Source organism: Dendrobates tinctorius, unplaced genomic scaffold, assembly GCF_039654945.1.
Source record: "Dendrobates tinctorius isolate UK_male_01 unplaced genomic scaffold, ASM3965494v1 ptg000011l, whole genome shotgun sequence".
NCBI classification, from domain to species: domain Eukaryota; kingdom Metazoa; phylum Chordata; class Amphibia; order Anura; family Dendrobatidae; genus Dendrobates; species Dendrobates tinctorius.
In genome coordinates, this window is record NW_027361679.1 from 127,238,747 (window position 1) to 127,527,104 (window position 288,358).

Genomic DNA, 288,358 nt, shown 5'->3' on the forward strand with positions numbered 1-288,358 from the left:
AGATAAAGAGTGGAGATGTAATTCGGTATATCTAAAATTTTTTCCGCAATAGATATGAGCGGCCCTGATCGCGTGCCTCCTTTCCAGTTTATAGGTAAGCTACTGAGGTGGTGTTGTCTGATTGGATTCTTGTGTGGGTTCCTTGTAGCTGTGGGAGAAATTTAGATATAGCATAATATATCACCTTTAATTCCCTCACATTGGATGAATCCCCTGCTTTGGCCTCGGACCACTTCCCTGAACCATATCCAGGAGGGCCCCCCACGCCAAGGGGCTAGCGTCCTTAGTGACTATCTTTGAGGGAACAACCCACCATGGAACCCCCCCCGTGAGATTGTCTGGGTCTAGCCACCACTCTAGGGAGCTGGTCACTTCTGATGATAGGGACATTCTGCCTTCCAACTGTCCCTGCAATCTATCCACCTCTTGCAAAACGGCCTACTGCAACTTTCTGGAATGGAAGTGGGCCCACTGAAGAGCCGAAATACATGATGTTAGGGATCCTAACAAGGACATGCCTTCTCTTAAGGACATTGTAGGCTTACTGATTGCCGTCCGTACTTTTTTAATTATAGCCAGCCTTTTTGTCTCTGGCAGCAGGCATTTTAGACTTACTGAGTCTAGTTGAAGGCCTAGGAATGCCTGGCAGGTTACCGGGTGTAGTCTGGATTTTTCCCAGTTGATCAGCCAGCCAAGCGTCTGCAAGGATGAGATATCATCATCTAACCTGTGTTTGCATTGGGAAATAGAATTTCCCACTATGAGCAGATCGTCCAGGTACGGGACTATTAAGGTGTCCTTTAATCTTAAATGTGACATCACCTACAGCATTAAGTTGGTAAATATGCGGGGTGCCATGGATAGTCCGAATGGCATTGCCATAAACTGGAGATGTCGTATTCGGCCTTTTAACGTGACTGCCACCCGGAGAAATCATTGGTGCCCTCTGTATATGGGAAGATGGTAGTAAGCATCTTTGAGGTCCAAGACTGCCATATAGCACCTAGGATTCAAGAATTTTATCGCTGATCGTATGGATTCCATTTTAAAGGACCGCAGCCTTAAGACGGCATTAGGTCTTTTCAAATTAATTATCGTTCTAAAGGAGCCATCTGGCTTAGGGACCAGGAACAAGGGAGAGTAGAACCCCGTTCCCCTTTCCTCTCCTGGAACGTCTACAAGAACGTGCTTAGATAAGAGGCCTGTAATCTCCAATTCCAATGCTTCCCAGGGGTTAGCCGTTATTACTTCCCATTGGTGGCTGAAATATAGTAACCTGCCACCTACCGGTAAATTGGTGCTACCGGAATCTGTCACCGGATCTGAAGGGTCGTTTCCCAAATAAGTTTCCCCTTCTGTTTGGGGTCCTTGTTGCCCCAGCGGTCTTGGGGCCTGTAATCCTTTTTGCCAAATGGAGGCTTCCTGAAGGCCCTGCTGCAGAAGGGAACGTACGGGTTAGGGAATCCCTTTTTCTCTCACCCGCTTTAGTCAGAATTTCATCGAGTACTGTGCCAAACAGGTACTTACCCTGACAGGGCACAGCGCAGAGCTTGGATTTTGTCTGCGTACCACCTCTCCATCCCTTCAAACACAAGGCCCGACGGGCTGCGTTGCTTAACCCTGCTGCTCTGGCAGCTAGTTGGAGGGAGTCAGCTGAGGAGTCCGATATAAAGGCTGCAGCACCCTTTATTAGGGTAATAGAGGAACGAAGCTTGTCTCTAGACGTTCCATTTTTTATTTTCTCCTCCAGCTCGTCTAACCATATTAACATGGATCTCCCAGTACACGTGGCTAATATTGCCGGCTTAAAGGCCCCTGTGCATGTCTCCCAAGATCTCTTGAGGAGGGTATCTGCTTTGCGATCTAGGGGGGGGGGGGGGAGTCAGACAGCATACCCGAATCTTCCACTGGTAAGGAAGATCGACGAGAAGTGGAGACCACTGCGCATCCACCTTGGGGGTTTTTGCCCAAGAGGCCAATTCCTCATCATCAAACGGGTACTTCCGTTTGGATGTTAATGGGAGAAAGCTTTTCTGTCCCTGCTTTTCCCACTCTCTTTTCACCAGCTGTTTTATTGCTGGGATTACTGGAAAGGCTCAGACCTTCTTTTGGGAGATTCCAGCAAACATTATTTCCTGAGGGGTCTTGGGGTCCTTAGTGTCTGATAACCCCATAGTATTACGCACTGACCTGACCAGATTATTAATACTGTTGGTGGGGAAGCAAGCCTGCTCCTCTTCCTTTGAGGTTAGGTATTCTTGGGATATATCGGAGTCAAGCTCCCCAACCTCTGAAGGCGATCTGGACCCTGGGGAGGTAATCCCTCTGCTGGAGGTTTGTACTCCAAAACTACTGGCACCCCCTAGGGCCTGTAGTTCCTGTCTGATTATCGAACGGATATCACCTGTTCTCCCCGAGGACTCTTCCCGGGTTTGTCCAATACAGCACTGACATAACCTCTTAGGGTAGCTATCCGGGAGAGATTGGGAGCATAAGGCATACTTTGTGCTTAGATTTTTCCGTCCTTTTGGCCTAAAAGGGTATACAGAACAAAAGGCGCCATCAGCTACATGAGCATGACTAGAAAACACTCGCCCGTGAATTTTGTCAGCATAGTACTTGCTGCAGGGTTAGAGGCACAGGCTGAGGTGTGGAGTGAGATGACTTCTCCTTCCGTTTTTTCTTAGTGGACTCACTCTGCCTGGAGCGTCCACTGCTATTCCTCCTGGTACTGATACTTCTCCTGGTGCTGTCACTTCTAGTGCTGCCACCTCTTTTGGCACTACCATGTGGGGATTCCTCTGGCTTTTCAAGTTGGAGCGAAAGTGTCGTTAGTGGACGACATTGCTGCGCACTGGCCGGTGCTTTTATGCAGCTTCCTGATCTCGCCCTTTTATTCCCCCCCCCGTCTGCTCATGCGCTGCCGCTTGCCAGGTGATACCGCGATCTGTGCCTCATCCCCCGGAAGTTCCAGGGATCCATTTCCGGGTCACCCTGCCGTTTGCATGGGATCGCTGGCATTATGCCCGCTGAGCACCTCCCAGTCACCGCTGCCCCGCCGGACCATAATCGCTGACCATTGTGGCGTCAGGTATGGAATTCCCCCATTCAGCGCTTCGGCACCTTACCGCGTCCCTGCGAGCTCAACGGTCATATTCCTTCCTTGGCCTCGCAGTACTCCGGGGGGGCACTACCATAGTAGCCCCAACACTGTGCCGCGCTCTCCGTGTGCCCTGCCCGGCTTGTAATGCTGTGTCCCCCGGGGGGGGGGGGGGGGGGGGGGGGAAGTCTCCATAGCTACATAGGTGCCGGCTCCTGCCGCTTTATGCACCGTACGTGAGCCAGGCGCACCATTACCAGGCCTCACACTGCATTACCAGCTGAGGGGGGAGTTGAATATCAGATCTCCCCTGACACTGCTTCCAGCTCTGGGGCCCCTGCCACTCATATGGACGTTGCACAGGTCGCAACCAGGCCTGGTATCCTCTATGGGTTCCATCTAGGAACAGGAAACCAACTGAGGGAGCGAGGGGGACCGCCCCTTTTATCTCTGTAGGTTTCCTGTTCCTAGGGGTGGATCCCCTCTCTCAGTGGATGCTGTCGTGGCGAAGAGAAAAATGAACTTTAAAAAAAACCCCCACTAATCTAAGTGGATGACTGGGATGAACAACATACTAATGGATTTTGATCAGTGATAGACCCTATGAGGCTGTGTGCCCATGTAGCGTTTAAGTGTTTCTGCAGAGCTTTTAGACAAGCGATTCTGCTGCAGAAACGCTTAAGAAAAGCATCCAATTGATTTTTAATGAAAACCGCACATGTTGTGCCAATGGTGCATTTTTAACCGCTGCGAAAACGCTTAGCGATTAAAAACGCATGTTAATTTTGCGGAATCGCACGACATTCCGCATACCATCAATATGGGCAAAAACGCTTAGGAAAATGCATGCAAAAACGCTTGACAAACGCGCATGTGTTTTCCCGGGAGCAGGTTGTGCGATTCTGCTCAGGTTTATTCTGCTTCAGAATCGCTACGTGGGCACATAGCCTCACAGTCATCAAAATGAACCAATAGGAAAAATCCTTGCTGTTGCCAGCTGGCAGATCTCAGGGGTAGGGAAGGGGTGTGGCACTGCAAATGCGGCCATTTTTTTCCAGGAAGGGATGGAGTTTCAGGGGGACAGAGCAGGCCTTGGCGCCTCATTTTTCTCTCCTCCAACATGTATATCATGTCAGAAGAGTGAAAAACTGTTTAATAGCAGACACTTACGTAATCACTGTCATTCATTGAATAATGGCGATCACATGATCAGGAACTGGAAAAACCAGCCCAGATAGTGTTCTCCAGGGTATCTGCTACCCTCAGTAACTGAAACCCCAAAGATTTTCCGACACTAAGAGGACTAAACCTTATTCCCGATCGGCGTTTTAAAATGGTAATGACTGAATAAGGCCACTTAATGTCCACCATTTTAGTGTGTATCAGCAGTTGTTATGATAAAAGTGGTTTTGCAAATTTTTCGGTCAATTTACATCTGTAACATTACAATGGATTCTAGAAAAAAATACATGTTATTGCTGGATTAATGAGTTATTAATAAAGAAATTTAACAAGTGCGATGATTTACTATTGAATGTTAGTAGGGATCATTACCCAGCATCTGACAGCCATACACATGACAGTTGTCCACAAACAAATGGCATAAATACACTTTTACACTAACTTAGCATATGTGGAAACTAAAGGCTACCAGCAACATCACTGGTAGATGTTCTTGACCAACTTCTACGCTCAGACTACTCTTTGTACATTAACCCAATAAGGAATGAGACATACAATACGAGCGGGCATTGAAACAATTTATTGAAAAAGGCACAGTCACACCCTCCACACAGAATACCAACATGGTCAGTGATTTAGACACAAGGAAAGAAGATTCAATATAATGAGGTTTGAGTATTTCTATAGGTCTATGTACAGGGCAAACACCTGGTCTGGTTACATGCTACCTTACAAACATATGGAAGGGCATAATATATTTCTGCTTTCTTTTAATTACTTTAACCACTGACCGTGCCATGAAATTTTGGGGGGGGCAAAGGGTTATTAGGGATGAGCGAATCGCTTTGGATAACTCCTTATCCGAATAACTATAGCGCTTACCGAATAGTAGCTGCATTGGGAACCTGGATACCTGGAGCGCACCTGATAATCAGCTGTTCGGCGCCGCAGGTGAATGTGTCACGGCTGTGTGACAGTCACAACAGAGGCTCTCCACGCATGTGTTGTGACTGTCACAGCAGTAAGCGCTATAGATATTTGGATAAGGAGCTGTCCAAAGCTTTTTGCTCATCCCCATTATCTTAGTAAGTTTCTCCTCCCTATATTGGGATAAAAAATGCAGTACTGTTTTGCAGTGACCAATTCTTTCTACAGTATAGAATTCACCATATTAATTTACTAATTGTTTGTTGACCATAAAATTGTGATTTGGGTTCATACAGAATGGTACCAGGAAAATGCCAGATCTGCGTAATTTACATTAAAGCCAGAGTTTGCTCCTTGAACGGAGACCTGAAAGACACAGTTGTAGGGACATGGAGTTTGTTCTGTGATACTCTGCTTTGGATAAAGTTTTCAGAAGTCAATATGCATGTAGATTACCATAGGAGCTAGTGTATTGAGAATCAATGCGTCCACACACCAGCGATCCTTCAGAACCCAGTCTAGGGAACAAAATGTCACTATGCAATTCAGCAGGGTTAGCCAATCACCATTTTAGGCTACTGGACGTCCCCATTTAAGCTTTATTGACAGATATTGTACATTTATTTGAAACAAATGAGAGCCGTAAAAAAATGCCAGGGTAGACAAGGAACTGGTGTGTCGAATTTCAGATTACTGATTCTTTTGACTTTGGTGAGAAAACCTACTGTCACAATAGACAGCCATCATCTGTGCATGCCATTTCTTAGACCCCACAGATCTGTGATACTGATGACCCATCTTAATAGGTCATCAGTATCTGATTTAAAGGGAATCTGTCACCCCTTTTTTGAGATATCATATAATGATATCATTCAATTGTGTCACATAAGGATTCTCTTAGTACTTTTGCTTCCCCCTGACTCCGCACCTTTCATGCATAAATACCTTTTATATATCGGTTCAGATGTATGTAAACTGCCGCTGTCCGGTCTGCTGGGCGGGGCTTATTCAACTGCTCCCCCACCCCTTTCTTGCTCTACACAAGAAGAAATGCGTAGAGCAAGACAGGGAGGGAGGAGCAGTTGAATAAGCCCCGCCCAGCGGAACGGACAGCGGCAGTTTACATACATCTGAACCGATATAAAAAAGGTATTTATGCATGAAAGGTGCGGGGTCAGGGGGAAGCAAAAGTACTAAGAGAATCCTTATGTGACACACAATTGAATGATATCATTATATGATATCTCAAAAAAGGGGTGACAGATTCCCTTTAAAGCACCCCAACAGTCAGCTGAGAATTTCTGACTCCGTGAACACAGATACCAGGGCTGTGGAGTCGGAGTCGTGGAGTCGGAGTCTGAGTCGGTTCTCATTTTGGTGGAGTCGGAGTTGGAGTCGGTATAAAATGGACCGACTCCGACTCCTAAAATATATAATAAATTGGGTACAGTAATTCAATGCAGGATGTGCTGAATATTTTTTCATAGGAGTTTGGGAAAGTTATGAAATGTCCTATAAATGGCTGTTATATTCCTGATCTAAGGCTACATTCACACACAGCGTTTTTCCTGTGTTTTTTGAGGATACGTTTTTCTGCTGCAAAAGCTGATCATCTTTTTAAAAAACTGCATCACCTGAAAGGTTTTTGAGCTCATAGATAATGTTTTCAATAGCAAAAGCAGATTAGAAATCTGCTCTATCCATTTATCCATATCTGTCTATCCATATCGTATCTGTACCAAAAAGAATGAAAACCGGGTAGTACACCAATATATATTCTGTTCTATCTAAATATCTTGATTATTGGATCATAAAAATGATTAAATGTCTGAGGTTCACATTGTACTACAATAAATTTTTCACTTAAATATAAGCAATATGTGTGGGAGTCGGAGTCGGAGTCGTGGAGTCGGAGTCGGTGTAAGGGAAATTGAGGAGTCGGAGTCGCAGGTTTGGCTTACCGACTCCACAGCCCTGACAGATACAGCAGCTGTTGGGAGTAGTACGCTCTGTGGAGGCTGATCTTAGGTACTGCAGCACGGATCACATTCACTTCAATGAGATTTGAGCTGCAGCACACAGGAATAGTGTGCAGAGTAGTGTTCTGGCTCTGTACACCAGTAAAGGCCCTAAGTATCACTGACAAAAGACTGACAGGCACTTCCAAGCTAATGTCAACAGGTGCATACTAGGAGCAGCCATCTCCATATACAACAAAAAAAAAAGTACTACAGAGTGCAACTTCTTTTTGTTTATGGCCCCAAGTATCAACTTGTCTATGGGGGATTCAGGTGTTGGACCCTGACTATCAAATATTGGTGTATTATAATTATTTCAGGATCCAATTGTTTTGGTTTTAAATATTAATTACCTATCCTGGGTAGAGGCCATTAATATCTTAATACCGGGCAACAACTTTAACAGGCCCAGCATTGCTGTAGTTATATGCAAAAGATACTTGCTTTATTTTATTTTTTTATTTAGATGCAACGTTTATCCGACAGTAAGGAGGTATAAGCTACTATAATATATAATTTTGCTCATTGAACAAGGTCACGGAAAAGTGAATGAGGGTTTCTATCCCATAAAAAATAAAGTAATCCTTCCTGTCAATTAGAAAAATATCAGTAGACGGTAGAGCAATACTCAGTAAAAGATTAAGCGCTTTTCACCCAAATATTAGAAAAGCACAGAAAATAGAACTGACGTAGAACACACAGATGTGCAGCAGGAAGGCATCAGTCAAAATGTGTAAAATTATAGGATATTCTTATATTTAATATAATTAAAAAAAAAAAAAATGGAGTATAAAGGATTGTGTGCCTGCCCTGAACCTTGGAGGGAGAAGAGGAAAGTGATGGCTCCAAGGTGCAAGAAGCTGGTGATGGTATTTTCTTCCCATAAATTAGAGTTCAATGCATTTCCAAATAAAAGTACAGCACAAAAGAACGGCCTCTTCTATTGTGAGTAGATGATGGATATATGGCCATCATTTTTATATTGGGTTACATTCTGCTGCCATGCGACAAGGGTGAGGTGGAAGAAAGCCAATTACACAGCAGTAAATAAGGGGGGGGGGGTCACACAACGGACCTAGAAAACTCCAGCGGGGAGCCTCACAGCCTCCAAATCATTGTGCTCCAGAGCGGCATTTAATATAAGCACTACACTAATGTATCAACATGGAAAGGTAAACTCTGTAGAAAAGATGGGGGTTGTGCTTTTAGTAGAAGTCAGCCAATTTACAATACAGTTCGCAGTACATTCCATATATGTACACATACATATACAGTGTCAAGAAATGCAATAACCCCCTTGGCTGCCAGTGTCCTGCTCTCAGAAACCCTTGGACACAAGAAGCTGTTCCAGTGCATGATGGGATAAGGCTCTACAATGTAACTCCACCTGGCAGTGCTAGAGTTATGACTACGCTGCACCTTTATCCATCCGACGTCATCTGTGGTTTTAATCTGATTTGTCACCGTCATCATCAGGTCGAGGATCTCCGTCATGCCCATTCTTGTCTTCCTTGGGGAGATGTCCTTGGGAGCCCAGTGCGGACAGGGAGAGAAGCCCGCTGCTGGCACTAACAGGCAGAGAGGGAGCCTGTAGTCCCATAGGTAGTGGCGTAAGAGGGAGGGCAAGTGCCTGGAGTTGGGACAGCTGATGAACTTGAAGCTGCTGCTGTACGAAAGGAAAATATATTAAAAAAACATGTCAGCCTGACAGTAATCACTGCCAGGAAGACATAGGACATACTGTAAGTTGGAAGCACTGCACGGGATTAAATTAGAAAACATATTGAGATGGACAATGTTTCTGAACAAGCCTATTATTCCGTATAGGAAGACATTAGATGGCCCCTCTGTAAACCTTGAGGGTAAAAAGCCAACCTACTAGATCGTTATCCTCCCCTGATGGAAACCTAGTAGACTCAGATTCTCTAAGAGCAATATAAAAATCTTTTTTACATTTTGGAAGCCATATCAGATACTACGTGTCAACTTCCAATAGGATCTCCGTCTATGTCTGTCTGGTAAAGACACAAAATCCCACACAAGGCACGGTTGGCAGTGGCAAGCTGCTTCCAGCTCTGGGACACGCTCCTAAAATGGGTTGTCATTGTGAGTGTATGATCAGGTGAGAGCAGTCTGCCATTAAACTGTGGACATTAACACCCTTGGAGCCTTGAAAACATGCCAAGAGAACATCAGTTATTGTCTGGCAGTTTAATAGACACACAATCCCACATGTCCAATAATGGAAGAAATATTTGCTTTTGAAAGACAAATAGATTTAAAGAAAATTGCCATCCAATTGTAAATATGGCTACACTTCAGGGATCAAAAAACAGCCCCAAAAAGATTGATGGCATATAGTCTAAACTGTAAATGTAACTAAAGACTGTTTTCTCACTCCAGATAACTATTGCCTAGTCACAGCACGTGTACAGTGGCATGCAGAAGTATTTACTCCCTTGGCATTTTTCATATTTTGCTACCGCACAACCTGGAATTTCACTTTTTTGAGGGTGTGCATCAGTTCATATAAAGGACATGCCTATACCTGAACAATTGGTTCTTATTGTGAAGCAAATGGGACAAAATACCTGAAAACTTCAGTGTGCATAAATATTCACTCCTCATAAGGTCAGTATTTTGTAGAGAGCATCCTTGCCTCCTGCAAGTCACTTTGGATAAGTCTCTAAGAGCTTTCTATTGGGATTTTTGCCCATTTGTCAAGGCAAAACTGCTCCAGCTCCAGTTAGATGTTTCCTCTGGTGAACAGCAGGTCCCAATTCATATAACAGAACATACTCTCTTCTTGTTTGTTTTTTTATCTGATATCATGTGTAATCCATATCTGCTAAATTAAAATAGCGCATGATCTCCTGATGAACCTTAGGGGGAACTAGTTGATATTTGCACATACTTCTCTGTTGTATGGAAATTTGCACACACTTCTATGTCATCTGATATTAATTCTAGTGGGATTTACATGTGTACCAATGCTGTATGTCAAACATTGTGACTCACCCTGGTATACGAGTTGATACCTGCAGAGGTGCACAGATTCTGATCTCGCTATATATTTCTATACCATATGACATATTTTGGGATGTATACATATCTTCAACACCATATGACATCATAGTGGTTCACCATTATATACGCACTTAGATCCGAATTGATACATATAGTTACCGGTATATTATTGACAACTATATTGTTGGGACTTCGGTATTGGCACACTTTTTGACTCTAAGTGAGTGTATCTAATATTGTGGTACAACTCCTGCATGCTTTACTGGCATATGTTGATGCCTATTTAACTCTGGATATCTGGCACACATCATAAGAATCGAGTTCCATAGGTACCTATGTCATTTATCGGATTATATTTAGCCAATCACTATTATAGGGCAAGTGAGGGAGAGTAGACTGCGCGTGGGCAACAATTGGGTGCTAGTCTCTGCGGTGAGGTAGGGACACACCAGCAATACTATAGGGTATCGGTAGTCTCCTGTATCTTTATCCTAGAGGAAGATGTCCTGTTTACTTTTATACTATAGAGGTAAAATATAGTTTCAATGACTAATAAAAGTAACTTTTTTTTTTTAGAAGATAAAAAAAAAAAAAAAAAGTGTTTAGTTGACGAATATACCATCCATCTTCCCCTCAACTTGGACTAATTTTCCTGTCCCTGTTGCCAAAATACATCCTTACAGTATGCTGCTATCAAATTTCACTGTGAGGAATGGTGTTTTGGTTGATGAGCAGTGTTGGTTTGGAGCCAGAGTTTATCTTTATGGCCAAAAAGTTCAATTTTAGCCTCATCTGACCACAGCACATTCCTCCATACATTTGGGGAGTCTCACACATTTCTTCTGGCAAACTCAAAACAAGCCTTACAATTTGTGTGTGTAAGGCACATCTTTTTTCTGCCCACTCTTCCATAAAGGTCACCTCTATGGAGTGTATGGCTTCTTGTGGTCGTATGGCCAGATACTCAAGTCTCTGCAGCTCCTTCAGGGTTACCTTTGGTCTCTGTGCTGCCTCTCTGCTTAATGCCCTCCTTGCCCGGCTGAGTTTTGGTGTGACACCCTCTCTTGGCAGGTGTGTTGCTGTACCATGTTCATAGCAAGGGTTGAATACATATGCACATACCAATTTTTTAGTTATTTGATCCCATAAATTTAATTTATGCCTATATTTTTCTCACTTCACCAACATAGACTATTTAGTGCTGATGCATCACACACAAATCGGATTACAAGAATATTTAAACCAATTGCAATATCACAAAGTAGCTTTTTACCAATGGGGGAATGAATAATTTTGCAGGCTGCTGTATGTCTGCCTACTGGGTGAGCCCCAAGATCCACAGGCCATTCCTTCACATTTCCCCTCACTCCATGACTGAAGGAGGAGCTTCAAAGAATCAGCTTGTCACACTGTCTATGGGGCTGTATGAAAGAGTTTAGCACTCTCTGCTGTTTCCATCAGTATCACAAATGGAGAAGCACCATGAATGCCTGAGCACCACCCTATTCAAAGTTCTGGAACCCCCATTGATCAACCATTTATAACCTATTCTAAGGGAAAAGGGTTAATGCTAATTTGTTGGGTGGAACGATCTTTTGTGCTGTACAAAATATAGTTCCCGGCAGCACATCATGTGTAAACATGCCCTACGCTACCAAGAACAATGGCAGCCTATACAGACTGAACGCTTTCTCTATTACAGATTGTGCAGTGGACCTGTGTATATAGGCTATTAAATAACCTCCGATCAACAAACAAGTAGCCGATCGATGGTTGCTTAGGGCTCTGGATCGGCTAGTGTAAGTGGACCTTAAGAAACTTAATCACTCATTCTAGCAATCTTAGCAGATTTTTCACGTACACGAATGATGGAGTTCAACTCTGGCGCTGTCACTTGCTTTGCCCGCTCAATAGCTCCAAGGACTTGTTGCTGGTGCTACAAAAAGAAAGTCAAGATTAGTAAGTAACCCATGTAAAATGTAAGAGATAGAAGTCTTATTCCTAGCCTGTCTGCAACTAATTTCTTGATTTCCCCTACAAGGCAAAATATGGTGAGAGCAGAATGGCATATCGGGGGGGAAACTTATTTCAGGCTGTGTTCTGTCCTGATGCAGACTAAATACATATAAGAGGGTAACAACTTCTTGATTATGGGAAGAGGGCAAGTTTCTAAATTATGGATTTTCACTTTACTGCAGCAGACCCATACTTAAAGAACTTTATTCATTGTTGCACGCCAGAAGGAGATATGGAGGAGTTGCGGAGAGGCGGTTACAAGTGCCTCATGCTGTTCTTTTAATACTTATTTCATTATTGAGAATTTGACTTAGAAACATTAGTAAAGTATCTAGACATATAAGGACTGACTGCATTAAAGGGAAACTGTTGCTTGATTCATGTGGGAGAAGCTACAAACTAGTTACTCTACGGACGGTCCAAAGCTGGATCTTCAAATTACATTTTCACTAAAACGACAGAACGTATCAGAGAAAAAAATATCTACCTATTTATGGCTGCAATCATGCAGTCAGCCTCTCATTCATGATGCCTGTGATTTTGGCAACATGAATCAAGCCACAGGTTCCCTTTGCACAATAAAATCTGAACACAACATTTTAAAGTCTTGTACCCAAAGTCTGGAAGTGGATACACACTTTGTATCAATAATGTTCAAAACATACCTCCTGAGAGAGATAAGGCAACACCTGCGCGCAGATCCCATTCAACCTTTTAACTATTTCAGCCTGGTAGACAGAAGACACCACAGATTAGTTGATAAAGAATGATCACTTCCACAGAGAACTCCTTACTGGGAACACAAACCTGGCCAGCCCTGCATCACTAGTCTTAAATATGTTGCGGTGCTTTCTTTTTAATAATGGGCCCATGATCTATAAATACCTAGCTATAAATTTGAAGCTTATAGTATACACACATTCATTATTAAGACCAAGCAGAGAGCTGCTTGTGGGCTTAGATTGCTACAAGCACTGAGTTTAGAAGACCGTCTCCATGTAATTTAGCCTCAGACTGCATTGAATCCAGTAGAAAGCAGGATTTGACAAATCCGAGGCTGAATGAAGGAGTCTGCATGTCATTTTAATGCAACGCTATACACGGTGTTCCAAATTATGCAAAAAATATTTCCTCGTATTTTCTCTAAATTACCTATATGAATTGCAGTCATTGTTATTTTCCAGTCATCTAATATTCTAGTATAATTGCAATGTTTTTGAACAAACTGCCTATGAAAACAGTATATTTTTAAAAATAAGAAACACTCAAAATGCATGTTCCAAATTATTATGCACAGCAGAGTTTAACCTTTTTATTTTGAACAAAAAAATGGTCAATTGTGAAATTATAAGCATTATCAGCTTATTACAAAATGAAATCAAACAGTTTTCAAGTCAAAACTTTATTCTAGGTGATGTTACATTTGCACATAGGACCCCTTGTTGGAAAGAAGCTTCTGAACTCTCTCGTCCATTGAATTTGTCAGTTTTTGGATGGTTTGTGCTTCAATTGTTTTGCATGTGGACAGAATACCCTCCCAGAGCTGTTGCTTAGACGTGAACTGCCTCCCGCCATCATAGACACTCCTTTTGATGATGCTCCAGAGGTTCTCAATGGGGTTGAGGTCAGGGGAAGATGGTGGCCACATCATAAGTTTGTCCTCTTTTATGCCCATAGCAGCCAGAGATGCAGATGTGTTATTTGCAGCATGAGACGGTGCATTATCATGCATGAAAATGATCTTGCTGCGGAAAGCACGGTTCTTCCTCTTGAACCATGGCAGGAAGTGCTGTTTTAGAAACTCCACGTAGATTTACCCCTTCAGGGATCCTAAAGGGGCCGACACTCTCTCTTCCCATGATTCCAGCCCAAAACATTACTCCACCTCCTCCTTGTTGGCGCCTTCAGCCTGTTTCACACATCAGTTTTTGTGTTCAGTCAAAATCCGCTAAAATGGCGGATAGCGGATGCGTTCCTGAACAGACCACAACGTTTGTCACCGGACCATTATTTTAACGGATCCGTGAGAGATAGAGAAATTTTCCAGCCGCCAGAACAGAGTTTAGGGTTAAATTTCCAACTGAGTGAAGTCTTTTGGGCATGCGCAGTGAGAAGTGCGGATCCTGCCGCCCGAAAAAACGTTACATGCTCCGTTCGGGCATGTCGGCGGACGTCAAAATTTAGGTGGATCCGCAAAAAAACGGATCCAACGGATGGCCATCCGTCAAGATCCGTCGGTAATGCAACACAATGTGAAAAAAACGGATCCTCCAAAAAGAATGGCGGATCCGATTTTTTTGCAAAACGGCGGATTTTGACTGATGGACAAAAACTGATGTGTGAAACAGGCCTTAGCCGTGTTTTCATGGGGTGTCCATCAACCAGTCATCCTCCACTTCATCCATCTGGACCATCGAGCGTTGCACGGCACTCATCGGTGAACAAAACAGTTTGGAAGTCAGTCTTCATGTATTGTTTGGCCCACTGGAGCCGTTTCTGCTTGTGTGCAGTGGATAGAGGTGGTCGACAGGATGGCTTACGCACATCTGCAAACCTCTGAAGGACCCTGCATATTGTTGTTCGGGGGACGTTGGAGGCACCAGCAGCTTCAAAAACTTGTCTGCTGCTATGACAAGGCATTTTTGCAGCTGCTCTTTTAACCTGATGCAATTGCCTGTTGGAAAGAGTCCTCAATATTTCCTTATCAGAACGCACACGTGTGTGCTGGGAATCAGCTACATACTTCTTGATTGTTAGAACACAAAATTCCCAATACATCATTCGGACAGCCGGGTCTCAGCAGAAATCCAAGAGAGAAAAGCACCAGCTCAAAAACTATCCATACCAAGAGAAAACAGAGCCAAAGTGTCTTAACCCCTTCACCCCCAAGGGTGGTTTGCACGTTCATGACTGGGCCAATTTTTACAATTCTGACCACTGTCCTTTTATGAGGTCATAACTCTGGAACGCTTCCATGGATCCCGGTGATTCTGACAATGTTTTCTCGTGACATATTGTACTTCATGACAGTGGTAAAATTTCATTCAAATAACTTGCGTTTGTGAAAAAAGCGGAAATTTGGCAAAAATTTTGAAAATTTCGCTATTTTCCAACTTTGAATTTTTATGCCCTTAAATCACAGAGATACGGCACAAAAAAACTTGATAAGTAACATTTCCCACATGTTTACTTTACATCAGCACAATTTTGGAACCAAAATTTTTTTTTTGTTAGGAAGTTAAGGGTTAAAAATTGACCAGCAATTTCTCATTTTTGCAACACCATTTTATTTTTACGGACCACATCACATTTGAAGCCACTTTGAGGGGTCTATATGATAGAAAATACCCAAAAGTGACACCATTCTAAAAACTGCACCCCTTAAGGTGCTCAAAACCACATTCAAGAAGTTTATTACGGTATCCCTTTAGGTGCGTCACAGGAATTTTGAATATTTTAAAAAAAAAATAAAAAATAAAAAAAATGAACATTAACTTTTTTCCACAAAAAAAAACAAAAAACTTCAGGTTCAATTTTTTTTTTATTTTACCAAGGGTAACAGGAGAAATTGGACTGCAAAAGTTATTGTGCAATTTGTCGTGAGTACGCTGATACCTGATATGTGGGGCGGGAACCACTGTTTTGGCGCATGGCAGAGCTCAGAAGTGAAGGAGCGCCGTTTGACTTTCTCAATGCAAAATTGGCTGGAATTCAGATCGGACGCCATGTCACGTTTGGAGAGCCCCTGATGTACCTAAACAGTGGAAACCCCCCACAAGTGACCCCATTTTGGAAACTAGACCCCCCCAAGGAACTTATCTAGATATGTGGTGAGAACTTTGAACCCACAAGGGCTTCACAGAAGTTTATAATGTACAGCGGTACAATTAAAAAATCATTTTTTCCACAAAATTGATCTTTTCACCCTCAATTTTTATTTTCCCAAGGGTAACAGGACCCTAAAAGTTATTGTGCAATTTGTCCTGAGTACGCTGATACCCCACATGTGGGGGTAAACCACTATTTGGGCGCATGGCCGAGCTCGGAAGGGAAGCAGCGCCATTTGATGTTTTTGGCTGGAATTGAGATCGGACACCATGTCGCGATTGGAAAACCCCTGATGTACCAAAACAGTGGATACCCCCCACAAATGACACCATTTTGGAAACTAGACCCCCCAAGGAACTTATCTAGATGTGTGGTGAGCACTTTGAACCCCCAAAGGCTTCACAGAAGTTTATAATGCCCAGGCATGAAAATAAAAAAAATTGTATTTTTTCCACAAACATGATCAATTATAGTCCAATTTTTTTATTTTCCCAAGGGTAACAGGAGAAATTGAACCCCAAAAGTCGTTGTCCAATTTGTCCCGAGTACGCTGACACCCCATATGTGGGAGAAAACTACTGTATGGACACACGTCGGGGCTCGGAAGGGAAGTAGTGACGCTTTGGAATGCAGACTTTGATGGAATGGTCTGCGGGTGTCATGTGCGTTTGGAGAGCCCCTGATGTACCTAAACTATTGAAACTCCCCACAAGTGTCCCCATTTTGGACATTAGACCCCCCACGGAACTTATCTAGATGTGTGGTGAGCACTTTCAACCCCCAAGTGCTTCACAGAAGTTTATAACGCCCGGGCGTGAAAATAAAAAAATCATTTTTTTCCACAAAAAAAATATTTTTGCCCCCAATTTTTTATTTTCCTAAGGGTAACAGGAGAAATTGGACCCCAAAAGTTGTTTTGCAATTTGTCCTGAGTAGGCCGATACCCTACATGTGGGGGTAAAACACTGTTTGGGCGCATGGCAGATCTTGGAAGGGAAGGAGCACCATTTGACTTTTTCAACTCAGAATTGGCTGGAATTGAGATCAGACGCCATGTTGCATTTGGAGAGCACCTGATGTGCCCAAACAGTGGAAACCCCCAATTCTAACTCCAACCCTAACCCCAACACACTCCTAACCCTAATCTCAGCCCTAACTCAAATGGGAAAATGGAAATAAATAAATTCTTTTAATTTTATTATTTTTCCTTAACTAAGGGGGTGATAACGGGGGGTTTGATTTACTATTTATGGCGGTTTTTATTTTTGGCAGCTGTCACACGCTAAAAGACGCTTTTTATAGTAAAAATAGTTTTTGCATCACCACATATTGAGCTATAATTTTTCCGTATTTTGACCCACCGAGTCATGTGAGGTCTTATTTTTTGCGGGACGAGTTGACGTTTTTATTGGTACCATTTTCGGGCACGTGACATGTTTTGATCGCTTTTTATTCCGATTTTTGGGACGCGGAATGAACAAAAACTAGCGTTTCATGAATTTCTTTTGGGGGAGTGCGTTTACACCGTTCCGCGTGCGGTAAAATTGATAAAGCGGTTTTATTCTTCGGGTCAGTACGGTTACAGCAATACCTTATTTAGGTTTTTTTTATGTTTTGTCGGTTTTATGCAAAGAAAACTATTTTATATAAAAAAATTACTGTAATTTTGCATCGCTTTATTTTGCAAGCTATAACTATTTTTTGCTGATGCTGTATGGCGGCTCGTTTTTTGCGGGACAAGATGACGTTTTCAGCGGTACCATGGATATTTATATGCGTCTTTTTGATTGCGCGTTATTGCACTGTTTGGCAGTATGATAATTAATCATTATTTTTTGCTTTGTTTATTATTTAAGGGATTCGCTAGAGGGGTTAACTAATGGGACAGTTTTATAGGGCAGGTCGTTACAGACGCGGCGATACCTAATGTGTACTTATGCTTTTTTTATTTCCAAAAAATGGATTTATTGAGGGAGAATATATATATATATATATATATATATTTTTTTTTTCTAATTTATTTGGCGATTTTTTTTTTAAACACTTTTTTTTTTAAACTTTATTACATAGTCCCATCCCTGCCGATGCTTCCCTTTAACCCCTGGTACACCGCGATCATGTTTGATCGCGGTGTGCAAGGGGTTAACGTGTCAGGGGCGGTCCATGACCGCCCCTAACACATTGTGCCGGGTGTCAGCTGTGATAATCAGCTGACACCCGGCCACGATCAGCGGCGCTCACCACATGGGCGCCGCTGATCGCGCTAGACGTACTATGCCGTCCATGGGCATAGGGGCCCGGGCCCCATGGACGGGATAGTACGTCTGATGTCAGAAAGGGGTTAAAGAGAATATCAAATTATTTTTTTTTTTTTTATAAAAAATTCATAATATTTTATATTATTAATACACAGATACCAGTTAGGCTAAGTGCACACGTAGCAGAAAATTTCTGCTTGAAAACCTGACTCCCTTCCCAGAAACTGCGCTAATCTCTTTCTGGGCGACTGGGAGAGATTCATTTTTGGCGACGGGGGCCCACAGGCCGCTTCCCATGTTCTGTGCTGGTATCGTTACATTGATGACATTGTTGTTGTGGGATGGGGGGCTGCACCGGCTCGATTTCATGAGGACGCTTAATGACAATAAGTTTAACATACGACTTACGTATACCTTCAACAATTCTACGATTGATTTCCTGGACGTCCGTCTGGAGGTCGACCTTGATCGACGTATCCAGACGGATGTCTTCAGGAAACCAACGTCAGTCAATTCACTGTTACACGCGTCCTCAGCACATGATCCAGCCACCATCAGGGCTGTCCTGGTCGGAAAGTTCCTACGGATGAGACGAATCTGCTCCACAGACACTAGATTCGAGGCACAGGCCTCGGATCTTAAAGATCGATTTCACACACGCGGCTATAGCCGCAGATGTGTGAAAACTGGGTACGACTGAGCAAGAAAAACTCCTCGTAATCATCTTTTGAATCCCACAAAAAAGTACCAGGGTGGATTTTGAAGGCCCTATAAGGTTCATCTCCACCTTCAACCATGAGTGGGAAAATACGCGCACCATCCTTAAAAAACACTGGCCAATTTTAGAATGTGACCCGACCCTGGGGTCTGCTTTAGGCACCTTTCCCAGTATGACATCTAGGAGATCTAAAAATCTTGGCGATCTCCTAGTAAAAAACCATTACATCCCGGCTCCTAATACCTTTCTGGGTACGTATACCCCACAGGTCGGCTCTTTTCCATTTGGTCAGTGCTTGGCTTGCGCCAATGTCCTGAGCTGCTCTACGTTCTCTTCTGCGAATGGCTCCAGACATTTATCAGACAACGTATTTCTTGTGGGACTACTTATGTTATATATTATGCCATCTGCCCGTGCCCCAAGATCTACGTTGGTCTCGCTACTAGGGAGCTCCGGGTCAGGGTTCGGGAGCATGTGCGGGACATTGGCGCAGCAAGGACAGTGACGGATATGAGAGAATTGAAGGCGATCCCTCGGCACTTTAGGGTTCATCACAATTGTGATGCCAAGTTATTGAGTGTCAGAGGCATTGAGGCTCTCCACCTTGGGATCAGAGGTGGAGATAACAAAAAACTTCTCGCCCAAATTGAAGCCAGGTGGATTGTGCTTCTCGACACAGTTGCACCTAATGGTCTGAATGAATCTTTAAGTTTTGCCCCACTCCTGTAAAAATCAGCTTCCCTCAATCCCTGCGGCGTCCTCTGTTATCCCCCCTGCTTGTCCCACCCACACTAGTCTATCCCCGATTTCGAGGGTGTGTGTGTGTGTGTGTGTGTGTGTGTGTGTGTGTGTGTGTGGTTTTTAACGCTCATGTTTTTAACTTGTCTTCATTTTATTGTTTTTTCCATCACCAGTGATTATCTTGATGTCCCTTCACTTCCATTCATTTAGCCCTGGTGGGATTCTGAACTAACCATCTGAATAAAAAGGATTTTGGATCTTTCTATACGGAGGATACAGACATTCCATTTATGATCTTTTGTGGGATTAATGTTGTATTTGCACTAGCTCTCATTGTTTGTAACTGTTCAACATTATTTAATTGCATTACATATGTATTGCTGATATTTTGTAATGTATTGCTGCTACTCATGTGTCTGATGTCGCAACTAATATGAGCCTGAGCACACTTCCCTCTCTCCTTTTCCTTATATACGATTTTCTATTATATGTCCCCATTATATGAAGGTGATGGTGCGCATGGCGGTGTTCTCGTCGGGGCTCTGTGTCAGGGCGTCTTTACGTTGCGGGCGCCACACACAGGGTTAATCCCCGTGGTGGATGCCGTGCACGTTACGCCTCTGATGCATGCAGAGGCGCCTTCGGCACACCGCACATGCGCCGCCTGGTTCACCGCCATTGGTCACATAACCACGTGACCTAGTTCATGGGGTTACTTGAAGGTCCTGTTCGGATCCTCCGTCACTTCCCCTTGAGAAAGCGGCCCCGCTTGGCCGCGAAACGCGCGTCAGGGAGCCCTACACCCTCGCTCTGGTGCCTGCTGTCCCTCTCCAGTAAGCTTGACAGTTTGCTTTATGGCCTACTGAGCGCTTGATTGTAGTGAACGCTGGGTGCGTCCAGTGCTACTCTCACTGTGATCCTTTTTTGCACTCAATGCTGTCTGGTCTGACCTGCTTCGTCTCCTTCTCTGCACTCTAACTGGTATCTGTGTATTAATAAATAAAATATGAATTTTTTATAAAAAAATAAAATTTGATATTCTCTTTAAGACACTTTGGCTCTTTTTTCTCTTGGTATGGATACTTCTTGATTGTGCGATGATCACGATGAAGTGTCTTGGCAATGTTGATTGTAGTCATGCCTTGACCTAAATACTCCACAATTTGGTGCTTCTCAGCAGCCAACATCCTTTTTATTTCCCATTTTGGCAAAAAATGTAGGCTGCTTAATAATGTGGAACAGCCTTCTTAAGTAGTCTTGCCTTTATTTGGACACACCTGACAAACTAATTTGCACAGGTATCTGCAATTGCTTTCAGTGATATAAAGAGCCCTGACACACATCACCAATGAGTTTAAATGACATACAAAAAAAATTCTAACCTTATCACTCCTAAACTCTTTTTGCATAATAATTTGGAACACAGTTTATGTGGAGCAAGTGGTCTTAAGGCTATGTGCACACGCTGCGGTTTCGGCCCTGCGGAACTGCAGCAGTTCCGCAGACATGGTACAGTACCATGTAACCCTATGGGTTTTAAAAACCGCTGTGCTCACGCTGCGGTTTTTTTCCACGCGGTTTTGCTGCGGTTTATAAACCGCAGCATGTCAATTGTTTCTGCGGATTCGGCTGCGGTTTCACACCTTTAACATAGTAGAGGTGTGAAATCGCAGGGCAAAACCGCAGGTCACTTTACCTGCGGTTCCGCACGGAAAAACCCGCAGGTCAATCCGCAGCGTGTGCACATAGCCTAAGACTGCAGCTTATAGTAGACCTAGTGATAGAGCAATAGTGTTGGTGCAGGCATGTTCTAAGGAGGTCTACAGTAAGAAACCAGAAGTGTTGCAATTAGTGGGAAAGCTGGTAGCTAGTATGTGTGCAAGACAACATTTAGCCTTCAGGAAGGCTATCAGGATATTATATAAGGATATTAGGAGAAGACATTGTGTTACTAAATGTAGGGTGGACATGTAGCCTACTAGTGCCAAGAGGGTATATCCCAAAGGTGGAAAACATACCGGCAAGTTAATGCTGCTCATAACACTGGACTCAAGGCTTGTAGTATGTAAAAACAAAAAGCCTTCATCTAGAAGAAAATAAATCTCTAGAGCCAACTATTGGAGGTAGCTACTTTTAAAGGAAATGTTATACCCTTTAACAAGCCTTGCAATATGACAGTGTATAAATCAATTCAGGGAGTCTCCTCCAGAAGAAAGGTATTCAAGGAAAATCTTGTTTAGAATTATCAGGCCTTGCAAAATGGTGAAGGGTTTAAGGGTTAGAGATAACACATGACTTCTAGAGTAGTCATCTCCAATATGTGGCACTACAGAAGCATGAAAGCCATTTCTAGAAGATAATTTGAATACCTTATTTCCCCAAGATTCAGCAAGAATTATATATGTATATATTTGTTTGTAAATAAAGTGTAAAGCCTCCAGCACCAACCCATACATATCAGCACCCCTTATTTGTCAGATGCTACAAATGCTCATTTCTATGGTCCAGATCCACCAGCGAAAACAGCCGCTACACATTTTTACAGCAGTGCTGGAGGTTCAAGACATCCACTGACTCAGTGCTCCATTGCTATTGGGTACAGCAGCAGAAACTGGATGGCATCACTTGGGAATTGGACTTTCTGAACAACACTGTTCTCTTATCAGCTTCCTCCTATGCTCAGGCTAGGCTTAAAAGTCACATCAGAGGCTTCCCATCTCTCTGTAGAGCCTCTCTGCATTACTAGAGCGCCACCTGATGTTATAGGATGCTTACTAAAAAAGGCAGGTCTTCTGGACTAGAATAAAAAGTGGTGCATAAGATAATAAATGCTTACTGATAAACCATGTCTCAAAAAGGCAATGGAGTGTTCCAGATGATAAAAAACCTATCCAGTTCTCAGTAATTTACGACAAAAAAAAGGCATTTGGAAAAACGTCACTTTATAAAGTGTCCTCTAAAACGGGACTTCTAGATGCCAAATGCATGTACGGACATTGGGCAACAACTCCCAAGGTTGAGTTGGAAAAGAGAAACTGATAAGCATCCTGTGAATTCTACATAAACCTCAAGACAAGCACTCACCTGTTTGTGCATTTCAATGTTTAGTCCATAAGACATTTCGTAATACTGGAAAGAGAAATCAAACTAGCAGGTAGAAATACATTCAGGAACATAAAGAGACAGTGTCATAGCTACAACTGATGTGAAAGGACCTCAACATTAAACCACTCAATAATACCCCAGCAGTAACTTTAATCAAGACTACATGAAGTCCCATATGTAATCAGTGGTCTTACGGTTTCTAAGTGGTATATAATAAAAAAAGGTTTTATTCAGCAGGTAAAGTGGTTTATAATGAAATGGACATTGGTCTAATCGTATAGCGGTCACCATTGGACTTCTAAAAAGGTTAGAGGGACACTTTGGGAAGCTTTATGCACTTCTGTAATGTGTACCATCCGTGATTTGACCACAGATCGCGATCATACAGCCGAGATTGCCACCCTTGAACATGTGCATTTTAACAGTGGTCGTTTGAGCCTTTCCACATTTAGAGGATCACAGCCAACCATTTGTTACAAATAGCAAGCACCTATTGCTGCTCTTCGTTTCATACACCGTGAAGCCCGTTTGAAATGACCACCTAAAATTGCATTCTAAAAAGTGGTTCTCCAAGGAGGTGGTCTTCAGGAAAGTTCACTTTACAAGGTGAATGCTAGTTTTGCCTGAGAATATAACTGAGAATATAACTAACTGAGAATATAACTGAGAATATAACTGAGAATATAACTGAGTTTCATCACATGACTGAAAGACTGAAGACCATGGTTGCATCTTTAGATATTGGTTTCCTAAATAGGAAAATAAGGTTATAAACAGTTAAAAAAAAAAACCAAAAAAAAAAACCCTCAGTCTGGTAAGCTGCCCCCCTCCCTAAAGTCTGACCTCTTTGTCTTATAAGTCCCTGAAAGATTTTTAGGCAGATTTACACTGTGCCCTGGCCCTCTCCCCTCCCCATCCTGTAACAAGCAGCTGTCTGGAAAAGTGAATGAATGGCATAACCCCACAAGAGAGGGATCAGCCAGAGACCTGCTGAGAGGGGAAGAGCAGGGGGGTCAGAAGGGAGGTGGATTTATTTTTTGGCAGCCAGCTCTAAACTACTCAAACTCTGGTTTCTCCTGCATCCAAGTCTTTGCTAGCCAATGTAACCCCTTCCTAGCCAGCATAGAACTGAATATAAATGTACACAGCTACAGCCCAGTATAATAAGGACTTCAGCAATGCCTTGCACAAGCTCTGTTTGATAAACACCGACAGGCATTATGGTCCCTTGAGGTGGATTTTAGGAGGCAAGGATCATTACCCCATATAAAAACAGGAAGGTTTCTGTAATTGCCCTCAGGGGTTAATGCCAAGCAGGAGCACTGCTGGCTGCTTAAACATCTGCAGCTACATCTTGGCAGACATAATTAAAGACCTAATTGCCCTGAACTGAGAGAGTAAAGAGCTTCTCCGAGGGAATAAAATAAGGGAGGCCTCCTAAATTGGTCACAAAAACTTGGCAATAGCAAGGACCCTTGAATGAGAAACCAGCCTCTGGAGTGAGAAGAAAATTATGCAAATCCAATACATGTGTAATACACAGAGGCTACACTCTGCTGGAAACTAGGAGCCCCCCCAAAGTCGAAACCAGGAGGTAGTTTTGTATCTTAATTACTGTAAACATGTGTCCATGCAACCTAAATCTCCAGTCTGGAAACCCCTCCTTTCCGAAACAAGCTATTCAGCCAGTTGACCGGGAAAGCTTGCAGCACCTACACTACCCAAACCTGTGGATAAAAGAATTACATGTGACCAGTCGTAGTCAAAGGGTATGTGCACACGCTGCGGATCCGGAGGCAGTGTACAGTATAATGTTGTTATCCTATGGGTTTTCAAATCTGCAGTGCACATGCTGCAGATTTTTCTGTTCTGAAAAGCTGCGGTTTGAAATCTGCTGCATGTCAATTCTTTCTGCGGATTCCACAGCAGTTTGACACCTATTCCATTGTCTAGGTGTCAAACCGCAGGTCACTTTACCTGCGGATCCGCACGGAAAAATCTGCAGGTGAATCTGCAGCGTGTGCACGCCACGCAGCCAAAGAAGGCTGCTGTAACACAATGATTTATTGGCTTCTTCTATACTAGAGGGCTATGCGACTCCCTGGTTGTCTGGAGTAGACCAGCTTCACCACTGACTGGAGAAATTTAGATTCTCAATGCTTCAATTTGCTTTCTGCAAAAATCACAGCAAATTCAAGTTTAGTGTATAAATGCTTCAGATTTCACTATAAGTGTGTGTTTATGAATGACAAAATAAAAAAAAAAAAATAAGACATTGGCCCCCCGATTCATCAGTACAATTTTGCCCAATTCCTGTTGTAAATTGCTATGAAAAGTTGGAGCATTTTGGCTCAACTGTGAATGGCACCAGAATCTCGCATCTTTTGCTGTTATCACAACAATTTGTACCAGTGCCGCCAAAATGGGTGAAGCTGGGGTGGGACAGGAGAGCGGCAGGACGTGACATCACAGCTTGTCCAATTCACCGCGAGCTGCAGCACTCCATATGCCAGAAATAAAGTACTGAAGTAATATTTCGGGCTTAGCGCAATGAGGCACCCGCCATTCATAAGATGCTCCTGATTCATGCACCGGTTCATGACTCAAGAGTGACTCTAACCCACCCACTCATCAAGGCCAGCGAGAAGGGAAAAAAAATAGCCAGAATTGATAAATTGGGATCAGTGTGTTAAAACAGCCATTATCCATTATGTGGCTGACATTTGGAAGACCTGATCTACATTGCCAGATACTGTATCACCCTGTGGATTGTCTGCGTTCACCAGATTACTAAACACATACGAGATGGAAGGCAGACAACTACTTGTATCTCACACGGTTTCCAGTTGTGACTTAGGCCTGTTTCACACTTCCGTTTGACATCAGTCAAAATCCGCCAGTTTTAGAAAAAAACAGATCCGCCCCTTTTTTGGCAGATCCGTTACCCCCCCCCCCATAGACTTGCATTAGCGGCGGATTTTGACAGACGGTCGTCCGTTGCATCTGTTTTCAAATGGATCTGTTTGATTTTTAGCGGATCCAAGGCGGAGCAGACGGACTCAAACTTTTTTTGTAGCGCGATCCGCTTTTTGCAAATGCGCATGCCCGGAAGATTTCCTCAGAGAACCATTTTAACCCTGAATATCGTTCTGGTAGCGGTCTCTCTCTCTAGACCGCGGTTCCTTTAAATTTCCTGACCTTTGTAACTTCGGCGGATCCGTCCAAAAAATGGTCCGATGACATCCGCTTGTACAAAACGGATCCGTTTTTTTCATCTATGGCAGATTTCAACTGATCACAAAAAATAGGTATTAGACCTACCGGTAATGATGTTTCCAGGAGTCCATCCTGACAGCACTATGGAGGATGTCCTCCTCCTCCTTACAGGGACAGGAAAGCACACGAGAGGTTAAAAGGCCATGTCCCACCCCCTTTCCCTCAGTGATTTGACAAGTACCACAAGGTGGATGATGCTAGTAACGGTTTAATGAAACAGTCATATTACAGCATATGACATAACATAATACAACATAGTATAACATAACAGGGAGGGAACTACCCGTGCTGTCAGGATGGACTCCTGGAAACATCATTACCGGTAGGTCTAATACCTATTTTCCAGGACGTCCACCTGACAGCACTATGGAGAGTACCAAAGCACCTCCTCAGGGTGGGATTACTGCTTGGAGAACTTTTCTCCCGAATGCGGTTTGTTGGCCAGCTAACACATCTAGTTTGTAGTGTTTGCAGAATGTATTAAGACTAGCCCAGGTTGCCGCTCGACAAATTTGATCAACTGACGCCCCTGCCCGCTCGGCCCATGAGGCCGATACCGCCCTTGTAGAGTGGGCTTTTAAGGAATCAGGCGGGCTGGCGCCTTCAGCCTGGTAGGCGTCCGAGATTACTGAGGTAATCCAACGCGCTATGGACGCCTTAGAGGCCTTCTTCCCTTTATTCCTACCACCAAAGAGAACGAACAGGTTCGGGTCGATACGCCAACTATTGGTGGCCTCTAGGTATTCTATAACTGCGCGCCTCACGTCTAGCGAGTGGAGCTGCCGCTCCTTCTCATTTCGGGGATTATCACAGAAAGAAGGTAACACTACCTCCTGGTTCAGGTTTCTTGTGGAGGCTACCTTCGGGGTAAATGCCGGGTCTAACCTAAGGATTATACTATCCTCTCTTATCTGGAGGTATGGATCCTTAGTGGATAGGGCCTGGATCTCCCCTATTCTTTTGGCCGTGGTAATGGCTACTAGAAAGGCCGTTTTACGAGTGAGAGCACGGATGGGTATCTTCTCACTAAGGGCGAAAGTGTCCGAGCAGAGGAACCGAAGTACCAGGCCCAGGTCCCATGGCGGGGTGAGCTGCCTAATCGTGGGACGCAGGCGTTGTGTGGCTTTTATAAACCTTATCACCCAGGGATGTGCAGCTAACTGATAATCAAAGAAGGCGCTCAAAGCTGAAACCTGGACTTTTAGAGTGCTGGGCTTGAGGCCTTTATTAAAGCCTGCCTGCAGGAACCCTAGTATGTTAGGGAGATCCGGGGTACCTGCCACGAGCTCGGACCTGCCACCCTCCAGACAGAATCTCCTCCATATCTTCCGATAGATTGCCGACGTCACCGGCTTCCTGCTGGCCTGTAGGGTGGATATGACCTGCTCCGACAATCCTTTTGCCTTCAGGATGTCCCTCTCAGGATCCAAGCCGATAGATGGAGTCTTGCTGGGTCCGGGTGGTGGATCGGGCCCTGGTGGATGATGTTCTTCCACAAGGGCAGCTCGACTGGATCTTCTACTGCCATGGCTCCCAGAAGGGAAAACCAGCTTCTCCTCGGCCAGTATGGCACTATCAATATCACTCTTGCGTGGTCCTCGCGTATCTTTCTGAGCACTGCCGGTATGAGGGCCAGTGGTGGGAACGCATAAGAAAGGGATTCTCCCCAAGTCTGACTCAGGGCGTCTACGCCCTCTGGATGGTCCATCGGATTTAAGGAGTAGAATCTGGGAACCTTCGCGTTCTTGCGGCTTGCGAAGAGATCTATACTGGGGTTCCCCCAGCGCTGACAAAGCTGGTTGAAGATCTCTATGTTCAGTTCCCACTCTGTCGGGTGGATCTGTTGTCTGCTCAGGTAGTCCGCCACTTCGTTTTGGGAACCTTCTAGATGTACCGCGGTCACGGATCGAACTGTCCGTTCTGCCCACGTGAATATCTTTTCCGCCAGTGCCTGAAGTGGTTGATGTCTGGTTCCTCCTTGGTGTTTCAGGAATGCCACTGTCGTCGTATTGTCGGATAAAATGCGGACATGACGACTCTTTAGTACCGACCGGTTTCTCCGCAACGCTTCCCAGACCGCGAAGAGTTCCTTGAAATTGGAGGATCTGGCCTTGATGCTTGCTGGCCACTTCCCCTGGAAGATCTTCCCTTCTATGTGGGCTCCCCATCCCCACGCACTTGCGTCTGTGGTGACTACCACGTATGGAGAGGTTGTCCAATGCACGCCCACCTGAAGATTCCTGGCCTGTAACCACCAGCGAAGGGACTCCTTTACTCATCCTGAGAGTCTTAGGGGTTTGTCTAGCGACGCCTGACTCCTGTCCCACCTCGCGAGAATTTCTCTTTGTAACAACCGCGAGTGGAATTGGGCCCAACGGACACACTGGATGCAGGCTGTCATAAGGCCCAGGACCTCCATTGCTTCCCTTATGGAGCATTGACGCTTCAACAGACCTCTGGTTCTGGCCTGAATGGACTTCTGCTTCTGCTCGGGTAGCCAGGATATTCTGTCGGCTGAGTCTAGGAGGACTCCCAGGAATACCTTTCTGGTGTTTGGAGTGAGGTCCGACTTCTCCCAGTTGATCACCCAGCCCAGGAACTCCAACACAGTAGTTGTTCGGATCCTGTCTCGGATGAGCGCTTCCTTGGATCTTGCCACCAGTAAGGAGTCGTCCAGGTACGGCACAATCACAATACCCTGATCTCTCAGGTAGGCCACCACCTCTACCACCAGCTTTGTAAAGATCCTGGGAGCTGAGGCCAGCCCGAATGGAAGACCCTGAAACTGAAAATGTCAGGTCCGGGCTGGTGAACTGATCGCAAACCTTAGTAGGCTTTGGGATGAGGGATGAATAGGAACCTGATAATATGCCTTTTTTAGGTCTAGGGTGCACATAACTGCGTCCCTGTCTATCAGAGGAATTGCGGATCGGATTGACTCCATCGGGAACCTCCTGTATCTGACCCAAGCATTTAGTGGCTTCAGGTTTATGATGGTGCGGGCCTCTCCGGATTTTTTTGTAATTACAAACAGGGAAGAGTAGTGACCTTTCCCTCTTTCTGATGGTGAAACTGGTATTATGACCCCTGAGTCTAGCATGTCCTGAAGATCCGACCACATTGCGGAGTCCTCCTGGACGACAGTGGGGGCAATATATCTGTCGGGGGGAGGAGAATAGAGCTCTATCCTGTAACCCTCTCTGATGGTTCTGAGAACCCACTGATTGTTGGTGACTCGCGACCAGTTTGCTGCAAAGTGGCGAAGTCTCCCCCCAATGCCTATGGCGTCATTGTCTCCTCGACCTAGATGTCGATGCAAATGGGGGATCTCTGCTCTTCCCACTTTGGCTGAAGGAGCCTCTGTAGGAGCTTCTATTAGACCTCGCCCGGCCCCTAAACTCTGACTGTCCTCTGAAGAAGGAGCCTCTCCGAAAGGACTGGGACCGTCTGGGCTTTTCTTCCGGGAATCCCTTATTCTTATCAGACACCAGCTCAAGGATATTATCCAGGGCTGGACCAAACACCCTCAGACCCGAGAAAGGGATGGCACATAACTTGGCCTTAGAAGGGTTATCTCCCGACCAGGATCTAAGCCAGACTGCTCGCCGGGCCGCATTAGAGAGGGAGCTGTTTCTGGCCGCAAACCTAACTGATTCCGCCGACGTATCCGACAGGAACGCCGTGGCTGATTTCAAAAGAGGAAGAGATGCTAGAATCTCTGACCTCGGGGTCTTGTTGGTTAGGTTTTCCTCCAACTGCCCCAACCACAGGAACATAGACCTGGCCACCGAGGTGGCTGCTATGTTGGCTCTAATCAGGGCCGCCGACGTCTCCCATGTTCTTTTTAACAAGACGTCCGCCTTTCTATCCATTGGGTCTCGAAGACCGGACGAGTCCTCGGCTGGGATAGCCGATTTCTTCGTAACCTTGGCAACCGGGACGTCGATCTTAGGGACCTCTTCCCACGCCCGAGTTTCCTCGGGATCGAAGGGCAGTCTATTTTTAAAGTTTCGGGAGAGTGTCAACCGACGCTCTGCTTCCTTCCACTCCTCCTGGATCATTGCTTTGATGTGCTCGCTCACAGGGAACACCACCTGTTTGCGGGACACCAGTCCTCCAAACATTAAGTCCTGTCTGGACTGTGGCTTAGGGACTTCTTCCATCTGCATGGTATTTCTGACCGCGTGTACCAGCTCGTCCGTATCCTCCAGTCTGAACAGGTACTTTCTGTTCTGTTCCTGACTATCCCCCAGGATCTCGCCTTCTTCCTCCTGATCTGAGTTCCGGAAATCGGATTCCTCGCTAGGGCTCGCCTCTGATACTGGGACTGGTTCCCACCTCGGACGCTTGCGACCTGGACCAGGGCTGGGGGATCGACGGGACGTAGAGGCCTGAATCTCTTCCCTTATCAGCGACCTCATTTCAGAAAGCAGAGATGGCTGTTCCTCGCCTATGACCCTGGAGGTACAGGGACCGCATAGGGTCTTGCTATAGGTGTCTGGCAGCTTTACTCTGCACACCGGACATCTGACTGATTTGGCGGTAGCTTTCGCCGGGTCCTTTCCCGAGGGGGACTCAGCCGGGGTTCCCTTTTCCTAATAATATAAGGGGCACCTCATCAGATCTGGGCTGTGGGGACGAGTGGGGAGGGTGGTCTGCGCTATGCGCACTTACCCCTCCACCAGATGCAGTGTTGCCTTCCATCCCCTGGCGTCCGATGCAGTCACACAGCCTGGAACCGCCTGTGACGACTCTGGAGAAGGCTTTGGTCCAGGAGCGCGCGCGCCCTGGATTTGAAACCGGCGTCTGACGTCACCGGATGTGACGCTGGTAAGCCGCGCCTCCACTTCCTGCCGGGCATCTGCGCGCGACCGCGCTCGGCGCGAGCCCCCGGCTTCCACTGCCCAGCGTCAGCGTCGTTCTGCGGGCTCGGCCCGCCGCCCCGCTTCTGTCGGTGCCCGCATGGCCAGCCGCCTGCGGGGAGCCGACCCGTCCTGGAGCCGAGAGCCCCCCCACCGGGAGGAACGGCTCCCTCCAGGAGCGCCGTCCTGCTCCTGGCCTTTGGAACCGAGGGACTCCCCACCGGGAAGTTTCGGCTCCGGGACCTCTTGACAGGGGAAGGATTGGACCGGCCGCACGATCCCCTGGGTCCCTCCGGTAAGCTCTCGCGTGTCCCTCCGTGCAGGGACAGGAAAAACACTGAGGGAAAGGGGGTGGGACATGGCCTTTTAACCTCTCGTGTGCTTTCCTGTCCCTGTAAGGAGGAGGAGGACGTCCTCCATAGTGCTGTCAGGTGGACGTCCTGGAAAACGGAAGTGTAAAACAGGCCTTAATTGTTCAACGGGCCCATAACAAGAAGGCCAAAAGGAGAAATGTAACAATGTTCAACTTAGTTTTGGAAGAACATCTTGGACATCAATATGAACCTATCAAATTTCATCTGAAAACGCCAAGACTGACTTTGGCTGAGGGACACATTTGAAGGCTCTCTAGGTGTATACTTCTGGCAGAAGGCTGGAAATTATGTCTGTACATTGGGATACTTTGACAATTGTGCTTCTCTGTACAGAAAAGTGTAGACTACTGCTTTAAATATTACAACTGCTATGGGCTACCTTCACTCTTATTAGACATGTTCTACAGAGACCCACTTTTGGAACTGCTGCAGGTTCCAGCAGTCAGACCCCTTGATCATATTGACGGGAACTTAATTTCTTAAAGAATAAATGTTTATCCCAGCCGACCACCACCTGTTTCATACAAAGATACACACCCACATTGTGAAGGGTTCTTTGTTAAGCAGGAAGATCTGTAACACTGCCTCCACCCCAACCTTTGCTCGACAAAATAACCCAGTCATGACCACGTTTCTGTAAGCAGTATAATTCAGGTTACACATATACATGACCTGTGAACTTTCTAGTCCTGCAGCCTGCCATTGGATTAGCTATAGAGATCTAGTAGAAGAATTAACTAGGTATTTAATCATTCTAGCAGACAGGTCACCCTATAAAAGTTGCTGATGTGTCCTATATAAGGTAGTTGGATGATAAAGTGTGAAAGCCACAGCTGCATTTCTATTCCATTCCAATGCATTATATTCTTAGTTTGTGAGGCATGTGGAAACACAATTTAAAAATGTCCTATACTTTAACTACTTACCATGACGTAGTGCCTCTGCATCTCAGATTTCTCACTGGCCAACTTGTCACATTCCAGTTTAAGGCTGAAATGCAGAAAGGATCTGTTAGGAGAGGATCAGCAGGCTGATGTGTCCCATTGGTGTTGTGAGTGCTGCATGCTGACATTTATCTAGAATGTCACACCAGCCTAACCTATGATTGAAAAATTGTTGCCGACCCTTCAAGAAGGTATTATATAGCGATCTAAAGGGGGGCAGGCACACCGTAAGGCTGTGTGCCCACGTTGCGTTTTTGTAAGCGTTTCCCCAGCGTTTGTGCTGGATCAGACGCTGCAGAAACGCTTACAAGATGTTTCCAATTAATTTGCATGCATTATTGGCTTTTTGTGCCAATGTATGCGCTTTTAACCGCTCAGGAATCGCTTAGCGGCTAAAAACGCAGCATGCTCATTAATTTCCGCATAGCTGATCGCTTTTAGCATTCCCCCAATGTACCCAGAAAACGCGTGGCAAAAACCAAGCAAGAATCGCGCGGAAAAAGACACGCGTTTTCTGGGAAAGGGGATGCGATTCCTGAGCGTTTAAAAATGCTAGCGTGTGAACATAGCCTAATAGTCACAGGCTGCCCAGCCACAAGACACCATCTAGTCTTGTTTTTGCTAGCACAATCCAACAATACCCACTTTTGAGGATGGGAATGATTAAGTTTAAGGCATGTTTCAAGCAAGCATATAATATATGCATTTTTTTTTTTTATTGCAGCCATATTACGGTGGAGCTCATCTACACTTGTGGGAGACTGGATTAAAGGAAATAGGGAATATACCACCTGATTCGCACTATCCAAATCATGGTCAGCATGAATTAGCCTTGTTGCACAATTGTAGCCAAGTATATTTTCCTCAAACTCTCCAACGATTCAGAGAAAATATACTTTAAAGATTTGGCCGCAAGCATAGCCGGAGCTATACAAGGCCAGCTCTGCTCTTGGACAGATCTTCCCAGCTCCACTGCAGATTAACTGGTCTCCTCTAGCAGCGTTGGGAAAAGCCAGCAGCGTCTCCGGCTATGGTCCTCGGACGGATCTTTAAAGCATATTTTTCTGAAATGCCGTAGTGGTTCAGAGGAAAATATACATGGTTGCAATTGTGTAGCCAGGTTCTGATTCATGCTGCCCGTGGATTGAATCAGATGACAATTATTATGTTTTATTATTATTATAGCGCCATTAATTCCATGGCGCTATGCATGTGAGGAGGGATATACATAATACATACAAGTACAGTAATCTTAAACAATACAAGTCACGACTGGTACAGGATGAAAGAGGACCCTGCCCGCGAGGGCTCACAATCTACAACGGGATGGGTGAGGATACAGTAGGCGAGGGTAGAGCTGGTCATGCAGCGGTTTGGTGGATCGGTGGTTGCTGCAAGTTGTAGGCTTGTTGGAAGAGGTAGGTCTTCAAATTCTTTTTGAAGGTTTCCATGGTAGGCGAGAGTCTGATATGTTGTGGTAGAGAGTTCCAGAGTAGAGGGGATGCGTGGGAGAAATCTTGCATGCGATTGTGGGAAGAGGAGATAAGAGGGAGTACAGAAGGAGATCTAGTGAGGATCGGAGGTTTCATGCAGGTAAGTACCGGGAGACTAGGTCACAGATGTACGGAGGACTCAGGTTGTGGATGGCTTTGTATGTCATGGTTAGGGTTTTGAACTGGAGTCTTTGGGTAATGGGGAGCCAGTGCAGGGATTGACAGAGGGGAGAGGCCGGGGGACAGGTGGATTAGTCGGGCAGCAGAGTTAAGAATAGATTGGAGGGGTGCGAGAGTGTTAGAGGGGAGGCCACAGAGCAGGAGGTTGCAGTAGTCAAGGCAGGAGATGAGGGCATGGACTAGGGTTTTTGCAGATTCTTGGTTGAGGAATGTACGGATCCGTGAAATTAAGGCTACGTGCACACGCTGCGGATTCTGCTGCGGATCCACAGTGGATTTGGCCTCTGCAGATCCGCAGCAGTTCCGCAGTGTACAGTACAATGCAAGTCTATGGGATTTACAATCCGCTGTGCACATGCTGCGTTTTTTTCACTGCGGAAAAGCTGTGGTTTGAAATCCGCAGAAAGAATTGACATGTCAATTCTTTCTACGGATTCCGCTGCGGTTTGACACCTATTCCATTGTCCAGGTGTCAAACAGCAGGTTTCACCAGCGGATCCGCACGGAAAAATCCGCTGGTGAATCCGCAGCGTGTGCACATAGCCTTACCCTTTTTGTTGATACAGTGCAACAAGCACAAAGCTTTGTTCACTATTACAACACTAAAGCTTCATTCATTGACAGGAAAAAGTGCCATGAAAAGGGTAATCAAAACAAAGTGTGTGTTAGTAAAGACAATACGAAAACAAATGAGAAGTTATCAAGAATGGACAATGTCACTGAAACACACTGAATCTCTTGAAAAGTCCTGAATATTTGACGTCCCTGAAATCTAAACATATCCACTCACAGCTCTGTGGAAGATCAATAGAGAAGTAGCGGAGGCAAGCTGCAGTCACAGATGCATAGCATAGTTCCTTACAGTAGCTGAGCCCTGGCTGCGGGCCAGGATTTAGGTGAACAGACAACTGTCTGTGGGAAGTGCACTGGAGGAAGGTGCAAGCTGGCTGCCAAGCAGGACTGTGGGGACTAGTGAGCATGCGGGCAGAATGGCGCACTCACACATGCATTGGACTGGAGGTCGCCGCACACTAAGGGGGCTAGAAAAGAGTCACACAGATTAGCTATGTTCCTTGTCCTACCTGTGATACTGTGCCTGCAGCAACTGGAACTCGTCTTTAATGCGATCACAGGAATCTGACGTTGTGAACTTCAGCTGCTGGGGAAGGTGAGACGAGCCCTGGGAATGAGAGCGGAGGCATCCAATAAGGATTTATAGAGATGGACAGCATTGCTACCTATGAGCACTATCACCTCGCACCATGCGGCACAATTAAAGGTCCAGGTACACGACGCGATCACTACCGTCCCCTACAGAACGATGATCGGCGCACCGTGGACTGCTGGCAGACTATGTACAGATATTCTGGAATATTGTAATACCTCACCAAATCCACAATCCCAATAGACACTGAACTGTTCTGTGCCCATTGAATCCGTACCATGTGAATTTAGGCTGCAGATTTCACCTTTGGAAAGAGTGGAAGAGTTAACTCAACAGCACAATCCACTTACTCATGGACTTGGACTTAATTCTGCACAATTTCCAGATGGACCCACTGTCCGTACAAATGAATAGGTGCAGAGATTTTTTTTTTTTTTATGATAAAGGGAATACGCTCCAAGATTCTCCTAAAAATGGGAAATCATCTCGCCTGTTCATATGTTCAGTTTTCAGGGTGCTTTTTTCTGAAGAGGTTTTAGAAAAATACTCCTGGTGTAGAAGGAAAGGGGCAGAAATAGAAAAAAAACCCTCTGCATGCACGTACTGATATTCAATAAGTTATCAGATTTCACCTGTAATTCACGGCCTTTTAAGAGGAATTGCATAAATAACCAGTCCCTAATTTTTTTTTTGTTAACCCAAAGTCACCGCCTTATGAATAAATGTACAATAAGCATAAAGGCGCTATAAGCTTAGCATCATTCTTTTGGGGGTCAATATGTCTGACAGTATTCTCTGCATGCATCTAGAGGACAAACCCACCTCGTGTGCCACTACCATTAAAGGGGCAAGGTAGACGTTCCCGCTAGTAGAGAGCAATCGCCGTGTGAGCGAGATACGTGCAAGAATTAAAGGGAATAAAGCCAACAGTTCAGTAGGAACGACAATGTATCTAGATGGGGTCAGACACATCCATAAAGCGCTACACTAAGGTTTTGGTTTTTAAAGTGAATATGTTCTGCCTAGGGGGTATGGGATTGGGACACAGGTTTCGGTTGCCTCCCCATACACCGGATATTACAGGAATACCTGATCATTACACTGCCATGGGCATAACAGAGGCCTTGTACACCAGGCAAAGCCTGCCCAGCAAGCAATCAGCGGGAGGACGTGTACACGTCCCAGAAGAGCGTTTAACGGGTCTGAAGAATATCCAGCAGATTTCCTCATGCCGATACCATAACGAAGACGCGGGTCACCGCGAGGTAATCGGAAAATAACGCACCCTTATGGGAGCATGTCAAGACACGGCCATATAGAAATCCTACAACGAGGAGGTGGCTGGTCGTGCAAGAACATCAGCTATGGAAAGAACATGGAGGAACTTACAAGCATGGCAGACATAGGCTCTGCAGCCTCAGCAGGAGGAGCAGCTCCCCACTGTAACATGGTGGGGATGTACACACACACACACACACACACACACACACATACACGGGCCTGTCCTCACCGAGTGGCGGCTGCTGCTTTGAGGAAACATCATGTCCCACTCTGGCCCCGGTCTGTGTTGATCTCGCACCCAGTGTCAGTGCCGCCAGCACCAGCCTCTCCTGCCGGTCTGCCAAGGATCAATGCCCTCAGCCCTGGCCTTGAGGCTTAGTCACCCTTTGTCTCCCACTCGTTTACCCGTCCACCGGTCGGTTTCCTCCTAGCCCCGATGCTTTGCCCCGCGCTTTCACCCGGTTCACCCCCTCCCCTCAGGCCCCGGCCTGTCCCAGCTCTGCGCCTCGATCCCAGCTCTCAATCTAATCAGGATCCTTTTGTTTAATGGCGGCTGCGGCTGAATGGTTCTTTGGCGCCCTCTGCAGGCCAGCAGCGGAAATGTCATGCTTGCGCCTCCTGCCTTCCCACGAATGGCTGAGGCAATATGGTGACCTGTGTGCACGTGGGGCTGTCACGGCCCACACACTCACCCGTTCTCGGCTCCGCGGCCATTTGGGGGCACCTCTTATAGGCTCGGCACATGACAATTATTTTTGGTTAGCCTATGTGGTGGTTTTTATTGTTACTGTGTAGAAAATGGGCGAGTGGATTTGTAACTAATCAAATTCAAAGCTAATTTCACAAAATTTTCTTTATTTCTTGCTTCAACTCAGCAAAAGAGTTTTTTAAAATAAAACTTTATATAGTCACTTGTCTTAGGCCTGCCCCTCGCCCGTCTTTAGGCTATGTGCCCAGGTATGCAGAAAATTCCTGACTGAAAACCGGACTCCTTCCCAGAAAACGCGCGTTTTTTTCCGCCTTTTTTCCGCGCGTCCCCAGTCTCATAGAAAATAGCTAGAAATGCGGATTCTTCCGCAAAATTAATGAGCATGCTGCGTATTTTACCACGATGCGTTTTTTTCACGGAAAAAACGCATCAATATGCACAAAAAGTGCGGGATTCATTAAAATGAATGGGATGCTTCTTTTAAGTGTTTTTGCCAGTAAAAACGCTTGAAAAACACGAAAAAAAAATGCTTCCGTGTGCACACAGCCTCAATGTGCGTGGACCCCGGTGCGTGAGGAGCTCAGGGAGCGCTGTGGGAGCAGGACAGAGGAGCATGGTCTTTTATGGTTCTTGACACTGAGGCTATGTGCCCACGTACGCAGAAAATTCCTGACTAAAAACCGGACTCCTTCCCAGAAAACGCGTGGTTTTTTTCCGCAGTTTGTGCACGTTTTTTATGCGTTTTTTTCCGGAGCATCCCCAGTCTCATAGAATATAGTTAGAAATGCGAATTTTTCAGCAAAATTAATGAGCATGCTGCGTTTTTTACCGCAATGCGTTTTTTTCGCGGAAAAACTGCATCAATATGCACAATAGGTGCAAAATTCTTTAAAATGAATGGGATGCTTCTTGTAAGCGATTTTTAAGCTTTTTCGCTGGTAAAAACGCTTAAAAAAAAGGCGAAAAAAATGCTTACATGTGCACACACCCTAAGGGTATGTTCCCATGTTCAGGAATGGCTGTGGGTCTGGCGCTGTGTATTTATGTGACAGCATTGTGGATGGGATTTCTAGAAAACCCATGTCCACTATGCATGCACAGACGCCGTGGATCACCCGCGGACACTGATATGCGATGCGTCTCTCCAGACCGCAGCATGTCACTTTCTCTCTGGGAGGCGCTAGTCTCCACAACAGAAATTGCACCAATAGAATGTACTTGATGCGGTGAATCCGCACGGTTCGGTGATCACATGTGGATTTACCTGCGTTCAATAAAATAAAACACTGCGACTTCCGGATCGTGTGCACGTACCCATAGACTTGCATTAACGAGGAAAATCCGCATGTGTAAAAAATGTAAATGTCTGCCAATATGCCTAATTGGTGCAGACATTCTGCAGCATCAAAACCGCAGCAGGTCTTGAATGTGGGATCATACCCTAAGGGCAGTTTCACACGTCAGTGTCTCCGGTACGTGTAGTGACAGTTTTCTCACGTAGCGGAGACACTGGCACACGTAGACACATTCTCATGAATGGGTCTATGCAGATGTCAGCGTGTTTTCACGGACCGTGTGTCTGTGTGCAAAATACGCTGACATGTCCGTTTTTGTGTGACAGCACGGATCATACCATACAAGTCAATGGGTCCATGTAAACACGTACCGCACACGGATGCTGTCCGTGTGCTGTCCGTGTGCGTTTTTAAAAGTCAAAGGGTTAACATTCAAAATAATTTTTCAAAAACACGGATGGTACACACGGACATACGGATAGCACGCGGATGTCACACGGATGGCATACGTATGCACACGGACACGGATAGCTCCGGTACCGGAATTATCTGGACTTGTGAAACTGCCCTAAGGCTGTGTGCCCACGTTGCATTTTTTAAGCGTTTTTGATGCGTTTTTTGGGGTCAAACCGCATCAAAAACGCTTAAAAGAAGCATCCCATTCATTTTAATGCATTTTGGCCTTTTTGTGCCAATGGATGCGTTTTTTACCGCTAAGGAAATGCTTAGCTGTAAAAAACGTAACATGTTCATTAATTTCCGCTTAGGTCCGCGTTTTTGGCTATTTCCTATAGTCCATAAAGACGCGCGGAAAAAAACGCATCAAAACGAAAAAACGTGCGTTTTCTGAGAATGAGACCTGTTTCCTGAGCGTTTAAAAACGCTAACGTGGGCACATAGCCTAAACCTCCCATGCATTTATTATCTCTTGGGGTCTGGAAAAAAACGTCTTTTCAGGGCACTTTCCTTTCACACCGAACTACATTTTTTAACTAATTCAGGCTCATTGAAATCAAAACAAATTTTTAAAAAACTCATCTCTATCAGTTCTACATCATTTGTAGAGGCCCTGTAAGTGATTTTTGGGAACAAAATTATGTTGCGCTATTATTTTTGGAGGACTAATTAGTTTAGCCTTATTATTTCCGCACTGTAGTTTTAGGGTCACTGGATCGTACAGCAGGACGGGGTGATATGATATGGCCGGGGTCACACAAATTTGATCTGAGTGTTAGCAATATGTGATTCGATTTTCCCAGATGAGTGAATTGGAACACACCGAGGAGCAGATGGAGAACTAAATTTCTCCATTCTGTGAGTTCACTGAAATCGGACTGCACTCTGACGTTATCTGAGTGCACGCTGATGTTTTTCACGCACCCATAGACTTGAATGGCATAGTGTCTTCTGATTGTAGAGTGAAATCAATCATTTCACGTACAGATTTTGTCCGTGAAATAAAATATATCTCAGATTACACTGGCTTAAGGCAGTATGATTCCATCATGGAGTACAGGTATCATCTGCTCCTTGCATAGTGGGATTATCTGGTAACTATGTTGGCTTATATTTTGGGGGATGAGTTGTAGCTTGGAGTGACACTATTCATTTTACCATATAATTTGCTGAAAATTTCAAAAACAGCCCACTGCCCTATCACGGTTAGCCACTCAGAGGCTCATCAACTCTTTATAGCCTTGGGCCGGCGTCACACTACCGTAGAATACGGGCGAGTGCTATGCGAGAGAACATCTCATAGCACTCGGCCCAGTTACTCTATGGGGCCACTCACATCACCATTGTTTTCTCACGCGTATTCAAAGTGTGTGTAAAATCGCAGCATACTGCGACTGTACGCGTATATCGTCCGAGACTCGCCCGTGCAAGCCTATGGGTGCAGGAAAAACCTTGGACGCCATCCGTTTAGCTTGCGACAAATACGCACACATTTTCCTCATTTCAGCCCATTGAGCAATTTAATTCAATAGGGAAAATCAATGAGAAATGTAAAGCCATACATATGTCATAAGGATGTCACACGGATACACTGGTGCGAGAAAATAGCATCATCGCATTAGAAATGCATTGCACACGGATGACCATATGGAGAACACTCATGTGACTCTCGGCACGGATGTTCAGACTGATTTTTCACACATTTAGGCTATGTGCACACGATGGGATTTGTTGCATTTCCACAGCGGTTTTTTCCACACAGAAATGCTCCAAAAACGTAATGGATTACTAAAGCAAGGTTAATCAATGACAATCCTGAAGTGTTGTGCACATTATCCGGAAATTTCCGTCCTTATTTGCAGCGTTTTATTTTCTGCAGCATGTCAATCCTTTTTGCAAATCTGCAGCGCTTTTCACCCATTGATTTCCACTGAGTCAGTCAAAGCTGTAGCAAAAACGCGGATGTTAAAAGGTTTGTGGATTTGCTGCGTATTTGCTGCCATAAACGCTGCGGAATTGTCAAAGGAAATGATGTCAGAAGGAGGAAGAGTGTGCGGGCGGAGAATATGTGCGTGTCTTTCTGTGTTTGCAGGTGTGCGTCTGTGTCTGCATGTGTCTGCGGGTGTTTGTGTGTGTCTGTGTCTGCATGTGTCTGCGTCTGTCTGTGTCTTTCTGCGTCTGTCTGCGGGTGTCTGTGTGTGTGTACATGCAACAAACAGCACATTTGGATTGCACTTAGGCGTCATCTGATGGGACTACTACTCCCATCCGGCTATGTCTGCTGTCACATATAACAGAGGCAGCATGAGCCGATGATGCGAGAATAGTCTCATCATCTGGTGCCTGAGTTGAATTGTAAAAAAAAATCCAAACAGTGACATAGTCACATACAATATACTGTACATACTCACCACACACCTAATCCCCGATGCCCGTGTCTCCTGTAATCAATCAAAAATAATAAACCAACATACTCCCTGTCTGCCGTAGTCCATTTAATACCAAGTGTCCCATGTCGATGTCACCTGGCCGATGTTGATGTCACCCGGAGGTAATCGCTCCCGCAGTGTATCACTGAGTGGCTGTGAGAGTTCTCCGAAGTACATCAGCTGATCAGCTCCAGTGCTCTCACTTACGGCACCGCTGTGTGAGAAAGTTCTCACACAAGCGGTAGTGCCGTAAGTGAGCGCACCGGAGCTGACGAACTCCAGTGAACTCTCACGGCAGCGCAGTGATACACTGTGGGAGGGATTACCTCATGTCAGTGTATCACTGGAGGACAGGTAGAGCAGTCACAACTCCCGATGTGACTGTTCTACACGTGAGGTCGCCATGGGACACTTGGTATTAAATGGACTACGTCGGACAGGATAGTATTATATGTTGGTTTATTATTTTTTGATTGTTTACAGGAGACGAGGGCATCAGGGATTAGGAGTTCAGTAAGTATGGTAATATAGAATCAATAAAGGAGTCTGTGTGATTATTTCAAATAAAAGACTTTATTCTGGCTGTGTCTTTACCATATAACTATAGGATAAGTAATGGATGGGTGTCTTATAGATGCCTCTCCATCACTAACCTGTGGGCTTGATGTCGGGTGACAACACAAAGGTGACATCATCCCCACAAATATGAACCCCACTTGCCACTGCTACAGGGCAAGTGGGAAGAGCAAAGCTAAGTGCCAGAATTGGTGCATCTGTAAGATGCGCCATTTCTGGGGGGCTGAGAGCTGATGTTTTTAACCTGGGGGTGTGCCAATATACATGGCCCCTACCCAGGCTATTAATATCAGCCTGCAGCTCTCTGCCTAACCTTTGCTGGTTCGATTTCATAGGAGAACCCCATGTCAATATTTTTCTGGGGTTCCCATGTAAACTAGCCAGTAAAGGCTAAGCAAATATCTGTGAGCTGATATTAATAGCCTGGGAACCTTTATGGCTATTTTGGCTCCTTCCCAGAAATATAACATCATCCTTCAGCCGTCAGCTTTCCCTCTGCTGGTTATGAAAATTATGTGGGAACCTACGCAATTTTTTTTTAATTTATTTTTGAAAAATAAACATATTGCATTTCACGCAGATTTCTGACAGGTGCTGTTTTGTTACAGCATATGTGGTTAATTATGTTAATGCTCCTACATAGGCTGGTGTGTAGTGTGTGTCTTTATTTAACTCTTTATGTACCGTTTTATTAATGAGGGTATCTGGCTGACACCTCTTCATTACTAAACCTCGGGTTTGGTATTACATATATATATACTAGCTGAAGAGTCCGGCGTTGCCTGGGCATAGTAACCAACTGTGGTTAGTTATAATAAATTATAATGATTATATTGCACATAAAAACATTTCACATCATATAGTCAACACTACAGATTTGCAACACAAATTAACTAAACGATTACCCAAGTATTGATAGTATTTTATTTTCAACTCAGTCAAGAGCCTTTTGATAAACAACATGTTTATTTTTTCCTTTCGGTGCAAAGATGAACAGATTTTTGGCAGTTCCAACTCTTGAACAGATCACATAAAGTTGACCGTGAGAAAAGCATGGAGATTGCAAATCGATCCCTACTACTTAAATCGATCCCTACTACTTTCAAGAACTGTCCCTGAGCATTGTTAATGGACATTGCAAATAGCAGTTGAACTGGAAACTGGAGTCGTTTAACCCCTTAACCCCCAAGGGTGGTTTGCACGTTCATGACCGGGCCAATTTTTACAATTCTGACCACTGTCCCTTTATGAGGTAATAACTCTGAAATGCTTCCATGGATCCTGGTGATTCTGACACTGTTTTCTCGTGACATATTGTACTTCATGTTAGTGGTAAAATTTCATTCAAATAACTTGCGTTTATTTGTGAAAAAAACGGAAATTTGGCGAAAATTTTGAAAATTTTGCAATTTTCCAACTTTGAATTTTTATGCCCTTAAATCACAGAGATACAGCACACAAAAAAACTTAATAAGTAAAATTTAACATATGTTTACTTTACATCAGCACAATTTTGGAACCAAAATTTTTTTTTGTTAGGAAGTTATAAGGGTTAAAAGTTGACCAGCGATTTCTCATTTTTACAACACCATTTTATTTTTACGGACCACATCACATTTGAAGTCACCTTGAGGGGTCTATATGATAGAAAATGCCCAAAAGTGACACCATTCTAAAAACTGCACCCCTCAAGGTGCTCAAAACCACATTCAAGAAGTTTAATAACCCTTTAGGTGCTTCACAGGAATTTTTTGAATGTTTAAAAAGAAATGAACATTTAACTTTTTTTCACAAAAAAATTATTTCAGGTCCAATTTTTTTTATTTTACCAAAGGTAACAGGAGAAATTGGACTTCAAAAGTTATTGTGCAATTTCTCCTGAGTACGCTGATACCTGATATGTGGGGGGGAACCACGGTTTCGGCGCATGGGAGAGCTCTGTAGGGAAATAGCGCCGTTTGACTTTTTCAATGCAAAATTTGCTGGAATTCAGATCGGACGCCATGTCACGTTTGGAGAGCCCCTGATGTCCCTAAACAATGGAAACCCCCCACAAATAGCAACATTTTGGAAATTAGACCCCCCAAGGAACTTATCTAGATGTGTGGTGAGCATTTTGAACCCCCAAGAGCTTCACAGACGTTTATAACGCCCGGGCGTGAAAATAAAAAAAATCATATTTTTTCCACAAACATGATCTTTTAGTCCCCAATTTTTTTTATACTTCCAAGGGTAACAGGAGAAATTGGACCACAAAAGTTGTTGTCCAATTTGTTCTGAGTACGCTGATACCCCATATGTGGGAGAAAACTACTGTATGGGCACACATCGGGGCTCGGAAGGGAAGTAGTGACGTTTTGGAATGCAGACTTTGATGGAAGGGTCTGCGGGTGTCATGTTGCCTTTGGAGAGCCCCTGATGTACCTAAACACTGGAAACCCCACACAAGTGACCGCATTTTGGAAACTATACCCCTTAAGGAACTTATCTAGATGTGTAAGAGCACTTTGAACTCCCAAGGGCTTCACAGAAGTTTATAACGCCTGGGCGTGAAAATAAAAAAATCATATTTTTTCCACAAACATGATCTTTTAGTCCCCGATTTTTTTATTTTCCTAAGGGTAACAGGAGAAATTGGACCCCAAAAGTTGTTGTCCAATTTGTCCTGAGTACGCTGATACCCCATATGTGGGAGAAAACTACTGTATGGGTACACGTCGGGTCTCGGAAGGGAAGTAGTGACATTTTGGAATGCAGACTTTGATGGAATGGTCTGCGGGTGTCATGTTGCCTTTGGAGAGCCCCTAATGTACCTAAACAGTGGAAACCCTCCACAAATGACCCCATTTTGGAAATTAGACCCCCATGGAACTTATCTAGATGTGTAGTGAGCACTTTGAACCCCCAAGTGCTTCACAGAAGTTTATAAAGCCCGGGCGTGAAAATAAAAAAATCATATTTTTTTCCACAAAAATGAAGTTTTTGCCCCCAATTTTTTATTTTCCTAAGGGTAGCAGGAGAAATTGGACCCCAAAAGTTGTTTTGCATTTTGTCCTGAGTAGGCTGATACCCCATATGTGGGGGGTAAAACACTGTTTGGGCGTAAAGCAGAGGAAGGAGCACCGTTTGACTTTTTCAACGCAGAATTGGCTGGAATTGAGATCAGACACCATGCTGTGTTTGGAGAGCACCTGATGTGCCTAAACAGTGGAAACCCCCCAATTCTAACTCCAACCCTAACCCCAACACACCCCTAACCCTAATCTCAGCTCTAACCCTAGCCCTAACCCTAACCCTAGCCCTAGACCTAACCCTAATGGGAAAATGGAAATAAATACATTTTTTTAATTTTATTATTTTTCCCTAACTAAGGCCTCTTTCACACTTCAGTTTTTTACAATCAGTCACAATCCGCCAGGTTTTGAAAAAAACGGATCCTCAATTTTCTTTTGAGGATCCGTTTTTTTCCCCCATTGACTTTCATTAATGTCGGATTGTGACGGATTGCCGTCCGTTGCATCCGTTTTTTTGGAGGATCCGCCAAAAGTTGCTGTCCGTCACCATCCTCAAAGATTTCAAAACGGAGCTTGCAACGTTTTTTTCTCTGGCGGATCCTCCAGACACTGATTTAACCCGAAATTCTTTCTGGGTGCCGGACGAAAAAAAAAAAATTCTTTCTCTCTCTCTCTTCATTCATTCATTCTTCATTTTGCGGATCCGTCAAAAAAAACGGACAGGTGGCATCCGTTGTCATCAGTACTAAAACGGATCCGCCATCCGTCCTTTTGGCGGACTTTGACTGATGCAAAAAACTGAAGTGTGAAAGAGGCCTTAGGGGGTGATAACGGGGGGTTTGATTTACTATATATGGCGGGTTTTTATTTTTGGCAGCTGTCACACGCTAAACGATGCTTTTTATTGTAAAAATAGTTTTTGCATCACCACATATTGAGAGCTGTTATTTTTACCATATTTTGACCCACCGAGTCATGTGAGGTCTTATTTTTTGCGGGACGAGTTGACGTTTTTATTGGTACCATTTTCGGGCACGTGACATTTTTTGATCGCTTTTTATTCCGATTTTTGGGACGCAGAATGAACAAAAACCAGCATTTCAAGAGTTTCTTTTGGGGGAGTGCGTTTACACCGTTCCTCATGCGGTAAAATTGATAAAGCGGTTTTATTCTTCGGGTCAGTTTGATTACAGCGATACCTCATTTATGTCTTTTTTATGTTTTGGCGCTTTTATGCAATAAAAACAATTTTATATAAAAAATAATTATTTTTGCATCGCTTTATTCTGCGAGCTATAACTTTTTTATTTTTTCACTGATGACACTGTATGGCAGCTCGTTTTTTGCGGGACAAGATGACATTTTCAGCGGAACATGGTTATTTATATCCGTCTTTTTGATCGCGCGTTATTGCACTTTTTGTTCGGCGGTATGATAATAAAGCATTATTTTTTCCTTTGTTGTTTTTTTTTATTTTTTAAGGGGTTTGCTAAAGGGGTTAACTAATGGGACAATTTTATAGGACGGGTTGTTACAGATGCGGCGATACTAAATACAGTATGTGTACTTTTATTGTTTTGTTGCTTTTTTTTATTTCCAAAAAATGAATTTATTAAGGAATATTTTTTTTTAAATTTATTTAGCGATTTTTTATAAATTATTTTTACACTTTTTTTTTTACTTTATTACAATGTCCCAGGGGGGACATAACTGTTGTAGGGAAGGTGACCGGACGGACAGACTAGTCAGAGTGAAGAAGGAAAGGTTTGCACAGTGTAGGTAGGTGTCAGTTATTACAGTGGGGAAAACAGCTAGGAAAGTGTAGTGGACGTGCAGTACCTTGGGTTGACCATTAGATGGCAGGGAGGAGTGTGAGCAAAGGACTTGACATCAGCTTAGGGCTTTAGAAACCGTTGGTCATGGGGGGCGTGGTTACAGTGACAGGGGACCAGGAGAGCTATAAATACTGAGGGAGGGTTCCAGAAGGTTCCAGTCCCCAGGGGGAGCTCCAGTGACAGGAGGACTGCTACAGTCTGTGCGCTGTGAGGTGAATCCAGACCAGGGGGACTGAGGAGAGAAAATGTCAGGGGGGTGGTCCTGACAGGAAGAACCGCAGAAGGGACGAGGCATTGGGTTGGGTGTGAGACACCATATTTGACACGACGACTGATTAGTGGAAGCGCTGTTGGTTTACAGGCCTAAGGCGGCCACAGTGACGGACCTGTCAGGAGCGTCGACGAGTGAGGAGGGGACGGTGTGTGCAGACACGTCCCCAGCATAAAGTATGGTGTGAGAAGCGGCTCTGGAAATGGAGGGCCGACAAGGGAAAGTGTATTGCTTGGAAGTGCGGTACACTGTGAAGGCTGTCAAGTGGACGGCCAGAGAATAAACTTGGACCTGTTGCACCCAGAATCTGCCTCCATCTTGTCTCTGTTTCGTCTCTGCGCAGTAAGAAGAGGGACCACCCCCCCAGCTCGGCCCACTCACCTCTACACTGTCATGTGACAGATCGCTGATCTGTCACATCACAGATCGCTGTGAAAGATCAGCGATCTGTCACAGGCAGTGCTGCAGGCTTCCTCATGCCGGCGCTTTGCAGGCATGAGGAAGCCGCCTCCCTGCAGGCCCCCGAAGGTCCCCGCCGCCATTTTGGATCCGGGGACCTGCAGTGAAGGAGGCCCCTGCAGCAGCGCTGCTCATTGCGCTGCTGTGGGGGTCTCAGGGAAGCACGGAGGGAGCCCCCTCCCTGCCGATGCTTCCCTAAACCCCGGTACACTGCGGGGTTAATGTGTCGGGGGCGGTTCGTGACTGCCCCTGACACAAAGTGCCGGGTGTCAGCTGTGATAATCAGCTGACACCCGGCCGCGATCAGCGACGCTCACCACGTGAGCGCCGCTGATCGCTATGACATACTATCCCGTCCATGGGCATAGGGGCCCGGGTCCCATAGACAGGATAGTACATCAGATGGCAGAAAGGGGTTAAAATCAAAAAACAAAACAGATGGAATGAGTTGAATTCTTGGAATGAAAATGTACTCTCCTTTGGCACATCCTGTTTCTGAGCTGTGTATCTAACCCTATCCTGTGTGATACTTTCTGCTGAGCTGTGTATCTAATCCTATCGTGTGTTACTGACTGCTCAGCCGTGTATCTAGTCCTATCCTGTGTGATACCGACTGCTCAGCCGTGTATCTAATCCTATCCTGTGTGATACTGACTGCTGAGCAGTGTATCTAATCCTATCCTGTGTGATACCGTCTGCTGAGCCGTGTATCTAATCCTATCCTGTGTGATACTGACTGCTGAGCCGTGTATCTAATCCTATCCTGTGTGATACTGACTGCTGAGCCGTGCATCTAATACTATCCTGTGTGATACTGACTGCTGAGCCATGTATCTAATCCTATCCTGTGTGATACTGACTGCTGAGCTGTGTATCTATTCCTATCCTGTGTGATACTGACTGCTGAGCCGTGTATCTAATCCTATCCTGTGTGATACTGACTGCTGAGCTGTGTATCTATTCCTATCCTGTGTGATACCGTCTGCTGAGCCGTGTATCTAATCCTATCCTGTGTGATACTGACTGCTGAGCCGTGTATCTAATCCTATCCTGTGTGATACTGAGTGCTGAGCCGTGCATCTAATACTATCCTGTGTGATACTGACTGCTGAGCCATGTATCTAATCCTATCCTGTGTGATACTGACTGCTGAGCTGTGTATCTATTCCTAGCCTGTGTGATACTGTCTGCTGAGCTGTGTATCTATTCCTATCCTGTGTGATACTGTCTGCTGAGCTGTGTATCTATTCCTATCCTGTGTGATACTGTCTGCTGAGCTGTGTATCTAATACTATTCTGTGTGATACTGTGTGCTGAGCTGTGTATCTAATCCTCTCCTGTGTGATACTGACTGCTGAGCTGTGTATCTAATCCTATCCTGTGTGACACTGACTGCTGAGTCATGTATCTAATCCTATTCTGTATGATACTGTCTGCTGAGCCGTGTATCTAATCCTATCCTGTGTGATACTGACTGCTGAGCCGTGTATCTAATCCTATCCTGTGTGATACTGACTGCTGAGCCGTGTATCTAATCCTATCCTGTGTGATACTGACTGCTGAGCCGTGTATCTAATCCTATCCTGTGTGATACTGTCTGCTGAGCCATGTGTCTAATCCTCTCCTGTGTGATACTGACTGCTGAGCTGTGTATCTAATCCTATCCTGTGTGATACTGCCTGCTGAGCCATGTATCTAATCCTATCCTATGTGATACTGACTGCTGAGCCGTGTATCTAATCCTATCCTATGTGATACTGACTGCTGAGCCGTGTATCTAATCCTATCCTGTGTGATACTGACTGCTGAGCCGTGTATCTAATCCTATCCTATGTGATACTGACTGCTGAGCTGTGTATCTAATCCTATCCTGTGTGACACTGACTGCTGAGTCATGTATCTAATCCTATTCTGTATGATACTGTCTGCTGAGCCGTGTATCTAATCCTATCCTGTGTGATACTGACTGCTGAGCCGTGTATCTAATCCTATCCTGTGTGATACTGACTGCTGAGCCGTGTATCTAATCCTATCCTGTGTGATACTGACTGCTGAGCCGTGTATCTAATCCTATCCTATGTGATACTGACTGCTGAGCCGTGTATCTAATCCTATCCTGTGTGATACTGACTGCTGAGCCGTGTATCTAATCCTCTCCTGTGTGATACTGACTGCTGAGCTGTGTATCTAATCCTATCCTGTGTGATACTGACTGCTGAGCTGTGTATCTAATCCTCTCCTGTGTGATACTGACTGCTGAGCCGTGTATCTAATCCTCTCCTGTGTGATACTGACTGCTGAGCCGTGTATCTAATCCTATCCTGTGTGATACTGGGCTCCCCCTGCAGTCTGTGTCAGAGGGTGGTCTGTGTTGGCACGGTAATAAATTGTGTTATTTCCAGCTTTACAGAAGGACGATAACACCATAGAAATGATAAGAATAATAAGCCTCAGTTACCACAACTGTCTACAAAGAAAACTGTTGCTGATAGCAACCAATCACAGCTCATTTTTCATCTTTTAAACAGCTCTGGGACAGCGTGGCGAGTTTTGAGTGGGGACTTTTGTGTTTCGACTTTTATGTGGCGAGGTTAGTGTATGTGTGGTGAAATGTGTGCTGAGGGTGGTATATGTGTTGAAGCACGTGGTAGTGTGTGGAGCATTTTGTGTGTGTGTTCATATCCCCGTGTGTGGTGAGTATCCCATGTCAGGGCCCCGCCTTAGCAACTGTATGGTATATACTCTTTGGCGCCATCGCTCTCATTCTTTAAGTCCCCCTTGTTCACATCTGGCAGCTGTCAATTTGCCTCCAACACTTTTCCTTTCACTTTTTCCCCATTATGTAGATAGGGGCAAAATTGTTTGGTGAATTGGAACGCCCGGGGTTAAAATTTCGCCTCACAACATAGCCTATGACGCTCTCGGGGTCCAGACGTGTGACTGTGCAAAATTTCGTGGCTGTAGCTACGACGGTGCAGATGCCAATCCCGGACATACACACATGCATACATTGAGCTTTATATATTACTAGATTATGGCCCGATGCTATCGCATCGGGAGGATGCGATAGCATCACACCTCTTTCCATGTTAACCCTCAACACACACACTCCTCTCACCTTTCACCATCTCCACTCACTCTTTCACTCCACATACGACCCCTTCTCTCACTCCGTCTCTCATACTCACGCCGTCATCGCCGCTGCTCCACGATCCCCGACATCTTCTTCCGCCGGCGCCATCCTGGATCCAGACGTTGTCCACACCGGCGACATGTTCTTGCGGCGACGCCATCTTGAGTATCGTGAAATCCCGCAATAGTCAAGATGGCGTCGCCGGAAGAACATGTGGACGCGTCGGGATCCAAAATGGCGTCGGCGAAATCTCGCGAGTTTTCGCCGACGCCATTTTGGATCCCGACGTCGTCCTCACCGGCGACATGCTCTTGCGGCAACGCCATCTTGACTATCGCGGGATTTCGCCGATCCAAAATGGCGTCGCCGCAAGAACATGTCACCGGCGTGGACGACGTCGGGATCCAAAATGGCGTCGGCGAAATCTCGCGAGTTTTCGCCGACGCCATTTTGGATCCCGATGTCGTCCTGGCCGGCGACATGTTCTTGCGGCGACGCCATCTTGACTATCGCGGGATTTCGCCGATCCAAAATGGCGTCGCCGCAAGAACATGTCGCCGGCGTGGAGGACGTCTGGATCCAGGATGGCGCCGGCGGAAGAAGATGTCGGGGATCGTTGATCAGCGGCGATGACGGCGTGAGTATGAGAGACGGCGTGAGAGAAAGGGTCGTATGTGGAGTGAAAGAGTGAGTGGACGTAAGTGGAGATGGTGAAAGGTGAGTGGAGTGTGTGTGTTGAGGGTTAACATGGAAAGAGGTGTGCGGTAACGTCACCGGTTACAACTGGACGGAAGTTGTTACAACCGGAAGTTGCTTAGGGCATTTATTATTATAGATAATATATATATATATATATATATATATATATATATATATATATACAGTTCTGGCAAAAATTGAGAGGCCACTGCACAGTTTTATAAAAATCAGCTTCTCTACATGTCTGACAGCCATTCCATTCCAGTGTCAGTTGAATTCCAACCAGAGTACATCTCATTCTACTTAACCCCTTAGTGACAGAGCCAGTTTGCAGCTTAATGACCAGGCCAATTTTTAAAATTCTGACCACTGTCACTTTATGAGGTTATAACTCTGGAACGTTTTAACAGAGCCCGCTGATTCTGAGATTTTTTTAATGACATACTGTACTTCATGTTAGTGGTAAAATTTCTTCTTCGATATGTCTTGTGTTTATTTCTGAAAATTTTTTTTATGCCCTTAAATCAGAGAGATGTATCACACAAATTTCTTAATAAATAACATTTCCCACATGTCTACTTTACATCAGCACGATTTTGGAAACAACATTTTTTTTTGTTAGGAAGTTATAAGGGTTAAAAGCTGACTAGTGATTTCTCATTTTCACAACAAAATTTACAAAACCATTTTTTTAGGTACCACATCATATTTAAAGTCATTTTGAGGGGTGTACATGACAGAAAATACCCAAATGTGACACCATTCTAAAAACTAGACCCCTCAAGGTGCTCAAAACCACATTCAAGAAGTTTATTAACCCTTTACGTGCTTCACAGGAACTAAAGCAATGTGGAAGGAAAAAATTAACATTTAACTTTTTTTTGCAAAAAAATTATTTCAGAACCAATTTTTTTTATTTTCACATGTGTTAAAAGAGAAAATTAACCACAAAATTTGTTGTGCAATTTCTCCTGAATACGCTGATACCCAAAATGTGGGGGTAAACCACTTTTTCAGCGCACGGCAGAGCTCGCAAGGGAGGGAGTGCCGTTTGACTTTTTCAACGCAGAATTGGCTGGAATTGAGATCGGATGCCATATTGCGTTCGGAGAGCCCCTGATATTCCTAAACAGTGGAAACCCCCAATAAGTGACCCCATTTTGGAAACATAATTCTAACCCTAGCCCTAACCCTAACCCTAGCCCTAACCCTAATTCCAACCCTAACCCTAATTCCAACCCTAAACCTAATTCTAGCCCTAACCCTAGCCCTAACCCTAATTCCAACCCTAACCCTAGCCCTAACTCTAGCCCTAGCCCTAGCCATAGCGCTAATCCTAACCCTAGCCCTAACCCTAGCCCTAACCCTAATGGAAAAAGGAAAAAAAAAATATTTTCTTTATTTCATTATGTTTGACTAACTAAGGAGGTGATAAACGGGGGGTTAATTATTATTTTTTTTTATTTTGATCACTATGATAGTTTATCAGTGATCAAAATGGATCTGCCAGCCGGCAGATTCGCGGCGGGTGCAATGCGCATGCGCCCGCCATTTTCTTCCGGATCGAAGATGGCGGCACCCACCGGAGGATGCCGGCGGGACAGAGGACCACCGGGAGGGAATCCAGGACCACCGGGAGGTACAGGGGGGATCGGGGACCCTATTTCTCTCTCCTCTGATGTGCGATCACATCAGAGGAAAGAGAAATTAAAAGCAAAATTGCGGCTTTTTTTTTTTGGCGATCGCCGTTATAGGGTTAATAACATTGATCGCAAAAGCGGGGTCGGTAAAAACCGTCCCGATTCATGTTCTCTGGGGTCTCGGCCACCCCCAGCAGCCGAGACCCCGGAAAAAATCCGACACTGGGGGGCGCTATTTACTTTCTCCACAGCGCCGTGAATTAACGGCGCTGTGGTTTAAGTGGCCTTAATTATTGCTGTTAAAAGGCGTATCAGTGGTCGTTAAGGGGTTAATGTGCTTTCGATTAGGTGATCACCTGAACCAAATCTTATTTAACGAAGGAAAGTATAAAAAACCCTGCTGTGGTGTTCGCAATCCTCTTGCAACAGGACAAGCTGGATGGCAAGTGCTAGCAATATCCCAAAAGTAATAGGAATGAAAAAATAACTTTTAATCATGCCAAAGGAGTTGAAAAGTCTTGAGTGAGGAAAAGAAGGCCTCAATTCTGGCTTTACTAGCAGAGGGATACAGTGAGCATCATGTTGCCTCCATCCTTAAAATTTCTAAGATGGAACATTAAGCTCAAGGTTCCATCAGCCAAATTGGGGCCAAAATTTGGACTGAGTTACAGAATTTTGGAAACAACAATATGTCCTTGACCAATTTCTGGGAATATATGCAGAACTATCAGGCCATAAAAATATCTGCACGTAGACAGATGATAACTGGATCACAGGCCATTCTTGCACAATACTATTTTCTTGTATCTTATTCAGAACAGAAATTAACCACTTCTTTAACAATACGAAATTGTAGCGATAGTCAATCCTGTAGCCTATAGGTTACGTCTCCCAGCCTCATGCAAGATTTCCAATGTGTTCCACAAATCCCTTTTAAAACCTTTGGGATCTGTTGAGGAGGGTTGTGTGTCGGCTGTTCCCCCGGTGGTGGTGAAGGGTCACATGGAATATGAGGTCAGACACATTGTGAATTCTCATCTGGTAGGCCGCACCTTGCAGTATCTAGTACACTGGAAGGGGTATAGTCCAGAGGGATCGGTCGTGGGTCCCGGCCCAGTCTGTACACGCTGATCGTCTGGTTCGGGCGTTTCATGACAGACATCCTGAGAAGCCTGGGGGTCCAGTAGCCCCCTATTAAAGGGGGGTACTGTCATGGTCTGTATGTGAATTCTGGTTTAGTGCTGCAGGGGTTAATGCTTTTGGCCTCTTTCTGGTTTTGGGAGGGCTTTAAATAGCCTCATTTGGTCTCTGTCCATTTTCAGTGATACCTTTGACCTCAGCGTAGTTCCTGACCCCTGTGTATCTGTGGATACTGTCTGCCTGTGTATGTTTACTCGTGTATGACCTGGTCCGTTCTTGTTTCTGATATTTGCCATGATCCATGCTGGATTGTGACAGATAAAAGCACTTGTAACCTTTTTTTTTCTTTAAGCTGGTTGCTTAAAGTTAGTTTTGCCCCCGGTGGCCATTAGGGTCAATACACAGTGGTGTCTTTTGTTCTAGTTTGCCCCTTTTGGTGGTTAGCGTTATTACACAGGAATCACTAACAGGTGTGATTGCTCTGGCTTAACTATATAGGAGTGTCTTGTTCTCTCACTCACTGTTGGTGATATTGGTCATTTCAACCATCCTTGGTGGAGGAAGGAGCTAGAGAGAGTTCCTTGCAGCTCAGTCAGAGTCCTGGTGTGGAAGGAGCCACAGAGAGGAGTTCCTTGCAGCTCTGACAAAGCTTGGTGAAGCAGCAGCTATTCAGGAGGAAAGCTGCATTCTGGTGCTGGACTCTGTTGCTAGGAGCAAGAGCGACAGAGCAAAGCTAAGTGGTGTTATCCCTGTTTGTACCTTTCCTTTTGTGTGTTTCAGTGCAGTGCTGGGATTAGTTTCTGCACCGTCCTTTTCACTAGAAAGGGCTAGGTGCAGGCGAGCTAGGGTTTTTAGGTATCCTGCTCGGCGCCAGGTGCGGAACCTGCATAGGGACTGTCAGGAGTGTAGAGACACTGACTCAGGGGAGTGCAGAAGGTATCCACGTCCCCGTTCCCTATCGCAGGGCCCTCAATTGTATCAGTTTCCTTAGTGTTTCCCTTTATTATTTAAATTCGCCCTGCTGGAGGCGGTGTATCCAGATACACGTGTAATTCTGAAATTCGCCTGCTGGAGGCGGTTATCCGGCTGCATGTTATATTATTTAAATTCGCCCTACTGGAGGCGGTGTATACAGGGTCTCGTGTGTCAGAGAAATTCGCCCTGCTGGAGGTGGTGTGTCCAGTCACACGTAACCATCACATTATCACCAACCGTACATTTTTTTCTGCTGAGCCATGGACCCAATGCAGACCTTTGCCCAAATGCTGCAGATATTTATGGATGAGATTAGGGGGCTGCGCGGTGAGTTGGTGCAGCAACTGCAGCTGTTGGTAGGCTTTGGGGGCTTGGTTCAGGAACAGGCTCAGCCAAAACCCAAGATTTCCCTCCCTGACAGGTTTTCTGGAGGGAGAGATCAATTCTTGGTTTTTCAGCAAGCCTGTAAATTATACTTCAGGCTGCGCCCTCGTTCATCAGGGAGTGAAGAGCAACAGGTGGGAATCATTATGTCCCTTCTTAAGGGGGATCCCCAATCCTGGGCCTTCTCCCTGCCGGACGATTCACCATCATTAGAGTCCGTGGATGAGTTTTTTGCGGCTTTGGCGCTAGTGTACGGGGATCCTGATGGCGTCTCCCTGGCGGAATCCCGACTCCGTAGGTGTAAACAGGGAGCCTGGGTTGCTGAGGAGTACTGCTCAGAGTTTAGGAGGTGAGCCACTGACACACAGTGGAATGACCCTGCACTTAGGAGTCAATTTGTGCAGGGTCTGTCTCCAAAGTTGCAGATACTCTAGTGCAGTACGCCGCCCACAGGTCGCTGGAGGCCGCCATGTCCCTTGCCATCAGGGTGGATAGATGCCTTAGGGAGAGACATACACAAAATGTGCCCCCTGTAGTCCTCGCTAGGGAGGAGGACCCACCAGTGCGGATGGAGGAACCCAGACAGCCCAGTGTTGTTGGTACAAAAAAGGGGGTGTCTGCGGCTCGTTGTGGTGGGGGGTATGCTTTTCCTGTGGGAAGCCGGGCCATTTCATGAGAGCCTGCCCAGTGCGTGCCAAGTCTCCAGATGAACCTATGCAAGTAGGAGGAGCTAGTTTGTGTTCAGGCCTACGGTTCAGGGAGTGGTGGAGGCATGTTTTTACTGTGGGCAGACTGGTCATGTCCTTAAGGCTTGCCCAATGCGCGCCAAATTATCTGTGTCATCTTAGAAGCCACATTCCCCTGGTCGCTTGGAGGGAGGCGACTAGGGAGTGTATATTTCCTCCATTTTGCCCTCCCAAGGTACTATGTCAGCAGAGGTGTTGGCTGTCGGAGTACCGGAGGTGATTGATTGGCGGGCGAGGGAGATAGTCAGCTGGGGGCAGTCGTGTGAGGGCTTCTGCCTAGGGACTACTGTCTCTGCCGCCTCTTTTCAACCGACCCCTTCCTCTCCAGTGAGAGCAGCAGGTGCGCTGCAGGAGAGTAGAGGCAAGTCTCAACCCTCGCCATTAGCCAACCCTGGGAGGCGCAGACCTCGTGGTGGAAGGGGTTGGAGGGTCGTGTACCCCTTGGTGAACTGCGGGGGTGTGAGTGTGGTGACACATGGAGACGCCTCTGTTGTCAATCCCAGAAAGAGTTCACCGAATTGTGACAAATGAATGTGTGGCAATAAGCGTTCAGGTCCGGACCTGTGTGTGAACGAGCATGTATGGGTGGCCACAAAAAAACATCCAGTGGAAGTGTGTTGCGGAGTCTTACCAGCTCGAGTTACACCCCAACCATACACATACACAACTCGTTCCCCAGGTCGGCGCTTCGGAGAGGTGTGGTGCCTCCAGAACATACATTGCCAATACCAGCGGTGCTCGTTTGTCATAAACCTGAAGTGCAGGTAGTTGCAGGGGTGAACTCTGGATCTGGGCGTCCCCGCTGTAGGTGGTTCCCTGATGAGGAGCAGTCTTGAGGGTCCAGAGGCCCCTCATTAAGGGAGGGTACTGTCACGATCCATGCTGGATTGTGACAGATAAAAGCACTTGTAACCTTTTTTTTCTTTAAGCTGGTTGCTTAAAGTTAGTTTTGCCCCCGGTGGCGATTAGGGTCATTACACAGTGGTGTCTTTTGTTCTAGTTAGCCCTCGCTGGTTGTTAGCGTTATTACACGGGAATCACTAACAGGTGTGATTGCTCTGGCTTAACTATATAGGAATGTCTTGTTCTCTCACTCACTGTTGGTGATATTGGTCATTTCAACCATCCTTGGTGGAGGAAGGAGCTAGAGAGAGTTCCTTGCAGCTCAGTCAGAGTCCTGGTGTGGAAGGAGCCACAGAGAGGAGTTCCTTGCAGCTCTGACAAAGCTTGGTGAAGCAGCAGCTATTCAGGAGGAAAGCTGCATTCTGGTGCTGGACTCTGTTGCTGGGAGCAAGAGCGACAGAGCAAAGCTAAGTGGTGTTATCCCTGTTTGTACCTTTCCTTTTGTGTGTTTCAGTGCAGTGCTGGGATTAGTTTCTGCACCATCCATTTCACTAGAAAGGGCTAGGTGCAGGGCGAGCTAGGGTTTTTAGGTATCCTGCTCGGCGCCAGGTGCGGAACCTGCATAGGGACTGTCAGGAGTGTAGAGACACTGACTCAGGGGAGTGCAGGAGGTCTCCACGTCCCTGTTCCCTATCGCAGGACCCTCCATTGTATCGGTTTCCCTGGTGTTTCCCTTTATTATTTAAATTCGCCCTGCTGGAGGCGGTGTATCCAGATACACGTGTAATTCTGAAATTCGCCTGCTGGAGGCGGTGTATCCGGCTGCACGTTATATTATTTAAATTCGCCCTACTGGAGGCGGTGTATCCAGGGTCACGTGTGTCAGAGAAATTCGCCCTGCTGGAGGCGGTGTGTCCAGTCACACGTAACCATCATAATATTGCTGCCTGCCTCTGTACTTGTTTTGCCACTCTGTTATGACCTTTGCCTGTCCCTGACCTTCCGTTCCATTGCTCCTGCCTGTACTACACTGCTATCTCAGGTTTCCAGACTGTGCTTTGTGACTGACCACGTCCCTGTCTTGCCCCTCCTGTACCGTGCCATCTACTGGCTTAGACCCGCGCCTGCCCACTACTCCCTGGGCATCTCTAGCCCAAGTGCTGGTCTCCAGAGCGCTGGGGATTGTCTCCGCCCCCAGACACTCTCCAGCAGTCACGTGCTTCAGGTCCTGTTTGCCTGAAGCACGCATCTCCACCACTGCTGCCCTGCTCCACAGGTATCTCTGAGCATAGTTTGTTCAACTCAGGACACACGCACTGGCTCAGTGAGCAAGTGCAGTGCGGTAGGCTGATGGGAGTAATAGTCCCATCAGATCCCGCCAGCAGTCTCTTTTACTATTTAAATATAACTCTCATCATTCCCCCTGCTAGTGCCGATCACCAGCAGAGCAGGGGAGAATTATGAGAGCCGTGTTAAGCACCTGGCGCCGGGGAACAACACTTACTGTAATGCTTCTTCCCTGGCGCCCGTCCGTGTGGTACTGATGTTGCACATGGTGGCTACACGTGTGCTACACGTATTACAAACACGGACACTGACATCTCCGGTACTGGAAATATCAGGACTTGTGAAAGAGGTCTTAGGCTACTTTCACACATCAGTTTTTTGCCGTCAGGCAGGATCCGGCTATTTTTAGAAAAAACGGATCCGGCATAAATTTTGGAGAACTGTAGAAACGGATCCGTTTTTCTGCCGGATCCATCTAGCAGGTTATATCTGTTTCCTGAGGGCTGGCCAATTGGATCTGAGCATGCGCAGACTTAAAAAAACGGATCCGGTGGCTGGATCCGTCTTTTTCTGGATCCGGCGCATTCCGGCGCCCATAGACTTTCATTGTGGCAAAAAGCCGGAAGCGTAGGATCCGGCGCTTCCGGCTTTTTCGCCGGAGACAAAAAATGTTACAGTAGCCGTTTTTTCCAGATGCCGGAATGAGACAAGTAGCCGGATCCGGCAAAAAACGGATGAAACGCAATGCCATCCGGCGCGATCCGGCGCTAATGCAAGTCAATGGGGAAAAACTGGATCCGGCATTGCATTTCGCCGGATCCGGTTTTACAAAAAAAAAGCCGGATCGTGCCTGACGGCGAAAAACTGATGTGTGAAAGAGGCCTTAGGCTGTGTTCACACAAAGCATTTTTCTAGCGGTTTTCCCAATAAAACCGCTATAAAACCGCTAAAAATAAGCTTCCCATGCATTTCTATGCATTTTGCACTTTTTGTGCATATTGATGCGTTTTTTACCGCGAAAAAAACGCTTTGCTGTAAAAAACGCAGCATGCTCATTAATTTTGTGGATTTTTCCGTGTTTCTGGCTATTTCTATGTGTTTTGAAAACACGCAGAAAGAAAACGCATAAAAACCGCGCATTTTTTGCGCAAAAAAAGTGCGGAAAACGCGCAGAAAAAAACGTGCGGTTTCTGGGAAGGGAGTCAGGTTTTCCAGCAGAAATTTTCTTCTACGTGTGCACTTAGCCTTATAGTGGGTTTTTATGTTTGGCAGCTGTCACACACTAAAAGATGCCTTTTATTGCAAAAATAGCTTTTGCATCACCACATTTTGAGAGCTCTAATTTTTCCATATTTTGGCCCACAGAGTCACGTAAGGTCTTGTTTTATGCAGGATGAGTTGACGCTTGTATTGGTACAATTTTTGAGCACATGACATTTTTTGATTGCTTTCTATTCCGATTTTTGGCAGGCACAATGAACAAAAAACAGCAGTTCATGAATTTCTAATTTTTTTTTTTTTGGGGGGGTTTATGCCCTTCCGTGTGTGGTAAAATTGATTAGGCAGTTTTATTCTTTGGGTCCGTACGATTACAGCAATTCCTCACTTATATTTTTTTATGTTTTGGCGCTTTTATACAATAAAATGTATTTTATAGAAAAAATAATGTTTGCATCACTTTATTCTGAGAGCTAACATTTTTATTTTTCCGCTGATGGAGCTGTATGGTGGCTTGTTTTTTGAGGGACAAGATAACATTTTTAGCGGTACCATGTTTATTTATAGCCGTCTTTTTTTATTGCATGTTATTCCACTTTTTGTTTGACGGTATGATGATAAAACATTGTTTTTTGCCTTGTTTTTCATTTTTTTATGTTCACTAAAGGGGTTAACTAGTGGGACAGTTTTATAGGTTGGGTCGTTGTGGACGCAGTGATACCACATATGTGCACTTTATTTGTTTAAATTTTTTTCATTCAAATATTTATTTAGAGATAGAATATATATTGATTTTTTTATTATCTTTGATTTTATTTAAATATTTTTACAATTATTTAAAAAAAAAATGTCTTACTTTTTTACTTTGCCCCACTATGGGACTATCATTTTTTGCAGGCTGATCACTTCTATAGCATGCAGATGAAGCAGCATCTGCATGTCATAGAAGCTGTCAGTGCTGCACTGACAGAAAGACTTGCTGATCATGCACTGCTCATGATTAACAAGTTTCCTAGGTCGCGTGATCCAGATCTCGTCATGACGACATCGGGTCATCATGGCAACGATCGGGACCCTGCGTCATGCCACGGGGTCTCCGATCCAAAAGCAGAGGCTCTGTCAGCCATCTGCCAGCTTTAGGAATGGTGCGATCTTGTTCAATCAAAGTGTTTCGGGGTTAAAATGCCGGGAGCGGTCTGTGACCGCTCCTAGCACCTAGTGCTGGGTGTCAGCTGTCAGAATCAGCTAACACCCGGTGGCGATTGCCCGCGCACTTCCCGTGAGCGCGGGCGATCGTGATGACTAGTGATGAACGAGCATGCTTGCCTCTTCTCGGTGCTCGCCCGAGCATCTTACTGCTCGAGATGCTTGGAGCTAGCCGAGTATTTACGGGGTTGCTCGGCAGGAGCTTGGGTCCCCTCCCTGCATGTTTGGCGCTCTTTAGATAGCCAATGAACATGCAGGAATTGTCTGCCACACACTGTAATGCTGCAGCCATGTTGGATGTGGCATTACAGTGATTGGCTGGCTGCACAGGGTTATCAGGTCTATATCAGACCTGGCACCGCCATGCTCGTCATCGTCTGCTCTGGAATCAGGCAGTGTAGGGAGAGATGCTTCTGAGCTAGGGAGACATTTGCTTGGTTGTTACTTAGTGTGGGTATACCATATATAATACACATATCCATCTCAACTAACATTCCTTTTGAGGACTAATAAAGCTGCATAGATATCAGTGCTAGGCAGGCAGTGTATGTGGCAGACTACAGTGCATAAAGAAAGAGGGTCCATTCTAGTTCTGTCTGCTTCTGCTGCTATTACAGATATTTCTAGACATAGCCCCAGGTATCAGGGGCCAGGAATCATTTTTTTACAGGCCAACTATTTCAAACTATGGTTTGTCTGTCACATGGGTCAGAGATAAAATGTGTGCTCAAAATTCTGCCATTTCTGGCCTCCCTTTAAATTTTGTTGCAGTGTGTTAGCGAAGTTATTGACACCAGTTTGCTGGAAAAATAGTTACCTACAGGCCAGCTATTTCAAACTTTGGTTTGTCCGTCACATGGATCAGAGATAAAAAGTGTGCTAAAAAATCTGCCATTTCTGGCCTCCCTTTAAATTTTGTTGCAGTGTGTTAGCGAAGTTATTGACACCAGTTTGCTGGTAAAAATACTTACATACAGGCCAGCTATTTCAAATTGTGGTTTGTCCCTCACACGATCACTTATAACTGTGCTCCAAATTCAGCCATTTGTAGTGAATGTGGAAAATGTTGTCTTCCATTTAAAATGGGCAAGGCACGTGGAAAGGGACAGGGAACTGGACATGATGGTGATGGTGCAAGCAGAGGCCGAGGCCATGGGCAAGCTGAAATTGTGCCACAACAAACAAACACATATTCTTGCTCAACCTTCCTGTCCCAATTACTAGGGGACCGCAGGACACCACTATTGAACCCAGAGCAGTGTCAAAAGGTTGTTGGTTGGATAGCGGATAATGCTTCCAGTCACTTTGCTGCCAACACCACCACCACCCTGTCTTCCACATGGTCAAATCTCAGTAGCCGTGAGTCTGGACCGCATATTTCTCACCCTGATCCTCCTTCCTCCCACCATGCCGAGTGCCCGGAGACAACTAATCCCACTTTTGGATACTCCAAAGAGCTGTTCACTTTTTCATTTATAGATTCGGGCCTCACGCCCAGTCCACTTGAAGCGGGGCAAGAGGAGATCGCATGTAGCGATGCCCAAATATTTCAGCAGCCATGGTTACATGAAGATGACAGTGTGAAAGTGTTGTGGTAATAGCAGGTATGCAGGATGCAGTGACGAGTCGCGAGACAATTTGGTGCTTTCTATAATAATGTTTATAAGACTGGAGGGAACTTTCCTCAGTCACGGCTTGATCACCAAAAGGGGTAACACGGGTTGCCCTCACAGGGGCTCTAAAACAAACAAACACAAACGGGTAGAACACGACTACTTCCGGCAATAGCCGGTCACTATAGGGCTGCGGTATGTCCGACTACGGGTCCGTAAATATATAGTCAACTTAGCCGTCCAGACATCCCTCGGGGTTCGGGATGGTGGTCTTTCGGCGTAGTAGTCGCTGGGCCCAGTTGCTGAGGCGTTGGCGAAGTCTTCACGCTCTCCGGCGCGCTGATGACACTGGAGCCCCACAGGCCCCGGCGGAGTCCTTGGACGGATGGGCCGCAGTCCTCGGACTGGGGCAAGCGGCAGCGATGTAGGGTGGCAAATCACAGACCACCTGCACAGCTAATGGTTGCGACGGGGAGTCCGCAGCCAGCAGAGGCTCGGCCCCTGCTGCGGACCGGAGCCGGACAGTAGTGGCCGCCGGCGGCGGCACTGTACTTGCCGCAGCCACTGGTGAGAGCAGGGCGGCTGCGGGTGGCGGGGAACAGGCCCCAGCCGCGGGCTGGAGCGAGATGGCAGCGGCCGCGGGCAACCGCAGGTAGGCTGCAGCCGCGGGCTGGAGCGGGGCAGCAAATCTCGGATGATCGCCCTGGCGCCGTCCCTCTGGAGTCCTCAGTCGGCATCTTCCCTGGCACTGGTAGGTCACTCTATCTTGCAGTCGCTCCCACACTCTCCTGCTGCCTCTGTCCCGGTCTGCTGACTCATCGTCCCGGGGATTCCCCGCCTCCTTTATATTGGTCACTCCCCCAGCCCATCTGTCTCACAACGGTCCGTCCTCGAATTCTGTCCCCCGTGGACAGTTTCCCCCGGAACCCAGATGACAGCTCCCTTGGTTCCGGCCCGGACACTCAACGGTGGCCGTTCCTCCCACACTCCTCGCTTCCCCCCAGTCCTCGGGCGAGGGTTTTCGTTGACTCGGGTTAGTTTTTTGGGACGACAGTCCTTGTCGCCATACGAACTGGTCCTGTTCGTAATGTTCAGGGGGTTTGCCAGCTGTTGACTGCTCGGAGCATCGAAGCTCAGGTGTAGTGGAGTCTTCTGGGGTGGTGGAGGGTGGCCGCATAGTTGGTTCTGGTGGAATTCCCAGGTCTATTGTCGTGCCACTACTGGGGCGACCCGCAGCTGCGACGGGGAAGTCTTCTTCGTCATCCAGGTCCCAGACCGTGGGCGGGGGGTCGGGGACCTGGAGGGTCGGTTCGAGCCGTGGGGGATCGGTAGACGTACAAGGCCGTAACATGTTACGGTGCACAATCCGAGTGAGGGGCGCGTTGCTTCCTTCAGATTGTATTTCATACACAGGCCCGTCGGGGCTTATTCGGCGCAACACTCGGTACGGGTTCACCTCCCACCGTGGTTCAAACTTGTTTTGGGGACGTTGATCAAGTACGAGTACCCGATCCCCAGTCTGAAAGTCAATGGGCGGGGGCAGTGCTCCCCCTTGGTGTTCTAGATCCTGCAGCTTCGTATGGACGATACGGTGGAGGTTTTGCAGCCGATGCCGGTGGTTGCGGACCCACGAGGATACCCCGGTCCAGGGTTGGGGCTCCTCCTGGTTCAATTCCACTTCCATAATTCCTTTGCCTTCCCGGCCGAACAGCAATGAGTAGGGGGTGTAACCAGTCACTCGATGCACCCGATTGTTATATATCCACACCAGTTCGTGGACATATTCAGGCCAGTGGGCCTTGCGGTCGCTCTCCAGGGTGCGCAGCATTTGGATTAGCGTGCAATTGAATCGTTCGCAGGCTCTGTTTCCCTGCGGGTGGTACGGCGTAGTCCGCGATTTATCGATACCGTAAAGATGGTGTAGCTCTTCCATGACTTTTCCTAGGAAGCACGCTCCTTGGTCCGAATGTATTCGTTGTGGACAGCCATACACTTGAATGAAGTTCTTACAAATCGCATAGGCGGCTGACTCCGCTGTTTGGTCTCGAGTGGGGGTGACCACGGCGAACTTGGTGAAATGGTCCACCATAACGAGACAATGTTCGTATCCCTGATAGACAGGACCTTTGGTCAGATAGTCCACCGTAAGAAGCTCCAGAGGGGCTGATGTTACGATAGTTTGCACTGGGGCTCGTTGCGAGGGGGGTTTAGCGAGCTTGCAGTCCCTGGAGGCTCCCATCGGTATGCAGGATGAACGGTTGCGAGAACTTCACATACGCCAATACCGGGGCGTCCGAGAGAGCAGCTTTGAGATCTTGAAACGCATCCTCTTGCGGTTGCTTCCCCTGGATCTTCTGTCCATTCGCCCCGGCGGGAGCCCCCTTCAGCAGGTCTTGCAAGCCTCGAGCTCGGCGTGCAAAATTCTTCACGAATAGACGGTAGTAGCCGGCCAACCCTAAGAAGGCCCGCACGTCCTTTACCGTTTCGTGTGTAGGCCACCCCCGGATGGCAGCGACCTTTTCCAGGGATGGTCGGACGCCCTCTGCCGAGACGGTGTGCCCCAGGTATTCGATCTGGGTGCGGAACAGGTGGCATTTCTGGGGCTTTACCTTTAACCCGCACTTCTGCAGCCGGCCGAGCACCTGCCCCAACCTGCTTCAGGTGGTCCTCGAACGTGGCGGAATAGATGATAATATCGTCCAGGTATATCAACGTGGCTTCAAAGTTGAGGTCTCCGAGACACCTCTCCATCAACCGCTGAAAAGTTTCTGGGGCGTTGGCCAGCCCAAACGGCATCCGATTGAACTCGAACAGTCCCATGGGAAGGATGAATGCCGTCTTGGCTCTGTCTTCCTCTGACATCGGCACCTGCCAGTACCCACTGGCCAGGTCTAGGGTTGAGAAGTACGTCGCGTTCCCCAGGGTGGACAGAGACTCTTCTATGCGGGGCAATGGATACGAATCCTTGATGGTGCAGGCGTTCAACTTCCGATAGTCCACGCAAAAATGCAGAGTGCCATCTTTTTTCCGAACCAGGACAATAGGGGCCGCCCAAGGGCTCTGGCTTTCTCGTATGACCCCCTTCCAGAGCATTTGGGCTAATAGAGTCTTCACTTCCTGGTATAGCTGCGGTGGTATTTGCCAATATCGCTCCCGGATGGGGGCCGCTCCTGCCGTGGAGATCCCATGCGTGATGGCAGTGGTACATCCAAAGTAGTCCTCGTGGCTGGCGAAGACACTGTAAAATTGTCCAAGAAGTGTCTCTACCTGGAGAAGTTGGGCTGGCGCTAGGCCGGAAAGTTCGGCCCGCATTCTCTCCAGGATGGCTCGACCTTTCTCCTGGGTCGAGGATACGGCAATCTGTTGGGTTCGTACCGTTACTGCCCAAGGATCTTCGGGCTGCACCTTGAACTGGACTGCGGGGTCCGGCAGCATCTCCTCCAAAGGCCTCACTAGTTTGGCCATTTCGGCCCGGGGCTTCAGGGCGATATCTTGGTCTTCCAGGTTGACACAACGCACCAGGACGGTCCCCTCCCGCACCGTGGCCAGGGAGCGGGCTACCAGTATGCCAGGGTGCAGGCACTCCGAGTAACATGGTTCCACCTGCACCTCCATGCCCTCCAGTGGCATCGGGGCGCGGATTGGCAGAGCTACCACCGTCTGCCCTGGAGGAAGCACGAGCGAGGGGGCCACCGGTGCGATGACCTTGCCCAGCGACTCACCCTCTTGGCACTCCTGGAGCACTCGCGCCTCCCGCACCAACCGCTGGAAGACCTGCCCTTGGGCCGTGCGAGGACCCCAGTGGCTCAGAGTCGCTTGTGTGGGTTAATTGAGGAGGAGGTTGCCGAACTCTCGTAGTATGTTCATACCCAGAATAACAGGATGTTTGCTGTTTGTGTCTCCCTGGGTCAGGACCATTCCCCGGCGGCCGAGTGATTTGCCCCTTATCGAAATCTGCATCCAGGCTACTCCGACGACAGGAACTGGTAGTTGGTTGGCGGCTACCAACTTTATCACTGTCCCCCACTGAGGTCTCACTGCTTCGGGAAAATGCTTCCGAAAATAAGTCTCTGGCATGGTCATAACTTGCGATCCCGTATCTACTAGGCATCGCACGGCACGGCCTTCGATCTCTGCCCATACCACTGGGCACCGCGCGACCAGGTCTTCGTGACTTCCTCCACCCCGTGTGATGAGCTCCAGCTCCGGGCGGCGTCCCCACGGCTCAGGGTCCTCTGCTCCTCTTGGCCAGCGGGGCAGGTTCCCCCTGGAACGTGGGCACTCTCATGCGGAGCGTCCCAATTCTCCACAATCGTAACAGGCAAATGGTCATGGGGACCGACTTGGGTGGGGGCCGCGATGGTTCATGCCTCCTTTACCCGGCCCTGGCCGACTCCGTGTGGCCGCTTTCTTGGCTTCGGCCAGTTGACCCTTAATACTCTGTATCTCTTGCTTCACCTCTTGTACCCAGTGGGGTTCGCTCAGGGCGCTTACGGATGCTTCGATACTCTGAGCCATCCCCACGGGGACCGTCACCTCTTGCTCCTGCACCCGAACCCGTGCCTCCTTCCCTATCTCTGAAAAGGTCAGATGTGGGTCCACTCGCACCCGCTCTCACAAAGCCTGTCTTGTCAGGGTGTCTCGTAACCCGGTCACTAACAGGTCACGTAATGTTACGTCCACGGTCCCCACGCCGACTCCATCCTTCCTTTCAATGGCTAAAAACAGTTCCTGCAAAACATTCATATACTGGGTCACTGTTTCCCCCTCTTTCTGCATGAGTCTAAACATCTGGGTTCTCAGTTCCCCCACATCGGTCAGGTCCCCATAGGCCTCTTCTAAGACCTGTAACACCCTGACGAAGGTGTTTCACTGCCCCCGGGGCCTCAACATTACGGTATCCCGGGCTTTCCCATCCAACCCCATCAGGGCCACTTCTGCCTCTAGGTCAGGGGTAAGCGGATGCATCCTGAATAACCCACGCATTCACGCCGTCCAATTCCACAGCATAGTATTGCTGCCGGAGAACCAGGGTAGATTAGCATGGCCCCCAAAGAAATGCTGGGCCGGGGCCCTCGTTGTCCGCGCTCGGAGACTGCATCCTGCCGACTACGCCAAATGTGGTAATAGCAGGTACGCAGGATGCAGTGACGAGTCGCGAGACAATTTGGTGCTTTCTATAATAACGTTTATAAAACTAGAGGGAACTTTCCTCAGTCATGGCTTGATCACCAAAAGGGGTAACACGGGTTGCCCTCGCAGGGGATCTAAAACAAGCAAACACAAACGGGTAGAACACGACTACTTCCGGCAATAGCCGGTCACTATAGGGCTGCGGTATGGCCGACTACAGGTCCGTAAATATATAGTTAACTTAGCCGTCCTGACATCCCTTGCCGTTCGGGATGGTAGTCTTTCGGCGTAGTAGTCGCTGGGCCCAGTTTCTGAGGCGTTGGCGAAGTCTTCGTGCGCTCCAGCGCGCTGATGACACTGGAGCCCCACAGGCCCCGGCGGAGTCCTTGGACGGATGTGCCGCAGTCCCCAGACTGGGACAAGTGGCAGCGATGTAGGGTGGCAAATCACAGACCACCTGCGCAGCTAACGGCTGCGACGGGGAGTCCGCGGCCAGCAGAGGCTCAGCCCCTTCTGCGGACTGGAGCCGGACAGTGGTGGCCGGCGGCGGCACTGTACTTACCGCTGCCACTGGTGAGAGTAGGGCGGCTGCGTGTGGCGGGGAACAGGCCCCAGCCGCGGGCTGGAGCGAGGTGGCAGCGGCCGCGGGTAGGCCGTAGCCATGGGCTGAAGCGAGATGGCAGCGGCCGCGGGTGATCACGGGTAGGCCGCAGCCGCGGGCTGGAGCGGGGCAGCAAATCTCGGATGATCGCCCTGGCGCCGTCCCTCTGGAGTCCTCAGTCGGCGTCTTCCCTGGCACTGGTAGGTCGCTCTATCTTGCAGTCGCTCCCACAGTCTCCTGCTGCCTCTGTCCTGGTCTGCTGACTCATCGTCCCGGGGATTCCCCGCCTCCTTTATATTGGTCCCTCCCCCAGCCCATCTGTCTGTCACAGCGGTCCGTCCTCGAACTCTGTCCCCCCGGGGACAGTTTCCCCCGGAACCCAGAAGACAGCTCCCTTGGTTCCGGCCCGGACACTCGACGGGGGCCGTTCCTCCCACAGTGTCACAAGAGGTGGACGATGATGAGACACAATTGCCAGAAAGTCAGGATGAGGACCAGGGTGAGGAAGTGAAAGATGAGGTGGTGGATGATATAGTAACTGACCCAAGCTGGCAGGAGGACATGCAGAGTGAGGACAGCAGCACACAGGGGGAGGGAGGCGCAGCACCCCAACAGGCAGGAAGAAGCAGTCTGGTGGCCGCAGACAGAAGGCAGGCAACCGTTCCCCATAACACCAACATGACTGAAGTTGCCAGTACAATTGTTAGGTCTTCCCGAGTCTTGTTGCTTTTTAAAGACTCTGCCGAAAACCCCAATAAGGCCATTTGCACCACCTGCCAGGCCAGCATCAACAGGGGTAGCAAAATTTCTAACTTGACCACTACCAGCATGATCAGGCACATGGCAGCAAAGCTCTCGACTTTGTGGGCCGAACTCCAGGGTCCAGGAACAGTGTTTGCGGTTTACACCACTGCTTCTTCCGCTTTTGTGCGTGCAAGCCAATCCCTTGTCCATGTTGCAGGCGAAGATGCCTCCTGCCCTGCATCTGTTGTTGCACACACTCAACTAGCACCATCATCAATCACGTCCACGTCCTTGTCCCAGCGCAGTGTTCAGTTCTCCATACCCCAGTCCTTGGATCGCAAACGCAAATACGCAGCCAATGCCCCACAGGCCACACTACTAAATTCACACATTTTGCGACTGCTTGCTTCTGCCTGTCAACTGAAAATGCTGACAGGCTGACTCTTATAAAAATGAACAAGTGCTGGATTGGGCCAGAATGATAGCAGCATAACATATTCTCAAATCCAGTGTCTTTTTTTGGGAGGTCTATTCCCATGCACCTCTTCGCACCCACACATGGTATATGCTTCCTGATTTTGGCTATTTGCTGTTGTCCTCCTCCTTCTCCTCATCCTCCACCACATCACCAGGGTGACTGTGGAACACCCACATAATTTTTTAAAAGGGTGTTTATGATGCCCGTAAAAAAAACTGGTTATACAGTATGTTCATGTATACTGTAACAACCCTGCCGGCATCACTGCATGGCCTCCCATCCCCCACACACCAACTTACTGAGTGTTCCAGGCCATACTGTGAGTTATGTCTGCTGCTGGCTCCATGCTGTGTGCCTCTTGCTTTCTGCCTGCTCTCTGCATGCTTCCTGGCTCTATGCATAGGGGGGTGGCGCCAGAACTCTCTGGTTCTTATGGAATCAGGGTGCACCTGTCTAATGTGTCCCTGACCAATTACCAAGAGGCCTCTAGTATTTAGGGCAGCTCCACCCGGTGGTAGCTGTCTGTGCAATGTCTTAACTTAGTTAGTGTCTTGCTACTGAGTTGCCAGGTCCTGCCCTGTGTTTCGCCTTCTCTGGAGGCTTGATTCCTAGCTTTGCCTTGTTCCTGCCTGTCCGCCCTCCAGGAGGCAGAATATCCTGGTCTCTGTGCTACTGCTCCTGATCTTGTCTCGTACTTGTCCTTGCCGCCCTCCAGGAGGCAGAATATCCTGGTCCCTGTGTCTTTGTTCCTGTACCTTGTCTCGTACCTTTACCATGTCTGTACTCTGTCCTACCTCTGTCTCTCGGTCTCATCATCTGTGGCTACTTTCCCTGCTGTGTCTATCCGTGTGTCCTCTCAGTCTGCCTGTGCTCCGCACTCTTGCGGCTCTGCCTGCTCCGTACTCTTGCGGCTCTGCTTATGCTCCGTACTCTGGCGGCTCTGCTTATGCTTCGCACTCTAGCGGCTCTGCCTGCTCCGTACTCTTGTGGCTCTGCTTATGCTCTGTAATCTTGGGGCTCTGCTTATGCTTTGCACTCTTGCGGCTCTGCCTGCTCCATACTCTTGTGACTTTGCCTGTGCTCCGCAGTCCTGCGGCTCTGCCTGCCCCGTACTCTTGCGGCTCTGCTTATTCTCCGCACTCCTGCGGTTCTGCCTGTGCCCTGCATCTGCTGCTGTGGAACCTCTTGCTGCAAACTGCAACACCTCTCCGCAGTCTTGCGGTTCACCTGAAGTGTGAACAGTTCTCTACCTGTTTCTTCATACACCATTCCTTCCTGCCAGTACCAGTACCTGCACCTGCTGTGTGAACAGGTCTCTACCTGTCCCTTCTGGGCTTGTGTCAACAGCTAGTGGAACTTTGGCTATTGTTTTCCTAAGCAGAAGATAACCTACAATACACATCCTGTAGACTAAGTGGAGCCCTTACATTTCTAGAATCTTCTGATGGACCAAACCATTGAATAGTAGGTGTGACCCCTACCCCCCTTCAGATGGACTGATCCCAGGAGCCCTGACAATACATTCTTGCTTTAAGATCAGATGTGAGTTGGATGCTAAAAGAGAAGGACGAGGCTGTCTGAGGAAGCCTAAAAGAGAAGGACGAGGCTGTCTGAGGAAGCTTCGGCCTCTGTGTGATCGTGGTGGATTTCTGGGACTCTTAAAGGACTATGGTTTTGTGATCTGGCACAAGGATTGTCGGGAGGTGCCCCCGAATCAGTTTCCTGTGGACTTATTTTGGGACTCTGCAAATTACCTTCGTGTTGTTCCTGTTTTTTGGTCAATAAATCTGTTGGATTATTCCCAGGCCTGTTGTCCCTCCTTGCTCTGGAGAATACTCCCGTCACACCTTCATACACCATTCCTTCCTGCCAGTACCACTAGCTGCACCTACTGTGTGAACAGGACCCTACCTATTCCATACACCACTCCTTCCTGCTCGTGTCCCTGTGCCTTTCAAGTTGTTCCCTGCCCCTGTGTCTTAGCCATGCCTGCCTGCCAATGTCTCAGCTGTGCCCGCCTGCCAGTGTCTCAGCCGTGCCCGCATGCCAGTATCTCAGCCGTGCCCGCATGCCAGTATCTCAGCCGTGCCCGCTTCCCTGTGTCTCAGTCGTGCCCGCCGGCCTGTGTCTTGGCTGTGCCCACCATGCTCACCAGCTTGTCTGCTACTCTTACCTGTCCTAGTGTTCCGTCTCCCTGTGACGGACTCAGCTCCTGCTGAGTGGACCCTCTGGGTCGTGGCACCCACCCACCGAGGGCGAGCTGACCTTTTGAGAATCCACCCCCTATACAGGGAGTGTCAGGGGCAAGACCAAGGGGGTGAGCCACCACGACTGCTGGGACCAGACGGCCGGCTCAGGGGACACTAGACGAGTGTCTGACGACAAGGACGAGCAGGAAGCAAGACGAGACTAGACGTAGGTGCAAGGTATCTTCATTAGAATAACACAAGATCACATACAGAGAAAACAAGCAAAACGTGCAAGGTGCGCGCGTGGGCACGCCAAGGTCCATAACATGGTACGTGCCAGATGGCACGCCTAGGCACAGGTAATGGCATGATGGCATCGGACTCCGGACTGCTGGCAAACCGACAGGGTCCAGGGATCAGGCTGCGGACGTCAGCTCCGGACATCAGGCCGTAGTCATCTGGTTCCGGACCTCTGGCAACGGTCGGCAGGTTCCGGGCATCCGGCAGGCAAACCAGGGTTCAGGCAAGGAGGCACGACAGATATCCAAGCAGGGTGCGTGTTTAGGGAACACGCCAAGGTCCAAGGCTAGGTGCGTGTGTAGGGGACACGCCAGGGTCCAAGGCTAGGTGTGTGTGTAGGGGACACGCCAGGGTTCAAAGCGAGGTGCGTGTATAGGGACGCCAAAGCATAGAATAAGACAGTGCGTGTAGAGACACGCCAAGGTACAAGGTATAAGACAGAGTGCGTGTAGAGACACGCCAAGGTTCAAGGTACAAGACAGAGTGCGTGTTGAGACACGCAAAGGCACAAGACAGGGTGCGTGTAGAGACACGCCAAGGTTCAAGGCAGGGTGCGTGCTAGAAGCGACGCCAGGGTTCAAGGCAGGGTGCGTGCTAGGAGCCACGCAGGGGGCACGCCACACTGGCCAGTGCACACGGCTGTACACAAACACGTGGCACTTACCACGGCACAGGAGACGGACAAGGGGAACCCACGCCGGGGTTCAATGCAAGTACAAGGCAGGGAACAAGGCAAGGAACACAAGCAGAAGCAGAGCCAGGTCAGAGCGAGGACAGAGTCTAGCAGCGGAGCGTAGGCAGAAGCCCAGAGCCGGGCCAAGGGAAGACCTTGGGACTAGACAAAGAAACGAGCACTAAGGAGAGGAGAAATGGTGCGTGTGCCAGGGAGCACTACAGAGCACCATAGGAGAGAGCGAGGCAGAGCAAGCAAAGACTGAGACCATAGGGAGGAACACAAAGCAAGGAATAGCAAGGCAGAGAACACAGGGAGGACTACAAGTCAAAGCATAGCAAAAGCAAGACATGGCAAAACAGGCGAGGCAGAGAACACAGGAAGGACTACAAGTCAAAGCAAAGCTAAGGCGAGACATAGCAAAACAGACTAAGACAAAGAACAGCAGAAGGACTACAAGGCAAAGCAAGGCAAAGACAAACATGGCACAAGACAAGAGGCGGAATACGAGCACGGAGCGTATGCAGAGACGCACTACAGAGCAAAGTGCAAGGGAACAGAATAGAGGGAGCAACCCCACAGACCCAGAGCCTTGCAGGGAAGCAACACAATAATCAGGCCCTGAGCATAGGAAGAGGCGGCCTGATATAGGGCATAGCACCTCCTCCTCCAGGTGAGGACCAGGGGAGCACTTCCGGGATTCTAGACATGACGAGATGATAGCAGAACCAGACAGTGCAGGATCTTAGGAAACGTCACATGATCAGGGTTTCAGACATGACGAGATGATCACCGAACCAACCAGTGCAGGATCCTAGGAAGAACACATGATCCGGGATTCTAGACATGACGAGATGATTGCAGAACCAGACAGTGCAGGATCTTAAGAAACATCACATGATCAAGGACTCCAGACATGACGAGAAGATCACAGAAGGCAGAGCAGAAACGCAGGGATCCTGCAGCTCAGACATGAGGTGAGTCTGGCACAAGGATTGTCGGGAGGTGCCCCCGAATCAGTTTCCTGTGGACTTATTTTGGGACTCTGCAAATTACCTTCGTGTTGTTCCTGTTTTTTGGTCAATAAATCTGTTGGATTATTCCCAGGCCTGTTGTCCCTCCTTGCTCTGGAGAATACTCCCGTCACAAACTGGTTGGCAGCGCTGGGATCAGAGCAGAAGGAATGGAGGACAAAGGCCCATCAACATCTGGAACCAGCACCGCAGAGTACAAGAACCGGACTGCGGTGAACCTACAAACAAAGGCCCGTGAACTGGGAGTCAGCTACAAGGGACTCTCCAAGGAGCAGCTGATTGAGGCTTTGGAAGCAGTTCACCTGCAAGATGATGCTGAGGAAGGATCCTCACAGCAAAGAGAGGAAAGGCGGCAGTCGGAGGTAAATACCCAAAAAAGTCAGTGGGTTGTGTGGTACGAGGAGGAGATGGCCTTGCTGGGAGAAGAGGCTACCATAGAAGATAAGAGGGAGGTCATGCGCACAGCCAAGGAGAGGCAGCGCAGGATGGAGGAGAGGGCAATGCTGGAGAGGGAGATCACTTTGGAGGCAGCGAGAAGCTCCAGACCGACTGTACCCACAGCATCCCCCATGAGGGAACTCCCCAGAGTGTCCCGCAAAGACTTCAAGCCGTTTAATGAGGCTTCCGGTGACATTGAGGGCTTCTTCCTGGACTTTGAGCATCAGTGTCGATTAATGGAAGTCCCGGAAAGGGAGCGCGTCCGACATCTTGTGGGGCTCTTAGAGGGTGGAGCTGCCGCAGCCTATAGAGCTATGGACCTTCGGTTGAACTGTGAGTATGCGGAGATTAAACAGACTATTCTAGAACATTATGCTGTGACCCCAGACACTTACAGGACTCAGTTCCGTACTTTAGCCTGTGATGAGGAAGTGTCCTTCAAGATGTATGCTCACAAACTCAAAAATATATGTCATCGCTGGCTGGAGGCAGAGGAGGCCATAACCTGGGAAACGTTCCTGCAGGTCATCCTAAAAGAGCAGTTTTACTTTAAGTGCCCCGCTGAGATCTGGGAATGGGTGCGTGAAAGGAGACCAGCAACAGTGGAGGAAGCTGCAGCTCTAGCTGATGAGGCTCTCACCATCAAGCCTCAGTGGAAAAAATTACTACTCAGGGAGAAAAACACTACCAGCCCCCCAACGCTGGCGGCCCCTGGTCCTTCTGCCTCCAATATTTACCATCCCACTAGACCATCAACTCATGGTGACCTTCGTGTGACTGTGCCTCGCATTACTCCTGCTCTACCTTTGGGACTACGACGTGGAGGAAGAATCCCAGAGCGCAGATGCTATGGATGTGGGCAGCCCGGGCATATGCAATTCCAATGTCCAGGTGTACGGAGGCAGAACACCTTCAGACCGCCTTTGCCTGTTCATTATCTACAGACCCCCTCACCTGGAGAAGAGATGGATTCAGTGCCTGATGACTTGCCAAGTGACTCTGATATCCTGGCTTCCCTACCAGGAGTCTATGGGGTGCGAGCCCCAGCCACCTGTTCTTCTGATCTTCAGCACAAACATCTACAGGAGGTCGTGCTGGATGGTCAAAAAGTTGTTGGCTTCCGTGACACTGGGGCTTTTCTCACCATAGCCGATCCCCGAGTAATTCAACCAGAAGCAATTCAAAAAGGACCAGGAATTGCCATTGAATTGGCTGGAGGTACCCAGAGATATATTCCAAGAGCGAGTGTGACCCTGGATTATGGCTTTGGGGCCAAACAATGCATGGTCGGTGTGATGAGCGGCCTCCCTGCAGACGTTCTTCTAGGAAATGATGTGGGGAATCTTCATTGCCACTTTGTCGGTGCGGTAACCCGAAGTCAAGCCAAGAGAGCAGCAAATGTGGACGTGTACAACCCATCCATGGAAATGAGGCCACCAGAACCGCCGTCACAGCCGGTGAGTGATTCTTCTTGTGGGGATAATATGAATGTTACCTGGGATAAAGTTCAGTTTAGACAAGAAGTGGAGACTGACCCCACCCTAGCTAGTTTTAGAGCTCGAGCTGAAATAGGGCAGCTAGGGGAGAATGGAGAAAGAATTATCAGAGAAAATGGACTTCTGTATCGGGTTACCAATGCCGACTCCCTAGATAAGCCCTGGACTTATAGCAAACAGCTGATTGTTCCTCAGAAATACAGAATTCCCCTATTACACCTTGCTCATGATATTCCTACTGCTGGCCATCAAGGCAAAACCCGCACCGAGAGGCGATTGACTCAATCTTTCTATTGGCCTGGGATTTCCCAAGCAGTGGCGCATTTCTGCCGAACTTGCGACATATGTCAGCGTAGAGGGCGACCCGGAGATCACCCAAAGGCACCCCTGCAACCGCTCCCTATAATAGAAGAACCCTTTCAAAGAGTAGCTGTTGATATCATTGGACCTCTGGCTAAACCAAGTAAATCTGGAAAGCAGTACATTCTCACTGTTGTGGACTATGCCACCCGATATCCAGAAGCGGTGGCCTTGTCAAGTATTTCTGCAGCCAAGGTGGCCGAGGCCCTGGTTACCATTTTCACCAGAGTAGGATTTCCCAGTGAGATCTTGTCGGACCAAGGCTCCCAGTTCATGTCAGAGCTGGTCCAGTGTCTGTGGCGCACCTGTGGAGTACGAGCGATCCGCACGACCCCGTATCATCCCCAAACAAATGGACTTTGTGAACGATTTAATGGCACTCTGAAGAATATGCTGAGGGCCTTCACTGACAGAGATTCAAACTGGGAGAAGTACCTACCCCATCTCTTGTTTGCCTATCGGGAAGTTCCCCAGGAGTCCACTGGGTTCTCCCCCTTTGAACTACTCTATGGAAGAAAGGTCCGAGGACCCTTAACCCTGCTCAAGGAATACTGGGAGGGGCAAGTTGAAGATACAGGGGCCCCTGTTGTCCCTTATGTCCTAAAGCTGCGAGAAACCCTGGCCCAACTTGCTAGTTTTGCCCAGAGTCATGTGCGGATGGCTCAAACCAGACAGAAGACAAGGTATGACCGTAAAGCACGCTACCGGGAGTTTGTAGAAGGACAACAGGTCTTAATGATTGTTCCCCATCGGCAGAATAAACTGCAGACAACATGGGAGGGTCCCTTCCGGGTTCTCAGAAAACTGAATGACACCAATTACCTTCTTGCTTTAGATGATCAGGGGCTAAGACAAAAGACTGTCCATGTGAATATGATTAAGGAGTACCATGACCGGACCCTTCCAATGATAGCAAGCTGTCGGCTAGCTTCAGAGGACGGTCAAGAGGATGAGGACTCCCTACCTGATCTCGTGGAAGCAGCGAGAGCCCCATCCACTGTGGAACAGGTTCCTCTGGGAGATCACCTGGATTCCTTACAGAAAAACCAGATGCTGGGAGTGCTTCAACAGAGACGTGCTGCTTTCTCATCCCAACCAGGTCGAACCACCGTCACCTAACATCATGTGGACACTCAGGGCATCCGTCCCATACAACAGGCTCCTTACCGGGTACCTGAATCAGTTCGAAACACCATGCAGCACGAACTGGAGGAGATGCTACAGCTTGGGGTAATCCAGGCCTCCCATAGCCCTTGGGCCTCTCCTGTGGTGTTAGTACCCAAGAAGGATGGGAGTACTCGATTTTGTGTGGACTATCGACGACTAAACGACCATACCGTCAGTGATCCTTACCCAATGCCTCGTATTGACGAACTTCTAGACCGACTGGCTGGATCCCGATATGTCACTATCTTTGATCTCAGTAAGGGATACTGGCAAATCCCTCTGACGGAGGAGGGGAGAGAACGGTCCGCTTTTATAACCCCCTTTGGTCTGTATGAATTCCTAAATATGCCCTTTGGAATGAAGAATGCCCCGGCCACCTTCCAGAGAATGGTGGACCAGATCCTCCGGGGATGTGGTGACTTTGCTTGTGCCTACTTGGATGATATCGCCATCTTCAGCCAGACGTGGGAGGAACATCTGAACCAAGTAGCCGTTATTCTTGACCTGCTTCTTGCAGCAGGCCTAACCATTCGACCAGATAAATGCCAATTGGGGATGGGTGAAGTCCAGTACCTAGGGCATAGAGTAGGAGGAGGGAAGCTCCGTCCCGAACCTGCCAAAATCCAGGCTATTAGAGACTGGCCTGTACCCCAAACTAAGAAACAAGTTATGGCTTTTTTGGGCACTGCCAGTTATTACCGAAAATTTGTTTCTCATTTCAGCACTGTGGCCAAGCCTCTTACCGACCTGACCAAGAAAACGATGCCCCGGCTGGTGATCTGGACTCCAGCCTGTGATGAGGCTTTTAACCAGCTGAAGGACGCTCTGGTCTGTGACCCTGTTCTGGCTGCTCCAGACTACAAGAGGAGATTCATTGTGCAGACGGACGCCTCTGCTTATGGACTGGGAGCTGTCCTCAGCCAGGTGAATGCAGCTGGGGACGAACACCCCATTGCCTACCTTAGCAGGAAACTGCTGGACGGAGAAGTGGCCTATGCAACTGTTGAAAAAGAATGTCTGGCTGTAGTGTGGGCCCTTTGGAAACTAAGGCCGTATCTGTATGGACGAGAATTCACTGTCATTACTGATCACAATCCCCTCACCTGGCTGAACAGAGTCTCTGGGGACAATGGACGCTTACTACGATGGAGCCTGGCACTGCAGCCCTATAACTTTACCATACAGTATAGAAGAGGCAGCCAACACCAAAATGCAGATGGACTGTCCAGGCAAGAGGAGCCCTGAGTCCTGTCAGCCATGCCTGTGTGTACTTAACCAGTGACCTGTAGAGGTCCCTAGTACGTACACAAATTGGGAGGGGAAGGGATTGTCATGATTTGTAGTCTTGCCCTGTCCTGTATTTTGTATAATATGTCATTTAACTTTCCTCTGGTTCATTTGCTGTAAATTAACCATGTCTCCTTCCCCCAATACTTTGCAATGTTTTGTGATGTACCTGGACCATAATCTAATTTAGGCTTGTGTCAACAGCTAGTGGAACTTTGGCTATTGTTTTCCTAAGCAGAAGATAACCTACAATACACATCCTGTAGACTAAGTGGAGCCCTTACATTTCTAGAATCTTCTGATGGACCAAACCATTGAATAGTAGGTGTGACCCCTACCCCCCTTCAGATGGACTGATCCCAGGAGCCCTGACAATACATTCTTGCTTTAAGATCAGATGTGAGTTGGATGCTAAAAGAGAAGGACGAGGCTGTCTGAGGAAGCTTCGGCCTCTGTGTGATCGTGGTGGATTTCTGGGACTCTTAAAGGACTATGGTTTTGTGATCTGGCACAAGGATTGTCGGGAGGTGCCCCCGAATCAGTTTCCTGTGGACTTATTTTGGGACTCTGCAAATTACCTTCGTGTTGTTCCTGTTTTTTGGTCAATAAGTCTGTTGGATTATTCCCAGGCCTGTTGTCCCTCCTTGCTCTGGAGAATACTCCCGTCACACCTTCATACACCATTCCTTCCTGCCAGTACCACTAGCTGCACCTACTGTGTGAACAGGACCCTACCTATTCCATACACCACTCCTTCCTGCTCGTGTCCCTGTGCCTTTCAAGTTGTTCCCTGCCCCTGTGTCTTAGCCATGCCTGCCTGCTAATGTCTCAGCTGTGCCCGCCTGCCAGTGTCTCAGCCGTGCCCGCTTCCCTGTGTCTCAGTCGTGCCCACCATGCTCACCAGCTTGTCTGCTACTCTAACCTGTCCTAGTGTTCCGTCTCCCTGTGACGGACTCAGCTCCTGCTGAGCCCATTTTTTGAGTGGACCCTCTGGGTCGTGGCACCCACCCACCGAGGGCGAGCTGACCTTGTGAGAATCCACCCCCTATACAGGGAGTGTCAGGGGCAAGACCAAGGGGGTGAGCCACCACGACTGCTGGGACCAGACGGCCGGCTCAGGGGACACTAGACGAGTGTCTGACGACAAGGACGAGCAGGAAGCAAGACGAGACTAGACGTAGGTGCAAGGTATCTTCATTAGAATAACACAAGATCACATACAGAGAAAACAAGCAAAACGTGCAAGGTGCGCGCGTGGGCACGCCAAGGTCCATAACATGGTACGTGCCAGATGGCACGCCTAGGCACAGGTAATGGCATGATGGCATCGGACTCCGGACTGCTGGCAAACCGACAGGGTCCAGGGATCAGGCTGCGGACATCAGGCCGTAGTCATCTGGTTCCGGACCTCTGGCAACGGTCGGCAGGTTCCGGGCATCCGGCAGGCAAACCAGGGTTCAGGCAAGGAGGCACGACAGATATCCAAGCAGGGTGCGTGTTTAGGGAACACGCCAAGGTCCAAGGCTAGGTGCGTGTGTAGGGGACACGCCAGGGTCCAAGACTAGGTGCGTGTGTAGGGGACACACCAGGGTTCAAGACTAGGTGCGTGTGTAGGGGACACGCCAGGGTTCAAAGCGAGGTGCGTGTATAGGGACGCCAAAGCATAGAATAAGACAGTGCGTGTAGAGACACGCCAAGGTACAAGGTATAAGACAGAGTGCGTGTAGAGACACGCCAAGGTTCAAGGTACAAGACAGAGTGTGTGTTGAGACACGCAAAGGCACAAGACAGGGTGCGTGTAGAGACACGCCAAGGTTCAAGGCAGGGTGCGTGCTAGAAGCGACGCCAGGGTTCAAGGCAGGGTGCGTGCTAGGAGCCATGCAGGGGGCACGCCACACTGGCCAGTGCACACGGCTGTACACAAACACGTGGCACTTACCACGGCACAGGAGACGGACAAGGGGAACCCACGCCGGGGTTCAATGCAAGTACAAGGCAGGGAACAAGGCAAGGAACACAAGCAGAAACAGAGCGAGGACAGAGTCTAGCAGCGGAGCGTAGGCAGAAGCCCAGAGCCGGGCCAAGGGAAGACCTTGGGACTAGACAAAGAAACGAGCACTAAGGAGAGGAGAAATGGTGCGTGTGCCAGGGAGCACTACAGAGCACCATAGGAGAGAGCGAGGCAGAGCAAGCAAAGACTGAGACCATAGGGAGGAACACAAAGCAAGGAATAGCAAGGCAGAGAACACAGGGAGGACTACAAGTCAAAGCATAGCAAAAGCAAGACATGGCAGAACAGGCGAGGCAGAGAACACAGGAAGGACTACAAGTCAAAGCAAAGCTAAGGCGAGACATAGCAAAACAGACTAAGACAAAGAACAGCAGAAGGACTACAAGGCAAAGCAAGGCAAAGACAAACATGGCACGAGAGACAACACAAGACATGGCACAAGACAAGAGGCGGAATACGAGCACGGAGCGTGTGCGAGACGCACTACAGAGCAAAGTGCAAGGGCACAGAATAGAGGGAGCAACCCCACAGACCCAGAGCCTTGCAGGGAAGCAACACAATAATCAGGCCCTGAGCATAGGAAGAGGCGGCCTGATATAGGGCATAGCACCTCCTCCTCCAGGTGAGGACCAGGGGAGCACTTCCGGGATTCTAGACATGACGAGATGATTGCAGAACCAGACAGTGCAGGATCTTAAGAAACATCACATGATCAAGGACTCCAGACATGACGAGAAGATCACAGAAGGCAGAGCAGAAACGCAGGGATCCTGCAGCTCAGACATGAGGTGAGTCTGCACACAGCTCTAGCGAACATGCAGGACAGCAGACAAAACATGCGCATGCACATCGCTCCAGGAGTTCTTGAGACAAACAGACATGGCAGACATGGCGGACGTGACACTCCCCAAGTGGGATCAGCAGCCACAGCCAGAAACCGCCCTGGAGTGGCACCTGGCTGCTAACTGCCGCACAAGTCTGACCTCACCATCAGAGGCTTCAGTGAAGACCGAGGTAGCTGTCTTAGTTACGCCCCTTCCAGGGTAGTCTGGTTTGTGGCATAGTGGGGCCACGACCCCCTGGCTCCCATCTACCAGTCAGGGCGTGAGCATGACATATACCCCCAGGTTTAAATGTTTGTCAGCCCATACATTTAGTGCATGGGCTTTACAAGTATAGAAGACCCTCTCCTTTCTAATGGGAAAATTTTTTTATGAGGCCCTCCTCCGCGTCTCTTCCATGGGGCATTGGAGTGACTCCAAATTTTTGGCAGCCCTTGCATTCTCTGCATAGGCAAACACTATGGGAGACCCACTTGCTGATAATAGGAACATTTTTTCATGAGGCCCTCCTCTATGTCTCTTGAAAGGGGCATTGGAGTGCCTTCAAATTTTTTGGCAGCCCTTGCGTTCACTGCATAGGCAAACAGTATGGGAGAGCCACTTCCTAATAATGGGAACATTTTTTCATGAGGCCCTCCGCTACGTCTCTTCAAAGGGGCATTGGAGTGCCTCCAAATTTTTGGCAGCCATTGCATTCACTGCATAGGCAAATGTAAGGAGGAAGACCGGGCTGCGGGTACCTGTGCTTCGCCGGGTCCGGAACTTTTGAGGCTGCGTCCCTTGTTTCCCAGGGGAAGGTAAAAAGGAGAGTACAGGCTCCATGACCCAGGAAGAGGGGGCGTATTTGGAGAGAGAACCTGGCCGGAAGCTGAGGTAGAAAGCAAGCAAAGCTGCAGAGAGGTCCCCGCCGTCAGCGTGCGAGCAGCAGGGCAGGCAGCGCGCTCCGCAGCCGAACCGCCGGCGCTGCGACGGACTGCAGAAGACAGACCCGGTGGCCTAAGGACTTGGCGGGAAGAGACAGCAAGTAGCAGGGGGATGTGAGTGCTCCGGCCCTCGAGCATCAATATAGTGCAGGCCCGCACTCGAGCTTCCACGCCACCGCTGACAGAGTCTGTGAGGAGAGACGTGCAGTGTGCCCGTTGGTCCCCACGTAGCGAGGTGAATGTGTCGGGCTAGTAAGTACTGTATGCGTTCTGCCAGATAGACATCGGGTGCAGGACTGCCATCTGCGCCCCGATTAACCAGGGTATATCTGCCGCGCCACGTCAGACTCAGACAGTGTCATGGCCCATGCTCCTCCAGTCACATCAGTATATGGACTAGGGGCCAGTGGAAGGTACCGGACACCGACCACTGCTGACAGAAGACAGACCACCATTACCTACCAGGACCTTCTTGAGCAAGCACCGCGCCAGCTGTTGTTGGCGCTACTGACTTTCAAGCAGCATCTAGAGTCGGAGAAACTTCTGACACAATAAGTGTACAATAGAACTGCCATTACCTTGTTCATTATCGCTGCACGTTATTTTACACCTGGACTGTTTATTCCCGTGTTTAACCATTCAACTGCATGCGAGGAGTAAATCCCCTGTTTAATTAAAACTGATAAAATTGTTAACCCTTGCTCTGCCTCCTGTCTGTCACTGCATCCTGCAACCTGCTTGCACAAACACTATGGGACACCCACTTCCTAATAATGGGAACATTTTTTCATGAGGCCCTCCTGTACGTCTCGTCAAAGAGGTATTGGGGTGCGGCCAATTTTTGGCAGCCCTTCCATTCACTGTATAGGCAAACACTGTGGGGGACTCATTTCCTAATAATGGGAACATTTTTTCATGAAGCCCTCCTGTACGTCTCTTCAAAGGGTTATTGGGGTGCGTCCAAATTTTGGGTAGCCCTACCACTCACTGCATACTGCATACGCAACAGTATAGGAGACCCACAAAGCATAGCTGGCTGATGGCTCTCTAAGAATACTGAGGGCCGATTGCTAGCCCTTTATGAATAGTAAAGGCCGCCTGATGGCCCTATAAAAATAGGCTTTGTGACGTTCAGGGTCCCTCCTTCATAAATTAAACAGGTTGTGTCTGATGTGTCACACACCACATGGCCAGATAAGGTTGTAAAATGTTAAAATTACATTTCCCAGTGAATGCAATTGTCTTGGTTGAAAGCAATGCTAAGGTTCAAAAATGCATCAAAAATGCTATGTGTGAACGTAGCCCAAGGTGTGGAGGAGCATTTTTGGTTATTTATTTTGCCTTATATAAAAGTCAGTACCCTGGAAAGGATATTCCTTAAATTTCCCAGGAAAATCCATTTGGTTTTGCTTTTGTTTGTTTTATTGTGAGTCTGTAAAAGTGGTGTAAGACCCTGACAACATTGTTCACAGCAGTGACCTGGGAGTCGGGAATGCTTCCAGGGGTCTTCCCCATGCTATTCCCATGTCATTTGAGCACTGTTCCCATCGATTTCTGCAATTTCTAGTCCCTCTGCAGATCGCCGGTGGGGCCGCCAGAAAAATGCTCTAGTTTCCCATTGACTTACATTGGGCTCGTTGCTTGGGTCGAGCACCCAAGCATTCCAATTTGCTGGACCCGAGCAACGAGCACCGGAGCATTTTAGTGCTCGCCCATCACTAGTGATGATGTAATGATCCGTCCATGGTCCAATTGGCCTAGGTCACATGGACAGATCATTACGTCCGATGTCAGATAGGGGTTAAAGAATTATCTTAAGATGGAAAATAAGATTGGGCAAATGAGATATGTTTAGTGTTTAGAATACCATTCAGCTTAACCCCTTAATGTCCAATGACGTGCACAGTATGTCATCAGACATTTCCCCTGCTTTGATGAGGGCTCCGGCGCTGAGCCCGCATCAAAGCCGGGACATGTCAGCTGTTATGAACAGCTGACATGTGCCCGCAATAGGCGCGAGCGGAATCGCCGTCCGCCCGCGCCTATTAACTAGTTAAATGCCGCTGTCAAAGCTGACAGCGGGCATTTAAATAGCATTTCCGGCCGCCGGGCCGGAAATGACCTCATCGCCGACCCCGTCACGTGATTGGGGGTCGGCGTCATGTTGCCTGGACAACCAGAGGTCTCTATGAGACCTCTATGGTTGTTCCAGGCATATGGCTTTCAGCGCCACCCGGTGGTCGGCACTGAAAGCACAGCAGTAAATCTGCTACATATGGGCGATCTGCTCATCGCCCATATGTAGCAGAGCCGATCGGGTTGCGCAAGCTTCTAGCCTCCTATGGAGGCTATTGAAGCATGCCAAAAGTAAAAAAAAAAAAAAAAAATGTTTAAAAATTAAAAAAAATTAAAAAAACCTAAAAGTTCAAATCACCCCCCTTTCGCCCCAATCAAAATAAAACAGTAAAAAAAAATCCCACATACACATATTAGGTATCGCCGCGTTCAGAATCGCCCGATCTATCAATAAAAAAAAAGCATTAATCTGATCGCTAAACGGCGTAGCGAGAAAAAAATTCAAAACGCCAGAATTACGTTTTTTTGGTCACCAAGACATTGCATTAAAATGCAATAACGGGCGATCAAAAGAACGTATCTGCACAAAGGTGGTATCATTAAAAACGTCAGTCCGGCACCGAAAAAATAAGCCCTCACCCGACCCCAGATCATGAAAAATGGAGACACTACGGGTCTCGGAAAATTGCGCAATTTTTTTTTTTTTTAGCAAACTTTGGAATTTTTTTTCATCACCACTTAGATAAAAGAGGACATAGACATGTTTGGTGTCTATGAACTCGTAATGACAGGGAGAATCATAATGGCAGGTCACATTTAGCATCTAGTGAACCTAACAAAAAAGCCAAGCAAAAAACAAGTGTGGGATTGCACTTTTTTTGCAATTTCACCGCACTTGGAATTTTTTTCCCGTTTTCGAGTACACGATATGGTAAAACCAATGATGTCATTTAAAAGTACAACTCGTCCCGCAAAAAATAAGCCCTCACATGGCCATATAAACGGAAAAATAAAAAAGTTATGGCTCTGGAAAGAAGGGGAGGGAAAAATGAAAATGTAAAACCAAAAATACCCCTGGTCGTTAAGGGGTTAATTCTGCTAATATTCTAGTATTAAACATGGCAATAACTATATGATTGTATTTATAATATACTTTATGTCTACACTACATTATATAACTATATTGTTCATACTCAAACCTGTGGGCCATTCCTTATCACACCCCATTCTATGATAATTCACACTTTATGACACTTATATTGTATGATGCTGTTCTACCTAATATTGTACAGTGTTGTACAGTGAAGTTTTGATTATTATTATTTGAACCTGTTCCTTTTCTGTAATATATCTTTTCACTAATACGATTGTCCTGTATTCAATGAATAAAGGTCCGAATACAGGACCGAAATACTCAAAATATGTTTTCATCTACCTATAATAAAACTATAAAATCAGCATTTATTAATTTTTTACAGGTTGGGTAGTGACCGGGAAAATCACAAGCAAAACTGATACCCAACATCCAATCATATAACTCCGCATGCCTATGTAGATACACTTTAAAATGGATATAGCATACAATTTTTTACACAATTTTCGACTCACAATCCAGTAACCATTATGCATGCTACCTACTTCAAATTACACAGCAAAGTAAAACACTCTTGTCATGGTGTAGGGAAGTGGACTGACCTATGGACCTATCTGAAGAGGAGCAGTGAATGGAAAATGTGCAGTAGATATACTTGACGTGAATTTGTATATACATGGGGTGGTCCCTTTTTCCCCGAGAACAGACTGGAGACAGAAACCGGTTTACGTTCCACAGGTCCTCTTTACAGCTTCTGTACACACAGGCCCGGGTACCTTTCACCTTCTTCTCTCTCCTAAATTGACGTCCCTCGCGGTTCTATCGCTGTGGCTGCCCTAGGCCTACCACCACAACGCTTCGCCTGTCCCAGTCCGTCCGTCTGGTACCCCCGGGCTTCCTCTGTCCTGCGGCTCTCCTGTCAGGGCCACTCCCCTGACTGTCTCTCCTTCCAGTCCCTTCTGGAGCTCTTCCTCTTTCAGTCTCTTCCTCCTTCAGTCTCTTCCTCCGCTGAACTCTTCCTCCTGGACTGGATCCCCTGGACTCCCTCTCTCTCTCTTTTATTTCCCTCCCTGGGAATTCCCCTCTTGAGTCCCTGTAACTCTGCCCACCATGACTTTGCGGTTTCTTTAGCATTATCTGCTGTTAAGTCCTTTCCCTGCTTCCTTCTGTCTCCCTCTATTGGCCAAACCTTAGTACTGCACCATCTCCTTCTCCGGCCGTTCTTTGTCTCCCCCTAGTGGCCAAAACCCAGTACTTCACCATCGGTGAAGGAATCACATAGATCTATGTTGGGACAGGCTACATAGTGACCTCACGGAATACATCCACCCCTTTGTTCGAAATGGTCTAGGAAAGTAGTTCTGTGGCTGGACTATCAGATATGAATTTTGAGATGACAGGACAATTTTGAGTATTGTATGTGATCTTTGTAGATCAATGTGATTCCTTCACTAACTCTGGTGGAACAAAAACTTTTAAGATCAAAAAATCAATCAAATGTACAACCAGATGTCATATTATGCCACCTGTCCATGTGGTCTGATCTATGTTGGCCTTACTTCACGGCAGCTAAAAGTCTGTATAAGAGAACATGTACTTGGCATTCAGGCTGCACCTTAAGGGGTGCAGTTTTTAGAATGGTGTCACTTTGGGGTATTTTATGTCATATAGGCCCTTCAAAGTCACTTCAAATGTGATGTGGTCCCTAGAAAAAAAAAAGAAGCTGCTCCTGCGCAGGCGTACTTCTCTGATCTGTTGAAGGCAGAGCAAAGTGCTGCAGTGTGCAGGTGCTGGGAAAGGTCAGAGAGGCTCAGCGCCTGTGTACTGCAGGACTTTGCTCTGCCCTAAACAGAGCAGAGAAGTACACCTGCGCAGGAGCGCAATGCCGGGGAGATTGCGTGGATGATGCAGAGATGTGTCATCCACACAAAGCAAGCAAGACGGCGATCATAAGAAGATGGGATGGTGCGGGACCAAGACCAGCGACACCCCTCTGACCAGACCTCACTGCAGGCGAGTATAATAAAATTTAATTTTCTTGTCTTACAGGATGGATTGGGGGCTTATATTCACCATTATAAAATGCTGTTTATATCCCCTGAAAGGTAGTGGCTGTAACTTGTATTGGCTAAAGCTGGCGACAGGTTCCTTAACTGTTTTGTGTGACATAACTCTTATTTAAGGGCTTAAGAATTCAAACTTTAAAAATTACTAAATTTTTGGCAAATTTGTTATTTCCACAAATAAGTCATATCGAAGAAATTTTACCACTATCATGAAGTAGAAAATGTCACAAAAAAGTCTCAAGAAGTCAGATCTGTTAACGCGTTTCAGAGCTATTACCTCATAAAGTGACAGTGGTCAGAATTGTAAAATGTGGCTGTCATGAAGGAGAAAACAGGCCCGGGGTGAAGGGGTTAAGGAGAAAATTGCCAGTTATACCAGTGTTGTGTTGGCTAGGGCTTCAGAGTCCAAAGATGCATTTTTGACTCCAGCTAGGAGATATGACTTTCCTGGTCAGATTTCTTGCTCTAAGATCATGTCCTGAGAATAGACATGGATTGACATAAGGTGCGCTGAAGGAAGGGTCGTTGAAATAAAGTAAAATATCACTATGCAACAACTCAGGGCTAGAGATGAGCGAACCTGAACTTAAGACTTTAGGGGTTCGTACAGGACAGTTCATGTTCAGACGAACTTCTACTAGAAGTCTGCTGCCATGTTCTGAGCTCCAGAAAAAGAGAGCTCATGAGAGAATTATCCTGCTCCAAAGTTTGTATCACCATTGTTTTCAATAGGGTTCGGGGTTCAAGTTCGGGTATAGTTCTGGTCCCCGAACCAAACTTTGAACTAAAAGTTCAGGTTGGGTTGGCTGTGGATTCACATAAGACCAATACATGGACAGGTACAAGCAGTACAGACTGGACCAGGTTCACCACAAGACCAATAAAGAGAGGACCTGGCAAATCAGCATGCACTGAAAGAGAATGTTGCTTAGGCACCTCCCAACAGGTGGGGGTGCTTTAAGTACCCAGTGCCTCTCAGCAATAGGCTGGGGACACATTAGGGATGAGCACACTGTTTCTTTAAGAATCAGGAAGTGAAGGTGCTGCCACCATAGGCATGCAGCCAGCAAGTATGCACACAGTAAGCAGAGGACAGAACTCTCTGCACAGCCTACAGTGGTAAGTCGGTGTTCCTGCACGGTGGGGGATGGGAAGCCATGCAGTGATGCCAGCAGAGATGTTACAGTGGTGCTCAGAATGAGGGGGGCATTTGTATTTGGGAATGCAGATTTCACTGGATTTCATTTGGGGGGGCACAAGCCATGTTTCTCTTCCACAACTTTTGTTAGCTACAGTACCACTGATATTTCCAGTAACAGATGACAGACCTGAGTGGGGTGGGGTAGGGGGGCGGTTTTGTGTGGGATAAATTAGGGGTTTTATTGTTAACATTTTGGGATACATATTTTTTTAATATTTTTATATCATTCAGTATACGGCTGAGATCACATTCTTGTCTTCTGTGCTGAGCACTTACCTCGGGGTTTCAGTGTAAATCCCACAAAACTGCAATTCAGACAAAACCTTCGATGGAACCACTCACTGAGGCAGATGGAGTCTCTTTGGACTTTGGTGGTATCCATCTTATTTATTATCAAATGCCCCCCTTAAGGTAAGATCTCAAAGTTGAGCAGTCCCAAAGTTGTCTTTGGGCACTTCTAATTCAGGGAAGATGGGCTCCTCTCACCGTCTCGGTCCCCTCTTCAGTGAGGACACATAGGGGAAACTCCTCCATCTTTGTTTTTGATGGAGTCTCTTCCAGAGGGACCTGGCTTTTGTCTGGGACACTCTCTGCAGCCTCCTTTTGCCACAAATTCCAAAATAGTAAAAGATTCTGACCCAGTATGACAGGATATATTAAGTCTTTTACTACCCCAATCTCATGGGACTTAGTATCACAGTCAGTTCCCATGGTCACTCTGGCTACAGGGTAGTTCATCAGACGCCCACAAACTTATTAGGGATCTATTGATAGCGCAGTGTAGCATTGATTAGGGTCACTAGATTTCCAGAGTCCAAAAGTCCAAGAACCAGTACCCAATCGACAGACATGGTACATGCCTGCAGCGCCTCGCTGGGTTGACAGTCCACACTGCAGGCCGGATAGGCATAATATGAGAAACACCTGCCTAGGCTGCAGTCCATGGGTTCAGGGGACATTTGACACCGAGCAGCTATGTATCCAGGATTGTGACATTGCCAACAAACCACGTCCTTAACAGCCTTAGGGGACCCCTCAGCAGGATTGGAGCACCCCCCATTTATGGGTCTAGCCACCTTCCATGGTGAGCCTGCCCCCTTTGGGTTTCCCAGTTTGGGGACGTGGCGATGTTTGGCTTCCCAAGGTATTTCTCAACAACCTGGTATCTCTCTACCAGGCTAATTAGGTTGTCCACATTCCGAGAATCCTCCTGGGCAACCCAGGCCTGCATTGACCTTGGAAGGGAGTGGATGAACCTGTCCATAACCACACGCTCGACCATCTGGGCCAAAGTGGAAGTCTCTGGCTGCAACCACTTTTGGACCATGTGCAACAAATCAAACATCTGTGAGCAAGGGGGTCTGTTGCCAGAATGCGCCCAGCAGTGGACTCGCTGAGGTCTAACGAACATAGTTACTCCCAGGCGTGCCCAAGATTTCAGTCTTTAATTTCGCCTCTTCTTTGGTATCCTGGAGTGCTAGGTCAAAATACATCTTTTGAAATTTGCCTGACAAATATGGCGCCAGCACCTTCGCCCACTGTTTTGGCGAATGTTTCTCCCATTCAGCCACCCTCTCGAAAACAGTCAGAAAAGCTTCCACATCACATCATCCCTCGGGGTCATTTTTTGCATGGCTCGTCTTACCCCTTTCTGGACGTACAAATCATCACCTGTAGTTGTGGAGGAGACAGCCGGCCTCCCATGAACCACCTCTGCGAGGAGTTTCATTTGCCGTGTTAGTGCTTCCTGTTGCAGCTGGTTGGAGCTGTTGTGCCAACAGTTTATTTGTCTCCTGTTGCGCCATTGGCTGCTGTTTACTGGCCAGCTGTTGAACCTGGACCAGATGCTTCACCAGCTTGTCCATGCTGCCGGACGTCTCGTGCTGGATGGCAAATTTTACCCAGGACATGCAGTTGCTATGCGTGTTCCTGGAACACTGTCCGCATTCAAAACACCACTTGTGAGGGGTTGACTCACTCGGTTGCTTGCAGATGTAAACACAGGAACGCTTCTTGTGGTAAATCACCTGCTGCATTATTATGGAACAGCATAAACCACAGCAGGGTTCAGCAAAGTAAATGTGGCCTTTCTGGCATAACGGCAAAACAAATGATAACGTATAGCAAAGTCATAAATGTGAGGGGTTCGCCTGCTCAGACTACCATGTGTCTTCAGCTCCACCTGGAGCCACATCTCGAGTCTGTCCTTTCCAAACCATAACACCGAGGAAAAAAAAAACAGTGGCTGTACATTTAACATCCCAGCCACACCATTGAGGTGGAGATATGGTGATTAGGCATCCCGCTCATCACTGACCTACTCACCTACAAACCTAAACCCTTAACATGGCTGAATAATCCCTTCAGCACATAGCATGCTGGTGAGAAATGTATGGGTTTCTAGATCACGAAAGAAAGCAATCTTCGTGACACATATCTCCTCTCAAATACAATGCCAGTGACTCTGTCACACATGATAATGATCCAAAGAAAATTAGTACTATGAAATATAATAAAAAGACAAGTATTGGAATAAAAAATGTAGACCAAGATGGAAGGTAACAATGTGTAAGGATGTGGTTAGGCTAGCCGACCAAATATATATGGAATACGTAATACCTATAAATGATTATGTCAAATGGTATTAAAAAATGTAAAGGGTTAACACACCTCCCAGACACTAAGGACTAACAGCATTAGCTTTTCTGTTGGGGTCTTAAGATCAGCTTAGCACTAGACAGTCCGAGTGCAAGTATTGTAGAGGTGTGGGTGCTCGGGTTGCTGTTGTGTCCGTGACATAAGGCTGAAAAGACTGGCTGCAAGAACTCGAAGTCGGACAAGAATGATGGCTGCTAAGCTAGCCCGTAATGTGGAGAATGTCTGTACTGGTTCCGATGAAGGGGTGAACCGGGGGGGTGCCGCCCAGGCTTCCAAAGCATCTCGCCGCTAGTGCACTACCCTGCTGCAGGAGAACGCCCTCCTACTGCCCTTCTCCCTGGACAGCTCATGTCAGAGGCCCTCTTTCAAGCTGCCCTGGCGAGTCTCAAAGCGGGGCTCGAGGAAGCCTCCACAGCCCTCCTGAAAGCGGCAGAACGCCAGGCAGAGGGAGAGGCGGCAGAACGCCATGCGGCTGCAGAGTGGGAGGCGGCACAAGCAGAGCTGGAGCGTAAGGTGGTGGAACGCCGTGAAGCTGCAGAGGGACAGCATCAGCTGGAGTTGACTCAGCAGGGTCTCCTGTAGTAGTGAATTCTCTTGATCTGACTTCTGAGTCGGGGCTCCCTCTGGTGGTTGCCGCGGGTAGTGGAGCTGGTTGTATTGAGAGAAGTCTATCATCAGAAGACGATGATTGGAAGTAACGGGTTACTGACTGGGAGGATTTAAGTGAACAAGCTTCCTTCAGTTGCTGCTGGTGATTTGTTTGTCTTCCTGTGCATCGTGAAGTCTGTTTTTTCCCCTCCTTGGTCCTGCATCATTCAGATAAGTTATTTGTTTGCTGGAATCTTTTGCATTTGATATAGTTTTTGCCTTTCTCTGTTTTGTGCTTTACTGTGTGGGTTCAGCATTATTCCCTGCTGGGATTTGTGCTGGACCCCGCTCATATGTCACAGCTTATGTCATTCTGTTCAGTATTGCTAATCCCCTGTTATATTAGTATATTTTGCTTTGCTTCCAGTTCACACCAGAATGCTGATCTAGGGGGGAGAGGTCGTGTGGCCTCAGTGTTTTTTGTATATCAGACGTGTTGGATTTTTTTTTAGAGTTTTTGCGTGATTGCAGACAGTATCTTTTCTGTCCTGTACTATCTAGACAGTTTGGGCCCGATCATTTGCTCCGTCTATTTTCTGCCTGCGTTTGTGCCTCATCTTGTCTAACCGACAATATATGTTTGGGGGCTATTTCTTTTGGGTTCTACTCCGGGGCAGTTTAGCTTTCCCCTTTCTTGCTTTAGGCTTAGTTAACTCTTTGGCTGTGCCGAGGCGTCTAGGGCATCGTAGGCACGTCCCACGGCTAATTCTAGTTGTGTTGTTAGTTTAGGGGTCTGCAATCCGCTTAGTTACCAACCTTTCTGGTTGACTAGCTTATTCCCCGGCTATCCTCCTCGGTGACCTAATCATAAGTCTCCTACCGCCCACCACATCACCTCCGGAACCTAAGACAGCCAAGGTCTGAGCCGAGGACTTCCCCTTGCTGGAGAAGGACGGAGACCTGGACTCCTTTCTGTGGGCCATTGATGGGACCTGCCGACAGCACCATCTGGCCTCGTATCAGTGGGCCAAGTACCTGACACCCCATTTGAGGGGTAAGTCTCTGGAAGTTTTGAGGGACTTATCTGCCGGGGTTGAACAGGACTATGAGAGCATCAAACAGGCCCTGATCCAGCAGTTCAACCTCACACTGGAGTCTTACCACAAGAAGTTAAAGAGCCTGCAATAAGGCCCCAAGGACACATGGGCCGACCACATGCAGGCCCTTATGAGAGCTGTAGAGCACTGGACCAAGGGTCTGAAGCTCACCACCAGCCAGGAGATCCAGGAGGCGTTTGTCACGGAGCAATTCTTGTGGAACTGCCCAGAGGACCTCCGTGACCGGAAACCAAAGGGGGCCGCTGCTACAGCCGCTCTGGCAGATTACTATGCCAACAATCAGGCCCCAGAAGCCAAGCGAGCCGCTCACAGCACCTGGAGAGGGGGTAAGACTCATCCTGCCCCTGTTTCCCCAGCCCCTAGAATGCAAGGTGCACCCCCCTCTGGTTCCCTCTCCTGGCCAGGGGTAGAACCCAGGAGGTGTCACCCCTGCAACCAACCCAGACACTTAAGAGCCATGTGTCCCCAGCACCATAAGGCCCCGTCCTCATCCCCAAAACCGTCCAATGTCATGTGTGTGGGTGGAGGTAGTGGGAGGTCCCATGACAATTACCAGCCCATCACCGTAAACCACGCCACTGCTATAGGACTGCAGGACACTGGCGCCAAGATGACCCTTGTGCGGCCTGAGATGTCCCCCCAGGACTTGATACCCGTACAAACCCTCGCCATCTCCGGGATTGGAGGCATCAAACTGGCGCTGCCCGTTGCCAGGGTTCATCTGGACTGGGGCGCAAATGTTTTACTTGGGACAGATTTTGGGCGACTAGTGTTACAATATGTGGCTACTGAGACTCCAAGTCCTGGTCCCCCACTGTGTCTTGATTTGTCTACTGCTAGTAATGTTGTAAGTGTGTTGCCTGTCCCTTCTTTGTCAAGGGGGGAGGTGGGAGCTGAGAGTCACTCCTGTGCTGACAGGACACATGCATCACATGCAGATGAAACGGAGCCAGAAGACACAGGAAGGTGTGAAAATGCCTCCAGCTGTGAAGAGACAGTGTGCTCTGAAGGGAGAGGTAGGAGGCAGGTAGCTGCAAGGCCAGAACCAGAGTTGGTGGGAGAGGCTGCCACAGGAATTGTAGGGCCCCTAGATGAGTCCAAACTGCTGGGTTCTGGCATCTGCAGGAAGGGGAATGTGCCAACGGGGTTGGGGCTGTCACAGGAGAGGTGGAGCTTCCAGGTGGCCGCTGTCACTAGGAGTGACAGTGCTGGAGCCCAAGGTGCCTCACGGAGGTCCGATGGCCTTCCCTCTTCCGACAAAGTGGCGGCTGAGCCAGAGGGAGGCCTGGAGATGGGTCCCGGGGAACTGACAGAAGACGTGGCAGTTTTGTCCATTCTGGCCATGTGTAGTCAGGGGTTTCAGACAGCGTTGGAAGCCAACGACAGCCTGAATGCCCTTAAGGAGTAGGCAGCAGCCTTTCACGGACTCAGACCTCGAGCGGGTGGTCTGGGACCAGGGACGGCTGTACCGGGTGTCGGTTCAGCAAGAGTCACCAGAGGCATGGCTTAGGGACCGACAGTTAATGGTACCCTATCCGTGCCGAGCAGAGTTTTTGTGGATCGCACATGAGGTTCCGATGGCCGGACACTTAGGGATCGCTAAGACCAAAGCCAGGCTAGCCCAGCATTTCTACTGGCCTAAAATGGGGGCCAATGTGGTTGCCTACTGCTGCTCGTGTGACCCCTGTCAGAGAGTGGGGAAGGCGGAGGCGGCACCCCAAATCCCCACTGGTGCCATTGCCCATCATTGACAAGCCTTTCTGGAGGATGGCTGTGGATCTCATTGGACCGCTGTCCGTTCCCAGCCCCTCCGGGAAACACTACTTACTAACGGTAGTGGATTATGCCACCTGGTACCTGGTAGCCTTGTCGTCCACTCGGGCCAACAAGGTGGCCACCGCTTTACTGGAGATTTTCTTCAGAGTGGGATCTCACCAGGAAATGCTGACCAACTGAGGGACCCAGTTCATGTCGCAGCTGATGGAATCCATTTGTAAGCAAATAAAAGTGCAACATCTGGTGGCCAGCCCGTATCATCCGCAGACTAATGGTCTGTGCGAGCGGTTCAATGACACCCTCAAGCAGATGCTTAAGATGTTGGTTGACTCCCATGGGAGTGGTACCTCCCACACCTACTATTTGCCTACCGGAAGGTTCCACATGCCTCAACGGGGTTTGCCCCCTTTGAGCTCCTGTATGGGCGGCGTGTACAAGGGCCCCTTGCTCTGGTGAAAGAGGCATGGGAAGGAGACTTGGCCACTCCTGGAGTGTCGGTCATTGAGTATGTCGTGCGCTTCCTGGACAAAATGATGGCCTTGTTGCGGCTGGTGCAAGACAATATGGCCAAGTTCAGGCTGATCAGAAGGTGCGACTAGAACGCTTGTGGAATAACCTACCAGGTGGGTCAGAAAGTGTGGGTACTTGTCCCCATACCACAGGACAAGCTTGAGGCAGCCTGGGAGGGCCCATACCTCGTGCACCAGCGGCTTATGACGTCATGTACCTGGTCACTCTAGACCAGTGGTTCCCAATCTCCAGTCCTCGCGGATCCCAAAAGGTCATGTTTTCAGGATTTCCTTAGTATTTCACAGGTGATGGAAGTATCATCAAGGAAACATGAATTCTCTCACATGTGTAACACTATGAAAATCCTGAAAACATGACCTGTTGGGGTCCGCGAGGACTGGAGTTTGGGAACCACTGCTCTAGACCATGCCCGTGGAAGGAGGAAGGCCTTCCATGTGACCATGATGAAGGCCCATCATGAGCGGGAGGCCTGCGCCCTCCCTGTGTGCAACCTTGCCAAGGAAGGAGAGGCCAAAACCCTCTTGGATCTGCTCACTCAAGCTAAGGTGGGTGGATCCATTGAAGACGTAGAGGTTGGCCACCAGCTCTCCGAGGACCAATGGTCCCAGATGGCGGTTACTCTATGCCCCTTTCGGGAGCTGTCCAGCAGCCTTCCCGGAAGATCCAAGTTGACTGTCCATCACGTGGCCTCCGAGGATCACCCCGTGATCCGGCGGTCAGCATATCGGGTCTCTCTTGAGGTGCAGCAACAGATGCACCAGGACATTGACGAGATGCTGAAGCTGGGGGTGATCCAGGCATCCAACAGCATGTGGGCGTCGCCCATGGTCCTTGTCCTCAAAAAGGGCCGAACAACCTGGTTCTGCGTGGACTACCAGGGGCTGAATGCTGTCACGGTCACCAATGCGTTCCCTATGCCACGCATCGATGACCTGCTCGATCAGTTGGCCGAGCTAAGTACCTGACCATTATGGATCTGAGCCGGGGATATTGGCAGATCCCTCTAACCCCCGAGGCCAGGAAGCCCTCTGTCTTTATCATCCTGTTTGGACTGTATGAGTCCACTGTGATGCCATTTGGCATGAAGAATGCCCCCGCCACTTTTCAGTGGATGGTCAACACGCTGCTCCATGGACTTGAAGGGTACGTGACTGCGTACCTGGATGACACTGCCATCTTCAGTCCCACCTGGAAAAACCACCTAGAACATCTGATGAAGGTGCTTAGGCGGATACAACAGGCAGGTTTGACCATCAAGCCGGAAAAGTGCCAGCTGGGCATAAGTGAGGTCCTCTACCTGGGTCACCGGGTAGACGGGAGGTTCTGAAGTCAGAACCCTGGAGGGTGGATGCCATCGCATCCTGGCCCACCCCCAGGACCAAGAAATAGGTGATGTCCTTCCTGGGTACTGCAAGCTGCTGACTTTGCATGGCCATTTGTGGTACAGACCGACGCCAGTGACTTTGACCTCGGTGCCATGCTTAGCCAGGTCAACGCAGTGGGCCAGGAGCATCCTGTCCTGTACCTGAGCAGGAAGCTATTGCCGAGAGAGATGGCCTACTCCATGATGGAAAAGGAGTGCCTGGCAATTGTGTGGGCCCTGTAACGTCTGCAGCCATACTTGTATGAGCATCCTTTCATCGTGGAGACGGACCACAACTCCCTCAGCTGGTTACTCATGGTCTCTGGGACGAATGGGAGGTTGCTGCGTTGGAGCCTGGTGCTCCAGCAGTACCACTTCTCCATTTGCCACAAAAGGGGCCATGACGATGGCAACGCTGATGGGCTATCCCGGCAAGGAGAGATTGCGGGAGTGTGCTCAGGGGAACACAGGAATGTGATGGCCCTTAGCGCCCTCTAAAGGGAGGAGGTGTGAGATATGGGTAAATGATATCTACTTGATATCATAGTAACATACATAGTAACATAGTTTTGAAGGCTGAAGGAAGACCTTATGTCCATCTAGTTCAGCCTATTTTTAGTGCAGCTGTTCTGCATTGTTGATCCTGGGGAAGGCAAAAAACCCACAGAGTAGAAGCCAATTTTCTCCATAGAGAAAAAAATTCCTTCCCCTAAGCTGGGTCAACTATCTACCTATAATATTCTGTTATTCGTAACCTTCTATACTGTTACTCACAAGAAAAGCATCCATTGCTTTCTTAAATTCATTCAGTGAGTTGGCCATCACCACTTCCTCAGGAAGAGAATTCCAGAGCCTCACTGCTCTTACCGTGAAGAACCCTCTTCTATGCTGGTGCAGAAATTGTCTTTCCTCCAAACGAAGAGAATGCCCCCTTGTTCTTGTCACAGTCCTTGGTACAAACAGTTCATGGGAGAGATCTCTGTATTGCCCTCTGATATACTTGTACATATATATTAAGTCTCCCCTAATTCTTCTCTTTTCTAGAGTAAATAGACCTAATTTTGATAACCTTTCTGGGTATTGTAGTGAACCAACTCCATTTATCATTTCAGTAGCCCGCCTTTGAACCCTTTCAAGTTCAGTAATGTCTTTCTTGAGCACCGGCATCCAAAACTGCACACAATACTCCAAGTGTGGTCTGACGAGTGATTTGTACAGAGGGAGAATTATGTTTTCATCTCGTGTCCCCAGACCTCTTCTAATGCATCCCATGACCCTATTTGCTTTGGTGGCAGCTGCCTGACACTGGACACTCCAATTTAGCTTCTTATTGACTAAGATGCCTTAAGCCCCCGTTACACATAGCGATATCGCTAGCAATATCGCTGTAACGTCACCGATTTTGTGATGTAGCAGCGATATTGCTAGCGATATCACTACATGTGATACTTACCTCCGACCGGCTCCCCCGCTGGTTATCGCTGATCGCACGAGAACGTCCTTGACCATTTCTCGTCGGGCGCTTCCTGCTGGGCTTCCTGTGGCGCCGACGAGCGACGCGTGGACGCGGGCGGGAGGACGTCAGGATCGCTGCGTCTGACAGGTAAGTAGCGACCCCGACCCCTGCTTTGTCACTGGTAAGATCTGCCTATGTGGCAGCTCACTAGCGACCACTTAGCGATGCACCAGCGATCCATATCGCAGAGTGTGGGAGGGAGCAGCCTAGGAGATAAGAGGCAAATCCTCATTTTGAGCTCAGTTTTCTACTGGCAGTTTTCTACTCCAACTAGCTGTCATCTAACACCTCCCAGAACTAGCCATCTCCATCTTTCTCGACCACTTCACCACCTGGCTACTCCATTTCCTCTCTGCTGACATCCCCTATATCATCATGGGTGACTTCAACATCCCCATTGATGCTTCCACCCCGGCTTCCTCTAAACTTCTATCGCTCACGGCTTCCCTCTGCCTCACTCAATGGTCCTCTACGGCCACTCACAAAGATGGTCACACGCTGGACCTTATCTTCACCTGTTTCTGTTCCCTCACTGATCTCACTAACTCACCCCTCCCTCTGTCTGACCACAACCTACTGACATTCTCTTCCCTCTCCTCTCCTACATTGAAACCCCCACTCCACAAAATCGCTCACCCTTGCAGGAATCTCAAACACCTCAATTTACAATCACTCTCTGAGTCCCTTCTCCCCCTCACAGACATAGCTTCCTTTCATGACACAGATGCTGCTACCACTTTTTATAACATCACAATAACAGCAACACTTATTCGACCGCCCCCCTCACGCAGAGCCAAACTCATACAATCAACAGGCAGCCCTGGCTGACCACCCTGACTAAAGACCTGAGACGGGTTTCCAGGGCCGCTGAGCGGAGATGGAAGAGAACTCATTCTACCGAGCACTTCAACGCAAACAAGCAGTCCCTTGCCAGCTCCAAGTCCACGCTCTCTGCCGCAAAACAAACCTCCTTCTCATTTCTCATATCCTCCCTGTCTCACAAACCTAAACAGCTCTTCAATACCTTCAATTCTCTACTCCACCCCACAGCACCTCCTCCCTCTCCTCTCATTTCTGCTAAAGACTTTGCCTCCTTCTTAAAGCAGAAGATCGATACGATCAGAGAAAGCTTGGGCCCGCAGCCCCCAATGCCCCTCTTAGCCACTCAGCCCTGTTCTTCCAAAACCAGCTTCTCCACCGTGACAGATCAGTTCTCCAACCTCCTGTCAAGATCACACCTCACCACTCCGCTCCCTTCCCACCTCATCCCTAACTTTGCCATAGTCTTCATCCCAACTCTTACACACCTCTTCAACCTTTCACTTACAAATGGTGTCTTTCCCTCATCCTTCAGACATGCCTCAATCACACCCATCCTCAAAAAGCCCTCCCTCGACCCATCCTCTTTTTCTAACTATCGCCCAATATCTCTTCTCCCTTACGCCTAAAAACTACTGGAACAGCATGTATATCTTGAACGGTTCTCCCACTCCCACCTCTCCTCCTGTTCCCTCTTTGACTGGTTACAGTATGGCTTCCGACCGCATCACTCAACTGAAACTGCCCTGACTAAAGTTGCTAACGACCTATTAACTGCCAAGAGCAAGCGACACTACTCTGTCCTCCTCCAGGACCTGTCTTCTGCCTTCGACAGCATGGACCATTCCCTCCTGCTACAGATTCTCTCATCTCTTGGCATCACAGACTTGGCCCTATCCTGTATCTCATCATACCTAACAGACTGAACATTTAGTGTCACCTTCTCACATACCACCTCCTCACCTCGCCCCGTCTGTCAATGTTCCTCAAGGCTCAGTCCTAGGACCCCTACTCTTCTCCATCTACACCTTTGGCCTGGGACAGCTCATAGAATCCCATGGTTTGCAGTATCACCTCTACGCCGATGACACGCAGATCTACCTATCTGGACCTGACCTCACCTCCTTACTGACTAAAATCCCACAATGTCTGTCTGCTATCTCAGCCTTCTTTTCTGCTTGCTTTCTCAAACTGAACATGGACAAAACAGAATTCATCATTTCCCCCATTCACTCTACCCCTCCACCAGACCTGTCTATCAATGTCAATGGCTGATCGCTTTCCCCAGTCCCGCACGCTCGGTGCCTTGGGGTGATCCTCGACTCTGCCCTCTCTTTCAAACATATCCACATATCCAAGCCCTTGCCTCCTCCAACTCAAAAATATTTCCTGGATCCGTGCATTCCTCAGCCAAGAAACCACAAAAACACTAGTGCACACCCTTATCATCTCCCGCCTCGACTACTGCAACCTTCTCTCTGGTCTCCCCTCTAGCACTCTGGCACCACTCTAGTCCATCCTCACCCTGCTGCCTAACTAATCCACCTGTCTCCCCTGCTATTCCCCAGCCTCCCCCCTATGCCAGTCCCTTCACTGGCTTCCTATTGCCCAGAGGCTCCAGTTCAAAACCCTAACCATGACATACAAAGCCATCCACAACCTGTCTCCTCCATACATCTGTGACATGGTCTCCTGGAACCTACCCTCATGCAACCTTCAATCCTCTCAAGATCTTCTTCTCTACTCCCCCCTTATCTCTTCTTCCCACAACCGCATACAAGACTTCTCCCGTGCTTCACCCATACTCTGGAACTCTCTGCCGCAAAACATCAGACTCTCACCAACAATGGAAACCTTCAAGAAGACCCACCTGTTCCGACAAGCCTACAGCCTGCAATGATCCTCAGTCTACTGAACCACTGCACAACCAGCTCTACCCTCTCCTAGTGTATCCTCACCCATCCCTGTAGACTGTGAGCCCTCGTGGGCAGGGTCCTCTCTCCTTCTGTACTTGTGTGTCCCTTGTCTTATTGTACTTGTCTATATTTCCCCTTTTCAGATGTAAAGTGCCATGGAATAAATGGCGCTTTATAAATGTATAATAATAATACTGATAGGGAATTTAGATTGTGTGCCCCATTGGGGTCAGCGATGCTAATGTGTGCAAACTGCAAAGCGCTGCTGAATATGTTAGCGCTATATAAAGATTATTATTATGGCAATGTACACCAGTTAAATTCATCAATAATGGTAGTGACTTTTTTTGACAGATAGGTTACTCATAGTAACACAGCAAGGCTGAAAAAAGACATTTGTCCATCCAGTTCAACCTATATTTGGTTGAAGTCCTAGATCTACATCCTTCTAAAGAACCTAATAACTGTAAGATACAATATTGTTACGCTCCAGGAAGAGATCCAGGCCTCTCTTGAACCCCTCGACTGAGTTCGCCATCACCACCTCCTCAGGCAAGGAATTCCAGATTCTCACTGCCCTAAAAGTAAAGAATCCTCTTCTATGTTGGTGGAAAAACCTCTCCTCCAGACGCAGTGAATGGCCCCTTGTGACTGTCACATTCCTTGGTATAAACAGATCCTCGAAGAGATATTTGTATTGTCCTCTTATATATTTATACATGGTTATTAGATCGCTCCTTGGTCGTCTTTTCTCTAGACTAAATAATCCTAATTTTGCTAATCTCTCTGGGTATTGTAGTTCCCCAATCCCCTTTATTAATTTTGTCGCCATCCATTGTACTCGCTCTAGTTCCATTATATCCTTCCTGAGCACCGGTGCCCAAAACTGTACACAGTACTCCATGTGCGGTCTAACCAGGGATTTGTACAGAGGCAGTATAATGCTCTCATGTGTATCCAGACCTCTTTTAATGCACCCCATGATCCTGTTTGCCTTGGCAGCCGCTGCCTGGCACTGGCTGCTCCAGGTAAGTTTATCATTAACTAGGATCCCCAAGTCCTTCTCCATGTCAGATTTACCCAGTGGTTTACCGTTCAGTGTGTAATGGTGATATTGATTCCTTCTTCCCATGTGTATAACCTTACATTTATCATTGTTAAACTGCATCTGCCACCTTTCGGCCCAAGTTCCCAAGTTATCCAGATCCATCTTATCCAGATCCATCTGTAGCAGGATACTATCTTCTCTTTTATTGACTGCTTTACATAGTTTTATATAATCTGCAAATATCGATATTTTACTGTGTAAAGTTTCTACTAGATCATTAATAAATATGTTGAAGAGAATATAGGTCCCAACACCGACCCTTGCAGTACCCCACTGGTTACAGCAACCCAGTTAGAGAATACACCATTTATAACCACCCTCTGCTATCACTAAGCCAATTACTTACCCATTTACACACATTCTCCCCCAGACCCAGCATTCTCATTTTGTGTACCAACCTCTTGTGTGGCAAGGTATCAAACGTTTTGGAAAAATCAAGATATACCACATCTAATGACTCACCTTGGTCCAGTCTATAGCTTACCTCTTCATAAAAACTGATTAGATTGGTTTGACAGGACTGATTCCTCATAAACCCAGGCTGATATGGAGTTAAACAGTTATTCTCATCGAGATAATCCAGAATAATATCCCTCAGAAACCCTCCAAATATTTTGCCAACAATAGAGGTTAGACTTACCAGCCTATAATTTCCAGGTTCCCTTTTAGAGCCCTTTTTTGAAGATTGGTACCACATTTGCTATGTGCCAGTCCTGTGGAAGATCCCGTCTCTATAGAGTCCCTAAATATAAGAAATAATGGCTTGTCTATTACATTACTTAGTTCTCTTAGTACTCGTGGGTGTATGCCATACGGACCCAGAGATTTACCTATTTTAATCTTATTTAGCCAGTTTCGCACCTCTTCTTGGGTTAGATTGGTGATCCTTAATATAGGGTTTTCTATGTCTCACCATTTCACCTTGCATTTTATTTTCGACCATGAAGATGAAAGTTTTTAATTAGAGTTGAGCGACTTTTGGTATTTTAGGGTCGAGTTTCGTTTCGTGAAACCCGACTTTTCCAAAAGTCGGGTCGAGCAAGATCGGCCGATTATAGGGAAAAGTCAGGGTCGTCCCGAAACACGAAACCCAATGTAAGTCAATGGGGAATAAAAGTTGGCAGTGAGAGGAGGACAGGAAACACACCTACAGTGCCCATTTGAATGCCAAAAGCATCAATTCTTCTTACTTAAGCTTGTCAACCTTAATTAACTTCATAATACAAGTTACGCACTGAAAAATGGGGGTTATTTGGCTAAAGTTGTGGGGGGTAGGGCTGGCTCCAGGTTTTCATGTGCCATGGGCGAAAGAGCGCCCCTTTAGCACATACCACAACTCATCATGCTCCGATACGGCAGAGAAATAGCGGTATAGTACATTGAAAAATACTTCACTTTTTACATCTCATGACGAGGCCCATCTATTTCTCCATACAGAATCATTGGTCCCATATAATGTTTGAAACAGTATATGATGAGCTCCACATAATGCTACAGTATATGTTGGTCCCCATGGATGAAGCTCCACTGTCTTATGGGCCCAAATAATGCTCCAAACATAATGGGCCCCATTTCTAATGCTCTAGTGTATAATGGACCCTGTAAATGCTGCTCCAGTGTCTGATGTCCACCTTTGGAATGTTCCAGTGTATGGTGGGCCCCATCTATCATTCTCCAGAGTATAGTGCTCCCCAAAAATTGCTGTCCCAACATTGAAAACAATCAAATAAGTCTCCTCGCTAGGGAATCCCTGTACTAGTCTGGACTCCTCGTCGTCCCCATCTTCCATCTCACTGCACAGTATTTCAACCTTGCAAGTGCTGTGATCCTGAGCAAGCAGGGGGGGCCCACTCGTTGGCGACGGCACTGGCACAGGGCCCATGATAGTATGTTGGTGTGTCTGATGGCGGGTGGGCCGAACCTGCACTTTCATCTGCAGCTTCCTCTTTGTCACCGTGTAAGATGGAACTGTATATGGGAAGGGTAACCTGAGTTTCATCAGGGTCAGATTCAGGCCGTGTAGCGTGCGAGGGGAATGTAGTGGTCTGGGTCAATGTACCAGCAGATTCATCGAGCAGTGGCTGGGCATCAGTGCACTTGTGTCGCCCCCAGGAGTACGGTCGCCACAGTGGCAATACCTTCCTCCTAGGGAGCGTGATGTCATGCTTGGGAGCAACGAAGGATCTCTCTAGCAGGTTAACTGATTGGGTGGCGTTATTCCCACGAGTCATGACCCTCCAAACAGCGTTCATGAAGGCAAAGTGTTTGTTTTACGTGGGCAGTATGGTTGCAAAGCTGAACCTTAAAGGAATGTCCAGAAGGGCACCACCAGGAGTGGAGCCTACGGTTAAATTCGACTCCACCTGGGAAACCTCAACCATGCCAGATACAGAAAAGATGCACACATTGCAAGCTTAATTCCGTTAACGAACGAGACTCCGTCATGCCCCGCGGTCCGAGTCCGGCTTACTAGAGGGACACGTGAGGCTCTGGCACATGAGATTGGCCAATAACTGGTGTGTCATGCCCTTACATGTCCGTGGCTGCATGTGCGCTACACTGAAAAGGCCAGCGTTTGTCGCTTACAGGTGCAGATAACCCGCTGAACAACGTTAGTGATGGGGATCACTGATTACAATTATTACCCGCGAACGATGATTTCCCAGTAAGTGCAGGTCAACCACAGTTCCAGAATTAGGCCTAACCGTCATTCCTGAAAAAATGAAAAACTTACGTGTGCAAACCACAGGTGCTGTCGCTTGCTTAACAGCTCGCCAGCCGTTCTCACGCCCAGTATGGATTACACGTGATTGCACAAAGGTGAGAAAGGGTACCGTATCCCCGGATAACATGTATGGATAGCGAACACATTCAAAATATATGTCAATACAACAGGAGGCAGGCTCAGACGGTGTTAGGCCCAGTATGGCTTGCACGTGATTGCACAAAGGTGACGGCCCAGACTACACAGCGGAGGAGCAGGGAGAGGTAAAGATTGCAAATGCTGGGGCCCTGCCCAAGCAAGGGAGGCCCACTCGTGGGCGTCGGTACTGGCACTGGGCACCTCATAGTACGGCGGTGTGTCTGACGGCGGGTGTGCACCACCACCGTCAGAGACACTTGATTCCACTATGAGGGACCCTGTGCCAGTGCCCGCGCCCAAGAGTCGGCCTACCCACCTGTCCAGGGCAACGGCACTCGCACGGTGTCGTGCGCTAGGTGGTGACCCCGGCCATGGGGGGGGGGGAGGCAGCACAGTTAGGGAGTTTTAGAAAGTGGCATATGTTGATGTTGGACATTCAGCTGATGCAAAAGGCGAAATAGGTCAAGTCCCAGGAAGAGGTGGACCAAAGCAAGCCATTTTTCTGTCACCCTATGTGTCATCAGGGGAAGGTGGGACAAAATCCTTGGAAACCCATGCATGGTTCATTTTAATGAAGGTTAGATCATCCACATTTTGGGTTGACAGACGGGTCCTTTTTTCTGTCAGGATTGATCCAGCTGCACTGAAGACTCCTTCCGATAGCACACTTGCAGCTGGGCAAGCGAGCTCCTGTAAGGCATATTGTGCCAATTCAGGCCAGGTGTCCAGTTTAGCGGCCCAATAGTCAAAGGGGAATGACCTGTGTGGGAGAACATCGATATGGGAGGAAAAGTAGTTTGTAACCATAGTTGACAACTGCTGTCTCCTGTCACTTTCCATCGATGCAGTATTACCAGTTGTGTGAGCGGTACTTGAAAAATCAGTCCACAACATTGTCATGAAACCCCTGTCTCCAACGCCACTTCTGCTGTGTGCACCATGAACACCTCTGCCAAGCTGCCCCCGGCCCGTACGGCTCGTGTGAGAACCATCACCGCTGCTGTGTGCTGGGAATGCCTCAAGCAACCGATTTACCAGAGTTGCTTGTTTATTAGCCAATATTAGGTCAAGGTTCTCCTGTGGCATGATGTTTTGTAATTTGCCTTTATAGCGTGGATCCAGGATGCTGGCCAACCAGTAGTCGTCATCGTTCATCATTTTGGCAATGCGGGGGTCCCTTTTTAGGATCTGCAAGGCATAATCTGACATGTGGGCCAATGTTCCCGGTGTCAATGATGCACTGCGAGTGCTGGTTGGAGGAGAACTTTCTGGCAAATCCACATCCCTCCAGTCACGCACAAACCCTGTACCAGACCTTGCCACGCCAACATTTTCACTTGCCCCACGAGATGCATCCTCCTCCCCTAAGTAATCATCCCCATCATCATCCTCCTCCTCCTCTTCTTCCTCCACCTCGTCCAGGAGAGGTCCCTGAGCAGACAATGGCTGAATGTCATCAAGGATTCCCTCCTCCTCTTCCTCCTCATCAACATTGGCTGCAGACGCCTGCTCCTTAAGGTGCGTCAAAGTTTGCATGAGCAGACGCATAAGTGGGATACTCATGCTTAGGATGGCGTCGTCTGCGCTTACCAGCCGTGTGCATTCCTCAAAACACTGAAGGACTTTACAGAGGTCTTTCAGCTTCGACCACTGCACACCTGTCAACTCCATGTCTGCTCTCAAAGTGCCTGGCCGTGTATCCTCCCACAAATGCATTATGGCCTGCCTCTGCTCGCACAGCCGCTCCACCATGTGCAGGGTGGAGTTCCACCTTGTTGCAATGTCGATAATGAGGCGGTGGTTGGGAAGGTGGAGCAATCGCTGCAGCTTCTGCATACGAACGGAGTGTACAGGCGACCGGCGGATGTGCGCGCACAGTCTTCGCACCTTCTGGAGCAGGGCTGTTAACTCCGGATAATTTTTGAGGAACCACCAGGTTCAAGGTGTGAGCCAAGCAAGGTATGTGGCTGAGTTTTGAAAGGGCTATGGCTGCCACAAAATTACGGCCGTTATCACTAACTACCTTGCCTGCCTCAAGATGTACACTGCCCAGCCATGACTCAGTTTGTCGCTTCAAGTACTCGGCCAGCACCTCGGCGGTGTGTCTGTCGCCCAAACACATCATCTGCAACACAGCCTGCTGACGCTTTCCACTAGCTGCTCGATAGGGGGACACCTCGTGTGCAACAGTGGCAGCTGCAGATGGAGTGCTCGTACGACTGCGCTCTGTGGACGAGCTTTCGCTTCTGGAGGAGGAGGAGGAGGAGGGTCGAACGCCTACAGCCAACTGTTTCCTATACCGTGGGCTAGGCAGCACTGTCCCACCACCGCTGTCCCCTGTGGACCCTGCATCCACCACATTAACCCAGTGTGCAGTGATGGACACGTAACGGCCCTGGCCATGCCGACTGGACCATGCATCAGTTGTGAGGTGCACCTTTCCACTCACTGACTGCTTGAGTGCATGGACAATGCGGTCTTTTACATGATGTTGGAGGGCTGGGATGGCTTTGCGAGAGAAGAAGTGGCGACTGGGTAGGTCATAGCGTGGTACTGCATAGGCCATGAGTTCGCGGAAAGCTGCGCTTTCCACCAACCGATAGGGCATCATCTCAAACGAGATTAGTTTGTCAATGTGGGCGTTCAAACCCAGTGTACGCGGATGAGAGACTGAGTACTTTCTTGACCTACTCATAGTGTCTGGGAGGGTGAGCTGGACTTGAGAGCTGCATATGGTGGAAGTAGCGGTGGACAGGGCGGACTGAGAGAGGGTTGATGATGGTGATGGAGTTGGTGTTCTTTCTGATGGCCTAGATTCAGTATTTCGTTGATATAACAGTGGGATTCCCTGACTGCTGTGGCCTTGCAACGACACCTCAACATTTGCTGCTGTGCTAACCGGTGGGCTTACAGTGGGGGAAACAATGTAGCGTTGCTGACTACCTTCTTTGTGATCAGTTGCACATGTGGCACTTGAGGTTTGGTGTTGTGTCCACGCTTGCAAGTGCATGGTGGTTAAATGTCTAAGCATGCAACTGGTATTCAAATTTTTCAGATTTTTCCCTCGGCTAAAGGTCTTTGCGCACTTCTTACAGATAACCTTGGCCTGATCATGAGGATTTTGTTCAAAAAAGTGCCACACTGCACTCTTCCTACTTTGGCAGACATTTTGCGGCCTAGCACGCTGTGATCTTTTGACCCTCTGGACAAGCTGTCCAGCAACTCTTTTGATTTTTGGAACCTGTCTTTAGAGTGCTCCGGGCCTACCAGATAACAGCTGTTGCGAAGTCGATGTCTGCTGTGGATGCTCCTCATCTGAGCTATTGGAAGCAGCACCCTCTTCCCCCAATGGATGCCAATCTGGGTCAACAACTGGGTCATCCATCACCTCCTCTTCAATGTCATGTGCACCTTCCTCTGTGTCACCGTGTATGGTGGTATAGTGTGCGGGAAGGGGCACCTGAGTCTCATCAGGGTCAGAATCTTGCTCTGTACACTGCGAGGACAATGTAGTGCTCTGAGTGAATGTACCAGCAGAATCATCTATCAGCGGCTGTGCATCAGTGCACTCCATGTCAGATTCATCTTGGCCTGGGTAATTCACCATTTCACTTGATAATCCAGGCATGGTATGTGAAAACAGCTCCATGGAGTAATCAGTAGTATGGCCTGCGTCATCCTTCAATCTTGGTTGGGGTGAAGGACACAAGGAAAGGTGTGGTTCATGAACATGAGCCTCCAATGACGACTCAGTGCTTTTACTTTTTACAACTTCAGAAGAGGAGGCGATAGAGCTGGAGGCTGAGTCAGCAATGTAAGTCAAAACTTTTTCTTGATGCTCTGGCTTTAAAAGTGGTTTGCCAACTCCTAGAAAGCTAAGCCTTCGAAGCCTTATGGAGCCAGACGATGACGCAGGCTCAACACCTCCTGCATTCGGTCCTATTTTGCTCTTGCCACTACCATCAGATCCACCACCAACACCATCATTACCAGCTGCCAACCCCCGCCCAATTCCATGGCCTCTTCCACCAGCCTTCCTTATTTTTTTTTAGAAATGTAGACAAAATCCAACAAACTATATAGTAATGTAAAACAAGGTACAAGGTGTCTATAGGACAGGGGAGATTTTGAATTTCTGCACACACTTGTGGACACTGGACACTTATGGATTGTGTGAGGCCCACTGAATATCACAGCGCTATGTCACAGGCTCGATGGCACAGGTGTGAAAAAAGTGACTACAGGATAAGGGAGATTTTGAATTTCGGCACACACTAGTGGACACTGGACACTTTTGGATTGTGTGAGGCCCACTGAATATCAGAGCGCTATGTCACAGGCTCGATGGCACAGGTGTGAAAAAAGTGACTACAGGATAAGGGAGATTTTGAATTTCTGCACACACTAGTGGACACTGGACACTTTTGGATTGTGTGAGGCCCACTGAATATCAGAGCGCTATGTCACAGGCTCGATGGCACAGGTGTGAAAAAAGTGACTACAGGATCACAGAGATTTTGAATTTCTGCACACACTAGTGGACACTGGACACTTTTGGATTGTGTGAGGCCCACTGAATATCAGAGCGCTATGTCACAGGCTCGATGGCACAGGTGTGAAAAAAGTGACTACAGGATAAGGGAGATTTTGAATTTCTGCACACACTAGTGGACACTGGACACTTTTGGATTGTGTGAGGCCCACTGAATATCAGAGCGCTATGTCACAGGCTCGATGGCACAGGTGTGAAAAAAGTGACTACAGGATAAGGGAAATTTTGAATTTCTGCACACACTAGTGGACTCTGGACACTTTTGGATTGTGTGAGGCCCACTGAATATCAGAGCGCTATGTCACAGGCTCGATGGCACAGGTGTGAAAAAAGTGACTACAGGATCACAGAGATTTTGAATTTCTGCACACACTTGTGGACACTGGACACTTATGGATTGTGTGAGGCCCACTGAATATCACAGCGCTATGTCACAGGCTCGATGGCACAGGTGTGAAAAAAGTGACTACAGGATAAGGGAGATTTTGAATTTCTGCACACACTAGTGGACACTGGACACTTTTGGATTGTGTGAGGCCCACTGAATATCAGAGCGCTATGTCACAGGCAGAAATTGGCTAGTGTATCACAAACTACAAGGTGTATGTAGAGTTGGGCAGAATAGGAATCTCCCTAGAGTGTAGGTCTGTAAGAACGGAACAAGTCCTCCACTTATCCTTCCACAGTAACACAATGATAGCTTCACTGTGGCCGTGATAACAGCAGTTACACGGTACTGAGAGGAGCGTGCACGTACACGGCTGTCCGGTGTACGTAAAATTGTCAAGCTCCGTGTTTTTTAAGTATACGGACTGACACAAGCTGTCTCTCTATAGTTTTGAATGTGATGAAACAGCAAATATATTTAACTGTTTGAAAGCTAGACAAAACTAGTAGGTGCAGGTCTGTAAGAACGGAACATGTCCTCGACTTATTCTCACAGAGTGACACACAGATAGCTTCACTGTGGCCGTGATAACAGCCGTTACACGGTACTGAGAGGAGCGTGCACGTACACGGCTGTCCGGTGTACGTAAAATTGTCAAGCTCCGTGTTTTTTAAGTATACGGACTGACACACGCTGTCTCTCTATAGTTTTGAATGTGATGAAACAGCAAATATATTTAACTGTTTGAAAGCTAGACAAAACTAGTAGGTGCAGGTCTGTAAGAACGGAACATGTCCTCGACTTATTCTCACAGAGTGACACACAGATAGCTTCACTGTGGCTGTGATAACAGCCGTTACACAGTACTGTGTGAGGAGCGTACACCGCTGTGTGGTGTGAAAAAATGCACGCTCAGTACCTCAGCAGGACAAAAAAAAAAATTGGGATTGCTTTTAAAAAAGCAGTTTGCAGAGCAGTGGGTAAACAGCAATGCAGCTGTCAGGAAGCCTTAGAAGGCAGCCTAACAACCAACACCGCTGATCCACCACAATATAGCCTCCCCTTGCACTGCACACACAGTGACTGGTGTGTTGTACAGGCAAAATCGCTAGCAGCAGAAGCAGTTTTTTTCTTCTTCCCTGCCTAACGCTCTCCCTACAGAATCAGCAGCTGCAACCTCTCCCTATGCTAAGATCGGCAGAAGTAAGATGGCGGTCGGCGTGCACGCCCTTTTATAACCCCTGTGACGCCCACCAAAGCAAGCCAATCACTTGCATGCCCTTCTGAAAAATGGTGGTGACCCCTGCCTATGTCATCACGTTGCCCACAGTGTCCGTGGATCCTGATTGGCTGAAAAAGAGCGCAAAACAAACTTTTGAAACGCGACTTTGGCGCGTAAGTCGCCGACCTCGTGGCCGACCTCATCCTAGGGTCGGGTTTCGTTTCATGAAACCCGACTTTGCCAAAAGTCGGCGACTTTTGAAATTTTTCGACCCGTTTCGCTCAACTCTATTTTTAATATATTAGTTTTTTCCTCGTCATCTACAACCATTCTTTTCTCACAATTTTTTAAGGGGCATACACTTTCACTTATGATTCTTTAACTATTGATATAGTTGAAGAACAGTTATAGGATTAGTTTTACTCTCCTTAGCAATGTGCTTCTCTGTTTTATTTTTGGCAGCTTTAAATAGCTTTTTAGATAAAGTATTTTTCGCCCTATAGTTTTTTAGAGCTTCAATGGTGCCATCCTGCTTCATTATTGCCCTCTACTCCTCTTTGGTCAGACCTCATCTGGAATACTGTGTCCAGTTTTGGGCACCACATTTTGAAAAAGACATGAACAAACTGGAGCAAGTTCAGAAAAGAGCGACCAGAATGGTGACCGGTCTGCAAACCCTGTCTTATGAGGAAAGGTTGCATTATTTGGGAATGTTTAGCTTGCAAAAGAGAAGACTGAGAGGAGACTTAATAGCTGTTGTGAGAATCATGTGGGAATAGTGGATGAGGGCAGGTATATCTCGCCCAGATTCCTTTCCTATGTGGCCTAGTCTGGTCAGTATCGCACCTGCTTACTAATGGATAATGGGAGGTGGATATAAAAGGATGCCAGGTGGTTGTGTGAGTGTCTCAGCCTGGGAACACAGAGAGCCTGTCTGTGTGAGAGACACACATGAGTGGAAGCAGTGTCCACTGAAACTGTGGTTTGGCTGGACGGGAGAAGCCCGCCAGTTGGTAGTTAGGTTGTCCATTGTTTAGTTAGTGCCGGACAGGCAAGGATTTGTTTTATATTTTATTTCCTTTTGCATTGCTTTCACCGTTAATAAACCTGACCCAGGGTCAGTTATACACGAATCCCAGCTCTGCGCCTGAGTTTCATGCTGAACGCACGTGACCTTTGACCCCAGCAAAGGCGATCCCGGAGTGTTTTATCACATTGTGGTGGAGAACGCGGGCATCACGTTGCAAGCATGAGCATGGAGGACGTGGTGAAAGCGCTGGTACAGTCCACCGCCGTCCAGCAAGAAGCTAATCGGGTGATGATGGCCCAGCTGAAGGAGTTGGTGGACATGACAGCTACCGATCGTTCGCTTCTCCAGCAGGTGGCGCAGCGCCTGGCAAGCCTACAGGAGGTTAACCTGGAAGCCGAGTCGAGAGTGATTCACGTGAGTCGGTACTGGCAGAAGATGACGACCGAAGATGACGTCGAGGCATACCTGACCACGTTTGAACGGACGGCTGTGCGAGAAAAATGGCCGAAGGCACGATGGGCCGGCCTGATTGCCCCGTTTCTTTCCGGTGAGGCCCAAAAGGCTTATTATGACTTAGAGCCTGAAGCTGCGCAGGACTTTGACAAATTGAAAGCCGAGATCTTGGCCCGGCTGGGAGTGACGACCGCTGTCCGTGCACAGAGAGTGCATCAATGGACTTATCAGCCGGATAAACCACCGCGGTCACAGATGTTCGACCTGATCCACGTGACGAAGAAGTGGCTACAACCCGAGGTGCTGACAGCGCCAGAGATAATCCAGAGGGTCGTCATGGACAAGTACCTGAGAGCTCTACCGCCAGCCCTGAGGAAGTGGGTAAGCCATGGAAATCCTACGACGGCAGATCAACTGGTGGATCTGGTTGAACGTTACTCCGTGGCGGAAGGACTCCGAGACGACGCTACCCCACCTCGTTCTTCAACATCTCCACGTGGAATCGGTAAGACAGTTCCAGGGAGTAGGGGAGATGGAAAAATCCCTAAGACAGTGGGGGAGGAAAACGGGACTGCCCGCACTGCGAGGCCGAGAGTAACGAACTATGGTCTAAGCAAGGGGCCCGTTAGGTGTTTCCGCTGCCAAGAGATGGGACATATTGCTGCGAACTGTCCGGTCACTACTGAACCCATGCAGTGCGACGTCACAGACTCTAAAAACCGCATGTCTATGGTTGCACGGGTAGTGAGTGTGAATGCCGGTCAAAAGGATGTGGAAAGACACTTGTGTGATTTAACTGTTGATGGCAAAAATGTGGTGGCATTGTTAGACTCGGGAAGTGTGGTGACTCTGGTGAAGGCCAGTCTGGTGTCAGCCCCGACTGGACCATCAGACAAATTTTCTGTAACGTGTGTGCATGGAGACACCTGTTCGTACCTCACCACGGTCATATGCATTACAACTTCCTATGGGTCTGTGCAACATAAAGTGGGACTCGTCCCGGCGTTATTGCATGATGTTATCCTGGGCCGGGATTTTCCTCACTTCTGGCAATTGTGGGAGAATCAGTTGATGCCTTCGGGTAATAGTGTACATGATTCTTCTCCCAGGGCGCGTGTGGGTCCCGAACCCCGGGAAGAGGTCTCCCCGGAAGACTCGGGGGAAGAGTCTGCGGGAAATGACCTGCAGTTCCCGTTTTCAGTCATGGCGGGTGATACGGAGGAGACCGGGGAAGAGGAGGAGGCTGACAGCCGTCCACCTCCCCGTTTGCCGGATTTAGAAGTTCAGAAAGATGACTTCCAAAGCGAGCAAATAAAGGATCCTACCCTTTCTCAGGCTAGCACAAATGTAAAAGTGATAAATGCGGTACCCGTAGAACCTGGCTCTAGGCTGGTATATCCTTACATGGTTCTGGAGAATGATTTACTCTATCAGATAGAGAAAAAGGGGGAAGATACGGTGCAACTATTAGTCGTGCCAAAACCCTACCGGCGGCATGTGCTGGACCTGGCCCACGGACATGTGATGGGAGGTCACCTGGGAGTCCAGAAAACCACCAAAAGGATATTACACTGTTTTGTTTGGCCAGGCATGCATCACGATATTCGTGTATATTGCGAGTCTTGTCCTGACTGCCAAGCCTCTGCACCTAAGCCCCGGTTCTGTAGCCCTTTGGTACCCCTACCTATTATTGAAGTCCCGTTTGAGAGGATTGGGATGGATTTAGTTGGGCCCCTTCCACGGTCTGCACGTGGACACCAACATATCCTGGTCATCTTGGATTATGCCACCCGTTACCCGGAGGCCATCCCTTTGCGTAACACGGCCACCAAGACGATTGCCAAGGAACTGGTGCATGTGTTTAGTCGGGTCGGTATACCAAAACAGATACTCACCGACCAGGGGACCCCCTTTATGTCCAGGGTAATGAAGGAGCTCTGCCGATTGTTACAAATCGAACCGTTACGCACATCCGTGTATCACCCTCAAACAGACGGGTTGGTCGAACGGTTCAATAAAACTCTGAAGCAGATGCTGAGAAAGGTGATAGACAAGGATGGGAAGAACTGGGACTATTTACTTCTGTATTTGCTTTTTGCCATCAGGGAAGTACCCCAGTCTTCCACGGGATTCTCGCCTTTCGAGTTATTGTACGCCCGTCGTCCTCGCGGACTGTTAGACGTTGCAAAAGAAACCTGGGAGGGTCAGGTCACTCCGTTTAAAACAGTGATAGATCACGTCACACAAATGCAGGACCGTATTGCGGCTGTTATGCCTATCGTCAAAGAACACATGATACAGGCTCAAGGAGCCCAAAAAAGAATCTACGATAGGGGCGCCAAGATCCGTACGTTTGCACCCGGAGATAGGGTGTTGATCCTGGTCCCCACGGTGGACAGTAAGTTCCTGGCAAAGTGGCAGGGCCCCTTTGAGATCAAGGAAAGAGTTGGTGAAGTAAACTACATAGTATACCAGGCAGGTAAACTGAAACCTGAACAGATTTATCATGTAAATCTGATAAAGCCCTGGAAGGATCGGTCTGCCTTGTCAGCGGAGCTGGCCCGTCCTGTCTGCTCGCATACCGTACCGGAGGTACGGGTTGCAGAGACTCTCTCGGAGCGGCAAAAGACTGAGGTCAGGCAGTTTCTACTTCACAACCAAAAGTTTTTCTCAGAAAAACCCGGGCAGACTACGCTAATAAAACATGACATCGTAACGGAACCTGTGTCACAGTTCATGTAAAGCCCTACCGAATCCCGGAAGCGCGCCGTGAAGCCGTTTCCCGAGAAGTGAAGGCAATGTTAGAGTTAGGTGTCATTGAGGAATCGCACAGTGCTTGGTCCAGCCCGATTGTGCTAATTCCTAAACCGGACGGCACCATCCGGTTCTGCAATGACTTCAGGAAACTGAATGCGGTCTCAAAATTTGATGCCTATCCTATGCCCCGGGTCGACGAGTTAATAGATCGGTTAGGAAAAGCCCGGCATATTACGACCCTAGATCTAACCAAGGGGTATTGGCAGATCCCTCTGGCTGAGGCGGCCAGAGAAAAGACGGCATTTGCTACGCCGGAAGGTTTATTTCAGTATGTGTATATGCCGTTTGGACTGCACGGAGCACCGGCGACCTTCCAGAGACTGATGGATCGAGTCCTGAGGCCACATAGGCAGTACGCTTCGGCCTATTTGGACGACATTGTCATTTACAGCTTGGACCGGGAGACTCATCTCCAAAAAGTACAAGCTGTGATTGACGACCTGTGGGAGGCAGGTCTAACCGCGAACCCCAAGAAATGTCACATCGGGCTAGAAGAAGCCCGGTATTTGGGGTATGTAATTGGGAGGGGTGTTGTTAAACCCCAGGTTGATAAGATTCAGGCGGTTCAGGACTGGCCACAACCTGTCAACAAGAAGCAGGTGCAAGCCTTCCTGGGGATCCCCGGCTATTATCGCCGGTTCATACCCAATTTTGCAGCCATCGCTCCCCCCCTGACGGATCTTACAAAAGGGAAAGATTCCGTCATGATTAAATGGAGTTTAGCGGCTGAAGAAGCCTTCCATAGCCTTAAATCGGCACTTTGCTCTCAGCCCGTACTGGTGACTCCGGACTTCCGCAGCGAGTTTGTGGTACAAACGGATGCCTCTGATACCGGTATCGGGGCAGTACTCTCACAAGTGAGGGACGGAGTGGAACACCCAGTCCTCTATCTCAGCAGGAAGCTGAATAAACACGAGCAAAGGTATGCAGTCGTGGAAAAAGAGTGCCTCGCCATTAAGTGGGCTCTAGAGGCCCTCAAATATTACCTGGTGGGCCGAAAGTTCAGGCTGATCACTGACCATGCCCCTCTCAAGTGGATGCACTTGAACAAGGAACGGAATAGCCGGGTGACCCGGTGGTTCCTTGCCCTGCAGGCCTACACTTTTACGGTGGAGCACCGCCCAGGGGTACAGATGGGAAATGCAGATGCCCTGTCCCGAGTGCACTGTTTGGCGGGTGTCATTGCTCGACCGGAGTGGTCTGAGCAGAGGGGGGGGATATGTGAGAATCATGTGGGAATAGTGGATGAGGGCAGGTATATCTCGCCCAGATTCCTTTCCTATGTGGCCTAGTCTGGTCAGTATCGCACCTGCTTACTAATGGATAATGGGAGGTGGATATAAAAGGATGCCAGGTGGTTGTGTGAGTGTCTCAGCCTGGGAACACAGAGAGCCTGTCTGTGTGAGAGACACACGTGAGTGGAAGCAGTGCCCACTGCAACTGTGGTTTGGCTGGACGGGAGAAGCCCGCCAGTTGGTAGTTAGGTTGTCCATTGTTTAGTTAGTGCCAGACAGGCAAGGATTTGTTTTATATTTTATTTCCTTTTGCATTGCTTTCACCGTTAGTAAACCTGACCCAGGGTCAGTTATACACGAATCCCAGCTCTGAACGCACGTGACCTTTGACCCCAGCAAAGGCGATCCCGGAGTGTTTTATCACACTGTCTACAAATATCTCAAGGGCTGTCACATTGTAGAAGGATCATCTTTATTCTCATTTGCACAAGGAAAGCCTAAAAGCAATGGGATGAAACTGAATGGGAGGAGACACAGATTAGATATTAGAAAAAACTTTTTGACAGAGTGATCAATGAGTGGAACAGGCTGCCACGAGAAGTGGTGAATTCTACTTCAATGGAAGTCTTCAAACAGAGGCTGGACAGACATCTGTCTGGGATGATTTAGCGAATTCTGCTTTGAGCAGGGGGTTGGACCAGATGGCCTGGAGGTCCCTTCCAACTCTACGGTTCTATGATGTTAAGTAATTTAAATGCTTTCTTTATACTGTTAATTGCCCCTTTTACTTCTTTGTTTAGTCACATTGGGTTTTTCCTATTTCTTGTCCTTTTATTCCTGCAGGGTATAAACCGCTTACAGTGCCTATTTAGGATGTTCTTAAACATTTCCTATTTATTATCTGTATTCTTATTTTTGAGGACATTGTCCCAGTCAACCAGATTAAGGGCATCGATAAGCTGGTCAAACTTTGCCTTTCTAAAGTTCAGTGTTTTTGTGACTCCCTGACAAGTCCCCGTAGCGAAAAACAAGCGAAACTGTACAATATTGTGGTCGCCATTTCCTAGATGCCCGACGACCTGCAGATTTGTTATTCTGTCAGGTCTACTAGATAGTATTAGGTCTAAAAGTGCTGTTCCTCTGGTTAGATTCTGCACCAATTGTGAAAGATAATTTTTCTTGATTATTAGCAGAAACCTGATTCCTTTATGGGTTTCGCAGGTCTCTGTTCCCCAGTTAATATCCAGGTAGTTAAAGTCCCCCATAACAAGGACCTCATTATGGGTTGCAGCTTCCTCTACCTGCCTTTCCATGATTTCTGTTATATTTGGGGGTTTGTAACAGAAATCAGGGACGAGTTATCTTTTCTGGCAAGGCACATGCCACTGAGAAGATGCACCAAATTTATTAGGTGAGGTGCGCCTCTTAATGAATTTGGCGCATCCTACCCCAAAATGCTCCTTCATTATTATGATTGGTGTGGATAGGTTAGCAATATACAGTTAGGTCCATATATATTTGGACAGAGACAACATTTTTCTAATATTGGTTCTAGACATTACCACAATGAATTTTAATGTGGATACCTTCAAATGAAAGCTGAAAGTCTGAACTTCAACTGCTTCTGAATTGTTTTGTTTAAAATTCATTGTGGTAATGTCTAGAACCAAAATTAGAAAAATGTTGCTTCTGTCCAAATATATATGGACCTAACTGTATTTTGACCAGACAAACCCTCTTTCTTAGCAGTTCGTTGACGTGTTTGATTCCCCTGTACACGATGCTGTGACTTTCCAGCGGTTTGTTATGTCTTCCCCGTATTCCTCCATGTTGGGAAGATGTAGATAATGGCTTTCCACAATCTTTGCATGCTGATTGATTCTGCAGGAGATCTGCAAGTGCAAGTATGTCCATAATTCACCACAGACACGGGGCGCACTCTCTGATTTCCTGAGCCATCTTTTCCCTAGACCCTGCCTTGACTGTGCGAGGATATGACCAGATTGGTGCTGGGTAGAGATGAGCGACTTTGCCTTTTTTCTGGTCGAGTCGGGTTTCATGAAACCCGACTTTCGCAAAAGTCGGGTCGAACAAAATCGTCCGACTATAGGGAAAAGTCGGAGGCCGACTGAAACACGAAACCCTATATGCAAGTCAATGGGGAAGCAAAGTTGGCAGGGAGTGGAAAACAGTAAACACACCTACAGTGCCCATTTCAATGCCAAAAACATCAATTCTTATAACTGAAGCTTGTCAACCTTAATTTACTTCCTAATAATAGTTACGCATTGAAAACTGGGGGTTATTTGGCTAAAGTTGTGGGGAGGGTTGGGCTGGCTCCAGGTTTCCGTGTGCCCTGGGCCAAAGAGTGTCAGTGCGCCCCTTTAACACATACCACAACTCATGATGCTCCGATACGCCACAGAAATATAGGTATAGTACAATGACACATACTTCACTGCTTACATGACATGACTGATCTATTTTAAATTGTACAATAGCTCAAAAAAGGACAGTATATTACTTCATACAGTGTTATGGCCACCACATTGTGCGCCATACAGAATAATGAGCCCCATATATTTCTGCATACCAAATAATTAGTCACATATAATATCCAATGAGCTCCACATAATGCTCCATTTATAATGGGCCCCATTTGTAATGCTCCAGTGTCTAATGTGCCCCTTAGATGCTGCTCCAGTGTCTGATCTGCCCCATTTACATTGCTCCAGTACATGATGGGCCTCATGGATTCATGTATCATGCTCCAGTGTATGATGGGCTTCAATAATGCTCCATATATAATGGGCCCCATTTGTAATGCTCCAGTGTATAATGTGCCCCTTAGATGCTGCTCCAGTGTCTGATCTGCCCCATTTACATTGCTCCAGTACATGATGGGCCTCATGGATGATGCTCCAGTGTATGATGGGCTCCAATAATGCTCCATATATAATGGGCCCCATTTATAATGCTCCAGTGTATAATGGGCCCCTTAGATGCTGCTCCAGTGTCTGATCTGCCCCATTTACATTGCTCCAGTACATGATGGGCCTCATGGATGATGCTCCAGTGTATGATGGGCTCCAATAATGCTCCATATATAATGGACCCCATTTGTAATGCTCCAGTGTATAATGTGCCCCTTAGATGCTGCTCCAGTGTCTGATCTGCCCCATTTACATTGCTCCAGTACATGATGGGCCTCATGGATGATGCTTCAGTGTATCATGGGCTCCAATAATGCTCCATATATAATGGGCCTCATTTGTAATGCTCCAGTGTATAATGGGCCCCTTAGATGATGCTCCAGTGTCTGATCTGCCCCATTTACATTGCTCCAGTACATGATGGGCCTCATGGATGATGCTCCAGTGTATGATTGGCTCCAATAATGCTCCATATTTAATGGGCCCCATTTGTAATGCTCCAGTGTATAATGGGCCCCTTAGATGCTGCTCCAGTGTCTGATCTGCCCCATTTACATTGCTCCAGTACATGATGGGCCTCATAGATGATGCTCCAGTATATGATGGGCTCCAATAATGCTCCATATATAATGGGCCCCATTTGTAATGCTCCAGTGTATAATGTGCCCCTTAGATGCTGCTCCAGTGTCTGATCTGCCCCATTTACATTGCTCCAGTACATGATGGGCCCTATTTTTAATTAACCCAGGCATGGTATGTGAAAAGAGCTCCATGGAGTAATCTGAGGTGTGTGCTTCCACATCCTTCACTTTTGGTGTGGGTGAAGGACACAAGAAAAGGGGTTGCTCCTGACCAGAAGCCTGCAGTTACGACTCAGTGCTTGCATTTTTTAGAACTTCAGAAGAGGAGGCAATAGAGCTGGAGGCTGTTTCAGCAATGTAAACCACAAACAGTTCCTGATACTCCCAGAAAAGGGAGCCTTACAGGCCTTCCAGAGATACACCATGACGCTGGCTCAACACCTCCTGCCTTAGCTGCTATTGTGTTTTTGGCACTACCAGCAGATGCACAACCACCACCATCAGTACTAGGTGGCCCTCCACGCCCACATCCGCGTCCTCTTCCGCCATACTGCCTCATGTTTTTGAAAATGGACCCAAAATACCAGCAGATATATGGTACTGTATCAGAAGCGTACAGCTCTATACAGTCTATGGATAACCGTAAATCTCCGTATATATTTCATGAGGCATACACAGATGCTCACAGGCTCAGTATGGATTACCCAATAAAATAACAAGTTGAAAAAGGGTACAGTATCACCAGACACAAGGTATATATAGTATAGTGTAAACATTCTGATTCTCCGTATACATTTCAGGAGGCAGACACAAACGCTCTCAGGCCCAGTATGGATTACACAAGAATATGAAAAGCTGTAAATGGGTTATGTAACACAAGCGTACAGCTGTATACAGTGTTGGGGTAAACTTAAAGTTCCAAATATATTGCCAGAGTAACAGACAGACATTTACAGGCTCATTATGGATTACACCAGAATCTAAATAGTTAAAAAGGTTACTGTATCAGAAGCGTTCTGCTGTATACAGTGTTGGCCAAATTGAAAATATCGGTATATATTTCCGTAGTCACCCTCAGATGCTCACTCAGTGTCATGATCCAGGTTGGATGATGACAGTTAAAAGCGCATGTAACCTTTTTTTTCCTTAAGCTGCTGGCTTAAGTGTGGGTTTTTGCCCCCGGTGGCCATTGGGATTATTGCACTGTGGTGTCCTTTTTTCTAAGTTTGCCCCCGGTGGTGTTGAGCGTCATTGCACTCTGTTTTTTTAGTTTAGTGCACATGATGATAATGCCGGTGTGATTGCTGGCTCTGCTATAAAAGAGTCACAGGTGTTGCAATCAGCGTTGGTGATAGTATTTATTTCCAACCATCCCTGGTGGAGGAAGGAGCTGGAGATAGCTCCTTGCAACACAGTCAGAGCCCTGGTGTGGAAGGAGTCAGAGGGGATTTCCTTGCGGCTCTGACAGAGCTTGGTGGCAGCGTTTCAGGAGGAGAGCTGCATTCTGGTGGTGGACTCTGTTGCCAGGAGCAAGTGCAACCGAGTAAAGCTAAGTGGTGTTTCCCTGTTTGTGCCTTTTCTTTATGTGTGTTTCAGTGCAGTGGTGGGATTAGTCTCTGCACCGGCCATTTCACTAGAAAGGGGTAGGTGCAGGGCGAGCTAGGGTTTAAAGGTATCCTGAGCGGCGCCCGGTGCAGAACTGGCCTAGGGATCGGCAGGAGTGTAGTGACACTGACTCTGGGGAGTGCAGGAGGTCTCCACATCCCCGTTCCCTATCGCAGGGCCCACCATTGTAATTGTTTCCCTGGTGTTTCCCCTTATTATTTACATTTTCCCTGCTGGAGGCGATGTATCCGGTTTTACGTGTATTTCTGAAATTCGCCTGCTGGAGGCGGTGTATCCGGCTGCACGTCTTACTATTTAAATTCGCCTTGCTGGAGGCGGTGTATCCAGGGTCGCGTGTGTCATATAAATTCGCCCTGCTGGAGGTGATGTGTCCAGTCACACGTAACCATTACATTATCACCAACCACAACATTTTTCTCTGGTGAGCCATGGGTGTAGCATCCGTGGCAGTGCCTGGTCGCTTGTCCTCGTCGGCAGCACCAGCTGCCACCGCCCCCCATCAGCGTCCTCGCCACAGCGCGCGCTCTTACCCTGCCTCTTGCTCTGCTACTTCTCTGCGCCCTCTCCTTAGGCCGCGGGGGCGCGCCAGCATTCCTTCTTCTGCCGGCGGTGGGCGGCGCTGAGGGCTGGGCGTACCTCCCACTTCCGGACCCTAAGGTATTTCAGGCGTCCTCACTGTAGAGAGGACGCCTGAGGATTGTGTGATACTCCACGCTCTGTTCTGGCCCCACTGTTTTGCTAAAGCTTTATGTTAGCTTCCTCTCCTCCCTGGCTGTCTCTGCCCTGTCCTTCCTTCTCCTCGCCCCTTCCTCCTGGTCCCTTGGGTCTCGGCCCTTCCGTATTCTGTCCTGGTGTCTCCCTTCTGGGTCCTCCTAGTCTAACCCCTTGGCTCCCGCGCCCTCTCCTGTGCTTCCCCTCTAGTACCTGCTACCTGGCTGCTTCCTCCTATATCCTGGCTCTGGTTCTCTGGATCCCCGTCCGGTGCCCTTGCCCTGTAGCACCCATGTGTCCACGAGCCGCCCCTCCTGGTACCGGCTGTCGCGGTTCTGTCCTCTGCGGTGTTGCCCCTAACGATCCCTGTATAGGGGTCGGTCATCACCTGGCGCGCTCGACCCAGGGGCTCCAGATCCGCGACCCAGAGGGTCCACTCTCGGACTTTGTCCATCCCCTGACCGTTACAGTATCCTCAGGCCATGGACCCCGCCGGTGCCGCGGCCTCCACACAGAAGGAACTACTGTTCCTGCGCGAAAATCAGACCCGGATAATGTCCTTTATGAAGTCCATGGACACCCGGTTGTCCGCTCTGCAAACTTCAGACCCAGGGCATGCTTCCCTCCTAGTCAGCCTTCAGCAAGAGCTCGCGCAGCAGCGCGATGCCCAGTCCCACATTTTGGGTTATATGGTGTCTGTCGACGACCGACTGCTGGCCCTGCAGTCCGCCGCAGCCGCCGCTACCCACTCCAGGGACGCAGTTTCGTCTCCGCCCCCTCGACTGGGGAAGCCTCCCCGGTATAGCGGAGACCCTAAGCTATGTCGGGGATTTTTAAATCAGTGCAGACTGCACTTTGAGCTCTTGCCCCAACAATACCCCACTGATCGCGCCAAGGTGGCGTTCATTGTATCCCATCTTGAGGGAGAGGCCTTGTCCTGGGTGAATCCACTATGGGAGAGGGATGACCCCGTCGTGTCTAGTATGCAAAACTTCCTGGAGACCTTCCGCCGAGTGTTTGACGAACCCGGACGCTTAGCGTCTACCACAGAGGTCCTCTTTAACCTCCGCCAGGGGTCTCTTACGGTAGGACAATACGCCATCCGCTTTCGGACATTATCATCGGAACTTGGATGGAATAACGAAGCACTTGTGGGTGTCTTTTGGAGAGGCCTCTCAGGTAAAATTAAGGACGAGCTAGCCGGACGGGATACTCCAACCACTCTGGAGGATCTCATATCCTTGGCTACGCGCATAGACCTGCGGTTTTTGGAGCGCGCTCGAGAATCGGTTAGGGAGCGCAGATCCTTCAGGCTGTATCAAGCGCCCATTCCGCGCTCCTCAGCACCCTCTACTAGCGTCGCTCCCGAGCCCATGCAGGTAGATCGGGTCAGATTAACAGAGCAGCGACGCAGGGACAGAATGACGAACAGGCTCTGCCTGTACTGCGGTGGAGCCAACCACTGTGTGCGCACCTGTCCGGAGAGACCGGGAAACGCCTCCACCTAGGTCAGGTAAGAGAGGTCTCCCTAGGTGATCATAATTCCTCTCTGCCCCTTACTCTTTCAGCTCTATTTATTTCAGGTCGGGAGCGCAGATCTGTGCGGGCGTATGTGGACTCGGGTGCGGCGGGCAATTTCATCCGGCAAGAAGAGGTGGATAAACTCCAGATTCCGGTGGTCATCTTAAAAGATCCACGTGCTATCTCCTCCGTCGATGGAAAACCTCTGCCCAAGCTCGTCACCATGGTTACGACCGAAATAGATTTGCAAATTGGAGCGCTTCATCGTGAAAGAATTGCTTTCTATGTCCTGCCTAGATTGTCCCACGCCGTTCTCCTAGGATTACTTTGGCTTCGGCTGCACGAACCAGTCGTCGACTGGCGCTCTGGGGAGATCCTACGCTGGGGTCATTCCTGCCATGCACGTTGTTTGCAGTCCATCCTCCGTCCTCGTCCCCTGCCTGTGGCTGCCAATCTTCCGGACCTTCCCGCACCGTACTACGCGTACGCTGAAGTTTTTAGTAAAAAAGAAGCTGACTCCCTGCCTCCGCATCGGTCCTACGACTGTCCTATCAACCTGATTCCCGTAGCCACTCCGCCCAGAGGGAGAACGTATCCTTTATCCCCAGCAGAGAGCCAGGCTATGTCTGAATACATACAGGAGAACTTGGCCAAGGGGTTTATTCGAAAATCCGCGTCCCCAGCAGGCGCAGGCTTTTTCTTTGTCCGAAAGAAAGACGGATCGCTCAGACCATGTATCGACTACCGGGGCTTGAACAATATCACGGTTAAGAATCGATACCCGCTCCCGCTGATCCCGGAACTATTCGACCGGCTGAGAGGGGCTCGGATCTTCACGAAGCTGGATCTGCGGGGAGCCTATAATTTGATCCGGATCCGCGCAGGGGATGAGTGGAAGACGGCCTTCAATACCCGTGACGGTCATTATGAGTATTTAGTCATGCCGTTTGGTCTCTGCAATGCTCCAGCCGTGTTCCAGGAGTTCGTTAACGAGGTGTTTCGGGATCTATTATACTCGTGCGTAGTTGTGTACCTAGATGATATTCTTATCTTTTCACCCGACCTATCCTCTCATCGGAAAAGTGTACGCATGGTCCTGCACCGTCTCCGAGAGAATCACCTCTACGCCAAAATTGAAAAGTGTCTCTTCGAACAAACCTCGCTACCCTTCTTGGGGTATATAATCACTGACTCCGGCCTAAGGATGGATCCCGAGAAACTCTCTGCGGTACTCAAGTGGCCCCGCCCTGTCGGTATAAAGGCCATCCAGCGTTTCCTCGGGTTCGCAAATTACTACCGACAGTTTGTACCACATTTTTCCACGGTGACCAAACCCATCGCGGCCCTGACCTGTAAAGGAACTAAACCAAACAGCTGGCCCCCCGAGGCTGAGGACGCCTTTCTGGCTCTGAAACGCGCCTTTGCCTCAGCACCAGTCTTGCATCGGCCGGTAGCCAGTAGGCCTTTTGTTGTAAAAGTGGACGCCTCTTCCACCGGAGCTGGGGCAGTTCTCTCCCAGCCGGGCTCCTCGGGTCAACTGGTTCCCTGCGGGTTCTTCTCCAGGTCCTTCTCGCCTGCGGAGTGCAATTACTCCATTGGAGACAGGGAATTGCTGGCCATTAAGATGGCCCTAGAAGAATGGCGGTACTTGCTCGAGGGGGCGGTGCATCCCTTTTCTATCTTCACGGACCATAAAAATTTGGCCTATTTACAGTCCGCTCAGAGGCTCAATTCCAGACAGGCCAGATGGGCCTTGTATTTTTCGCGGTTTGACTTCAAGCTTCACTTCCGGCCCGGTGATAAGAACATCAAGGCGGATGCACTCTCCAGGTCCTTACAGTCGCCAGAGGAGGACGAGGGTCCATCTTATATTATCGAGCCTGCCAAAGTGATCACTGTGGCTCCTGTGAACTTTTCTACTCCTCCACCAGGCAAGACCTTCGTTCCTCGGAATAAGCGTCTGGAGGTGCTGCGCTGGGGCATTCTTCCAAGGTCGCTGGGCACGTGGGGACCAAGAAGACCCTCTTACTTCTCGCCCGTTATTACTGGTGGGCCACCCTCCGCCAAGATGTAGTGGATTATGTTGCCTCCTGCACAACCTGTGCTCAGAACAAGGTCCCAAGGACCTTTCCCTCCGGTCTTCTCCACCCATTGCCTGTTCCGGAGGTCCCGTGGCAGCAAATTGATATGGATTTCGTAACTGACTTGCCTCTGTCAGCTGGTTGCACCACCATCTTAGTCGTAGCGGACCGGTTCTCCAAGATGGCTCATTTTGTCCCCCTGGCCGGTTTGCCGTCAGCGCCGAAGTTGGCCGAGATCTTCATCCACCAGATCTTCAGGTTACATGGCCTCCCTCTACGGATTGTGTCGGACCGTGGGGTCCAATTTACGTCTCGCTTTTGGAGGGCCCTCTGTCGGCTTATGGGTACATCCATCGACTTCTCCTCTGCTTATCATCCACAGACCAACGGGCAAGTGGAACGGATAAATCAGGGCCTGACCACCTACCTGCGTCACTTTGCCAACGCTCATCAGGACAACTGGGTCTCACTTCTACCTTGGGCAGAATTTGCCCACAACAACCATCCCAGTGAGTCGACCACCAAATCTCCGTTCTTTGTGGTCTCTGGTCGCAATCCGGGTGTTCCGCTGCCCTTTGCCGTGTCATCTGGAGTTCCCGCAGCGGATGCTCTCGCCATGGAATTTTCTGAGATTTGGAAGGAGACCAAAGACGCTCTCGTGAAGGCCAATGCCCAAATCAAGAAACACGCAGACAAGAGACGGAGGGACCTTCCCCCGTACCATCCTGGCGACAAGGTATGGCTCTCGACCAAGCACATCCGCCTGAAAGTTCCTTCCTATAAGTTAAGTCCTCGTTACATCGGTCCCTTCGTGGTACTAAAACACATCAATGACGTGGCTTATAAATTGAGATTGCCGGCTTCACTCCGAGTTCCCAACGCCTTTCATGTCTCGCTCCTGAAACCTGTAGTTCTGAATCGGTTCCAACCAGCCTCCATTACCCCTCCTTCACCTATTGAGTCTGATGACATCTTTGAAATAAGGGACATTTTAGCCATGAAAAGGGTCAGGGGGAGGTCCCTTTTTCTTATTGATTGGAAGGGGTTTGGCCCTGAGGAGAGGTCTTGGGAGCCTCGAGAAAATATCAACGCTCCCCTAATACTAAAAAGATTTCTAGCCAATCTCAAAAAGGGGGGATGTAAAGGGGGGGTACTGTAGCATCCGCGGCAGTGCCTGGTCGCGTGTCCTCGTCGGCAGCACCAGCTGCCACCGCCCCCCATCAGCGTCCTCGCCACAGCGCGCGCTCTTACCCTGCCTCTTGCTCTGCTACTTCTCTGCGCCCTCTCCTTAGGCCGCAGGCGCGCGCCAGCATTCCTTCTTCTGCCGGCGGTGGGCGGCGCTGAGGGCTGGGCGTACCTCCCACTTCCGGACCCTGTAATATCCACACGTTATGAAGAATTCAAGGTATTAAACTTTAGATATGTTTTATTCTTCGTCCTCCAGCACACAGCATAACAGTTGCATTCCCATGCTACACAGAAGTGAAACTGAAACTTCCCTTCTCATCCCTCTTGTCTCCACCCCCCAAGTCCCATAAGTCTGGCTTGCTTAAAGAGACAGATCTAATTATTATACATTACATCATCCCCTTTTTTTTTTTTTTTCTATAAATAACCCATATTACTGATAAATGCAACAACATGAAAACGTCCAAAGAAATCATATGTCCGTTTTGTCTTATTTGTTCAATTCCAAAACCAGAGAAACAAACAAAAAAAAACAAAAAAAAACTGTAATTACACTTCTTCAATAAGCCTCGATGGAGCTCTTCTCTCTTGTGTAGGATAACGTCTGGGCTCATTGAGAGGGTTCATTATTGATGGACCAGCTACCTCTTGTTGGTCCTCTCCACCATCGGATACCAAATCTTCCACCAAAGAGAGTTCATTGTCATCATTCTGCGGTATGACTTTAAAATATGAAGAATTTCGCGTTATGGAGTGTCCATCTCGTTCAGCTGTGATCATGCTGCCTTTCCTTTTAGTAACATAATATTTTGCAGGACCATATACAGGTGAGGTCTTGTTGGTTGGTCTTTGACGTACCACCACGACATCCCCTCTTTCGATGGCACTTGACTGTGTCCTTCGCCTTCTGTCTGCATAATGTTTCATGGCTTGTTTGTTGGAGAAATCTGTGGATCTCACTGAGGAGTCACTCGGTCGGGGATGGCTGGTCACATCAGGGAGACGTATACGCAGGGTTCTGCTGAACATTAAATGAGCTGGAGCAGCATTAGTAGTGGAGTGTGGCGTATTGCGGTAATTACGCATGAATTTGTATAATGACTGTTTCAGTGGGATGTGCTCCAGACTCGCTGCCTTGATACGTTTCCCCAGAGTGCGCATAAAACGTTCCACAATTCCATTGGCTTGCGGCCAGCAAGGTGTGATTTTCCTGTGATTGAATCCCAAGTATTCAGAAAATTGTGTAAACACATGTCCATTGAATGGAGGTCCATTGTCTGTTTTGACCACTCTTGGAATACCATATGCCGAGAAAATGTCATCCAGCTCTGGTATAACATTATTAGCAGATGTTGAAGAGATAAATGAAATGACAGGGTATCGAGAATATTCATCAATTGTTACGAGAATGTATTGGCCATTTGGCAATGGTCCATATATATCGACTGCCACTTCCTCCCAGACAGCAGTGGGTAACGGAGACATTTGTAATGGCTCTAAGGTTGATGATGGAGTGATTAATTGACAAGTAGAACAGCGTCTAATCTTTTCTTCCACCAAGTGATCCATATTTGGGAACCACACTTTTTCTCTGAGTAACTTCTTTGTGCCAACAATTCCTAAATGACCTTCATGTGCTATCTGTATGACTAAGTTACGCAAAGTCTTAGGTACAACTAGTTTGGTACCTCGAAGAATGAGGTGTTCTTCAGTGACTGATAATTCCTCACGTACGTTTGAGAATAGTTTTAACTCTTTCAGATCAATCTCAGAATCAGGAAACTTTTCCTTTTGAATTTCATGCCACCTTCGATTTTGGATGATTTGTATTAGGGCACAGAGTGTCTTGTCTTTTGTTGTTTCATTTATAAATTGATCAAGAGAAAGTGCTTTTGGCACGGCATGATCTGTAACAAAACGTAGGTATTCTTCAATGGAGGAATGCACAGGTATATCATCATTAGTAGGATGTCTTGAAAGATAATCAGCCGGATTGCTGTATTTTCCAGGTTTGTGAACAATGTTATAGTTGTAGTCCTGTAGACGTAGGCCCCATCGTTCAATTCGTACAGGCATTTTAGCTCTGGGATTTCCAAAAATTGTAAGAAGTGCTTGATGATCTGTGACAATGGTGAAGGGAGCTCCATAGAGAAATAAGTGAAAGTGTTCACATCCCCAGACAACTGCCAAGCTTTCTTTTTCAGGTTGAGAATATTTTCTTTCAGTGTTTGTTAAGCTCTTACTTGCATAAGAAATGATGTGAGGATTTTGATTGTTATCCTTGTACTGCGCTAGAATAGCACCCAGTCCCACGGGACTGGCGTCCACAATCAGTTCAGTTCGAAGAGCTGGATCAAAATAAGCCATAGTGGTTGTCGAGCAGAGTTCATTTTTAATTGTTTCAAAAGAGGCCTGACAGTCTTGAGACCATTGAAAAATACAACTTTGTTTTGTAAGTTCCCGTAGTGGATTGCTGATTGTTGAAAAATTCGGAATATATCTAGCACAGTAACTTGCCATTCCAAGGAAAGAACGCACTTCACTGGCATCCTGTGGAATTGAGGCTGTTCTGATAGCTTCCACTTTCTTGGGGTCTGGTTGTACTCCTTTTGCCGAGAAGATGTGACCATAGAATTCTAATGAACCCTCGTCAAACTCGCACTTCTCTTTGTTTAAAGTGAGTCCAGCAGAAAGCAGACATTCGAAGATAGCATATAGAGCACGATTATGCTCAGCTTGAGTTTTACCAAAAACCAATATGTCATCACTGTAATTAAAGGCATTTGGGATGTGTTGAATGACACTCCTTATTGCATCCTGAAAAATTTCTGCTGCTGAGCAGACTCCAAAAGTCAATCTTTTGTATCTTCTGAGGCCCACATGGGTGGAAAATGTGGTCAAGTATCGGGACTCTGGACTCAGTTCTAATTGATGATATCCCTTATTGAGGTCGAGCTTTGAGAAGACGGTGGCTCCATTTAATAAATGAATGATGTCATCAATCGTAGGTGAGATATGTCTTTCCCTCTGGATAGCGGTGTTGGGCAGGCGCATGTCAACACACAGTCTCACTTGATCAGGAGTCTTTGGTTTTGGAACTACCACAAGTGGAGAGACCCACGGAGTGGGACCAGTAACAGTTTCAATAACGTCCTCATCCATGAGCAATTGGAGTTCCTTTTCTACCTTCTGTCTCAGGTGAAATGGAATACGCCTGTGAGGCTGGGCTACTGGACGAACATCGTCATCCACATGAAGGTGTACTTGAGAGTCCTTTAGTTTTCCCAAACCACTAAATAGGGAGGGAAAGCTGTTCACCATAGTTTGTACATCCATATCCGCAGGGTCAGTTATGGTATGAATAATCTGGATGAGCCCTAGCTCCAAGGCAGTGTGATAGCTGAGAAGACAGCCTCCCGATCCTTGTAATGTGTGGAAAGTGGTTTTCTGCCTGTTTTCTTTATATCTAATTTCAGCATCAAATTGTCCCATTATAGCTAGAGGTGTTTTAGATCCATAAGGAAAGAATTTAGTCTGCACTTGTTGTAAGACTGGCCTTGTTTTCAATTGTTCATATGTAGTGCCATCTATGATATCCACTGAAGCTCCTGTATCTATTGTAAAGGTAATGTCAGTGTTGCAGATTGAGAGTGTAACACAGGGAGACTGTAGTGAACCAGTGACAGAGGTAGTGAACACATAGTTCTCAGTCGCAGACATTTCTTGTGTGTCCTGATTTATCACTTTTACATCTGCAGATTTTGTCATAGGCAGCGGAGGCTTGTAGTGCGCTGATTTGCAAACAGCTGCAAAATGATTCCCTTTTCCACATTTACTGCAGGTTTGTCCCATAGCTGGACATTTGTTCTGGTGGTGAGGGAAATCCTGTCCACATCTATAACATTTCTTCTGTTTCTGGGCTTGTTTGTCTGGTAAATTTTTCTGTTTGAGATTATGCACATGTAATTTATCCCCGTTCTCCATTACGGTAGCCTGATGATCTGCTATTTCTATAGCACGGGCCATTTTGAGCAAATCATGTAGAGAGATATCCTGCTGCAGAGCCTTACGCCTCAGGTTATTAGACGAGCAGGTGACAATTATTTGAGTTAGGATTTCATCATCTACATCTGTAAAGGCACATCCATGTGCTAACTCTTTCAGCCGTGTGACATAAGTGTCTATGGACTCTTCTGGAAGCTGCTTGGCAATCCTGAATTTATATCTTTCATATCTGATGTTCTGTTTGGGGTTGAAGTAGCCAGTGAGAGCTTTAGTGCAGTTGCTGTATGTATCTGTTTCTGCTGCAGGTAACGTACTGTATATGTCATAGACTCCTGTGCCTGCACAATGCAGGAGCAAAGCTCTCTTTCTTTTCTCCTCCTTTATGTCCATGGCTTCTAGGAAATTCTCAAATCTGTTTAGCCATTTTCTCCAGTTATGGGAGAGATTAATGACATCAGTCATATCAAATTGTGGGAATGTGTGCAAGTAGTCAGCCATGATAGAGTCTCTCAGTGGTGCTGGCGTGTGAAGCGGTAAAATATAGTCTGTACTCACAGCAGTAGGTGATTATATCCCATCCTCGTCGCCAGTTGTAATATCCACACGTTATGAAGAATTCAAGGTATTAAACTTTAGATATGTTTTATTCTTCGTCCTCCAGCACACAGCATAACAGTTGCATTCCCATGCTACACAGAAGTGAAACCGAAACTTCCCTTCTCATCCCTCTTGTCTCCACCCCCCAAGTCCCATAAGTCTGGCTTGCTTAAAGAGACAGATCTAATTATTATACATTACAGACCCTAAGGTATTTCAGGCGTCCTCACTGTAGAGAGGACGCCTGAGGATTGTGTGATACTCCACGCTCTGTTCTGGCCCCACTGTTTTGCTAAAGCTTTATGTTAGCTTCCTCTCCTTCTCCCTGGCTGTCTCTGCCCTGTCCTTCCTTCTCCTCGCCCCTTCCTCCTGGTCCCTTGGGTCTCGGCCCTTCCGTATTCTGTCCCGGTGTCTCCCTTCTGGGTCCTCCTAGTCTGTAACCCCTTGGCTCCCGCGCCCTCTCCTGTGCTTCCCCTCTAGTACCTGCTACCTGGCTGCTTCCTCCTATATCCTGGCTCTGGTTCTCTGGATCCCCGTCCGGTGCCCTTGCCCTGTAGCACCCCGTGTCCCAGAGCCGCCCCTCCTGGTACCGGCTGTCGCGGTTCTGTCCTCTGCGGTGTTGCCCCTAACGATCCCTGTATAGGGGTCGGTCATCACCTGGCGTGCTCGACCCAGGGGCTCCAGATCCACGTCCCAGAGGGTCCACTCTCGGCCTTTGTCCATCCCCTGACCGTTACAATGGGCCAAGTTCAGACCAGCGAGCAGTTGCTGCTGGCCCTCACTGAGATTAGTGAGGAGCCTGAATGATGCGATTCAGCAGCACCTGCAGCGGAATTATGGGTCTGAGGCCTATCCTCTGCCTCAACTAGGGGGTCCATATACGGCGGACTAGGGAAGTAGTCAGCTGGGAGCAGTCGTGTGAGGGCTGCTGCCTAGGGGCTACTGTCTCTGCCGTCTCTCTACAACCATTTTCTGCCTCTCCAGTGGGGGCAGCAGAGGTGCTGCGGGAGAGTAGGGGCAAGTCTCAACCCTCGTCATTAGTCAACCCTGGGAGGCGGAGACCTTGTGGTGGAAGGGGTTGGAGGGTGGTGTACCCCTTGGTGAATTGCGGGGGTGTGAGTGTGGTGACACAGGGGGACGCCTCTGTTGTCAGTTCCAGAATGAGTTCACCCTATTTTGACAAGCGAATGTGTGGGAATAAACGTTCAGGTCCGGACCTGTGTGTGAACGAGCATGTATGGGTGGCCACCAAAAACATCCAGTGGAAGTGTGTTGCGGGGGTCTGGAATTCTCAGGTGATCGGGCCGTATCTGGTGTCGTCTATCCAGGGCCCGGAGTCTTACCAGCTCGAGTTACTCCCAAACATGCACATACACAACTCGTTCCCCAGGTCGGCGCTTCGGAGATGTGTGGTCCCTCCAGAACATACATTGCCAATACCAGCGGTGTTCGTTTGTCATAAACCTGAGGTGCAGGTAGATGCAGGTGTGAACTTTGGATCTGGGCGTCCCCGCTGTAGGTGGTTCCCTGATGAGGAACAGTCTTGAGGGTCCAGAGGCCCCTCAAAGAGGGAGGGTACTGTCATGATCCAGGTTGGATGATGACAGTTAAAAGCGCATGTAACCTTTTTTTCCTTAAGCTGTGGGCTTAAGTGTGGGTTTTTGCCCCCCAGTGGCCATTGGGATTATTGCACTGTGGTGTCCTTTGTTCTAAGTTTGCCCCCGGTGGTGTTGAGTGTCATTGCACTCTGTTTCTTTAGTTTAGTGCACATGATGATAATGCAGGTGTGATTGCTGGCTCTGCTATAAAGGAGTCACAGGTGTTGCAATCAGCGTTGGTGATAGTATTCATTTCCAACCATCCCTGGTGGGGGAAGGAGCTGGAGAGAGCTCCTTGCAGCACGGTCAGAGCCATGGTGTGGAAGGAGTCAGAGGGGATTTCCTTGCGGCTCTGACAGAGCTTGGTGGCAGCGTTTCAGGAGAAGAGCTGCATTCTGGTGGTGGACTCTGTTGCCAGGAGCAAGTGCAACAGAGTAAAGCTAAGTGGTGTTTCCCTGTTTATGCCTTTCCTTTATGTTTCAGTGCAGTGGTGGGATTAGTCTCTGCACCGGCCATTTCACTAGAAAGGGGTAGGTGCATGGCGAGCTAGGGTTTAAAGGTATCCTGAGTAGCGCCCGGTGCGGAACCGGCCTAGGGATCGGTAGGAGTGTAGTGACACTGAATCAGGGGAGTGCAGGCGGTCTCCACGTCCCCTATCGCAGGGCCCACCATTGTAATTGTTTCCCTGGTGTTTCCCCTTATTATTTAAATTCGCCCTGCTGGAGGCGGTGTATCCGGTTTTACATGTATTTCTGAAATTCGCCTGCTGGAGGCGGTGTATCCGGCTGCACGTTTTATTTAAATTTGCCTTGCTGGAGGCGGTGTATCCAGGGTCGCGTGTGTCATATAAATTCGCCCTGCTGGAGGCGGTGTGTCCAGTCACACGTAACCATTACACTCAGTTTGGTTTTGACCATAATAAAAAATGTTGTAAAAAAGGTCCTGGATAACAAGATAGCAAGTATATATTTTTTAGGCTACAATTGAAATCTCCGTATAAATAGTCCCGTAGTCACTTTGAGACACTTACACAGTATGGATTTGACCGTAATGCTAAATGTCGAACAAAGGTACTGTATAACAAGATACAAGCTGTATCGAGTATTGTTATGAGTGAGTCACCGTAGGAGGCAAAAACAGAAATACAAGCTAAGTCCAGAAAACCAGAGAAGTTGGCAACTATCAGATTGCAGACCCCTGAACCTATCAACACAACTAGCAGTAGCCGTGGGGGGTTCCTACGAAGCCCTAGACCCCTCGATCACAGCCGGAGAATTACATAGGCCTAAAGAAAGAAAGGGGAAATCTAAACTGCCCCAGAGCAGACCCCAAAGCAATAGGCAGCCCCCAACATATAATGACGGTGAAGCAAGATGAAAATACTAACACAGACAGAAAGATAGACTGAGCAAAGACGGGGCCCGCAACTATCTAGATAGGAAAGGACAGGAAGGCTGCTGTCTGCAATCTGCTAAAACCCTATCAAAGACATAAGCCAACAAGCTGATATGAAAAAGGCCCTGAAGCAGCTAGGCTTCAAAAACTAAATCAGCACTCAGGTATTTTAAGAAGACAGAGCTAAATGAATTCAGCACACCCCAGCAGGGAATGGCAGAAATCCAGAAAAACAAAGCAAAACAAAGTCAAAGCACAAAAGAAAAAGGCCGAGCAGCAAACTTAGCTTTAGAGGAGCAGGAATTCAGACTGGTCTCCAAGGATCCCACAGAGAAATCACCCGCAGGGCAGAAGGGCGTCGGCAGCCTTATATCCAGTCCGTAACTCCACTCAGCCAGTCATCATCATCAGCCTCAGGTGTTTGATAATCAGGCTCACTACCTTTCTTTACCAGCAGAGGGAGTTCCTCGGGCCTCAGTAATGAAGGGGAAAATGAACTCACAACAGAGTATAGTGTAAAAATTTGTTTCTCCGATTCACTGTATATATAGGTGTAACCCACACGCGCTCACTCACTATGGATGATGTAGGGAAGGTGGACTGACAAACCAGCCTGTAGTGAGAAAGAAGCAGAGGTGTAGCGCAGTGTAGGTGTGAAAACGCTAAGATAAAGACAAAGGGTGCAGTGTTTTAGCTTGCCCATTGGAGGGCAGTGGAGAGTGTAGGAGTGGGACTAAATAACTGCCATTGGTCAGAGAAACTGTTAGGTGATGGTGGGCGGAGTTACCAGAACTGGAAGTATAAAGGTAGTGTCACACTTAGCGATGTACCAGCGATCCCGACCAGCGATATGACGCGGTCAGGATCGCTGGTACATCGCTAAGTGGTCGCTAGTGAGCTGCCACACAGGCAGATCTCACTAGCGACATCGCTGGGGATGGGGGTCGCTACTTACCTGTCACACCAGGCGATCCTGCGTCCTCCCGCCCGGCTCCACGCGTCACTCGTCGTCACAGCAGGAAGCGCTGCAGGAAGCTGTCCTGCAGACGCATGGACCCCCCCAGGACTCTCCGACCTACCGACCTATTTTGGTGAGATTCTACTGCTCCCGGTTTGTAATTTTGAATTAGTGGGAATTGAGCTAAGTACTATCTGACTGGGACTATGGCTAGAGCTATATTATATTCATCTCGGTATGGTGGGATTGTGTAGGAACCTATACCTCATATATATTTGGACACTCTTTTGTTTAGCGCTCCTCTGGTATTTTTGCTATAGTGATTCATGGGCTCATACTGATGCTGTGATTTATGGGGATTTATATGACGTATGAAGGTATTTAGGTGACCATAGATACATTTCCTCTATATATATATTTGTTCTGTTTTGGAATATAATATGATGAGTTCCTGAGGTGGGTCTGTTCTGCAGTTCACACTGCGTGGGTTGTTTTTATGCACCATTCCACACTGTCTTTGTCCTGTACTGTGTAATTTCCTTAATAAAGATATTCTATTTTTACACTGGATCTGTAGTCGCATTTTAGTGGTTTTTCCACCCCTTTGGTATATTGCTTTGGCGATGGATCTGAATTTAGGTCCTATTTAACAAACAGAGACATCTAGGTGTGATATACATTATGCCAGGAGTATGTTCTCTTAGTTTGTTTTTGTTTATGAGTATTTCTCTGGATTTACACAGCGGTGGAGCAGGGAGAGGTAAGTATTGCAACTTGCAAGTGCTGTGGCCTTGACCAAGCAGGGGGGGCACAAACGTGGTCGACGGTACTGGCACAGGGCCCCTCATAGTACGCTGGTGTGTCTGACGGTGAGTGGGCCCTCCCACCGTCTGAGACACTGTATTGTACTATGAGGGGCCCTGTGTCATTGCCGTCGGCCATCAGTGGGCCCATCCATCTGTTCAGAGCAACAGCACTTGCCCGGGTGTGCCAGGTCTTGACCCCAGCCGTTGGGGGAGGGGTGGGCAGCCCAGTTAGGGAGGTTTAAAAATTGGCATATGTTGATGTGTTGGCTGGACATTCAGCTGCTGCAAAAGGCGTAATTGGGCAAGTCCGAGGAAGAGGAGGAAAAAACCGAGGCACTTTTCTGGTAACCTATGTGTCATCTGGGGAAGGTGGGACAAAATCCTTTGAAACCCATGCATGGTTCATTTTAATGAAGGTTAGATCATCAACATTTTGGGTCGACAGACGGGTCCTTTTTTCTGTCAGGATTGATCCAGCAGCACTGAAGACTCTTTCAGATAACACACTAGCAGCAAGGCAAGCGAGCTCCTGTAAGGCATATTGTGCCAATTCAGGCCAGGCATCCAGTTTAGAGGCCCAATAGTCAAAGGGGAATGACCTGTGAGGGAGAACATCAATATGGGAGGAAAAGTAGTTTGTAACCATAGTTGACAACTGCTGCCTCCTGTCACTTTTAATTGATGCAGTATTAGGAGTCGTGTGAGCGGTACTTGAGAAATCATTCCACAACATGGTCATTAAACCCGTCACCAACGCCACTTCTGCTGTGTGCACCACGAACACCTCTTCCATTGTGCCCACTACGGCTCGTGGCAGAACCAGCACTGCTGCTGTGTGCTGGGAAAGCATCAAACAAACGGTTTACCAGAGTTGCTTGTTTGTTAGCCATTATTAGCTCTGGGTTCTCCTGTGGCATGATGTTGTGTAATTTGCCTTTGTAGCATGGATCGAGGATGCTGGCCATCCAGTAGTCGTCATCCCTCATCATTTTGGCAATGTGGGGGTCCCTTTTTAGGATCCGCAAGGCATAATCGCACATGTGGGCCAATTTTCCAGGTGTCAATGATGCACTGCCCATGGTGGGTGGAGGAGCAGTTTCTGGCAAATCCACATCCCTACAGTCACGCACAAACACTTTCCCTGAACTTGGAACGCCAACATTTTCTCTTGCCCCCTGAGAAACATCCTCCTGCCCAAAATAATCATCCCCCTCATCCTCCACCTCGTCCAGGACAGTTCCCTGACCAGACAATGGCTGACTGTCATCAAGGCTTCCCTCCTCATCCTCCGCTGCAGACGCCTGATCCTTAATGTGCGTCAAACTTTGCATGAGCAGACGCATAAGAGGGATGCTCATGCTTATGATGGCGTCGTCTGCGCTTACCAGCCGTGTGCATTCCTCAAAACACTAAAGGACTTTACAGAGGTCTTTCAGCTTTGACCACTGCACACCCGACAATTCCATGTCTTCCCTCAAACTGCCTGCCCGTGTATCCTCCCACAAATGCATTACAGCCTGCCTCTGTTCGCACAGCCTCTCAACCATATGCAGGGTGGAGTTCCACCTTGTTGCAACGTCTATGATTAGGCGGTGTTTGGGGAGGTGGAGCAATTGCTGCAGCTTCTGCATACGACTGGAGTGTACGGTCGAGCGACGGATGTGCGAGCACAGTCTTCGCACCTTATGGAGCAGGGATGTTAACTCCGGATAATTATTAAGGAAGCACTGCACCACCAGGTTCAAAGTGGGAGCCAGGCAAGGTATGTGTGTGAGTTTTGCACGGGCTATGGCTGCCACAAAATTACGGCCGTCATCACTGACTACCTTGCCTGCCTCAAGATGTAGACTGCCCAGCCATGACTGTTTGTCGCTGCAAGTAGTCGGCCAGTACCTCCGTGGTGTGTCTGTTGTCGCCCAAAGACATCATCTTTAACACAGCCTGCTGACGCTTACCACTAGCTGTTCGATAGTGGGACACCTCGTGTGCAACACTGCCAGCTGCGGATGTAGTGTTCGTGCCACTGCGCTCTGTGGACGAGCTTTCGCTGATAGACGAGGAGGAGGAGTGAAAGCCTACAGCCGTTTCCTATACCGTGGGCTAGGCAGTACTGTTCCACCGCCGCTGTCCCCAGTGGAGCCTGCATCCACATTAACCCAGCGCGCAGTGATGGACACGTAACGGCCCTGGCCATGCCTACTGGTCCATGCATCCGTTGTGAGTTGCACCTTTCCACTCATTGACTGTTTTAGTGCATGGACAATGCGGTCTTTCACATGCCGGTGGAGGGCAGGAATGGCTTTTCGAGAAAAGTGCCGACTGGGTAGGTCATAGCGTGGGGCAGCATAGGCCATGAGGTCATGGAAAGCTTCGCTTTCAACCAAACGGTAGGGCATCATCTCTAATTAGATTAGTTTGGCAATGTAGGCGTTCAAACACAGTGTACGCGGATGAGAGGATGAGTACTTTCTTGTCCTACTCAGAGTGTCTGGTAGGGTGAGCTGGACTGGAGAGCTGCATATGGGGGAGGTAGCGATGGACCGGATGGAGCGAGAGGGGGTTGGTGATGGGCTAAATTCAGTGTTGTATTGCAAAACCATTGTGATTCCCTGAGTGCTTTTGCCTTGCGATGACACCTCCACATTTAGTGCTGGTGGTGTGCTTAATGGTGGCGGTGGTCTTACAGTGGGGGTAGCGATGGAGCGTTGTTGGCTACCTTCAGTCGGAGCAGGTGCACATGTGCTACCTGAGGTTTTGTAGTCCGTCCACGCTTGCAAGTGCATGTTGATTAAATGTCTAAGCATGCAACTGGTATTCAAATTTCTGAGTTGTTTACCTTGGCTAAAGGTCCTTCCGCACTTCGTACAGGTAACCTTTGCCTCATCAGTAGGATTTTGGACAAAGAAGTGCCACACTGCACTCTTCCTACTATGGTAAACATTTTCTGGCCTTGCACGATGTGCTAAGTTGACCGTCTGGTCAAGCTGTCCTGCAACTCTTTTATTTTTTGTTCCACGTTTTAGGACAGCTACGGGCCTGCTAGATAACCGCTGCTGCGATGTCAATGTCTGCTGCGGATCCTTCTCCTTATCCGAACTATTACCAGTGCCACCCTCCTCCCCCAATGGATGCCAATCCGGGTACAGAGCTGGATCATCCATCACCTCCTCTTCAAAGTCATCTGCACCTTCCTCTTTACCTTCCTCTGTGTCACCGTGTAAGGTGGTATAGTATGCGGAAAGGGGCACCTGGGTTTCATCAGGGTCAGATTCTGGCTCAATAGACTGCGAGGGCAATGTAGTGCTGTGGGTCAATGTACCAGCAGAATCATCTAGCAGTGGCTGTGCATCAGTGCACTCCATGTAAGATTCATCTTGGACTGGGGAATTCAGGATTTGACTGGATAATCCAGGCATGGTATGTGAAAAGAGCTCCATAAAGTAATCTGAAGTCTGGGCTGCCGCATCTTTAACTTTTGGTGGGGGTGAAGGACACAAGGAAAGGGGTTTTTTATGACCAGAACCCTGCACTGATGACTCCCTGCATGCAGGTTTCGACCGTTCAGAAGAGGAGGCAATAGAGCTGGTGGCTGTTTCAGCAATGTACGCCAAAACCTGTTCCTGATGCTCTGGCTTTAAAAGCAGTTTTCCTACTCCAAGAAAAGGCAACCTTACAGGCCTTCTTGGGCCAGAGGATGACGCAGGGTCAACACCTCCTGCCTTAGCTGCTATTGTGCTTTTGCCAGAACCAGCCGATGCATCACCACCATCAGTACCAGCTGCGCCCCCCTGCCCACGTCCGCGGCCTCTTCCACCATACTTCCTCATGTTTTGGAAAATGTGCCAAAAATAGCAGCAAAGAGATGGTACTGTATGAGGAGCGTCCAGCTGTGTAAGGTGTATTAAACAAGTTAAATCAACGTATATATTATGTTAGTCACAGACACTCTCACAGTATGTATTGGACCGTAATCCAACAATCAGATATATGGAATTGTATCAGAAGTGTACAGCCGTATACGTTTTATGTGCAACTAACAATCTCCGTATATGTATTTACGGAGTGTCACACACACACACGCTGACTAGGTATAAAAGTGACTGTAATGCGAACGGCAGATATACAATACTGTTGGAGAATCGGACAGCTCTATACGATGTGTGTAAGGAAAATTGTCAAGCTCCGTGTATTTCTATACAGACTGACACACGCTGTCTCTGTCTAGTTAGACCGTAATCAAACAGCAGATATACGAAACTGTTTGAAAAATGGACACGACCCTAAGGTTTAGGTCTGGAAAAACGGAAAAACTCCTCGTTTTTTTTTTCCAGAGTCACACATAGGTAGCTTCTATTTGTCCGTGCTAGAAGGCGGTACATGGTAGTGTGTGAGGAGCGTACACCGCTGTACGGTGTGTGTATGGAAAATTGCCAAGCTCCGTGTATTTGTATACGGACTGACACACGCTGTCTCTGTCTAGTTTTGACTGTAATCAAACAGCAGATATACGAAACTGTTTGAAAAATGGACACGACTCTAAGGTGTAGGTCTGGAAAAACGGACAAACTCCTCGGCTTTTTCTTCCAGAGTCACACCCAGATAACTTCTATTTGTCCGTGATACCAGCCGGTACACGGTAGTGTGAGGAGCATACACCGCTAGATGGTGTCTGTATGGAAAATTGTCAAGCTCCGTGTATTTGTATACGCACACACGCTGTCTCTGTCTAGTTTTGACTGTAATCAAACAGCAGATATACGAAACTGTTTGAAAAACGGACACAACTCTAAAGTGTAGGTCTGAAAAAACGGAAAAACTGCTTAGCTTTTTCTTCCAGAGTCACACCCAGATAGCTTCTATTTGTCTGTGATACCAGCCGATACACGGTAGTGTGTGGGGAGTGTACACCGCTAGACGGTGTCTGTATGGAAAATTGTCAAAGCTCTGTGTATATGAATACGGACTGACACACGCTATCTGTCTAGTTTTGACTGTAATCAAACAGCAGATATACGAAACTGTTTGAAAAATGGACACGACTATAAGGTTTAGGTCTGGAAAAACTCCTCGTTTTTTTTTTCCAGAGTCACACACAGGTAGCTTCTATTTGTCCGTGCTAGAAGGCGGTACATGATAGTGTGTGAGGAGCGTACACCGCTGTACGGTGTGTGTATGTAAAATTGCCAAGCTCCGTGTATTTGTATACGGACTGACACACGCTGTCTCTGCCTAGTTTTGACCATAATCAAACAGCAGATATACGAAACTGTTTGAAAAACGGACACAACTCTAAGGTGTAGATGTGGAAAAACTGACAAACTCCTCGGCTTTTTCTTCCAGAGTCACACCCAGATAGCTTCTATTTGTCCGTTATACCAGCCGGTACACGGTAGTGTGTGAGAAGCGTACACCGCTAGACGGTGAGTGAAAAAATGAACGCTGAGTAACTCACCAGGACAAAATAAAAATTGGAGTGCTTTGAAAAAAGCAGTTTGAACCGCAGTGTATACACAGCAATGCAGCTATCCTTAAAAGGCAGCCTAATCACCAGCAGCGCTGCTGCACACAACAAAAATCCTCCCCTTTCACTGCACACTAACTCTACAGTGAAAAGCGCTATCAGCAGAAGCAGTTTTTTTTCTTCTTCCCTGCCTAAAGCTTTCCCTGTTCAGAATCAGCAGCAGCACCTCTCCCTATTCTAAGATCGGCAGAAGTAAGATGGCGGTCGGTGGTCACAGCCTTTTATACCCCCTGTGACGCCACAAAAAGCCAGCCAATCACTTCAATGCCCTTCTCTAAGATGGTGGTGACCGCTGCGCATGTCATCGCGTTGCCCACAGTGTGCATCCTCCATCATTGGGTGAGAAAAGGCGCTGAAAACATCATTTGAAACGCAACTTTGGCGCGCTGATCGGCAACCTCACGCTAGGGTCGGGTTTCGATCGGCAAAGCCCGACTTTGGCGAAAGTCGGCCATTTTTTAATGTGACCGACCTGTTTCGCTCAACTCTTATGCCGGGTATTTGGTCAGTATTTTACCTCAGTATCTGTAAGCTATAGTCAGAAGAGGAACAATCAGAGGAAAAGTATAATAGAAACCCGTCACCACTCCTGTATTATCACCCACTCCTGGTTGTGGCTCACAAATACAGTGTGAACGTGGCCTTAGTGTCCTACTTCCATGCACATAACCTGTTTACAAGTTATGGAAGTAATATGTGGTCCAAGACTGAGTTATTCCTAAAGAAGAAATTACCACGTCGTCCCTGAAGTAGGATTAGAAAAGTAGAGCAGTACACAATTAGAGAATACAGTAACCACTGAGTAGTAAGAACATATAAGAGACTGAACAGGCGGATCAGGCCACAGCACTAGGCCATGATTGCTATGGTAACCGTGCCAGTACAGCGCCATCCTTCCGCTACCCAGAATTCCTAGCGCCCACGCCCCAGTATCCATTCTACGGGAAGAGACAACCAACCCTGACGCGCAGAACGTCCCTCCCAGCCAGGAGACGTGTGACACCCAGCTCGGTGATTGGTCGGCCCGGCTGCCTTGTACGGAGTGCTTTCTGACAGAGCGTTAGGTTGTGGCTGCTCCGGGGGCTCAGAAAACGGAAACCCGGTCACGGCCAGGCAGGGAGGGGAAGTGTCTGGTGTCCGCCCCCCTCCCTCCTTCCTTCCCTCCTCCTGGCTCCTCGGCTGGATGCTCGGCGCCCTGTAAGGAGGCTCGGAGACCGGGGCGGTGAGTAAGTGTCCCCCCGGGTGGGAGAGGCCCCCGGTGCGGGCCGTGGTGCCGGGGGAAGGGATGACTCTGGACTCCATGATGGCCTGCTGTCTGAGTGAGGAGGTGAAGGAATCCAAGAGGATCAACGCCGAGATCGAGAAGAAAATCAAGAGGGACAAGAAGGAATCTCGGCGAGAGCTGAAGCTGCTGCTGCTAGGTACGGGCTGTGGTGGGAGGGGAGCACTGAACAATGCCAGGATTGCTGCATGTATGGGAGTGGCATGGGGACCCCTGCACTGAGACCCCCTCTGCATCTATAGCATTGGCGATGGCGTCTGGCCTGAGATTCCTTCTGATATTGGAAGGATTGGTCATGGCGGATATCAACATGACAGATTCTTAGCTCCTATGGGGAATAAGTTGCTGCAGATGTGTCTTCCCTACTGGGCTGAGCCAAGTGTGGGGTGTCCGGAGGGATAACTGCCTAACGTGTATGGCTGTATGTGTTACCAGTTATTCCACATCCTATCCCGTGAGCCCCAAGAGGTGGGAATGATCCCTAAATGATCCCTATTCTTCCCATGTAATGGGGAGACTGGCTTCCTTTGTGAGTGATTGGTAGCGGGCATGTCTGCTGGTGGCTGGACCCAGAATCTGTGCAAGATTCCCTCTTCTGATAATACGTATGTTTCAGGTTATTGCTAAAGTGTAAGTGTTCGCTCCCCATCTAAGACAGGGCCTACGGTATAATGAAGCCCTCTCCTCGAAATGACTGTTTTAGGGTCTGATCACATTTTCACTAGCTCTTTTCTATCAGTTTTCTTTTTGTATGGAGTGTTATATTCATTAAAAAAGGGGGTCATACGTAAGATGCTGGCTGAACACTCCTTTTGGGTGCAAAGAATCAGGTATGATGAAGCCCTAAATTCTCCATCCTTCATTTATCTCCAGGGGTAAGTTTGGAAACCTCCGTTTGTAATAAATGGTCTACAGGGCCTACCGAAACTGATATGGCAGACGTTGGTCTTGCATACATAGCCAGTGTAAAGAAAATGTATCACTAGATAATGAGCTTTTTTTTAACCCCTTAACATACATCTGGCAGAGGTGTATGGAGCAGATTCAAGGGGCTGAGTCGGGTCCATCCATTGCTGGTATCTGCCGTTATTAGCTTCTCCTGTTTGACAGGGGCATCAGTGGTTTGACCCTTTGGGAGCCATGCAGTTTCCCATTGTGGTCATTCATGAAACCCCACCTGTGGCCTATGACTGAGACTCTGAGAAGATCGTTAATTTTGTATAGTGCAAGAAATCAAATGAACACTGGGTGACCGTAGGGAAACACAATGTAAGGAGGAGTTTAAAAAATAGTTCACACCCTTTCCCAATCTGGAAGAAAACATAATATATGCATATTTGGTTTCTCTTTGCTTGTAAAAATCTAATGTATGAAAATATAAAATTCTTTATGGAATAAAAGGAGTCAGAATTGCTGGTTTTCAGTGCATCACATACAGTTGTGTGAAAAATTCTTTCCTATTCTTTTGCATGTTTGTTACACTTAAAGGGAACCTGTCACTAGGTTTGGCCGCTATAAGATGCGGCCACCGCCTTTCAGGGCTGATATACAGCATTCTATAATGCTGTAGATAAGCCCCTGATCCGACCTGGAAGATAAGAAAAATTACTTTTATTAATTTTTCTTCTCTTGCAGGTCGGATCGGGGGCTTATCTACAGAATTATAGAATGCTGAGCCCTGAAAGGTGGCGGCCGCAGCTTATATCGGCAAAACCTAGTGACAGGTTCCCTTAAAATGTTTTAGATCTTCAAACAAATTTTAAATATTAGACAAAGATAATACAAGTAAGCACAAAATTCAGTTTTTAACTGATGGTCTTTATTATTAAGGGAAAAAGAAATCCAAACCTATAGGGCCCTGTGTGAAAAAGTGATTGCTTCCTAAACCGAATAATTGGTTGGCCCCCTCCTTAGCAGCAACAACGGAAATCAAGTGTTTCTTATAACTGGCAATGAGTATTTTACAACACTATGGCCCACTCATCTTTGCAGAATCGTTGTAATTCAGCCACATTGGAGGGTTTCCGAGCATGAACTGGCTTTTTAAGGTCATGCCACCGCTTCTGAATCAGATTAAGGTCAGGACTTTGACTAGGCCACTTCAAAGTCTTAATTTTGTTTTTCTTAAACTATTCAGAGGTGGACTTGTTGGTTGTGTATTGCATCGTTGTCACATTTAAGTGTGAAAACATGAAAAAGAATAGGAAGTCAGGAAGGGGCAAACAATTTTTTCACACAACTGCATTCCCAAATATTCAATAAAAAGTGATCAAAACATTGCTTTTATCTTAATATAGTATCAATAAAATCTGCATCTTACTATACAAAAAACAAGCCCTCATATGCCTCCATCAAATGGAAAAATATGAAAGTTATGATGTCACAAAATGATGACACAAACAAATTTTTGTTTTTTGTAACTAGTAACATATAGGGGGAAAAATCCCTCATACTGACACTCCATATGCTTACATTGTAAGTGCAGAGCGCAGTGTGACTCAGTGCCTGCAGAGTGGTGATGTCACTGAGAAGAGAATGGTGCTGGATACTCAGACAGTGCTAGGTGAGTATATTGGCACACACTACATTACATGCACACAGATTTAGTAAAACAAAAATCTTTGAGGGAGGGTTTTGTTAATTCAAGTATTCATATTAAACATGTTTTTTATTTGATTTTTTTTTCCTTCCATGTAATTATGTCTATTAAGCTTTTTTTATTTGATTTTTTTAATTTTCACTAAGCCTAACATTAGATTGCTAATTCCTGGTCTCTAGGGATGACTTTTCATCAGTGTCATGATGATCAGATGGGATTTCAATGACTAGTAACAAATTTATATTCAGTACATAACATAATAGATGTCACAGTTCCCCTCCTCCTCCCTGCACAATGACCTAGGCACATAGCATGCCTAGAAAACTCTACCATGGAAAAATGAGAAATCTATGAGCATCAGCTTTTTATTACTTAAAGGAAACCTGTCACCAGTTTTGGCTGACATAAGTAACGGCCACCACCTTTCAGGGCTTATCTACATCATTCTATAATCGGCCCCCAACCCGACCAGTAAGAGAAGAAAAATAACTTTTATTATACTCGCCGGTGGGGCGGTCCTGTCCGAGGGCTGCCGCTCTTCTTGGGTCCGGCGCCTCCCATCTTCATGCGGTGCTGTCCTCCTGCTTGCTCCATGTTGTGCTCTTGCACAGGGGTACTTCCCTGCCCTGTTGAGGGCAGTGCAAAGTACTGCAGTGCGCAGGCGCCGGGGAAGGTCAAAGAGCCACGGCGCATGCGCACTGTAGGACTTAGCTCTGCCCTCAAGAGGTCAGATAAGTACGCCTGCGCAGGAGCGTGATGCCAAGGAGACTGTGTGGATGACGCAGGGACGCGTCATCCACATGAAGCAAGGAGGACGGCATCGCATGAAGATGGGAGGCGCCGGACCAGGACCAGCGACACCCCTCGAACCAGACCGTCCCGAAGTTTAGTTTAATAAAAGCTCTTTTTCTTCTTACAGGTCTGGTTGGGGGTCAATATACAGCTTTATCGAATGCTGTATATCACCCCTGAGAGGTGGTGGCTGTAACTTACAGTGGGGAAAAAAAGTATTTAGTCAGTCAGCAATAGTGCAAGTTCCACCACTTAAAAAGATGAGAGGCGTCTGTAATTTACATCATAGGTAGACCTCAACTATGGGAGACAAACTGAGAAAAAAAAAATCCAGAAAATCACATTGTCTGTTTTTATTTCATTTTATTTGCATATTATGGTGGAAAATAAGTATTTGGTCAGAAACAAGCAAACAAGATTTCTGGCTCTCACAGACCTGTAACTTCTTCTTTAAGAGTCTCCTCTTTCCTCCACTCATTACCTGTAGTAATGGCACCTGTTTAAACTTGTTATCAGTATAAAAAGACACCTGTGCACACCCTCAAACAGTCTGACTCCAAACTCCACTATGGTGAAGACCAAAGCGCTGTCAAAGGACACCAGAAACAAAATTGTAGCCCTGCACCAGGCTGGGAAGACTGAATCTGCAATAGCCAACCAGCTTGGAGTGAAGAAATCAACTGTGGGAGCAATAATTAGAAAATGGAAGACATACAAGACCACTGATAATCTCCCTCGATCTGGTGCTCCACGCAAAATCCCACCCCGTGGGGTCAGAATGATCACAAGAACGGTGAGCAAAAATCCCAGAACCACGCGGGGGGACCTAGTGAATGAAATGCAGAGAGCTGGGACCAATGTAACAAGGCCTACCATAAGTAACACACTACGCCACCATGGACTCAGATCCTGCAGTGCCAGACGTGTCCCACTGCTTAAGCCTGTACATGTCTGGGCCCGTCTGAAGTTTGCTAGAGAGCATTTGGATGATCCAGAGGAGTTTTGGGAGAATGTCCTATGGTCTGATGAAACCAAACTGGAACTGTTTGGTAGAAACACAACTTGTCGTGTTTGGAGGAAAAAGAATACTGAGTTGCATCCATCAAACACCATACCTACTGTAAAGCATGGTGGTGGAAACATCATGCTTTGGGGCTGTTTCTCTGCAAAGGGGCCAGGACGACTGATCCGGGTACATGAAAGAATGAATGGGGCCATGTATCGTGAGATTTTGAGTGCAAACCTCCTTCCATCAGCAAGGGCATTGAAGATGAAACGTGGCTGGGTCTTTCAACATGACAATGATCCAAAGCACACCGCCAGGGCAACGAAGGAGTGGCTTCGTAAGAAGCATTTCAAGGTCCTGGAGTGGCCTAGCCAGTCTCCAGATCTCAACCCTATAGAAAACCTTTGGAGGGAGTTGAAAGTCCGTGTTGCCAAGCGAAAAGCCAAAAACATCACTGCTCTAGAGGAGATCTGCATGGAGGAATGGGCCAACATACCAACAACAGTGTGTGGCAACCTTGTGAAGACTTACAGAAAACGTTTGACCTCTGTCATTGCCAACAAAGGATATATCACAAAGTATTGAGATGAAATTTTGTTTCTGACCAAATACTTATTTTCCACCATAATATGCAAATAAAATGAAAAAAAAAAAAACAGACAATGTGATTTTCTGGATTTTTTTTTCTCCGTTTGTCTCCCATAGTTGAGGTCTACCTATGATGTAAATTACAGACGCCTCTCATCTTTTTAAGTGGTGGAACTTGCACTATTGCTGACTGACTCAATACTTTTTTTCCCCACTGTATATCGGCCAAACCTCGTGACAGGTTCCCTTTAAAGAAATTAGATCACCTAGATTTTTTTTTTTTTAAGTCAGTGGGGGATCACAAATGGATCCTGTAGAAAAATTGGAAGCTAGGATGCCAGTGTAAAGATTCCTGCCTGATTCCACACTTACTTTCTAGCAAACTCGAATTAGGATATCCCATTTCTATTGTAAGCCAGGGATCCCACTTCTTGAAATTTACTGACTGTCCCCACGTTCAATTGTAGACAGAGGCTTGTTAAATCGTCAGATTGTGCTGGTATTTTACCCATCGTTGGTCACTTGTTCAAGACTCGCTAATACAACGGGAACTGTCTGATGAATGATCCTCTGCAATGCAAAATGCCTCTACTCTCATACTCTATTTAGGCAGTTGGAACATATGTATGTGGCCAATCGTTATCTTTTAGTGAAGAGCGACTTTGCTTTCCATGTGAAGCCACATTAACACACAATGACAGCTTGTGCGTATGTTGCGTTGTGAAGAAACTTTGCCTCTGTTCTACCACATCGAGTAGGGGTTTGATTGGAACTGTGCTCCTGAATGGTCTCTGCTCCATTTATTGTGTTTGGGGCTGATTGTTTCTCGCAACCTTAGCCCTCATTCACATGTACGTGTGTATTCATATTTTTCACAATATGTACCCATGTAATCTATGGTGATATTCACGTGTTTTTTTTTTTTCACAGACTGTGTGTCTGTTCAAAACACGAGGAGACATATTTTAGAGCTGTTTTTTTTTTTTTTTTCATCCATGCAGCTGCAAAAAAAAAAGTAAACGATCAAATGTACGGGTCCGTAAAAAACATACAGCACCTGAATGGCTTCCGTGTACAAATCGTGTTCTGTATGTATTTAACACTGCAAAATATGAAAAGCTTTGTAATTAATTTCTTTAGCCATCTGTGAAAAACACTGATGGTAAAAACGGACACTCTGATGACACTGAAATGTAATTTGCGTTAATCTGGTTTTCAATTGGAAATTAGTCTTCACTTCTGCTCCAGGCATCCTTAAGTGTCTTTCGCCAGCCTAGGGGCTGGTATTCTCTGGATGGGAAGGTCCATGGATATTTGGCCCTCTCCAGCATAAAAATAGCAAACAACATCCATGTGTAATGTCAGCTGACGAAGCCCAGAGGTCAGTAATGGGGTAGCGTATATCAGACACCCCCATTACTAACCCAATATGTGAGTAGTAAACCGCCCCTCCCCATCCCACCTTCACTTGAATGGGGTTCTGGTACCCAAACCAAAATTGTTGATACACTTTTGCATCACATTTATCAGTGTGACTTATACCTTATGCAAGCCTCATCTGTGTGCATTTCCACTGGGCAGCTGGACCACAAATGGTTACTGGCTGTCCTTATCAGTGGAATGCACCTGTGCTGCCTAAACCTTTATCAATGGGGTTCTTCTGCATCCTGCCAGTGCATCAGTCAGGGTTTGGTGAGTTACCTTTCAAATGATTTTTTATGGATTTTTTCTGATTAGTGTTTTCAAACTGGATGGTCCCAAACATCCACGGGTTCTCCCATCCCTAGTCAGCACAGAGTGACTGTTCAAAGCAAGTACTGGTGCTCAGTGCACCCTTGATGTGGCCACAAATTTAAAGTGGTTATCTATGACTATTTTTTTATTTTACTATGGGTGTATAACTAACAGGCAGGTAGTTGCTAACTACCTGGCCCCAGCTCAGAGTGGTCACAGACCTCTCCTGTCGGTGATTCTGCTGCTTCACATCAACAGACCAGCTCTTCTTTTTGGGCTGCTCTGTCAATGGGGCGTGACAGCTAATGTCATGGTAATTGACAGCCAGCTCCCCACAGTGTAAGTAGAGGGGAGACTGTTTACAATCTGCATGACATCGGTGATCCGTGACCCCTCTGCTGGCAGAGATCTGCACAGGGCAGAACAGTCAAGTAGTTAACAAATACCTTCCTGTTAGTTCTTGGGCCTATAACACCACTAAAAAGCTCCAGCAAGTGTCCAGGATTGCAGAGTGGCGTTGGAAGAAAACAAATTCGCAAGACGACTTCACTGCATTCAAACAGGCAACACTCGCTTTCAAATCTGTCCTCACCTCTGCTAAAGAGGCCTACTTCACCACCCTCCTATCGTCCCTATCTTACAGTTATTCAAAACTTTTTACTCCCTCCTCTGCCCACCATTGCCCCCTCCAACCTCCCTCATCTCTGCTGAGTACTTTGCCACACACTTCAAAAATAAGATCAACCAAACAAGGCAAGTCTTCATTGTTCAACCACCACAACCCCTTTGTATACCAGACCAATGCCCAAACCCCATAACCTCCCTCTCCAGCATCACTTAATTGTCGCCTCTCCAAATCGCACCTCACAACCTGTGCACTCGACCCCATGCCACCACACTTATCCCATCCCTAACCCATCTCTTCGACCTATCACTAACTTCTGGTACCTTTCCTTCTGCTTTTAAACATGCCACAATCACGCCTATCCTTAAAAAGCCAACCCTTGACCCAACAGCTATGTCCAGCTATCGCCCAATATCGCTGCTCCCATTCGCTTCTAAACTGGAGCTGCACATCCACTCTGAACTTTCCTCCCACCTCTCATCTAACTTGCTCTTTGACAGTCTACAATCTGGTTTCTGCACCCATCACTCCACTGAGACAGCCCTGACCAAAATTACTAACTACCTACTTACAGCCATAGCAAATGGACAATACTCTATACTGTTTCTAGACCTGTCCTCTGCTTTCGACACAGTTGACCACTGCCTCCTACTACAGATCCTCTCCTCCTTTGGCATCAAAGACCTCGCCCTATCCTGGATCTACTCATACCTTTCCAACCGCACATTCAGCGTCTCCCACACCACCTCCTCATCACACTCTCTCTCTCTGTTTTAGGACCCCTACTCTTCTCAATCTATGAGTTGCCCCAGGCCAAGTGTATAAAGTCCCACGGATTCCAGTACCACCTTTATGCTGATGACACTCAGATCTACCTCTCTGCCCCAGACGTCACCTCTCTGCTGTCCAGAATCCCAGAGTGTCTAGCAACCATATCCTTCTTCTCTCTCTTCCTCAAGCTCAATGTGGATAAATCTGAACTCATCATCTTTCCTCCATCTCTCAGATCTTCATTACCTGACCTATCTATCACAATTAATGACATCACGCTTTCCCCCCCGTACCGGACGTCTGCTGCCTCGGAGTAACCTTTGACTCTGCCCTGTCCTTCAAACCGCACATCCAAGCTTTCTACCTCCTGTCGCCTACAGCTCAAAAATATTTCCAGAATCTGTCCTTTCCTCAACCCTCAAATCTATTAAAATGCTTGTGCATGCCCTCATCATCTCCCACCTCGACTACTGCAACATCCTTTTCTGTGGCCTCCCTGCTAACACCCTCGCACCTCTCCAGTCCATCCTTAACTCTGCTGCCCGACTAACTCATCTCTCTCCTCGCTACTCCTCCGCTTCTCCCCTCTGCAAATCTCTTCACTGGCTCCTATTCCCTCAGCGTATCCAGTTCAAGTTACTAATAATGACCTACAAGGCCATCTATAACTTGTCTCCCCCATATGTCTCTGAACTAATCTTCCGATACCTTCCCTCACGTAATATCCGGTCCTCCCAAGACCTCCTTCTCTCCTCCACACTTATTCGCTCCTCACGCAACCGCCTCCAAGACTTCTCCCAAATATCCTCCATCCTCTGGAATTCTTTGCCCCAACATGTCTATCAACCACATTTGGATCCTTCAGACGGAACCTGAAAACCCACCTCTTCAGGAAAGCCTACAGCCTGCAATGACCTCACTACCTTCTCACCACTACTGGAGATATTGCCTCAACCAACACCGGAACTGCTGCAACCCACCAACCTACTGACTCCTTCCCCAACATCCTGTAGAATGTAAGCCCAAAGCACAGGGTCCTCTCTCCCCTCTGTATCAGTCTGTGATTGTTAGTTTGTTTACTGTAAGCGATACCAGTAATTTGTATGTAACCCCTTCTCCTGTCCAGCACCATGGAATCAACGGTGCTATATAAATAATAGTGTGTAAAAAAAAACAACAAAAAAAAAAAAAAACAGCCTTTCAGTGCACCTTCCCACCTACTTGTTTTCGCTCTCGCTCTAAAACATCATTTTTTTTTTTTTTTTTACACAGCAGTACTTTTCAAACCTCCAACTATTGTGGATGTGATGATTGAGTTGAGGAGTGTTAGGGTCCCGTTACATTTAGCGATGCACCAGCGATCCCGACAACGATAAGACACGGTCAGGATCGCTGGTGCATCTCTAAATGGTCGCTAGTGAGCTGCCAAACAGGCAGATCTCGCCAGCGATGCTCGGCAGTCATAACTTACCTGTCACGTGCAGCGATGATGACGACTTCCGCCTGCGTCCATGCGTCGCTCGTCGGCGCCAGCAGGAAGCCGACGATGAGAAATGGACCAGGACGATTTCGCGCGATATTCAGCGGGGGTGGGGGGGGGGTGGGCGGGCGGAGCTAAGTGTCACATGTAGCGAGATCGCTAGCGATATCGCTGTGTAAAAGGCCCTTTATTGTTGTCCACTGAGCTGTGTGCTTAGCATTATTACCTAGGGTAAAAGTCAATACAGGTGACATTGTCTATAGTATCGGTGGCACAGTCAACCTGTGATATGACGGTCCATTATTTATTTTTGATCGACTGATATTCTAAACTTGTTACAAACCCTTAAAGCGGTATTCCCATCTCGAAGATCCTATCCCAATATGTAGTGGGTGTAATATTAGTGAATACTTCCAATTAGAAATGTAGTATAGTTCTTCTGATTCGCTATGTCGCTTGTCCCATGTGCATGACATGGCAGTAGCTTGGGTATCCATGGTTATGACACTCATGTACTGGTTAACCATGGATACCTAACCTACTGTAAATTCCTGCACATGAAGTACGCGACAACGAATCAGAACTTTACTACATTTCTAATTGGAGATATTTTCTAATGTTATTACCCCTTTTACAGATTGAGGTATGATCTTGGTGATGGGGATTACCCTATTAATGATTTGAAGTTGGCTCCTACCTATAGGATAGGGAATTGCTTCCTGATGGCTTTTTTCCCCACCCATCCCTAGATCCTACAGAGCTCCATCTGAATGGCGCTGAAGTGCGTATGCTCAATATCTACTCTGTTCATGTAACAGTCAGCAGAGCCTACTTTTGGACCCATAAACCCCCTGAGAGAAGAGAAGTTTCAGGTTTTGTTAAAGTGCACCTGTCACCTGTTTTGCCTGTTTTGGTCGCTGTAAGATGTGGCCACCGCCTTTCAGGGCTTATCTACAGCATTCTATAATGCTGTAAATAAACCCCCGGTCCAACCTGCAGGATAAGAAAAATAAGTTATAGTATACTAACCGGGGGGGGGGTGGTCCGGTCCGATGGGTGTCGCAGGTCCTTGTCCGGCGCCTCCCATCTTATTGCGATGCCATCCTCCTGCTTGCTTCCTCGCTCCCGGCATCGCCCTCCTTGCTTTACAGGCTCCCAGGATCGTGCTCCTGCACAGGCGTACTTCTCGGCCCTGTCGAGGGCAGAGCAAAGTACTGCAGTGCGCAGGCGCCGGGAAAGGTCAGAGAGGCCCAACGCCTGCGCACTGCAGTACTTTACTCTGCCCTCAACATAGCAGATCAGTACGCCTGTGCAGGAGCACGATCCTTGGAGCCTGTAAAGCAAACAGGAGGTTGGCATCGCAAGAAGATGAGAGGCGTCGGACAAGGACCTGCAACACCTATCGGACCGGACCACGTTGCGGCTTTTTAACGTGCGTTTTTGCCTCAAACGCAAAAAAACAGCATCCCATGCAATCCTATGGGATTCCGCAATGCTGTGCTAATGCTGCGGATTTTCCCGCGGCGGAATCGCATCGCGGAAAAATACGCAGCATGCTCATTAATTTAGTGGAATCGCGGCGATTCTGCACCCATAGGAATGCATTGTTCTGCTTTCTGCAAGTGGCTGTGCCCACCATGCGAAAAGTAAGCAGAACATTTGCGGATGGTACCCAGGGTCCGGAGGAGAGGAGAATGTCCTCCGGGCTCTGGGTACCATATCCCTGTAAAAAATAGAATTAAAATTAAAAAAATCGTCATTCTCACCTTCCGATGTCCTGCGCAGCATCAGCAGGCTTCAGCGATGCTGCCGTCATCAAAGATCATTGCCGCAATGTATCACTGGGAACCGGACCTGCCGCCAGCATTGCGATGATCGGGAACGCTGCGCGGGACGTTGGAAGGTGAGGAAAAACACCATTTTTTTATTTTTAACATCATATCTTTTTACTACTGACCCTGCATAGGCAGCCTCAATGGTAAAAAGTTGGTCACAGTCGTCAAACACTGTATGACGAGTGTGACCAACCTGTCAATCAGTTCTCCAAGCGATGCTTGAAAGCAAGAGAAAAAATTGCGACCAAAGAGACCAATTAAGCAAGATATATATAAATTTTATTGAAAGTGCATATAGATATAAGGAGAAGGAGGAATGACACCCACAAAAGGCACAAGTAGATGAAGGACGCAGCCAGATCAGAGCATACATATACTATACACTAGGCACACATATGCATAGACAAAATATAGATAAAGGCTAAGTAGCCAGTGGAAGTAAAAAGGCAAACTGACAATGCAGATAAATCCAGCAGTTAATACCGTGCCATACTACATATAGGTACGTATGCAACAGCAACCTGTATCCCCATTACAAGTATGAGAGATGGTAAATACCTGAAATAAACACAGGGGCAGGAGCCGGTGTCCGGGAGCGTCACCCCGACGCGCGTTTCGGCTAAAGAGCCTTTCTCAAGGGGCATACACATAGAAATGGCATGAGACACCCATTTTTGTCTGGTGTCATATCAAACGCATGCGCATAAACAACGCGAACGCATGCACATGCAACGTTTTTTTCCGTCATGCGTAAGATGATGTGCATAAAAACCGCTGCGTAACCATTCATTTTGCATGCGTTTGTGCATGCAGATGATACGCTGCGGACTCAAACGGTAATGTGAACCTAGCCTAAGAAAGGAATATGCTGTTTACTTGGTGTTAGGAAATGAGACGCAACATATTCTGCAGTGTGTTATTACAGATCATGCTGGGTGCTAAAATAAAAATGACAAACTCTGTGTTTTACTGGACCTAAAAGCTATGTTTCACATGGACATCCCTGCCACTGCTAGCTGGCATCAATCATCTACTCTTAGTTCCTCCACCAAAGGAGACCGTAGTTCTGTGCTCTAGTTTATCTCCTTTTAAAGGTTCTGATTTTCAGCAGTTGTTGGAACCTGTGTAGGAGAAGTGTGACGCAATCCCTCACTGTGATACCTGTGCATGGTACTACCAAGAATGGAATTGCAGGGAGTTTCTTTGCTTGGCACACTTTAGGGACTACAATTGACTTGTTTCAGCAGAGCTTGTCCTCCGCACTTGGCTGGCTGCAGTGAATTGAATATTCCTTGTGTTGGCATACTGCTTTTTTGGGCACTTTTTGACCAGTGTCCAAATTTTGTTCAAGTCTAAGGATGTGGGCATATGTGGATCACATTTTCGCCTGCTATTCAGGTTTCTGGAGGCATGAGTATGGCTCTATTTGCATATTTCTGTGTTCTTTTTCTATGGCTACCATAAAGTAATCCCATCATCGGTTTCTGTATACTTGAGTATTGATTCCTAGTATCACTTTTTTTTATTAAGAATGTGAAAGGGTTTTTCTCTTTGAGAATAGTGGATCCCAAGCAACTCCTGTAATGTAAAATAACAAAAAGCAGATAGTAGTCTCCTTGCCCTGCTCCGGAGTTGCTGCCTTGTTCTGTTTTGTCTGCAGCAACAATGTGAGCGTGGGGATTGGTAATATACAGGTAAAAAATGACTATGGCACAGTATAATAAGCTACACCATTTCTATAGATCCCATAAAAAATCCTCTTTTAAACTGCTGCAGACGTCTGAGGGATGTGTGAGACCTGCAGCCCTCACACGGCATAGCAGTGGCACAGGAGATCCAGGGTACGAGGTGAACATGATTTTTATTTTACACCGAGGAGTAAAGTATTGGAGAAGGGGCTGTCCAAGTGGTGTACAAGCCTATTATCAGGCAAATTTAATAATTGTTGTAAGAAGAAGAATTTATATTGGGAGAATGAAAACCCATCCTAGTCGCTCCTGAGTTGCCATATGGTTATTTTGCAAGTGCACAAGAATATTGTGCGACAATATAGCCCATCCATTAGAAGCCCAGTACAACCAATGAGTTTAGGCACACTGATGCATTACTGATTCCTGTTTTCTGTATAGGTTTTGCCAAATAAGCTTAACGGTGACATAGTACTTTCATTAAATACACTGACTTGTAAGGGGAGAAGTATTGGGACACATCTCTTAATTATTTCAGATTTTTCATATGATCCCCTGCCACAGGTATATAAAATCCAGCCCCTCGCCATGTAGTATGTCTTTAGACATTTGTAAAAGAATGGGTCATTCTGAAGCGCTCACTGTGATCAGCGCAGTTCTATAATTGCATGCTACTGTTACAAGTTGCCTCATATTACTTTTCTCAGTATTCCTCTATCAACAGGTGAGTGGTAGTACTGAGGTGTCAGAAGCATTTAGGAACCACAGCAAAATGGCCACAAAGTGGCAGACCACTGATAGACCCAGTGTTGGCTCTCCGTGCTCTGCTCAGCTAACTCAACATTAGTTCAGTCCTGGGCAACCACTGTAACGTGCCCATACACAGCAAAGTCAGCTGAACCTGTAGGCTTTGGCAAACAATCTGCCTATCCTGCAGGTATAGAAGTGTGTAACTCTCCCTAGATGGTAGATAATGAAGGTGACCATATCATGTAAGGATTTGTATTTACTACAGAAAGACTGGAAGGACCAATTACGGTAGCCAGTGAAGACCTATTCTTCTTGTGCCTTAACCTTTCTTGGTCGTTTTCTATCTAACTGTGGGGTCACAGCACTTTCTACATAATTTCTATCCATATTGTTTCCTCCTGAACAAGCACAACTTCTTCCTTGTGTGCCTCAGGTTTCATTGTTTTATAGAACATGCCTGGACAAATATTAGCCCGGTCTACGAGCCAGTTCCAACAGTTAGGAGCCAATAATGACATACTCTTAAAGGGAAGATGTGGCAATTTTATATAATTTGTAAAAAAAAAAAAAAGTAAGTAAAACATGTTTAAGCAAATGTTGTACTAACTAGGATTTATGTTTATTTTTTTTAAAAATAATGTTTTAATGTAGCCACTGGGCGCTGCCATTTTGCTTTGCAGGTCAGTAATGGTCGCTGCACGACACATACAGTCTGCAAATATGGCTACCCAGGGCTTAGGAGACAGTGGTCGGACGCCGACCCCATCTCTAAGGCTACGTGCACACGCTGCGGATTAGGTGCGGATTCTGTAAAATCCGCAGGTGAAACCGCAGGTCAAAAGACCTGCGGTTTTACCTGCGGATTGCTCTGCGGTTTTGCCATGCGGTTTTCCATCTCGTCAATGGAGGAGATGGCAAACCGCAGCAGAATCCGCAGAAAGAATTGACATGTCATTTCTTTCTGCGGATTGAAAACCGCAGATAATCCGCGCGGAAAATACCGCACCGTCTGCACTGCGGTTTTTGATTCCCATAGGGAATCATGGTACTGTACACCGCAGCAAAATCCGCAGCGTGTGCACACACCCTTACATTGCTGCCGCATTAGCAGTGAACTGGGCACGCCCCTGTGGGCTGCTCAACTCACTGCTGTAGGTGTGGCTGGGCGCAATTTTACTGTAGCCCAGTGCTATCCCCTGAGCTCCACTTACCCTCTATCACAGGAGCTATTATGCCAGAAGCTATACTGTTCACTTCTGGCATGACAGGTTCTGTGTTGTGAGGACTGAGGACAGGCTTAAGATGTGGAGAAGGTGGACAGCAGAGGAGAGGAGCGCTCACTGGAGCCTGAGGATGGAGAGCAGTGAGTGTGGGTGGGTGACTTGCCTCCATGTTCCTCTGTCCTGTTACTCCAGGCTTCCCACTGTGCGTCCTGAGCTCCTCACATGCTGCCCTGCTCCACTGTGTCCTTCTACTTTGTCTCCACCTCCCCAATCACAGTCCCAGTGATCTCCGGTAAGCTGGCACCTTCCCTTGGCTTTTATGGCTGTCTGAGCAGCAGGGCTGTGGAGTCGGAGTCGGTGCTCATTTTGGTGGAGTCGGTTTAAAATGGACAGACTCCTAAAATATATAATAAATTTTGTACAGTAGTTTCAATGCATAATGTGCTGAATATTTTTTCATAGGAATGTGGGAATATTATGAAATCTCTATATATAAAACTGAATGTATGTGTATCACCAACCAATCACAAAGCATCTTTCATTTCACCAGAGCTGTTCAAAAGAAGCTGAGCTGTGATTGGTTGCTATGTGCAACAGTTTTCCTTGCAACCAATCACTAAGCATCTCTCATTTCACCAGAGCTGGTTAAAAGAAGGTGAGCTGTGATTGGTTGCTATGAGCAAGTTTTCCCACTTGACGACACCTCAGCAGACACTGACATGGTGGGAGAAATCTAGTATCCCCGGGAACATAAGCTCCCAGCCATTGTCTGCCCACCTGAAAGGAGAAGAGAGGACATGACAGAGATGAATCCCCCTCCCGTTCCCATATACTCATCACACATCCTCCACCCCATAGGCACATCTTCCCTCTTAAAGGGGTCATTGGTATGGAAGTCAGAGCAAATCCCTCAGCGCTCTGGTTCTGACCCCAAGGCCTCTCAAGCCATCATTGGTATGGAAGTTAGCGCAATTCCACTAAGTCGCTCTGGTTCTGACCCCAGGCCTCTCTTAAAGGGATCCCCGTAATGGAAGTTAGGACCGTTCCACTCAGCTCTGTGGTTCTGACCCCAGGGTCTCTTAAAGGGATCGTTGGTATGGAAGTTAGGGCAAATCCACACTGCACTTTGGTACTGACCCCAGGCCTTTCTTAAAGGGATCTCCTGTATGGAAGTCAGGGCAATTGCCTTCAAATGTTCTGGTACTGACCCCAGGCTCTCTTAAAGGGATCTCCTGTATGGAAGTTAGGGCAAATCCCTCAGCGCTCTGATTCTGACCCCAGGCCTCTCTTAAAGGGATCATTGGTATGCAAGTCAGGGCAAATCCACCCGGCGCTCTTGTTCTGACCCAAGGCCTCTCTTAAAGGAATCTCTGATATGGAAGTTAGGGTAAATCCCTCAGCGCTCTGATTCTCACCCCAGGCTTCTATTAAAGGGATCATTGGTATGGAAGTCAGGGCAAATTCACTCAGCGCTCTGGTTCTGACACCATGCCTCTCTTAAAGGGATCCCTGGTATGGAAGTTAGGACCATTCCACTCAGCGCTCTGGTTCTGACCCCAGGCTGAGGGGATGATGTGGGATATTATGGGTAGTTGTCCGGTGGCTCTGGCTGACGGGATGATGTGGGATATTAGGGGGAGTAGTCTGGTGGCTCTGGCTGACGGGATGATGTGGGATATTAGGGGTAGTAGTCTGGCGGCTGTGATGGGATGATGTGGGATATTAGTGGTAGTTGTCTGGTGCCTCTGGCAGACGGGATGATGTGGGATATTGGGGGTAGTAGTCCAGTGGCTTTGACGGGATGATGTGGGATAATAGAGGTAGTAGTCCGGTGGCTCTGGCTGAAGGGATGATGTGTGATATTATAGTGAATGTGGCTATGCGGAGTGGGTGGGGCTCTGCACTCAGATATATATATATATTCTCATTATAATTTGTTACAACTAACCAGAGTTAGTTACTATGCCCGGGCAGCGCCGGGCTCTTCAGCTAGTGTCCTATAAATAGCTGTTCTATTCCTGATCTAAGCCTACATTCACACAGCGTTTTTGCTGCGTTTTTTGAGTATATGTTTTTCAGCTGCAAAAGCAGATCAGCTTTTTAAAAAACCATCTCACCTGAAAGGTTTTTGAGCTCATAGATAATGTTTTCAATAGCAAAAGCAGATTAGAAATCTGCTCTATCCATTTATCCATATCTGTCTATCCATATCTTATCTGTACCAAAAAGAATGAAAGCCGGGTAGCACACAGACTAACACTCCTTTTTTTTAAGCACCAGTCAGGTACACCTCATACCTGCCCAAAAGGACGCCCAGGACAGGCATTGCTCGTCTTCAGTAACGCATCAACATCAATTGATAGTTGGAATAAATAGACTGCATTCATGACATCTTCTTAAGGTGCAGGCTTTATTTTCAAGTGTAGGGGTGTGCAGTATGAGGTCCTGCAGCAGCTGAGATGTGCAGTATGAGGTTCTGCCCCCCAGGTTTGATCATGGCTACGCCCATGGTGTGAATGTAGCCTGAGGATCTAGGCTTTGTCTTAGCTGAGATAAGTCAGTGCTGCACTCCAGCACCAGTGAAGCTCCTCCTCTATAGACAAGGGTACAAAGTTAATGTTCTATCTAAATATCTTGATGTCTGATGTTCACATTGTACTACAATAATTTTTTCACTTAAATATAAGCAATATATGTGGGAGTCGGAGTCGTGGAGTCGGTGTAAGGGAAATTGAGGAGTCTGAGTCACAGGTTTGGCTTACCGACTCCACAGCCCTGCTGAGCAGGACAGTGACATACAGACATGCTGTCTGCTGAGCCGTGTATCCAATCCTTGCCAATGAGAGACCGTCTGCTGAGCCATGTATCCAATCCTCCCCTGTGTGATACTGTCTAATAAGCCGTGTATTCAGTCCTTGCCAATGAGAGACTGACTGCTGAGCCGTGTATCAGATCCTCTCCTGTCTGATACTGTCTGCTGAGTCATGTATCTAATTCTATCCTATGTGAAACTGTCTGCTGAGCCATGTATCCAATCCTCTCCTGTGTGATACTGTCTGCTGAGCCATGTATCTAATTAGCGAACTATATGGCGCTATTAGGTGTGATCTATATGGTGCTATTAGGTGTGATCTATATGGCGCTATTAGGTGTGAACTATATGGCGGCATTGGGTGGGATCTATATGGCAGCATTATGTTAGAACACTATGGCAGTATTATCTGCAGAAAGGGGACCCATTATAGGGTCTGGGGGCAGCATGAGCTCCAGTTAGGTGCAGTCAGGGGAGGGCTGGTGAGGCAGCTGAAGAGGGGTCTCATTTTTATCGTTACTATATGGCTACATATCCCCCCAGCTTGCTTCCCAGCGTCACCCCGGACAGCACATGTCACCTCGCTTTCACACATTTCCAGGACAAGATCTGAGGAGGGGATTGAGGTTGTTGCATGCAAAGCCTGGATCAGAACAGGCCATCAATCAGCAGAAATGTTTCCTGGATTTCTGTGGAGCAGACAAGCAGACGGGCCATCCATGTGAATAAAACACAGGGCTCTATGTACAATCCCTGTCTGCTCCACGCACCGAACAGGGTGCCCCCCATAGACCAGCACACTGCTCTCCTGAAATACTCTGTGCTGCTGTCACCCTGCTCCCTCCACCATATATCTCCCAGAATCCTTGCTGCCTGCCATCCTCAGTGACCGTCTACTTGTCAGCATAACTTTGCAGTCACCAACAAAATGGCTGCTCACTGTGTTCCTAAATCTCATCCTCTCATCATTTAGCAAACACCCAGAAGGGGAGGAGAGGGGTGACATCACACACATGTCAGCAGACTCGGCCCATATTTACTGCAGGGCAGTAATGTGAGCTAGTTGTACACTAGGTTTTGTCAAATTTCAGTAACTGCTCCCCCTAGTGTTTAAAAGTGGAAATACCAAACTTTTTAAAATTATTTTTAATATTTTACTAAATTATAAACAAATGATAATATTTTTAAGAAAACTTAAACATTAATTCTTTACATTTTTTCAATTTTATGGCATCTCCCCTTTAAAGCTAAAGGTTGAGACGGCTTGAGAAGCATTTGAGGTGTGTTGTGTTTTGAGAAAATGGAGGAGAAGAATAACTTATGTTTATACCAGTTTGATCGAATGATTGAGAGTATTGAAGGCAGTTTCGGTTGATAATAGCTGTAGCTGCATATACTAGTCTTTCAGCAGGCTCCCTATAAGTATGCAGTCTATTACTGGTTGCAGCATAATGTCTATTTTTCCAGTTTCTGACCTGCTAGCTTTCCCAACTCCTAATTTCACCTCCTCTCCTTCCCTATACACATGGCCAAGTTTTGAGGGGCCTTTACACTGCAGGATAATCGTGAACAAGCATTATTAAAAACGCTCATTTTATGATTATCTTGCCCAGTAAACAGACTGCTGATAACTGGCTGAACAAGCAAAACACTCGTTCATTGGGTGACATGATCTTTTTATGCAACATTAAAAGATCATAGTTCTCTGTGGCAGCCTATGTACACTGAGCGATCTAATATAGCTCGTACAGGGTAGTCCTGATCAGGGGGAACCTTTCTATTAGAACCTGGACCTTATGCTCTTATGTTGGAATAAGTGTTTGATTTATCCCGAAACATTGCCGACAGTACAGTTAATATGTAATACGTTCACCAGCACTGAATTTCAAGATCTGTATGCTTAAAGAATGAATAAAAACATCAGAAGCAAAACCCAAGTATTTGGAGTGATGTTCAATTTTTCACTGTGCGTACTACTCTGGAAGAGTGATGGACAGTTCCTTCTTAAACCTGCACCCTGCCCAACAATTTTCTCCTGTGTTTATGCCAGAGGTGAACTAAAACAGCCAGGAGAGGAAAAGTAATGTATAATGTGTGGATGGTTTTACTGGTAGTGGGTTGGTCTGCTGATCAAAACCCTTCCCAAATGTCTTAATTGGAAAGTGTCTTCATTTATGTATGCATATAAATTGACATATTTGCCAACCCTGAAAAACACGTCAAACTCTGGTCCGTGGACTAAATTTGGCTCGCAGGGTGATTGTATTTGGGCCTCTATGCTGGCAATGTACAATCTCCCCCTGTCATTGCACTTTCAACTGTATCGACATCCTGTATTTCACGACCACTATGTCTAGCAGTGACAGGGTAGAAGTACTTTATTTATTTTTTCTCTTTCTCCCCATGACGGCACCAAGGAGAGAGGGGATCCGCCCTTCAATGACAGGAAGCCTACAGATAAAAAGAGCGGTACCTCTCTCCCGCATCAGTTAGTTTCCTATACTTGATGGGGGATCTGCATTCAGCGTACCTACAAGAGACATACCTGGGGTCGTCATGGGATGCCAGGCCCGGCCAGACGATCCAGGCAGCGGGCACAGTATCCCAAGGCACCACCGCTGGGGTCAGTGGGCCTTTAGGGTGTGAGGAGAGAGGCAGCTGAGAAGAGGCTCGCTGGGTGCTGCCTCCCGGAAATCCTACCCGCTGGCTCTGCAGACATCCCGCCCAGGCTGGACAGACACACACTCTGGTACTTCAGGGATTTTGTGCACACATGTGGCGCAGGCGCGCCTCTATGATGCGGCGCTGCAAGGCATGACTGGGTAATCCAGTCAGGGGATGTGCCGGTTTCTGTTTGCGGGCGTGCCGCATCCCTCCCCAAGGCAGCTATTTGGGGATTGCGGGAGTCTTAAGGCCCTTTTACATTTAGCGATGCACCAGCGATCCGACCAGCGATCCCACCCGGTCAGGATCGCTGGTGCATCGCTAAATGATCGCTAGTGAGCTTTCATACAGAAAGACCTCACAGCGATTCAGCAGCGACGCAGCGCACGATACTTAACATTCACACGCAGCGATCCTGCGTCCTCCCGCCCGCCTCCAGCGTCGCTCGTCGTCACAGCAGGAAGTCTCAGCAGGAAGCGCCCGACGAGAAATGGAGCCGGACATTCTCGCGCGATCAGCGATGGACAGCGGGGGAGCCGGTCGCTGGTAAGTATCACACATAGCGATATCGCTAGCAATATCGCTTAGTGTAAAACCCCCTTTAGATAATACGCTGGTGCAGCAAGTGTGCCGGGGGGGGGGATGCCAGGGCTTATTTAAACACAGGAAGCACTAAAGGCAGTGCTTCTAATAGAGCTCTGGCAGTCTTCGCCCTAGCCATGAGCGAACAGGAGATGCATGGCTTGTCACCGCAGCAGCAGCAGTGCTGTCACAGCCACAACAGTGACAGCAGAAGAAAAATGAGCAGCACATCAAGAGGGCCCTTCCCATCACCATGAGCATGGTAACAGTGGGAGTGGGCATTCGGGCTGCTTGTCTCACTGCAGCAAGGACTCCAGTATGGCGTTGAGCGCAAAAGAGAACCCATCTACAAGAATGGTTCCTCCTCCTAACCCGGTACCACTTCTTCCATCAGAATGGTAAGTGATCTACGTGAAAGTCCACCTTATAATTAGGGTCCTCCCTGTTCTCTTCTCTTCAGGGAAGGAAAAGTGTGGCCAAGACCAAACACAGGACCTGAGCACTTTGCACAGATGAGTTACCCACTACGTGGGGTAAAAAGACTCTGCAATTCTTGCATAGAACAAACAGTCTGGTAACCCTGAAGTTTGCCTCAGATCTTAGGTCCTTAATAAAATCATAGGTAGAAAATACCTTTAGATACCTTGAGGATAAGGGGCAAAAAATGATGGAAATCCGAAGACAGGTCCCCGGAGTCTGGGTCTAGCAGTTCAGAGGATGAGGAGAGGGACTCTGATAAGTTCAATTCATCATCCTCTTCATCCAGGGGCAGGAGCGGTCGTAGCTGTTTGCTCTTAAAGGAAACGGCTAGCCTCATCTAAGCAATCAGGGCCACCATGGGGCTGGTAGACTCTCGTCCATAAAGATTAGTACAGGACATCATCTATGGTTGACTAGAACAAAAAAAGAGATCTTTACTCCTAAATGAGAAAATCCACTCCTTTTTAATTAAGGATTGTATGAAACCAGAGAGAAAAGGCCTTTTATCCCCAAAGAGGAAATATCCATTTCATGACCTGGCATGATCTTTTTGGGAGAAGGCGCCAAAAATGGATGTGACAATTGACAAGGCTTCCAAAAAGTTTTCCCTTAACCTTCAAGGACATGAGGGGGGGGTACTGAAAGACCCCATGGACAAAAAAGCGGACACCTTCCTGAAGGGTTCATGGGAGACTGCCGGGGGATGGCTAAAACCTGCGGTAGCTGCCACTTGTACAGCCAGGTCACTGATGGTCTGGCTAGACCAGCTGGAATTAAAAATAAGAGAGAAAACATCTAGGGACACTATATTAGACTCCATCCTGTAATGAAAGGAGCTGCTGCTTTCTTGGCAGACACATCGGCGGAGTCGGTCAGGCTGGAAACCAGATCGGCACTCTTCTCCTATGCAGCCCGGCGAGCCCCCTGTCTTAAGTGTTGGCCAGGAGATCTACAGACAAAGTCAAGACTTTGCTTAATTCCCTGTGAGGGCAGGTTCTTGTTTGGCTCTACACTTGATGATATTTTGGATAAAGCGGGGGACAACAAGAAACGCTTCCCTATCCTCTCCAATCCCTCTTATAGGAAATCCTTTCGGAGTAGGAAATTTATCCAGAGGAAGCCCCCCAGGAACCAGGATAAGTGGGAGGATAGAAGGTGTAAGACCAAGGGATTCTTGTTCAACAGGCCCCCCAATGATAAGATGTCATCCCAATGAGGTTTTTCCCCAGGTGGGGTGGGGGGGGAGGTTATCTCTTTTTCCCGGCCTCTGAAAATATCCAACAGCTCTTGGGACATGGACCTAATAAAATCAGGTCTAAATCTTCACTTCCACTCACCTCCCTGTCCAAATTTCATAGTGACACCCCAGAGATCTTCAAACAATGAGCAACTAGCCTTCGAGCAGGATGTTTTGGGTCTGATAGGGAAAGCAGTCCTTCAAGAGGTCCCTCACTGGGAAAAAGGCAAGGAATTTTTCTTCCCTCTGTTCCTGAGGAAAAAGCCAGATGGAACGTTCATAAATTTAAAGAAACTGAACAAGTTACTGAAAGTTCAAACCTTCAAGATGGAAAGAATAAAAACATCAGTAAAAATGCTGTTTCATGACTGTTCTGGACCTAAAGGACGCATACTATCGGAAATTCCTCAGGGTAGCAGTCCCGATAAATGGAGTAGTAAAACACTATCAGTTCACGGCCCTCCCATTCGGTCTAGCCATAGCTCCACTGGTGTTCAATAAGATAGTGGCAGAGGTGATGGTACATTTGAGGGAACAAGATATCCAAATTGTCCCATACGTAGACGATTTTCTGATAATGAGCAGCTCCCCCCCCCCCAGCTTTGCAAGAACCAATTAGAGAAAGTTATGGATTACACCTTAGGCTGGCTTTTGAATCTAGGGAAACTGTGCCGATCCAAGTGCAGGAATACCTGGGTATCATACTAGATTCAAAGGAACGGGATTGTCATCTCCCGACAGTTCAGTAAATCATAACTCTGGCATCTCAAACAAGGGACCTACCCTCTACGACTTCGCAGAAAGCGATGTCCCTCCTAGGTTCCATGACTGCCTGTATTCCGGCCATTCAATGGGCTCAGATACACACCAGAGTTGCAGTGGGAAATTTTGACAGCTGAAAACTCTAAAAGGGCATTTAGAAGGGCAGTTAACTGTGTCATCAGAAACTGTACTTTTGTTAGAATGGTGGATGAGGATAAACAAAATAACCCGGGGCATTCCTCGGGTGATTTCAATCTCTCAGGTCCTGACCACAGATGGAAGCCCCAAGGGTTGGAGTGCTCACCTGAACGACCAGATAGCTCAAGTGGTCTGGATGAAGGACTTAAGATCAGTATCCTCAAACATGAAGGAACTATTGGCTGTAATGTTCGCTCTTCTAGAATTCTTGAACACTCTCCAGAGGCACCACGTAAGAGTATTCTCAGACAACCGAGTAATGGTAGCATACTTAAATCACCAGGGAGGAACCCAGTCCCGCCCTCTTATGGAAGTGACAAGGTCCATTTTTCATTTAGCCGAGGACAACTTGGGGTCTCCATCTGCACTCCACATAAGAGGGACAGAGAATCGCAGGGCGGATTTCCTGAATCGGACCCAGCTGAGAAAAGGCGAGTGGGAACTGAATCAGTCAGTGTTCGATCAGATTGCAGAAAGGTGGGGACATCCTTCCATAGATCTATTCGCCAACAATCAGAACAGCAAGGTAGAAACTTTCTGCTCAATAGATCCCAAAGGGAGCCCCATAGCGTTAGATTACTTCTTGATTACATGAGGCCACCATCTGGCCTATACTTTTCCTCCGATTGCCCTGAATCCGTCTTTGTTTGCTTTAAAGGTACTGTCACACTTAGCGATGTACCAGCGATATGACGCGGTCAGGATCGCTGGTACATCGCTAAGTGGTCGCTAGTGAGCTGCCACACAGGCAGATCTCATTAGTGACATCGCTGGGGATGGGGGTCCCTACTTGCCTGTCACTCCAGGCGATCCTGCGTCCTCCCGCCCGGCACCACGCGTCGCTCGTCGTCACAGCAGGAAGCTGACGACGAGAAACAGTCCAGCCTGTTCTCGCGCGATCAGCGATAACCAGCGGGGGAGCGGGTTGTAGGTAAGTATCACACACAGCGATATCGCTAGCAATATCGCTATAACGTCACAAGTTATAGCGATATTGCTAGCGATATCGCTTAGTGTAACAGGCCCTTAAGGGTCCTCCAAAGGGACAGAAAGCTTCTAAAGGCACGTTGGCAAGATCATGGGGAGATTGCCCCAGAGAAACTGAAGGCTTGTTTGACGAGGGCAGTGGAGGAAAGAGCCGGTGCCTCAATAGAACAGATCTGTAGAGCCGCTATGTGGTCCCCCCACACCCCTACATTCTTCAGTTACTTCTGGCTGGATCTAGCCTCTTCTTCAGACCTTACTTTTGGTAGAAGGGTTCTGGAAGCGGTGGTCCCTCCCTAATGTTTAATTCTCTACAACTTTCTCCGTGGTGCAGTCATGGGGGAAGGAGAAAAATGTAGTTACTTACAGTAACAGGGTTTCTCAGAACCCATTGCGGCACCAGTACATTAACTCCCTTCACGCGTAGGTGTGCACACTTATTTTTGCTACTTTCGTTACTTGTAGTCACATAGTGTTTCTGTTAAGCTTCATAGTAATGTTGAATATTATGTTATTAACCTGGAGGCTCTCTCGTGCTCTGTAAACAATTGATGCAGAAGAGGTACCGCCCTTTTTATCTGTAGATTTCCTGTCTCTGAAGGGCAAATCCCCTCTCTCCATGCTGTCAGGGGCTCTGAGAAATCCCGTTACCGGTAAGTAACTACGTTTTTTACTATGGGGCCCATTATACTGTATGGAAAACTGTGAGGCCATTGTACTGTGTGGAAAATTGTGTGGCCCATTACTCTGTATGGAGAACTATGTCATCATTGATCTAAATCTGCACATAAAATACAGCAACTTCTCCAGGTGCACAAATCAAAAAAAAATGCACGATAAGGGTACGGATTCAGAATCCCTTTAACACAAATAGGGATTATACAGAATGGAGGTTTGCTTCCTTATGAGCTAATCTGAAATCCTATTATGTAAAGCGGGATTATCTAATGGCTGCTGGTGACCCAGAGCTGTGTAAGTAAGTGGCTTGGCTCTGGACCCGACAGCTTATTATGGTCTTATTGGTTTTGTGATTTATTTTGATTGGCTAAGGAACATTGCCTCCCACACTCTCTGTAAATAAAACCCCACCCTTTATAAAAAAAAAGACGACTCGCCATTGAATGTGAGCATCACCTTAAGACCTTTCATGTTACATACTGTGGGTGCACACTGAAGGAGTACTCCAAGTCGCTAAGTCTGCTCGGCTTTAACAGTAACATCTGGTTTGGCAAGTGTATAATGTGCAACTTCTAGAAGAATAAAATGATCAGATTTATTGAGCTGCCTGCACATCATGTCAATTTAGGCTTTAGTGACATTAGACTGAGGCCTGATTAACAGATCGCAGCATTTATGTTCTCTAGGGTATGTGCCCGCGATCAAGAATTGCTGCAGTTTTGAAACTGCGTTTTTATGCAGCAGTCAGATGTTACAGAATAGTGGATGGGACTTCTAGAAATCCCATGTCCACTATGCGTGCATCTACACCTGCTGATCACCAGCGGACACTTGACATGTGACGTGTGCCTGTCAGGACTGCAGCATTTCGATTTCTCTTGGGGAGATGCAAGTCACTACAACAGAAATGTTATCAATAGAATGTATTGAATGCGGTTAAATCCGCTTGGTTCTGTGAACACATACAGATTTACCTGTGTTCAAGAGAACATAGCGTTTTGGACGCAGCAAAAATACACTGCTACTTCCAGATCGTGGGCACATGGCCTAAGGCTACAACCATTAGAGAGACTGTAGTAATTGAGTGCATCCGGTATACATTGAACTTTCTAATAAGAATGTATGCAATATGCTAACAAGCTTCTTTTAGTAGTGCTGCATGCATACAAAATGTTGTTTTTCATTACATCTGTAGTAGACGGCAGCAAAAAAAGGCGTCTTTAGCTACGAAGTCTAAGGGTAAGTTCATACGTTTTTGTAGCGTTTTTTTGGTACATCTTATTATGCTAATTTTCAGCTGCTTTTTTTCATTAGCAACGAGGCCGATGAGATTTCAGAAATGTCATACACACGTTTTTTTTTTTTTTTTTTGTTTTTTTTTATGATCAGGATTTTGTGGTTTGTAGCGTTTTTTATACATAGAGCATGTCACTTCTTTCAGCGTTTTTGCAGCGTTTTTCACCCATTGACTTGAATGGATGGTGAAAAAACCGCTGCAGATATGCTGGTTGACTTTTCTTGCAGCATATTTGCTGCAGAAAAGTCAAGGACATCCGGATGTGACATCACTCGGCCCTGCTACATCTGGCAGGCTGAATGATGATTCCATTCAGCCTGTCATCCTGCTGAGCGGACCCGAACCCTATTCATTTGAATGAATGGGGTTCAGGTCAATACAATACAGTGTTTGACACGCTGTCAAAAGACAGCAGGAGCCTGCAGCTGTGATCGGAGGTATGAAATTTACCTCCGGTCACTGGTGTCAGATGATGGGACTACTGCATCATCTGACACCTACAGCCGCTAATTGCAGTGAGAGCAGGAGCAGTGGATGGGAGTATTCATCTGCCGCTCCTGCGTTGTATATAACAAAAAAAGGCGCGGGGTCCTCTTTTTTTTTTTTTTTTTTTTTTACCCACCAGACGAAACTTACAGCTGGGGGCTGCAACCCTCATCTGTCAGCTTCAGCAAGGTTCTCAAGAATAGAGGGGTCCCCACGCTGTTATAATTAAAAAAGTGTGGGGACCCCCCCCATTTTTGACAACCAACCTGACTAAAGCTCACAGCTGAGGGCTGATATTCTCAGGCTGGTAAGGGGCCCTTGATCTTGGCCCCCCACAGCCTAAAAACAGCAGCCCTCAGCTGCCCAGAAAAGGCGCATCTATTAGATGCGCCTATTCTGGAGCTTTGCCTAGTTCTTCCCACTGCCCTGTAGAGGTGGCAAGTGGGGTAATGAGGGGTTATTGTCACCTTGCTATTGTAAGGTGACATTATGCCCAACTTAGTAATGGAGAGATGTCAATAAGACACCTATCCATTACTAATCCTAGAGTTGCTAAAGGGTTAAATAAACACACACAATAAGAATAAAGTCTCTTAATGAAACAATACACCCCACATTTTTCCCATCTTTATTAAACTGCTATTCCAATGTGGAAGCACTCGTTCTCCTGCAAAAAAATTAAAATAATAATCCAACAATATCCCATACCTGTCCGGCGTACAGTCAAGTCCCATGGCGTAAATCCATCTCGGGGTTAATCCGTTTACAACCAGGAGCCGTACTAATGCGTCTTCTCCCGGCTGTAAACTACTGGGGAATGAATGAGGAGTGGGCGCAGACTCAGTGAGTAGCGGTGACATCATTCAGTCTGTGCTCGCTGCCGGCATGAACTCCTGTGACCTCAGCACCGGCAAGCTGCGAGCACAGACTCGGTGATGTCACCTCACTGAGTCTGTGCTCGCTGCCAGCCTGACCTGAGGTGAACTCTTCACCGTGGGAAAATGACAGTGAAGCGGGTACCTCAGGTAATCCATCCATCCCATCCCACCAACCCACCATCCACCCCATCCCACCATTCATCCCACCATCCACCTCCCCTGTCAGTGTGATTTTTACACCGTCCCCCTTCCCGGTCAGTGTGATTTTTACACCGTCCCCCTTCCCGGTCAGTGTGATTTTTACATCGTCCCCCTTCCCGGTCAGTGTGATTTGCATTTGAATTGCCGGCTTTTCATAGGAGGTACGTTTCTACAGGAAGCTTTTTTTTTTTTTTTTCTCTCTGGTGGCGCTCAATTTTATTAGCTTGCACAAAGAGACACAAAAAACGTACCTAAACCTGCATTTTTGACTCAGCTTTTTTCCTGCCAAGAAATCACGCTTTGCTGCAGATAAAAAAGCAGCAAAACACCCTGTGTGAACGTACCCTAAAACTTTTGGTACAGTTTTTTTTTTTTTTTTGTCTTTTTATCGGCAACTATTATACGCTGTACATTGCAGGTAAAAAAAAAAAAAAAGGGGTCAAATAAAAGGTTGTTCATTCCCCCAGTTAATGTAAAAGTATCTCCATATTTAGTATGTCCTCTTCACTTCAGCTGATCTATAACCAGATGTTCCATTATAAATAGATATTGAGGCTGAGATGTCAGAATAATTTAATTATTCTCAAATTAAAATGAGTTTATAATGAGTCCTTCTAGAGCAAGTTTGAGACATTTCATAAAGGATTTTACAGCCTTTCTGATATGAAGGGTCAGTTAGTAAATCAGTCTCATCACAACAGATGTATTTAACTAATAATGACAAAGTGGCATAAATTAACGTTCTTGGTCCTGTCGTGAATTTTTTTTTTAAGCACTATTGTAAATTTACGGTGCACGCCCAGTTCCTAACTGGCAGACATAGCTGGGGAGTGGGAGAAGGCATGAGCAGTTTACATCTGCTTCTGTCTCCTATTTTTCCAGCTACATAGTGCTCAATGAGCGCTATGCAGCAAACAGAACGATGCTTCGTTAGGACCCGGTGATCGTTGGGTATCTGCGGGGCATGGCAGAGGTCCCGAGTCATAGCACTCCCATATCAGCATGGCCAGTGACTTATGTCACTTGAGTTGGCTGTTTCCTTCCATAATTGAGGCTTCCATGGATGTCAGTTACAAGGGAAAAAATGAACGATAAAGGGGGGAAAAAATATTCTCGAGAGCTTTTATTTAACCCCTTAACCCCCAAGGGTGGTTTGCGCGTTTATGACCGGGCCAATTTTTACAATTCTGACCACTGTCCCTTTATGAGGTAATAACTCTGAAACGCTTCCATGGATCCCGGTGATTCTGGCATTGTTTTCTCGTGACATATTGTACTTCATGTTAGTGGTAAAATTTAATTCATATAACTTGCGTTTATTAGTGAAAAAAACGGAAATTTGCCGAAAATTTTGACAATTTCGCAATTTTCCAACTTTGAATTTTTATGCCCTTAAATCACAGAGATACAGCACACAAAAAAAAAATTAATAAGTAAAATTTAACATATGTTTACTTTACATCAGCACAATTTTGGAACCAAAATTTTTTTTTGTTAGGAAGTTATAAGGGTTAAAAGTTGACCAGCGATTTCTCATTTTTGCAACACCATTTTATTTTTACAGACCACATCATATTTGAAGCCACTTTGAGGGGTCTATATGATAGAAAATACCCAAAAGTGACACCATTCTAAAAACTGCACCCCTCAAGGTGCTCAAAACCACATTCCAGAAGTTTAATAACCCTTCAGGTGCTTCACAGGAATTTTTTGAATATTTAAAAAAAAAAAAAAAAAAAAATGAACATTTAACTTTTTTTCACAAAAAAAATACTTCAGGTTCAATTTTTTTATTTTACCAAGTGTAAAAGGAGAAATTGGACTGGAAAAGTTATTTTGCAATTCGTCCTGAGTACGCTGATACCTGATATGTCGGGGGAACCACTGTTTCGGCGCATGACAGAGCTCAGAATGGAAGGAGCGCCGTTTGACTTTTTCAATGCAAAATTGGCTGGAATTCAGATCGGATGACATGTTTGCAGAGCCCCTGATGTACCTAAACAGTGGAAACCCCCCCACAAGTGACCCCATTTTGGAAACTAGACCCCCCAAGGAACTTATCTAGATATGTGGTGAGAACTTTGAACCCACAAGGGCTTCACAGAAGTTTATAACGTACAGCCGTACAATTAAAAAATCATATTTCCACAAAAATGATCTTTTCACCCCCAATTTTTATTTTTCCAAGGGTAACAGGACCCCAAAAGTTATTGTGCAATTTGTCTTGAGTACGAGGAAACCCCATATGTGGGTGTAAATGACTATTTGGGCGCATGGCAGAGCTCGGAAGGGAAGCAGCGCCATTTGACGTTTTTGACTGGAATTGAGATCGGACACTATATCTCGTTTGGAAAGCCCCTGATGTACCTAAACAGTGGAATCCCCCCACAAGTGACCCCATTTTGGAAACTAGACCCCCTAAGGAACTTATCTAGATGTGTGGTGAGCACTTAGAATCCCCCCCAGTGCTTCACAGAAGTTTGTAACGTCCGGGCGTGAAAATAAAAAAAATCGTATTTTTTCCACAAACATGATCATTTAGTCCCCAATTTTTTTATTTTACTAAGGGTACCAGGAGAAAATGGACCCCAGAAGTTGTTGACCAATTTATCCTGAGTACACTGATACCCCATATGTGGGAGAAAACTACTGTATAGGCACACGTCTGGGCTCGGAAGGGAAGTAGTGATGTTTTGGAATGCAGACTTTGATGGAATGGTCTGCGGGTGTCATGTGCGTTTGGAGAGCCTCTGATATGCCGAAACTATTGAAACTCCCCACAAGTGACCCCATTTTGGAAACTAGATCCCCTAAGGAACTTATCTAGATGTGTGGTGAGCACTTTGAACCCCCAAGTGCTTCACAGAAGTTTATAACGCCCAGGCGTGAAAATAAAAAAAAATCATATTTTTTTTTCCATAAAAATGATATTTTTGCCCAAATTTTTTATTTTCCTAAGGGCAACAGGAGAAATTGGATCCCAAAAGTTGTTTTGCAATTTGTCCTGAGTAGGCTGATACCCCATATGTGGGGGTACACTGTTTGGGCGAACGGCAGAGCTTGGAAGGGAAGGAGCACCATTTGACTTATTCAACGCAGAATTGGCTGGAATTGAGATCAGACGCCATGATGCGTTTGGAGAGCACCTGATGTGCCCAAACAGTGGAAACCCCCCAATTCTAACTCCAACCCTAGCCCTAACCCTAATGGGGAAAATGGAAATAAATACATTTTTTTTAATTTTATTATTTTTCCCTAACTAAGGGGGTGATAACGGGGGGTTTGATTTACTATTTATGGCGGTTTTTATGTTTGGCAGCTGTCATACGCTAAAAGACGCTTTTTATTGTAAAAATAGTTTTTGCATCACCACATATTGAGAGCTATAATTTTTCCGTATTTTGACCCACTGAGTCATGTGAGGTCTTATTTTTTGCGGGACGAGTTGACGCTTTTATTGGTATCATGTTCGGGCACGTGACATTTTTTATTCCGATTTTTGAGACGCAGAATGAACAAAAAACCAGCGTTTCATGAATTTCTTTTGGGGGGTGCGTTTACACTGTTCCGCGTGCGGTAAAATTGATAAAGCGGTTTTATTCTTCGGGTCAATACGGTTACAGCAATACCTAGTTTATGTCATTTTTTTATGTTTTGGCGCTTTTATGCAATGAAAACAATTTTATATAAAAAAATAATAATTTTTGCTTTGCTTTATTCTGCAAGCTGTAACTTTTTTTCTGATGATGCTGTATGATGACTCGTTTTTTGCGGGACAAGATAACGTTTTCAACGGTGCCATGGATATTTATATGCGTCTTTTTGATCGCGCGTTATTGCACTTTTTGTTCGGCGGTATGATAAAACATTATTTTTTTCTTCGTTTTTTATTTTTTAAGAGGTTCGCTAAAGGGGTTAACTAATGGGACAGTTTTATAGGGCAGGTCGTAACGGACGCGGCAATACCAAATGTGTACTTTTATTGTTTTTTTATTTCCAAAAAATGAATTTATTAGGGAATATTTTTTTTTTTTTTTTTTTTTAAATTATTTTTGCACTTTTTTTTAAACTTTATTAGGTTGTCCCAGGGGGGACATCACTGTCCTGTGACAGATCGCTGGCATTGAAGAAGACTTCCTCTAGCCTGCGTTTTGCAGGCACTGAGGAAGCCAGCTCCCTGCTGGCCCCCGAAGGTCCCCGTTGCCATCTTGGATTCGGGGACCTGCAGGGAAGGAGACCCCCCCCCCGCAGGAGCGCTGCACATTGCCCTGCTGTGGGGGGCTCAGGGAAGCACGGAGGGAGCCCCCTCCCTGCCGATGCTTCCCTTTAACCCCCGATACACCGCGATCGTGTTTGATCACCGTGTGCAAGGGGTTAGACACATTGTGCCAGGTGTCAGCTGTGATAATCAGCTGACACCCGGCCACGATCAGCGCTGATCGCTATGACGTACTATCCCGTCCCTGGGAATTAAGTTCCAGGGCACATGGATAGGATAGTACGTCACATGGCAGTAAGGGGTTAAAATATATTTTATAATCTAGCTCTACACATCCATAATGATGTGGACAATTGAATAGGTCATGTGTGAAACATGAACGGTGTAAAAAAAAAAAAAAAAAGAAAAAAAGAGAAGAAGACCAGAACAGTCTTCTCACACAACACATTTACACAGGTTTCGGGAATAAAACACATCGTAGGAGTGTTTCTTTAAGCTATTGTGCAGGTAAATTGTGGAAAAACTGCAGATGTACACGGCCTTTGCAGTAACAAGCTACAACATGACCGTTTCATATGAAAGCAGCCTAAAGCCCGTAGAGGCCTAGTCATTAAGCCGTTAAAGTGAAGCCTTAACTAGGTTTTTTCTACCTAATCTGAGAGCTGCATAATGTAGCAGCAGAGAGCCCGATTCCAGAGATGTTACATAATTCACTTTGCATTTTTTTTATAAAATCACGGTGTTCTCTGTTGCAGATCTATCAGTTCTCTGGAGGCTCAGCTCTGTATAACCCCACCCACATCACTGATTGGCAGCTTTCTGCCAATCACTGGTGGGGGTGGGGTTGTGAGAAGTTCATGAATATGGAGGACTACTTGGATGTAAGGTTACTAGTCCACTAGGGATAATCTACTTATAAAATAGTGATTTATAGTGAAGCTAAAAAAATGCAGCCCAGTAAGTGATACATCGTTGGAATTAGGGTGTCTGTCTCTACAATATGCTACTCTCAGATTACGTGGAAAAACCTGGTGACAGATTCCCTTTAATAATGTACTGATGTACACAACTCGGTAGTTACGGTAAGGGTGTGCTCAAACTGGGCGTACAACATAGCCGAGTGCTATTTAGTGTTCTGTCTGCTAACACTTGGCCCACCGTTATACCATGGGGAACTGCAGAGCTGCCAATTAGACATGCAAAAACAGTGACAGTATGATCATCAGATGATCTGATCACTAGAGTTGAGCGATACCGTCCGATACTTCAAAGTATCGTATCGGATGGTATCGGCCGATCTTTAAAAAAAGTATCAGTATCGCCGATTCCGATACCGGAAGTCCCATTCAAGTCTATGGGACTTCCGGTATCGGAATAAGAAAAACCCTTTCCTGCCCTTGTACAGCCTCTCTGGGGTCTGTACGGGCCTTTCGGGGGGCTGTGCCGGCCTGCCAGGGGGTCTGTGCAGGCTCCGGTGGTCTGTGCCGGCCTGCCGGTGGTCTGTGCAGGCTCCGGGGGGCTGTGCCGGCCTGCCGGGGGGCTGTGCAGGCTCTGGGGGGCTGTGCCGGCCTGCCGGGGGGCTGTGCCGGCCTGCCGGTGGTCTGTGCAGGCATCGTCCGATGGGACTACAAGTCCCATCGGGCGATGCCTGCTACCATGACAGTGATTGACACATTAGCCAATGATGGGACAGTAGTAGTCCCATCATCCGGCTAATGTGTTAAATGTAAAAAAAAAAAATAAAAAAAAATTACATGCTACATACATGCTACATTCATACTACAGACTACATATATACTACATGCATGCTACATACATACTGCATGCTACATACATACCACATATATACTACATACATACTACATGCATGCTACATGCTACATACATAACACATATATATACTACATGCATGCTACATACATACTACATGCTACATACTACATATATACTACATGCATGCTACATACTACATGCTACATACATACTACATATATACTACATGCATGCTACATACATACTGCATGCTACATGCATGCTACATGCATGCTACATACATACTACATACATACTACATGCTACATACATACTACATATATACTACATACATACTACATACATACTACATGCATGCTACATACATACTGCATGCTACATACATACCACATATATACTACATACATACTACATGCATGCTACATGCTACATACATAACACATATATACTACATGCATGCTACATACATACTACATGCTACATACTACATATATACTACATGCATGCTACATACTACATGCTACATACATACTACATATATACTACATGCATGCTACATACATACTGCATGCTACATGCATGCTACATACTACATACATACTACATGCTACATACATACTACATATATACTACATACATACTACATACTACATGCATGCTACATACATACCACATACATAACACATATATACTACATGCATGCTACATACATACTACATGCTACATACATACCATATACATACTACATGCATGCTACATACATATTACATGCATGCTACATACATACTACATGCTACATACATACTACATATATACTACATGCATGCTACATACATACTACATGCTACATACATACTACATATATACTACATGCATGCTACATACTACATGCTACATACATACTACATATATACTACATGCATGCTACATACATACTACATGCATGCTACATACATACTACATGCTACATACATACCACATACATACTACATATATACTACATGCATGCTACATACATACTGCATGCTACATGCATGCTACATACATACTACATACATACTACATGCTACATACATACCACATATATACTACATACATACAATACATTCATACAATACATACATAGACATACAGTACATGTAACATACTTACCAATACTTGTCACATTGTTCCCCGAAGCCATTGTCTTTTCCGGAATAAATATTAACATAACAAACCACAAAAATACTCACCCACGATCCGAAGCAGTCCACGAGTGTGTCCCACGACGATCTTGGGTAGAGAACTGCAGCATCAGCTGTTGCTGCCGTTCTCTACGGGCTGCAGGAATCCAATGACGGAAGGTAGGTATCCTTCCGCACTGTATTCCTCCGCCACTTAAAAAAAAAAAAAAGTCCCTAGTCTCACTTTATGCCATTGCTGTGTGGGAAATTCCCACGCAGCAATGGCATAAAGTGAGACTAGGGACTTTTTTTTTTTTAAGTGGCGGAGGAATACAGTGCGGAAGGATACCTACCTTCCGTCATTGGATTCCTGCAGCCCGTAGAGAACGGCAGCATCATCTGATGCTGCAGTTCTCTACCCAAGATCGTCGTGGGACACACTCGTGGACTGCTTCGGATCGTGGGTGAGTATTTTTGTGGTTTGTTATGTTAATATTTATTCCGGAAAAGACAATGGCTTCGGGGAACAATGTGACAAGTATTGGTAAGTATGTTACTCTATGTTATATGTACTGTATGTCTATGTATGTATTGTATGTATGTAGTATATATGTAGTATGTATGTAGTATGTATGTAGTATGTATGTAGTATGTATGTAGTATATATGTGGTATGTATGTAGCATGTAGTATGTATGTGGTATGTATGTAGCATGTAGTATGTATGTAGCATGCATGTAGTATGTATGTAGCATGCATGTAGTATGTATGTAGCATGTAGTATGTATGTAGTATATATGTAGTATGTATGTAGCATGTAGTATGTATGTAGCATGCATGTAGTATATATGTAGTATGTAGCATGCATGTAGTATGTATGTAGTATGTATGTAGTATGTAGCATGCATGTAGTATGTATGTAGTATGTATGTAGCATGCAGTATGTATGTAGCATGCATGCAGTATGTATGTAGCATGTATGTAGTATGTATGTAGCATGCATGTAGTATGCATGTAGTATGTATGTAGTATGTATGTAGTATGTATGTAGCATGCAGTATGTATGTAGCATGTAGTATGTATGTAGTATATATGTAGTATGTATGTAGCATGTAGTATGTATGTAGCATGCATGTAGTATATATGTAGTATGTAGCATGCATGTAGTATGTAGTATGTATGTAGTATGTATGTGGTATGTATGTAGCATGTAGTATGTATGTAGTATGCATGTAGCATGCATGTAGTATGTATGTAGCATGCATGTAGTATGTATGTAGTATGTATGTAGCATGCAGTATGTATGTAGCATGTAGTATATATGTAGTATGTATGTAGCATGTAGTATGTATGTAGCATGCATGTAGTATATATGTAGTATGTAGCATGCATGTAGTATGTATGTAGTATGTATGTAGTATGTATGTAGCATGCAGTATGTATGTAGCATGTATGTAGTATGTATGTAGCATGCATGTAGTATGTATGTAGCATGCATGTAGTATGTATGTAGTATGTATGTAGTATGTATGTAGCATGCAGTATGTATGTAGTATGTATGTAGTATATATGTAGTATGTATGTAGCATGTAGTATGTATGTAGCATGCATGTAGTATATATGTAGCATGCATGTAGTATGTATGTAGTATGTATGTAGCATGCAGTATGTATGTAGCATGTATGTAGTATGTATGTAGCATGCATGTAGTATGTATGTAGCATGTATGTAGTATGTATGTAGTATATATGTAGTATGTATGTAGCATGTAGTATGTATGTAGCATGCATGTAGTATGTAGTGTTTTTTTTTTTTTTTTTTTTTTTTTTTTAACATTTAACACATTAGCCGGATGATGGGACTACTACTGTCCCATCATTTTCTAATGTGTCAATCACTGTCATGGTAGCAGGCATCGCCCGATGGGACTTGTAGTCCCATCGGACGATGCTTGCACAGCCCCCCGGCAGGCCGGCACAGCCCCCCGGCAGGCCGGTACAGACCCCCACAGGGTGCACAGACCACCGGCAGGCCGGCACAGCCCCCCGGCAGGCCGGTACAGACCCCGGGCAGTCCACACAGCCCCCCGGCAGGCCGGCACAGCCCCTCGGCAGGCCGGCAGAGACCCCCGGAAGGCCCGAAATGACGGCGCATCATGATGCGCACACACCGCGCATCATGATGACGTCAGGCCGTCAATCAACTGAACTTCCGATTCCGATGCCGAATTCCGATATTGAAAAAATATCGGAAGTCGGTATTGGAATTCCGATGCAGCAAGTATCGGCCGATACTCGATACTTGCGGTATCGGAATGCTCAACACTACTGATCACACACACTCATGCAAGTCCATGGATGTGTGTGTGAAACACCCCAGACACAAAGCATGGAGAAATTAAGTTCTCCGTCTTCTCCACACCTGTTATACGATTCTCTCATGTGAAAAATCAGATCACACTAAGGTGACACATGGCTCAAACTCTCACAACAATTGATCCAAGTGACATTGGCATAATCGTTCCGATTCTCTTGCATGATCGAATCGACCTCTGCGTGCCCCCTGCCTAACAGTGTAACACAATTGCACTTGACTGTTTTTGTAAACCTGTCACACGTGGCTAAGACCTAGAAGCAGTTATTCCTGTATTATCTATGAACGACAGTCATGGGAAAAAAACCCTTTTTAAGTTTAATTTTCACAACTGCAGTATATTGGCAGTGGAAATGCGCAAGTGAAAATGCCTTGAAAGCCTAAATTACAGTGGAATGTAAGTTTGGGCAACCTCTAGTCAAAATTACTTTTATTGTGAAAGTTAAGCAAGTTGAAGACAAAATGATCTCTAAAAGGCCTAAATTTAAAGACCCCTTTGTGTTTAAATAAAAATAAATATATACATTATTTACATTTTAAAAATTACAAAAAAAGGAAAATGGGCAGACGCAAAAGTTTGATCTCTCTTGTAGATTTTTGTGCTCAGATTACTTTGACTAAAGGGACGATTTTGTGACACATCAGCGATCTCTCCAGCGAGATCGCTGTGTGTGACATCCAGCAGCGATCGGCCTCCCCGCGGGGTATCGCTGATCGTGTTGGATCGTCCTGGGCTATTTTTTCATCGCATCGCTGCGTGTGGCAGCGGGAGCCAGTGATGAGCGAAACCCGATGTTTACCCTAGATACCACCAGTGTGCCGCTCTGCCTCCACCTTCCGCCCTGCCTGCAGTGCACGCTGGTATCTAGGGTAAACATCAGGTTTCTAAGGGCCCCGCAGCCCTTAGAAACCCGATGTTTGTTGGTAACCAGCGTGCTCGCTGGTCCTGATCGCTGGAGGGGCTGTCTATGTGAAAGCTCACCAGCGATCAGCTAACTTTGTCCCAGCGATCCCATCCACGTCGGATCGTTGGTGGGATCGCTGGGATATCGTTATGTGTAACGGTACCCTAAGGTTTCAGACATTGTTAGGGTTATGGCTTGTTCATTATAATCGTTAGGAAAGGCAAGGTGATGCAACTTTCCCAGCTTTGGCTATGTTCACAAGGAGTTTTTTGCCTCTGCGGATTTTGTACCCCTTTAGGGTATGTGCACACGGTGCGGATTCTGCTGCAGATCCGCAGCGTTTCTGCAGCTGCGGGTCCGCAGCAGATTTAGGTGCGTTGTACAGTACCATTGTTTTCAATGGTAAACTGGTTAACGCTGTGCACATGCTGCGGATTTTTCCGCACGGTTTTGCTGCGGTTTACAATCCGCAGCATGTCAATTCTTTTGTCCAGGAACGCTGCGGTTTCACACCTCATACATTATGAGGTGTAAAACCGCAGGACTTTAGTCCTGCAGATTTATCTGCGGTTTTCACTACAAAATCCGCAGAGGCAAAAAACTCTGTGTGCACATAGCCTTATAAAAACCCAGCCTCCTCTAACCTAATACCAAAAAATGGCAGCCATGTGTTCTTCTAAGCAGCTACCTAGCAGTTTGAAAATAGTGGAGGCCCACAAAGCAGGAGAAGGCTGTAAGAAGATAGCAAAGCGTTTTCAAGTTGCCCTTTCCTCAGTTATAATTAAGAAATGGCAGTTAACAGGAACAGTAGAGGTCAAGATAAGGTCTGGAAGACGAAGCAAAATTTCAGAGTGAGCTGCTCTTGCGATTGCTAGAACCTGATTCTGTAGTTGTGGTACATTGTTCTACTGTTCGGAGACACCTGAACAAATATGGCCTTCGTGGAAGAGTCCTCAGAAGAAAACCTCTCCTGCATTCTCCATAAAATTCATCCTCTGAAGTACGCAAAAGAACATCTCAACAAACCTGATGCTTCTTGGAAACAAGTCCTGTGGACCGATGAGATTAAAATACAACTTTTTGGCCACAATGATTAAAGGTATGTGTGGAGGAAAAGAACATCATGCCAATCACTAAGCTGGGGGGTGGATCAGTCATGCTTTGGGGTTGTGTTGCAGCCAATGGCACTGGTAGAGTAAGGCCATGTGCACACGATACAGATATCCAGCGGATCCGCAGCGGATTTTACCGCGCAGAAACGCTGCATATCTGCATTGTGATGTACAGTAGCATGTAAGTCAATAGAAAAAAAAAACGCTGTGCAGACGCTGCAGATTTTTCCGCGCGATTTTCTTGTGGTTCAAAATATGCAGCATGTCACTTCCTTTGTGCGGTTTTCCACCTGCTCCATTCTCCAAATCCACAGGGGGAAATCCGCAGGGGAAAACCGCAAGAAAAAAGGAAGAAATCCGCAGGAAAAATGCAGGTCATTTGACCTGCGGATTTCTTCAATTCTGCGCGGAAAAATACACAGGGCCAAAAAGTCCATCTGCACTTAGCCTCAAGAATGGATTCAATGAAATTTTAACAAATTCTTGATGCAAACATAAAAACACCATCTGTATAGAAAAAGCTGAAGATGGCTTCTACAAATGGATAATGATCCTAAACTCACATCAAAATCCACAAAAGACTATCTCAAAAGGTGCAAGGTGAAGGTTTTACAATGGCTCTCAGTCCCCTGGTCTGAGCATCATTGAAAATCTGTGGCTAGACCTCAGAATAGCAGAGGAAGTAAGATGACCCAGGAATCTCACAGAACTGGAATAATTTTCCAAGGAAGAATGGATGGATGAAAATGCTTCAAACAAGAATTGAAAGATTCTTGGGTGGCTACAAAAAGAGTTTGCAAGTAGTGATACTTTCAAAAGTGGGTACTACTAGGGACTAACCATGCAGGGTGCCCAAACTTTTGCATTGACCCATTTTCCTTTTTGTAATCATTAAAATGTAAACGATGTGGGAAAAAATAATTTTTACCTAAAATACAAAGGAAATATGTCATCTTTAACTTTAGCCCTTTTTAGAGATCCTTTAATCTTCAGTTTGATTAACTGTTCACAATAACAGTAATTTTGACCAGGGGTGCCAAAACTTTTACATGCCACTGTAGCCGCGCTTTGTGTTTAACTAGGCTAGATTTTCCCTGCAGATATTCTCGGAGGCAGTAAAACCTGAGCAGAGTAGAGATGAGCGAATATGTTCGGAAAATGATCGTCAAACATAAATTTGGCACGAATATGGTATATTCGGATTCGTGAATTTTTCTTAAAAACAGAAAAAGTCAGTAACATTTGGTAAAGGATAGATTAAAAGCCTGCAATTCATGTGCCGCGTTCAGTAAAGTCAGTGTGACAGATTAGAATAGATATATGTACACACAGAATACATAAATATATAGATGTCAGTGACACACACATAATTTTTGTCAGAGCTGTATATACATTTATGAGACCACCACATCAAAACCCTGTCACAGGCAGCCCATTCTCCAGACCTGAACCCCATTGAAAATCTCTAGAATGTAATCAAGAAGGAAGATGGATAGTCACAAGCCATCAAACAAAGAAGAACTGCTTACATTTTTGAGCCAGAAGCAGAGTGAAAGACTGGTGGGAAGCATGTCAAGACGCATGAAAGCTGTTTTTTAAAGATCACGGTTATTCCACAAAATAAAGATTTCAGAACTCTTCCTGAGTTAAAACATTAGTATTGTTGTTTTCTAAATGATTATGAACTTGTTTTCTTTGCATTACTTGAGGTCTGAAAGCACTGTTTGTTTGCTTTTTAACTTTGACCATTTTTCTTGATCAGAAAAAATATATAAAATTTATTGCTTGGAAATTCGGAGACATGTTGTCAGCAGTTTATAGACTAAAAGAACAATTTACATTTTACTCAAAAATATACCTATAAAGAGAAAAATCAGACAAACTGAATATTTTAGTTTTATTACAGAAGAACGAGGGTTTCAGTGTAGTTAGGTGTTAAGATAGTATAACTGTGTTTGTGTTTAGTCTTATTTCTAATAAAGGACTTTATTCTAGATGTGTCTTTATTTACCATACAACTACAGTGGGGAAAAAAAGTATTTAGTCAGTCAGCAATAGTGCAAGTTCCACCACTTAAAAAGATGAGAGGCGTCTGTAATTTACATCATAGGTAGACCTCAACTATGGGAGACAAACTGAGAAAAAAAAATCCAGAAAATCACATTGTCTGTTTTTTTTCATTTTATTTGCATATTATGGTGGAAAATAAGTATTTGGTCAGAAACAAGCAATCAAGATTTCTGGCTCTCACAGACCTGTAACTTCTTCTTTAAGAGTCTCCTCTTTCCTCCACTCATTACCTGTAGTAATGGCACCTGTTTAAACTTGTTATCAGTATAAAAAGACACCTGTGCACACCCTCAAACAGTCTGACTCCAAACTCCACTATGGTGAAGACCAAAGAGCTGTCAAAGGACACCAGAAACAAAATTGTAGCCCTGCACCAGGCTGGGAAGACTGAATCTGCAATAGCCAACCAGCTTGGAGTGAAGAAATCAACTGTGGGAGCAATAATTAGAAAATGGAAGACATACAAGACCACTGATAATCTCCCTCGATCTGGGGCTCCACGCAAAATCCCACCCCGTGGGGTCAGAATGATCACAAGAACGGTGAGCAAAAATCCCAGAACCACGCGGAGGGACCTAGTGAATGAACTGCAGAGAGCTGGGACCAATGTAACAAGGCCTACCATAAGTAACACACTACGCCACCATGGACTCAGATCCTGCAGTGCCAGACGTGTCCCACTGCTTAAGCCTGTACATGTCCGGGCCCGTCTGAAGTTTGCTAGAGAGCATTTGGATGATCCAGAGGAGTTTTGGGAGAATGTCCTATGGTCTGATGAAACCAAACTGGAACTGTTTGGTAGAAACACAATTTGTCGTGTTTGGAGGAAAAAGAATACTGAGTTGCATCCATCAAACACCATACCTACTGTAAAGCATGGTGGTGGAAACATCATGCTTTGGGGCTGTTTCTCTGCAAAGGGGCCAGGACGACTGATCCGGGTACATGAAAGAATGAATGGGGCCATGTATCGTGAGATTTTGAGTGCAAACCTCCTTCCATCAGCAAGGGCATTGAATATGAAACGTGGCTGGGTCTTTCAACATGACAATGATCCAAAGCACACCGCCAGGGCAACGAAGGAGTGGCTTCGTAAGAAGCATTTCAAGGTCCTGGAGTGGCCTAGCCAGTCTCCAGATCTCAACCCTAGAGAAAACCTTTGGAGGGAGTTGAAAGTCCGTGTTGCCAAGCGAAAAGCCAAAAACATCACTGCTCTAGAGGAGATCTGCATGGAGGAATGGGCCAACATACCAACAACAGTGTGTGGCAACCTTGTGAAGACTTACAGAAAACGTTTGACCTCTGTCATTGCCAACAAAGGATATATCACAAAGTATTGACATGAAATTTTGTTTCTGACCAAATACTTATTTTCCACCATAATATGCAAATAAAATAAAAAAAAAAAACAGACAATGTGATTTTCTGGGTTTTTTTTTTTTCTCAGTTTGTTTGTCTCCCATAGTTGAGGTCTACCTATGATGTAAATTACAGACGCCTCTCATCTTTTTAAGTGGTGGAACTTGCACTATTGCTGACTGACTAAATACTTTTTTTCCCCACTGTATAGGATTAGTAATGAATAGGAGTCTTATAGACACTTCTCCATTACTAATCCGTTTGCTTGATGTCACCTGACAATACAAAGGTGACATCAAGCCCACAAATATGAACTCCACTTGCCACCTCTACAGGGCAAGTGGGAAGAGCCGGGCAAAGCGCCAGAATTGGCGCATCTGATGTGCCTTTTCTGGGCAGTTGCGGGCTGCTATTGTTAGGCTTGGGGTCAATATCCATGGCCCCTTACCAGCCTGAGAATACCAGCCCACAGCTGTTTGTTTTAGCAAGGCTGGTTGTCAAAAAATGGGGAGGACCCCACGCCGTTTTTAAAATTACTTTTTTAATAAGAAATATTGCATGGGGACCCCTCTATTCTTGATAACCAACTTTGCTAAATCTGACAGCTAAGGGTTGCAGCTCCCAGCTGTCAGTCTTGCCTAGCTAGTTATCAAAAAATACAGGGGAACCCACGCATGTTGTTGTGTTGAAATTATTATTATTTTTTTTTTTTTTTTTTTTTTTTTTATCCAATTATTTATTTACAGCGCAGGAGCAGCTGATGAATACTCCCATCCGCCACTCCTGCTCTCCCTGTTATTAGTGGCAGCAGGTGTCGAATGATGGGTCCAGTTGTCCCATCCACTGACACGTAAACTTTATACCTCCGATTACAGGTGAGCGCTCACACTGTCTTCTGACGTTATGGGAACCGCGGCTCTCTAACCGGCAGGGATGATTTAACCACAGATCAGGAGCACTACGCTGTCACACAGCGTGGGAAACGCCGGCTATATTCTGGAATTTAATCGATGAATAAATCTGCGACTATTGCAATTTTGATTGTGAGCCAAACCGAACATTGAAATATTTGCTCATCTCTAGTGCAGAGGGCTCATTATGGCTAGTTTTGTGCACGGCATTTCCATGTTGGCTGAACTTCATATCTAAGCTAGTCTAGGGCACACGAATCTTACTATAAAATGTCCTCTTGACAATTGGGGCCGGATTGTGGGGGGGGCCTCTGTCCTTTATTCTTCACACCAGTATTAAATAAGCTATTGATTTATAGCCAACATTCACACATGCCAGTAATGTTTCAACCCATCCTGGTTCATTTTCCCAAATTAGGTGTCGTTTTGTATCTTGGCATTTGTAATGCATTTTTACTTAAAGGAATTTCTGAGTATTCGCTTTGTTACCTTTTGGAGGCTAGCGTGGGCAAAAGTGTCAGGAAATGTACAGAATAAAAGCCAACACTTCTGGTAGGTAGTTTTGTGTAGATCAGAAATATATAAACTTCTCGGTTCTATTTAGAAGGGGGTGAAGAAAAAACAAAAAAAAAAAAAATTTTGTAATTTTTATTCTTTTTTTCAAGACCACAATCCGTGGGCTTCATGTATTAATGGGGTTCAGTGCTGCAGCATCATGTGGTGCCTGATGGGATGTCATCCCTTCCAGTGGGATGGCACCCTTCTGATCAGTCACCTGATTCTGGTTTGTGGCCCTGATGTCAGGTGACTGTAGACGGGATGCCGTCACTCACTTCCAGGCAGAGCCCACAGGAGAATTCGAGGTTTAACCCATAATGACTAGGGGTATTTCAGTATTTGCTTTTGTTTTTTGCTCCCCTTCTTCCCAGAGTCATAACTTTTTTATTTTGAGGGGGTCAATATGGCCATGTGAGGGCTTGTCTTTTGTGGGCAGAAGTTGTACTTTTGAACTACACCATTAGTTTTAACATATCATGTGCTGGAAAACGGGGAAAAAATTCCAAGTGTGCTGACACTGCAAAAAAGTGCAATTCCACAGTTTTTTTTTTTTTGTTTTTTTTTTACCATGTTCACTAAATGCTTAAACTGACCTGCCATTATGATTCTCCAGGTCATTATGATTATACATTCTCCTGTCATTATGATTGTGGACATCTGAGGTTGTGGGTTATAAAAGTCACCTAGACAGGTTAACGATGTAACTATTTTTATTCCATACATCCATGGCTGTACAACAAATCCATGTAGATTGCCAACATACAGTGTCCTCAGTCCACCATTTCTGAGATCGGTAGTTCCACTGACCCCGTACCAGGCGATACCCACTGTCTCCCCACTTTTGGTGGGCCCACAACTTTTGGTATCTCCAGCCGGTATAGTGTGCACACCGCCTATGTTCCTCCAGATGATGGATATGACGACCGTAGCTCATGGATACCCCTCCAGCCAACAATCAATCTCCAAAACTCCATAGATCATCCATCCATCCATCCATCCATCCATCCCTCCCTCCCAGCTTGGATCCTTTCCCATCAAAGTCCCTCCAACAACTGCCTGATTCAACCCATGTCTTTTTCTCCCTCCCCCTTAAACAATTTTCTTTAGCTCACAGAACAAAGCATATTCCATCACCTGGGACTGTATGTGAGACCCCCTGTCGTGGCGGATCCCCTGGGTCTACTATCTCCATCCACACAATGGGCCTAGGCTGGTAGTACAATGGATTGATAGGATGATTGCTTTACATTTACCTTTAGCAATCTACTGTCTGGCCTTAAGGGGGCTTCACGCATAGCGATATCGCTAGCAATATCACTAAAGCGTCACTGATTTTGTGACGCAGCAGCGATATTGCTAGCGATATCGCTACATGTGACACTTACCGCCGACCGGCTCCCCCGCTGCTCATCGCTGATCCCGCGAGAACGTCCTAGGCGACGAGTGCGGAGGACTTCATCATTGCCGCGTCTGACAGGTAAGTTACAACCGCTGCTGCATCACTGGTGAGATCTGCCTGTTTGGCACCTTCCTAGGCGACCATTTAGTGATGCACCAGTGATCCTGACCGGGTGATATCGTGGTCGGGATCGCTGGTGCATCGCTAAATGTAACGGGGCCCTTAGGTATACCAAGATCCAGCCTGCTTATCTTTCTCTAGTTACTGTCACTGAATTGAAACTGATGCCTGATGATGAACTGACGAGCAAGCAAATTACTAATAAAACACAACAATATCGCCTCCCCGCAACCGGTGCTCAGTGCTGGGAAAAGTCTCTCTCGTAGAGCTGTTGACTTCTCTCTACATCCATTTGACCTATAGTCTTTAGTAAGTGGCCATATTCTCACAATGATTCTCCAGGTCATGTCTAGGTTCCTTTTTTATCTAAGTGGTGAAATTTTTTTTCCAAAGGATTGTTTGTTTAAAAAAAAAAGAAAAGTTGCACCATTTTCCAATAGCCGTAGTGTCATTTTTCGTGATATAGGGGGGGAGGGCTTATTTTTTTGCATGTCAAGCTAAAGTTTTTAATGATACTGTTTTGGTGTAGATATGATCTTTTGATCACCCTCTATTGTTATGGTGACCCAAAAAAACTTACTTCTGCGTTTTTTTTTTTTTTTTTCCTTTTTTCTCTTTACGCCGTTTAGCGATCAGGTTAATTATTTTATATTGCTCAGGCGATTCTGAATGAGGTGATGCCAAATGTGTTTTTTTTTTTTTTTACTTCAATAGTTTCCATGAGAGACTAGAAGCTGCAGTACTTTGATCGCCACTGCTACACATCACCTGTGTGTAGCAGAAATGCTCACTTGCTGTGAGTGCAGACCACCGGGCGACGCTCATAGCAAGTGAGCATTTCTGCTACACACAGGTGATCTGATCATCGCCTGTGTGTAGCAGAGGCGATCAAAGTACTGCAGCTTCTAGTCTTAGTCAAACATGGAGGTCTGATGGAGACCTGGTTGTCATGCCGACCCATGATCATGTGATGGGGTCACCGATGGGCTAGATAAAGGACGCGCTTGCAGTAAGCGTGAGTTAAATTTCGCTGTTGGAAATTGACAGCGGCATTTAACTAGTTAACAGGTGCGGGTGGATCACTATTCCACCCGTGGCTATTGTGGGCACATGTTGGCTGTATAGATCTGCTGACATGTGCCCGAAAAAGTGTGGGCTCAGCGCCGGAGCCCGCACCAGAAAGGGGTTAAGGTCTTGTTAGCAATGTGCATGTCAGTGAATTTCATGCTTGGAGTTCATTGGTGTTTGAGTGAACATTGGTAACCTTGGGGCAAGTTTTTATGGTAAAATAAAGGCCATGAAAGTGAAGCCTGCCATAACTGCCTCTTTTGATCATGTTGTACTACAAGTACAGCTAGCAGTGGTTGTGCCATAGTTACTGTAGAATTACATAGTAGGCAGCCATGAGGTGGAGTAAGAGGGAGATTAGTTTTTAGTATGCCTGATTACTAGGGAGCCAGTTATGGTGGGCTCTGGTGTCCTGACGTTGCACATGGGCAGTTATGTGTAACTCTATTCTCTATTTGTCTTGTAGGTACAGGAGAAAGTGGCAAGAGCACTTTTATTAAACAGATGAGAATAATCCATGGGTCTGGTTACTCAGAAGAGGACAAAAAGGGCTTTACCAAGCTTGTATATCAGAATATCTTTACTGCCATGCAGTCTATGATTCGTGCCATGGACACGTTGAAAATCCCCTATAAGTGTGAGCAGAACAAGGTAAGATGTGTGTGATGTACTGATCGTATAAATGCCAGTGCTCCGTACCCAAGTATATACATGTAGATGATTCTGAATATTATGCCTCTAGCTTTATGGAAATTGCCCTGTCCATAAAATTGGCAAAGGCAGAAATAAACTCTATTGTATGAACCTGTGTCACGTACAGGTATGTGGTGAGTGCCATAATCCTGTGTGCTGACTGTTCCCTCACTTCTCTTTTTTTCCCCAGGCTAATGCGCTCATTGTACGAGAAGTGGATGTGGAAAGGGTCTGCACTTTTGAACAGCCATATATCAATGCAATCAAGAGCCTGTGGAGTGACCCAGGTATCCAGGAATGTTACGATCGGCGACGGGAATACCAACTGTCAGATTCAGCCAAATAGTACGTTCTTACAGGATTTTTCTTTGATTATTGGCATACATCCTTCTGATAGTTTTTTGATTGGAGTATCCTTTTATAACATATATTTCACAATTCCATTTTTTTTACACACTTTTATGTCCCAATTCATCAGTGATTACCCCAGAATTTTGTTGGAAATCGCTCTAAAAAGTTGCAAAATTGTTGTGCACAAATTTTGTGACTTTTGGGATGTTCAATCCATTTTGACCCAGCCCCTCCAAAATGGAGCTGAACTGAGGTGTGATGCCACAGATTGTTTAATTCATGACGAACTGTGGTATACCTTATGTACTCAGCCCTTATTTGAAATATGACTTCTTGCGAGGCGCACAGCACTTGTCAGATGCACCTTATTAATTTAATGGATGAGCATCTGACTCTACCACGCCTCCTCATTAAGAATGGTGTGAACATTGCCGTTCTTGGGAAAACTGTCACCCAGTTTTTGCCATTCCATCTAAGAGTAACAGGAAATAGGGAAGAGACCCTGATTCCAGTGATGTCTTTACTGGGCTGCTTTCTGCCGGTTTCATCTGTTTCTGCTGCAAATCTAGCAGTTCTCTGAATGCTGAGCTCTGTATGGCCCTGCCCACATCACTGATTGACAGCTTTCTGTGTGCTTTGGGCATAGGCAGAAAATGGTTATTCAGTAGTGCGGCTGGGGCTATACAGACCTCATGATTATGGAAGCAGGTTAACTAGTCCTCTCATAATAATATGCTGCTGATAAAACATCAAAACTACAGAAAGCTGCCCAATAAGTGACTTATTGCTGGAATCAGAGTCTCTTGTCTCTAGATTAGGTGGCAAAAACTTGATCACCAATTCCCTTTCAGGAGAATTTGCTAGAAATTTGAGTGTTTAGCCTCTTATGGCTTTCTAAGGCCTGGATCACACTTCCGTTTTTTAAAATCCGTCAAAATCCGTCGTTTTCCGTTAAAAAAACGGATCCGCCATTTTTTTTGAGGATCCGTTTTTTTGTCCCATAGACTTCCATTAGCGGCTACCGCGGATCCGTCAAAAAATGGATCAGTTTGCGGCAAAACGGAAACGGATCCATTTTTTTCACACTTTGACGGATGCAGGCGGATGCCAAAAAACGGATGTGTGAAACAGGCCTAAGTGGGAATGGTCTTCTGCATGGCTATAACTGCAGTTTCGGTGACACTTTGGCCTTGATTCATCAAAGTGATTTATGTCAGAATTCTCATGTAAATTGCATTGAAAACTCACAAAATTGCTGCGACTTTTGATGTTTTCACACCAGTTTTGCCTAGCTCTACCAATATGGGCAGAATGGGGCGTAACTCCTCAGCTCATCTAATTCATGAGTTGTAATGTACCTTCTGTCAGAAATCTTACTCCGGTCCCTGAGCGGAGTAAGCTTTTTGGCGAGGCAGACACCACTTTTTGTTTACGCTGGTCTTAATGAATAGGGTACTTTTTGAGTTTTACAGAGCAAAGTATACCACATGAATGTGCAGCATTTCCATTTTTCCTTTTTTTATCTAACCATCCAATGTTTTTCTTTTTCAGTTACTTGACAGATATGGATCGCATTTCCAAGCCAGGCTACCTGCCCACCCAACAAGATGTTTTGAGAGTTAGAGTGCCAACTACTGGTATCATTGAGTACCCTTTCGACTTGGAAAACATAATTTTTAGGTGATGGCAGTATTGTCTGTTCTAGTCTTATCATTTTTTGGTTTTAATTTTTACAAATGGGTTTTCTAGGTTTTGAGATCACTTCAGAAAACCCCTTAATTAGTACAATACGTGAAGTCTGAAATATTGTAAATACTTCGGTGTTGTGTGAGCTTTGGTCTGCGGGCATTGCCTCGATGTCTGTTACGGCATCACATGGTCTTGTCTGGTTGTGCCTGTGAGGCACCAGTGGCAGGTCTCACGTGGCTGAATAGTTTTGATTTGTGCCACTCAGATCTCATGATTCACCGGTAATGTTTGCACAGTTGACACTTTGCAGGACGAACCACCAGAGGATGAGCTATAGAATCAGTCGAGAATGTCTGAGTGACCTGTTTTCTCTGATTCCAATAGAAATAAATGAGGGTTATGGAAGCGGCGACGCATAATGAACGGCCCAATTTCTGTAACTGCTCATTAATTTTTACTGGCGATATGGAAACTGCATAGCTTGGACACCCTTGCCTGAACCAGTGGGCTAAAGTGGACATCCTTCTTACCATCTCACTCATGAGACTAGGAGTAACCTAGTGTTTTAAAATTTAGATTATTTAGGTTACAATGTAAAGTCGCTTGTCAAAAAGACCGAATAAACCTGTTTATAAGGGCATGAAGCATAATTCTATGATAATTCCACTACTGTTGCTTTGTGAATGAGGTGTGAAGTGGAGTAGTACATATCTGTTCTGTAGGTTTAAAAAGGTGTGAGTAAACACTTTACTGCGCATGCGCTGGTACACTATGTCCCGTAAGTATTTCACTGTGTTTGGGACATAGTATACCAGCGCATGCACAGTAATGATTTTCGTCTTTGCCCGCAGTTGGGCAAAGCATACTGTGCGTGCGCGAAGCAAGATTGCTTTGTGCACGCGCGAACTATGGAGTAGAACTACTAGAATTCCGGAAAAGCTCGCGGATGGGGTGGAGAAAGAAGAAGAAACACCGCCCATCGGACCGGACACAGGCTATTTACATAGGCCGCCAACTTCCGGTGGCAGATACCCTTTAAGTGGATAAGGGAAACATAAAGAAGTCCCTCATATTTTCTTAAAGGTGTTTTCCAATATTTCGATAAGGCTGTCCTATTATTAAGGCTTTCAATAACCGATCGATGGGGGTCCGACATGCTTCACCCTCACCAATCAGATGTTACATCCGGCATCAGTCAAAGGTTTTATCAGTGTACGGAGCAGAACAAATCTGTCTTGTCACACTGTAAATTGGAGTACTTTGCAGCAGCCACTAAGCAGTGTACGAAGGTGTGGTGTCGGACCTCCACAGATCCGACATTGCTGACATATCGATAAATCATCAGTGTCGGTGAAGTGGAAACCCCTCTTGCAGAAATTTTAGAATCTTTGACCATAAGTTTTTGTTTTCTTTAAGTATTTCCATTATTTTTCCTTTAATTGGAGATATATATATATACTGCAAACACTTTCACTTCTAGTTTCCTCCAGTCTTGACCTTGGCAGTATTCGCCTTTTCTATCCTTTTGTTTTTTGTTAGTATTTGCTGTAGATTTCAGAAATGGCTGAAACTGGAATTGTGCCTGTAAGAATGTCCTGATGCTGCTATCGTCGTGTAATTGTACGAGGCCTTCCGTTTTCATTCCCCCTAGTTCACTTCTAAGTTGGTGCAGAAAGCGGAGAGCTCACAGACTGGGTTCATACACATTGTTTTGCTAGGCCTAACTATTAATTTATTAATTTTCTAAATTCACTGCTATAGTGGCTACAATGTATTGAAAAGTCTGCGCACATACTGCAGCATGCTTTGCAGTTATGTTTCCCATAGATTTTTTTTAATAGGACTTGGAAGACCTAAGGAATAATAGTGACAGTCCATTTTGTGACGTATCCCAATATATGAGATTGAGCTGGTGCAAAATAAACTAAAATCGGAGCCTGTCCGGTTCCACGTCTGTCATACACGGCTGCTGACATAAATTTTGCCAGTTGTATCCCTGGGTGAGGTTGTTGAGATAAGGTCTATGTACCTGTGGGATTCTGTACGTCACCGTCTTGGACCTCGACCTTGAATGTCCGATGTGTGAAACGGGCCTTATTCTGTAGAAACCTGCATTTTTCACTTACAGGGGATAATATCTATCCAGGGCTTATGGCCCTCAGCAACGTCACAATATTTGTGTCAAAGCTATCTTGTAACTATCCAGAATTGAGAGTCCTCAGTGGTTGATACCTTTTCATGGCTAACTGAAAAGATGGTAACACATTGCAAGATTTCGAGACTACTCGGGTCTCTTCATCAGGCATAGACTAATACAAAATCTGAAGAGTCACAGATTTTGTATTAGTCTATGCCTGATGAAGAGACCTGAGTAGTCTCGAAAGCTTGCAATGTGTTACCATCTTTTCAGTTAGCCATTAAAAGGTATCAACCACTGAGGACTCTCAATTCTGAATATTTTTCTATCTACTGGCTAACACGGTACAAAGATATACATCTTTCCTGTTGTAACTATCCATGAACCTTTCTCTCTCACCCATGACAGCACCACGGAGAGAGGGGGTCAGCCCATCAAGGACAGGAACCTACAGATAAAAAGGCGGCACCTCTCCTCCGCCCCCAGTTGGGTTCCTGTCCTTGACGGGTGACCCGGAAATGGAGGTGACGACTTCCGGGTCCCTGAGGTCGGCGCACTGCGCGCTCCCCTGGGCACAGAGCGGTGCAGGCTGGGAGAGGAAGTGACGTCACGGCCGGGAAAATTTAAAAAGAGAATGCTGCAATTACTTCTTGCTGGAAGCGTCCTGTAAGTATGGAGGACAGCGACCAGCATGAGGAGCATCATAAGCAGCAGCAGCACAGGCAACACCACCATCGCTGACAAAAAGAAAAGGACGGCGAGGACCGGTCCAGTAGCCACTCCACGCAGCGGAGCAAGTCGACTGCGAGGAGCAAGTCACCTTCCGTGGATCAGCCCGTGAGGGATCCGAATCCACCTCCCGAACCGGTACCTGCATCCGCGCACAACGGGGTAAGTGATCTACGTGAATGTCCCCCATTTATATGGACTTCTTTCCCTTAGGGAAAGAAGAAAGAAAAAACAAGGAAACGGGAATGCCCCACCTGTAGCAGACCCCTACCACCAGCTTGGGATAAAAAGCTCTGCGATTCCTGCATACAGGAAGTTCTTTGCTTTGAAACCCCGGATTACGCCTCGGATCTAAGGGCGGTAAACCGTTCGGAGTTTCAAAGTGCCCTTTTATCCCGAAAAAACAAAGGAAGGGGAAGAAAAAGGGACACAATAGTAGTCTCCCAGTCAGAGGCCTCGTCGTCAGGGGAAGTTACATCACATACCTCAGGCACCGACGCGTCATCCTCAGATGAGGAAACAGAAGGGCGTCATTGCTTTCCTCTGGACGAGGTAGACATGCTAGTGAAGGCGGTAAGGTCTACCATGGGGGTAGCAGACCCTCGGCCAGATAGATCAGTCCAGGACATAATGTTCGGGGGACTAGGCAAAAGAGGCGCAGAGTGTTTCCTCTGAACGAAAATGTACAGGGCCTGATAAAAAAAAGAATGGGAGAGACCAGATAGGAAGAACTCCACGGTTCCCTCTCTTAAAAGAAAATACCCATTTGATGACGAGGCTTCCACGTCTTTGGACAAAGCCCCGAAGTTAGATGTGGCGGTCGCCAAAGCCTCCAAAAAATTTGCACTCCCCTTCGAGGATATGGGTACTTTAAGGGACCCATTAGACAAAAAAGCTGATACTTTCCTTAAGGGCACTTGGGAATCAGCAGGATGAAATCTTAGGCCAGCAATAGCGGCAACTTGTACCTCCAGAGCCCTCATGGTGTGGGTGGACCGATTAGAGAAACAGCTAAGGGAAGGTACACCCAGGGAGAAAATCCTGGAATCCATTCCAGTGATAAGGGGAGCTGCGGCCTTCTTAGCCGATTCATCGGCTGATTCGGTAAGATTGTCATCTAAAACGGCAGCCCTATCAAACGAAGCCCGAAGAACGCTGTGGTTTAAATGTTGGCCTGGGGATTTACAAACCAAAATGAAACTTTGTGCCATCCCTTGTGAAGGGAAATTCCTTTTTGGAGAGACTTTGGATGAAATCCTCGAAAAAGAGGGGGTTACAAAAAGAAGGGATTCCCAAATTTAGGCCCTACAGGCCCCACAGGCTTTAAAAGGTCCTTTCGGAACAAAAAATTTTTTCAGAGGAGACCCCCCCGAGAGAACAGAAATGGGACGACAGAAGGAGAGACACGGGGTTCTTCTTTGATAACTCGTCCCGAGACAAAAAACCCTCCAAGCGACTGTTTGCCCAGGGTTGGAGGGAGGCTAAGCTTTTTTTTTTCTCCAAGCCTGGAGGATAATATCGAACAACCCATGGTTACTAAATCTGATAGGATCAGGGATAAGGATGGACTTTCTCTCCCACCTCAAAAATATATAGTGACCCCACTAAGATCATCAGCGTCAGAACTGGAAGCCCTGGAAAAAGAGGTCATAAGCCTATTGAACAAAAGTGAAAGGCAGTGGGTTCTACTCGCCTCTCTTTCTAGTAACCAAACCGGATGGTACCTTCCGGACAATTATAAATCTAAAGAGGCTAAACGATTATGTCACAAATGAGAAATTCAAAATGGAGTCGATCAAGTCGACCATCAAAATTCTCTTTCCCCATTGCTTAATGGTAGTATTAGATCTCAGCGATGAGTACTATCACGTCCCCATCCACAAAGACTCCCGAGAATACCTCAGACTGGCGGTCTCCATAGGGGGCAAAGTAAGGGAGTTTCAGTACAGGGCCTTGCCATTTGGGATTTTGATAGCTCCGCGATTCTTCACGAAATTGGTGGCAGAGATGATGGCTCACCTAAGAGAACAAGATGTTCTAATAGTTCCATATCTGGACGACTTTTTAATAGCAAGCAGCACGGCCCAAAGATGCAGGGAACAGAGGGACAGAGTGATGGCTGCTCTACAAAACCTCAGCTGGCGCCTGAACCTGAAGAAATCAAGGCTGGAGCCCAGAAAAGTCCAGGAATTCCTAGGCCTGACTCTGGACTCAAACACCCAGGAATGTTACCTACCAGACCACAAAAAAGAGAGGATTGCTCAGATGGTAGCAAGAGCGAAACACAACCCTTCCATGACGCTAAGAAAAGCATTGTCACTACTAGGGTCCCTCTCCGCCTGCCTGCCAGCGGTCCAGTGGGCGCAGCTACATACGAGAGATCTCCAATGGGATGTATTAGCCAACCAGTTAGCATTAGGAGGTCACTTGGAAGGTCACGTCACACTAGACTCCAAAACTATTCGTTCCCTAGCTTGGTGGGGGAACAGAGACAACCTGTCCAAAGGGATTCCCTGGGTGATAAATATCACACATATAATCACCACGGACGCCAGTCCCAAGGGATGGGGAGCACACATGAGCAGCAGGGTGGCTCAGGGGGAATGGGGAGGTCAGGAACTAAAAGCCTCCTCGAAACAAAAGGAACTGTTGGCAGTAGGCTACGCCCTAACACACTTTCTGCCGATATTAAGGGGCCATCATGTCCGCATATTTTCGGACAATCGGGTGACGGTGGCCTACATAAATCATCAGGGGGGAACCAGATCCCGAACACTAATGAACACATCCTCCGAAATATTCACGCTAGCCGAGAAAAACCTACTATCCCTATCGGCACTACACATACGGGGAACAGAGAACCAGACAGCAGACTTTCTAAGTCGCACCTAGCTACATCAAGGGAAGTGGGTTCTAAAACAGTCCATTTTTCGGAAGATCGTAAAAATGTGGGGGACCCCCAGATATAGATTTGTTTGCCGACCACAAAAACAAAAAAGTGGAAGCATTTTGTTCCCTAGACCCCAGGGGAAATCCCCGGACCCTGGATGCGTTTATGCTTCCGTGGACACAAGCCCTAATGTATGCCTTCCCGCCGCCCATTCTCATCCCGGCAGTAATAATGAAAGTCAGAGAAGACCGAGCACGAATAATATTGATAGCCCCGGTCTGGCCAAAAAGAACCTGGTTTTCATGGCTGAGAATACTGTCAATAACTGACCACTGGGTTCTACCAGATCTCCCCGACCTTCTGTCCCAAGGTCCCGTGTTACACCCTCGGGCAGTGAACCTCCATTTAACAGCATGGAATTTGAAAGGGCACTGCTGAGGGGGAAGGGGTTCTCAGAAAACCTGGTTTCCACGCTACAAAAAAGTAGGAAACCGATCACAACCAGGGCCTATGGTAGAACTTGGAGGAAATTTCTATCCAGCTCCGGGGTAAGGGTTCAGGATGGAGTACAAATCGACAAAATTCTTGCAAAAAGGGTTAGAACAGGGGCTGGCGACTAATACGTTGAAGGTACAGGTAGCGGCTCTAGGCGCCCTTTATAACCAGGATGTGGCGGGCAACCCTTGGGTAGCACGGTTTATGAGGGCCGCAGCCAGATCTAGACCAATAATTACCCAGAAGATACCATCGTTGGATCGAAACCTAGTGTTGTCTGCCCTAACAGGGCCCAAATTCGAGCCCATCCAGTCAGCACCCCTGAAAACCTTATCATTAAAGACAATACTCTTAGGGCCCTAACATCCGCTCGCAGAGTGAGCGATATTCAAGCCTGGTCAGCGATACCCCCATTCACTAAAATCTCGGACGATAGAATCATGTTAAAACCTGACCCAGCATACCTACCTAAGGTGTCAACACACTTTCATAGGTCACAAGAAGTAGTCCTTCCTTCCTTCTGCCCAAACCCTAAGAATAGGGGAGAGGAAAAATTTCACACCCTAGATGTGAAGAGGTGCCTAGTTCAGTACTTAGAGGCCACCAAGGAATGTAGGAAGGAAGGGTCTCTCTTTGTGTGTTTCCAGGGACCTTGGAAGGGACTCAAGGCATCCAAGAGTAACCTAGCAAGGTGGATACGGGATGCGATTGCCCTGGCGTATTCATCCAGTGGGAATACCATCCCGGAGGGTCTAAAAGCTCAGTCTACAAGGGCAATGGCGACCTCGTGGGCAGAAAGATCAGAGGTATCAATAGAGCAGATCTGTAAAGCGGCCACCTGGTCAACACCTTCTACCTTTTTCAGGCACTATCGCTTAGATCTAGCCTCTACGTCTGACCTGACCTTCGGGAGAAGGGTCCTTGAGGCGGTGGTCCCTCCCTAAGCTACCAATCTCTGAAATTCTCTCCGTGGTGCTGTCATGGGTGAGAGAATAGCTTAGTTACTCGCCGATAATGGTGTTTCTCGGAACCCATGACAGCACCCGCTTATTCCCCCCCCCCCTTTTTTCACGTGTGCGGTGAGCACGAGTTAATGTGTGCAAGTGTTTTGTTAGACACGGTGCTTCTCCATAATATGCAATATTATAATGTTATGTATATACTTTTGTTGTTAACTAACCTGGAGACCCTCTGATGCTCCGTAACCAACTGGGGGCGGAGGAGAGGTGCCGCCTTTTAATCTGTAGGTTCCTGTCCTTGATGGGCGGACCCCCTCTCTCCGTGGTGCTGTCATGGGTTCCGAGAAACACCGTTATCGGTGAGTAACTAGCTATTGTGTTCCATCACCATGGAAGTCAACACTAAAGGTTACTTGTAAATGACAGCAAGCAGAGATCTTGAAAACCATCATGGTTGTAAAATATAAAGAACATATACTCCCCACCTGCATCGGTGCCGGATCTCTAGGGACTCATTGATTTTGCCACGTTGGACCTGTAGCAAATCAGCGGGCTGCTATTACTCTATTGCTCTTTCACGTCTTCCACTTGTCCTAGGGAATAAAGAGCGCAGAAACCTAATGGCCGCTGATGGGCTGCAGCACTCACATGGCATAAATGTCACAGGAGACCCTGTGCCAGTGTGGCAGGAATCTGTTTTTATTTTACAGGAACTTTTTAATTTAAAAAAAAAAGTTGGTCGTGGTAGCAGAGAACCCTTACATTTATGAAAAATAACCATTTTATGAAATGGGGGAGGGGGGAGAATGGTTTCAAACCATGTACCTTTTTGATTATTCCATCGATGTTGCTGTGTGACAGCCCAATTTTTATTTTTTATTTTTTTTTTTTTTGCCTGGCAAACTGATGTTTCCATTGATTTTTTTTTTTTTTTTTTTTTTTTCGCCTTGTGTAAATCTTTTTGGGTAGATAAAACATTTAGATCTTAGTTGTGCAAATTTTGGAGTAAATGCAGTAACAAACAAAAAACAAAACCGAATTCTGGTGTTTCTCCCCCTCCCTCATTACTTTGTTTATTATTTGGGTTCGTTTAAATTTTGATAGATAGTGCCGTTACGGATGTGGCAACACCACAGTGTTTATTTTCCTTACTTTTTGCTGGAATAATAAACGCCCAGGCCAGATTGTGGAGCTTAAATGACGCTGACAGCCGTGACCGTTCATCTCGGTAGAGTAGTAGCATTAGTTCTGTGTGGAGCAGACTCTGGTTCAAACACTCTCAAATGCTCCATGACCTATTTTCTCTGGCCTGGAGCATGAAGCGGTTAAAGGGTTATTCCCATCTTCATAAATGGGTATTGTTGGAGAGTGCTTATAAATACATGCAATTTACTGATTTATTAACATTTTCAGCTTGAGGTTTTAAGAAATGTGATCATCCGTTGTAATTTATTTCTTAGGGGGAGATCTGTGACAAAAGCCACATGTTCAGTTTTCATAAATAAACCCGGCAATTTGTGTTCACCTTTTATATTTACATATACATGCGGTATTAAAAATGTGACGATTTTCATTGTTTGTACTTGACATTTAGGCTAATAGATATATATTTTTTTTTTGGGGTTTAACAGAATGGTGGATGTTGGAGGGCAAAGATCTGAGCGGAGGAAGTGGATACACTGCTTTGAGAATGTCACATCCATCATGTTTCTCGTAGCATTAAGTGAATATGACCAAGTTCTTGTCGAGTCGGACAATGAGGTACGTATCCCAATACTTTCAGAGATTATTTTTAAGTATTTAAGTGTCAACAGCCAAATCCACAATGGCAATGAGTACACATTTAAGGGTAGTTCATAAGAGATTAAGCCTCGGCTGGCAGCCCCAACTGCATACTTATTTGTACAACTCCCATTAAGTGTAAAGAGCATCACTTTTAAAAATGTTGGAGCCCTGTCTCAAGTTTTGATCAGGGATCCTGAAGTCTCAAAACGGGCTCCATTAACTTTCCACTAAAGCGGTCTTTTCTCTTGCTGGAGGACAACCCATGGCTGAGTATATCTGCTTCTTTGATTTAGTGAGCCCTGAAGGTCTCGGCAGAGATTCTAATTTCTTGACATGTCAAACGAGTTATAAAAGTGAAGATACGCCCTAATAGTAAAGCCCCAAGAGTTTGCTAGACAAGCTTAAATGTAAGTTCATCCTGTCAGCACGGATCGGCCTACGCAGAGAGCACAGTACACGTAATAAAGTCTTCTGCAAGGGCTGATACATTGATGCATGGTGATAGGCTGGATTTTTTTTTTTTGCACTTTTTTAAATGATGCTGGCAAACTTTCTAAATTTGTTGGATTTGGTCTGCAAGGGAAATCTGTACTGTTTGACCCGGCATCAAGACATTTTTGTCTTTTTCTGGTGATGCCGTTTAAACACTTTTTTTTTTTTTTTTTTTTCTTCTTTTTTTTTTCCATTATTAAAGACTTTTGCAGTGAGTTTCTCCCAAGTGGTGGTGGCTATAGAGTTAAACTTAGTCCTTTAATTCTGTCCATGTGTAACGAGGGAATAATGGTTCTCTAAGCCCTATATTGACTTTGCTCATCTCAGATTTTTACAGTAGTTCAAATTGGACATGAGCGAAAATGTGATAATAGGTACACTTCAATACATTTTTGGGTTCTGGAGAATTTTATGTTTTTAATGTTTATCCTTTTTTCATTATTTTTGACAGAATCGTATGGAGGAGAGTAAGGCTCTTTTTAGAACTATAATAACCTACCCATGGTTCCAAAATTCATCAGTTATTCTTTTTCTAAACAAGAAAGACCTTCTTGAAGACAAAATCATGTATTCTCACCTTGTAGATTACTTCCCCGAGTTTGATGGTAAGCACTTTTTGCATTTCCAGAAATTCTAGTTTTATTGCAGCAGTTTATGCCATTATAAAGTATAATTTGTGATATGCTTGCACCCATTGTCTTCTATGTAGCCTCGCTACGCAGGAAATTCTCCCTTGCTACTGTGAAAGAGCTAACAGGGTTCTTGGCATTGCGGTCTTCTATAATCTGCCGAAAAAATTTGTGTCAAACTAGTTCTTAAAAGGAAGAGATCTTTAAAAAGTGAGACATTGTTTAACCCCATGGCCAAATCTGTCATCCATGTACTGCAGATGTGCGCACTAAACATATGGTCAGACTCGCCTGCTTTGCCCACTCCATACACTGCAGCTTATTACTGTGATTTATATTTCTTCTCAAAAGACAGAAGCAATCTTTAGTACTACAATGTCAGGGTGGAAAGAAGTCTCGTGTCCAGGTAGAGAGGACATCCAAAATCCATAAAACTGGAAGATTCATAGTTCTCCAAATTTTCTGTAAAAGGAAAAAGCTGTTTATTTACCCAGGTCCATGCAGCGTTCGAACACTTCATGTACTTTAGATGAATAATTTTTTTTTTTTCTTTTTGCATTACATTAGGAGTGCTGCAGATCTGCTCTGTTTGTGTTATATTCTTGGCACCGAAGTGTAAGTGCTGCAGTCTGAACCAGCTCTAACCACAGTATATAACACCGCAAATGCCACCAGCAGGGCACACGGAGTGACGTAACATTGTCACACTAGCACCGGCAGACACCGAGCCCACATCACTGGGATGGGGAGGAATGTAAATGGTCTTTTTTTATTTTACTTGGGACTGTAGCATTTAAAGAAGGCCTGTCGCTTGATTTGTGACTCGGGCAGCATGATGCAGCACCTGGCTGCACAATTACATTTTTATATAGTTTTAAGATCCAGCCGAGGACCATAGTCAGGAGGCTATTCTGGTGTGGCCCCAGCGCCGCTAAAGGTGATTCACAGGCCTCTCCCGATGTTCGCAAATGGGAGAGTCCAGTCATTCACCTGGAGTGCCTCGGGGAGAAGCCCTCTGGAAGTCGCTCGGAACTAGTCTTGTCTCTGCCTACGGGCCAAAGTTGAATCTTCAAGCAATGTTTTCTATGAAGTGCAGAAGTCTTACAGAGAAAATTATAACTTGGCTGCAACATCAGCCAGGTTCTGTTTCATGCTGCATGAATCCTGTGACAGGTTCGTTCCAAGAAGGGGTTGTCCAAGTAGTGGCCACCCTCTAAAAAGTTGTTGGAAACATAGGTGAAACTTCTGTAACTCGGCTTTCTGATAATGTTATGGCAGCATTGGGTCTATTGTGCCTGCCATGATTTTAAATGTATGAAACCCAGTCACGTGGTGAGTTTCTTGTCAGATTAATTGCACAGTAGACTGCAATACTACTCTATTGTCAGTGTACAAGCAACCCCTAGCTCAATTTCTTTAAACTAATTATATGACAATACTCATTTGGTATTGTTATGCGTAACTGTACGACCTAAGAATGTATTACATTTTTGCCTGCCCCCCCCCCCCCCCCCAAAAAAAAACAAAAAAAAAAAAAACAAAACAAAAAAACATACAATTGCGACAACAAATTATGGAAAATTGTTTGCTTTCTCTGATTTACAGCATAAAAAGCAATTTACATTTTATAGTGTTCCAAAGTTGAGAAGTGCATTTTTACTGAAAAGTGGGGGAAAAAAAAATAAAATCAGACTGTGCTGTAGACTAGTTGGAAAGGCTACTAGTCCCCTGCCACTTACCCCTGCCATGAATTGACTGCTCTCTGCCTACATGCACATATAGGGTCAGATCTGTCACTCCAGGGCATTGCACAGCTTTAAAAGTATATTCTTCCCTGACACGTGGCAGCACTTGAGTCAAATATACCTGGCTGAGATCATAGAGCAATCAGATTCACTTCAACTTTTTTTTTAATTTCCACTAGCAAATTTATTTTCACTAACAAAATAAAAAAAAAAAGCCCTATAACTTTCTGTAGAGATCACTATTCAGTTTCAGTAATCGTCTCACTGTTTTAACTTTAATTGTAAAATGAAAGGCACATTGGACATAATTTCACACACAACCCCAAAAAAAGGACCGGACAAAATTGTTGGCACCCTCAACTTAATAATTGGTTGCACACCCTTTGGAATAAATAACTGCAATAAGTTGCTTCCTATAGCCATCAACAAGCTACACCTCTGATCTTGAATTTTTGACCACTCTTTTGCAAACTGCTCCAGGTCTCTCATATTTGAAGAGTGCCTTCTCCCAACAGCAATTTTAACCGCTTCCCGACCGCCCACTGTAGATAAATTTTGGCGCTTGCTGGGCTTTGTGCAGCGCCGACATTTATCTGCTGTCGGCGGTTTTGTGCCCCCCGGGACCCCCACATACCTTACAACGCGGGGAACCCGGTGCACAATGCATGCTGGGACCCCCGACGTCATCGAGACCTGATTGGTTCAGGTCCTGATGACGTCAGCATCACAGCAGCCAATGGGAGCGATCGCTGGGAAAGCTGCTTGTTTCCCGGCGATCTCACTCATTGTAACGCGGCTTCTCTGATCTCACACTGACAGATGATCAGAGGTGAAGCAGCGTTACTGTGTGACTAGATCGCTGCCTGGCACAGCTGATCGCTGCCTGGCACAGCTGTGCCAGGCAGCGATCTTGTCACACAGTAACGCTGCTTCTCCTCTGATCGTCTGTCATTGTGAGATCAGAGGAGAAGTCGCGTTATGTGCCAGATAGCGATCTTGTCACATAGTAACGCTGCTTCACCTCTGATCATCTGTCAGTGTGAGATCAGAGGAGAAGTGGCGTTACTATGAGTCAGATCGCAGGGCAGCGATCTTGTCACAAAAAGCAAAGAAAAAAAAAAGCAGGTACACAGGCTAGGGTTAGGGCTAGGGCTGGGATTAAGCTTATGGGTGTGTTGGTGTTAGGTTTGTGGTTAGGGTTGTGGTTAGGGCTGAGATTAGGGTTAGGGGTGTGTTGGGGTTAGGATTGGAATTAGAATTGGGGGTTTCCACTGTTTAGGTACATCAGGGGCTCTGTAAATGCAATATGACGCCCGCAGACCATTCCATCAAAGTCTGCATTTTAGAACGTCACTACTTCCCTTCCGAGCCCCACCGTGTGCCCAAACAGTAGTTTTCTCCCACATATGGGGTACCAGCATACTCAGGACGAATTGGACAACAACTCTTAGGGTCCAATTTCTCCTGTTACCCTTGTGAAAATAAAAATTGGGGGCTAAAATATAATTTTTGTGCAAAAAAAATGATTTTTTTATTTTCACGCCTCTACATTATAAACTTTACTGAAACATTTGGGGGTTCAAAGTGCTCACCACACATCTAGATAAGTTCCTTGGGGGGTCTAGTTTCCAAAATGGGGTCACTTGTGGGGGGTTTCCACTGTTTAGGTACATCAGGGGCTCTGCAAACGCGACATGACACCCGCAGACCATTCCATCAAAGTCTGCATTTCAGAACGTCACTACTTCCCTTCCGAGCCCCACCGTGTGCCCAAACAGTAGTTTTCTCCCACATATAGGGTACCAACGTACTCAGGAAAAATTGGACAACAACTTTTGGGGTCCAATTTCTCCTGTTACCCTTAGGAAAATAAGAAATTGGGGGCTAAAAGATCATTTTATGGAAAAAAAATGATTTTTTATTTTCATGGCTCTACGTTATAAACTTCTGTGAAGCACTTGGGGGTTCAAAGTGTTCACGACACATCTAGATAAGTTCTTTAAGGGGTCTAGTTTCCAAAATGGGGTCACTTGTGGGGGGTTTCCACTGTTTAGGTGCATCAGGGGCTCTCCAAATGCGACATGGCATCCGATCTCAATTCCAGCCAATTCTGCATTGAAAAAGTCAAACGGCACTCCTTCCGTTCTGAGCTCTGCTGTGTGCTCAAACAGTGGTTTAGCCCCACATACGGGGTATTGGCGCATTTGGGAGAAATTGCACAAAAAATTTTGTGGTTCATTTTCTCTTTTTACACTTGTGAAAATAAAAAAAAATGGTTTTGAAGTAAAATGTTTGTGAAAAAAAGTTAAATGTTTATTTTTTCCTTCCATATTCCATTCATTCATGTGAAGCAGGGGAAGAGTCTTGAGGAGATCATTTGCATATTCCCAGTGCCTTCTGGGATAAGTGAAGAGTCTCCGCGAGCTCAACGATCACTGGGTTTTGGCCGTTGCAGCTGAAAAGAGGAAATCGGAGAAACCAGGGGAAGAGTCTTGAGGAGATCATTTGCATATTCCCAGTGCCTTCTGGGATAAGTGAAGAGTCTCCGCGGGCTCAACGATCACTGGGTTTTGGCCGTTGCAGCTGAAAAGAGGAAATCGGAGAAACCAGGGGAAGAGTCTTGAGGAGATCATTTGCATATTCCCAGTGCCTTCTGGGATAAGTGAAGAGTCTCCGCGGGCTCAACGATCACTGGGTTTTGGCCGTTGCAGCTGAAAAGAGGAAATCGGAGAAACCAGGGGAAGAGTCTTGAGGAGATCATTTGCATATTCCCAGTGCCTTCTGGGATAAGTGAAGAGTCTCCGCGGGCTCAACGATCACTGGGTTTTGGCCGTTGCAGCTGAAAAGAGGAAATCGGAGAAACCAGGGGAAGAGTCTTGAGGAGATCATTTGCATATTCCCAGTGCCTTCTGGGATAAGTGAAGAGTCTCCGCGGGCTCAACGATCACTGGGTTTTGGCCGTTGCAGCTGAAAAGAGGAAATCGGAGAAACCAGGGGAAGAGTCTTGAGGAGATCATTTGCATATTCCCAGTGCCTTCTGGGATAAGTGAAGAGTCTCCGCGAGCTCAACGATCACTGGGTTTTGGCCGTTGCAGCTGAAAAGAGGAAATCGGAGAAACCAGGGGAAGAGTCTTGAGGAGATCACTTGCATATTCCCAGTGCCTTCTGGGATAAGTGAAGAGTCTCCGCGAGCTCAACGATCACTGGGTTTTGGCCGTTGCAGCTGAAAAGAGGAAATCGGAGAAACCAGGGGAAGAGTCTTGAGGAGATCATTTGCATATTCCCAGTGCCTTCTGGGATAAGTGAAGAGTCTCCGCGAGCTCAACGATCACTGGGTTTTGGCCGTTGCAGCTGAAAAGAGGAAATCGGAGAAACCAGGGGAAGAGTCTTGAGGAGATCATTTGCATATTCCCAGTGCCTTCTGGGATAAGTGAAGAGTCTCCGCGAGCTCAACGATCACTGGGTTTTGGCCGTTGCAGCTGAAAAGAGGAAATCGGAGAAACCAGGGGAAGAGTCTTGAGGAGATCATTTGCATATTCCCAGTGCCTTCTGGGATAAGTGAAGAGTCTCCGCGAGCTCAACGATCACTGGGTTTTGGCCGTTGCAGCTGAAAAGAGGAAATCGGAGAAACCAGGGGAAGAGTCTTGAGGAGATCATTTGCATATTCCCAGTGCCTTCTGGGATAAGTGAAGAGTCTCCGCGAGCTCAACGATCACTGGGTTTTGGCCGTTGCAGCTGAAAAGAGGAAATCGGAGAAACCAGGGGAAGAGTCTTGAGGAGATCATTTGCATATTCCCAGTGCCTTCTGGGATAAGTGAAGAGTCTCCGCGAGCTCAACGATCACTGGGTTTTGGCCGTTGCAGCTGAAAAGAGGAAATCGGAGAAACCAGGGGAAGAGTCTTGAGGAGATCATTTGCATATTCCCAGTGCCTTCTGGGATAAGTGAAGAGTCTCCGCGAGCTCAACGATCACTGGGTTTTGGCCGTTGCAGCTGAAAAGAGGAAATCGGAGAAACCAGGGGAAGAGTCTTGAGGAGATCATTTGCATATTCCCAGTGCCTTCTGGGATAAGTGAAGAGTCTCCGCGAGCTCAACGATCACTGGGTTTTGGCCGTTGCAGCTGAAAAGAGGAAATCGGAGAAACCAGGGGAAGAGTCTTGAGGAGATCATTTGCATATTCCCAGTGCCTTCTGGGATAAGTGAAGAGTCTCCGCGAGCTCAACGATCACTGGGTTTTGGCCGTTGCAGCTGAAAAGAGGAAATCGGAGAAACCAGGGGAAGAGTCTTGAGGAGATCATTTGCATATTCCCAGTGCCTTCTGGGATAAGTGAAGAGTCTCCGCGAGCTCAACGATCACTGGGTTTTGGCCGTTGCAGCTGAAAAGAGGAAATCGGAGAAACCAGGGGAAGAGTCTTGAGGAGATCATTTGCATATTCCCAGTGCCTTCTGGGATAAGTGAAGAGTCTCCGCGAGCTCAACGATCACTGGGTTTTGGCCGTTGCAGCTGAAAAGAGGAAATCGGAGAAACCAGGGGAAGAGTCTTGAGGAGATCATTTGCATATTCCCAGTGCCTTCTGGGATAAGTGAAGAGTCTCCGCGAGCTCAACGATCACTGGGTTTTGGCCGTTGCAGCTGAAAAGAGGAAATCGGAGAAACCAGGGGAAGAGTCTTGAGGAGATCATTTGCATATTCCCAGTGCCTTCTGGGATAAGTGAAGAGTCTCCGCGAGCTCAACGATCACTGGGTTTTGGCCGTTGCAGCTGAAAAGAGGAAATCGGAGAAACCAGGGGAAGAGTCTTGAGGAGATCATTTGCATATTCCCAGTGCCTTCTGGGATAAGTGAAGAGTCTCCGCGAGCTCAACGATCACTGGGTTTTGGCCGTTGCAGCTGAAAAGAGGAAATCGGAGAAACCAGGGGAAGAGTCTTGAGGAGATCATTTGCATATTCCCAGTGCCTTCTGGGATAAGTGAAGAGTCTCCGCGAGCTCAACGATCACTGGGTTTTGGCCGTTGCAGCTGAAAAGAGGAAATCGGAGAAACCAGGGGAAGAGTCTTGAGGAGATCATTTGCATATTCCCAGTGCCTTCTGGGATAAGTGAAGAGTCTCCGCGAGCTCAACGATCACTGGGTTTTGGCCGTTGCAGCTGAAAAGAGGAAATCGGAGAAACCAGGGGAAGAGTCTTGAGGAGATCATTTGCATATTCCCAGTGCCTTCTGGGATAAGTGAAGAGTCTCCGCGAGCTCAACGATCACTGGGTTTTGGCCGTTGCAGCTGAAAAGAGGAAATCGGAGAAACCAGGGGAAGAGTCTTGAGGAGATCATTTGCATATTCCCAGTGCCTTCTGGGATAAGTGAAGAGTCTCCGCGAGCTCAACGATCACTGGGTTTTGGCCGTTGCAGCTGAAAAGAGGAAATCGGAGAAACCAGGGGAAGAGTCTTGAGGAGATCATTTGCATATTCCCAGTGCCTTCTGGGATAAGTGAAGAGTCTCCGCGAGCTCAACGATCACTGGGTTTTGGCCGTTGCAGCTGAAAAGAGGAAATCGGAGAAACCAGGGGAAGAGTCTTGAGGAGATCATTTGCATATTCCCAGTGCCTTCTGGGATAAGTGAAGAGTCTCCGCGAGCTCAACGATCACTGGGTTTTGGCCGTTGCAGCTGAAAAGAGGAAATCGGAGAAACCAGGGGAAGAGTCTTGAGGAGATCATTTGCATATTCCCAGTGCCTTCTGGGATAAGTGAAGAGTCTCCGCGAGCTCAACGATCACTGGGTTTTGGCCGTTGCAGCTGAAAAGAGGAAATCGGAGAAACCAGGGGAAGAGTCTTGAGGAGATCATTTGCATATTCCCAGTGCCTTCTGGGATAAGTGAAGAGTCTCCGCGAGCTCAACGATCACTGGGTTTTGGCCGTTGCAGCTGAAAAGAGGAAATCGGAGAAACCAGGGGAAGAGTCTTGAGGAGATCATTTGCATATTCCCAGTGCCTTCTGGGATAAGTGAAGAGTCTCCGCGAGCTCAACGATCACTGGGTTTTGGCCGTTGCAGCTGAAAAGAGGAAATCGGAGAAACCAGGGGAAGAGTCTTGAGGAGATCATTTGCATATTCCCAGTGCCTTCTGGGATAAGTGAAGAGTCTCCGCGAGCTCAACGATCACTGGGTTTTGGCCGTTGCAGCTGAAAAGAGGAAATCGGAGAAACCAGGGGAAGAGTCTTGAGGAGATCATTTGCATATTCCCAGTGCCTTCTGGGATAAGTGAAGAGTCTCCGCGAGCTCAACGATCACTGGGTTTTGGCCGTTGCAGCTGAAAAGAGGAAATCGGAGAAACCAGGGGAAGAGTCTTGAGGAGATCATTTGCATATTCCCAGTGCCTTCTGGGATAAGTGAAGAGTCTCCGCGAGCTCAACGATCACTGGGTTTTGGCCGTTGCAGCTGAAAAGAGGAAATCGGAGAAACCAGGGGAAGAGTCTTGAGGAGATCATTTGCATATTCCCAGTGCCTTCTGGGATAAGTGAAGAGTCTCCGCGAGCTCAACGATCACTGGGTTTTGGCCGTTGCAGCTGAAAAGAGGAAATCGGAGAAACCAGGGGAAGAGTCTTGAGGAGATCATTTGCATATTCCCAGTGCCTTCTGGGATAAGTGAAGAGTCTCCGCGAGCTCAACGATCACTGGGTTTTGGCCGTTGCAGCTGAAAAGAGGAAATCGGAGAAACCGCGCGCCTATCGGCGCGCGAATTTTGGCTCATCTTTCATCTTTTTAAGAAATCTCAAAATGGAAGAGGCCAGGAGCCATTTGGTGAGCTGCATTTCTTGCTACATGTTCACAGATTTACCAGTGGAAAAGCCAAACTTCACATGCCACAAATGCAAGCTTGTGACCCTGTTGGAGGAAAAGTTGCAAAATCTCGAAGAGAGGTTAGCTACGTTGAAGATCATTAAGGAAGGTGAAGAGTTCTTGGACAGAGCAGAATTATCTCTTCATGTTACAGAAAGAGAAGAAATTCGAAGTGCACCTGAAGAAACAGAGGAATGGAGACATGTGACCCAGAGAAGCAGGAGGATCAGGAGGCAGTCAGCACCCATACTGCTCAGAAACCAGTACCAGGCTCTCACGCAGGAAAACGATGAAGAAATACATCAGGATAAGACTTTGCCAACAAACAGCAACCTTGTACGCCTTCAGAGTCCTCCTGGATGGAGAAAGAAAAATGTTGTGAAGAAGAAACGGAGAGTGGTGGTCATGGGGGATTCCCTGTTGAGAGGAACAGAGGCCGCTATCTGCAGACCGGATATAACTTCAAGAGAAATGTGCTGTCTTCCAGGTGCAAAAATTAAAGATGTGTCTGACAGGATATCAGGACTCTTCAGACCTACAGATGACTACCCATTCCTGCTACTACATGTGGGGACAAATGACACCGCAAGAAACGACCTGGAAACCATCTGCAGAGACTTTGAAGACTTAGGCAAGAAAGTGAAAGAACTGGGAGCGCAGGTGGTCTTCTCTTCCATCCTCCCAGTGGATGGCCATGGAACAAGGAGGTGGAATAAGATTCTGCAGGTGAACAACTGGCTACGTCGATGGTGCCGTCAGCAACGATTTGGATTTCTGGATCACGGAGTGAACTACTTATACGATGGACTACTTGCTAGAGATGGGGTGCACCTTACGAAGACTGGAAAGCAGGTATTTGGAAGTCGCCTTGCTACACTTGTAAGGAGAGCTTTAAACTAGAACAACATGGGAAGGGAAGCAAAAGACCAGAAAAAGCCATACACCTGACAAATGCTACTGAGAACTCTGCTATTAGAAGTGGAAAGGAAGAACAAAGACGAAAGAATCTAATTAAAAAAAATATTGGAGAAAGAGAAACCAATCACAAACTAAAATGTTTCTATACTAATGCACAAAGCATGGGCAACAAACAAGGAGAATTGGAACTACTAACACAGGAAAAGAAATATGATGTCATTGGAATCACTGAAACTTGGTGGGACAATACACATGATTGGAATACAAGACTAGAAGGATACAACTTATTTGCAAGAAACAGACTTGATAAACGAGGAGGGGGTGTCGCATTGTATGTTAGAAATGCGTATATCTGCACAGAGATTGAAGCTTCAGAGACTGGGAGTTCTGTGGAAACTGTTTGGGTAAGAATACAAGGACAGAACAATGGAAAGGACACCATTGTAGGCATTTACTACAGGCCGCCTGTGCAAGCTGAAGATATGGATGAACTCTTTATGCATCAAATGGCCAAGTTCTCCAAAAAATATGACATAGTTGTCATGGGAGATTTCAACTATCCAGACATTTGTTGGGAATCTCTCTCAGGCAAAACTAACAGGTCAAGGAAATTCTTATCCTCTCTTGCTGACAACTTTATCTTCCAAAAGGTAAAGGAGAAAACAAGGGGAACTGCTACCTTGGATCTAATCCTTATAAACAGGGAGGAAATGGTTGAGGAGGTAAAAGTGGCTGGGACCCTAGGAGGTAGCGACCATGCTATTTTAGAATTTTGGATAACTAGAGGCGGAAGACCTGTGAAGACTCAGACGTCAAGGTTAGATTTCAGAAAGGCAGATTTTAAGGGATTCAGAAAGAGAATTGGAGGGATCCAATGGCTGGATATCCTTAAAGACAAAAATGTCCAGGAAGGATGGGAAATCTTGAAAAATGAAATTCTCAAAGCACAGTTGTTAACAATTCCGAAAAGAGGGAAGAATAGGAAGCATTTAAGGAAACCAGGATGGATGAACACAGAAATTAAGCACATGCTAAAAAGGAAGCAAAAAATGTTTATAAAATGGAAAGAAGGAGGCATATCTAAAGAAGAATATAATGCTGTCTGCAGAACCTGCAAGGCACAAATCAGATTATCTAAAGCTGAAAATGAATTGAGGCTTGCAAGAGATGTCAAAAGCAATAATAAAGGATTTTGGGGATATGTCAAAAGTAAAAGAAAAGTCAAAGATGCTATAGGATTTTTACAGGATGAAAATGATGAAATGGTAAGACAGGATGTTGAGAAGGCTGAACTTTTAAATTCCTATTTTGCATCTGTTTTCTCTCAGAAAGGAAATGTAACATCAACTGTTATTCACTGTCCTATTAAGGGAATAAAAGAATCCAGGATATCTATAAACAGAAAGATAGTGAGGAAACACTTAGCTAACCTAAATGTATTCAAGTCTCCAGGTCCAGATGAATTACACCCCAGAGTACTGAAGGAGATAGCAGAAAAAATTTTTGAACCCCTCTCCATAATCTTTGAAAATTCTTGGAGAACAGGAGAAGTGCCAGAAGACTGGAGAAGAGCAAATGTTGTTCCTATCTTCAAAAAGGGGAAGAAGGTGGACCCAGGCAACTATAGGCCGGTGAGTCTGACTTCTATACCAGGAAAGATCTTTGAACAAATTATTAAACAACATGTATGTCAATACCTGGATAAGAATGAAGTGATTAAACAGAGTCAGCATGGGTTTGTAACTAATAAGTCATGTCAGACTAATTTAATTTCCTTCTATGATGGTATTACTGATTGGGTGGATCAAGGAAATGCTGTAGATATAGTATATCTTGACTTCAGCAAAGCATTTGACAAAGTCTCTCATACAATCCTTATTGAAAAAATGACTAAGTATGGAATGGACAAGGCAACTGTTAGGTGGATTCATAACTGGCTTAGTGATCGGACCCAAAGAGTGGTCGTAAATGGCTGCACATCCAGTTGGAAGAATGTCTCAAGTGGGGTACCACAGGGCTCTGTCCTGGGCCCTGTATTGTTCAACATCTTTATCAACGATTTAGATGAAGGAATTGAGGGTAAACTGATTAAATTTGCTGATGACACAAAGCTAGGAGGGATAGCTAATACTAGAGAAGAGAGAGAGAGGATTCAAAAAGATTTAAATAAACTGGAGAAGTGGGCAGCAACTAACAGAATGGTTTTTAACAGGGAGAAATGCAAAGTACTACATCTGGGCAATAAAAATGAAAAAAGCATATATAGAATGGGAGGAATAGGGCTGAGTGACAGCACATGTGAAAAAGACTTGGGTATACTAATAGATCACAGACTGAATATGAGTCAACAGTGTGATGCAGCAGCAAAAAAGGCAAATGCAATTCTAGGATGTATTGACAGAAGCATACAGTCTAGATCACGTGAAGTAATTATTTCCCTCTACTCCTCTTTGGTCAGACCTCATCTGGAATATTGTGTCCAATTTTGGGCACCACATTTTAAAAAAGACATCAACAAACTGGAGCAAGTTCAGAAAAGAGCGACCAGAATGGTGACCGGTCTGCAAACCCTGTCTTATGAGGAAAGGTTGCAGGATTTGGGAATGTTTAGTTTGCAAAAGAGAAGACTGAGAGGAGACTTAATAGCTGTCTACAAATATCTAAAGGGCTGTCACATTGTAGAAGGATCAACTTTATTCTCATTTGCACAAGGAAAGACTAGAAGCAATGGGATGAAGCTGAATGGGAGGAGACACAGATTAGATATTAGAAAAAACTTTTTGACAGTTAGAGTGATCAATGAGTGGAACAGGCTGCCACGAGAAGTGGTGAGTTCTCCTTCAATGGAAGTCTTCAAACAGAGGCTGGACAGACATCTAACTGGGATGATTTAGCGAATCCTGCTTTGAGCAGGGGGTTGGACCAGATGGCCCAGGAGGTCCCTTCCAACTCTACGATTCTATGATTCTATGAAGCACCTGAAAGGTTAATAAACTTCTTGAATATGGTTTCGAGTACATTGAGAGGTGCAGTTTTTAGAATGGTGTCACTTTTGGGTATTTTCTGTCATATTGACCCCCCAAACTCACTTCAAATGTGAGGTGGTCCCTAAAAAAAATGGTGTTGCAAATTTTGTTGTAAACATGAGAAATCGCTGGTCAACTTTTAACCCTTAACTTCCTTAAAAAAAAAATTGTTTCCAAAATTATGCAGATGTAAAGTAGACATGTGGTAAATGTTATTTATTAACTATTTTGTGCGATATCACTCTGATTTAAGGGCATAAAAATTAAAAGTTTGAAAATTGCAAAATTTTCTAAATTTTCGCCAAATTTTGATTTTTTTTTTTTTTTTTTTTTTTTTAACAAATAAGCGCAGATCATATCTAAAAATGTTTACCACCATCATGAAGTACAATATGTCATGAGAAAACAATGTCAGAATCAGTAGGATCCGTTGAAGCGTTCTAGAGTTATGACCTCATAAAGTGACACTGGTCAGAATTGAAAAAATTGGCCCGGTCGCGAAGGCAAAAACAGGATCGGGTGCGAAGGGGTTAAGATCTCTCCACAGATGTTCAATGGGATTTAGATCTGGACTCATTGCTGGCCACTTCAGAACTCTCCATCGCTTTGATTCCATCCATTTCTGGGTCCTTCTTGAAGAATGTTTGGGGGCATTGTCCTGCTGGAAGACCCATGACCCAAACTCGGCTTTGATACAGGTGATTACATTGTGACCCCCAAATCCTTTTGGTAATCTTTCATGATGCCCTGCACACAGTCCAGACACCCAGTGCCAGAGAAAGCAAAACAACCCCAAAACATATTTAAACCTCCACCATATTTGACTGTTGGTATTGTATTCTTTTTTTTTTTTTTTTTTTGTAGGCCTCATTCCTTTTTCGGTAAACAGTAGAATGATTTTGCTTTTACCAAACAACTCTATCTTGGTCTCATCTGTACACCAGATTCTTTCCCAGAAGGACTGACTTAAGGTACTGTCACATTAAGCGATATCGCTAGCAATATCGCTATAACTTGTGACGTTATAGCGATATTGCTAGCGACATCGCTGTGCCTGATACTTACCTACGACCTGCTTATCGCTGATCGCGCGAGAACGTTCAGGACCGCTTCTCGTCGTCAGCTTCCTGCGGCGCTTCCTGTGGAGAGACAAGCGTGGAGCCGGGCGGGAGGACGCAGAATCGCCTAGTGTGACAGGTAAGTAGCGACCCCCGTCCCCAGCGATGTCGCTGGTGAGATCTGCCTGTGTGGCAGCTCACTAGCGACCACTTAGCGATGTACCAGCGATCCTGACCGCGTCATATCACTGGTCGGGATCGCTGGTACATCGCTAAGTGTGACAGTACCTTAACTCCCGTACATATTGGCAAACTGCAGTCTAGCTTTTTTAGGTTTGTGTCAGCATTTGGGTTCTTCTGGATCTCCAGCCATAGCGTTTAATTTCTTTCAAATGTTGATGGACATTTTGTGTGGACACTGATGCACCCTGAGCTTGCAAGACAGCTTGAATTTCTTTGAAACTTGACTGGGGCTGCTTATTCACCATCCGAATTGTCAAGCTTTGCAACTTTTCATCCATTTTTTTTCTCTGCTGTCCACGTCCAGGGAGATTAGCTACGTCCAGATTGTAAACGTCTTGATTGTTGCCCACCGTGGATAAAGGAACATCAATATCGTTGATATTTTTCAACCATTTTGGTTCTCAAGTACTCGGACAGTTCTCTTCTTTCTTTTGTACGTGCTTAGTGTGGCACACACAGACACACAATGCAAAGATTCACTCAACTTCTCCGCTCTTTATCTGGTTCCATGTGTGATTTTCATATTGCCCATACCTGTCACTTGCCACAGGTGAGATTGAACGAGCATCACATGTTTGAAACAAAGTTTTTTACTCACAATTTTGGAAGGATGCCAACAATTTTGTTCTGCTGATTTTTTGAGGTTTTGTACGAAATGATGTTCAATTTGCTTTTTTTTTGGTGTTCGAATAAACACAAAGGAGATAAACGTGTGTAAAACAAAACATGTATAATTGCAATAATTTCCTGGGAGAAATACTTCATTTTCTTTAATAATTTCAAGGGTGTCAACACTGTATATTATATTATATATATTCCTCCACCTCCCTGCGCAGTAACTTCTGCTCAGATAAAGCATGCCTAGAAAACTGTTCCTTGCAGGATGTGCTTCTAAGGCAAGTTCTCTGCCGCAATGTTCATATCTGTGATTGTTTTTCATCTTTCTCATCGTGCTTATTTTTGTCTTTCATTCCCTTGTGCTTTAGGTCCCCAGCGAGATGCAACGACCGCTCGTGAATTCATTCTGAAAATGTTTGTGGATCTGAATCCTGATAGTGACAAGATAATCTACTCACACTTCACCTGTGCCACAGACACAGAGAACATCCGCTTTGTTTTCGCTGCTGTCAAAGACACCATCCTACAGCTAAACCTGAAAGAGTACAACTTGGTGTGACCTGACCCTGCTACCCTCTACCATCCAGTGTAGTAACCCCTTATTACTACCAGAATTTGACATTTTTTTTTCTATTTCTTTTTAATTTTTTTTTTTTTTTTGTAAAATTGGTGATTTCATTTTTTTTTTTTTTGCCAAATTAGTGAAAATGCAGCACAATGCTGTAAGTCTGCCTTTGATAGAAGTCGTACAATTCAAGTGATTTTTATTATTTTTTATATATATATACATACATGTATTTGAAATTGTTTCTACAGAGCTGTGTCTTCTTTTCCAATAAGTGAGGTGAGCAGAGGCAATAGGACAGTTCCTCTAGTCTATACATACTTGTGTGTACCTGCCCTCACAGCCACAGTTCTTTTGCCTCCAGTTTTACTTTACTCGGTTGCTCTTGCAATCCTTCCTCACTGACATGATCTTGTTCTGTCTATGCCGCTGAATTGCATTGCAGGTTTTAACTGATAAAACAAATGACAGGGCTAACATATGTATTCTTTCTAGGAATGATCGGTTGTGCGTGTGTGTTTGTATATTGTAACTCATATAAATGTATAGATTTTTTTTTTATTTTGGGCAGATCTTTCCCAATGTAAACTTAGTTTCCCTGTAATTATTAATTTCCGTCTTGCATTTTCTAGAGCAGTCCTTGAAGACTTCAAAATTGCCATGGGGTAAAAATAGGTCAGCTGGAATATTCTCTACATATGTAGATCTAAAAGATGTAGGGTTGTGGAGTTGGCCGTAGCACTACCTTTCAGTCTTCCTTAGACCTCATGAACTGCGCCATATTTCTGACTCCATACAGCCTGAGATTGTTTGGAGCCTTAATGCAGTGCCCAAAGTCGTTTAGGGGGCTACGTTGTACCTTCACATGCGTCGGACTGCATAATAACCTTTCTGTTCTGACACTGTTGAAATCAGAAGACCATTATTACCACGTTCCATCGTATGCCGTATCACTTGGGTCTTCTTCCCTGCTCCTATTGTACCCAGCTGTAGGGTTTGTGTACCGCCTCCATGGTGTGTCTATGAGGTCTTAGAAATAGAAGAGCTGTACTTGTTGTTATGGACAAATCCTCCACTTGTTAACTACTCAGATATTTTTCCAAATTGCCCTCTACCCCTTATTCACCTGAAAGCCCTTTGCTTCAAGCCCCATTTGAAGATTACATAAGTGTGCTGCACCCATAGCATTTCCCTTATGAAGTGCACCCCTTACAGTAGAGTGAATATTTGTTGTCTGGCAGTCTATATTCTGCTGGAGTCCCCTGCAGGGAAATTCATTACAACATTGCTGATTATTTCTCTTGTACTTTTTTTTTTTTTTTTATACATTTTGCTGCTCTGCTGTATAATTTTAATGTGACACTACATTTCTGCAGTTTCCGCTACGGTCAAGAGATTTTAAATCCCTCATCCTTCCAAACCAGCAGGCTCCTGCTTGACGCCCATAAATCCCAACATGCTAACGTGTTAATCAAAGGTGGATCTTAATTCCATGTAATTTTACACTAAACTACATTGATTGTAATAATTCTCACTTCCATGATCTTAAGAAGGGTTACAGACAAAGGTGGCGTTACCCACTGTTAATTGAGCAATGCCTTTGTATTCTAGACACAATGGAATTTTATGTAGATTTATTTTGATGCTAAGATATCGCTAATATTGCATTAAAATGGAAGGATATTCTGTTGTGAAAGCATTCCCTGACATGTAAAAGCACAACACCACAGATGGCTGGCACTCATTTGCAGTGATTATGCTATATACGGATGTAGCAGAGCTGAATTGGTCATTGAGCTCCTGGGCTTTGTGATAACTTTCTGATCAATGATGAGATCTCCCAGCTTAAAGTGAACCTGTTTTGGCCACCGCCTTTCAGGGCTTATCTATAGCTTTCTAGAGAAGCCCCCGCTCCGACCTGCAAGTGAAGAAAAATAAGTTTTATTATGCTCACCCGGGGGGTGGTCCGATGGGTGTCGCAGGTCCGGGTCCGGCTCCCATCTTGCGCCGCCGCCCTCCTGCTTGCTTCCTCGCTCCCAGCATCACGCTTCTGCGCAGGCGTACTTCTCTGCCCTGTTGAGGGCGGAGCAAAGTACTGCTGTGCGCAGGCGTGGAAAAGGTCAGAACGGCCGAGCGCCTGCGCACTGCAGTACTTTGCTCTGCCCTCAACAGGGCAGGTAAGTACTCCTGTGCAGGAGCGAGATGCCAGGGAGCGATGGCACAAGCTGGAGGGCGTCGTCGCAAGAAGATGGGAGGTGCCGGACCTGCGACACCCATTGGACCGCCCTCCCCGGGTTAGTATAATGAAACTTATTTTTTTTTATCTTTCAGGTCGGATCAGGGGCTTATGTACAGCATTATAGAATGGTGAAGATAAGCCCTGAAAGGCAGCGACCGCATCTTATAGCGGCCATAACAGGTGACGGGTGCACTTTAATTGGCATGTTTGGCTCAGTTACATCTTTGTTCTTACGTTATGTATATTTGTATGTACATACCTTTTGCACGTATGTTAGTGATGTGTCCTACCTATTTCTTTTTTGTTTGTTTTATTTTTGGTTAATAGGCCTCGACGGAGCAAACGGGTTGTGTCATAGCGTGCGGACCTTGCAGAAGGGATGAAAATGTGTTCCAAGCAAAATACATAATATATTAAATGCACTTTCCTGCCATTTACCGTAACACTAAGGGGCAATCGGCATGTAATACACTACAATGTTAAATTGCATGACTACATTCAGTATAAGAGAAACGTGTTCGCTTTTGTCTCCTATTTCGCCTTGTATCGGGCGGACTCTTCCACGTTCACATTCGCAAAGACTGATGCAACACTAAATGCAACCGCAGATTTACCATCTAGTATTGAGCCAGCTTAGCATAATGTGCTGCCCTTACGAAAACCGAGTGCCATATAGTTCACATAAAGGATGCAGGCTGCAAAAAATGTAGTTCTATCTAATAGGAATGCCTGCTAGCTCCAGAATTCTGACATGGAATAATGGAAACCCAATGGACCATAGGCCACTAATTAAACTTGTTGCTATTCTAATGAAGGTATTATTTTGTTATATTCCATCTAGAATTGACCTCTTTCTAACAAGCTGATGATTTGCTGCTGAATTTGGTCAAGAGACTTTTCTGCAAGATCACAGCTACCGTACATTATTGCTTTCTGCAAGGTTGTAATGTGCCTTATGAATATAAATGGAAGGAGCCTTTTTCTGTAGCTGTCATTTTGTGTTTAACACTTACAGAAGCAAGTTCAGCTTCATAGTATGGTAGATTCCAGTTGTGATATGGAAACTTATTTAAATGGTACTAAACCTATTTTTTTTTTTTTTTTTAATTTAACTTAATTTTGTATATCGCGATTGGACCTTATTGCTCAAAGTATTTCAGGCAGTTCAGTGTGAATGCTAGATTAAAGCGGATGTGTTGTCACTCCTGAAATGTCTACTTGTATTCCTCATGAAATAATTCTATGGCATCTTTTCTTGGATCTATCCTTTGCCGTATCTGTAAATCTACTAGATATGTATGAATAAATTGACTACTGGGTGTTAGCAGCCGTCTTGTCAATGGCGTGTGACCGCGTGATACACACTGTCCAGAGAAACCGCTAACTGGTAGCACGTAGTGGTCAATGAATTCAAACATTTCTAGTAGCTATAAAAGAGAAGCACAATTGAGTGCTAAGAAAAGAGGCTTTAGAAATGTTATGTGGTTCAAACCATGCCATCCCTCTTGACGTGTTTTAGAGGTTGTCCACTACTTCATCATTGATGACCTATCCTTTAAGATAGGTCATCAATGTCTGATCAGTCGTGGTCCAACACACGCCTGGAAATGCTCAATTGCGGAACTTCTCAGTCTTCTGATAGTGGCTGAGCACATCCACCTCTTATTCAAATCATAGGCGGCAGATCTACAATTCCCTGTTGCGTCCAGTATCGGAAGATGGCACGACTCTGCAATTGAGCGTTTCCACTTGCACCAAGAACATCAGATTGTTCGGGGTCTGATACCAGACGCCCTGCCAATCAGTGGTAGAGTAGTGGACAATGTCTTTTAGTGTCAAATAGGTTAGCCAGTATTAAACTCTTTTCCATGTCAATCTTTAACATTTATAATCCGTTCTGATGAACGTCTAAAGCAGTGTTCTCCAATCTGACTTTCCAGTTTTTTACGGTAGGTGGTCTTGGATTGAGAGCCCCAGATCATTGTTATGCCACTCCCTTCCTGGAGTACGGTGGGCGACTTTTAGTGAGATTTTTAGGGTTCTGAAGATGGATTTATTTCTGAGCTGAATTTTTTTTTTTTGGTCCCAACCAGCAATCTAAGTATTGTATGAAAGCATAAAGCTATAAATATCTTTGCAATTTTTTTTTTTCCTGAGCATGGATGATCTCTTTTAAATTGGAGTAAAGGAGGGTAAATACAATAAAATAGTAAATTAAAATATCACTCACGCGTTAAGTGGGAGGTTACACCAATTAATAGTGCTGCTTTTATTATTGAATTGCTTGCTGCTGGCTCCCTCCACTCACCAAATAGGTTTATTTTTTTTTCTAGATCATGGCCAGCCCCTTTTATTGTTCTTGAAGCCATTCCTTCCAGACAACTCAGTTTTTATCCGCTTTAGAAGGCTAGCCCACTGCTTGTGCATCATCTTGTGGCCATCGATACATTGTGATCGGTTTATTTGTGAAGCTGTCATTGACTCGGAACTCCCTGCAAAGGATTAGGGACGTCGTAACATCGATCCACGATCAACGCCTCCGGTTTGCTCACAATGTTCACAAGTTGTTTTTTCTTTTAGTGTTTTTAAAAATTGCCTCTCTGGCAGTTTGCTCCGTTTCAGCTTTGACATCACATTTTGTCTTATAAGTTTTCTGTTTTTCACAGCTGTTTTATATGATGTACATTATATATATAATATATGTTTTTTAATATGCACTCATAATTATTGTGACATGCCAGCCCCTCTCCCCCACATTGCGGTTTCATGTTGCACTGTGTAAAGAAATTCTGAAATAATAAATACAGTACCCAGTCTTTATCCCTTTTTGTGCATGAGTGGTGTCTGTCGTAAGAGGTGAAATGGTGACGCTTTTCTACGGTGTGTATTTATTTTCCTGCCTCTCCATCTATCTACGTCGGTTTCACAAATTCATGACTACATTTTGCCATTGTTTTAGTTTTTCTTCAGTAAAAGTGCCAAAGTCATGTTCATCACCAGCCAACATAAAATTCCACCTCCCTGCCTTTTTTTTTTTTTAATTTTTTTTCACCTGTGCATTTTTATCTTTTTTTTTTTTTTTTTTTGCACTTACACACTGGTAAATGTATTGTTGCTCTGCTATGTTAAATACTACATGTATTCATTCAAACAACTATTGTGGATCCATGCTGTGTGAGAATTTACTGAGGGCTTGTGTATATGCTCCTAAACATTCCTTATTCTAGAAATGTCCTATTTTTGCATCAGCTGCAAATTCAGATGACATCTAAGCATACTTCCCATTTTCTCTAAGGGAAAAGTTCTGTCCCAACGGAGTTGTCTTATTATAGCTATTGCATTGTGAATTTTACCTATTTTTTTTGGATTGTTTTGGGGCAGTGAATACAAACTGTGGGCATTTTTATAAAGGTAGCCGTTTTGTTTAAGGAAATGTCTCTACTTGTTGGAACCTGATTCAGGGATGGTACAGGTTGTGGAGGGTAGGGGATTGCTATACGCACAATATAGACAGTCTCTGAAGATAATGAAATACCAGGTGGGCCATTTTATATGGATAAACCTAAATAAAATGGGAATGGTTGGTGATATCAACTGCCTGTTTGTGGCACATTAGTATATGGGAGGGGGAAAACTTTTCAAGATGGGTGGTGACCATGGCGGCCATTTTGAAGTCGGCCATTTTGGATCCAACATTATAAATGGCCCGCCCAGTTGTATCCATATAAATGGCCCACCCTGTACACTAGGAAAACTGTTCCTGAAAAAATGTTGAAATGCTGTTGAATGTAACAGTCACAAGACTGATTACCCACTCCAAAACCAGGGTGCCATATTGGTGTTTTGTGGCATGCACATGTGTGATAGTTATATCTCCATCAGTTTGAAGCCGTGGTTACACAGACATTGAAGTATCATTACTTAACAAAAAAGACAACGGACTCTACCGAGCATGAACTTTCAAAAATTTCTTATTTTGGCGCATAAAGCAATCAAATTTTACAGTTTGTTCAAACAGACAGATTTTCATTGTTAGCCACTTGATAAAGTATTCTTTTCCTCTTCACCTTGTTTTTTGTTTTGCCCCCCCCCCCCCAAATGCTTTGGCTCTTGTCCCTTGTGCTCTACTGTTGCTCAGATGCACACTGGAATTTGAGTTTCATACTGTGCTCATTTAAAATAAATTGTTTGAAATTGGAATATGTTCCTCTAGTGGTGTCTGAGGTTTTCATTATGGGTTTTGTTAAAAAAAAAAAAATCCGCTCTGAATGCGTCCCAGTTTTCAAGCAATGCAAAACCTCAATTGGCCTACATTGCCCGCTCTCCGCTATTTTTGTGTTCACTGGTTGGCCTTGCAAAATTGCTCTCACAATGGATTTCTGTATCTTGAAGTGCCATCTATACTGAGGTTTTCATTTTTTTTTTTTTTCTTTCCTTCTGAAGAGTCCCCGCTAGTAAGAAAAAAACAAACTTGCATCGCTGTCTATCTACGGTAATAACATAACTTGAGTCATTAATCCTGAAAATAACTTTAGAACAGTTTGTTTAAATTTTAGTTGGCTTATACATTTTCATAACTACAAGACTATAATATACCGTATATCATTTTTTCCCAATAGTGCTAAAGAGCAATCAGCTGCATCTGTATAGTACTTCCTTCTAGTAATGTTGATTGATACTGTTGAGTAGACCCTGTCTATGACTAGACTATTCTCACAGCTGCAACTACAGTACTTGAATGCCAACCTCTCTAACATTGCTTACACCTTTCCTTGCCTTTCATCTCAATCCTTATACAATATAAGTGAAGTGCCTATAGGACCTGCAGGTCCATTATCCTGTTTTCCCAAACAAAGCTTCCACTACTAAATAATGTTACTTCTGAAAACTTTTAGCATGCCTATTAGTGAAGAGATGTTCTTCATATTCTGTGATAAGGGTTATACCCATCTGGACCATTCATAGCAGAGGTCTGAATAACTATGTCCAAGCACCAACCCCAGGAGGTGGGTCTCAGGAAACAGTCTAGTGCACCTGTGCGACTGCAGAAACCCACCTCCTGCAGATGGTGTGTAGACGATCATATTCCAGTCTCCAGCTGCTGCATTTTAGTAAGTTCTGGGTTCACAGCTGTACTGCTCAGTACCGCTGTATAATTCCTTCTACTGTTCCTTTTTGCTGAGTAAACACAGGGCAAGAATTCCTCATGTCTCTCTGGACTGTATGGTAAACGTCATAGAGGTTAATCTCCACCCAGTAGAAAACGTGGGGCTGAAACTGTCGAAAAATGCTGGATACAAGTCCTATCATGGCTATTGCTATTTTTCATATATACTCTCGACCACTTAGGGTCTGTGCACACGTTGCGGTTTTTGCTGCAGATCCGGTCCTGCGACTCCGCAGCAGTATCCATGCGGTTTACAGTACCATGTAAACCTATGGAAAACCAAATCCGCTGTGCACATGCTGCGGAAAATTCCACACAGATTTGCTGCGGTTTATTTTCCGCAGCATGTTACTTCTTTTTTGCGGAACTGCAGCTGCAGTTTACGTTCCGGGACATACAAATCTCTCTCACCAAGACGCACTAAAACCTGCATCAAATCCGCTGTACACATGCTAAGAATCCGCAGGAAAATTGCATGTGTTTTACCCTGAGGTTTCTGCCAAGAGATGAGGATTCTTTGTAGTAAAGGCCGCAGACTAATCCGCAGCGTGTGCACACAGCCTTATTCTGAAAAGACAGGTACACTTTAGACAATTTGTGAACAAAACTAATATAAAGGTAAGGTGTTGAGGTTCAATAAACTATTTTTGTGAAAAAAAGTTGCAAACAAATGGTGTCTTCCAATCTCATTTCTTGCCTCGGGCTTCATTCATACCTCTAATTTTCAGGTATGTGCTTTATCCGCTATTTTTTTTTTTCACAGAATGAACACTTAGTCAACAGTTTATTCACCACATGTCATTTTACTGCATATCATGACTAAAATACGTTTTCAGAGTGTGTTGTATCCAGTTATCATCCATGTTTTGTGTATGAAAAGGAAGCTGAATTTGCAAATCCGGCTTGCCCTTTCATACAAGAGACATGGATGAAAATTGGATACAGCACAATGTAGTTTTTTTTGTGCAGAAAATCTTCCAAATTTGACACTGGCATTTACACTCCTAGCCTTCGTGGATTGTATAGACATTGGATTCTTTTGTCTTGCCCCTTGGATTTGTCACTTGGTACCCATTGTCCTACTTTTGGTTTAGACCTAGGCTTGTTCTTCAACTTCACCTTCGTCTTTTGTTCTCCAGCTTGTCACGCCCTGAGTTGGGATGATTTGGACCTGTGGAAGTTCAGGTTCTGGTACCCAACCTTAACTTTTAGTTCAAAGTTTGGTTCGGGGACCAGAACTATACCCGAACCCCGAACTCTATTGAAAACAACGGTGATACAAACTTTGGAACCGGAAAATTCTCTCTTGAGCTCTCTTTTTCTGGAGCTCAGAACATGGCAGCAGACTTCCAGTAGAAGTTCGTCTGAACACGAACTGTCCTGTACGAACCCCTAACGTCTTAAGTTCAAGTTCGCTCATCTCTAGCCCTGAGTTGTTGCATAGTGATGTTTTACTTCATTTCAACGACCCTTCCTTCAGCACACCTTATGTCAATCCATGACTATTCTCAGGACATGGTCTTAGAGCAAGAAATCTGACCAGGAAAGTCATATTTCCTAGCAGGAGTCAAAAATGAAGCCCTAGCCAACATAACACTGGTATAACTGGCAATTTTCTACTTAACCCCTTCGCCCCGGGACTGTTTTCTCCTTCAAGACAGCCAAATTTTACAATTCTGAGCACTGTCACTTTATGAGGTAATAACTCTGAAACGGTTTAACAGATCTAACCGTCAAGGTTAGATTTCAGAAAGGCAGATTTTAAGGGATTCAGAAAGAGAATTGGAGGGATCCAATGGCTGGATATCCTTAAAGACAAAAATGTCCAGGAAGGATGGGAAGTCTTGAAAAATGAAATTCTCAAAGCACAGTTGTTAACAATTCCGAAAAGAGGGAAGAATATTAAGCATTTAAGGAAGCCAGGATGGATGAACACAGAACTTAAGCACATGCTAAAAAGGAAGAAAAAATGTTTATGAAATGGAAAGAGGGAGGCATATCTAAAGAAGAATATAATGCTGTCTGCAGAACCTGCAGGGCACAAATCAGATTATCTAAAGGTGACAATGAATTGAGGATTGCAAGAGATGTCAAAAGCAATAATAAAGGATTTTGGGGATATGTCAAAAGTAAAAGAAAAGTCAAAGATGCTATAGGATTTTTACAGGATGAAAATGATGAAATGGTAAGACAGGATGTTGAGAAGGCCGAACTTTTAAATTCCTATTTTGCATCTGTTTTCTCTCAGAAAGGAAATGTAACAACTGTTCTTCACTGTCCTATTAAGGGAATAGAAGAATCCAGGATATCTATAAACATAAATATAGTGAGGAAGCACTTAGCTAAACTAAATGAATACAAGTCTCCAGGTCCAGATGAATTACATCCCAGAGTACTGAAGGAGATAGCAGAAGAAATTTTTGAACCCCTCTCCATAATCTGAAAATTCTTGGAGAACAGGAGAAGTCCCAGAAGACTGGAGAAGAGCAAATGTTGTTCCTATCTTCAAAAAGGGGAAGAAGGTGGACCCAGGCAACTATAGGCCGGTGAGTCTGACTTCTATACCAGGAAAGATCTTTGAACAAATTATTAAACAACATGTATGTCAGTACCTGGATAAGAATGAAGTGATTAAACAGAGTCAGCATGGGTTTGTAACTAATAAGTCATGTCAGACTAACTTAATTTCCTTCTATGACGGAACTGATTGGGTGGATCAAGGAAATGCTGTAGATATAGTATATCTTGACTTCAGCAAAGCATTTGACAAAGTATCTCATACAATCCTTATTGAAAAAATGACTAACTATGGAATGGACAAGGCAACTGTTAGGTGGATTCATAACTGGCTTAGTGATCGGACCCAAAGAGTGGTCGTAAATGGCCGCACATCCAGTTGGAAGAATGTCTCAAATGGGGTACCACAGGGCTCTGTCCTGGGCCCTGTATTGTTCAACATCTTTATCAACGATTTAGATGAAGGAATTGAGGGTAAACTGATTAAATTTGCTGATGACATAAAGCTAGGAGGGATGGCTAATACTAGAGAAGAGAGAGGATTCAAAAAGATATAAATAAACTAGAGAAGTGGGCAGCAACTAACAGAATGGTTTTTAACAGGGAAAAATGCAAAGTACATCTGGGCAATAAAAATGAAAAAAGCATATACAGAATGGGAGGAATAGGGCTGAGCAACAGCACATGTGAAAAAGACGGGTATACTAATAGATCACAGACTGAATATGAGTCAACAGTGTGATGCAGCAGCAAAAAAGGCAAATGCAATTCTAGGATGTATTAACAGAAGCATACAGTCTAGATCACGTGAAGTCATTATTTCCCTCTACTCCTCTTTGGTCAGACCTCATCTGGAATATTGTGTCCAGTTTTGGGCACCACATTTTAAAAAAGACATCAACAAACTGGAGCAAGTTCAGAAAAGAGCGACCAGAATGGTGACCGGTCTGCAAACCCTGTCTTATGAGGAAAGGTTGCAGGATTTGGGAATGTTTAGTTTGCAAAAGAGAAGACTGAGAGGAGACTTAATAGCTGTCTACAAATATCTAAAGGGCTGTCACATTGTAGAAGGATCAACTTTATTCTCATTTGCACAAGGAAAGACTAGAAGCAATGGGATGAAACTGAATGGGAGGAGACACAGATTAGATATTAGAAAAAACTTTTTGACAGAGTGATCAATGAGTGGAACAAGCTGCCACAAGAAGTGGTGAGTTCTCCTTCAATGGATGTCTTCAAACAGAGGCTGGACAGACATCTGACTGGGATGATTTAGCGAATCCTGCTTTGAGCAGGGGGTTGGACCAGATGGCCCAGGAGGTCCCTTCCAACTCTGCGATTCTATGATTCTATGATCCCACATGTCTACTTTTTACATTTTTGAAACTATAGGAGGTTATAAGGGTTAAAATTTACAGCCTTTTTTTTTTAGGGACCACATCACATATGAAGTGACTTTGAAGGGCCTATATGACATAAAATGCCCCAAAGTGACACCATTCTAACAACTGCACCCATTAAGGTGCAACCTGAATGCCACATACATGTTCTCTTATACAGACTTTTAGGTGCTGTGAAGTAAGGCCAACATAGATCAGACCACATGGACAGGTGGCATAATATATGACATCTGGTTGTACATGTGATTGATTTTTTTAATCTTAAAAGTTTTTGTTCCAGCACAGTCGGTGAAGGAATCACATCAATCTACAAAGATCACATACAATACTCAAAATTGTCATGTCATCTCAAAATTCATATCTGATCGTCCAGCCAGAGAACTACTTTCCTAGACAATTTCGAACATAGGGGTGGATGTTGTATTCCGTGTGGTCACTGTCCTGTTCCAACATAGATCGATGTGATTCCTTCACCGACTCTGGTGGAACAAAAACTTTTAAGATCAAAAAAATCAATCACATGTACAATCAGATAATATATATTATGCCACCTGTCCATGTGGTCTGAGCTATGTTGGCCTTACTTCAAGGCAGCTAAAGGTCCGTATAAGAGAACATACTTGGCATTCAGGCTGGAACTTAAGGGGTGCAGTTGACAACACGGATGCCAAAAGAACCCTGCCACGCCACTTTAAGGCCTTTCATTGTAATACTGCATTATTGCGGGTGAGAGGCATCAATTCCTTGGATATTGGAATTTGTGGTGGTAAACTAACCCAGCGCCTTGGTCAAATGGAGTCCAGATGGATCTGGACCCTACACCCACAGGGATTAAATGAAAATCTCAGTTATGCTCCCTACTTGTGATCGCCCCACTGCTGTGTTTAGTCGCTTAATATACATCCTTGTTTATTTTAATCATGTTTTTATTTGTTACAAATTATCATTTTTATTTAGGTCGTACCCATTGTCCTATTCATCACAAAATGCCTTCCATGTGTGTCCTCCGGTGGACCAGGGTTGTATGGCTACTTCACATCCCAGCATTTCTGCGTGAAGATTCCAGTTAACAGACGACCTTATTGCAAGATATTTATATCTGTGCACGTTAGTTCATATACTGTAGATGATAGATGATAGATAGATAAATATGGGATAGATATAGATATATGGATTGATCTATCTATCCATAGATATATCTATAGATATTTCCATAGATATATCTATAGACATATACATAGATATATAGCCATATATATTAAAAAATTTTTTTTTAAAAAAATGGCATGGGCTCCCACGCAATTTTCTGCACCAGAGGGGGAAAGACGATGACCGGGGCCAATATTTGTAGCCTGGGAAGGGGGTAATACCCATGGCCCCTTCCCAGGCTAAAATATCAGCCGGCAGCTGTCTGCATAGCCTTTACTGGCTATTAAAATAGGGGGACCCCCCAAAAAAATGATGTGGAGTCCCCCTATATTTTATAGCCAGAAAGGCTACGCAGACAGCTGCTATTCATAGCCTAGGAAAGGGCCACGGATATTGCCCCCCGGCTACAAATACCAGCCCGTAGTCGCCCCAGAAATGGCGCATCTCTAAGATGTGCCTATTCTGGAACTTAGCCACTCTCTTCCCACTCCCATGTAACGGTGGGATATGGGGTAATATAAGGGGTTAATGTCACCTTGCTATTGGAAGGTGACATTAAGCCCAGTTAATGGAGAGGCGTCAATAAAACACTGATTCATTATTAATCTTATATTAATAAAGGGTTAAAAAAACCACACACATAAGAATAGTCTTTTAATGAAATAAAACATAACACAGTTTTCATCTTTTTATTTAACTCCCAGATCCAAGCGACGCCCTCGTCTCCTAGGAAAAAAAACGAAAAATAATAAACCAACCGTATACTCCCTGTCTGACGCAGTCCAATTAATAATGACGGTACCACGACGATCTCCCCTTTACAACAGTAACATCAGGTGATGTCACTGCTCTATGGGGCCTCCCAGTGTTGAACTGACATGAGACAATGCCTCCTGCAGTCCATCACTGAGGTTACCTGACTTCAGAGTCTCACTTTACAGCAATGCTGCGTGAGAATTAGGGCTAGGGTTACAGGACCTCTTTCCCGGCGGAGGGATACACAGCGGAGGATAACCTACGCCTGTCATTTCAGTGCTGGAGCCCCTAGAGAGCGGTCGCATCAGCTGATGCGGCTGTTCTCCACCAGAGATCGTCGTGGGACCCTCGATATTAATTGGACTACGGCAGAAAGGTAAGTATATGTTGGTTTATTTTATGTTTATTACAGGAGATTGTGGGCTTCAGGGAATTAGGTTTATATGGTGAGTATGTACTCTGTTATGTGTTGTATGTTATATGTATGTTCTGTATGTTCTGTATGCTATACAGTGCCTTGCGAATGTATGCGGCCCCCTGGAACTTTTCAACCTTTTCCCTCATATCCTGCTTCAAACATAAAGATACCAAATGTAAATTTTTGGTGAAGAATCAACAACAAGTGGGACACAATTGTGAAGTTGAACAAAATCATAGAATCGTAGAGTTGGAAGGGACCTCCTGGGCCATCTGGTCCAACCCCCTGCTCAAAGCAGGATTCGATAAATCATCCCAGTCAGATGTCTGTCCAGCCTCTGTTTGAAGACTTCCATTGAAGGAGAACTCACCACTTCTCGTGGCAGCTTGTTCCACTCATTGATCACTCTGTCAAAAAGTTTTTTCTAATATCTAATCTGTGTCTCCTCCCATTCAGTTTCATCCCATTGCTTCTAGTCTTTCCTTGTGCAAATGAGAATAAAGATGATCCTTCTACAATGTGACAGCCCTTGAGATATTTGTAGACAGCTATTAAGTCTCCTCTCAGCCTTATCTTTTGCAAACTAAACATTCCCAAATCCTGCAACCTTTCCTCATAAGACAGGGTTTGCAGACCGGTCACCATTCTGGTCGCTCTTTTCTGAACTTGCTCCAGTTTGTTGATGTCTTTTTTAAAATGTGTTGCCCAAAACTGGACACAATATTCCAGATGAGGTCTGACCAAAGAGGAGTAGAGGGAAATAATGACTTCACGTGATCTAGACTGTATGCTTCTGTTAATACATCCTAGAATTGCATTTGCCTTTTTTGCTGCTGCATCACACTGTTGACTCATATTCAGTCTGTGATCTATTAGTATACCCAAGTCTTTTTCACATGTGCTGTTGCTTAGCCCTATTCCTCCCATTCTCTATATGCTTTTTTCATTTTTATTGCCCAGATGTAGTACTTTGCATTTTTCCCTGTTAAAAACCATTCTGTTAGTTGCTGCCCACTTCTCCAGTTTATTTATATCTTTTTGAATCCTCTCTCTCTTCTCTAGTATTAGCTATCCCTCCTAGCTTTGTGTCATCAGCAAATTTAATCAGTTTACCCGCAATTCCTTCATCTAAATCATTGATAAAGATGTTGAACAATACAGGACAGAGCCCTGTGGTACCCCACTTGAGACATTCTTCCAACTGGATGTGCAGCCATTTACGACCACTCTTTGGGTCCGATCACTAAGCCAGTTATGAATCCACCTAACAGTTGCCTTGTCCATTCCATACTTAGTCATTTTTTCAATAAGGATTGTATGAGATACTTTGTCAAATGCTTTGCTGAAGTCAAGATATACTATATCTACAGCATTTCCTTGATCCACCCAATCAGTGATTCCGTCATAGAAGAAAATTAAGTTAGTCTGACATGACTTATTAGTTACAAACCTATGCTGACTCTGTTTAATCACTTCATTCTTATCCAGGTACTGACATACATGTTGTTTAATAATTTGTTCAAAGATCTTTCCTGGTATAGAAGTCAGACTCACCAGCCTATAGTTGCCTGGGTCCACCCTCTTCCCCTTTTTGAAGATAGGAACAACATTTGCTCTTCTCCAGTCTTCTGGGACTTCTCCTGTTCTCCAAGAATTTTCAAAGATTATGGAGAGGGGTTCAAAAATTTCTTCTGCTATCTCCTTCAGTACTCTGGGGTGTAATTCATCTGGACCTGGAGACTTGAATTCATTTAGGTTAGCTAAGTGTTTCCTCACTATCTTTCTGTTTATAGATATCCTGGATTCTTCTATACCCTTAATAGGAGAGTGAAGAACAGTTGATGTTACGTTTCCTTTCTGAGAGAAAACAGATGCAAAAATAGGAATTTAAAAGTTCGGCCTTCTCAACATCCTGTCTTACCATTTCATCATTTTCATCCTGTAAAAATCCTATACCATTATAGCAAATCCTATAGCAAATTTATTGGTTATTTTACATTTTTGTGGAAATTAAAATACTGAAAAGTGGGGCATGCAATATTACTCGGCCCCTTTACTTTCAGTGCAGCAAACTCACTCCAGAAGTTCATTATGGATCTCTGAATGATCCAAATGGCTAATGATTAGAGTTGAGCGAAACGGGTCGAAAAATTTCAAAAGTCGCTGACTTTTGGCAAAGTAGGGTTTCATGAAACGAAACCCGACCCTAGGATGAGGTCGGCCACGAGGTCGGCGACTTACGCGCCAAAGTCGCGTTTCAAAAGTTTGTTTTGCGCTCTTTTTCAGCCAATCAGGATCCACGGACACTGTGGGCAACGTGATGACATAGGCAGGGGTCACCACCATCTTTCAGAAGGGCATGCAAGTGATTGGCTTGCTTTGGTGGGCGTCACAGGGGTTATAAAAGGGCGTGCACGCCGACCGCCATCTTACTTCTGCCGATCTTAGCATAGGGAGAGGTTGCTGCTGCTGATTCTGTAGGGAGAGCGTTAGGCAGGGAAGAAGAAAAAAAAACCTGTTTCTGCTGCTAGCGATTTTGCCTGTACAACACACCAGTCACTGTGTGTGCAGTGCAAGGGGAGGCTATATTGTGGTGTATCAGCGGTGTTGGTTGTTAGGCTGCCTTCTAAGGCTTCCTGACAGCTGCATTGCTGTTTACCCACTGCTCTGCAAACTGCTTTTTTAAAAGCAATCCTAATTTTTTTTTTGTCCTGAGGTACTGAGCGTGCATTTTTTCACACCATACAGCGGTGTACGCTCCTCACACAGTACCGTGTAAAGGCTGTTATCACAGCCACAGGGAAGCTATCTGTGTGTCACTCTGTGAGAATAAGTCGAGGACTTATATTTGCTGTTTGATCACATTCAAAACTATAGAGAGACAGCGTGTGTCAGTCCGTATACTTAAAAACACGGAGCTTGACAATTTTACGTACACCGGACAGTCGTGTTCGTGCACGCTCCTCTCAGTACCGTGTAACGGCTGTTATCACGGCCACAGTGAAGCTATCTGTGTGTCACTGTGGAAGGATAAGTGGAGGACTTGTTCCGTTCTTACAGACCTACAGGCCAATTTCTGCCTGTGACATAGCGCTCTGATATTCAGTGGGCCTCACACAATCCAAAAGTGTCCAGTGTCCACTAGTGTGTGCAGAAATTCAAAATCTCCCTTATCCTGTAGTCACTTTTTTCACACCTGTGCCATCGAGCCTGTGACATAGCGCTGTGATATTCAGTGGGCCTCACACAATCCATAAGTGTCCAGTGTCCACAAGTGTGTGCAGAAATTCAAAATCTCTGTGATCCTGTAGTCACTTTTTTCACACCTGTGCCATCGAGCCTGTGACATAGCGCTCTGATATTCAGTGGGCCTCACACAATCCAAAAGTGTCCAGTGTCCACTAGTGTGTGCAGAAATTCAAAATCTCCCTTATCCTGTAGTCACGTTTTTCACACCTGTGCCATCGAGCCTGTGACATAGCGCTCTGATATTCAGTGGGCCTCACACAATCCAAAAGTGGCCAGTGTCCACTAGTGTGTGCAGAAATTCAAAATCTCCCTTATCCTGTAGTCACTTTTTTCACACCTGTGACATAGCGCTCTGATATTCAGTGGGCCTCACACAATCCAAAAGTGTCCAGTGTCCACTAGTGTGTGCAGAAATTCAAAATCTCCCTTATCCTGTAGTCACTTTTTTCACACCTGTGACATAGCGCTCTGATATTCAGTGGGCCTCACACAATCCATAAGTGTCCAGTGTCCTCAAGTGTGTGCAGAAATTCAAAATCTCCCCTGTCCTATAGACACATTGTACCTTGTTTTACATTACTATATAGTTTGTTGGATTTTGTCTACATTTCTACAAAAAATGAGGAAGGCTGGGGGAAGAGGCCGTGGAATTGGGCGGGGGTTGGCAGCTGGTAATGATGGTGTTGGTGGTGGATCTGATGGTAGTGGCAAGAGCAAAATAGGACCGAATGCAGGAGGTGTTGAGCATGCGTCATCGTCTGGCTCCATAAGGCTTCGAAGGCTTAGTTTTCTAGGAGTTGGCAAACCGCTTTTAAAGCCAGAGCATCAGGAAAAAGTTTTGTCTTACATTGCTGACTCAGCCTCCAGCTCTATCGCCTCCTCTTCTGAAGTTGTAAAAAGTAAAAGCACTGAGTCGTCATTGGAGGCTCATGTTCATGAACCACACCTTTCCTTGTGTCCTTCACCCCAACCAAGATTGAAGGATGACGCAGGCCATACAACTGATTACTCCATGGAGCTGTTTTCACATACCATGCCTGGATTATCAAGTGAAATGGTGAATTACCCAGTCCAAGATGAATCTGACATGGAGTGCACTGATGCACAGCCGCTGATAGATGATTCTGCTGGTACATTCACTCAGAGCACTACATTGTCCTCGCAGTGTACAGAGCCAGATTCTGACCCTGATGAGACTCAGGTGCCCCTTCCCGCACACTATACCACCAGACACGGTGACACAGAGGAAGGTGCACATGACATTGAAGAGGAGGTGATGGATGACCCAGTTGTTGACCCAGATTGGCATCCATTGGGGGAAGAGGGTGCTGCTTCCAATAGCTCAGATGAGGAGCATCCACAGCAGACATTGACATCGCAACAGCTGTTATCTGGCAGGCCCGGAGCACTCCGAAGACAGGTTCCAAAAATCAAAAGAGTTGCTGGACAGCTTGTCCAGAGGGTCAAAAGATCACAGCGTGCTAGGCCGCAAAATTTCTGCCAAAGTAGGAAGAGTGCAGTGTGGCACTTTTTTGAACAAAATCCTCAGGCCAAGGTTATCTGTAAGAAGTGCGCAAAGACCTTTAGCCGAGGGAAAAATCTGAAAAATTTGAATACCAGTTGTGTTATGAATGAGTCACCGTAGGAGGCAAAAGCAGAAATACAAGCTAAGTCCAGAAAACCAGAGAAGTTGGCAACTATCAGATTGCAAACCCCTGAACCTATCAACACAACTAGCAGTAGCCGTGGGGGGTTCCTACGATGCCCTAGACCCCTCGATCACAGCCGGAGAATTACATAGGCCTAAAGATAGAAAGGGGAAATCTAAACTGCCCCAGAGCAGACCCCAAAGCAATAGGCAGCCCCCAACATATAATGACGGTGAAGCAAGATGAAAATACTAACACAGACAGAAAGATAGACTGAGCAAAGACGGGGCCCAAAACTACCTAGATAGGAAAGGACAGGAAGGCTGCTGTCTGCAATCTGCCAAAACCCTATCAAAGACATAAGCCAACAAGCTGATATGAAAAAGGCCCTGAAGCAGCTAGGCTTCAAAAACTAAATCAGCACTCAGGTATTTTCAGAAGACAGAGCTAAAAGAATTCAGCACACCCCAGCAGGGAATGGCAGAAATCCAGAAAAACAAAGCAAAACAAAGTCAAAGCACCAAAGCAAAAGGACAAGCAGCAAACTTAGCTTTAGAGGAGCAGGAATTCAGACTGGTCTCCAAGGATCCCACAGAGAAGTCACCCGCAGGGCAGAAGAGCGTCGGCAGCCTTATATCCAGTCAGTAACTCCACTCAGCCAGTCATCATCATCAGCCTCAGGTGTTTGATAATCAGGCTCACTACCTTTCTTTACCAGAAGAGGGAGTTCCTCGGGCCTCAGTAATGAAGGGGAAAATGAACTCACAACACAGTTGCATGCTTAGACATTTAACCACCATGCACTTGCAAGCGTGGACACAACACCAAACCTCAAGTGCCACATGTGCAACTGATCACAAAGAAGGTAGTCAGCAACGCTACATTGTTTCCCCCACTGTAAGCCCACTGGTTAGCACAGCAGCAAATGTTGAGGTGTCGTTGCAAGGCCACAGCAGTCAGGGAATCCCACTGTTATATCAACGAAATACTGACTCTAGGCCATCAGAAAGAACACCAACTCCATCACCATCATCAACCCTCTCTCAGTCCGCCCTGTCCACCGCTACTTCCACCATATGTAGCTCTCAAGTCCAGCTCACCCTCCCAGACACTATGAGTAGGTCAAGAAAGTACTCAGTCTCTCATCCGCGTACACTGGGTTTGAACGCCCACATTGCCAAACTAATCTCGTTTGAGATGATGCCCTATCGGTTGGTGGAAAGCGCAGCTTTCCGCGAACTCATGGCCTATGCAGTACCACGCTATGACCTACCCAGTCGCCACTTCTTCTCTCGCAAAGCCATCCCAGCCCTCCACCATCATGTAAAAGACCGCATTGTCCATGCACTCAAGCAGTCAGTGAGTAGAAAGGTGCACCTCACAACTGATGCATGGTCCAGTCGGCATGGCCAGGGCCGTTACGTGTCCATCACTGCGCACTGGGTTAATGTGGTGGATGCAGGGTCCACAGGGGACAGCGGTGGTGGGACAGTGCTGCCTAGCCCACGGTATAGGAAACAGTTGGCTGTAGGCGTTCGGCCCTCCTCCTCCTCCTCCAGAAGCAAAAGCTCGTCCACAGAGCGCAGTCGTACGAGCACTCCATCTGCAGCTGCCACTGTTGCACACGAGGTGTCCCCCTATCGAGCAGCTAGTGGAAAGTGTCAGCAGGCTGTGTTGCAGATGATGTGTTTGGGCGACAGACACACCGCCGAGGTGCTGGCCGAGTACTTGAAGCGACAAACTGAGTCATGGCTGGGCAGTGTACATCTTGAGGCAGGCAAGGTAGTTAGTGATAACGGCCGTAATTTTGTGGCAGCCATAGCCCTTTCAAAACTCAGCCACATACCTTGCTTGGCTCACACCTTGAACCTGGTGGTGCAGTGCTTCCTCAAAAATTATCCGGAGTTAACAGCCCTGCTCCAGAAGGTGCGAAGACTGTGCGCGCACGTCCGCCGGTCGCCTGTACACTCCGTTCGTATGCAGAAGCTGCAGCGATTGCTCCACCTTCCCAACCACCGCCTCATTATCGATATTGCAACAAGGTGGAACTCCACCCTGCACATGGTGTAGCGGCTGTGCGAGCAGAGGCAGGCCATAATGCATTTGTGGGAGGATACACGGCCAGGCACTTTGAGAGCAGACATGGAGTTGACAGGTGTGCAGTGGTCGAAGGTTGAAACACCTCTGTAAAGTCCTTCAGTGTTTTGAGGAATGCACACGGCTGGTAAGCGCAGACGTCGCCATCCTAAGCATGAGCATCCCACTTATGCGTCTGCTCATGCAAACTTTGACGCACCTTAAGGAGCAGGCTTCTGCAGCCAATGTTGATGAGGAGGAAGAGGAGGAGGGAATCCTTGATGACATTCAGCCTTTGTCTGCTCAGGGACCTCTCCTGGACGAGGTGGAGGAAGAAGAGGAGGAGGAGGATGATGATGGGGATGATTACTTAGGGGAGGAGGATGCATCTCGTGGGGCAAGTGAAAATGTTGGCGTGGCAAGGTCTGGTACAGGGTTTGTGCGTGACTGGAGGGATGTGGATTTGCCAGAAAGTGCTCCTCCAACCAGCACTCGCAGTGCATCATTGACACCGGGAACATTGGCCCACATGTCAGATTATGCCTTGCAGATCCTAAAAAGGGACCCCCGCATTGCCAAAATGATGAACGATGACGACTACTGGTTGGCCAGCATCCTGGATCCACGCTATAAAGGCAAATTACAAAACATCATGCCACAGGAGAACCATGACCTAATATTGGCTAATAAACAAGCAACTCTGGTAAATCGGTTGCTTGAGGCATTCCCAGCACACAGCAGCGGTGATGGTTCTCACACGAGCCGTACGGGCCGGGGGCAGCTTGGCAGAGGTGTTCATGGTGCACAAAGCAGAAGTGGCGTTGGAGACAGGGGTTTCATGACAATGTTGTGGACTGATTTTTCAAGTACCGCTCACACAACTGGTAATACTGCATCGATGGAAAGTGACAGGAGACAGCAGTTGTCAACTATGGTTACTACTTTTCCTCCCATATCGATGTTCTCCCACACAGGTCATTCCCCTTTGACTATTGGGCCGCTAAACTGGACACCTGGCCTGAATTGGCACAATATGCCTTACAGGAGCTCGCTTGCCCAGCTGCAAGTGTGCTATCGGAAAGAGTCTTCAGTGCAGCTGGATCAATCCTGACAGAAAAAAGGACCCGTCTGTCAACCCAAAATGTGGATGATCTAACCTTCATTAAAATGAACCATGCATGGGTTTCCAAGGATTTTGTCCCACCTTCCCCTGATGACACATAGGGTGACAGAAAAATGGCTTGCTTTGGTCCACCTCCTCCTGGGACTTGACCTATTTCGCCTTTTGCATCAGCTGAATGTCCAACATCAACATATGCCACTTTCTAAAACTCCCTAACTGTGCTGCCTCCCCCCCCATGGCCGGGGTCACCACCTAGCGCACGACACCGTGCGAGTGCCGTTGCCCTGGACAGGTGGGTAGGCCGACTCTTGGGCGCGGACACTGGCACAGGGTCCCTCATAGTGCAATCAAGTGTCTCTGACGGTGGTGGTGCACACCCGCCATCAGACACACCGCCGTACTATGAGGGGCCCAGTGCCAGTACCGACGCCCACGAGTGGGCCCCCCTTGCTTGGGCAGGGCCCCAGCATTTGCAATCTTTACCTCTCCCTGCTACTCTGCTGTGTAGTCTGGGCCGTCAAATCCATACTGTGCCTGACACCGTCTGAGCCTGCCTCCTGATGTATAGACATATATTTTGAATGTGTGCGCTATCCATACATGTTATCCGGGGATACGGTACCCTTTCTCACCTTTGTGCAATCACGTGCAAGCCATACTGGGCCTAACACCGTCTGAGCCTGCCTCCTGATGTATAGACATATTTTGAATGTGTACGCTATCCATACATGTTATCCGGGTATACGGTACCCTTTCTCACCTTTGTGCAATCACGTGCAAGCCATACTGGGCCTAACACCGTCTGAGCCTGCCTCCTGATGTATTGACATATATTTTGAATGTGTACGCTATCCATACATGTTATCCGGGGATATGGTACCCTTTCTCACCTTTGTGCAATCACGTGCAAGCCATACTGGGCCTAACACCGTCTGAACCTGCCTCCTGATGTATTGACATATATTTTGAATGTGTACGCTATCCATACATGTTATCCGGGGATACGGTACCCTTTCTCACCTTTGTGCAATCACGTGTAATCCATACTGGGCGTGAGAACGGCTGGCGAGCTGTTAAGCAAGCTACAGCACCTGTGGTTTGCACACGTAAGTTTTTCATTTTTTTCAGGAATGACGGTTAGGCCTAATTCCGGAACTGCGGTTGACCTGCACTTACTGGGAAATCATTGTTCGCGGGTAATAATTGTAATCAGTGATCCCCATCACTAACGTTGTTCAGCGGGTTATCTGCACCTGTAAGCGACAAACGCTGGCCTTTTCAGTGTAGCGCACATGCAGCCACGGACATGTAAGGGCATGACACACCAGTTATTGGCCAATCTCATGTGCCAGAGCCTCACTTGTCCCTCTAGTAAGCCGGACTCGGACCGCGGGGCATGACGGAGTCTCGTTTGTTAACGGAATTAAGCTTGCAATGTGTGCATCTTTTCTGTAGCTGGCATGGTTGAGGTTTCCCAGGTGGTGTCGAATTTAACCGTGGGCTCCACTCCTGGTGGTGCCCTTCTGGACATTCCTTTAAGGTTCAGCTTTGCAACCATACTGCCCACGTAAAACAAACACTTTGCCTTCATGAACGCTGTTTGGAGGGTCATGACTTGTGGGAATAACGCCGCCCAATCAGTTAACCTGCTAAAGAGATCCTTTGTTGCTCCCAAGCATGACATCACACTCCCTAGGAGGAAGGTAATGCCACTGTGGCGACCGTACTCCTGGGGGTGACACAAGTGCACTGATGCCCAGCCACTGCTCGATGAATCTGCTGGTACATTGACCCAGACCACTACATTCCCCTCGCACGCTACACGGCCTGAATCTGACCCTGATGAAACTCAGGTTACCCTTCCCATATACAGTTCCATCTTACACGGTGACAAAGAGGAAGCTGCAGATGAAAGTGCAGGTTCGGCCCACCCGCCATCAGACACACCACCGTACTATCAGGGGTCCTGTGCCAGTGCCGTCGCCAACGAGTGGGCCCCCCTGCTTGCTCAGGATCACAGCACTTGCAAGGTTGAAATACTGTGCAGTGAGATGGAAGATGGGGACGACGAGGAGTCCAGACTAGTACAGGGATTCTCTAGCGAGGAGACTTATTTGATTGTTTTCAATGTTGGGACAGCAATTTTTGGGGAGCACTATACTCTGGAGAATGATAGATGGGGCCCACCCTACACTGGAACATTCCAAAGGTGGACATCAGACACTAGAGCAGCATTTACAGGGCCCATTATACACTAGAGCATTAGAAATGGGGCCCATTATGTTTGGAGCATTATTTGGGCCCATAAGACAGTGGAGCTTCATCCATGGGGACCAACATATACTGTAGCATTATGTGGAGCTCATCATATACTGTTTCAAACATTATATGGGACCAATGATTCTGTATGGAGAAATAGATGGGCCTCGTCATGAGATGTAAAAAGTGAAGTATTTTTCATTGTACTTTACCGCTATTTCTCTGCCGTATCGGAGCATGATGAGTTGTGGTATGTGTTAAAGGGGCGCTCTTTCGCCCAGGGCACATGAAAACCTGGAGCCAGCCCTACCCCCCCACAACTTTAGCCAAATAACCCCCAGTTTTCAGTGCGTAACTTGTATTATGAAGTTAATTAAGGTTGACAAGCTTAAGTAAGAAGAATTGATGCTTTTGGCATTCAAATGGGCACTGTAGGTGTGTTTCCTGTCCTCCTCTCACTGCCGACTTTTATTCCCCATTGACTTACATTGGGTTTCGTGTTTCGGGACGACCCCGACTTTTCCCTATAATCGGCCGATCTTGCTCGACCCGACTTTTGGAAAAGTCGGGTTTCACGAAACGAAACTCGACCCTAAAAAACCAAAAGTCGCTCAACTCTTCTAATGATGATAAATATAATCCACCTGTGTGTAATCAAGTCTCCGTATAAATGCACCTGCTTTGTGATAGTCTCAGGGTTCTGTTTGAAGCACAGAGAGCATCAAGAAGACCAAGGAACACAACAGGCAGGTCCTTGATACTGTTGTGGAGAAGTTTAAAGCCGGATTTGAATACAAAATGATTTCCAAAACTTAAAACATCCTAAGGAGCACTGTGCTCCTAGGGGCTCTACAAACATGACACGATGCCTGCAATCTATTTTAACAAAATTTGTGTTCCAAAATTCAAGTGTTGCTTCTTCCATTCTGAGCCCTGCTGTTTGTCCAAAAACAAAGCACATGTGGTTTATCAGCAAGCTCAGAAGAAACTGGGTAACAAATGGGGGGGCTCATTTTCTTGTGCTATTCCTTGTAAAAGTAAACAAATTGGGGTTAAAGCCATAATTTAGAGGAAAAAATCACCATTTTTATTTCATTGCACTTTGTATTAATTTCTGTGTAGCCACCTGAAGGGTTAAAAATTTCCTGACAGCAATTTTTAAAATATTTGAAGTGTGTAATTCTTAAAATGGTATTACTTTTGGGGAGTTTCCAATATATAGGCCCATTAAAGTCTATTTAAAACTGAATCGGTCCTTAAAGAAATAGATTTTGTAAATGTCTTGAAATAATAGCTGCTAAACTTGTTCTAATTTGGCCCAAATTCTGATATTTTCACAATAAACGCAAAACATATCAACCTACATTTGCCACTAACATAAAGTACAATGTATCATGAAAAAACACTCAATCACTGGGATACGTTGAAGCATCCCAGATTTGTTACCATATGAAGTGACACTGGTCAGATTTAAAAATTTAGCCTGGTCATTAAAGGGGTTGTCCGGGCTTTCTGCATAATTTCTGTTTGGACCTAGGCTGCAGAATGCTGACCGTTTGTAATGTATTCACTGTCAGCATTCGGCATCGGTGCATAGGTACCAAACTTGGCATGTGATCAGCCTCACTCCTGATTCTGGAGGAGTTGGTCATACCCCATCTAGCGGTTTCCTGTTCAGAGACTAGATGTAACATCACATCTGATGTCACTTCCAGTCTCTAGCAAGCCCTCCTCCCTCCACTCTGCAAGTGCTGGAAGCAATTCCAGCACTTGCGCAGAAAGCTTTATCCTGTTGAGTGGCAGGTCTGCGCTAGGTAGTACAATACAGTCCTGTGAGAACATTGATTGATCCGAGTGGTCCAATCAGCTGTGAGAAGGAGGAATATTTCAAGTATATTCACAGAAAGCGCTGTGACTATACAGAGTCCTCTCTCCTATCAGCTGATTGGACAGGTCAGTCTAATTGGCTGTATCAGCGCTGGCATCCCTTCAAAGGAGCCAGCGCTATGTGAAGGGCAGCTGGACAATAACGCATTGGCTTTGGACAAACATGGCTAATTTGCATATGTCACTGACATAAATGCCATACAGAGAAAAACCTTCGGCACAAAATGGGAAAATTATTTTCAAATTCTGTGTTTATTAGACCGACCAATGGGACACAGATTATATGAACAACGTTTTGGCCCTTATGGCCTTCATCAAGGTTATCTGTACAAATATAATACAGTTGTGGCCAAAAGTATTGACACCCCTGCAATTCTGTCAGATAATACTCACTTTCTTGCTGAAAATGATTGCAAACACAAATTCTTTGGTATTATTATCTTCATTTAATTTGTCTTAAATGAAAAAACACAAAAGAGAATGAAGCAAAAGATTGATCATTTCACACCAAACTCCAAAAATGGGCCAGGCAAAAGTATTGGCACCCTCAGCCTAATACTTGGTTGCACAACCTTTAGCCAAAATAACTGCGACCAACTGCTTCCGGTAACCATCAATGAGTTTCTTACAATGCTCTGCTGGAATTTTAGACCATTCTTCTTTGGCAAACTGCTCCAGGTCCCTGATATTTGAAGGGTGCCTTCTCCAAACTGCCATTTTTAGATCTTTACACAGGTGTTCTATGGGATTCAGGTCTGGACTCATTGCTGGCCAACTTAGAAGTCTCCAGTGCTTTCTCTCAAACCATTTTCTAGTGCTTTCTGAAGTGTGTTTTGGGTCATTGTCCTGCTGGAAGACCCATGACCTCTGAGGGAGACCCAGCTTTCTCACACTGGGCCCTGCATTATGCTGCAAAATTTGTTGGTAGTCTTCAGATTTCATAATGCCATGCACAGGGTCATGCAGCCCAGTGCCAGAGGCAGCAAAGCAACCCCAAAACATCAGGGAACCTCTGCCATGTTTGACTGTAGGGACCGTGTTCTTTTCTTTGAATGCCTCTTTTTTTCTCCTGTAAACTCTATGTTGATGCCTTTGCCCAAAAAGCTCTACTTTTGTCTCATCTGACCAGATAACATTCTTCCAAAACGTTTTAGGCTTTTTCAGGTAAGTTTTGGCAAACTCCAGCCTGGCTTTTTTATGTCTCGGGGTAAGAAGTGTGGTCTTCCTGGGTCTCCTACCATACAGTCCCTTTTCATTCAGACACTGACGGATAGTACGGGTTGACACTGTTGTACCCACGGACTGCAGGGCAGCTTGAACTTGTTTGGATGTTAGTCGAGGTTCTTTATCCAACATCTGCACAATCTTGCGTTGAAATCTCTTGTCAATTTTTCTTTTCCGTCCACATCTAGGGAGGTTAGCCACAGTGCCATGGGCTTTAAACTTCTTGATGACACTGCACACGGTAGACACAGGAACATTCAGGTCTTTGGAGATGGACTTGTAGCCTTGAGATTGCTCATGCTTCTTCACAATTTGGTTTCTCAAGTCCTTTCTTGTCTCCATGCTCAATGTGGTACACACAAGGACACAGGACAAAGGTTGAGTCAACTTTAATCCATGTCAACTGGCTGCAAGTGTGATTTAGTTATTGCCAACACCTGTTAGGTGCCACAGGTAAGTTACAGGTGCTGTTAATTACACAAATTAGAGAAGCATCACATGATTTTTCGAACAGTGCCAATACTTTTGTCCACCCTCTTTTTTATGTTTGGTGTGGAATTCTATCCAATTTGGCTTTAGGACAATTCTTTTTGTGTTTTTTCATTTAAGACAAATTAAATGAAGATAATAATACCAAAGAATTTGTGTTTGCAATCATTTTCAGGAAGAAACTGAGTATTATCTGACAGAATTGCAGGGGTGTCAATACTTTTGGCCACAACTGTATGAAAAATACATGCCATAACAAAGGAAAATCATAAATATAAACATGTCTCAGGGTAGGTGCAAGGAAAGTAAGTGACATATATGGACATAACATTTAATCAAATACTGTATATACTCGAGTATAAGCTGAGATTTTCAGCCCAATTTTTTGAGGCTGAAAGTGCCCCCTTTGCTTATACTCGAGTCATTGTAACGGGGGGTCGGCGGGGGAGGGGGGAGTGCAGCTGTCAGATCATACTCACCCCCTCCTGGCGCGGTCTCTGCACTTCTCAGATGGTCTCTGGCGCTGCAGCTCTTCCTGCACATATTCATTACTTTAATGAGCGGTACCACGTGACCGCTAAACACTGGAAGGAGCTGCAGGCACCAGAGACCACTGGAGAAGCAGGATTGTGGTAGATAAAGAGAAACAAGGAGCACCACTAACGGGCGTAATTATAAAATAGCTGAAGCCTTATATATATAGGGGTGCTGCACAATGCACAGGATAAAGTAATGCATCAAAAGAGGAAAGAACCATGCATATTAGGCACACACCCAAGATATTGAAGAAAAATATATGCATATACATGGTTCTTTCCTCTTTTGATGCATCGGAGAAGCAGGGACTGCAGAGACCACGCCAGGAGGGGGTGAGTATAACTGGGAGGACTGGGGGAGCCATATGATATTCACCTGTCCCTGTTCCACTGCCACGCGCCGCTGTCTTCCGCGTCCTCTGGCTGTGACGTTCAAGTCAGAGAGCGCGATGACATGGTTAGTGCATGCCATCTACCTGAACAGTCACTGCTGAGACCTGGAAGACAGAGCGACGAGTGGCGGTGGAACGGGGACAGGTGAATATTGCAGGTGCCGGGGCCCTGAGCCAGCGGTGACACCGGCACCTGGCCCCCATAGCGTGCCGGTGTCCCCGCCTTCTCAGGACACCGGCACCTGGCCCCCAGCGACAAGAGGTCAGAATGTAATTTTTTTAATTGCAGCAGCAGCATATGGGGCATATATATCTATGGAGCATCTTATGGGGCCATACCCTTTATGGAGCTAAATATGGGGCATATCTATCTATGGAGCATCTTATGGAGCCATCAACCTTTTATGCAGCATTATATGGGGCATATATATCTATGGGGCATCTTATGGGGTCATCAACCTTTATGCAACAAGATATATGGGGTATATATATCTATGGAGCATCTTATAGGGCCATCAACCTTTATGGAGCAGCATATAGGGCATATATATCTATGGAGCATCTTATGGGGCCATCAACCTTTATGGAGCGGCATATTATTCTATGGAGCATCTTATGTGGCCATCAACCTTTATGGAGCAGCATATGGGGCATACTATACTATGGAGTATCTTATGGGGCCAATCAACCTTTATGGAGCAGCATATGGGGCATATTATTGTAAGGAGTATCTTATGGGGCCATCAACCTTTATGGAGCAGCATATGGGGAATACTATTCTATGGAGCATCTTATGGGGCCATTATTAACCTTTGTGCAGCATTATGTGGGGCATATTTTTGTATGGAGCATTTTATGGGGCCCATCATGAACTTTATAGAGCATTATATGGGGCATATTTGGAATGGAGTATCTTATGGGGCCCATCATGAACTGTATGGAGCATTATATGGGGCTCCTGATTCAATATGGATATTCAAAAACATTTAACCTACTGATGTCTCCATTAATTTTACTTTTATTGGTATCTATTTTTATTTTTGAAATTTACCAGTAGCTGCTGCATTTCCCACCCTAGGCTTATCCTCAAGTCAATAAGTTTTCCCAGTTTTTTGTTGCAAAATTAGGGGCCTCGGCTTATACTCGGGTTGGTATATACGGTAATTGATGTTTCTTGAACATGGAAAGCTCAAATGAGGTTTTCGCTAAAGTTTTCATGAGGTAGGTGTTTAAAGGTAATACCTGGGACTTTATTTAAAAAAATGTACCTAAGCACTAACAGGCAGGTAATTACAACTAAGGCTAGTTTCACACTAGCGTTTGGAGGCGCAGCAGACACTCGCCTGAAGCTCCACCCCTGCCGCGCCTCCTCCGGTCAGCTTTGCCTATGGGTGCATGACGCTGCATGCGACCTGCGTACCCTATCTTTAGCATTGGGTATGCAGGCCGTGCGCAGGTATGCTTTTGCTGGCACATGCGCCATCTTGATGGGTCACATACAGCTCCTGCTGAGGATTCCGCTGAATCTGCTGATGCAGTGGGTGGGACTTCCGACATCGTTCTGACAGCCGGCTCCCGAGGTTAGGCAGCAGGGATCCGGCTGTCAGTGAGAATGACCATAGCGATTCTATTTTTCCTCTTAGTCCCTTTATGATTCAAATTCTGTCATGTACGGATGTTCTCGCTTTATCTCTTGTATCACTAGCCAGTCTGTTACTTGTGTGCTCTTCTCCACATGTCACTTTTCTCCTTGACTTTCTCCGGCCAACAGCACTTTTCGTGCATGCACATTTGCATATGTGCATGCCACTGTTTCCCTGGTGATACCGGCCAGGGATGCTTCAACCTTAAGGCCCCGTCACACTAAGCGACTCACCAGCGATCCCGACACCGATATGAAGGTGTCAGGATCGCTGGTAAGTCGCTATGTGATCGCTGGTGAGCTGTCACACAGACAGCTTCACCAGCGATCAGCACAGAGATGCCGAGCGCCCGGCATCGCTGGCTATCGCTGTAAAAAATAGTATCAAAATAAAAAAATATAGTTATTCTCACCTTCCGATGTCCCGTTCAGCCATCCTGCCTCTCTCCACGCTCTGGTCCCAGTGATCCTTTGCACGAATGACCGCGAGATGTCACGGTCTCGCGGGATAACAAAGTCTCGCGGTCATTCGTGCAAAGGATCACTGGGACCGGAGCGTGGAGAGAGGCGGGATGGCTGAACGGGACATCGGAAGGTGAGAATAACTATATTTTTTATTTTTTTTATTATATTTTAACACCTGATCGCTGGTCTCCCGCTGTCACACACAGCGATGCCTGCTGGCCAGCGGGAGACCAGCGACCAAAGAAATGTCCAGAGGTTTCTTCCAGTGATCAGCGATACCGGCAGGGGGGCCGCTCGCTGATCGCTGTCACACACAGCGATCTCGCTGGTGAGATCGCTGTTACGTCACAAAAGTTGTGACTCAGCAGCGATCTCGCTACCGAGATTGCTTAGTGAGACGGGGCCTTTAGTCATCCTCCTCCTCATATATCTGGCCACTCTGCTTCTGGAAACACACACCAGCATGATCTTACACGCCAGTCCCACAGGCATTCTTTACACACTGATGGGCACCAGGACAGGTAATCACCTTTATTGGTTCTTTATCTCTTTGTGGATTCTTTTATTGATAACCATGCTATTAACCCTTTGAGGCACTCTTTATTTTTTATCTAAACCCCAGTTAATGATCTTTAGATGCCAATGGTCCCCTGTAATGCAGCGGGGTTGGTGCAGTGCAACAAACAGGCAGGGACCACAGAAAGTTCAGCATAAACGGTGTCTTTATTTTCAGAACTAGCACACAGGAGTGATATCCTCTGGATCGCAGCAGGGTTTCCACAAACACAAAGTCCTTCACTTTCATCCAAATTGTAGATATAGTCATGGTCACCAGGTGGAGGCGACAGTCTGAGCAGAGGGGCAAACACTTCTGATGACATCAGCTCTTCTAGAAGGTCTGATGTGATGCATTCTCTTGTGGGATCAAATAGCTCGGGGATATCTGTGGGCAAGTCCAGCACATTTGATTGGCTGGAATGAGGTAGAAGAGTTTGGCAATTCAGGACTATTGTCTAAGGAAGCTGAAGACTGGAGCAAGCCAGAGTCCACAAGACGACTCCATCCTTTATCTTGTGAATCGAGTACTGGAGTGTTTGCCCCTCTGCTCAGACTGTCGCCTCCACCTGGTGACCATGACTATATCTACAATTTGGATGAAGGCGAAGGAGTCTGATCTGTTTGATGTTCCCATCAATCTTTTTCCACAAACACAGTCCAGAACTCAAAACCTGTTACCATGGAAAATGGGGTGCATCGGCTGCCTGGAAGTCCCTGGCTCCACACTGACCTGATTTGTACAGAGCCACCTGCTCAGCAGCTTGCAAACTCCAACACTGACTCATCCAAGGCAAAACTGACAGATTTAAATGGAATTGTGGGCATAGAGCCACTTCCAAATCCTGGAGTGGGAGAGAGGGATTTACCCCAGTACAAAACCTGCAAATCCCTCTAAAAATAAAAGCCCTTAATGGGTTTTCCTGAAAAATCTCACTGGGTCAATTACTTGGACCCAATCCATTCTTTCTTTTACGGGGTGGGCCATGTATATGGATACACCTAAATACTGTAAAATGGGAATGGTTGGTGATATCAACTTCCTGTCTGTGGCACATTAGTATATGGTTGTGGTAAAACTTTTCAATTTGGGTGGTGACCATGGCGGCCGTTTTGAATTTGGCCATTTTGGATCCAACTTTATTTTTTTCCAGTGGTAAGAGGGTCATGTGACACATGAAACTTATTGAGAATTTCACAAGAAAAACAATGGTATGCTTGGTTTTAACGTAACTTTATTCTTACATGAATTATTTACAAGTTTCTCTTTGTTTACAGCCATTGACATGTCGCAGAGGTTAACACGTGAGGAGCGGATAGAAATTGTGTTGATGTCTGGTGAACGCAGTACCCGAGTCATTGCAGCAGATTTCAATGCAAGACACCCTAAGCAAGAAAACTGTTACCATTCCTATTTTATTTAGGTGTATCCATATAAATGGCCCACCCAAAAAAGTTTGCCTCATCACTGAACATAATGTTCTGTGTAAACTGAGGGTCCTGTTCCAATTTTTGTTTGGCCAATTCTGCAAGTTCAGCGCACCGATCTGGGTCATCCTCGTTGAGATGCTGCAGCAGCTGAATTTTGTAAGGGTGCCATTTGTGAGTAGCTAATATCCGCCGAAGGGATGTTCGACTGATGCCAGCAATTCATGTTTTCTTCCTCCTTAGTACAACTCCTCTTCAGTCTTTTCACTAGCTCCTCCTAGACTACCCACTGATTCTATCAGTCTCAGTGACTTCCAGTCCACATCGGTACTACACCCGGGACTGGCCATCCCCTTCCATCTCTGTGGGTCCCTGTCCATCTTTCACTGTACGTCAGAAGACAGCCCCTATGCCAGGCCTTAGACTCAGGAGCGACTGCTGGGGATCCAAATAATGCCTCCCACTGCCTGGAACAAGCGACACATGCTGCACCTAGCAACTCACTGCACCTGAACTTGACCTTCACTACGCACTTCACTAAGTCTCTGAACTCTCTCTACCAGGGAGTTTCCCCCTTGTTTTAACACTAGTGCCCACCCACTGGGCTAGTTCTATCATTAACTATTTCCTTATCTCATATACTAAACTATTGTATTATATTATACTACTTATTGTATAAGATTACTTATGTTATCCTCAGCTTATCATATACCATACTCTACTCACATTATGCATTAACTCGTTACATGCTGTACATTACCATAATACATTACATAAGACACATCATTTTTACATGTAAAACCGCACAACAGTATTCACACAACTCGTCTTTTGCCTTCAGGAGCAGGAACAAGCAGGGCTGCCACTAGGAATTTCGGGGCCCCATACTGGCAAAATTTTCAGGGCCCCTTTGAGACTCTGCCCAGGCTCCACCCAGCACCGCCCTCCACCCCTTGAACTGTCCACAGCCCCGCCCTTCCACCCCTTGAACTGTCCACAGTCCCGCCGCTCTCTTGGAAAAACACCACTTCTCACCAATCACACATTAACAGTTCCCATCTCCAGATCACACACATAGCCAGCAGCTCTTGTTTTGGCCAAAAGATTTTTTAAATCTGCCACCACGACAAGGTAGACTCTTTTGGCCGGGCCCTACTCTACTCTAACCTATTAAACATTTGCTAAAATATCCAATACAATTTAGGTATATTTTTATTTTTCAATTTTTAAAATGACCAAAAATATCACATCCAAAGGGACAAATACCACTGCACCATGTCCAGTGCATATATTACCACCACATAGTGACCTATAATACCACATACAAGGATCAAATACAGCCACACCATGACGAGACCACATATTTCCACCAGTGACAGAATAATAGCACATACAAGGGACAAATACCACCGCACCATGCCCAGACCACATATTACCAGCACATGGTGACTAGATACTACAATACTGATTATTAATAAAAAAAACCATAATACTATCACCATAAGTGCCATTATACACAGGAGATCTGTACTTAGTATGTATTGTCTGTGTACAGGTAACACAGTGATCACCGGTGACATTATGCACAGGACCTCTGTATATAGTGTCAGTGTACAGGTAATACAGTGATCACTGGTGACATTGTACAAAGGCACTCTGTGTATAGTGTCATTGTACATGTAACACACTGACTCACCAGTAACGTATCTAGGTAAAGTCCTTCATCTTTGCTTTTCATCTTTCATCCAGCACAGACCGCCATCACGTCTTCCAGCCAGGACTCGTCTCTGCAGGAAATAACACAGTTATCTAGAGCTCCACTTGCAGAACACATGACTTAATTTTTTCCCAACTTCTACACTACACCAGATGAAGAAAAAAAGGCGACATAGTATCCCTCTGCACAGTAACAGAACCTCCCTCCATTTAACGGTATCCTCAAAAAAATAAAATAAATACATCACTGCAGTAATAATATCCCTTAATTAGCTCCTATGGTAATAATATCCCTTATCCTGACCCCTGTGTCTCATTCCTGGCTCCAGCCATATTTTCTCTCATCCTGCCCTCATGCGTATCCATTCTGCCCCCATATGATCTCCCGATCCTGCCCCATCTGTCTACATCGTATCCATCCTGCCCCTTGATCCTGCACCATGTCTCCCTTCCTGCCCCCTGTGTCTCACATTCTGCCCCCTCCTGTGTCTCACTGTCACATTCTGCCCTCGTGCCTCACATTCTGCCCCCTCCTGTGTCTCACTGTCACATTCTGCCCATGTGCCTCACATTCTGCCCCCTCCTGTGTCTCACTGTCACATTCTGCCACCGTGCCTCACATTCTGCCCCTTCCTGTGTCTCACTGTCACATTCTGCCCCCGTGCCTCACATTCTGCCCCCTCCTGTCTCACTGTCACATTCTGCCCCCTCCTGTGTCTCACGGTCACATTCTGCCCCTCCTGTGAGTCACATTCTGCCCCCGTGTCTCGCATTCTGCCCCCTTCTGTCTCTCACTGTCACATTCTGCCCCCTCCTGTGTCTCACGGACACATTCTGCCCCCATATCTTGCATTCTGCCCCCATGTCTCACATTCTGCCCCCTCCTGTTTCTTACTGTCACATTCTGCCCCCATGTCTTGCATTCTGCCCCCATGTCTTGCATTCTGCCCCCACGGCTCGCATTCTGCCCCCACGGCTCGCATTCTGCCCCCACGGCTCGCATTCTGCCCCCACGGCTCGCATTCTGCCCCCACGGCTCGCATTCTGCCCCCATGTCTGCATTCTGCCCCCATGTCTGCATTCTGCCCCCATGTCTGCATTCTGCCCCCATGTCTGCATTCTGCCCCCATGTCTTCTATTCTACCCCCATGTCTTCTATTCTACCCCCATGTCTACATGTTTGCCCCTGTGTGTCTCCAATCCTGCCACCAAGTCTCCATTCTGCCTCTGTGTGTCTCCATTCTGCCCCTTTCAATAATAAAATAAAAACTTTCTTCCTACCTGACCGCGCTCCTGCGATGAAGATAGAGCTGCTGCGTGAGCTGAAAGGACCCGTGGTGACGTCATCGTTATGTGTTCAGGGGGTGGAGCTGATCAATGCTGAAGGCCTGTGATAATGATGGCGTTATCACATGTCCTTCATCACTTCTGCAGCTTTCCGATGTCGGCCGCTGTGGTGGCTCTGCTGATGTGTGCGCTGTAGGCCCGGTTGCAGTGCACACTTGGGGCCCGCCCGGCACCCGATGACACACAGCACTTAGGGTCCGATGACTGGAAGCACAGGAGCGGGGCCCCCTTCTGTACTGCTGTTCACTGGGCCCCATACAGCAGTAGGGGCTGTCATGCCCTGATGGCGGCCCTGGGAACAGGGTGACAGTCCACATCCCTACACTGCTGCAATAATTAATTCATAAACGTTTTAGTACTTGTAAACATTATTATTTTTGCAAATATAAAGATGCAGAATATTTTGCTAAGTCAATTTTCTGATATTTATTTAGTGCTAACTTATCATCAATTCAAATAACTAAAACATGTCTAGAAACATATTCAGAATTGAGAGTCCTCAGTTGTTGATACCTTTTAATGGCTAACTGAAAAGATGGTAAATTGCAAGCTTTCAAGACTACTCAGGTCTCTTCATCAGGCTACTAATACAAAATCTGAAGAATCACATATTTATATACAAAACAGCACAGAAATAGCGCAATAGATCAGGGTTCCCCAACTCCAGTCCTCAAGGCCCACCAACAGGTCAGGTTTTCAGGATTTCCTTAGTATTGCCCAGGTGATAATTGCATCACCTGTACAATACAAGGGAAATCCTGAAAACATGACCTGTTGGTGGGCCTTGAGGACCGGAGTTAGGGAACCATGCAATAGATAAGACAAGTGACGTGAAGCAGAACTATCATTATGGGAGAGGGAGAAACATAAATATTGGACCAATTCATAGATAAGGAGTCTGGATGTTTTATTGTCCTATGATTGGAGTCTCCTAATGTGTTGTGGTGCCCCCACAAGGTCTTAGGAGCAAATTCCTTAATTGATGTAAAAAGACAAATCCATGCGACACGTTCAATCCAGCATTGAAAGCTGGAATGAACGTGTCACATGGATTTATGATGATAAAGAATTCCAAACTTCGTTAAAACAAAAAAAAAAATTGCACCGTTTTCCAATACACATAGTGTCTCCGCTTTTTGTGATATCGGGTCGGGTGAGGGCTTATTTTTTGCATGCCGGACTGACATTTTTAATGATATCATTTTGGTACAGATATGATCTTTTGATCGCCCGTTATTGCATTGTAATGCAATGTCATGGAGATGAAAAAAAGTAATTCTGGCGTTTTGACTTTTTTTCTTGCTACGCCGTTTATCGATCAGGTTCATCTTTTTTTATAGCTAGGGGAATTCTGAATGCGTCGATACCAAATATGTGTATGTGTGATTTTTTTTTTTATTGTTTTATTCTGCCACCAATGTACGTGGGTGAGATGTGTCTGAGGGATGTGAACACAGTTCTCTGTATAAGCAATGACAGGTAGCGTTACTCGCTAACTTGCGCCTGAGTTCCTGTTGAGCTGCACGTGATTAGTACGGAAGGATGATGCATTGATGAATTCAACAGGTTTTATTTACAGTACCTTGATGAGATGAGGTGATATGTCAGGGAAGATGAAGGGATGAAGATGAGGTAGAAGATAGTACTGGTATTAGAACCATGAAGTTAGAGCTAAAAAGAGAATCCTTTCTCCAGTCCTGAAGCATGTGTTGTCCAAGATGGCACTGACAAAGAAGAAGGAAGTGAGATACAGATAGGAGGAGTTGCAGAAAGAAAGGTATTATGGGTAAAGCACAGTAATAATAGAATCCTAGAATCATAGAATGGTAGAGTTGGAAAGGACCTCCTGGGCCATCTGGTCCAACCCCCTGCTCAAAGCAGGATTCGCTAAATCATCCCAGACAGATGTCTGTCCAGCCTCTGTTTGAAGACTTCCATTGAAGGAGAACTCACCACTTGTCATGGCAGCATGTTCCACTCATTGATCACTCTGTCAAAAAGTTTTTTTCTAAAAAAAATATCCTTGAGATATTTGTAGACAGCTATTAAGTCTCCTCTCAGTCTTCTCTTTTGCAAGCTAAACATTCCCAAATCATGCAACTTTTCCTCATAAGACAGGGTTTGCAGACCGGTCACCATTCTGGTCGCTCTTCTCTGAACATGCTCCAGTTTGTTGATGTCTTTTTTAAAATGTGGCGCCCAAAACTGGACACAGTATTCCAGATGAGGTCTGACCAAAGAGGAGTAGAGGGAAATAATGACTTCGCGTGATCTAGACTGTATGCTTCTGTTAATACATCCTAGAATTGCATTTGCCTTTTTTGCTACTGCATCACACTGTTGACTCATATTCAGTCTGTGATCTATTAGTATACCCAAGTCTTTTTCACATGTGCTGTTGCTTAGCCCTATTCCTCCCATTCTCTATATGCTTTTTTCATTTTTATTGCCCAGATGTAGTACTTTGCATTTTTCCCTGTTAAAAACCATTCTGTTAGTTGCTGCCCACTTCTCCAGTTTATTTATATCTTTTTGAATCCTCTCTCTCTCTTCTCCAGTATTAGCTATCCCTCCTAGCTTTGTGTCATCAGCAAATTTAATCAGTTTACCCTCAGTTCCTTCATCTAAATCGTTGATAATACATGAACATAATATAACAACGGCCAGTAGATGGCAGCAAAGTACACAAATACAATAGATGATAGAATTAAACCATATATATTAGATATTGTCCTGTAATGGCTAAAATTCTTTGCAAAAGATTGACTAAGAGCACATGTTTTATTTTGAATAGGGAAAAAGGGGGGGTGATTTGAACATTTATTTTTTTTACTTTTTCTAATTTAACCCCTTCCTGACATCCGACGTACTATCCCGTCCATGGGACCTGGGCCCCTATGCCCATGGACGGGATAGTACGTCTACCGCGATCAGCGGCGCCCACGTGGTGAGCGCCGCTGATCGCGGCCGGGTGTCAGCTGATTATCACAGCTGACACCCGGCACAATGTGTCAGGGGCAGTCACGGAACGCCCCCGACACGTTAACCCCTTGCACACCGCGATCAAACACGATCGCGGTGTACCGGGAGTTAAAGGGAAGCATCGGCAGGGAGGGGGCTCCCTCCGTGCTTCCCTGAGCCCCCACGGCAGCGCAATGTGCAGCGCTGCTGCGGGGGGCTCCTTTCCTCCAGGCCCCCGAATCCAAGATGGCGACGGGGGCCTTCGGGGGCCTGCAGGAAGCTGGCTTCCTCAGTGCCTGCAAAGCGCAGGCAAGAGGAAGTCTTCTTCAATGCCTGACAGATTGCTGATCTGTCACAGTGATCTGTGATGTGACAGATCAGTGATCTGTCACAGGACAGTGATGTCCCACCTGGGACTATGCAATAAAGTAAAAAAAAATAAAAAAAAATGTGTAAAAATAATGTAAAAAAAATCGCCAAATAAATTAGTAAAAAAAAAAAAAATATTCCCCAATAAATTCATTTTTTGAAAATAAAAAAACCCCAAAACAATAAAAGTACACATATTAGGTATCGCCGCGTCCGTAACGACCCGCCCTATAAAACTGTCCCATTAGTTAACCCCTTTAGCGAACCCCTTAAAAAATAAAAATAAAAAACGAAGCAAAAAATAATGATTTATTATCATATCGCCAAACAAAAAGTGTAATAACGCGCGATCAAAAAGACGCATATAAATATCCATGGTACCGCTGAAAACGTCATCTTGTCCCACAAAAAAACGACCTGCCACACAGCATCATCAGCGAAAAAGTAAAAAAGTTATAGCTCGCAGAATAAAGCGATGCAAAAATAATTATTTTTTATCTAAAATAGTTTTCATTGCATAAAACCGACAAAACATAAAAAAACGACCTAAATGAGGTATCGCTGTAACCGTACTGACCCGAAGAATAAAACCGCTTTATCAATTTTACCGCACGCGGAACAGTGTAAACGCACCCCCCCAAAAGAAATTCATGAAACGCTGGTTTTTCTTCATTCTGCGTCCCAAAAATCGGAATAAAAAGCGATCAAAAAATGTCACGTGCCCGAAAATGGTACCAATAAAAACGTCAACTCGTCCCGCAAAAAATAAGACCTCACGTGACTCGGTGGGTCAAAATACGGAAAAATTATAGCTCTCAATATGTGGTGATGCAAAAACTATTTTTACAATAAAAAGCGTCTTTTAGCATGCGACCGCTGCCAAAAATAAAAACCGCCATAAATAGTAAATCAAACCCCCCGTTATCACCCCCTTAGTTAGGGAAAAATAATAAAATTAAAAAAATGTATTTATTTCCATTTTTCCATTAGGGTTAGGGCTAGGGTTAGGGCTAGGGCTAGGGCTAGGGCTAGGGCTAGGGTTAGGGCTAGGGTTAGGGCTAGGGCTAGGGTTAGGGTTAGGGCTAGGGTTAGGGTTAGGGCTAGGGTTAGGGTTAGGGCTAGGGTTAGGGCTAGGGCTAGGGCTAGGGCTAGAGTTAGAATTGGGGGTTTCCACTGTTTGGGCACATCAGGGGCTCTCCAAATGCAACATTGCGTCTGATCTCAATTCCAGCCAATTTTGAGTTGAAAAAGTCATATGGTGCTCCTTCCCTTCCAAGCTCTGCCATGCGCCCAAATAGTGTTTTACCCCCACATGTAGGGTGTCAGCCTACTCAGGACAAATTGAAAACAATTTTTGGGGTCCAATTTCTCCTGTTACCCTTAGGAAAATAAAAAATTGGGGGCAAAAATATCATTTTTGTGGAAAAAAATGATTTTTTTATTTTCACGTCCGAGCGTTATAAACTTCTGTGAAGCACTTGGGGGTTCAAAGTGCTCACCACACATCTAGATAAGTTCCGTGGGGGGGTCTAGTGTCCAAAATGGGGTCACTTGTGGGGAGTTTCAATAGTTTAGGTACATCAGGGGCTCTCCAAACGCACATGACACCCGCAGACCATTCCATCAAAGTCTGCATTCCAAAATGGCACTGCTTCCCTTCCGAGCCCCGACGTGTGTCCATACAGTAGTTTTCTCCCACATATGGGGTGTCAGCGTACTCATGACAAATTGGACAACAACTTTTGCGGTCCAATTTCTCCTGTTACCCTTGGGAAAATGAAAAAATTGGGGACTAATTGATCATGTTTGTGGAAAAAATACTATTTTTTTTATTTTCATACCCGGGCATTATAAACTTCTGTGAAGCCCTTGGGGGTTCAAAGTGCTCACCACTAGTGTTGAGCTTTCCGATACCGCAAGTATCGGGTATCGGCCGATATTTGCCGTATCGGAATTCCGATACCGAGTACCGATACTTTTTTCGTATCGGATACTGGAATCGGAAGTCCAAAATGCAATGAGCCACTTTTGTGGCTCTGATTGGCTGCCGAAATGACGTCATAATGATGCGCTGTCTGTGCGCATCATGATGCGCCGTCAGTTCGGGCCTTCGGGGGGTCTGTGCCGACTGTCCGGTGGTCTGTGCAGGCTCCGGTGGTCTGTGCCGGCCTGCCGGGGGGCTGTGCCGGCCTGCCGGTGGTCTGTGCAGGCTCCGGGGGTCTGTGCAGGCATCGTCCGATGGGACTACAAGTCCCATCGGGCGATGCCTGCTACCATGACAGTGATTGACACATTAGCCAATGATGGGACAGTAGTAGTCCCATCATCCGGCTAATGTGTTGAATGTAAAAAAAAAATTTTTTACATGCTATATACATGCTACATACATACAACATGCAAACTACATATATACTACATGTAACATACATACTACATATATACTACATACATGCTACATATATACTACATACATAATACATATATACTACATGCATGCAACATACATACAACATGCATGCAACATGCATACTACATATATACTATATATACTACATGTAACATACATACTACATATATACTACATGCAACATACACACTACATGCTACATACATGCAACATACATGCTACATACTACATGCATACTACATACATGCTACATACATACACTACATGCATGCAACATACATACTACATATATACCACATGCATGCAACATGCATACTACATATATACTACATACATACTACATACATACACTACATGTATGCAACATACATATACTACATACAATACATACATATAGACATACAGTACATATAACATAGAGTACATACTCACCGTCACTTGTCACTTTGATCCCCGAAGCCATTGTCGCCTGAGGAATAAATATCAAAATAAAAAAACACCAATATACTTACCCCGATCCGCAGAAGTCCACGAGGGTCCCACGTCCATCTTGCGTGGAGAACAGCAGCATCAGCTGATGCTACCGTTCTCTACCAGCTCCAGGAATACAATGACGGAAGGTAGGTATCCTTCCGCACTGTATTCCTCCACCACTGTAAAAAAAAAGTCCCTAGTCTCACTTTATGCGCAATGGCATAAAGTGAGACTAGGGACTTTTTTTTTTTTTTTTTTTTAAAGTGGTGGAGGAATACAGTGGTGGAGCAATGGCATAAAGTGAGACTAGGGACTTTTTTTTTTACAGTGGTGGAGGAATACAGTGCGGAAGGATACCTACCTTCCATCATTGTATTCCTGGAGCTGGTAGAGAACGGTAGCATCAGTTGATGCTGCTGTTCTCCACGCAAGATGGACGTGGGACCCTCGTGGACTTCTGCGGATCGGGGTAAGTATATTGGTGTTTTTTTATTTTGATATTTATTCCTCAGGTGACAATGGCTTCGGGGATCAAAGTGACAAGTGACGGTGAGTATGTACTCTATGTTATATGTACTGTATGTCTATATGTATGTATTGTATGTAGTATATATGTATGTTGCATGCATGTAGTGTATGTATGTAGTATGTATGTAGCATGCATGTAGTATGTAGCATGTATGTAGCATGTAGTGCGTATGTTGCATGTATGTAGCATGTAGTATATATGTAGCATGTATGTTACATGTAGTATATATAGTATATATGTAGTATGCATGTTGCATGCATGTAGTATATATGTTGTATGTATGTTGCATGTAGTATATATGTATTATGTATGTAGTATATATGTAGCATGTATGTAGTATATATGTAGCATGTATGTAGCATGTATGTAGTATGTAGCATGTATGTAGTATGCATGTTACATGTAGTATATATGTAGTATGCATGTTGTATGTATGTAGCATGTATGTGGTATATATGTAGTATGCATGTAGTATATATGCAGTATATATGTAGTATGCATGTTGCATGCATGTGGTATATATGTAGTATGTATGTTGCATGCATGTAGTGTATGTATGTAGTGTGTATGTAGCATGTATGTAGTATGCATGTAGTATGTAGCATGTATGTAGTATGTATGTTGCATGTATGTAGCATGTATGTAGCATGTAGTATATATGTAGTATGTATGTTACATGTAGTATATATAGTATATATGTAGTATGCATGTTGCATGCATGTAGTATATATGTTGTATGTATGTTGCATGTAGTATATATGTATTATGTATGTAGTATGTATGTAGCATGTATGTAGTATGTAGCATGTATGTTGCATGTAGTATATATGTAGTATGTATGTTACATGTAGTATATATGTAGTATGCATGTTGTATGTATGTAGCATGTAATTTATTTATTTTTTTTACATTCAACACATTAGCCGGATGATGGGACTACTACTGTCCCATCATTGGCTAATGTCTCAATCACTGTCATGGTAGCAGGCATCGCCTGATGGGACTTGTAGTCCCATCGGACAATGCCTGCACAGACCCCCGGGAGCCTGCACAGACCACCGGCAGGCCGGCACAGCTCCCCGGCAGGCCGGCACAGACCCCCGGAGCCTGCACAGACCACCGGCAGGCCGGCACAGCCCCCCGGCAGGCCGGCACAGACCACCGGAGCCTGCACAGACCACCGGCAGGCCGGCACAGCCCCCCGGCAGGCCGGCACAGACCACCGGAGCCTGCACAGACCCCCCGGCAGGCCGGCACAGCCCCCCCGAAAGACCCGTACAGACCCCAGAGAGGCTGTACAAGGCAAAAATAGGGTTTTTCTTATTCCGATACCGGAAGTCCCATAGACTTGAATGGGACTTCCGGTATCGGAATCGGCGATACCCGATATTTTTTTTAGATCGGCCGATCCATTCCGATCCTATACTTTTAAGTATCGGACGGTATCGCTCAACACTACTCACCACACTTCTAGATAAGTTCCTTAGGGGGTCTAGTTTCCAAAATGGGGTCATTTGTGGGGGGGTTCCACTGTTTAGGTACATTAGGGTCTCTCCAAAGGCAACATGACACCCGCAGACCATTCCATCAAAGTCTGCATTCCAAAACGTCACTACTTCCCTTCCGAGCCCTGACGTGTGTCCATACAGTAGTTTTCTCCCACATATGGGGCATCAGCATACTCAGGACAAATTGGACAACAACTTTTGGGGTTCAATTTCTCCTGTTACCCTTGGGAAAATAAAAAAGTTGGGGAATAATTGATCATGTTTGTGGAAAAAATACGATTTTTTTATTTTCATGCCCTGGCATTATAAACTTCTGTGAAGCCCTTGGTGGTTCAAAGTGCTCACCTCACATCTAGATAAGTTCCTTAGGGGGTCTAGTTTTCAAAATGGGGTCATTTGTGGGGGTTTCCACTGTTTAGGTACATTAGGGGCTCTCCAAAGGCAACATGACACCCGCAGACCATTCCATCAATGTCTGCATTCCAAAACATCACTACTTCCCTTCCGATCCCCGACGTGTGCCCATACAGTAGTTTTCTCCCACATATGGGGTATCAGCATACTCAGGACAAATTGGACAACAACTTTTGGGGTCCAATTTCTCCTGTTACCCTTAGGAAAATAAAAAAAATGGTGACTAAAAGATCATGTTTGTGGAAAAAATACGAATTTTTTATTTTCACGCCCGGGCGTTATAAACTTCTGTGAAGCACTGGGGGGTTCAAAGTGCTCACCACACATCTAGATAAGTTCCTTGGGGGGTCTAGTTTACAAAATGGTGTCATTTGTGGGGGGTTTCCACTGTTTAGGTACATCAGGGGTTTTACAATCGCGACATGGTGTCCGATCTCAATTCCAGCCAAAAACGTCAAATGGCGCTGCTTCCCTTCCGAGCTCTGCCATGCGCCCAAATAGTGGTTTTCCCCCACATGTGGGGTATCAGCATACTCAGGACAAATTGCACAATAACTTTTTGGGTCCTGTTACCCTTGGGAAAATAAAAATTGGGGTGAAAAGATCATTTTTGTGGAAAAAATATGATTTTTTAATTGTACCGCTGTACGTTATAAGCTTCGGTAAAGCCCTTATGGGTTCAAAGTTCTCACCACATATCTAGATAAGTTCATTGGGGGGTCTAGTTTCCAAAATGGGGTCACTTGTAGGGGGTTTCCACTGTTTAGGTACATCAGGGACTCTCCAAACGTGACATGGCGTCCGATCTGAATTCCAGCCAATTTTGCATTGAAAAAGTCAAACGGCGCTCCTTCCATTCTGAGCTCTGCCATGCGCCGAAACAGTCGTTCCCCCCCACAAATCAGGTATCAGCGTACTCAGGACAAATTGCACAATAACTTTTGCAGTCCAATTTCTCCTGTTACCCTTGGTAAAATAAAAAAAAATTGAACCTGTAGTATTTTTTTTGTGAAAAAAAGTTAGATGTTCATTTTTTTTTAAATATTCAAAAAAATTCCTGTGACGCACCTAAAGGGTTAATAAACTTCTTGAATGTGGTTTTGAGCACCTTAAGGGGTGCAGTTTTTAGAATGGTGTCACTTTTGGGTATTTTCTATCATATAGACCCCTCAAAGTGGCTTCAAATGTGATGTGGTCCTAAAAATAAAATGGTGTTGTAAAAATGAGAAATCGCTGGTCAACTTTTAACCCTTATAACTTCCTAACAAAAAAAAATTTTGGTTCCAAGATTGTGCTGATGTAAAGTAAACATGTGGGAAATGTTAGTTATCAAGTTTTTTGTGTGCCGTATCTCTGTGATTTAAGGGCATAAAAATTCAAAGTTGGAAAATTGCGAAATTTTCTAAATTTTTGCCAAATTTCCGTTTTTTTCACAAATAAACGCAAGTTATTTGAATGAAATTTTACCACTAACATGAAGTACAATATGTCACGAGAAAACAATGTCAGAATTACCGGGATCCATGGAAGCGTTCCAGAGTTATGACCTCATAAATGTACAGTGGTCAGAATTGTAAAAATTGGCCCGGTCATGAACGTGCAAACCACCCTTGGGGGTGAATGGGTTAAAAACATTCTTTTTTTTATTTTTTACTTTTGGCATGCTTCAATAGTCTCCATGGGAGACTAGAAGCTGCCATAACCCGATTGGCACTGCTACATACAGGTGATGATCAGATCGCCTGTATGTAGCAGAAGTACTCACTTGCTACTCACCGCTGGAGCCCATATCAAAGGGAAGGTGTCTGACATCGGCATACTATTACGCCCGATGTTGAAAAGGGGTTAATATGGTTCATTCAGGAAAAATTTTTAAAAAATTATAGCTTTCAGAATATGGTGGAGGAAAAAAATTCATTTTTGTAAAATATTCTTTTTAGTGTATAAAATCAGCAAAGTGCAAAACAAATATAAATCTAATATCATTGTAATCACTGACCCGACGAACAAATCGGTCTTATCACTTTTACTGCACGTTGAACGGCGCAAAAAAAAAAATGATAAAAGCAATTAGTAAGTTGCTGTTTTTTGTTCATTCTGTGTCTGAAAAATCGGAATAAAAAACTATCAAAAAATGTTATGTGCCCCAAAATGGTATAAAATAAATCTCCAACTCGTCTGGCAAAAAATAAGCCCTCAAACAGCTCTGTTCACCAAACAATAAAAAAAAGCTACAGCTCTGAGAATATGTTGATGAAATAATTTTTTTTTTTTTTAATAAAAAGGCGTTTTTATTGTGTGATAGCAGCAAAACATAAAAAACCTATATAAGTCTGCTTTTGCTGTAATCGAACCGATCCGAAGAATAAATCCATCTTTTCACTGATAGCACACGGTGAACAGAGCAAAATTAAAAATAAGAACTGTTCTTGTAGTACTGTCTATATGTTCTTTCTACCTGCCAAAAAATCAAAATAATGGTCGGCTCACATTTATCCTGCATTCTCTGCTGAGCGCTAACGTTGGGTTTTCCGTGTAAGGCCGGGGTCACACTAGAGAGGAATATGGACGAGTGAGAGGCGTTAAAAGCACGCATTAGGCTGGTTTCACACTTGCGGTTTTTTTTCGCGGGATTTTGGCGCTAAAAAACGCATGTGTTTTTTTCCCTATACTTTGCATGGGATGCGCTTATGTGCGCATACACATGCGTTTGTATGCGTTTTTCCGCGCATGCGCTTTTTTGCGGTATGCGCTCGGGCGCACAAAATGCATCCTGTTGCATTTTTTGGGCGTCAGACTTGTCTCAAAAAAACGCATGCGCACGCAATGCATTTTTTTACAGCAAGACACCCATTATAAGTCTATGGGTGCGCATATGTGCGCATTGGCATGCTTATGTATGCGTTTTTTTGCGCATGCGTTATTTTTTTTTTTTTACCATTAGTTGGACAATGGAATTTAGGGGTTTGGGTTAGAGTTAGGGTTAGTTAAGGGGGTTTAGGGTTAGGGTTAGCTAGGGTTAGGGTTAGGGTTAGTATGGTTTGGTTAAGGGTTAGGGTTAGGGTCAGGGTCAGGGTTAGTATGGTTTGGTTAAGGGTTAGGGTTAGGGTCAGGGTCAGGGTTAGTATGGTTTGGTTAAGGGTTAGGGTTAGGGTCAGGGTCAGGGTCAGGGTTAGTAAAGTCATGGTTTGGGTTAGTGTGAGGGGCCACCTAATGTTGGAAAAAAACGCAAACGCGGTAAAAACGCACTAAAAACGCATACAAACGCATAAAAACGCTGCGTTTTTTTCATGCATGCTCATAAAAATGCTTGAAAAAAACGCAGCATTTGTATGCGTTTGTATGCGTTTTTTTGCGGGAAAAACGCGCTGCAAAAAAAAAGCAAGTGTGAAATTAGCCTTACACACGGACAAATGATTCTCTATGGGTTTGCTCCCATCAGCCGTATATTTCTCGGGCGTATTCTACGATCCGTGCCAATCGCTGCATGCTGCGATTGTCAGCGTACTACTTCCGTAGTACGCCAATACAAGTCTATGGGTGCGCAAAAAATACGGATTACACACGGACCACACATGTGACTTGCGAGAAATACGCACCCGGTGTCATTTAGAAAAGCCGGCAATTCAGTGCGCTATACAGTAAACTCACACTGACAGGTTTAATAAATAAACGAAAAAATAGATATATACACATAGAATACATATATATACACACACACACACACACACACACACACACGTCATTGAGACACAAATATATATATTTATATGTCACAGAGTTCTTCATAGCAGAATAGCTAAGTAAGTAAATCCCCAAAAATGCAATTCATACAAACATCCCAATGGAACCATTCACTATAATGAGGCAGATGGAGACACTTAGGCATTGACAAATTACCGCGGGAGCCCACACATTTTTTTACAACGAATTAACCCCTTAAATTAACACCTACACCTCCCAAATTTTACACATCAACCCTCATCTAATTACTAATGAAAGACATACAAAAAAAAAACCATGAAATGAAATGGTTTGTTTTTATGCAAAATACGCGACCACACCTTGCTTACGGATGACATACGGAGCACTATTTAGGGGTCATTCATCCGTATTGCGCCTGTAAACTATGGACCGTATTTTGCGTCGGTTAGTGTGACCCCGGCCTAAATCACTCAAACGGCAATTCAGAGAAAACCCAGAAGGAACAACTCACTTATGAGTATATGCATGTGATGGTGCCATGTTATCTTAGGTGACTTTTTAGTGCACAAGTTTGGACAGTTCTGTGAATGCCTAAAAAGATGGAAACCACCAGAGCAATCGTACTCCTAAGGCTGTGTGCACACGTTGTGTTTTTTTGCGTTTTTGCGGCATTTTTGGGCTGCGGAATAGCAGCGAAAACTCAAAGAAAACACATCCCATACAATCCTATGGGATTCCGCAATGCTGTGCTAAGGCTAGTTTCACACTAGCGTTTATGAGCGCAGCGACGGCCTGCGCACGGCCGCCGCTAAGCCCCGCCCCCTGCCGCACCTCCGCCGGTAGCTCCGCCCACCGGCGCATGACGCTGCATGCGCCCTGCGTCCCCTATCTTTATCACTGGGGGCGCAGGCCGTGCGCAGTATGCGTTTGGTTGCGTCGGCGCACCATCAAAAAGGTGCATGCGCCGCCAAACGCATACTGCGCACGGCCTGCGCCCCAGTGATAAAGATAGGGGACGCAGGGCGCATGCAGCATCATGTGCCGGTGGGCGGAGCTACCGGCGGAGGCGCGGCAGGGGCGGGGCTTAGCGGCGGCCGTGCGCAGGCCATCACTGCGCTCATAAACGCTAGTGTGAAACTAGCCTAATGCTGTGGATTTTTCCACTGCGGAATCGCATAGCGGAAAAATCCGCAGCATGCCCATTCTTTTTGCGGAATCGCGGCAATTCCGCCGCCATAGGATTGCATTGAAATGCTTACTTGATGCATGTGGCTATCCCACCATGCGTAAAGTGAGCACTTCATGAGCGGATGGTACCCAGAGCCTGGAGGCGAGGAGACTGTCCTCCAGGCCCTGGGTACCATAATCCTGTAAAAAATAGAATAAAAAAAATAGTGATATACTCACCCTCCGGCCGCCCCCGGAGTTCTTCCTGCCTCTCACCACGCTCCCGCCATCTTCCGGTCCCAGTAATGCTTTGCGCGATTGACTGCTGATAACGTCGTGCTCTCGCGAGCGTGACGTCATCTCAGGTCCTTCACACAAAGCATTACTGGGACCGGAAGATGCCGGGAGCGCCGCAGAGCAGATCGGGGGCCGTCGGAAGGTGAGAATAATATTCTTTATTTATATTATTTTCACATCCTATTTCCAAGCGATGCTAATCGCTTGAAAAGCGAAAGCATTCCACAAGCGAAAAACGCTTGCAAAGCGCTTGTTTTCTGCAGGAAAAACGCATGCGATTTCGCATGTGTTTTACCCTCAGCGGGAGTGCGGAAATGTTGCTGAAATTTCCGCAGCATTTCTGCAACATGGGTATATAGCCTAAGTGTCTCCTCTGCCTCATTATAGTGAATGGTTCCATTGGGATTTTTGTATGAATTGCATTTTTGGGGAATTACTAAGGCTAGTTTCACATTAGCGTTTACAGCCGCAGCGTCAGGCCGTGCACGGCCGCCGCTAAGCCCCGCCCCCTGCCGCGCCTCCGCCAGTAGCTCCGCCTACGGACGCATGACGCTGCATGCGTCCCGTGTCCCCTATCTTTATGCACTGTTAGGATTCACAAGTCTGAGGTCATATAGAGTGATTGCAGATTTGAACCCCAAACATTGACAACCCTTTTAAGCAATGCACCTCTAATGCTTTGCATATTCGCAAGTATAAAACTTTTAATACAAACACGTTTAATACAAACGTTTTTTATTAAAACGAATCCTGTGTGGTCTCTTGTGCACAATATGAACTGAAGAATGACCCAGTTCTTTTTAATAGGAAAAATTCCCTTAACATTCTTTAGAGACATAATGTCCTTTAATACTTATCCTTAGCTTTCTTGCTTCTCATATATGACTTAAACTAGTAAGTCATGTTCTATATCCATAGGTTTTCATCCTCAGAATTATTTTACTGCTTGAGTAAGATTAAGGAGGCCCTCCCATGAATATTTGTTTCATTGAGGCTAAGTGCACACGTACCGGAACTCTCGCGGAAATTACCGCGAGAATTCCGGAATCCCAGTCTGCGGGAAAAATCGCATTTTAAATTCCCGCGATTTTCCCGCGGAAAAACTAGCATTTTGCAAGCGTAATTAGCTTGCAAAATGCTAGCGTTCTCCAAGCGATCTGTAGCATCGCTTGGAGAACTGATTGACAGGTTGGTCACACTCGTCAAACAGTGTTTGACAAGTGTGACCAACTTTTTTACTACTGAGGCCGCCTATGCGGCATCAGTAGTAAAAGATAGAATGTAAAAAAAAAAATAAAAAATACTGTTATTCTTACCTTCCGACGTCCCGCGCAGGCGTTCCCAGTAATCCTTTGCAAAAATGCCCGTGATGACGTCCGTTCTCGCGGGATCGCGACGTCTCGCGGTAATTCGCAATGACGTCGCGCGAATGACCGCGAGACTTCGCGATCCCGCGAGATCGGACGCCATCGCGGGCATTTTCGCAAAGGATTACTGGGAACGGGAGCGTGGAGAGAGGCGGGAAGGCTGCGCGGGACGTCGGAGGGTGAGAACAACAATATTTTTTATTTTATAATTCTATTTTTTACAGGGATATGTTACCCAAAGCCCGGAGGACAGTCTCCTCTCCTCCGGACCGTGGGTAACATCCGCAATTGTTCTGCTTACTTTCCGCATGGTGTGCACAGCCACATGCGGGAAATAAGCAGAACAATGCATTCCTATGGGTGCGGGATCGCCGCGATTCCGCAAAATAATGAGCATGCTGCGTTTTTTACCGCGAAGCGATTCCGCCGCGGTAAAAACCGCAGCATTAGCACAGCATTGCGGAATCCCATAGGAATGCATGGGATGCTTATTTTTCGCGTTTTTGCTGCAAAATCGCGCGGTTAAAACTGCCGCGGAAACGCGAAAAAAAGCCACGTGTGAACTCAGCCTAAATGTGTGTAAATCTGTATGTAGTGTAGTGCATGTTAATATACTCACCTATTGCCCTCTCTCTGGGACCCAGTGCCTTACTTCTGCTCTTCTCAGAGACTGCGTTCTGCCTAACCTGGAAGTAGATTTTACAATTTAAGTCAATGGAGTGTCGTGACAAGGCTCAGAATAAGGCTCCATAGGCTTACACTGTAAAACAAACTTCTGGCTCATACATAGAGTGTAAAGTAAGTCAGAGATTCTGAATTGCGGTGACGTCACTGGGATGAGGAACAGCGCTGGAAACTGGAGAGAGCAGAGGTAGGTGAGTATGTTAGTATGCTCACAGACACTACATTCATATATATTTATGTAACCCCTGTTGGGAGAGACTGGTGTACAGAAACTGATTTTGCTTAGTTGCATTGCCTTGATGACCTCAATCTCATTTCTTATGAGTGCATATGGAGTGTGGACATGGAATTCTTGAGTCAACCACTGGCAGAAGAAGACCCACTGCAGCTCACAGCAAGATTCGGGTGGAGGCAAAGCGTCATATTGAGATGAGAACTACCAGACACCCTGTTCATGGAGGCGGCTTAAAGGGGTGTTACATATACACAAATTTAATGAACAAAACTATTCATGGGACGGCTTCTTCAGAGTTCCATGAAGTTCTCTGTTTGAGGCTTACTTTTGTTACTTTTATGCTGTCTGTCTCATTATTCATGAGTTCTTTCAGCAAATTCAGACCCAATAATTATTGTGCTGGAGTAAATGGGGGTATATAACCAACTATGTTATCGTTTTCAGTGGATTTATTCCCTTCATGACCAGGTGATTTTCCTTTTTTTTTTTCTCCCCTTTTTCCAAGAGCCATATTTTTTATTTTTCCAGCCACATAACCGTATGAGGGCTTATTCTTTGCGGAAGAAGTTGAACTTTTGAATGACACCATTCATTATATCGTGTGATGCTTTGAAAAGCACGAAAAAAAAAACAAGTAAGATGAAATTGCAAAAAAGTGCAATTTCACAAATTGTTTTATTTTTTATTTACAGTGGCAATGTAAAAGTTTGGGCACCCCTGTTATTGTGTCCTTGCCTTCTTCCTACAAACTCTCCGGCACTGCTGCATCCTTGTGCCATACACTGCACCCTCGTCCCCAACACCTATCTACACTGCCCTGGGACCAACGGCCCTGCCTGTGGAGGGCTATAACATCACTGCTGCACCCCATCATCTGTCCCAGAGGATCTGTCTGCAGCGTCGGCTTAACGTCTCCTTTGCCGAACACCACAGGTGGCGTCATGAATCATCAATAAACTTTATTTCATCACTCAATCCCCTTTTACATGGGTGCCCAGGGCCACGGACCGGGTCACCGCTGCTGTGACACCTCCCTCTGAGAGACCGGCCCGGTACCGAGTTCCCCACAGCCCTGGGAGGGCGACCCATTTTGGCATCACGAACAGGATTATGGAGCCCGGTATCCCCGGGTCCTGTGTGCCAGAGACTGTGTTGTGTGCTATAGACTGTGAAATTGCCGCCTTTACCCCACTGCTTGGCGCGCACGGGAAGCCAAAGAGGCGGGCCGTCATGGGTGGAGCCTGCCGAAGAGCGTAAAGAAGTGAAGTGCCGCGCGGGAAGAGGACAGCACGCGAGAAGTGGGAGGGGCGGAGGCCTGCAGCCCGATCATCCAGCCTGTAACGCGGCAGCCAGTAAGCCTGCTCAACCCCAGGCCCTGGCTAACGTTAACTAGGGGGAGAAGGGAATGTCTGAATCAAGCGCCGATGCAGTGGCGGACGCCCCTGCAAACCCCTCAGCGCCGCAAGATACAGGGCTCAATGCAGCTGCGGCTCCAATTGTGCCGCTGAATCCAGCAGCCAGTGTTGCCTCCAAGGCACCGCAAGAAACAGCGCCCACCGCAGCGGTCCCCATAATGCCGCTGTCAGTATTCAGGGCAGTCACATACCCTGAGTGAATTTAAAGAGAGACTGTGCAGTTTGTTTGAGGTGTATCCTCTGTCTGAAAGCCAGAAGGTGAACATCCTTATTGGGCAGCTAACAGGTGCAGCACAGAGGGAAGTAAAAGCCTGGCAGGATAGTGACAAAGAGACTGTTGAAAGGATTTTGGCCAAGCTAAAGAAGCACCCTTGACACCCGCACTGCAGCTGAAATCAAGATGAGGTTCTTTGGATGTAAACAAAAAGCGCAGGACAATATAAGAGACTATGCTCTTAAACTGCAGGAGGCGCTGCGAGCCGTCAAGCAGATTGACCCTGACAGTGTGAAAGATGGAGACGGACTGCTAAAGGAGCAATTTATTGAAGCACTCCTATCCAGTACCCACAGAGCACAGCTGCGCATCATAGCCCTGCAAAACCCTGACCTGGACTTTGCAGACTTCAAGGACCGGGCTATCCGGGTACTGCAGGAACCAACTGTCAGCCGTCCTGCACCCCCTAGGCGCCCAGCGATCACATACCACCAGGAAGCAACATCCTTCCCTTCCATCCCTGTGGAGGCTGATGCACAGACTCTGGACAAAGATCCATCTGCAGACCTGCGTCTTCAGGTCCAGGAGTTGACCAAGGGCATGGCTGCACTTGCTAAAACCGTGCAGTCCCTGCAGGTGTCCTCCAAGGAGAAGATCCAGCTTGCTTCCAGTCCAGAGGATGTCCCGTGGCTCCGGAAGAAGAGGACCCCGCCACTCCGAGGGAGAAACAACGATCGCTATGACCAGGACGGACGTCCCATCTGTCGTCACTGCCACAAGGTAGGCCACATCGCAAGATTCTGTCATTTAAACGAGCAACCCTGGGGCAGAGGGCCAACCCCCAGGAGTAAGACCACAAGGCCCAAAGAACTGGCGAGCCAAGTATGTTGGAGGGAGACCGATCCTTCCAGTGGTGATTGACAGCATCCCCATGAACGCTTTGCTGGACACTGGCTCCCAGGTGACCACTATGCCCTATATCCTCTACAAGCGGTATTGGGCTGACTCTGAACTTACCCGTGGCCCAAGTGATGAACTCACAGTAGTTGCCAGTAATGGTCAGTCTTTACCACAAGTAGGATGTAAAGAAATTACTGTTAAAGTGGGGAGCGTGGAGTTAAAATCTCAAGGTCTGACAGTTGTGGATATTGATCGACGAGAAGGTAATCCCATGATGACTCTTGGTACAAATGTAATTGAAAATTGTCTTTCCGAGGTTATTGTCTTGTTGCAACAGGTGGCTGAGACTGCTGGTTCCAGTGAACAACGAGTCCTGCAGAAGAAGATCAAGGCCCTGATGCAAAGACAGCAGGTAGAACTCTCTGGCGGAGAAATTGGCAGCATCAGAGTGAGTGATTCTTTCCCCATTGCAATACCCCCCAGATGTGAAATATTGATTTGGTGTCGGGCAGCCATAGGCCTCAGAGGAAAAGATTACCAGGCATTGGTAGAACCAGTGTACTCTGATAGCCGGCCCACTGTCCTGACAGCCAGAGGGGTAGTTGATGTTCACAAAGGGAGAGTACCTGTACGCCTCTTGGATTATGGGGAGGAGGAGGCCACAATACCTCGGTATGCCACAGTTGCTAAGCTGCTCACTGTCAGTAACAACGCCATACAGGCAACAGAGCCCTTGGTCTCATCCGAGCAGGTGGAGGACAATGGCTCTGTAAAGCAGCTGGAGGAGTGGTGTCAGCAACTGCAGGTGGGGACTGACTCCACCCCTTCATACCAAAAGAATGGGGTTTACAGGGTGACCCAGGAGTATGAGCGGGTATTCAGTAAACACCCTCTAGATTTTGGGAAGGCAAAAGGGGTTCAACATCATATCCCCATTGGAGATCATCCACCCATTAAAGAAAGGTACCGGCCTATACCCCCAACACAATACCAATGTGCCAAAGGTATGTTGAGAGAGATGAAGGAAGCTGGGGTGATCAGAGACAGTTGTAGCCCCTGGGCAGCTCCCATAGTTTTTGTAAAGAAAAAGGATAATACCATGAGAATGTGTGTTGATTACAGAAAAATTAACAGCATTACACATAAGGATGCCTACCCATTAGCCAGAATTGAGGAATCATTAGCTGCACTTAAAACTGCCAACTATTTTTCCACCCTGGATCTCACTAGTGGGTATTGGCAGGTTCCCGTGGCAGAGGCAGACAAGGAGAAAACGGCCTTCACCACCCCAATGGGACTCTGCGAGTTCAACTACATGCCATTCGGGCTCTGCACCACTCCTGGGACATTCCAACGGCTGATGGAGTGCTGTCTGGGACACGAGAACTTCGAGACAGTCCTGTTGTACCTGGATGATGTCATTGTTTTCTTCAAAACTTATGAAGACCATCTGAAGCACCTGGCTGAGGTGTTTGAAGCCTTGTCCAATTTTGGCTTGAAAGTGAAGCCTTCCAAATGCCACCTCCTGAAGCCCAGGGTACAGTACCTCGGTCATGTAGTGAGTGCAGAAGGTGTGGCACCAGATCCTGACAAAGTCACAGTCATCCGGGACTGTCCGAAGCCCAGCAACCTCCATGAAATACGCCAATTTCTCGGGTTGGTAGGCTACTACCGAAGGTTCATCAAAGGCTTCACTGAAATAGCCACCCCTATGCAAAATCTTCTGGTGGGGCAGTCCAAGAAAGCCAAACAGAAAAGTTCCACCTTTGAATGGAATGAGGAACTGGAGAGGTCCTTCACTTGTCTGAAGATGGCTCTCACAGGAGATGAAGTTCTGGCCTACCCAGATTATGACCAGCCCTTTGTGTTGTATACTGATGCCAGCAACGTCGGACTGGGAGCAGTACTGTCACAAGTACAGAATGGCAAAGAAAGAGTGATCTCCTACGCCAGCAGGAAGCTTTGACCCACTGAAAGGAACACTGACAACTACAGTTCCTTCAAACTGGAGTTCCTCGCCATAGTCTGGGCTGTGACTGAACGATTCAAGCATTACCTAGCTTCAGCCAAGTTTACCATCTTCACGGACAACAACCCGTTGACTCACTTGGAAACTGTCAAACTAGGTGCACTGGAACAGCGATGGATGGCTCGGCTGTCTAACTATGAATTTACCATCAAGCACCGAGCAGGGCACAAGAATGCCAATGCTGATGCGCTGTCCAGGATGCCTAATCTTCCAGATGCAGGAGAAGACCCTGAGGCCCTTGAAGAAATTGAGCTACCTGCCTTCCACCGGCCAATTGCGGCCCAACGTGCCCATGGAGTGAGAAACAGACGGTCTGTTTTGAAAGAGGCTACCCTATATCCCTTGCCTCATCATGACTGGGCAGAAACGCAGGATAGCGACCCCGCAGTCTGCCTGGTGAAGGAGCTACTGTCACAAGCTGACTCACGCCCGTCGGATGCTCCTGAAGAAACCCAGTAGTTGTGGAAGCAAAGAGGCAGGCTGTTCATTTATGAAGGAAAGCTGTGTCGGAGGAGTATCAATGCCCGCACTCATGAGTTGATCTGGCAGGTGGTAGTCCCAAAGAGGGAGGCATCAATGGTCTTGGAAGCATACCACAATGGAGCTGGACACTTCGGATGGAAGAAGTTGGAATCCTTGCTCCGGGAGAGATTCTACTGGGCTGGTATGAGGAAAGCCATTGAAAATTGGTGCCGGGAGTGTGGACAATGCAACCTGCGCAGAAAAGACCATAACAGCCAGCGAGCTCCTTTGCAGCCAATAATAACCAAACAACCACCTGAGTTGGTTGCCCTGGACCATATGAAGCTGGTCCCAAGCTGTTCAGGCTACGTTTATGCTCTTACCATCGTTGACCACTACACGAGATTCCTGGTAGTCGTGCCTGTCAAGGATCAAACAGCCAGGACAGCAGCCAGAGCATTCCGACAGCACTTTTGTCGACCACACGGATATCCTGAGCGAGTGCTTACAGATCAAGGTCCAGCCTTTGAAGCAGAAGTGTTCCAGGAATTCTATAACTTGTATGGTTGTAAGAAGATCAGGACAACACCGTTCCATCCACAGACCAATGGCATGTGTGAAAAGATGAATCAGGTGGTGATCGACCTGCTGAAGACCTTGTCTTTGGAAGAGAGGAATCTGTGGCCAGAAAAGTTGCCAGATCTGGTTGACCTCTACAATCACATTCCTGTGAATTCCACCAACTGCACTCCAGCCTACCTAATGAGAGCGAGGCCTAGCAAGCTGCCTATTGATTTGGATATGGGAGTCCTTACACCTGAGGTGACATCACCAGATGCTGACTGGGATACAGAGCGGCAGCAACAGTACCATGGAGTACAAGAGTGTGTGGAAAAGAGTCTAGCTCCGGCAAGACAAAAACAAGAAAGGCACTACAATCAACATGCACCCGCAGTTCCCTTGTCACCAGGAGAACAAGTCCTAAAGAGGAAAAGGAGGATGCATAAATTGGATGACCAATGGGAAGCTGAACCCTACACCATTCTACCCTCAAACTTTGACAATACCAAGGTGTGACTTATTAGTAAAGTTGGAGGAGAAACCTCAGCAGCAATATCGAGGGATCATTTGAAATTATGCCCTGACCAGCTAAAGGAAAGAATGGAAGAACAAAATAACATCCAACCCATAGAAGAAGAAAAGGTCAGCACTATACTTGGAGAATTCCCTGTAAATTGGACTAAAGTAAATGATGTCATAGTGGAGCCAGTGTTGACATTTCCCCAACTAGTAGTACAAGAAGAAGGGACTCATGGGAACTCTGAGAATCAGGAAGTTCAAGCAGTGGATGCCACACCAGCAGTGGAGCCAGAGAATCCTCGCCCTGCCGGTGGTGAATCTGTCATGCCCACAGTGAGTCTAGAAGTTCATAGAAGGATACTACCCAGTTTACCCTCACCAGAAATATGTAGATCTACCCGTACTACCCAAGGTATACCACCCATCAGATTCCGCATATAACTAAGTTAAAGTAATGTAAGTGTTAACATGTATATATGTAACTGTTCAGGTTTTGTGCCTACAGATAATCTGTAAGAAATCCCTTTCTGAATATTCCAGTTTTGTTTTGATGAACATTTTGGCCACAGGACTGTGTGTGGTCACTAACTTTGTACATAGTTCACCATTTGCCCAGGAATGGACCATGGACATTGATGCATGGACTTACCATCACAGGACTATTTTTGGAGCCTTTGGTTTTTGTAATTTTTCATTTTTCTAAATTTTGTACATTTAATTTGTTTATTTGTTTATATGCATTCCTGTTGTTTTTCATCAGTCCAGGAGTACTGAATTGCACTAGGGGGAATGTGGCACCCCCAGGAGCATGGTCGCCACAGTGGCATTGCCTTCCTCCAGGGAGGGTGATGTCAGGCTTGGAAGCATTGAAGGGTCTTTCTAGCAGTTAACCATGTCATGCAACACGGTTCCCACTCCAGGCCAGCAGAGGGAGCTCTAAACCAATACTAAGGGGAAGAGTTTCTCTCTTGGGGCCAGGAGGGGAAATTAGTCATTTAGTGTGAGGAGGGTAACGAGTGTAGACATGTGGAGAGAAGCTGGAGGTTGAGCTGAGGATAGAGAGCTCCCTCCCAGTACATGCATTTAAGACAAATTAAATGAAGATAATACTACCAAAGAATTTGCGTTTGCAATCATTTTCAGGAAGAAACTGAGTATTATCTGACAAAATTGCAGGGGTGTCAATACTTTTGGCCACAACTGTATATTTGTAAAACATCAATACATAACATTAATACATTGGTACATAGGTACAACATCAGGGAACATCATAGGGTACACATGCCCAACTTATAGGAGAGAGGGGGCAAATGTCAATACATAACATTAATACATAGGTACAACATCAGGGTTCATCATAGGGTACACATGTTACGGAAATATATATGTATATGTATTTCATCTAGATCTCACTCGCCTGCTATAGGCTATATGCTATATACTTATGTACATATATATTCATAGTTTGAACCTTATAACTAGTTGGTGGAAATAACCTGCTACCCCCCCATGAGAGAGTCTGGGGATCTGATGTGATCTCATGATAGCATTGTCTTGTGACATTTGTCCCAGACACACAGAAGAGGAAGTTAGGCCAGATGGTCCAAGCCGATATTGGAGTCTTGCTGACATTGGAATACAAGGGGCAGTATATCATCTGATTCTTAAGTCACCTTAGGTCGGACGCCCATATATGTTCATGTATTTAAACTGACCAATTAGATAAGAAGTTCAGCCTTTATGTTAAGGAGTAACCACTCCTTTCTGTACGAACTGATAAAACCAAGTATATTCAATAAAACCAGCAGAGTTTTGCTGGAAGGTATTGCTGCTAACCAGGTGTGGCGTCTTTCCTTCCTTGAGCGCTCAATAAGACTCTGTCTAATTAGGACAGGCCACAGCACGCACAAGGGTATATCTACCTAATCAATCAAATTTCCATGTCAATTTGGCACCCAACGTGGGGCTGTGGACGAAAACGCACGGGTATCCTGCTGACCGGAGAGGACAGAGGTGCCGGCCAAGGTCTTGGCTCATGGGAACGGAGATTTGCGCAACTCCATAAGTAAGGTAAGAAAATCTAGTTCTCTTACCTGAATGTTCCCTGTTCCCAGTCCGGGTCAGCAACTCTAGCCGGTCAGTGTGGTCACCAAACCCAGGTAGTGTAAAAAAGTCCACGCTCTTATCCAAACCCTGGGATAAGCAAAGTGTCTGCTGTGGTCCTGTGTGTCTAAGATCCGGGTAAGAGAGCTGGTGGAAACTGACTGTTTGTTCTTATGGTTGCTGGGCAACCGATAACAGGGGAGTTTGACCCACTCAGGTCCTCACAAATACATCTGGACACAGGGGGAGGACAGGAGAAGCCTTGCCCAGGGACAGGTGGTGGGGCCTTACGGAGTTATCACAAGGCGAATCTCACATCAAGTTATCACAACAAACACCCGTGCACAGGAAGGGACAACAGAGCCCACGCCAGGCCACGCGGTGGTGTTAGCATAGGGGAGATATTGCAAGCCAAACCACTTGACAGATTGCCACCAACACACCTGGTCACAGGGAAGGACAGGAGAAGCCGGCCCAGGCATCAGGTGGTGGCAATTTCGTGGGATTTATCACATTCCTGTTACGGACGAGCCAGCCAGGACGTCCGAAACAGCGTGGTAAACATTCCCGGGGCTCCAGCGCAGTGCACCCAGTGTGGTTAGCAGTTATCGGTTACCAGCAGCTGTTTGACATACGAGTCACAAAACAAGGGCTTCGATCTCTCCCCGGACGTCTATATGTGAATTCATTGCAGGTTTCCACGAAGATTTGAAGCAGAAAATTTTTTTTTCCCCTTTCTTGTACACTTCCTCTTTTGCCTACAGGGTGTGCCCCTGATATTTTTCATATTGTCACAATTGTCACATCTATTTTGTACTCTGTTTTTGCCTGATTTTATCTTGCATTTTTGGTAGAGGCTTTTGTTACTGCAGTGTGAGACGTTTTGGGAAAGCTGAGTGTTTTGTTTTTTCTCTCTCTCCCCCTCCATTGTTCTCAGAAGAGTTTTACGGAGAGACGCAGGCAGAAAAAAGGGAAGTGTGTGTGTATCCTGCATCATTTCTGCATTAACCCTTTTATTGTTGGAGGTGTACTTGTACTAGGGGAAACTCAGACACCAAGAAGGCGGGGCAGATAGAGCCAGAACTCTTACACTATGTGCCCTTCACCCCTAGTCAGGTGTTCAGTATTCTAAAAAATCTGCCAGACCCAGATGTGGACCCCATGCCATTTTTCCAAAGAATGCAGCAGAGCCAGCAGACATATGCTGCAACCTGGAGTGATCTCTGGTCCATAATGGAGATAAAAGCAGGTGAAACACTCTGGCCAATCATGAAGGAACACTTCAAGCTTCCATTAGAATTAGAATTAGATGTGCATTCCTGGGAATCAGGATCAAAGCTAATTGAACAGCTCAGAGTGGGCAAAAGCCAGACAAGCACTCAGCCTGCATAACATGAGCCAAGCCGAGACAGAGTCTGTAGACGAGTTTCATGGCAGAGTGAGGCAAGTATTCCAAATTTTAGGCTTCACTATTCATGATCAGGTACACAGACAAATGTTGGCACAGGCCTTTGTGCATGGACTAAGAGAACCAATCAAGAAACTGCTGGTAGTGGCCAGGCCTGAGTACAGGACAATAGCAGTAGATGTCCTGCTCGCAGTAGCCAGAAGAATTGAGTCCCTCCCAGGAGTGCAGAGGACAGGCCCTCCTGTGGTGGCCACTGACATGGAGGAGCAACCACCCTGCAGGGACAGGAGACCTGTCAGGTGTTTCAACTGTGGCAACCTTGGCCATTTCCGGAACCAGTGCACAGCACCCCGGCAACCCAGGTCATCCCGCAGAGGAATAGGCCAAGAAAGAAACACAGAAGACAATGAAGAACCCTGTCCATAGGACAGAGACAAACCAGGTCCGCCAGACGTCACACCCCTGACATGTGAACCCCATTAGCGGACCCAATACCTCAAATCACTGGGGGCTGTCATATCTTTCCTTGTGGACACTGGTGCAGTCAGAAGTGAAAATCCCCGACCCCACCAGTCTATCAGAACACCCTGTGTCTTGTATGGGGACGGCAGGTCAAGACAGATGGTCCCCAGCTTGCAAGCCCCTGAGCATGTGGACACAGCCAGGACACTCCTTCCTGTTCCAGTTTATGGAGGAGACCTGCCCACCACACCTGATGAGAGCAGACCTACTGCGGGAACTGAAGGTGACCAAAGTGTCCCATGAAGATGTGACCTTGACCTCTTCTCCACCCCAGACCCAAGAAGAATCAATCATGCCCATGTTGGTGGCCCTACTACCGGTGCAAGCCTACCCAAGGAGGTGCTGGACATAGCACCCAGAAGCCTATGGCCCAAGGGAGACTTCAAGTAGCGCCAGTGCGGATGTCACTCCAAGTCTGGTGTCTATATCTATTCTTTCATTTCTTTATTAAACCTGTCAGTGTGAGTTTACTGTATCGCGCACTGAATTGCCGGCTTTGCTAAGACACCTGGTGCGTACTTCTCGCAAGTCACATGTGTGGTCCGTGTGTAATCCGTATTTTTTGCGCACCCATAGACTTGCATTGGCGTACTACGGGCGTAGTACTCTGACAATCGCAGCATGCTGCGATTGGCACGGAGCGTAGAATACGGATGAGAAATATACGGCTGGTGCGAGGGACCCCATAGAGAATCATTGGTCCGTGTCTAATGCATGCTTTTTGCGCCTCTCACTCTCCCGTATTCCTCGCCAGTGTGACCCCGGCCTTAGGTAAAAAATACTGCAGTAGATGCCAATTACTACAGCATATTTTTAATGTCCCTAATACAATCCTATCGACTAATTTAAATTTATTTTTCAATTCTTTTTTCACATAAAAAAAAACAACAACCAGATGCCGATCAGTGACGTGTTACTGATAAGCACTGGACGGCTGTAGGACGCAAGTATGGAAGAGATTTTTGTTTTACGCTTTGCTATCTGACACTGATCCTGTCTTTATTCAGCAAAAAATACTGCAGTAGATGATGAATACAGTATATTTTACTGTCCCTAATTTTTTTCTATCAACTAATGTAAATTTATTTTTTTTCCGCTTTACTATGTGACTAAATTCAGTAAACAATACTGTAGTAGATGCCGAATACTAAAATATATTTTTACTGTCCCTATTCTAGTACTATCAATTATTCTAAGTAATTTTTTTTCTTTCTTTTTCACACAAATAAAACAAAAAAAAAAAAACAGTGCTCAATGACAGTAGGACGCACATACGGATGTGGTTGAAAAAAGGGCTTAAGAAAAGAAATAAAAAAAAAGTCCTTGCGAAAAGCGAGCGTGGGACCCAATCAGCGATGTGCGTGTGAGGAGTTTCAGCTGCTGTAGGATGCACATACCTATGTGATGCGAGGGGGAAGGAATTGAGAGAGACAAAAAAGTCCTGGAAAATAGTGAGCACGGGTCACGATCAGTGATTTATATCACTGATCAGCACACGTCGACTGCAGGATGCACAAATAAAAAAAAACTACCAAAAATCGATTGATCAAATACTGATTAGTGCTTAAAAGGGGGGAGGGGTGGAGGGAATGAGAATAGGGAGAGGGCGATGAAGGGGGAAAAGGGGTGAGAGGGGGATTGGGGAGGATTAAGAAAAATCAGGGATCAGGAACGTCTCTCAGGAATCGCAGGAAAGTCTGTGGTACAACAAGGACCAGATTAACACTTCTGATTTTAATCAAAAATCAGAAAAAGTGATTCCCACAGCGTAATAAAGAGTGACGATCTTTTCTTCTACCTGATATGCTGGAACCCTCCTATCCTGGCTGCCATATCCCCTGATGAGTTCTGGTGGGATGAAACTCGTCGGTAGGCGGTTCTTTCTGGAAATGGCATAAGGATTCCAACATGAGTTATGGACAATTTTTTTCAGTGGCTATAGCTTCACGTGAGGTTATTTAATTCTTTGCCAGAGGTCCAAGCAACAGCCATAATTGGGTGAGACCATTCTAGTTTTATTTTATGGATCTTAAGTATATTACTGGGGCTTATTTGGCAGTCTGTCAGTGGTACTGAAACTGATATGTGATTGTTATACTCCATTGTAAAGGAAAAAGTGTTCAGCTCACCCCGTTATGTCCTGGTTCCTTGGCTGGTCATCAGCGCACGGCGCCGCCCTGGTCCCGGCGGTAAGAAAATCCAATGTGCAAGAAGAGTTGTATCCAGCGACCACAGGAGATATGATTCTTAAAACTTGACATTTAAGACATTATATTAAAAAATTTAATATAATACCGCAGCAAATCCGCGTGGAAAAATCAGCAGCATGTGCACTGTGGTTTTGAAATCCCATTGGCTAACATGGTATTGTACAATGTCTGTGGATCTGCTGCGGATTCGCAGGGCCAAATCGGCTGCGGATCTGCAGCAGAATCCGCAGCGTGTGCACATACCCAAAAGATATGATGCATCCACACATGTCCAAGGTCTATACAAAAATTAGTCCTTGCATTTAACATTTACCCATTACTCACAGGCTGCACTTTCTTCATATAGTTTATATGCTTATATTTTTGGATACCTCATTGAAATTTTTTGAGGAACAAAAATTAATTGATGTCACAAATATTTTAAAATACTGAAGTTTATTAATTCATCAAAAAAAACTTTAAGAATACAGGAACTAATGGTACTGGAAAAATGGAGTCTGTGTCATAAAGTCCACATAAATAACATTACTATGGCAACAAACCAATCAAAACTCCGTTCACAGTTTAATTCTGATTATTTTTGGTAAAAACTTAGCTCAGTCTAAAATGCAGGTGCCAAAAGGTGCTTCATGCTCTAATTACTTTACAATTATTATCTTTATCTATTTTTTAAAGTGCATAATGCATAATATATGCCACCAACACATAAAAAATGTTAATATAATCAAAAATAATTTACAGCTGCTGCTGTTTCCTATATTGGTCACCAGATGGTGATCTTCCCTTATACTAGATTGCTCATATAAATCAGGCTCTTACTATTACGCAAATTCATCAATGGATGGAGTTTTTTACTAAATTGCCAAATACAAACACTTAGAAAACTAGCACAGTGATATTTCACCTATACATTCTTTTTTAACCCCTTTACCCCCAAGGGTGGTTTGAACATTCATGACCGGGCCAATTTTTACAATTCTGACCACTGTCCCTTTATGAGGTAATAACTCTGGAACACTTCCATGGATCCTGGTGATTCTGACAATGTATTATCGGGACATATTGTACTTCATGTTAGTGGTAAAATTTCATTGATATAACTTGCGTTTGTGAAAAAAATGGAAATTTGGCGAAAATTTTGAAAATTTCGCAATTTTCCAACTTTGAATTTTTATGCCTTAAATCACAGAGATATGGCACACAAAAACCTTAAGTAACATTTCCCACATATTTAGTTTACATCAGCACAATTTGGGAACCAAAATTTTTTTTTGTTAGGAAGTTATAAGGGTTAAAAGTTGACCAGTGATTTCTCATTTTTACAACACCATTTTATTTTTAGGGACCACATCACATTTGAAGCCACTTTGAGGGGTCTATATGATAGAAAATACCCAAAAGTGACACCATTCTAAAAACTGCACCCCTGACGGTACTCAAAACCACATTCAAGAAGTTCATTAACCCTTCAGGTGCTTCACAGGAATTTTTTCAATGTTTTTAAAAAAATGAACATTTAACTTTTTTTTCACAAAAAAATTACTTCAGGTCCAATCTTTTTATATTTTACCAAGGATAACAGGAGAAATTGGACTGAAAAAGTTATTGTGCAATTTGTCCTGAGTACGCCGATACCAGACATGTTGGAGGGAACCACTGTTTCAGCGCATGGCAGAGCTCAGAAGGGAAGGAGCGCCGTTTGACTTTTTCACTGCAAAATTGGCTGGAATTCAGATCAGACGCCATGTCAAGTTTGGAGAGCCCCTGATGTGCCTAAACAGTGGAAACCCCCCACAAGTGACCACATTTTGGAAACTAGACCCCCCAAGGAACTTATCTGATATGTGGTGAGAACTTTGAACCTCCAAGGGCTTCACAGAAGTTTATAACGTACAGCCATACAATTAAAAAATCATATTTTTTCCACAAAAATGATCTTTTCACCCCCAATTTTTATTTTCCAAAGGGTAACAGGACCCCAAAAGTTATTGTGCCATTTGTCCTGAGTACGTTGATACCCCATATGTGAGGGTAAATGACTATTTGGGTGCATGGCAGAGCTCGGAAGGGAAGCAGCGCCATTTGACTTTTTTAGTTGGAATTGAGATCGGACTCCATGTCGCGTTTGGAAAGCCCTTGATGTGCCAAAACAGTGGAAACCCCCCACAAATGACCCCATTTTGGAAACTAGACCCCCCAAGGAACTTATCTAGATGTGTGGTGAGCACTTTGAACCCCCAAGTGCTTCACAGAAGTTTATAACGCCCGGGAGTGAAAATAAAAAAATCATATTTTTTTCCACAAACATGATCTTTTAGTCCCCATTTTTTTATTTTCCCAAGGGTAATAGGAGAAATTGGACCCCAAAAGTTGTTGTCCAATTTGTCCTGAGTACGCTAAAACCCCATATGTGGGAGAAAACTACTGTATGGGCACACGTCGGGGCTTGGAAGGGAAGTAATGACGTTTTGGAATGCAGACTTTGATGGAATGGTCTGCGGGTGTCATGTCGTGTTTGGAGAGCCCCTGTGTGCCTAAACTGTTGAAACCCCCCACAAGTAACCCCATTTTGTAAACTAGACCCCCCCAAGGAACTTATCTATATGTGTGGTGAGCACTTTGTACCCCCAAGTGCTTCACAGAAGTTTATAACGTAGACCCATAAAAATAAAAAAATCATTTTTTTCCACAAAAATGATATTTTTGCCCCAATTTTTTTTATTTTTCCAAGAGTAACAGGAGAAATTGGACACCAAAAGTTGTTGTGCAATTTGTCCTGAGTACGCTGATACCCCATATGTGGGGGTAAACCACTGTTTGGGTGCCTGGCAGAGCTTGGAAGGGAAGGAGCACCATTTGACTTTTTCAACGCAGAATTGGCTGGAATTGAGATCAGACGCCATGTTGCGTTTGGAGCACCTGATGTGCCAAACCAGTGGAAACCCCCAATTCTAACTCCAACCCTAACCCCAACACACCCCTAACCCTAATCATAGCCCTAACCCTAGCCCTAATGGGAAAATGGAAATACATTTTTTTTAATTTTATTATTTTTCCCTAACTAATGGGGTGATAACGGGGTGTTTGATTTACTATTTATGGTGGTTTTTATATTTGGCAGCTGTCATACGCCAGTGGCGTATCTAGGGGGGGGCAGCCGGGGCAGTTGCCCCGGGCGCAGCCAGCAGGGGGGCGCAGTTGTGCCGCCTAATGCAGCGGTCTGCAGTGTCCTCCCTGGCGGCTGTGTTCTTCCGCCCCCCTGGCCTGGGAGTCGGCGGTTCTCTGTGTCAGCTGTCAAGCTGACAGCCAGCGCAGAGAAGGAGAGCGTGCCGGCTCCCACGGAGCAATTGTACTAGCGTCTATACAGACGCCAGTGAAATTGCAGCTATGACCGCCAGGTCAGAGCGACGTTAGCAGCGTGATCAGGTCATGTGATCACGCTGCTGACGTCACTCCCCGGCGCCCAGAGAGAACCCTGGTGGTAAGTGTGCTCCTCTGTGGAGCTGAAGAACCACCGAAGATGGGAGATGGGGGGATTTGTAGAGGGGGTGGGGATTAATGTGTGGGGGGATTTGTAGACGGCATGGGGGTTAATGAATGGGGATGGGGGTTAATATGTGGGGGGGTTAATGAATGGGGATGGGGGTTAATGAGTGGGGATAAGGGTTAATGTGTGGGGGCATTAATGAGTGGGGGGTTAATGAGTGGGGATGGGGGTTAATGAATTGGGATGGGGTTAATGTGTGGAGGCGTTAATGAGTGGGGATGGGGGTTAATGTGTGGGGGGGCTAATGAATGGGGATGGGGGTTAATGTGTGGGGGCGTTAATGAGTGGGGGGATTAATGAATGGGGATGGGGGTTAATGTGTGGGGGTTAATGAGTGGGGATGGGGTTAATGTGTGGGGGTATTTGGAGTGGGGATGGGGGTTATTTAATGTGTGGGGGGATTTTGAGTGGTGATGGGGGTTGATGAGTGGGGATTGGGTTAATGTGTGGGGGGATTTGGAGGGGGGGGGCGCCGAATCGAATTCTTGCCCCGGGTGCTAGAAAGCCTAGATACGCCTCTGTCATACGCTAAGGCGCTTTTTATTGTAAAAATAGTTTTCGCATCACCACATTTTGAAAGCTTTAATTTTTCCATATTTTGACCCACCGAGTCTTGTGAGGTCTTATTTTTTGCCGGACGAGTTGATGTTTTTATTGGTACCATTTTCGGGCCTGTGACATTTTTTGATCTCTTTTTATTCCGATTTTTGGGACGCAGAATGAACAAAAACCAGCATTTCATGAATTTCTTTTTTGGGGGGTGCATTTACACCGTTCCGCGTGTGGTAAAATTGATAAAGTGGTTTTATTCTTCGGGTCAGTACGATTACAGTGGTACCTCATTTATGTCATTTTTTATGTTTTGGCACTTTTATGCAATGAAAACAAATTTTTATAAAAAATAATTATTTTTGCATCGCTTTATTCTGCGAGCTATAACTTTTTTATTTTTTCACTGATGATGCTGTATGGCAGCTCATTTTTTGCGGGACAAGATGACGTTTTCAGCGGTACCATGCTTATTTATTTTCATCTTTTTGATTGTACGTTATTGCACTTTTTGTTCGGCGGTATGATGATAAAGCATTGTTTTTTGCTTTGTTTTTTAGTTTTATTTTTTTAAGGGGTTCACTAAAGGGGTTAAATAGTGGGACAGTTTTATAGGGCGGGTCGTTAAGGATGCAGCGATGCTAAATATGTGTACTTTTACAGTTTTTTTTTATTTCCAAAAAATGAATTTATTAGGGAATTTTTTTAATTCATTTATTTAGCGATTTTTTTTTATAAATTAGCCTCTCACCTAGCCAAATCAGTACTCATACTTTGCACTGACGAGAGCCAATAGCTTGAAACACAGTGTCTGCAAATTGAGATTCTGATTTGGCTTTTATCCTATGTCATATTACAAGACTCGATAAAGGGTTGATTGTGACTTGTAGGATCGCTACTACCAACAGGTGGCGCTATTGAGTTCAAGTCCTCTTTTTCTCTGAAGGGGCAATTTGCATATTATTTTCCTAGAGGAGCATTGCACGGCGAATAAGCCTCCTTACCTTGACAAGCCAGAACTGGCATGTCACTCTCCACAAGGAGAAACCTTACCTATAACAAATATGCTTCTTAAGTGCCCACTTAATATCTCCTAATGCCCCCTGAGACCCCAAAGTACAACTCCTTTATATACATTGTGATGGGTAAACTGCTCCCCTATATACAGTATAATATACCCACAGTTCCTCTATAAACAATATGATGTTCCCACAAGTCACAAGTATTCTCTACACAGTATGATGGGCCCACAGCTCCTCTGTATACAGTACGGTGGTTCCACAGCTCCACTATACTCAGTATGATGGGCCCACAGCTCTACTATACACAGTATGATGGGCCCACAGCTCTACTATACACAGTATGATGGGCCCACAGCTCCACTACAGTATACACAGTACTGTGGTTCCACAGCTCCACTATACACAGTACGGTGATTCCACAGCTCCAATATACACAGTATGATGGGCCTACAGCTCCAGTGTACACAGTATGATGGGCCAACAGCTCCACTATACAGTTGTGGCCAAAAGTATTGACACCCCTGCAATTCTGTCAGATAATACTCAGTTACTTCCTGAAAATGATTGCAAACACAGATTA

At 46.0% G+C, this 288,358-nt stretch overlaps 2 protein-coding genes across 5 annotated transcripts; one reads left to right on the forward strand and one right to left on the reverse strand.

The window, feature by feature from the left end:
* Positions 1–7,671: 7,671 nt before the first annotated feature.
* TLE5 (TLE family member 5, transcriptional modulator) lies at positions 7,672–37,175 on the reverse strand. Of its 2 annotated transcripts, none has more exons than XM_073547475.1 (7): positions 36,725–37,175; positions 35,132–35,229; positions 32,359–32,422; positions 22,900–22,944; positions 12,936–12,998; positions 12,116–12,190; positions 7,672–8,890 (listed from the first exon to the last, which is right to left on the reverse strand). In XM_073547475.1, exons 1-7 carry the CDS (start codon positions 36,755–36,757, stop codon positions 8,675–8,677), a joined length of 594 nt encoding a protein of 197 aa, XP_073403576.1. In that variant the 5' UTR covers positions 36,758–37,175; the 3' UTR covers positions 7,672–8,674. The 2 variants fall into 2 exon arrangements, with proteins under 2 accessions (XP_073403576.1, XP_073403566.1); XM_073547465.1 differs by having other exon boundaries at positions 7,672–8,893; positions 36,725–37,174.
* A 43,844-nt stretch (positions 37,176–81,019) lies between these two features.
* Positions 81,020–223,576, forward strand: GNA11 (G protein subunit alpha 11). 3 transcript variants are annotated; one of them, XM_073547500.1, is made up of 8 exons: positions 81,020–81,122; positions 191,137–191,321; positions 191,554–191,708; positions 193,266–193,394; positions 202,245–202,374; positions 203,342–203,495; positions 218,321–218,796; positions 223,090–223,576. In XM_073547500.1, exons 2-7 carry the CDS (start codon positions 191,175–191,177, stop codon positions 218,509–218,511), a joined length of 906 nt encoding a protein of 301 aa, XP_073403601.1. In that variant the 5' UTR covers positions 81,020–81,122; positions 191,137–191,174; the 3' UTR covers positions 218,512–218,796; positions 223,090–223,576. The 3 variants fall into 3 exon arrangements, with proteins under 3 accessions (XP_073403601.1, XP_073403585.1, XP_073403593.1); XM_073547484.1 differs by lacking the exon at positions 81,020–81,122 and adding an exon at positions 142,894–143,430; XM_073547492.1 differs by lacking the exon at positions 81,020–81,122 and adding an exon at positions 142,894–143,430 and having other exon boundaries at positions 218,321–218,674.
* The last annotated feature ends 64,782 nt before the right edge of the window (positions 223,577–288,358 follow it).

Excerpts from the sequence above, each read along its gene's own strand:
- TLE5 (XM_073547465.1), bottom strand. The coding sequence starts at position 36,757 with ATGATGTTTCCTCAAAGCAGCAGCCGCCACTCG. Across the intron at positions 35,230-36,724 it reads AAAGCAGCAGCCGCCACTCG|GGCTCGTCTCACCTTCCCCA; the intron begins GTGAGGACAGGC and ends TCTCATTCCCAG. Across the intron at positions 22,945-32,358 it reads TGCAGAGGCACTACGTCATG|TATTACGAAATGTCTTATGG; the intron begins GTAAGTAGTTAA and ends TTCTCTTTCCAG.
- GNA11 (XM_073547484.1), top strand. The coding sequence starts at position 143,295 with ATGACTCTGGACTCCATGATGGCCTGCTGTCTGAGTGAGGAGGTGAAG. Across the intron at positions 191,322-191,553 it reads ATAAGTGTGAGCAGAACAAG|GCTAATGCGCTCATTGTACG; the intron begins GTAAGATGTGTG and ends TTTTTTCCCCAG. Across the intron at positions 191,709-193,265 it reads CTGTCAGATTCAGCCAAATA|TTACTTGACAGATATGGATC; the intron begins GTACGTTCTTAC and ends TTTCTTTTTCAG.